Source organism: Embiotoca jacksoni, unplaced genomic scaffold (assembly GCF_022577435.1).
Source record: "Embiotoca jacksoni isolate LCO1_2020_lvr unplaced genomic scaffold, fEmbJac1.0.p SCAF_20, whole genome shotgun sequence".
Taxonomy (NCBI): Eukaryota; Metazoa; Chordata; class Actinopteri; family Embiotocidae; genus Embiotoca; species Embiotoca jacksoni.
Window position 1 is genome coordinate 11,031,373 of NW_027185341.1, and position 236,703 is coordinate 11,268,075.

A 236,703-nucleotide genomic window follows, 5' to 3' on the forward strand; every position below is an offset into this window, starting at 1 on the left:
TTCCTCCACCCAAACATTAGAACGTGACACGCAGCAGGACCGCCTCGCCCTGACGTGACTCCGTGAAGCTTGACAAGGGCCATGTGTGGAATTTTTTTTATTTTTTTGGGCCAAATGTCCCTTTTTTCCAGAAGGTTATGAATAGATGTATATCTGCAAAAGGTAAAAAAAAAAGGATGGATGGGTCTGCTGGTTCCCGGAGAGCAGTGCGTCTCTGAGATCTGAGCCTGTGCCGGCCTCATCAGACACCGAGTGTTGAGCAGAGACTAGCAAGATGCTGTTCTTGTTTAATAGGTGTCACATCATCGTCAAAACACTAGAAAAACAGCCAAGAGGTTTTCTTTCCATTCCTGAGGCTCCAGGTTGTTGGAGTCTGTGTACTTTCACTGTTTTATAGAAGCCCAGTGAATGTAGACCACGTTTTTGGTTAAAGATGTGACATTTGAGTGTGTCGTCTCTGACTATTTAGCTTGTAGGACATTCCTTCATAAGTTCAAAATCATATACGGCATCACCTTCTTTGTTTTATTTATTCACGAGGAAATAATTCTGGAAAAATCTAATGCAGATAAGTGCAGTAGGAATAACAAATGAATGATGTCATCTAAATTGGAGCCTGCTGTTTCAATTATATGTTGCTAATATCATAAATAGCTGCTTTGGAGAAAGGTTTGAAAAATATCTATTTGTGATGAGTGCAAATATGTGAGGAGGACAAAGGTGGTGATTGTGTTTTGTCTGATTGGCTCAAAGATTCACAAACTGTGAACTATGTTCTCCCTTTACTCGCTTGTGTTAGCCTGCCTGCTTTAAAAATGTCTTGACAAAATGTCTGTCTTGACAGAATCATTCCAGATAGTTGTGAAGTTTAGTACTGATACTCTGCAGAACTAGAAACCAGAAAAAGACACTCACTTCTGGTCCCTGAAGATTCAGGGTGTAAAAATTATGATTTCATGTAAGAAAGCCATAAAAACAAAGTAGTACCTGATGTGCTGTCACACATGTTTAATGAGTTCTCTCTATTTGGAAAATTAAATAAGGTTCTGACGCGTGTAACATCTTATCTCCTTTGCTCTTTTCTTTCGTGATTTCTGTTGTATTTCCAAGATAAGCAAAGGCAGCGCCAGCAGTATTTGATGCAGCTTAGATGGGCCCTCTTGGGAAGCAGCGCCCAAATTAAGCTCTCTGAGCCCCGAGGTGGCAGGAGTTTGGCTCAGGATGGAAGGGGAGGGAGACACGGGAGGAGAGGAGGGAGGGGAGGAAAGGAAGAAAGGGAGGGAGGAAAAACAAGGCAACAGCGATCAGAAGAAGTGCTGAAATCCAGAGCTGTGATGAAATGTGCCGATGATATTTAGGATGTGAGAAAGAAATTTCCCTGTTGTGTTTTATTGGTCTGAATGAATAAATGTACTGAAAAGTAAGCAGAGTTCTGACTGCAGTGTATCTGAATGTTTTAGAGATTACAGTGTCATTTCCAGAGACTTTTTAAGAATGGGTTCAATATTTTTTTCTCTATTGAAATTAGCATAAACACAGGCCGAAATAAGCGAATATGTTTTTCATTATTTGTTTCTTTGTTTAATTCACTTAGTTGTGTGTAAATTTATGACACCAAGAATACTATTGCAGTAAAACATTTCACGTATATTATAACTGCTTACTTATATCATATTGCAAGCAAGGAACTTTGTCTTCTGACCAAATATGTAAAAATAAGAGTGTAATAAGGTCCCTTTACTAAAACACCTTGAGCTTTATATAATAACAAGCCTTCCATAAAAAAAAAAAACAACCCCATAGGAAGCTTGTAAAGCAGCTTCTCTGATCCAGAGTTACTTTTCATTGTGACAACAGCCTCTACAGCCAAAGTAGTTATCTGACAAAGGAGGAAGTGAGGTGATAGTTATAAAGAAGACGTCATAGGGAGGAGGTTGGGGTGGATCGATGGGTAAACAAAACACAGGATTTTAAACATGGACACTGTTTGCTCCCTGTGTCATTAAATGTTTCTTTAAACCATGAGAGTTCCATCACCTTAACCTCATGTTTCTTATTGTAATAATGACAACAAAGGTTCTCTATTTTAATCCAAATCATGATTTGTTTACCTCAACCTAACAGAGTACTTTTTGTCTCTAAACCGTACCAAACAGGTGTGAGTAATATCTTTTCTATTATACACTCCTATGGTTTAAATTCAGAGAGGGACCTATATGGTGACTCAGGTGAGGACTTGCTGGATACAACCCAACCATGGACAAAAAAAACTGTAAAGTGTCATTTAACAAGCAAAAAAAAAAACATGAAATAGATGTTGTCTTTAATCTCATCTACACAATCGCATGACTATTGAACCTTTTCTGTTTCAATTGCTCACAGTAATGTGCCTCAATAATACGTAAAAAAGTTCATCACCTGTACTTTTAATGCCCCAGCAGTGTGGGTTTTTCCATTTCCTTCACCACCTACTGCAGTATTGACATATAACTGTGACAGAATATATTTCCCCTGCACTGGGACACACTTACAATTTTAGAAGCAACAACCAAAATTAAGTTGTGACATGATATGATAAAAATGTATAAATGCTCAGCATATTAAGATGCCTGTAGGCTTTATCAAATAAACCTACCCAGATATGCTGGACATGTTTTATGCACATGTATACCAAGCATGAATGATACGTGCTCAGCATGTGTAATTCTTTATCAGGAGAAAGGCATTAGTATTAACTGGTAAAGAGTAATTATTTACATGGTTTACATTTTCTTTAGTACTGGTGAACTTTTTCTGTCATACTTCAGAGGTTTGAAAACTAAAGGGTTAAATGAAGGATTCTGTTCTGAATATTGTATTATAATCTGATTATGTTCTAATCAGTGTTACTCATGAAAAACACAAGAAAATTGGCAAATTATTTTAGCCCGGAAAACCATATTACTGAAGTCTTATTGGAATATTTTAAATCTAAGCTTTCCTGTTGGATTTATCTCATTTGAAGCCGGTGGGCGTATTAAACTGCACTAAGCACGTCTGCTCTGTGTATGTGTGTGTCATGTGAAGGCCCTCTGTGTTTACAGGGCCAGTGAGCAGCGATCCACAGCATAACCATGGACACTGGTGCAGGGTCATATCGGTGCTGTACACTCCCCAGGAGGAAACAAACACTGGGGTGTCACGCTGAAACCTCAGCTTTCTAATTGGCTGCTAATGAGCAAACGAGTCTGACCTGCAGATTCTTATTCAGCTGGAAGAGCCCTGAGGCCCTGAATTGTGTCTAATCACCAAGGTCCATAAACAGTTTGGTAAATTTAACAGACTAAAGGAAAATATATGCTACTAAAAATAGTAAGCTTTTACAGCCACATAAATAAATACAATAAGTATGACTTTAGGATGCAGCGTTTTAACAACTACATCACTCAAGTATTGTTCTAGTGTCTGACCCTGCTGTCCCAATCTGAGGCCAGAACCATAAGGAGCAGCGTGCAACTGTTCCATGTGGAAGAATGTTGTGTAAAACAGTCTGTAGTTGAGATTCCACCGAGATAAGCCAGTGAGAGAGAAAGACAGTGATATTAGTCTTGATATGTTCAGATGAATTCAAACAGAAAACAACATAAAAAGTCTACAACATGTTGAAATCCAAGATATTTTTGCCTGAAAGGGGTAACAGTGGCTGAGAGACTTTCAAGACATTCTCATCTGTCTTAACTGCACTCTATACAAGCAGACAAAACACCTTTTATCAACTTGTATTTCACAGAAAAGCTTTTTTCTCCAAATAAAAAGCTTGAATGTATCTGATGCAGATCTGTCCATGTCTTGTGGCTGAGTAAAGTGCTGAGTGTGTTGCCTGTCTGGCCCGAACTCACATCTCAGCAGCACTTCTAAAGGACATTTAGATCATCATCCAAATTCCATCTAACCACTGGTTGACTTTAGTATAAACCAGTTTGATTTCTGAATTTTTTTAAAGTACGGTTTCTAAATACATTGAGCTTTGTGAGCTAAAGGTAAAAAAAACTTGATTTATGACAAACTCATAAAGTCCTGATAAGTTCTCTTCTTAAGTTGTCGGATGCTACCAAAGGAATCAAAATGTATTCCATCTTTACTTCATACTAGACCTTTCTACATTGTACCCTTTTTCTTTCTTTCTTTTGGACAAAACATTAGTGAGGCTTGTTATGTTTATTTTGATACTGGGATGAATCACATAGTCTTCTCCCTGATCAGGAGAACAATGCAAACCATGATGGAAATCCACTACAACTACTTGTACTCGTTCTGCTCATTTCACATAACACAGGTTTCACACAGTACATTGTAATAATAGAATTGAAGACCTTTCAAGACATGGTATTACTGGATCTCAGTTCTGCATTTAACATTGACATTAACATCATGACATATTACTTTAAAACTGGGTGGAACTTTGTGGGACACTAAACTGGTTTAAATCCTACTGAAAGGACAGCTACGCATGTGGACAAAAATGACGTGGAGTTCCCCAAGGATCCATTCTGGGGCCTCTTCTGTTCAAAAACTACTTGCTCACAGTAGTTACAACAATATAAATATATTATATTCTACTATGATTATGCAAATGACATACACATTTACATGATCACATTGTTGGTAGACTATAATCCCAATCAAGCACTGAATAATTACAAATCAATGATTAGATGTGCTGCAATTTTCTTAAATTAAACAGAGATTAGAGTAAAGTAGTTAATTTTGGAGACGCAGAACAACAGTTAAAAGACAGCTTCAATTGCTGAAGTTAAAAGCCACAAATCAAATTACAAATCTTGTAGTCATGGAGTCAGAGCTGAATTTTAATAGACACATAAAGTCAGCCAACTATCATCTTAAGAACATAGCGATGATCAAAGGACTTACATCTCAGCAGGATTAAGAAAAAAAAAGCTTGTCCATGCATTTATCTTCTGTCGCCTCGACTACTGTAATGTTGTGTTTACAGTTCTCTCCTGAATAAATCTATCAGACAGCTGTCGCTGATTCAGAGCGCTGCTGTTTGATCCTCACCAAGATGATGAAAGTGGATCATAGCACTGCAATTGTCAGCTTTTTACACTGTCTTCCTGTCTGTCAAATAATTGATTTCAAAATACTGCCGTTTAGAGGCGCTAAATGGTTTAGGGGCAAAACATATTTCTGATGTACTATTGTCTGAACCATCCAGACCCTTCAGGTCATCTGGGACCGGCCTGCTTTCTGTCAGAACTAAACATGAAGCAGCAGCGTTCAGTTTTTATGCTCCACTACCAGAGACCTGCCGGTCTGCTGCAACCCTCAGTTCTTTTATATCAAGAGTAAAACTCTTCTGTTTTCCACCACATCTTATCAAATTCAATAATTATTATTTTATACTGTAACTTTTACCCTTGCAATTCTTATTTTATATTTAACTCTATTCAGTCGATTGCCTTGCTTTAGAACAGGTTCAATAACATCAATGTCGTCTGACTCTTGATGAGAGCGATGTTATTTACTTTTAGAATTTACAGATTTTACATGTGGGAAGTAAAAATGAGAATTTTTGTTTACGTTTTTTAAATCTGACTTTAGCCTGGTGATGGGGACTAGGAGACATATTGTATTGTAAGTCTCCTACGTGTTTCTTATCCATAGAGCCCAAAGTTGTTCATTTTGACATAACAGCTTTGGAACTGGGATCTTTTTGCAGGTGTAATAGTTACAGAACAGCCTTTGACTTCAGGGGTAATGCTGTTGAGGTAGATGTGGTCTTGGCAAAATATTGAAAAAGTTAAAAGCGGACACAAAACAAACATAACTGCAAATAAGCCGACAAAGATCTTAGTTTCACTACAAAAGCAAATATTCAAAGTATTGACAATTACGACACCAACCTGGACACAGACAAAGGCTAGTCTTGACATTTAAACATCTAAAACATTTTCCTGAAGGTTGTCTCCTAAAACTTTAAATTTCCTACTTTTGAATTTATACAGTGTATGTGAAATGATCTGTAGGTGCTGTATATTAGTGCACTGTAGGTTCACAGCTGAATAAAAATGCCAGTCAACTCTTTCCAAACTTGCCATGTAGCAATGTGATTATTTCTGCTGTAGGTTCTGGGACAATGGAAGCGAAAAGCAACAGTTCTGTCTTTGATTAATGCGCCATTACAATGTTTGTTTTCTCTAATTCTGCATCGCTTCATTTCATGAGAACTCTTTTTATTTGACCCTCAAATAAATGTGTAATCATAACAATGAGGCTTGATTCAACGTATATATCAGTCAGAATTGAGTAGCTCTTTATCAGGTCACAAATTGGGACAAAGAAAACTAGAGATGTTGACTGATGGAAGTTTTCTCTGTAAATAGCTCAATAATTAACTCCATTCTACAATTCTTTTTGTCCTTTTTATAGGTTTTGCTCCCATACAACTAACTCAGTCTTTTGAGAAAAACAATAGAACATTATTTTACAGAAGGATTACAAAAACAAACCCTGATAAATACAACGATTAAATTGGTACAAATAATATTGACTGGAAAACAAATTATTATTGAGCTTCTAATTTCTTCTGTACACTTGATGAGATTCTTCACATAATATAAAAAAAAAAAATCGACATCGGCTCAAACGTCTTCACTTCTAGTTTTTATACTTATAGAAAATGAGCAGGCCCATTTTAAAAGACAAATTCTTAGTGAATTGTTAATAAAGTACTTCCAGATATATACTGGCACAATAACAAGACTTCTTACTGAGAAGAGACGGCAGACAGTACAATTTGAATGTTCAAAATTCAATGTCCATGATGTGTTAATCAAGTTAAATCCTTTCAGTTTGAATATTAACACTTAATGGGGCCACATTTGAACTTCGGTCCAAATCCAAAATTAAGTCAGAAGGTGAAACATTTTTTCCTATCTGGGATCAAGGAGACATACTACACATACTACAGAAGTAAATAAATAACACTAACAAAACTGGCGATAGTTTATTTTGAGTTTATTTTAGTTAATTTAGCCACATAAAAATTTTGGTGATGACACTTGTCTGCGTCCAGGTTAACCAAAACGTTTTTTTAATTAATTGAAGCAGGTTTTCTGAACTCGGCACTTACTGTACCCATTATGAGCTGGTGAGCTTCTAGTTACTGAAGCTGGCAGTAGTGACAGTCTTTGCTGCAGGTGTAATTATGCTTACTGAAACAAAACAAAAAAAGGCTGAACAGCCTCCTGCAGCACAATCCAATGTCACAAGAACCCCACTTTTAGTTTTTGGTGTTTAATATCGTTTGACAAAACACTATCACGCACAAAAAGTTTCACAAACAGCATTATACCCAACAGCTGATGACAGAAAAATGTGTAAAGACAGTACACAAAAGTGAACCAACAAAACTACTCAGTCTGAGGTAATTAGTGGCTGCAAGTTTGTCTGATTCAAGAAAATCATGAAGGATTTTTGAGGAAAGTGATTGTTCATCATTTTCATATGCCTTATGATTGCAATCATCAGAAGGAGAGACAAGGTTTTGAGAGTGATGTTGTCATATAACCTCAAAATAGTGTGAAGCAACGCATACACGTAAGATGTATAATGACGTCATGCTATTATGCAACATGACGGAATCACGTCATTACGTCGAAATGTCGGAATATTGCCAATATCATGGCATTCATTTTTTTTCATCATAGTAAATATTATATAAACATTATCATGAACAATATGATATGGCACACCCCTACCTCAAAACATTGTGTTCCATATTGTATTGTAGCGAGTTACCAGAAAATATTTATGACTTTTACACGATGAATTTAAGGATTTTTCATGCCATTTACTGTATTTTTGAGGAAACTAAATCTATTTGTGATGCCAGTTTTTCAGGGCTTGAGTTGTACAATTTAGAGTTATTGAATATAAATTAATTTGGAATTGTTTATTGTTGAAAAGCGTGTTGGCTTTCTTATTTTGTATGTAAAGGCAGCAGCTAATGTAAAAACAAAGTTTTCAAAGAAAGGCAAGATGAGGGCGAATCAATGAGAGACAAGGAGCTCATATACACACATGGGTAAATGATGTGTGTTTATTATCATGATGCAGCCCATAATACGCTGTTGCTGTCCCTGTATAGTGTGACATTTGTGTTTTGACGGAGTACATCGAAGCCTGCTGCCTGGGTAATCCCAGATTTCCTATGGCACAGCTCTCAGCTTAGCAGAGGGCTTGACTAATAGCTTTCTTTTCAAATGATCGCTTTGCTACACGACTTCAGAAGAAGGCAGCAAGCGTGAAATTCAATTATGGCGCACACGCTCCGCAGCCCCGTCCAGAGCTGTCCACTTTAATCCCTCGTTTTCCCTCAAGGATTCTCAACCTCTTTCAGCCGGACCTCTTCTCCACATTCTCTCGTGCACTGCAGGACTTATGTTGGCCTTCTGTGTGCCCCGTGCAGCGTGTATCTTCCTCCTTATTGTGGCCTGCCTTTAACTTTAGAGGCCCCCGCCTTTGGGTTCTACCTTCCCTGACCTTTGTCTAGTGCATCTCTCTTCCCCCCTAATCCCTTTTCACTTTCATTGGTTCACTATTAGACATAAATTACCCTCTCAAACACCCTTGAAACCCTTGGAAAGATACCCTTGAGAAAAATTACATAATCAGTCATCTGCGCAAATGTCTAAACTAGATTTAGAAATAGCTAAGCTTCCCAGACAAAAACTCCAAAGGGCCATTTCCATTATGAGTAAAGCAACATTAAATATAGCGTGATGTAATACACCCTCAATACGTTAAGTGAGGAGAGGGTCTGGGCGGATGGATGTACCAACAAAACATTGGACTTTAACAGTGACTGTTTGTTTCTGGTGGTCAACATTTCAGACTCGACCATTCCCCAACCTGAGCAAAAACTTTCATCCATGACTGTTTCCGAACCTTAATGAACATGTTGTTTTTAACCTGAACCACAATCTTTCCCCAACCGTAACAAGATGTGCCTCAGGCTCAATCTTAACATGGTGGTGGCAAACCAGGAGACAAAATAAATCACAAGCCGTGTCCCAGTAGTTTTCAAACTAGCTACAGCTTTTAAAATTTTCCAGTGACATGTTCACCACAGAAAAATATTTGTATTAATGTTACCCATCTTCACAGACAGTCAGGTTTTGATAGAATAATGTGGAGAATCATCCTCTGAATACATTCCTGCTCTCCAGTGGAGCATTCAGGAAGCTGTAATATTACTAATGCTAATGCTCGGTGACCATAGAGAGAGCAGTTGTGTTCATCCCTTTCCATTAACGCACATATCAATGACAGTAACAACTGTAACAATGGTAACAGTGCACAAGATGGTGGCAGTTGTAGCTTCAAAAGGCTTAAAAGAAAAAAAAAAAAGAAAAAAAAGTTAAAAGTCTGACTAAAATGTTTTCAACTGTACACATTTTATCAGAATACTAAATCTAAAATTAAATCAACAGCCACTAACGACAAGCTCTAACAGTGAAATTCAAAATACAACATTCATATCTAATGGCCCTCATTTTTTTCACCCTCCTCTCGGGCTCATCATAATGTTTTTTTGGGGGTAAAACCATGAGTCAATCTCCCCCCCCTCCCCCCATCACAAAGACGAGACTTGCTGTGGTCTCAAGTTGGTCATTGGTCAGAAGGGGGTCACAGCGCGTCAATGCCAAACACGCTTAGCACTGGGGACCACCAAGAAATGCAGGGGAGGTTTCCTGCTCTGGATCCCGGGCTGGGAACATTGTATCCCATTTTCCTCTCATCCCTAGAACCCCAAGAGGACGAAAGACAGCGGAGGGAATCACGCTGTGTTCCTCGACTCAAAATACCTCCACTTAGCTCTGCTGGCTTTGCTCCTGAACTTCTCTGCTGATGGATCTTATGTCTTCCATCTTCTGTCTCTAACCTTCTGACCTTTGGTCATTGCCTTGAATTTTTACTCCACTCTTATTTTAATTGTTATTTTTGTCTCGTCCTCCCTCCTTCCCCTTGTTGTAAGTCTATTTCTTTTCCTGTCTTCTGTGTGTGGTTGTGTGTATGTGAGTCTCAGAGGGGTCGACTAGAAGCAGACTTGTGGTCTGGCCTGTGGTCAAACACTGATTCACTGACTTGCAAAGCGTAATGACATAATACTATGATTTGTGCTACAAATTGTTGAATGGCAATAATACTCCCTAGAGTGATTTTGACTTTGACAAATGTCACACTCTGAGGTCTGGGGCCTTTAGACTCCAACATTTAGCTAAAGCCAAGAGCTAAAACAGCAACAGAGACAGAAAAACTTTCAACACGTCATTCCAGTGAAGAGTCTGTTATTCTTTTAATAAAATTACATGAGAAACAAGATATATCATAGATTACAGACTTAACCGAACCTGTTCACTCAAATCTGAAGAGGAAGAAAAGGTGTTGAAACACTGAGTGATAAAGGACACTACTATTTCCTTATCAGATTTGCTGCTAACACAGCCAGCCATGAATGTATGGGAAATCCCATGCTTTCTGCCTCAACAGAAAATAATTGTGTCACAAGGGCCGAGAGGCTGGGGACCCACAAATCACTTCAGGCCTCCAAATCCAATATAATGTCCAGCAGCTCCTCGTGAACTTTCACACTGTCTGTTTACTCGACTCTAGAAGTCCCCGGCTCAGCCAATTATCTCCCTTAAGATTATGTGACGCCTAGTAATGACTTAAAAAAAAAAAAAAAAGCGAAACAAAATACTTCTGGCTGGATGCCAACATGAGAGGCTCCCAGGGGCTTCTGGTGTGGGGGTGGAGGACAGAGGATGGAAATAGCGATCCAGACCGCAGGGAAAGCCCCTGTAAATTCTGGGACACTGACGGTGGGACTGCCTGACGGACAAACAGCTGTAGTAGCAGCGGTTGTTGTAGGAGTGACGTTAAGTTGTAGGGCTTTTGGCAGCACTGTGCAACATATTTTGTTTGGTTCTGTTTGTGACCCAGCAGATGGGAAACAAGCTGGGTCCATGTTCTCGAGAGGGTCCGGGGGGAGTGGAGGACCAGAGGGAGGAGATTCTGCCAAAATGCCATGTAGGCTTGGCATGACTGTGGCAACGACACTCCACAACATGCGACTCCTGCTCGGGGAAAAGACTCTAACTCATACAAAACAAAGGGCAATGAAAGACAATATGTTGACATCAGAGTTGAAGCTGAGATAGTTACATAAGGTCATAGCAGCACATGCTAATAAACAGCAAACACTTAGTGTCTTTCACAGAGAAGGACATTTTAATGCAAAATTTCCAATACATCACAAAGATCAGCTGGTTGTGTTCATCAGCTGTATCTAAAGGGCCCTTTCATTTTGTTAAAGGGTCTATGACATACGTTATCCAGATAATGATTTAAAATCAATGGGTCCTCATTTACACGAGGTATGATAATAATTGTTCGTTATTTCGATTGTGCCCTCAACTTGATCCACTCTAAACATGCAAATTAGATCAGCCAGGCTAGTTGAGATGGTGCCTCCCAAGGAAGCAATGCTGCTGTATGGGGTCTGTTTTTTTTTTACAGGGCTATTAGCAGAGTGTGGTAATGTTTCATCTTGTGAGACTCCTGTTTTCCTTAAGTTTGTGGTCAGGCTGTACTAATTGCATTTACATCTTTGGAGATCCGACCAAATTGGGAGTCAGACCACCTCCAAATGTTGTCTGGCTGATCCAAGATTTTACCGATCCCAAGATGCTCTGCGTTAGCCCTGCATTAGCAGCTGTTTTCCTGAATGCAGATAAGTTATTGAAATGAAGGAAGCCAGTTAAAACCTAGTGTAAATGGGATGAAAGTGTCGGACTCAATGAGCTCAGAGATCAAATTTGGTCAAACACAGAATATGTAAAAAAAAAAACAATAACATTGGAGCTGAAGGTTAATGAAGCACCACTGCAAAGCACTTTGTAACTAGACCATGAAAGCCTTTGGTTTTACAGTACAAACAACACATTATGCAAACTAGAATTACCACATGGCAGCTGTACATCCCTGCTAACCACTAAGATTGTAGTGTACATGCAGTTCATGTAGACATTTGTAGAGATTTAATCAAGGCATTACTGAGATATCGTGTTCATAGTGGGAAACGGATGTGAACTTATAGTGACCATGACCTTTGACCTCCGAAATCTTTCCAGTTTATCCTAGAGTTAAACTGAACATTTGTGAGATATTTGAAGAAATTCCCCTCAGACGTTTCTGAAATATAGCCTTCACGAACATGGAACAATATGATGGGACAGTAACCTTGACCTTTAACCTTTGACCAGCAGAATCTTATCAGTTTGTTGTTTGTACAAAGTGAAGGTTTTTGCCAAGTTTCAAGAAATTCCCTTAAAGTGTTGTTGAGGCCGAGTGAACAATTGTGTCATATTTGAATAAATTCCATCCTCGTGTTCCTCAACTATCATGTTCACGTGAATATGTAAAATTGTGGTTACAGTCACCTGACCTTTGACCGCTGGCCCCCAAAATTGTATCAGTTCATCCTTGGTATAAAGTCAATGTTTTTGCCAAGTTTGAAGAAATTCTCTCAATGAATTCTTGAGATATCTCGTTCACAATGACGGGATGGCATGGAAGCATTCAAATGTAGCGTTGCAATGCAGCAAAAATAAAAATAAAGATGAACTCTAATATACAACAAAAAATATTTCAGCTTTGTTGCCAGTTTCACAGGGAGGGATCTTAACCAGTTTTTTTTACAGCTTATCCAGAAAACTACCCAGCTTCAGATCTGACACCCACCTACCACTGCTGTGTTGCTACAGCACCCAACCCCTTGTATTCTGTGTGCAAATTATTGACATGTCCAGAAAGTTGTAATATAACACATGGCATTGTTTCTCTTGCATTAAATTAATTAAAGAAAATCTGTTGACACGTAGTGAACCTGGAGTTGCAGGAACTTGTGGGTTCTGAGGTGTCAGGCAATTACCCAGCTGGTATTCTGGCCTTGGTGTTGCTTTCAACAACTCTGAAAATGACAAGCTAACTCTGGAAAGCAGCTGTGTGAATACTGGCACGGTACAACAGTGAACCATCGGCAGGTATCATGAGTTAAATTCAGTTCAGGCAGAGAGTGGAAAAAAAACAAAAAGCCTGATTTCATTTCTGATTGCGTTCACTATTTTTGTGTAGCAAGGGGCTGTGCTGCATGCGTAGTCCACATGCATGCCAAATACACCTGTTCCCATGGAAACAGCATTAGAATAGATCATTTCTCATAATGAGGCCATGTTATCTGATAATTCCCACAGTCTCCTCATGTCCCAGCTGCGGACAACAAATGCATTGCACGATCAAAAGTGCAATAAACATTAACATGCATGATGGGCAAAATGATGGAGATCATTTTCAAAACCTTAAAATGCAGAGAATTTTATGACAAATTGAATATCATTATTATCCTGAGAATGTTAAAACAAATATGCAAACAATCTCCTCCTGTGTTCTGAGTAAAAAGAGGGCGTGACCCGTATATTTTGAGCAGCCTTGTACAAGAGAGCGCTGCTGCGTGGCGATGCCATGTGCAGCTGGCAGCACCATAAGCAAACATGGTGCCCTTCTCGGAGCTATGAATCATAAGTAGGGGGAAGTTTTCAGACAGAGGCCCTTGCGAATGTGATGGTGTGGATATAGCTCCGGTCATGTCAGACTGTGTGGGAAACACAAAGAGGGGCAGGCCGAGTCACATGGGTCGTCCCGCTCCCAAAGACAGGACTCGCTCGCTTTCTCTCGCTGTCCTCTCCGTCTCTCACTCATTCCTTCTCTCTCTGGCCGGCCCACCCTTTTGTCTCTCTCTCTCTCTCTCTCTCTCTCTCTCTCTCTCTCTCTCTCTCTCTCTCTCTCTCACACACACACACACACACACACACACACACACACACACACACACATTTTTGTTTATTCTGGGACTAAATTAAAGCCGAATATACAGTGAATATGTTCCATTCCAAACAAGAGGCTCATGATTACAATAAGTTACATACTGTATTTACAGATAAGGGCAATACTAATATTTTGTATTGTTGTCAGTCATTGGTAAGGCCAGAGTGACCTCTGTTCTTTGCAGTGTTCATGGAACATACTGTGTTGTGTATTTAAATGATATTTTGAATGTCACAATAGAATGGACACTGTAAATAGTGTAAAGTACATGATGTCCTCCTATTGTCACATTTTGTTCTTTTTTTTGTGTACTGTCTTTTGTCTTTTTTTCTTTGGAAATATAACACACTATAACCAGACAAGGCCTCTAAAATAACACACATTTTTTTCATAGGTCCATGCAAAAACTTGAGCCTATCTGTCCGCTAAGCCTTACTGATTTGATCTTGCTCTATTTTTAAAGCTGAAGTGTAAACAAATAAAAGGGAAAATGAAACAACTTTTCCTCAAAACTAACCTTTTAATCAACCGTATGGACCAACAGTTATATGAAAATCCCTTTTTGATTTAAAAAAAAAAAATTAGACATTGTAAATAAGGATTTTAATTCATGGTTAATTATTAATGATTTGTAGAGCAGTTACAAGATGGGTGTTCATCCCATCGATGTAGCTACACATGTTATTAAGCCTCAAGGCAATTAGCCATCAAGAATATGCTTACATTACATTATTATTACATTTTAATATTAGGTAATGCAAAGAGGTTTTGCAATAATAAATCCAATCTGCAGCTGAAGATGAAAAAATGTGCCAGTAAATTGATTCTCTGCAGCTCTAGTGACAAACCACTGGCAAATAGTCTATTGTAAATATTTAGAAAGGCATTATTTACACCTTGTAAACGTATGCTTTATCAGACAGTTGTTCTGCAAACCGAACCATACAGCTGATAAAACAGGACGAATAGGCTGAAGTAGATGTATATTACGATGTTTGTGCTGCAGCAGTAAGTTCCCCAGCATACATGAAAGCTGCATGTGATTAATCGTTCCATAGAGAAAACCATGTAACCCTCATCTTCTCTCCTACACGCAGAAACGAAGACTAAATAAACAAAAGCGTATATTAAGCTGTTGGATAAAAAAAAAAAAAAAAAAAAAAAAGATGTAAAAAAATGCTTCTGTCCTCATTGCACCTGTTAACAAACCACTGGCAGTGCTTTCAGGGTCCGACAGGAAAAGGTCTCAAAATAGCTTTCCCATGAGCCCCTGGTTCAAAATAAAATAAAAGGGGGCTGGCAGGAGCCGCCCACCACACTAGTGTAACTCTGTCATGGGAACCATGCTAAACTGTCTGTTAAGACTTGAGATGAATAAATGAAACGGTCAACCCAGAGTAACTGTGAACAATTTACATCGCAAATGCAAATGATAACTTCTCTTCAGACAAAAAATACACAAGAGAGTGGGGCTGCTATTGTGTGTGTGTGTGTGTGTGTGTGTGTGTGTGTGTGTGTGTGTGTGTGTGTGTGTGTGTGTGTGTGTGTGTGTGTGTGTGTGTGTGTGTGTGTGTGTGTGTGTGTGTGTGTGTGTCAGTACTCGCACGCAGGTTGGACACGAGCTGGTGCTTGCGTAGATGTCTTGTTGACTTGCCTAAGACGCAATGAGTGAGAAGAGGAATAAGCACATCACAATAAAAGTGTGGGAGTGAAGAGCCAATAAGACCTGTAAACAAAAAGGGCATGCTAGCCATTACCGCCAAAGTAAACATGAGCACGCAGCACGCTTCAACAAAAACATTTACATTAAACAGCGCACAAAAGACCATTTATTAAAAGAAAACAATAATGCTTTACAACTTACAAAGCTGAAGCATCTCTGAAAACCCAAACAGGCTACATCCACCAGAGAAAAGGGAGGATTCCTCTGAAATGAATCAGGTTTTTTGGGGGGCGCTGAAGCAGAATCAGCTTAACTGAAGCACACCAACCAGCGCCGTTCACCTTTCTCTGCTTCATTCTCAGACTGCATTGCTATTTTAGGGACCTCTGATGACTCCAGCTTGGCCACATCTCCCTTTTTCCACTGCAGAAAAAAAAAAAAAGTTATTCATAATCCTCCCAATAACTCAACACTGTTTGTCCAGTGTGATAAAGCAAAGGGAGCGCTCGCAATCTAAATTTGCGTTCTTCAGAAGGGAATGACTTTGTCAGCTGGAGTAGTACAGTTTGCTGCGTGTGCCTCCTCTCACTGCAAGGAGGCTGTTTACATGGGGGACATCTCAGAGATCCAGAGACGAGACAACGCTCCTGGCTTTCTCCCCGCAAGAAAAGCCTCTGTGGGTGGGCAGCGCTTCAGCCGCTGATGCTCGACGATCATTCCTGAGACACATGAGACGAATAAAACTCATAAAGGAATTGACAGATTTTGTGCCAAATAGTTGATTTTATGACACGGCCCTCCTCTTGACTGCATTATCTGGACTTCAGAGACTATCACTTTAAAGGGGAACACTGAAAAATGAGATAATGAGATAATCCTCATAATAACAACAAAATAGAAACAGAAGGTGGTTGATGGAGGGGAAATCCCCTTTAATCTTGTCTGAGCTGTTCCGAGGAACTTTAGGGTGCAGGTCAGGAGCAGGAGGTCAGAGGTTAAAGGTGGTGCATTAAAAGTGATCCGAGTGGTTACAGGATGGGACCTCAGATCTGGTACTGCTCTGAGCTATCGTGGCTTTCAGTAATCAAAAACACAAGCTGGAGTAATTCCCAGGGTAGATAATTTGAGAGAGCTTTGGCAGGCAGATAACAGTCACAGGTTGGCCTTTTAGTGTGATGCACACCTTGGCTTTTGTTGTTTTCTGAGAGCTGACAAACAGATATTTATAAATCCAGGGTGTTACAATGTTCTAATTTTGTCCAAATGAAAGCAATTTTCCCTCAAACGTGGGTGGTCACAGATAGCTGCACCTGACAAGCCTTAAAATGCTTTCTGTGCGGAGTGAGAAAGTAATCTCAAGAAGCGGCCACATCATGCAAGGATTTATGGGTACAGAGAGGCAGTTGTTGACACATGATAGTTGAGCATGCAAAATGGACTGAAGGGTAAACCTCACAGCTAATGTCTCTACTCAGCCATTTCATTCTGTGGTTTCAACCGTGAAGTATCGTTCTGAAACAAAAGTAAAGGTAGTAAAAGAAAGATCAGCAAATACTTATATTATATAAATTACTTATTAGTTAAATAATTCCAATGGAGTGTCTAAGAAATGTTTTCCGTCAACCTCCTGTCAGTTAATACAATTGATCAAAGCCGGCAAAACAAACTGAGCAGCAGCCTTTCAGCGAACTAACTAGCTGCAGCTAACACTTGTAAAGAAAAGGTTATTTCATGGCACTTAACACATTAAAGTCCTTACAGCAGAACTTTACAACATTATACAGAGAAGCCCAACAATTCAACAATCCATCACACCATTGTAAAGTGACCAGGGTGGCACCACCTGGTGTCTGTTCTTTCCCTTGCCGATCTCGGATCCATTACAATCCATGCAAACCATCTGAAAGCCACCGACGGCCACAGTGGCATCCAGAGGATCTCCTGCAACCACACTCATGGAAGTCCCACACAAGGGCCACTGGCAGATCCATGCAATCAAGCAACATCATGTTACTCATGAGTCTCTAATATCTGCATAATATAATATAATATAGTAATATCCTCAGCGTAACATCCAGGGGATGTTCGTTGCTGTTCTGGTCACCCTTGATCAGCTGGTCGTTGGTGTGACAATGTGACTTGGCTTTGCTGGGCAAAAGTAGCGTCATAAATGACAGAAGTGATAAAATGTAAAAACAACAACAACAACATCTAAAACAAAGCAGAAGTCTCCTAACCAGCATGTCTAGAAACCAACAAATAAATCAAACAGGGGTCACAAAAATCCAGTTTAAAAAGTTGTCACAAAATTTGAAAAGTGAGCAGAAGCAACTGTAACGAGTTCAAAGTTGAAGCATTTACACACACACAAACACACAAATTAAAATCACTGACAGTAGTGTTGTACTGCTGTGTGTTAACTTTTTAATAGTGGATCAGTCTTTTAAGCTGACAGTCGGCCGAACAGAGTTAGTTTGTAAGTATTGAGGTTGTTTAGATTGACAATATGTGAAATGAGATGTTAAACTACACAAATCAACAAAATGTCAGATGACACAATAAAGTCCAAAACCAAGTCCAAGATTTCCATTGTGATCGTGGGGCGGGGGAAGACTACAGTTTCAAACTTCACATTTCTTCCTAATATTAATGCTAAATTAACACTGAAAAATGATAGAAGTGTTCTTCTTGCTAGCTTATGGAAAGAGTGTGTGGAAGTGAACTTCTTACACATGTTAGCTGCTCGCTAACTCTGTTAGCAATACTCTCCATTTAAATTTTTTAACTAATCTGATTTTTTTTTTTCAGCTAACAGTCTTACTGCCTTTTGTCAACCACAGACAGCAAACAATGGCAACCAAAAGGCAAGTTCAACTCAGGGCAGGTCAAAGATGTCGTCTCACTCTTTCTGCCACCAAAATGCAGGATAAAAAAACAACATTAACACTGAGTGGAATCCGAAGCTGTTTGAGGATCACCTGCCGGCCCGGAGTCTTATCTCCTCACACAGCCTCGCTCTGACTGAGCTCAACTTCTGCAGGACTTTCTCTTTCAGCGGGGAATTTACAGGCATCCAACTGAAACACTTTGTTCTCCACTCAGCCGCCCGGCTCTGTTTTCTCCCACAGCCGAGAGGCGGTACGAGAAGCGTTCCTTTCTCCTTCCACCTGAACTTCATTACTCTGCTATTTTATGACTGCGTACATCGTGCGTCTTGTCTTGTCTTTTGAAATAATTCACAGGTCACAGAGTCAGGTTTGAAATTTAGATTTACTAGAGAGTTGGGCTGGTACTGAGGTACTGTTCTGTTTTACTTATCACACACTTAGTAAAACATCATTTCATCAAGGTATTCCTGTATCTTATCACACATACACTTTTCCTGAACAATATTTTCCAGACTTTTATTTTGGAAGTCTTTGCCCCTACCACGTCTGACACCATTCAGCAACGTTTATTAAGCTTGTGTATTATTTGATTGGCCTAAATATAAGACGGCCTGAATTTTAAGACGACTAACAAAACAAACAACAAAATGATGGCAGGAAATACTTGAATACTGAAACATTTTGTTTGTAGTTTTTTAAAATGTCTTATGTTCAGGTCAACTCCTACAATCTAAACTGGACAGCTTAATAAAACTCAAGAAATACCTTCCACATCAGCAAGAGTGCACACTTTCCCATAAAAAGGGGGGATCCCTTTCAGAATTAATGCATGAGATATGGCAAATAAATGCTTCTGATATATGGACACATTTCAATCTGCTGCTGGAAGAAGTCATTGAATCTTCCTTACATGGAGCTTTGTAAGTAAATTTTTAACTAGAAAAGAAATTGGTAAAGATTCCTAAGTCATACTCTAAACCCACTGCCTACCTCTCAGTCATTTCTCTGATCCCTTCAACCCATTCCATGCTGACATAAAGCGCCGTGCACATGGGCATCTCTGACAGCAAAGTCCTCCCCTCCATCAAAGGTCAAGCAATTCACCCCGAGCAGAGGAATTAAAGAAAGCAGAGGTATCTTCGCATGATAATCCGCATGGAGATTTGGAGATGCTGTGAGCTTATGACGTCTATTGGCTATTTTTCAAAATTTGCCATTGGAAAGACTGTCTCCTGTGGCTGTATGGCTTGTTATATAGCTCTGGGAAATGTAGTGTGACCCGTGTGTGACCTCTGTGTTCACTTTTGTCTTGGAGGAAGTTGTAAAAGGAGTAATCTGCTGTCAGTATAGGGCATTAACTCATGAAATGACGCTTGCGTAAGATCCAGAGTGCCTCTAAACTGACAACATCAAGGTGCAATGAGATGAGGTAAGATTGGGTGGTCGTATGGCATGCATACTGTGTGTGTGTGTGTGTGTGTGTGTGTGTGTGTGTGTGTGTGTGTGTGTGTGTGTGTGTGTGTGTGTGTCAGCGTAAGGGTTCTCGTACATACTTCTTATCTGCGTGACGTCTTTCCAGGAAAATTAATTGTAAAAAAACAGTAACATAAAATACATGTACAGAAACCAGAGAAATGTTTGAGTGACATGAGTTTGATGTTGCAGGGGTCCTGACACACGGCGCCGTTTGGAAATAAGCCCTCGGTTGCTGAGGTATGACAGTAAAAAGGCCCCATGAGCTTCCCTGTGTCAGGCTGTAATAAATGTCACAACCATGAGCTCTTTCACGCACGGACAAAAGGCACACCATCGAGGCAGGTAACACACACAGTAGGCCTGCGAAACTGCTACCGAGAGTCAAACAAAATGAAACGGCTCCTGCAGATTGATATGTACTATGGTATTCTTGGAAGGTGGAACGTTTACAGGGTGGAAACAAATACATAGTCACCTTTCAACAGGGTCAGTAATGTTTAAATCCCCACAGACAAGCCATTAAATTCTCATTCGGAGACATTACATGAGCAGTGGGGCTTACTGTGAATCTCAGATGAGACAAAGAATATGGTGGACATGGTAGCTATAGTGGTGATTATGGGACAACATGATTATCTGTTGGTAATAAAATTGTTTCCACTGGGGGTTGTGGCCTCGATGAGGAGTTTGTATATAAAATAGGAAAATTATAGAACTGTGAGGACCAAGATGCAGTCCATGTTTCACAAAATGTCTGTAGTAAAAAAGGAAGTGGAACAAAACATTACAACTTCATATTAATGTCTGAATGATGAGGAGAGCTGTCAATTATCTTCTGTACATCTTATTTGAAATGAAATATATCTCAAGATAATTCCTACCCCCCCGGCAGAACACAATAAACAAAGCAAAAGTTAGAGCGTTTTGCCAGGATAGTCGACAGCATTGCTTGCAAATAGTTTTCACTGAAGTATTGCATAACTGCCCCAGGATTGCTCCTGTCTAATTTGATTCTAATTCATTCAGAGTAGACATACACTAACTTAAAGTATATCTGTCTGCACCTGGCTCCATCTGTGACTTCAGCACTCGCTTGTTTAAATCCAAGATTTCCGCAGAAACAACCTGTTGCTGTTTAGTTTTTACTTTCCCTCTGAGGTTTGCCTCAGGAATTCTGTTTGACTGAGAAAGTGGCACAGAGTGATGGGGTCATAAATGAGGCAAAAGTTCACCTCGAATCTTGTATTAAATTATGTGTCAGTTAAAAAAAATGTAAGTGGTGGGGTTGGGAGGAGGGGTGGGGGTGAATGGGTGGCAAGATGTTTTTGGTAGGGTAGCATGGGAAAGCATAAAGTGGGTGTCCTTTTATACACTTCCACAGTTCCATCACAAAGTTATACAAAGGTTACATTCATTCTAAAAATTGGGTATTGGTCTGGATGGATGTGACAAATTATAAAGATGTGCAAGAGGTGCTTTTTTATTCACATAATTCATAGTTATTTCTAACTATTGTCTTATGTTTAGTCAAGAATGTTCACATTCTCCTCATGTAGAATTTTTTTTTTACTTACACTATTTGACTGATAAAAATGTGCATGTCCATTTATGTTGTGTTGGACTTGTCTTGGTGAAAGTATTTATTTTTTTTGACAAAGGTAATAAGTGCTACTGTCAGTAGAAGAAAAGCTAACACTGATGTAAAAATGTGTGCATTGAATCTGTTTAAATAGGAAAATTCTGAAGTTCTTAGTAATAATAATAGTCATAAGTAAGTAATAAGTTCTTAGTAACACAGTTAAATAACACTAAGGCAAACATCAAATGTGAGGCTATAAGGAAGAGAAATCCGACCTGTTCACTGGCTGTCACGTAACAGTCCTGTTTCCACCCACAGCCTGGTCTTCTCCACCTGTTGAAGGGACGTACAGCAATAATGATATACTGTATTTTAATATAAAGTTGGCAAATGAGAAATGTTTTTCATATTTAGAAAACCTAAAATATTCCGTGTCACTTTAATACTCAGACGTCTTATTAAACCAGAACCATCAGCATCAACAGCATCATCTTTCATCTTTCGCACCATTATTCTCCATCAGAAGTGCTGTAGTGGGATTTCAAAACACCGTCCATGTGTTTAGTTTCTGCCTTTGATTGACAGCACATCAAAGAGATGACTCACAAACCCCAAAAGCTCCAACGATCCCTGCGGATCACGATGCTTGGACGCATTCGCCATTCTCTCTCCGGTGGGGAAACAACTGCCAAGTAAACATGCATGTAATCAAGCAGCCAATAAATACACCAGAATAGCATGACAAGAATGTTCACACAGTTAATGTGGATCCCGCAGAGCGCCAACAGCTCTGCCAATCCCAGTGGGGAACAGGGAGAGGGTGCAACAGGGAAACGGCCACATTCCAGTTAATTGAAGAAGACTTGATTTCTGCACCTAAAAGCCAAAAGCCTGAGCTTATTACGCAACCATGTGGATCCAGTGTTTGAAGCTGCTGCAGTGGTATCAGACAGTTTATGAGAGGAAACAGGAGGGTTTTGCAAGCGAGAGTCAAGCTTGTTTGCAGAGGCGTGAACTTAATTGCTTGAGGGCTTTGCAAGCCATCTGATTTTACTATCTTGCACAAGCAAACACAAAAACACAGAGTAAAGACGCTGACACATATACACACTCTCAATATGCATATTATTTTATGTATCTTGGATGAGGGACCAAGAGGTCAGCAGATATCAATCTTTCAATAAGCCAAGAGCCTGTGACGAATTAGGACGCAGTGTTTCTCATCAGCTACGTTCTGGTTTCATATTAAATCGCCCTGAATGAATGGCACAATAATAACCTGTGTTTTGGGAAGTATAGTACTTCATCAGGTTGCTGAATCACAGAAGAAACAACTCTAGCTGTTTTGGTTTAATAGATCCTGTAAACACAACTATTTCCCATGTGATAAGAGGGACCACAAAACCTTTCCAAGGAAATGACACTGACATGAAGTCATAGCATTTATCTTAGCTATTCTAATGACAGCATCAAATATTTTCATGGGAGGAACAGCCAACAACAACTAATAATTATTATCTCTTTATGCTCTCCAAGTAGATGTCTTGAGAGCATCTTTTGTAACCCTTAAGGCCAGGAGGACATTATTCTTTGTTTCATTATCAACACTCACAAGAAGGAATCCTGATACAGAATCTACTTTCAAGTCTCATTTGGGCTCAGTGTAACATCTGTTTTGGGATACAAACAACAAGACCATAACCCAGTGGAAGAATTAAGAGCCTTGACAATGTCCATTCATCCAGACCAATGCTCATTCTTGACAGTTTTACTTTGGTCTTTTTCAGTCCTGTTATTTTGATCTATGTATGAATGCTGCTGAAGGCCAAGTTAAACTGAAAGGATTCAAACGAGAAGAACCCGAGACCTCTTCCCTCTTAGATTGTTAATACAGGCACATAATGTATCAGTATCAGAATAGCTTCTGTTAGTTTTTAATCTGCATATGTTGATGTAGGTTTCATGAATGCAGTAATTGAATCGTCAGGGGTCGCTATGCTGTTCTTTTCTCTCTTCCTCTCCCCTCACCCCAACCGACTGGTTGGCTGTCCACCTGTGAGTCTGGTTCTGTCCGAGATGTCTTCCTCTTAAAAGGGAGTTTTTCCTTCCTACTGTTGGAGGTTTTTCCTCCCACCTGTCGCTCACGTGAGACTTGCTGAATTGTTGGTTTCCTTTGTACAATTCTGTTGTAAGGACTTTCCCATGGTTAGTGCCCTGAAATTGTTTTTATTGAATTGTTCCTCTTCCATTCAGTGTAGTGCACATGCACTACACCTCAGATATACTGATCCATATCAGTATATCTCAGATATACTCAGGTATATCTGAGTGTAAACACTTTTTCAGAGGTCTATTGCAAAGAGTTCTCCCTTCCTTGGTCAGTGAACAACTTGAGATACATAATGCACTAGCGTCATCATCCTGACACTGTTCTAGTAAATTCAGTTCACGTCAATGGAATCGCCACAATCAGTGGATTCACTTATGGCAGCAAAGTACATTTTTCTGAGACAACATCAGGTTTAACTATATGTTAATTACCAATTGCAATTCAGGGCTCAGTTGTAGAGGCTGGAATGGAGGATTCGAACATAACTTATCTGCTGAGTTGCATCTTCAATAGACTCAAGTGTCTTTTGACTGAAATGCATGCATTTTTCTGTCCTCTTAGTTTCCAAGCTAATGGCACTGCTAACTGACAGTGAAATAGAAAGATGTGCAGTGAGTTACTGAACTGAGACATGTTCTTGCCAGTAGCCTATGTTAGCTGCTGGTTTGCAACAATGGATCAGCTAGCTCTGCAAATAGTCTGAGGGAGAAATCAAAATTTTGCATCAAACGAAATCATCTTGGTACTCGAGTGTGGAGGATTATATATTGACATCAGAAACAGCAGTTTAATTCAAAAGAAAATCTATATTTTAGAGGCACTTCAATCTTTTTCTTGCATTTTTAACAACTTTTATCAGATGATGGAGTTTCAGTATTTCTTGCAGCACCTAAGACAGTCAAAGCCACCACAACTACAAACAACTGTCACCTGACTGAAAGGCAGCAGGTCTAACAGAATCTGGGAAATAGGTAACCAAGTCTGGCCTAGTCTAGAAACCAAGCCTAACAGACTGATTGAGTGGTCTCTTTGGTATGCCTCTTCTGCAGGAATTTTGTTACTAATAATTATCAATGCTGAATTTTCTGGTGACCCTGACAAATACTTCACCTAAAAAGTGTCTGACGTGTCCCATCCTAAAGTATACTGTATGTTTTTCTTTGATGTTTCACTTGACGGACATCTTCATTAAAATGTTCTACTGGTTTGGAATTTGCTTTAGTTTATTCACTGGAGCCTACTCAAAGAATGAGGGACGAGTGTGCAGGAAGAAGCAGGATCAGATGTCACAAGAAGTCGCTGGGCATTTGGTGGGGAATGACTGGGGCTAGAAAGCTTACTGAACATCTAGGGGCAAGAAAAATGGATTTCGTGAATAGCTGATTATCTCTGAGTATTCTTAGCATTGATATCTTGGTACAAGCCCAAACTTAACATTGATCATAGTGGCTAACATTAAAAAATATACACCACGCTTCAAGGCAAAAACAATCCCTCACTGTCATTCTCTCCAATGACACTTTGAGGAAACAATTTACTCATCACGGTTCACGACCAGTGTCACACAAGTGCTGCTCAATTACCAGTCTTAAAGGTAACGCAGGCGACCAACCGTGGAGGCGACCACAAAAGAACCAGGTAGCATTCAACAGGAAACATCACCTCAGCCAATTACCCATGAGCTCATATGTTGCCAAAACAGCCATTAATCCGAGTGGTGAGCACACAGAGGGCTACAGCAACTTCCGAGGCCTCCGCCAACACAGAGATGACTCCAGGGTGAGGGACAAAGAAGGAGGTATGTGACATGGCAAACAGAAGAATTGATCAGTTACCACTGGCTGCTGTGACACTTCGAAGTATTTCTTACCAATGTAACAAAACAGAGGAGAAACGTTTTCTTACCTCTCTAGCTATACAAGTTTGACATGACCTGGAATTGATGAAATTCATTCTCTATACTTTAAACAGACTTTCGAGAACATTCCTCTGCTGTCATTCCCCGACCTGTTGTCACATTAAGACCCAAATAATATAAAACAGTCTCTAGAGGAGAGCATGACATCTCACACGGCCCATTCCTCGCAAACTTTTTCAAAGGTATGTATAAGATGATAAATGATGACGCTTAAACATAAAAATTAACAATATACACAACTAAAACCAGACTCATTGCACACGTCAGTGCATACAGCACAGGAATAAAGATAAAAACACTAGTTGGGTCACAAATCTCCTGGGAGCCACGTGCCCTGTCATCACAGGGGTCAAATGGAGAGCTGGCTGAGCACCAAAAATGTTGAAATACATGACAACCAGAAACATGAAAGTTGTGTTAGTGATATGGAAGGCCACAGTGAAAAGGTTTTAGGCATGTTAGCTCAGCATCATAACTACTAATGTAATTGACTTGTATGTGACTTCTGAAAATGTTTAATATATTAAGAATCAGCTGTATTTAATAAATTGTTTCCCAGTTATGAGAGCTGCAATGTTTTCTGGTATTGTCGATCATTGGCTATAAAAGAAAAGGTACTTTGAATTCTTTGGTTTCTGTATCGACCTACAGAGGTAAACAGGCTGAGGTCCATTTTGAGCGCATTTTAGGATTAGATATATTAGAGTTAAATATAAATTATATATGTGTATATATATATATATATATATATATATATGTATATATATATATATATATATATGTATATATATATATATATATATATATATATATATATATACACATATATAATTTATATTATATATATATATACATATATATATATACACACACACGTATATATACACATATATACAGTGAATATCCAAAACCATTTGAACTGAAAATACAAAAGGAAAAAAAGTTATGCAACTACTCTTCTTAAATATTATGGTAACACAGGTGAGTAGGGACCCATCCTTTTGTGTGGTTGCTTAATGCTCTTTTGAGGCAACACACAACAGATGAATTTGGCAAAAAGATTGAACTAACTTTTTAATTAACTTTACCAGTTGATTATTTATATTAATTTAATTATCTTGTATCACAAGTTTCACAATATGTAATTAAGGCATTATCTAATTAAATAAGTGCTGATTTGCATACATCTCCAGAAATTAAATCTGAACATTGGATAAAGCATGCTTTATGGCAGACCTAGAACTGGAGACACTCTCAATCAAATGACATTTCTCAGGGGGTCCTGGAGGCCCCCCAGCCTGTGTTATAGTATCGACACCCAGTTTGAGAGTCTGTTTGTACAAGGCACGACCCTTTATGTCCCCATGACAAACAAATAGTGCATCAAACCTACGGAGCCCAGCTGACACATTTACCATGCCTATAAAAAGTATTCACCCCTCTTGGATGTTTCACCCTTTTGTTGCTTTTATACATGAAATCATGGTCAATATAATTTGGCTTTTTTGACAAGAATGTGCAAAAAAACCCACTTTAATATCAAAGTGAAAATAGATTTTTACAAAATAATGTCAATTAATTAAAGATATACAAGGTAAAGTAAATGAGTGCATAAATATTCACCCCCTTCAGGTCAGCATTTAGTAGATGCACATTTGGCTGCAATCACAGCACTGAGTCTGTGTGGATATGTCTCAATCAGGCTGCCACATCTGGACACTGACATTTTTATCCATTCTTCCTTGCAAAACAGCTCAAGCTCTGTCAGGTTGCTCGGGGATCGGGCGTGAACAGCTCTTTTCAAGTCCAGCCACAAATTCTCGATTGGATTGAGATCTGGGCTTTGACTTGGCCACTCCAGAACATTCACCTCGTTGTCTTTGAACCATTTCTGTGGAGCTTTTGCTGTATGCTTGGGGTCGTTATCTTGCTGGAAAATAAATCTTCTCCCAAGTCGTAGTTCTCTTGCAGACTGAGTCAGATTATCCTCCAGGATTTGGTGATATTTTTCTGCATTCATGTTCCCCTCTACCTTTACAAGCCTTCCAGGGCCTGCTGCTGAGAAGCATCCCCAGAGCATGATGCTGCCATCACCATGCTTCACAGTGGAGATGGTGTGTTTGTGGTGGTGTACAGTGTTTGGTGTTCGCCAAACATAGCTTTTAGTCTGATGGCCAAAAAGCTAAATTTGTGTCTCATCAGACCAAAGAACATTCTTCCAATTGACCTTGGAGTCTCCCATATGCCTTTGGGCGAATTCCAGGCGAGATTTCATGTGAGCTTTTTTCAACAGTAGCTTTCTCTTTGCCACTCTCCCATACAGCTTCGACTGGTGAAGAACCCGAGCAACAGTTGTTGTATGTACAGTCTCTCCCATCTGAGCCACTGAAGCTTTTAACTCCTTCAGAGTGGTCGTAGGTGTCTTGGTGGCCTCCCTCACCAGTCTTCTTGAATGAGTTGGAAATAATTTTGTAGTCATCTCCTGACATACTTTTCAATGATCTTTCCTCTGAGTTGCTTGGAGTATTCTTTTGTCTTCATGTTGCAATTGTAGCAGAAATACTGATGAACCAGGGACTAGACCTCTCAGACACAGGTGTTTTTATACGACAATCACTTGACAAACATCAACTGCACTCAGGTGATCTCCATTTCACTAATTGTGACACTGCTGGCATCAACTAGCTGGACCTCTGTTAAATTAGGTCAGTCACTTTAAAGGGGGTGAATATTTACACAAACACTTATTTTACACTGTATATTTTTAATTAATTGACATTAATTTGTAAAAATCTGTTTTCACTTTGATATGAAAGAAGCTTTTTTTTTTTTTGCAAATTCTTGTCAAAAAAGCCAAACTATATTGACCATGATTTAATGTTTGTGTTGACCGCTTGCTCCTCTTACATTTGCAGTGACGTTCCAGAGTAGGGGGGCACACACACACACACACACACACACACACCTGAAGATGCTGAGGACACGTTGTGGAAAGTCTGGGGTCAACTGAACTGTTCTGCATAGTGTGAGTATTGTAGCCAAGCAAATCAAGGTTACATGGCTGTTAGTGTAACTTATAGGTTTCTTTTGTTTGTAAAATTGTGTATGTGCATTTTCCTTTTCCTCTTTTGTACAGAGGGAACTGATGGTGGTAACAGCTCTGCCACAAGCATCAATATGCAATTTATTATGAAGCCTTAGTGACCATTTTTGCTGAGATGCTGAGACGGAGAAATTTCTATCATTTTAAACATGATTTTGCCAGCATTCTATACTACTTCAGATACTGTAGCTTAGGGATTCACTGGAGCTGTACTGTAGTTGTTTAACACCACCAATTGCTATGCTTTTGTGAAGTACATACTGTACTGTATGCGTTAGTCCTTCAAAATATGCTGCAGACATTTTAACTTGTCATAGCAGGAGATGCACAGGTGTAACAAATAGCATTAACAATGGCTTTTTTCCATTTCCATGTCCCAGAACGACATGTCAGTGAAACGGCATGCTCAAAATCAGGGCCCTGGAGCCAAAGCACAAGTGGAATGCAGCAATCATTAATATTGTTATAAGTTGCACCTGAGCCTTTCCTGCTCAGACATGTTAGAAAGTCTACAGCGAAAAAGGTCTGAGCCTCTGGGTCTCAATTATAAAAAAAATATATATTTTCCAAAGGTCTAAAAATAGGATGTGCTCTTCTGTAAAGACTGAAAGGCCCTCTTGCAAAAGCCTGTGGTTTTGAGCTTTATACATAAATTTAAAAGAATTGTTTGAATCCTGTGATTCATTTTTAGATTCTTAAATCTCTGAGCAACCATCTGACATAGTGTAGGCCAACATTCATGTCTGGGTGATCCCCTTAATTATCATGTAAAGCCATCATCAAGTACAAATGTCATTTTTGATAAATAACAAAACAGTAAATTCCCATCAGCCCCAGCTCTAATTTAAACCCTGTTCGCAGTAATGTTTGTGCAACCACTCTGAAGAGCAGACCAATCTGTGACAAGTGTCTGTGGAGGCAATGATGTTGAAATCAAGTGTTTCCTTTCTAATGTCGTTGCAGAGCCATACATGGTTGTCAATGCAGATTGGTTTCAGGCTGCTTCAATAGTTTTAAAATGAGCCTGTGGTCTATGCCTATTAGGATGCAATGACTGGAAGCTGTTCCCTACGGTGCATGGCCAGTGCCATATATTCTCACAGTGAGTCTAGTGGCAACCAGCCAAACCACAGCTATTTAGACACTGTGACTACGCGGGACTACGAGGAGCAACATCCTCTTAACAGGTCCAAATAATACCTATCATTGAACAAAGTTCAATAACTTGTTTACATCAGGTCAGACTGTCCACCAAGCAAACAGCACCAACACACTGTTGGTTTGCCAGAGAAGCAGACGCATGTTTGTTTACTCTGAGCAAGTCATAGGTGGGGAATGCAAGCTGTTTAGGGAGGGATGCTGCTATTTTGTTTGCATGTTTGTGTGTGTGTATGTGTGTGCATGTGCATGTGTGTGGCCGTGGAAACAGTATGTGATTGGCTGTACTGCATACGCATGTGTCCGTGTTGTTACTTTGGTCAAACAGCATTACACCAAACATGTGTAAGCACTTGAGGGCCACCGTACGTAAACTCTGAATGAAAACCAATTTAGCATAGTAAATATGAAATGGTGAAATGTTTATGCAAATGTAATTAGCAAACTAATGGACTTTCACATCAACAAATATTGATTGAGAACATCTGCTTGATGTGTGAGATCATTACATTCTTCAGAAAAGGTTGCATTACAACACCCAAAGTCTAATCAGGTGCAGTCAGCAATGTTCTGCCAAGTCAGAAACAACATAACAAAAAGTTATAGAAAATAATAAGCTTGTCACTGTCTTCTCATAGAAGCTCTAAATCTGATCAGTGAAATCATTGTCTGCTCTCAGGATAGCTGTCCAATTAAAACCCACTCTATAAACAATGTATCCACTTGTAAACAGTGTATATGTATTTGCAGCATATGTAGTTATCATTGTAGGCCATTTAACTGTAGCCAGACGGTTGGGCACATTTCCACGACAGCAAATTTTAAATACTTACAATTACAAGTGCATTAGAGCGGAAAGCCAATATCATCACATTGATCTCCACTTTATGTTGAGAAAAAAGCTATGGCCATTTAATCATTATGCCAAATGTGCTTTTAGTCACTGTTAAAACAGTCTTACTGTCCGTTTAATTCAAAGTCGCTGTATGGGACTGTAAACATTTTAAAACTCAATGCTATATTTGTTTGTGCATACTTATTTTTTTTTTTATTTTTTTTTTAAGCTGAGTGAAAGTCTTTGAAGTTTGTGTTTCCTGTTTGGTTTGTAAACAGTGCAGGTCCAAGAATGACACTTAAGAAAATGACCTTGAGAAAGCTTTGAAAAAAAAAAAAACAGTTAGCAAGTGGCCCATGACTCAAACAACCTTAAGAGCATCAACTCTTTGAGCAAAATACTGCAAACCTTTGTGAAAAACATTGTATTTGTGTGGCTGCATAACAATAAAAGCGATATAATTCCAACACATGCTGAGTGCTACTGTCAAGCTGCTGTACGGGCAGGCCTTGTCTACGCTAATATTTTGCAACCTATTTTTTGTTCTCTCATCCTCACAAACAGTAAGACCTTTACACGGCAGACAAATGACACCAAAATGCAAAATACTTAACATGCTTCAAAACTATTGCCAGCCATGTGAATTCCTCTCAAATACAATACATGGTCCCTCAAAGAACCCGTGCCTTACCTTATATTTCAAAATGCACATCATTTAACAACATCAAGGTAAGCGTTTCTCCTTTGTTTGTCAAATATTGAATATTAAAACAGTTTTTAGATTGGATTTACACTGCAAAAATTAGATGATGCTGAAGGAAGTCTTTTAAAGTCCTCTTGTGTACAGAGATATTTTGTAAAATGAAGGGCGTGAGGACTTAATGTTGTTTTATAACGGAGGGGGAACATATCCGTTTCGAAAACTATCCATATTAGTGTTAACACGGCCTTGTGCAAAGACAGGGGTGTCTACCGAGCATTAGATGTGTCTCCGTGGACAGCACCAGGAGATTTAACATCCCCCCCGCTGACTACCCAGCAGAGTCTCAGACACGGAAATCACACTTGGGCTCAACAACATGAGCCTCCCAGCTGGTTAACTGTGAACAGCTGTGTCTGTTGGAATTTAAATAATACTATACTATGTTTAGTGCCCACCCACACTGATAAATAACAAATAGGGTTGCAAAGTGCGAGGAGTTGTTTCAGGCAACATAGGTTCTCAAAGTAACATTCATTTTCCCAACAAAAAATGTGAGGTGAGTCACAGCTGGAGCACTTTCACAGTCGGAAACTCTCAGTTCAAGCCCGAATAATTATCTTGTAATTCCAATAGTGAAGTCAAAGGTACAAGATTATAAAATCTTTTGGAGAAAAGTTTACTGCGACTCCTAAATTGCATTTTGGCAAGAAACATCCAATCACAATGCTTAAAACTCTGTCGTGTGAGCCGCTAACAAAGCTTAAGATAACAATGCTGAGAAAACCAAAAACACATCTGCAGTTTAAATGTTATTTTTTGAACACTAATAATTTAACAAAAACCCAGTATTTCATTGCAATATCAAGATGTTCATTCTAGTTTAACTTCATGTAAGCAGCAGCATTAGGAAATGTTCGATTTGTATGATGAAATACAACTCTGATGTACAACATAGAATAGCAAAAGCAAAAAGGCCAATCGCAATGAAATGAGATGATTATAGATGATAACACTGGAATAGCTCCATGTGTGCAAGGCCCTCAGCAGTGGATAGACAAACTGTATGAAGAAGCAAATACAGAATGCATAAATAACATCAAGAACGGGATATAAAAATTAAGACAATAATAATAATAATCATCATAATAATCTTACAGCCAGGGTGAAGAAGAACCCAGCCCATTTCAAAATATATTCTTCCAAGAAAGTTTAATTTTTATAGTTATTATTGAAATATTTCACATAGATGGAATAGTTTTCTGAAGAATACTAACAACATGATGTGTTGACTGATCTAACATCAAAAAAACATCATCACGTCCCAGCTTGCCAGCTGCACTGGCTGCACGTCAGGTCTCTATGTTGTGGTTTGTAATGATCAGTTGGGTCTTGATAACAAAAGACAGTTCGATTTATTCACAAACATATGAAGTCTTTTGACAAACAGCATCTGTTCTTGGTTAACCTGATTGATTAGAAACCAAATGAACCTTTATGTATTGATCTTTTCATATAAACTCTGCAGCCTCACTCAATCTGTTTCCTAAAATAAACAGGATCCTGTCATCGACTGCACATATTTTAAAAGGGATATTATTCCACATCGGAGCCTTTGAAGTCAAAGTGAATGCAGGAGCGAGTAGTTTGCGCGGGTATGAACGTGATGGCCAGGGCTGAGCGCTTAATGGAAGGTTAAAGGACGAGAAAGCATCTCAGTCTGAACATGGATTACGTCTCATGAACTCAATCCCTTTAAGCCATGTCACAAACCCACCAAAGTATTAGACAGATTCTGCACCAAGAATTCATAATGACATCTTAAAACCATTTTGCGCACAGCAGCAGAATAAACTCATTGGAGTTTGCAAAGGTGTTGCTTAACCTGCCAGATTTGTCAGTAACTTTATCTCCGGCACTTTTTGATGCTTCATTCCAAATTTTTTATTCGGCACATCAAGATCTGACCTTTTCAATTAGTGCTCAGTGCCCATATTAGGCACCAGAATGCTACTGCTCATCCTCTGAATAATTTGGATATAAAAAGCCTTAATTACATGCTTTGACAAAGCAATAATTAGAAACTGAGACAGGACAATTTTCTGAAAACTTCTGCTACATTACTAACGACGTACCTGTATGGTTGCAGAAGCTGGCCTCAGGTCAGATGCTGTTCAGTGCAGATTATCTCTAGTTTGACATCACAACTCTTCCTCACTTCCCTCCTGAATCCCTAAACATGTGTCTAAACTGCAGCCCTCTTGTTTCCTTGCTTTTATCATCCTGCTGTTGATCATGAGAATTCTTCCTGATGTTTTTACTTGACTGGGCAGGTGGCATTCTCTCGCCTATGGCCTCCATGTGTCAGACATGTAAAGCCAAAACTGAGTGAAAGTGTGCTGACTCAGGATGAGATCTAAAGGCTTCGTCTTTCATAACAGCCCAGCTGTTATAAGGTACTATAATGCTACCGTGTGACTCCACCCTGCCAACATGCCAAATGCTTTACGTGGGGCAATGCAATTCATTTCACTTTGAATTTACAATATGTATGTAGAGTGAAGGAGAGATGTGGTTGTTAGTGTGTGCTTGTACTCCTACAGCCTGAAATTTATACAAGACGTATGAGTGAAGTTGACAGCAGCTCTCCCAATACCATGTAAAGTAACAAACTCACCACTGCAGGATCAAAACAGATGTTTTACATCTGGACTGACTTCTGCATAATGTAAACACATTACTTATTATTGCAATTACTCGTATCTTACAATGTAATTAGACATCATAGGAAACCCATAGGCTGCATTTCAGCAACCCAAATTATGTAGGATGTGTGTGCCAATTCAGTTTACTGGAAGTCTAATTGGACACATGTGCTAAGACGTGTCCAAATACTAATTCATGAGCAAACCAGTAACATGCAGTCAGTATGTGTGGCATTCAGCTGCGTGAACTGTCAATGAAAGGTGAAAGAGAGGCTGCAAAACTCACCAAAGCCTAGTTCAACCACTGTTTGGCTATATGTGCTTTGCACTGTGAACATTTGATGTTCTGTTCTTTACATTATCTGCTGCCACAACAATGTAATGGAGTTGCATGGAGCTTTCTTTGCGGTGCTTGAGGCACTAAAAACTAACATTTGAACAATTAAGCAGCAAAATGTCTTCAAGTAACAATTTCCCCATCACCCTGCATAATCGACTGACCGCAACCATTTCTCATTTACACCAAACCATTCAATAAACATATTTAGCTCAAGTTTTTTGTAATGTTTGCGATGCATCTATGTGATTCGAATCCAAAATGATAAAATAAAGTTGTTTTGTTCCATACACTTTAGCAGGAGAGAAGTGAGGAGTCACAAGGAAGAGCAGTGAGTACAGAGGGAGAGTGTGACAGGGTTTAACCTCAGCCCTCAGATAACACAAAACATGACGTAGTCGTAGTGATGGTGAGATTTATTGTGGTCGTCTCCCAGAAGTGCAGACTGGTGGCAATAATATATTTACAAGTAGAAAAAGGTACCAACAAACAACAAAAATGTTTGCAAAAAAACATATTCTAAACCAAAAAAGTTACAAAAGTCACAGGTGTCTCAACAAAGTAGCTGTTACCTTATTTGCAACTTGGCCCACACTGACCCTCCATCCTGAGGAGGCCCCTTTAAATGTAGTAAGCCCCTCCCATCAGGCTAATTGATTATAATAATACAAACAAAAAGCAAATATCTTAACCCAGAGGTTATCATTCTTCTGCATACTACAGAAAACAAAACATAAAAAACTAAAAAATAAATTCCTTCACTGAGTCCAACAAATAGCTTTCAGATAAACCTGTCTTTTATAATTAACAATTGTATTTTTGATAACGGGGACCATCAAATACTGATGACGTGACAAAACTGTGCAACACTACAGCTGATTGGCCTCAACCTCAGTTTGAACAGGAAGCCCCGGAACAGGATGAGAGGAGAGTCGACCTGCAGTGACCAGCGGTGTAAAGTTATGCGAGAAATTATCCAAATTTTAAAAATGTAATATTTTTTATAATTTGTGAATGAATTGGGTTACGATCACAACCATAACCTGCAGTGTGTGTGTGTGTCTGAATGCTCCTCACGCGGTCAGTGACGGGCCGGTCCGTCACAGAGAGATTTGTGCCCTCCAAATATATTCAAATGCACCTATGACGTTATTTTTGTGTCTTTTTATTGCAAAAGTAAAAGACAGTTTGAAATTGCACTCGTGATGATGATGAGATGATGATCATTTGGTCACAGACTTGATCATTTTGCTTTTATTTTGTCACAATGTTGCTCTTGTCAACTGAATGTTTTAACATATGTACTTTACTCTCAAAACTTCCATGGAACTCTCAAACAATTTTTTTGTTTCCAATGGAAAGACATAAATAACTTTCATATGTACATAAGTAGATCAGGTAAACCAAACACATTTCTGGAGCACCAATCTGAGTATTTTAACCTTTTTTTTATTTTTATTTTTATAATATGTGTGCACCACCCTCAAACATTATAACACGTCAAGTTTAAAAACAATAAAATTACTTTTATCTTTTCTGAATTTTGTAAATTGTACAAGTCTGCCCACCTTTCATAATAAAATAATTATTTCCGTTATGATACTGATCTCAGTCAAAAGCTTCTTCTTCAATGACCTCTTCTGTATTCTGTGTGTTTATATACTGTACATCCTCGTTATAGTCGAGAGTCGACACTACAATACAATACTGACTTCTGTTTAGTTAACCCATGTATCATTAGCATGTTGTTTGCATGCCTAGCAATTTAGGTTGTGCTTATATATTGAGTGTGTATACTTGAGTATACAGAACAGACTGCTGCTAGCCAAATGCAAAAGGCCTCAAGAGAAAAGGAGAGGAAACATCAACACGTGTGAGTGTTAAGTGAATATGAGTGTGTCTTGAGGGAAACCAAGGAGCGCACTCTCAAAAGGGAGATAACAGGACACACTATAGGGCTTTTTGGCTGTGACACCAACACCGGTAGGTCAAAACACTACACTACATGTAAATACACAATAGAGACCCATTGAAGGTCAACAGGCAAATAAACAAGATGCTTACATTCCTGAGTTCGCTGGCAGGTTAAGGTGACCAACAGGCCACATAGATAATGATTATATGAGCTCTTTGAAATATGAGCACAGCACTCAGCTTAAGCCCCAAACAACTGACAGTATACCAGGCTAACTCTAACCCTATTTAAATGATTTGTCTCCTGCCATTTCACTCATCTGCCTCCTTGTAAAACTCGACACTGTGACTGCTGCATGCTTTCGTCTACAGTTTTTCACAGCAGAGAGGAAACAAGAAACGAACACAGCTCGTGGCCTTTTCTTAAATGTATCTCCACTAGAAAAACCTAATAAAGGTGTCCTGCCTAAATCAAGTGTCTCCTCTTATTTTCAGAAGGAAAAAATGAAGCACAATATTGTTTTTTAGAGACTAAATAAGAGACATACCCATTTTAGTAGTCAGTCATTGAGAGTCCTATTGATCAGAGGCAAGACAACACACTCACAAACAAACCCGTCTTTGCAGTCACCTCTCCTACATGAACAGTGGGATACAGCCGATCTGTAATGCTCTAGTCTTTCATTGATCACATCAAAAGCATTTAAGGTTGGGTGAAAACTGGAAATACTTATGTACGAAGCAGGACTGTTGATGTGTTTACTGACACCAAGATGGATCATTTGCGTTCACCATCCAACCAAACTTAAGCAGTAGGCAGATGTCTCAAAATGGAAAAAGTTAATAACTTGAGTTCTTTCCTAGTAGGTCAACATTGTTCTCACAAAAAAAGTACCGATCTGGGGATTGAGCAGCATCACTAAAAGAAGGTCAACTGAACTGTAAAACATCAGACATGTTGTAACAGTTCTTTCCAGATAAACCTATAATGTAGGACTTTTATACATAAATGAAGGTCCGTCATATTCAAGTCAGATGAGTTCACACAAGAGTGATTAAGTTTATCACTAGATAAATCTCTGTATTTCATAGTTTGCAAAATTTGAGTTTTGCTTTCTGGGGTAGCACACTTTTATGTAAATTGCCCATGCTCTCTGAGCATAACATGACTTCCGTTGACTAAAACTAGACTAAAACAATAAGTTAAGTTAAATATGATTAAAACCAATGTATATATTTTACCACAGACTCAAATTCAATTCAATTGGGTGCTACGATGAGCACCAAAACTGTCATGTTGGGTAGAAAAACACTTCTCAAGAGCATACTGTACCTCAGACTTTGCAGCATGTTTAATGCCTATAAATAGCCCATCTTGCTCTAGTGCTTTATCTGTAAAGCAACACACTGCTGTGGCCTCATGTTTCCTCAATGTACAGTACTCAAGTTATCAGTCACACTAAAGTTTTGGCCAGTTTCCTTTTCCTCATGTCGACTGCACTGACCTGCGAAAGGCCCGAGCAAGTGAGAATTCGTTTATTCTGGAAAAGTCACACGGGTATTGTTTGTTTTTCAGTCGGGAGACTTCATGCTGTGGAAGCAGGACACTTCCTCACAGAGATCTTTTAAAACTCCAGAACGTAAACTGTGTCATTACTCTAAATTGGGTTTTGCCCCATGCCCATAATAGTAAGTAAACAAGCTCCAAATCCACGAAAATATCTGAAAACTTTGCGGCCTGAGCCTCGCACTGCTGCGCCACAATCATGTTATTAATGGAAGAAACCAGATTGTTTGGATATCATATCCCCATGATAATTAAATCCAAATGTTTTGAGACGAAAGCTTATCCAGTACATGACTGTTGGCAGTATTACAGATGAATTGATTCAGTGTAGGTAAATAAACACGTGGCTAAGAGGTTTGTACGCGAGTGAAAGTGAACACTAACCTTGGTTTTCTGTAAATCCATAGAGGCTAGTTATCGTGGTGTTATGACATCAGAACACTCAGGGAGCATGAGTTAACCTGACAAAAACAAAGGACATCTGACTTCAGGCCTCTAATTTTGCTTTTACAACCAAACACAGCACATTGCATGAGGTTTTTCATACTTTTGGTGTTAATTTGTGCATAAATGAAAGATCGTCTTTGTTTTCTACAGACGAGCAAACCTGTAAACTTCAACATTAGTCACATAGTTTCACTCACCAACATATGCTGCTCGGGCAGCTGCTTTCCATAAACAGTAATTGGATTCACTTGTTTTAATTCACTTCACTACTGCAGGCTCTGTCCATAACTCACTTCAGATACATGATTATTCAAACATTTTACGTCCAATTTCCTGTGCAGTAATTACCCAGAGGAGATAAGTGAGTGTCCTTCACACCCGCCGCTGCATGCTCCCATATCCAACAACTGGAAAGCATGCAAAGCACACGGCCTCACACCACACGGGTTTGCATAATTCAGATCTGACACTGACTTCCTTCCTACTGCAGCTATCACTGTCAGTGGAAGCAGCCGAATGCCTCCTGTAGCGTTAACAATGAACACACTCATCAGAATAGTGATGTAATCAAATTGAAAGAAGTAGGATATGTTTTCATTCAGAATGTTTACATGCACATTGGTATATTGGTTTTCATCATATTTGGAACTTTTTTTTAAATGAAAAACAGAGTTACAAAGTCATTACAACAAATATTGTTTGTAATTGGGTTACGATTACAACCATAATCTGCAGTTCACCTGATTCAGTTTCCATCTGTCTTTCCTTAATTTCCTATCATCTCTCCACTATTAGCTGGAAATTAAAGAATAGCGCTTTATTATATGAATGGATAAATAACTATCAACAAATCGTGAAATACTGTAGAGGGACGTAATCATAACTGGATACCTCAGTCAGAAATATGAGGCTGCTATGTGCCGTAGTTGTGTTGGCTCTGAACAGGACATGGGAACCAAAGACAGTCAGAATTTGTGCTAAATGTCTTTGCTTACTGTTGTTCAAACATTGAAGTGCATTTTAACAGCGGTGCGTTCACTTACTCACAAACACATCGATGCATATTTGAACAATTATGCATCCACTTAGAAAAACGTCAACAAACTACAAAGTCAGTATCTCAGAATCTTAAACATATTTAGGCCTGCACAGTAAAAATGTACACTAAATCCAAATAATATGACTTAACGTTAGAGTACTACTTCACACTGCTGCTGCTTATTTATAGATACACAGACAAGGAGGACACTTAACACATTCCTGTCAGTCTTTATGTTTGATGAAGTTAGAGTAAAGTAATGTTATATCCTCAACAGCAAAACATTTCCTGATGTTGGTACAGTTAGCTGTCACCTATTATGTTTACTGAGTGTGCTCCTGATCTGGAACCTGAGTCCTCCAAATAGATGTATAGATCTTTGTACTGTGCCTGGATACGATAGGCAATCGTCACAAAGCATAATGGACTTTGGGCTCAAATTAACAAGTATGGTTACCGAATGTGGAAGCACCCAAAGATCCACAAATCTCTGATCCCAGCAGTTAGTCAGGGATTAGTAGAAATTACTGCAAAATGTTGGCATTTTAAATCCTGGTGTTTCTTGGGCTGCAGCAAATTATTTCATAGCTCTGATGCAACTGCAGCTGGTTGAAGCTGGTAATTGACAAAAACAGCAAAAGAATGTGTTTACTCCCAACACTTAACTAATTGAAAACATGGTAACTTGTTATTGACATAAACTGATGGACGAATAACATCAGTGGACTTTGAGCGAGTGCTTTACTCATCTTCATGGTCTCTACCCTGGAGAGATCAGAGCTCTTTCACCCAAGCCCCAAAGCATGTAAAGAGTATAGAAATAGAAAGAGAAACTAGAGGCCTGTACAAAAGCTATCTTTTCGTTACCTGGCTTAATGCGTTCTACCAAACGAGGTCGTGCCAAGCGGTCACAAGAGGCTTGTCAAACATGAGATGCACAAACAATTGTAGATAAAACTGCTTAACAGCGTTGTGATGGTGGAGCGTGGTTTGGCTCAGCTGCAGGAGGGACTGATTGGGGGAATCGTTCAGGGAACGGCCCCTGGAAGGGGCTTAATTAGCCCAGCTGAATCAAATCCCTGATTGTCCCTCTCTTCTCTTTAAAAACCAAGGACCAGGACACCAGAAAGGGGGACTCCTGGGAAGACTGAGCAGCAGGCTGGCTGCAGCCAAGACATGTGGCATGTTGCATGTGGCATGTGGCGTGTGCTCACATGCTCAGATGCTCGGCAGGAGAGCACAGGGTCATATATATTGTTTGTGTTTTGAATAAACAAGTCGGAACCTGTACTTTGGCTGGTTGTTGTTCGTTCATGCTGAAAGAACCCACGGTGACAGCAAGATGTTCGTCACACTGCCGCCCAATGTGGGGCTCAGCAGGGAGATGGACGGACAGCAGATGGGCATGCCGGCGCAGCCGGTCCTTGCCCTAGGTCAGATGCTGGGGGAGATTGTGGCCATGCAGAGGGACCACGCTGAGACCAACAGGCAGTTCCTGGGGGCGCTGCTGGCCCAGGCATAGAGGCAGGCTGTAGGCTGCAGCACTGTCGGCTACAGCTCCGCCGCCGCCACCGCCGGCCTCTTCTACAGTGGCGGGGATGGCCCGACATAAAATGACTGCAGCTGATGACGCGCAGTCATTCCTCAACATGTTCGGGGCAGTGGCGGAGGGGGACGGCTGGCCCGAGGCGGAGTGGGCAGTCCAGCTCTTGCCTCTCCTGACTGGGGAGGCACAAACTGCGGCCCTGGGGCTTCCACCAGCTGCCAGAAACGTCTATACCAATGTGACGTAAGCCATCCTGAACCGGCAGGGCCTTCCCCTGGAGGAGCACCGACGGAGGTTCCACTGGAGCCAAAGGACCGGCCCTTCACTCATGCCCAGCGGCTGAGGGATGCTGCAGCCAGGTGGTTGCAACCGGGGAGCTCGGTGGGGGAGCAGGCCTTGCTGGAGAAGATGGTGGTCGAGCAGTTCATGGATGGTCTGCCAGGCAAAACGGCAGCGTGGGTCCGCTGCCACCGTCCCGCATCACTGAAGACTGCCATCAGTTTGGCAGAGGACCACCTCGCTGTCCACCTCAGCGGCCAGGAAGATGGCGGTCGCCCACTGGCTCCAGCCCAGCCGACTCCCGCACCTCGGAGGAGGGTCCAACCACAGTCCTTGGCTCGACCGCGACCATCTCTGCCGTATTACCCTCTCCCTCAGATCGTGTCTCCACAGGTCCCAACAGCTACAGGAACCCTTCCCAACCTACAGGGGGCCCCTCAAACATCAGGGCAGGGATGTTGGAGGTGTGGGCAGCCCGGACACTCATGGACATAGCCCAGGTGATCTGGTTGCTGGCCCTCCAACACCCTCCCCCGGTCCAGGGGCGACATACCGCGTTCCGGTAAGGATCCAGAGGGGTGTACATCAGGCAATGGTGGATTCTGGCTGCACACAGTCTATGATTCACCAGAGCCTGGTACGGCCCGGTGCATTAGTGGAGGCATTGTGGTTGAAAATTAGGTGTGTGCCTGGGGATGTTCACGAGTATCCCATTGTGTCAGTGGAAATTAGATACATGGGGAAAAAACATAGAGTAAAGGTTGCGGTTAGCTCCCGCCTTGCGCACATCCTTATCTTGGGAACTGATTGGCCGGGGTTTCAGCAGTTAATGGGGCAGTGTGTGGGAGTGCATTCATGAAAGAAAGAGATTCTGACTGACCAGGGCACCTCGTTCATGTCACAAACACTAACAGAATTGTACGGATTACTGGACGTTAAATCTATTGGGACCAGTATATATCATCCACAGACCAACGGTCTTGTGGAGCATCTGAATAACCCTTTAAAGTCCATGACCCGTAAATTTATCCACGAAGATGAATGCAATTGGGATAAATGGCTTGATCCTCTGTTGATTGCAGTGCAGGAGGTCCCCCAGGCCTCCACAGGATTTTCTCCCTTTGAACTGCTGTTTGGCAGGAAACCACGGGGGGTGCTCAACCTGCTTAAAGAAAACTGGGAGGACTGTCCAAGCCCTGGTAAAAATGAAATTCAATACATCCTGGACCTGCGAGCATAACTCCACACACTGGGACAGCTGCCACATGAGAATTTGCTCCAGGCCCAGGAACGTCAACAACGGCTATACAACAGAGGGGCCAACCTGAGGCAATTCCGACCGGGAGAAAAGGTACTTGTATTGCTTCCTTCTTCCAGCTTGAAATTCCTCGCCAAGTGGCAAGGGCCTTTTGTGGTCACACCGCGAGTAGGGTATGTTGAGTATGAAGTGGTGCGTTCGGAAATGGGCGGAGCTACACAGATCTACCATCAACCTCTTAAAAGCATGGAGAGAGGCGGAGTCTGTTTCTCTGGTGTCCGTGGTATCTGAGAGAGAGGAGCCAGAGGTTCCAAAATCCACCAATCCTGCCTCGCTCCCTTATGATGCCCATCTCTCCGGGACCCAGAGAGCAGACATTGCCCAGTTGCAAAAGCAGTTTGCTGATGTGTTCTCCCTCCTGCCAGGACGCACGAACCTCATAGTGCCCAACATTGAGACTTCTCCGGGCGTGATGGTGCGGTTGCGACCCTACAGGTTACCTGAACACAAAAGAAAAGTGGTTCAGAGGGAATTGGCTGCTATGCTGGAGATGGGAGTAATAGAAGAGTCCAACAGTGCCTGGTGTAGCCCCATTGTTCTTGTTATCAAGAAGGATGGAGCTATACGGTTCTGTGTGGACTATCGCAGGGTGAATGATGAGCCACGATTTGACGCGTACCCAATGTCCCGGGTCGACGAACTCCTGGACCGACTGGGCACTGCGGGTTTCTTTACGACACTGGATTTAACCAAGGGCTACTGGCAGATTCCTCGGTTGCCAGAGTCCAACGGAAAAACGGCCTTCTCCACTCCGTTTGGATTGTACCGATTCACCACACTTCCCTTTGGGTTGTTCGGTACCAAAGCCACTTTCCAACGCCTCATGAACCAGGTGCTGCGTCCGCATGCTACACATGCTGCCGCCTACCTGGATGATGTTATCATCCACAGCACCATCTAGGCGGAGCATGTGCAGTGGGTGGGCGCAGTGGTGGAGTCCCTGAGGCAGGCTGGTCTCACCACCAACCCAGGGAAGTGTGCAGTTGGACGGAGGGAGGTACGGTATCTGGGGTACCACTTGGGCGGCGGGTAGGTGTGCCCTCAGGTGGACAAGACTGCTGCTATCGCAGCCTGCCCCGTGGCCCAAGACTAAAAAAGAGGTGAGGCGGTTTTTGGGGCTGGCGGGTTATTACAGACGGTTCATCCCGGACTTTGCGGATCTGACCAGTTCCTTCACCGGAAAGGTGCCTCAGATCCGGTCGAGTGGACGGAGCAGTGCCAGTGGGTGTTTGACAGGGTGAATCAGTCTCTCTGTGGGGAGCCACTCCTCCACACACCTAACTTCTCTCTTCTGGCCTGCAGTTTCTCGACACTGTTATATTAAAGTTAACAAAACCTATTATCAAAAGACGACTCTAAAACTATTTCAACTGGCGTGGGTGGCTCATCGAGTCGTGACTATAAATAGTCATTTCTGTTGCTGTTCTAGACCCAAGAGGTCAGTGGTTTCATTGGAAAACACATAATGCCGCTGGAATGAGAACAACACATGCTGCCTTCAAATGTTCTTCAAAACACTGTAATTATTTAGAGTTGCATTAATGCTGTATGTGCTATAATAACCTAAAGTAACATACAAATAAACTTATTTTTTTCATATGTGACAGATTAAAGTAAAAAAACATTTTGAGGTTGTTGATCAAGGTCAAGCTGACTATGACTAGATTACATAAAATGATTTATGATTCTTTGGAGTGTAAAATAGTTTTTGTGAATTAAGTGTTGCTCCGGTATAGACGAGTAAAGAGGTGCTGACCAGAATGAAAATACAGATGTAGCCATGATGCAAAAAATAAGCCAATGTTTAAATATTTGTAGTTTGTACAAAGTGATATGATAGCTTAGATACGACTTGATTTTGACCACTATGTTTTCAATGGCAGGAATATTAGCCTGACTGTTAAATGGACTGGGGAGCAAATGTGAAATAAATACTCAAATATAATTCAAAACTGCAGTTAGGTTTACTGAAATCTATAAGTGCAACAAGGGCAATGCTTTTGTCCTTCAATCAGTAAAAAGAAAACCCACAATGAAATGGAATCTATATGTCATAGCTGTAGAAATCTCCAGAGAAAGTCAGAAAGGTTTTTCGGTCTCTGAGCACTGTGCCCCCCTGTAGAGGACTGTCTCACTCCTCAGTGGACTATGTCACTCCTCAGAGGAATGTCTCACTCCTAAGTGGACTGTATAACTCCTCAGAGGACTGTCTCACTCCTCAGTGGACGAGAATTGATTGGTCAGTCGGCGGTGCTTTTCTATGTTTTGATCCGATATCTCAAACATAACCTGCTCTGGACCAGGTTAAGTTTGCAGCATAAATTACCATGGTGATCTAGATTGAAAGAGATACACCTTTGTGACACTGACAACCCTGGCTGTAGTCTCAATTTAGCCCGTTAACCAACTAATCTCGCCTTCTTGTACACTCCTCTGGACTGCTTAAAATTGTCCTAATTTGCATGTCAATTGCTGAACTTCTGTTACTACACTTACATGTTAATACACTAACTTGCAATGTGCATGATTTTGGCGTGGTCATTTTGTCTCAAGTCAATTTCATTTTGCACTTACTGGAAATAACCATAATATTTGAACACATCACCCACATCACAATATCATTTTTGTCAGGAGTCCTGTTTTCCTGTTTTCTCCGTTTTACCCCCGATCACCTCTCCTCCTGTGTCCCCTCAGTCCCCTGTCTGCTTGTTCTGTGTCCTCCTCTCCTCACCTCCCGTGGCCACGCCCCTCACCGGTCCCAGCAGCTGCAGCCACTCACCCCAGATCACCACCTGCAGGTGTGCTGCATCTCCATGATCACCTCCCCGGACTATATGTACCCTGCCCCTGCACTCCTCTGGTTGTCGGTGCATTAGTAGTACTCCTACTACTAGCAACAGCTAGACGATGGCAAGTTACTGCGAGTGCGAGTTGTGCATCGCAAGGATCGTCCATCACCCATCCGTCTTCCGTCCGTCCTCCGTCCGTCCTGTTCCCATTCCCGTTCCTCCAGCTCCTGTTCCACCTGCAGAGCTACCTGTCGGAGTCACCAGTCGGTTGAGTTGCCCTCCCGACTTGGATTATATCGACTCTGTTTTTTCCAGCGGTCCTGTCTGCCCGCTGTCCTGCCGGCTGTCCTGCCGGCAGCGTCTCCCTGGATCAGTCGGTTGAGTTGCCCTCCCGACTTGGAAGCAAGTGGACACTGTAGGTGCCACCTTTTGTTTGTTTGTTTGTTTTCTGTTTGTTGGAATAAAGACTGTATTTTGGAACTAAAACCCGAGTCTGTGAGCCTGCATTTGGGTCCTGGTAAAACATCACCTCCATAACAATTTTATTTGTATCTGTGCAGCCAGGTTGGCGATCTTTGAGGACGAGAAGTATACAGTGTTCCATACCTACCCGGGTACTCAGAGTTCACTGCATGTTGCCAAACATGTCGGTTTGAACACACTGAAAATGCACTCAAAAGAGCAAGTATAAGTATACATGAATTTAGCAAACATTTGCTTATTATATTAGCAATAAAATAAAAAGGACAGCTGAGGCCAATAGGAACGCCATTCCTTTTTGAAAGTACTGTATTTAGTCTTAAACCAAAGTTTGAAAGACTTGAATTTTAATTTGAATTAATTAGTTACCACTCATCTTGAAAATCAAAAACAAATTTCATGATAATGCATCCAATAGCTGTTTAAAAAAAAAAAAACACCAAGGTGCACCTTCCAGTGTCACGAGAGGAAAAGTCAGGGAATCTCCAAAATATTAGAAATCATTCTTTTGGGATCACAAATGGCTGTACAAAATAATTGCCGATCCCTTTGATAATAGCAGAGACATTTCAGTCAGTGATGGACTGATCAGCCAAAAATGTTTACCTCCAACACAAGAATGAGGCCTGCAAATGGCGGGAATTCATTCTCATCTTGTAGAGCCACCTCTTCAAATACATTTTATAGTCTTCACTTTCACTGTAATATCTTTGAACTTGTTTTGTTTTATTTTGTCAATTGTTTGATCTCACTGGTATTTCTCCTTTTTATTCATCTTCCACTATCTGCACAGTTTTATGATTTCCTCTACAAACATTTTACAAACTAGGGTTTTAGAGTTGTGCTATAAAATAATATTCCCTTTTATATGAACGCAGTCTTGATCCTTCGGTTGTCCTGTTATTTATTAGCGATAATCTGCCTCATGGTGATCACCAACCCAGAGTGGGAGATTACCCACCTTTTCATTTCAAACTACATCACTGGTTGGAACAAAAAGTGAAGTGAGTAAGAAATTGGAAGCATGTGGTTTTTTTGCATGTTTCATTATGTTTCGGCCTGGCATGCTAACAGCAGCATTATCCTGTTACATGTTTGCACTGCATTTCATTCACATGCTGCAAGCAAATGTTATGATCTGCTGTCAAAGGCAAGAGGGTAACTCATGGAGCCGGTCCACGATGGGCAAACATAAAACAAACCAATCTGAACCAAGCATATTAACCACTCTGATCAGACTGCCTGCTTTCACCTGTGTGATGATAATATCGAACCATCTGTTTAAACTAGAAGCAGATCTTTGTGGATAGTAAGAGTTAACCTCTTTGATTGAACCGGGTCAATGAGCTGAACATCCAATTTTTTTGATCCGAACATAGGGCTGGATAGTTTGGTCTAACGTCACCACATACTTTGCGGTGAGTCATAAATCTGTAGGCCAGAGGCCTGAAAAAAAAGAGGGTGTAGGGGAATATGGAATGACCTTATGATGTTGTAATTTAACGTAGAACATGTCACTTTTTCTAAAAATAATTGCCGGTTCGGACTGAAATAGCAGCTCTATTTCTGTTTGGTGTTTCTGTTGGACGCCTCTGGTTCATTCGCTCCAGGGGTGTGCATGCTAGCGGGGGAGAGCGGCAAGAAGGGAGAGAATGTGTTGTTTTGCTTTTCATTTTTTCCCCTTTGAAAGAGAAGGGGAAAAAAAGATGATGGAAGCAGCCGGAACTCTTTCAAACATCCCTGCAAACTACCCACAGTTGTCTAAACCATTAAACTCCCAGTCTGCAACGAGCCCACTCTTTCAGAGGCGAAGACTGATTACATTCTTTTGTGGGAAAGCCGGTCATTTGATTTAGAGCCGGGGTCCCAGCTAACTCGGCCTTACAGTATGTCATCCCAGTCAACAATGTGCTCTAATGACTGGAAGCAAATTGATACCATTTGTTTCAGAAGGCTGCCCTACGCCTGTAACGCCGGGTTTAAGTTTACAGCTGAGAACTTGACGTGTAATGTGATTATAATAAAGGTCAAGAATTATATTTTTCTCTGATTCCTTTTGTGCTGTCCAGTCGGAGACAACGGGCAGTGAATCATCACGTGAATATGTTACTCATTCTCTTTAAACTGACGGGTTTCTTCAGTCGCCTCAAATCACAGCCCAACACACACACACACACACACACACACACACACACACACACACACACACACACACACACACACCCTGATCTACGTATACCTGATGTGCCATACTTAAAGGAACCGCTGTTTAGGTTAATTTGCCTTTAAAAGCTTTTCAGCTAAAACAATTTCCTAGAAGCTTTTTCTGTCCCAAACAGAGACAGAGGAATGTGTGTTTTACAAAAACAGACTGTGCAGGATATTAGCACAACACTGGCCGACAGGGACGTGTTTCTAGGGAGTACAGCAACATGCATGTCCTCTGAAAAGCTATGGCTGCCAGTCGTAGCTCTGGCAGGTCAGCTTGAAAACACTTAATAATTCTTCTTTGTCAGATCGGTCTTAAAGGCTGACCAGGTTGAGTATCTGAAAACTATCAACAGCTAAATAAAGTGTGATTCATTTTTTTTTTTTTTTTTTTGCTATGTTTAGGCAACTCAAAGCTCTTGGTGAAAGTCAGGGAAAGATTTTTTTCAAAAAATTTAGATTAAGTGAAAGCTGATATGATGCAGCTTTAATTAAACACAAGTTAGTGTTGGTTTCCTTTAAGGTTTTAATTATGTGTAATTATTTATGAGTTTCTTCCATCTATGGAAGTATGTCGGATAGTGTACTTTGTCATTTGTGGGTTAATATTTGTGTGTGTGCATATTTAAGTTCCCATCAAGTGTGTTTCTGTCAACTGGATAACAACATTATTTATACATATATAAATTTGTATGATCAGCATTTGTACAGTTTCACAACACTATTAAAAAAAAAATTCTCAACCCCAAAAAAAGAAAAAGCTTAGCCAACAGGCTAACACTGGTGCATTCACAGAAATGTTCACCTAATTACTTTATGAAGTTGTCATCATCAACATGTTAGCAAACAGTTGCCTATTTACAAATCCAGCAGATGCAAAGCAACATTAGCATTCATTCAGTCTTTCTTTTGTGTTTCTTCTTTCTCTTCAGGATTTAGTTAAAGAAAAGATTGGAATTCGTCGTTGCTGCCACCGTCTGGTCAACAATATTATTGCATTTCTGCCGTTCTACAGTTTCCCCATATATACAGTATACTACAATGGCAAGTTGCTATTTTTGTATTTGCTTGCTCAGGGGCCTGTTTTTGGTGGAGAAACAAGTGATTTTAATGAGGTCCGAGTCTCCCACCCCTTCTGTTGTAACTCTGATTTCACTCGTCAACTGTATGGCTGTCCAGAAACTGCATAAACTATTAAATTTGCAAACTGTATGATCAGCACCTGTTAGGCCACTGCATAAATATGATACCATGTCATTGTTTTATATGTTGCTTACCCTACTCAGAACAACCCATGAGCTCGCTGTATACTAGTTTATCATTTCGTACATCATTCTTGCAAATATTTAGATTTTGACTTCAGCAGCAGTACACACGAGTGCAGCTTTAACCCTGGACTCTTCAGTTTGGTCTCAACCAAAATAGCATGTAGAGGTGCTTCAGGCCACGGTCCAGATCAAAGGACCAAAATCTGGTCAAACCAAAAAAGGTGGTTTCTGTTCGCATCAAACAGAACCAGGATTCAGTTCGCTTGTAGTGTGAAAAGGCTTTTTGGATGTTTCAGACTTTTTGACCAATTATAGTGGCAACAAACACAACACACCCTGCCTATCTACAAACCAATTCATGTCACGTTTAGGGAGATAAAGCCCATTTCGTTGATGACGACAGGATGGAGGCATATTTAGTGCGCTTGTAAAACTGCAACGTGAGCCCATAACCATCAAATGTGTACAATGTAACCAAAACAGGAACTTTGTGCTGGACTTTCAGGTTCTGAAAGCCTACACAACAAGTCAAAGTCCTGTGGTTTCTATACCTAACCATCTACTATGGCCTGGTACCGCAATCTGACATCTCACTTCTTGAACTGGTCAAAATGTTTCCTATGAAGGCTTTCCACATGTTTCCCTCCATACAGATGTTTTCTGTAGGAGATAAAGTTGGAATACGGTATAAATTCCGGGGATTATGGTTACAACGCTGTCAGACTAGTTCAGTAGTCAATAGTTGAAAGTTTATTTTAAGCTGAGGGTTGATTTGTTTTCTTTCATGAGTCAAATAACCACAAAGGGTCTAGTTTGAAGATCTGCACAGGCCTACAATGTCATATACTGTATATGTATCTTATGCAATCTCATCCTTCACGCTTGCAGTACATCTCCACCTCAATTTCACAGCAGCCCTTTCTCAAATTCTCTCCACCTCACTATCAACATATTTCGACAGACGTCTCCCAATTAATATAGCTTTCAGGTGAGAAAATAAAGCTTATTTTTTAGCAGTAATATCATCTGCAGTGTCAAATTTGTGGCAAAAAAGCAACGACAAGTCCGCTCTGTGATTATTTAGTCTATATTATGAGAAATATTGACGTGAAACTCCATCACCTGGTTCAAATATGAGCGCCTGCGTCTGCCAGTGTTTGTCTGAAGGGGAACGTTCGGATACCAGTCGAATGAGGAACTCCGTTGAGATGGTCTGATGACAGGATAAGATTGATTTGAAAGCTCGGAGGGGCTCTCGTCTGGGTTTGCGTCTGCCAAAACGTGATATTGCCAGACGTGTAATCACTGTATGGATGTTGCATTGTGGCAGAATTCATGCTGCGCACCGGGGTCAGCATTGCGTAGTTGGATCAGTGCGACTCGGCAGTGGCACTTATTGCTTTAAAGCGTGATACCGTGGTGATCTCATCACTAATGATAACTGACTCAACTCCTAACACGAGCGGGGTGAGAGATTAAACCACTACGAGGCACCTACAGTAAAACAAAGGTTCATGATGTAATGTTTCTCAAAAGCAAGTGGGTGAGGTCTAAACACATGAAAGTCTGAGGCCCGATTGGAAACAGATTTGACCTGACAAGTGTGATTGTAGTCTGTGTGTGTGTGTGTGTGTGTGTGTGTGTGTGTGAGTCGGAGCGAGAGGAGAGCAAGCGCTGGGGAGTTAGGTGGCGGGCCTCAAATTTCTTTTTACCATCCATGAAATCCACAAACACCGCACAGCCAGGGGAGTCTTAAGAGATAGAGATGAGCCTCGAGGTGCAGCTGATGAACGCACAGGACCAGCCAAGCAACATAAAAAGAGAGATCTGTGCAGCCATTGAAGTGAATTTCGACCAGTTGTTTCTAATTAGGTCCGGCTCCTGGGATCAGAAGATACGTTCCTCCTGAACGTCTTTGCTTCTATAAACAACAGTCCTCTGGTTCTTAAGCTGACTGGGGCCTCAGACCCGGGCCCCGACGTTCGCATACGCCAAGATGTCTACACTGGTTCGCTGCTTGACTTTCACTTTTGACGAATTTGTAATCATATTTTAAGTATTTGTTGGTGACATGCAGACAAAATCCTCACAGTTTGGACCATCTTACCTCTGTAACATTCATTCAATCACCTGATTTTTATTTCATTTTCGTCTGAAGCCCCATTAAACAGGATTACCGTACCTTCCCTGGTCATTGATTTTAATCCAATCTGGACCGTATGTGAGGAACTTTTTACCCACTCCTCTGGTATAATTATAACTTAAATTACTTCCTGTTTTTTAAACAAATTCTCTGCTCCTCCAGTAAATGTAATCATGAATTTGTATTTTAAAGAGAACCTCTAAGACTTTTCTGCTTTTCTCATATCAGCTCTGATATCAGCTCAGTGTGAAATTCAGCGTTTGTGTGGGTATGAAGACGGTTTTGCTCATCAGATGGAAAGATATTTGCCTACTTGGGAATCAATACAACAGCAGAAAGAAGTTGGAGGTATCAGGAGAGTGACACGCCATTAGCTCATTAATGGGCTGATTTTGGCCTACATTTGTTTAAAGGGTTCATACAGCTTTCAAAGAGTAATATAGAAAAACTTGTAAAGGTACCTGAACCAAATATTTCCAGACTTTTAGAGCCTTTATCATCACTTCTAATTTGTTAAAATGCATTTGGTAAAAATAATGTTTATAATTCCTTTATACCCACAGCAAGCGACACACATTGTGTATTAACTTGAATTGCATGCTTTGATCATAATTATTTAATGCTAGCTAATTTTCAGAGTGAGCGATCAACAGAGGACTTATCCAACCATTTCACGGAACATGTGGGACCAAGGTTTCCAGTCTGTTATCTTGCCTATTTCACTACTGGCAGATTCCCCTCAGTCACTGCAGGGGCAGGGGAAATAAAAACATTAATCAATAAATAAAAACATTAATCAATAAATAAAAACACGCCGGATTTCTTCCCATGGAGTTGACATGAAAACTATTTTGGCTCAATAAAGTTCTGCTGTCAATCAGCCTGGTGAACGGAGGTTAGCAGGCTTCTGGCCGGAAGCTGCTGCTATCGGACCGCTCTTTGGACTAAGAGTATGAACGGAGTCGGTTTGGATTGAACGGATTGAACATCCTGTGGTGATTTGGAAAATACTGCGGTAGCATTTGACTATGGATCGAGCATTAAAGCGTCTGTTGGCGTGTTCTCCTTCTGCTAAAGATGGCACTGCATGCTCTCAAGTGACCATATACAAGGCATAATACTCCAGTTTATATCCAGAATATCATTTCAATGACAGGTATTTAGAACTATAGACAATGTTAACATTGGCATACCTTTTTGTAAATGTCATAGTGCTGGTCTGCATATTTTAATGGTTAAACTTGGCTGTTTTGATGCCACGTCTTGTGTGACCTTCAGTTGTTTACAGATTAATTTTGTCCCACATTCTTTTTTGGGCTTTAAAAACCTGCGCATTAGCTAACATTACTGATGAAAGAGAATCAGGTTACAGAGAAGTAAGACACTGCTTATAAGAAAAAAACCTGGGCGTTAAGTTAAGTCAATGTCTTAAGAATTATAGACATATTAGTCTTTTCTTGTTGCTAAACATTTTACATTTTGACATAGATCTCTTTTTCAAGTTGTCAGCCACTCTTTCAAAAATTAACGCTTTAGTAAGCAGTATGTCACAGCTGAAATGTAGAAAGTCATCATAATTGGGTAACAGGACCGTCATCTTTCACAGAGTGGGTGCTCTACCCATCATGGTAGACGTTTTTCATCCCTCTTCCCCCACTTCCTCGCCCTTTGTTCACTTATTTAACATCCACCATTTCCTTTTCAATTCTTCCAATACCTTTACTTCCACCATTACCTTCTTCTCCTGGAGGACTCATTACCACCTCTCCCCTTGAGTTAAAAAACGAGTTCACCTCTACATTATCACCCCCGATGTCTGCTCAGGCTGTTATCATCTTCTTAAGGTTCCTATCTGAAGACTGCAGTTATGAATCTTAATACTGCATCCCTTTGAAGCCCGTCTCACGATGCATACTTCAGTGAAACATCTTCATCCTTTTCTACCACACTTTGATCACTAAGTAGGAGTGAAGCACAAAAATTGTTACCAGAATTCAAAATTGGACAAGTCAAGCAGAGGACATGCGTGGTTTGCAATCCTTTACGAACGACACAGCACAATATTTTTTCACTATTATTTATGTTTTAGCTTTGTTATTCCAGATTGCTTCACTTTTTAAAACTGAAGTTCTGAAATAGAAGAAGCCAAATACATTCAGCCTTCGAATTCTGTGATAAATCAGCTTCAGTCTGCACCTGACGAGGAAGATGAGAGAAGATATATTGCGTAACTCACGCTGACTTGCCGGTGGAGGCTTGATATAGCAGCTGGGTAATCCTGATCCAGCAAAGGGGGTGTCCTCACCCAGCCCGGCTGCTACTCCACATGTCCTCCAACCGTGTGGGTGTTTGTGGGTGTGTGTAAAGCAATGTGCTCTCTCCTCCCAGCAGTCCAAAGCTCTCTTTAAAGCTGTTATAATCAGGTTTTTTGTTTTGCAGACTGGGTTGTTACCTCCACACGCTTATCTCTGAGTTCTATGATATAATAGTGAGGTCATTGGATAAGAGGGATTTTTTTTCTAAACGAGCGTGCAACAACTGGAAATTTATGTGTTCCAGTGGCTCGATGGCTCAATTATTTAGACATATTTAAACACTCCTTTGTTTTATCTACTTTGATCTCAAACTGTTCTGTAACTCAGGTTCAAATTTGGGTAAACTGGACTGACTAATGACAGATGTTCTGTTCCTGTCATCCTGATGGTTTCTTAGTTTTGTCAAGTGATCTCCATGTTGACATGTAGGGAAATTATCCTGTAGATTTTGTTTTCTTCACAACAACATACTCAAATTAAGGGTATTTTTTTTTCTTTTACAGATGTACATTTACTGACATGCTATAACTGATGAAACAGAATGAAAGCTCAGTTAAGTACGTTTTCTTCATAGATGTGATAAATGTGTCTAAAAGTCTGGCAAACTGTATTATGGCCTTGTAAAAGTTATATGGAATACATGTTATCATCCTGCTCCCTGTCTTCACATCCAACACTCACGGTGTAGCGTTAGTTTTCATCTGAAGTTATGTTTATGGCCACCTTATGAATATGCTGTAAATCAAATTTTCATTCTCTTTTAGTTCTGTTTTGGTTTTTACCACCTCCTGAGGATAAAATCCTACTGTGTTGCTCTGAAAAGTTCTCCTACGTCCTTAAGGTTGTTCATAAATTTGTCTGGGATTTAACCAGAACTGGGCTATAAAACCAAAACAGAGCTAAAGAGCTGAAAGACACTAAAAAACAGTGTAGAGCTGTGGGAAACTGGAGCTGGGTGATATGATTTTGTTGCACAAATAGTCATTTCGCTCATTGTTTATATACAAAATATTCATGAGTGCAGCTTTACAATTTGTAAGTAATATGATTTTTCATATTCAAAACAATTACTGATGGACTACTGTTTTTAAATTAGTGTCTATTCTCATATTTTGCTTCATTCTAGTTGATTCTTTTGCTTCATTTATAAATTTTATAATTATTTCGATTTTTTTTTTTTTTTTTTTTTTTCATTTAATCAACTTTTCAGTGGCAGCTTATATAATCAGTTTGGAAAACAAGAAGCTCATAAACCCAACACAGATAACTGCATTTTAACAAACGTTTGTCTTTGCTTTCACCATAATATAACACTATTAGATTTCATAGTTCTCTCCAGGAAACTTCTTAGCATATTATAAGGTCTCGTAAAAAAAGCTTTAAGGTCTAAATGCCATCTCTGCACTGCCAAGAATGAAATGCTGGTGCAAAGCTACAGAGTCCTGGTGGAAACACGAAGTGTATAATGACTGCAATCTGCATATAAAATACAGTATATGCAAGTTTCTGACCATAGAAACCTTTTTGAAAAAAACCCACAAATGCTATTCAGGACTTGACCTCAGTGCTCTGAAAAAATGCCTCATTAAATTGTCCTGCTAATTTGTTTTGTGATGATGTCTCTATCTGTATTTATAACATACTCACAGCCAAGTTTCCTCAATGTCACATTTTTTTCTCTTCAGTTTGACAGACAGTCCAGCTCCTGGGAAAAGTGGCATTTCAGCAGGGTGGAAAGCATTAAGAGCTTTCAGCGACGCCCTGAGGCAGGCTCATGTGATACCCTGTAAGAGAAGGGCTAACATTTTACAGTCAGCGTGGTATTTACCAGAAGCTTGTATCGTTCTCCGCAGATCAAGACCAAAGTATCAAAACATTTAGAGGATGAGCAGTGAACCTGGTTCTCAGCTCTCTTCCGAGGATCGAGGGTCTGTTACTTACTGACGAGGGGTTCAGTTTTTGGTCAGAGAGTACAGACAGAAAAATGTACCGTGTCAAAATTTTGGGGGTTAAAACTCAGATGCCAAACATGACTTCCAAGTTAGGCATCCAAAATGTGACACCACAGGACTCTTGGCCTATGAGCCACAGCCGTGACGTAATCCATGACACATAGCAATAAAATGTAGAAAATCCTCTTTTGTAAAACATGAGAGGGAGAAGTCAGCCCGTTTGATTGATGGAACTGTTACAGAGTCTACTTAACAATCCTCTAAATTTAGATCTGATTTCGTATCCCTGTTCTGAGCATGGATGTCTGGCCTGCAACCCAGGCATTACCTCAGCCGTGGAGCTTTGAGTGAGTGCGGTGTGCTTGAAGAGCGGGCAGAGAGGTTGCTGTCATCCAGTCGTAATAGCAACTATTTGGTATGTTGAACTGAGCCCAGCCGCGAGTGTAATGGCAAAACAAGCACAATTGTTCACATCCAGATATATTATTCCCCCCGCTGCTAACTGAAAACATGCTCATGTTTGTGGCGGCCTGTTCATGCAGGGCGGTAGAGAGGGCCAGAAGAGCCAGGTGGTCTGGGTTTCCTCAGAGCTCTCACTCGTATAGCTTTTTTTGCATTTTGACAAATGTTCCTGTTGTGAATAATCACAGTGCATCAAGTCCACCTTATGAGCTGATGTAACAGAAGAAAGAAAGAAAAGATGATGAGATCCCCCTTTAGTCCTGCACTTCAGAGGGGCTGAAGGAGTTTCACAGAGAACATGAGTGTGTTGTTAAGAGCCAACGTTCACATCGAACATGGATAAACTGAAAGAGTGCTGGGGTGGATAAAAATACAAAATACCAATTTGTCTCAATAACTTAGAAGAGAAATGGACTTCTAAAACGTCTTTAATCAGACTGCTTCAATCTTTTGTAATCTACATTGTTATATGAACAAATGTCTCCATGTGAGAATGGTTGCTCATAGTAAAGAACATAAAGACTATAACTGAGCTTTGGTGCATTTTAGCATCTTTTAACTTATTGTTTTGGTTTTAAGCCCTGCGACATTCATGTTTTAGTTGAATTTAACTGCTCCCACCAACCTCCTTTCTAACAAATGAAAGAAGTATTTAATTTGCATTTCAAGTACATACATTTGGTATCAAGCAATTGATCACATTTAGAATAAAAAAAATACAATGAACATGGGATGGATGAAAATACATAATTCTAGTTCGATGCACGATGTGTGCGTGCAAAACAAAGACATTGATTGATAAAGGGTTTAACTTTTATTTTGAAACCTGCAGAATTTCTGATAATTCTATGTTTTGAGGACAAAAGAAACAGACCAAAATTTCAGTGTGTTTTGTGCAGCAAAGAACTTAAAGTACAAAAAAAACTTCAGTTTTTACTTTAACAGTGCATGAAGGCATTGTGAATTACTACACAGAAATTTGAAGGGCTCAAAAATGTCAAAAATTTGGGTTGCAGCATAATGACTGAAGAAAAATGTGGGTCCTTAGCCCTCACCAATGTTCACGTGTTTAGCCATCTTTTCTAACAGTAACTATAACCTTGTACTCACCATGTTAATTGTTGATCTGGGAATGAGGCAACAACAGATGTTTAACAAAGCTCCAGGTAGGCCAAGCTTAATTGAAAGATGAAACAAAGTCAACAGTAAAATCATGGTTTTAAGCCAGTCATAAACATTCATTACAGTTGACAGACTTCCACGCTCAGCTAACCACGCTTATTGTTGTTTGTGCACAAACAAAGTGCAATGAGGATAAATGTTGGGATAATTTGGTGAAATTAATTTGGCAGGTCAGACTGCTCGTGCTTTTTGCCCTGATGGACCGTATCATTGCTCAGTCGCTGCATTCCCAGAGCTTAGTGGTTACTTTCATGAGTATAATGTTATAATAACTGAAGGAGATGAGGGCCAAAAATATGTAAATAGACTAAAGTTGTAATAAATCAGAATTTGGTTTTAACTGTGTGGATTTGGACCCCTGATGGTCCTCGTTACACTGACTGAACCACGCTGCTTCTCACAAACTCAACCCAAACCCACTAACTCAACACATATGCTCAACTCCCTCCACAATATCTATTAAAGTCTACAGCAGGAACCACCTCTTGTATCAAAGATGACTTAAATGACACTCTCACCACAAGCAAAGACATGAATGAACTCTTTTCAAATAAAAATTGTATAATATATATGAAAGACTGCAATCAAAATGCTCATTGTTTTCTGTTCATCTCTTCAACCCCCTTTTAAGAAACTCCAAATGCTGCTTTGACTTGTTTCCGTAGAATTTTCTTTATTGCTGCTTTGGAACCCCCCTTTAAAGTCCAATAAGATGGAAGTAAATGGAGTCCCTTAATTAGGTCTTAATGTATCATGTTTTCATACAGTTCCATGAAGAAAATTATGTAAAAAGCAGGTTTCCAGGTTACAGACAGTGTCAGGCATCAAGGTTATAAATGTGGTAAAAACAATATTGTTAACATCTATGATATTTGACAAATGAGGTCTTATGTTATTTTTTTTTTAAATTACATGTTTACTGTGTTTCACAATTTAAATAGCATGCATGAATTCAGTGCTAACATGTAAAGCGACATTATGTTTATCTAAAGAGCATTTCTTTCTACAACCTGTGCAATGTGCAAAGTTCAAGCTGTTTCATTTTAAGATTCTTGAAGTTTATGCAGATGAATTTCAGGAAAACAAAGAGTCAAAATCTTTTATTTTTAGAACACCGTTCACACGTTCCACAAATGACATGAATGTTTCATGACATAACTTGAATAATGAGCTCTCAAACAGATTTGATGACATGACTTGCACATGGAACTGAGGAAGCACAGTATGCTCCTCGCATCAGACATCACTTTTAAAATAAGCATGCTCTCATTTCCAATGAAACAGGGGTTTGAAGGCTTGGACTGATCCAGTACAGAGCAGTGAAACGATCAAATTCAATGCAATTCAATTCAACTTTATTTATATAGCGCCAAATCACAACATACACATGGCACTTAACACATTAAAGTCCTTACAGCAAGACTTTACAACATTAAACAGAGAAACCCAGCAATTCAACAATTCCCATATAAGCTAGGAAGGAAAACAACTCCTCTTTAAGGGAGAAAAACCTCCAACAGAGGGAAGAAAAACTCCCTCTTAACAGGAAGAAACCTCCGACAGAACCAGGCTCAGGGGTGGACGGTTATCTGCCTCGACCGGTTGGGGTGAGAGGAGAGCAGAGAGAGAAAAGGACAGCATAGAGATAGAAGAGAAGAACTGTTGGTGGAGACGACAAGCGCAGGACAGAGACATGCAGCTCCATGACGGGACATCTGCAAAAGAGAGAAGAGAAACTACGTGAGCGAGGGAACTGAATGGAGACAACAGATAATAACAAGAAACTATGGGAGAGAAAAAGATGGTGAGGTATGAGTCAGTTAAAGAGTAGGAGGAAAGAAAAGAAGCTCAGCATGTAACAAGGTCCCCCAGCAGCCTTGGACTATAACAGCATAACTAAGGGTTGGATTAGGTCTACCTGAGCCAGCCCTAACTATAGGCTTTATCAAAAAGGAACGTTTTGAGTCTAATCTTAAAGCTAGAGAGGGTTTCTGCCCCTCGAACACAAACTGGGAGCTGGTTCCACAGGAGAGGAGCCTGAAAACTGAAGCTCCGCCTCCCATTCTACTTCTGGAAACTCTAGGAACCACAAGTAGACCAGCGTACTGAGAGCGAAGTGCTCTGCTAGGATTATATGGTTCTATAAGATCTCTAAAATATGATAGAGCCTGGTCATGTAGAGCTTTGTAAGTCATCAAGAGAATTTAAAATTATATTCTTGATTTAACAGGAAGCCAGTGAAGAGAAGCTAAAACTGGAGAAATATGATCTCTCTTGCTAAATCCCGTCAGTACTCTTGCTGCAGCATTTTGGATCAGGTGCAAGGTTTTTAATGGGTTATCTATCAGCCACACCGGCAGCCAAAAGATTACACACTGCAGTTTCCCTGATAATATGACAAAGTCCAAGAAAATGATCAAATCACCAATAAATTAAATTGTGTTTTTGCTGAGAATTTATGACTCAGTCTATTTAAGTTGTTCTGTTTTATAACAATCACTTGACCTTTCACTAATCACTTGAGTAGTGGCAAAACTCCATAAAAATCAAAGGACAAAATGCAGTGTATTCAGTCACAAGCTATCAGACATTTAGCACCTATTTTTTCACTCAAATAGCGAAGATAAAACACAATGATTCCACAAACCCTCGACCCCAAAGTTTATCTTGATTTAAGATTGATATTTTCGTGCTCAGAGCGTTGACATCAAACGGGGAGAAAATAGGATTTTGTCTGCCGAGCTTTCACCTGCATACATAAACGCCGTCCAGCAGTGTCTTTAATACATCAACTGAAGTTTGATGCATATTCGTTCTCAGCCAACACAAATATTACACTGTTGCTTTTAAATCTGGGAAGACATCTTGGGATCGCCAGCCAGGGCATAGAGATTACAGACAGAGCTAATTTATGAGTCTTTTCTCATCGGACTGTAGTTTCACAGCTGAGGAGAAACACTGCAAAGGACCTGCTGTTTCAGCCAGCAGGTAGTTACAGTTACTGTTCATTTACAGTTAGACACGTGGTAACTTAGACTAACTTATTTCACTGCACTTCATTAGAATTCTGCAAAAAAGACATTCTATTATATTTGTTAGAAGCAAGCTTTATTTACAACTCTCTAATCCAAATTACCTCAGCAGCAGCAGAGTTCCATTAAAATAATCGGAGTATCTCTTGCTAGTTCTTGGCCAAACAAACTTAAGAGTGCAGTGCTGTAGGATAACAATGGACACAGTAAACTCTTATATGGTGTCATCAAAACGGTCAATTATTGGAGGAACAAATTAATTACCAGGTCTTCCAGGGTTTACCTGTTATTGTATTCTCTGCTAGTTCTGCAAGTAGAATTAGTTGTTGGAAAGTGAGGAAGCTTGGGTCAATTATGGAGAGCACACCCTAGCATTCATACCTTTTAGCTGTAATCATTTATTATAGCTGTGGTAATTGTTGTTTGTTGAGGATCTACAGTGAACTCCCGAAAAATGTACCTCGAAAGGCCCTTATTCTGTGGACGAGAAGGGCTCATTGTAACAAAAACACAATGATTGTTAGATTCAGATGATTATAGACTTATGAAAACATAATTATGAGTATGGGATTGCGTTTCGGCCAGTAGGCTCCCCTAAATAGTTTTCAAAATTGTGGGTGAAAAAAGATTACATTAATGATATTAAGTTGCTGTTGGAAACATTTTATTTTAAGAGCAGTTGTTGGGCTTTTTTGTTGTTGGACAAAATGACATGAACACCTTAGACACAAATTCAATCCAAATATGTCGATACCGCAAACTACAATGTTAAAAAATCCTACAACAAATACAAGTTTTTTGTTCGTGTGTCACCTATAGTGGAAATAAGTTTGAAAAGCTGATAGAAGTTGTCCAGCTTTTTTACTGCCAGACACAGCATTGATTGTATTGGTGTTGTCTGTAGTGTAATGAAATGAGACATCTGTCATGCACTCTGGTGCCATTATCGCTCCACACACACATCTTCATTAGAACTAGCGCGCCATCCACAGCAGGTTTTTAGTGGTTGGAGAGCGCTGAAGGAAATGATCCATCACTCAGAGTAAACTCTAAACAGCCTAATGACATGTGGCAATATAAAATGGAAAATTCAAATAAACACCAGTGGGCCTGTTTAGAGGCACTCCTGGTACAATAGCCCAAACACTGGGCATTTGAGTAATCATTACTAGTCATAACTCAGCACCCTGGAGATGTTAAATAAACAGTATACTTCTGTAAGGCATATACAACAAGGCCCAAATTTACTTTAGCTGTATCACAGGAATCTGTGAGGTAAAGGACACTCACCAGCCATGCCACACAGTATCTTTGAATGTCATGTCATGTCTTTTCATCAACACTGGAGCATTTTCATTTAGCCTTTCTGTTCCTGTAAGAAAAAAGCTTACTACTGTATGCCTTAGTGGCCTCTGGGCTGATTTGTGACTGTTGCATGACATAACAAGAAACCCAAAACGGTCTCAAGACCCTCAAAACTCAGTCTATACATAGCCTGTCTGATTTATAACACATCACCGCCTCAAAGAGCACCCTGGGACACACATAGCTGTTTCCAGCGCATTTATTTGGATGTAATATCTCTGTTTTAGGTTTTTTTTTTATTATTTTTTTTTTTTTTAGCTCTAATATTCGAGCACGTGCCTGTTATTAGCTCAGAAATTATTTATAAAACCATGAGCTGGGGGAGAATCTAGCAACGATGTGGACACTGACCTCATAGGTGAAACCCTGCCTACAATTGGTTACTAATTGGGCTTGATTACATGGCTATTAGGAAGAGTTTTGTAAACTGGCCTAGCCCTGTGGTGGGGGTTAACACCACTGCCAGAGACTCTTATAAACTTCAGGTAAGGTGTCACCGCAAGGCTAAAACCCAGCGGGCCCTCAGCTGGAGTTGAAATTGAGGCCATTACATTATTTCAATTCCTGAGTATAATTTAATGCAATTTAATAGCAGACCAAAAAGGAAAATCAACCAAAACATAATGTTCCTAAAGGAGAGTGCTTATTAAAAACTACCTCATGCTGCAAAACAGTAGTCTGCAACACTGTAAACTTGCTGCAACCACTCGTCATCACACCTGAATCAAAACTCATCAAAGCCCTCTGCTGTCAAATCAAAAAATCGAATGAAGCGAAAGTAAGAAGAAACCAATCAAATCGCAGTTGTATGCATTTGCCAATCAGTCAAGTTGAAGTTTACATCCCTATCTGTCTAGAATCATATAATGTGGTGAACACTTTGAAGGAATCCTAACCCTCCTGTTTGATATTTAAATCAAATAGATCTGACTTGACTTTGTAACACTTTGCTCGTCTTACTTTGCTGTAACAAAAAAAACGAGTCAAATTCCTTGTATGTGTTCACATGCTTGGCCAAAACAGCAGATTCTGATAAAACACATAGTTGGTGCCATGACAGGAGACACATCTGGATATTTGCTGCAAAGAAGCAACACATTCTAAAACCTGGATGCTTTACACACAAACATTTTCAACCCGACAACAAAGAAGATCTAAACCATCACCACAGTTTCAAGGTGGAGACCCAAGATCAGTGTTACCAATTCAGTATCTGACCAAATGTGAAATATGGTTACAATCTCCCCTTCAGTTCCTGAGTTATAACATTGAAAAATGGACAGAATTTTTTTTTTTGTCAAACATTATGATGACGTAGTGAAGTTTACCTTTGATCATTAGGATATAAATTGCATGACACGTTTCATGTCATTAGTGTCAGATGTAATGCAATTCCAAGTAAACGTCTCAGCCAAATTTTAAGATATTTTCTTGAAGTGCTCTTGAGCTTCTGTTTTTAAGAAAGGGAGGGACGAACAACCCGAAACATAATGCAGTCTTTCAAGTAATACATCTGTTCTCTTCCTCCTAACAGGAACTGCATGTGAAAAAAGTACAACATAGATGAATGTTTTTTTTTTTATTTTAAAACCTAAATCATTATCAACTGTCTAGACTTTGTCTGTCAGATAGTTCTCAAAGCAGCAGAAATCAGAATTAATTTGGAGTCTGTTTCTGGTCACTTGGCAAGTGAAAGTCAATATTTTATTTCTTGTTGCTCTGTTTTTGGTCTCCACCAACTACTGAGGGAAGCATCTGGCACTTTCATTGCTAAATCCATGTTCCCCAGTCAGTGTGTCGACTGTTTGAGGTTGAGCACATATTGTCAAGTAGTTTTGAAGAGATTCTAGCTCCCTGACAAAAATGATGCTTTGAGCATTGACATCTTTGCAATGACCTGAAATTTGTAATAAAGCTGTGTGAAGCCAAGGGGAGCTGCAGATTCAGGTAGTTCAGTCCTTTGAGTGACTTCTTTCACAACTGGGGTGTTTCCATCCACCTGCTTTTATTAACATTGACAAAACTGAAAGAGGCACATAGACAAACCTGTGTTAACACCAAGAATCTGAAAACAAACCGAAAAACTGCAAACAATATTTTTTACGCTTGGTTAAGGTGGAAAAGTTTGTGTCTCAATAAATACAAAGTGCACTGTAAATACACAGTATTGCTTCAAAGTCACTCATCTTCAAAGAGACAAAAAGTGGAATGAATAAAAAAAATAAAATGATTTGTGTAGTCCGGTAAAGAGATTAACATTTGTCCACCAAATCCAACATGAAGTAGACATAAATGCCACATTTCTGTCACAAATTTCGTTTGACATTTGATCAGTACTCTTTTAGTTATATCATATTGTTTCATCCTCTTCATTTACAATGATTTAATGGCACCGGACTGGAGAATTAGCGCCACCAACGGTCTCTCTCAATGCCCCCCCCCCCCCCCCCCCCGGTCTTCTAAAATTATCCACAGTGAATTGAAAAACATTACTATGCAAGATTTAAATGTAACCTTGACATTAATGAGAGCATGGGCAAAATAAAGTTCAAGTCTTTTTAAAAATCTTAATTAAGGTTATTATATTCACTTAGTACTTCCTCTCCCTCCATAATGGGTAACAAGCAGTTTGATGTTATGCAAGGTTAAATGTGACCTAAACCTTGAGCCATGTTCTCAATATCAATCCAACATATGTCTGACTATCCTCTGAAAGACTTCTATTAGCTCTCAGTAATATGTGTGAAAAAAAATAACAACCTTACATTTATGTCATTCTGCTGGTCCCCTGACAGCCATTACTAACCTAATATCCTGTTTCAGAGAGAGTTCGCCTCCAGCATGTTGCTTTTGGCCCCCAACCAAATCACAAAAGTATTAAAATTGCCCATCCAGTTGTGGCCTGCAGTTCTTTAAAAGCCATCAGTGTTCCTTTTGACAAACCTCCACATGGCTCCAAGACCAGACCTGACTGGCAGAATGCAACTCTGCCCACCCCCACCATCGACCACAACACCCTCCCCCTGCCCCCCTTCCCTTTGGAGGAACAAAGTAACCAGGGCCGTTGCAAGCTATTTGTATGGCCACATAATTCAATGACCTCGCGGCCTGGCGATTATAGCTATGCAGAAAGCCCAGATAAACAGCATCGGCTTCCTCTCAGCTTGTTATCAGCTTTCTCATACACCCGCTGGCCCGTGCTTTACCTCCGCCTCGCTCAACGTGTCACATCCCTCTGCATTGTCGGGCCCAGGAATAGCTTGACATGTTATCAGTGGGTGTGCTCTCCTTCTCTTTTTGTGAGGGTACGACACTAGAGGATAGTAGTGTGCATTTATTTCACTGCTGTGGCTTCCAAATGTGTAAACTGAAGGCAGTCCTGGGGGGGGCACTTGTACTTTGGGTGCCGCACAATAATATATTACCACTGAGGCTTGATGAGACTTTCAAAGCAACAGCATTGCCTCATTACTGACGAATACAAGAAAATATTGCCAGAGGCCTAGTAAACCAGACAAAGATATGAATAGCTCAGATTTTACGAAATGAAAAAGTTTGCCTCTAGTCAAGCCGAGTCAAGTATGATTAATGCTGCTGCTCTTGATATAAAGTGAACAAATGAATCAAGCTCCATCCAAACCGAGAAGGAAAGGAATCATTCAGAAGCATTCAAGGCTGGCAAACACTAGAGGCTGAGGTATTCGCCAGATTCCTCAAACACATTCATGCACAAACAGCGTCAGGTGTCAGGTGGTGCTTTGAGTCCTGCCAGTGTCAGGCAATGATCAGTAAGAACATCGGGCTTGGCAACGTGGAGGGTTTGAGCGGCAACTGGCGACTCCACAGGAACCAGGCTTTCACTGAAACAGATGCTTGCCTTTATGAATTGTGGCATATCCTCAGGACTAGACTTTGCGTCACATTTCTCGGTTAGCCAGCCTTGCCAGGAATGCCTTGGAACCCATGTATAAAAGCTATCCTGCTACTCAACTCATGCAAATGTGAAACGAGTCCGAGCATCTAAACTGCAGATGGAGGGCGCAGAGGGAAACCGGATGCACAATGAATCACATTTGTGTGTCCACTAGTGGTCTCTGCATGGTTTTGGTGTTTTTGAGTGTTTGACCACTGGTCATTGAAGTTGCTTTCTTTGAAATCAAATAGTCCAAGTTAACTCTGTGAGGTGAACTATCATGATTGAGAGAGAGCTGCTATTGCTTTTTGCATGGCATTGCACCACGACATGTGTGAGGTCATTGCCAGGCACACAGGCATCAAACTTCTGTTTATCTCAAAGACTAGTGAGGTTTTGCAAGTTCATGTGTGTGCTAAAAGGAACTGTTGGTGTGTTACACTGCAGCCCCCTCCTGTGGTTATTGACAGTGCTACCAAGGTGTTTTGCACATTATCCACATGCGGGTGTGTGTGAAAGGGTCTTACTGTCTTTGCACCCCTTGAAAGTTATTTTGCAGATGGTTCATGTAGAGAATGGCACGCTGCTGATTATTCTGGTTCATTAGTGTCATTTTGATTATCAGGATCTCCCCTACAAAAGCCTCCAGTTGATTCATAATGCTGCAGTGATAGTACAGACAGGATATAACAAGAGAAATCCAATTTGTTTCCCACAGTATCTTGTTTTCATTGGTTTCCTGTAAAATCAAGAATACAATCTAAAATCCATCTCCTGAAATAAAAAGTGCCTTATGACAAAACGCCATTATATCTCTCATGATGCACTGAGAAACTCGCCTCTCCCCTCTCTTTCAGTCTCTATACAGTATATGCCACCATTGTATGTCATTAACTTTGTGTCTTCTTTCTGCCATTGTTTGTGTTTTTTTCCTCTCGGTCATCTTTCTCTCGCTGTACATTTCTGCAGCTATCTGCAGCATGTTTTTTTTTTTTTTTTTTTTTTTTTTTTTTTGTGCTATATCTCTATTCTGGTCTGTTCTCTCTCCGCTCTCCAACCAGTTGGGGCAGATGGCCACCCACCTCGTTCTGTCTGAGGTGTCTTCCTGCTTTTTCTTTCCTGTCACCAAATGCTTGCTAATGTGGGAAGTGTTGAATTCCTGGGTTTCTCTATGATATTATAAGACATACAGGCCTCCTCGTAGGACTGAAAACATGCTGTGTCTTTTCTTGAAGTAGACAACATAATGAAAGAGAGAGGTTTGCTCACCAGGTGTAACTGCAGTCCAAACCCAAAATTCTGGACATGGCTCGGGAACAAGTTGTTTAGAAATTCAAGTTAGAAATGGAGGAATGTCTGCAAACTCCCACATTGTTGATATTGTGTGACGAAGCTAATATGTGCGGTAATACAGAAGTGACTCACAATTTTGTACATGTTTTTTCTTTGGACACTCGTCCACATTCCAGCCTGTAACTCAGTTTAACTTTAGAGGATTGAGGATGTGTTGATGGACAGTTATGGAACCAAATTTAATTAATTCAAGCTCTCTGGTGCTGATGCACATCTGAAAGTCATAAAACAAGGAGGAGAGAGGGACCAGCAAATTGTAGATGGTGAAATAGGAATTTTAACAATAAATACTTTTTTTTTATACTTTACCTGTTTAAAAGGTTCTATGTGAAGCCTAAACCAGGTTAAGTTTACACAGTGAACTCATGCAAATGCAACAAAAGAAAGTTTGTGGCATCTCCAGGGACATTCATTTTGTGTATGTTTAATATTCCAACGTCATACTCTGTTCTAATCCATATTCATGCTTTTTTTTTTTGAGCCCACATGGACACAGATGTTATGAAAGTGTGCCAGAGGACCTGATGACAAGATGGCAACATCTGCCTTATTCAAATAGTTGTGTTTGCTTTTAGTGGAACTCCTTTGCAAAGGACATTCAAAACCTAATGAAGGAACACCTGTTTTTATTAATTTATTATTTGGACATTCCTCCTACGAATTTATCTTGACCTTTGTTGCCTAAAGTCATGCCTTTAATTGAGTTAATTTAAGATCTTTACTGAACTCTGCTGGTGACAGCTGGTAATTACAACACCATAATCACATCTCCCAAAATGAACTGTAACACAAGCTTGAAGCAAAATATAACCAAAATGTCGAGTAATAAACATAAATAGTGTAAAAAGGATATTATTACGTTTAGTATAGTAATACACCCTCCCAGTAAACCACTCAAATCAACTCAATGACAAAAATAATAATCACATTCCCTTGTAATTAATTATTATGTTGCCTAAAGACCTCAGTATGCTTCAAACATCATCAAAACTGCCAGTGATAAATCCCCGAGAGTCTCCCCCGCTCTGTGACATTGATTCAGATGCCTAAGCTCAGGATATCTGCAACAAAAGACTGTGTCGAAAGTCTGTATAAGTCACTGCATGCAACAGATTGTGATCATTTTTATGTAAAGTACAATGAGAGCAACCATTATGGTGGCACAAAGAAATACATCTTTGACTGATTGAATGTGAGGGAATTTTATAATGAATGTATTTAATGTGTAATTGTCACGCCGTGTACCGGCCTCTAATACAATAAGTCCTCCAGTTTGAATGACTATGAGTGGTTTGTCTCTGCCCTTTGATATGACTCACAGGAGCAGCATCAGGATGAGACATGCCACCAATGAACTGTTAAAAATCACTGTTGAAAAACAAATAACCCTTTAAAGAAGCGACGTTGCTATGGGAAAGATTTGGTTTAGTTTTACACACAAATACAACTTGGTTTGGTTCATGAAAACATCATGGTTTGGGCTAAAATTATACTTTTTTGATTAGATGACTGTTGTCATCTTTTTCAAGCATGTGGTCAAAGTTATAGAACATTATTGGTTACAAGAAACAGTAATATCCCATTTCTGTGTGTATATATATATATATATATATATATATATATATATATATATATATAAATGCTACTTTAATCTGTCCACTTTTGCTGTTGTGTTGTCATTCATGTATTTCCACTGTTGTTTTGGGTCCAGGTCAATCTATGTTTAAAACAGAATGAACCTTTACTGTCGCAATGCAAAATACAAACAATTGATCAGCAAACACCAATCATTTCTGTGCTGTAACAGTCTTATACTTCTAGCTGATCTGAAGATTGTGTTGAGGCAAACATTCCTGGTTTATGTGCAGTGTCCAGTGTCCAGCCACCCAGCTGGATGCATCCAGCCGCTCCGTCATATCAATGACCAGATTTGATTCTCAAATGGAAAGTCCGCCTGTGATGTTTCTCTTTGGTTTGTCATCTTAATCTTCAAAGTTACTCAGAGGAACTGAACCTCCTTAGCTGCTGCTTGTGGACAATCGGAATGACCCACATCTTCAGGACTTGTCACACACACACACACACACACACACACACACACACACACACGCATATTCCTTCACACACACACCTTCCTTGGAGGTGCCCTGCCGTAATATGGACCTCCATGAGACAAAAAAACGTCAAAGAAAACGTTTGATGTCATGTTGCTGATAATCCTGTTTCACATCCGAATACGGAACAGACTAAACTCACGTTGTTTGCTTCCACTAAATCCTTTCAAACAGCTACACCATGGTTCAATGCTGAATCTTCAAAGAAATAGGACACACAGAAATCTCTCTTCCAAGACGTTGCAAAATTCTCTAAACTTGTTTTTCTACTTGTTTTTTGTAAGTTGACTGAGCTCTGTTTCTGAGTCTTACATCTGAGTCTGAAGTTATTGAGTCTCTGAAGTCTTAGATCCGACCTGAGAACTGTTCCAAGAGGCAAGTTTACTGAAACGCTAGAAAACTCTGCTGAGTAAAACCAGGAACCCAAAGAACCTGGAACATGCACTGATGTTAAAAGATCTGTTTACAAAATTAACTGCTTCTTCAAACAGGCCTCAAACATGTAAAAGGGGAAGTGTTGCCACCTTGTGGCCAGCCATGGTAATCACATCGTTCTGAGTCAACCAAAGTTACATACTATAGATACAATATGCCACTGGCAACAAACCACTGGCAACTTCACCATTTCAGATTAAAATGTCAAAAAATAAAATAAACTTCAAAACAAGCTATGGCTGTGTGGCCGGGCAGATACCAGTCGAGCACTAGGACCCAGGGAGGAAGGGAGGAGAGGCTATAAAGGGAGATAGGAAGCTCACCTGGGCCTCTTTCCTGCACACCTGAGCTCAAGCTGAGGCCTGCCTTCGTGGTGATTTTGGGAGGCTCCCTTTGTTTTAAATTGTTTGTTGAAAAACATGGTTTTACTAGATGCACTGTGCCTTTTAGCTTTTTAGACAAAATAAAATATGTATTCATCAATTGTCTTTTTAACATTAACTTGCCCTCTTTTTTTTATAAATAGTCTCCAGGTACAGGCAAGCTTCCAACTGAGGATAAGGGCTTTGTTTCAGGCCTGTAGGGTATTTGCTTTTGTTTGTAAAATATGGTTGTAAAGTTTATTTTGTATATTAATTTGTTTGTTTGTTTCCTTAGTTCTTTTACCAGACACTTCTGAGAAGCCAGCCACTGTTCTTTATTTCCACCATTTGTTAGGTTTTAGTTTGTTTTAATACAAAATTGTTTGGGCCGTTTGTTGTTTCATTTCTGCCAGAGAGAACAAAATGGTGGCGGTCTTCACGCATGTTTTGTTTGAGTTCTTTTAAGTTTCAGCATATTGTAGTGCTGTGAAATAGTTTGTTTTAGCTCCAATTAGTTTGTTTTGCAGTGGTGTTTATTTGTTGTATACCTTACTTTCCACCAGTCTCCCTGTCAGTGCAGTTTCGATTCACATTCTTTATTTCTTTGATTGTTCATTTATGGTTAATTCGATTTTTCTTTTTGTATTAAAGTTATTTCAACCCCTTCATTTTCCCCTGTGTTTTAGTTGGATTATCCAGTCAACTGGAGATATGTTTTATTTTGTATAAAGTAATAAAGCTCACATCTTGGTCTATATCAGTCTCGGTTCCAGTTTATTCTGGCCCCTCAATATTATCACCTGGTCACAGCTGGATCAATGAAATGTTTTGTAAAGTCAAATTATTCCCAATGTGCTAATGAACATAATGATGTTTTCAAAAGGCAAATGTCCTCATTGTCATCAGCATGTGATAAATGAAAATAAATCTCACCTGGAAAAGTAACAGTGCTCATCATAATTTAACCCAACAGGGTGCAGCTTTAAACATCTGTCCAGACAAAAAAAAATGTCTTCGCTTTGAATCCTAAATTGTGTCTGATGATTTGCCAATCATCACATTGTTTTTATTTACATTCTACTCTGCGTCCCAACTCTTTTGGAAATGGGGTTGTAGTTATAACACCAACATTTCAGACTAGTTGATGGTTCTTAAAAGCATTTACTCCTTCTATCACATAAAAAAAAAAATCCTGAAACTATGAAATGCAAATATTTTTTATTTCAAACATAAGATGTCCTAAATGCCTGACTCCAATGCCATTATCTGTATGTGGGCTGCAAATTTGCACCTGTTGATCCCATGGATCTCAAAAGATCCATGCAATGTGTCAAAATTGATGCACTCAATCAATAAGTTGTAATTAATTGTATCTTATCATTATCTGTTTGCACAGAATACTAATGTTATTTGTAACGTGTTAACAATAAATGGTTGCATTTCAGAGCAACTACCTGTCTGACTGTGATCGCTGCTCCTTGATACAGGTATAATACACTACATACAGTTGTTTTTACATGTGCAGATCTGACATCCTTTCCATCTGACCATGTCTGGTTCTCTACAGTTGCTAAGTTGGAGCTTTCTCTATGAACAGTATGCCATCAACTAGTCAATAAATTGGTATACGTTAGATCCATCATCCATTTATCAAATAATAAATATGATAAAGTCTATCACTAAATAACAAAGCTGTTTAGTCAAAAGGCATTTATAATACATGCAGTCATTTTAGCTGTTTTGTTTAATTAGCGTGCAACTGCATACAAATATTTATCAAATAGAAAATGACCTTTAAGGAATGAAGCTTAATTGTGACATCTGAGCTGTTGTTTACTGTGTATTCTGGTCAGAAATGAATAATGTGGCTGAGAAATTCCCAATATATTTGTTTTATTTTTACTTTGACCTCCTTATGGTAGGTTTGGGTAATCATAAAAACGTTACTGTCTTAAATAGTAAAAATGACAACAACATTTTTTTTCAATGACAAACATGTTCAAAACAACATTTTTGAAACACGTTCTTTTCAGGGTCCGTTTCGGCTCATATGCATGTGATGATTATTCAAGCTGGTACAGGCACCTCTTTGAGTCCCCTTCCTCTGAAAAAGATGGTTCACTTGTTGTTCCAGTACGTTCCAGCCTAACTGTGCAGAATGAGGTATGTACACAGTTTTCATCTACTGAACAGTTGAGTATGCACTAGATGGATTTCTGTTTACAAAAAGTCATGGGCCAGGATGCAACTTACACAAGTGGAGTTTGGAAACCTGAAAAAAGACAACAACATCATGGCTGTTATTTATTATGTTTGTATATAAGCTTTGGATGTGAGTTTTCAATAAAAGCAAAAAAAAAAAAAAAAAAAAAAAGAAATAGCTAATTTGGATGAAACTAGTCACAATTGAAATTCGTATGGCATTTGAGATTGTAGATGATAATGGGGAAGCTTCCGTCTTTACAGATATGAAAACAGTATTGTATTATAGTAATACAGTATTAAATAGTAATACAGTAGGTGCGACACAATGGCCCTATGTCACCTCAATTGTAAGGCTTGTCATGGCCACACTTTGAATACAACTTCCCCCTGAAAGACAAACAAAGGAGCAATAGGTGTCAGTCAGCAGTTGGTGGGACAGAGGGATGTCCTGGTACCGGGTCAGCTCTGGCTTGCTCATGTCCCCTAAGCAACGGTCTGATTAATGCAAACACTGCGTTGCTATGGAGGCCGAGACACAATCAGTTCATCCACTTACCGGGACTGACCCAGAGGACAGCAGAGCCGCCGGAGGACATGGACGAGCCACCTGCTGAGGACAAAAGACTGGATTTCATAGCGGACAACGTGCTGAGGACTCTCAAACTGAAACAGGACAAATGGCAGAAATGCGTGTCCAGCGAGGACAACAGGCAGGTGCTGCAGGACTTCCTGGACAAACGCGAGCAGATGACTCTGGTGGTGAGCGTGAGCGCGAGCGGACTGCTGCAGCCCGCCGCCGCGTTCACGGCCGCCTCCAAAAACAAAGCTATGTACTTCATGAAGCGGAGCGGAGCCGCGCTGAGTCCAGAGTCCATGAAAGACGACTTGGTCTACGGGGACTTGTCTTACGCTCCATTGGACCAGTTTTCTGCTCTGGTTGAGGAGGTAAGCAGCAGAGCAGAATACGTTAATTATTGTAGAGACATGGAGGGCCAAATTCATTTCTGCCATCCACAGCGGAGATGTTTAAAAGCACATTGATGAATTTAACTTTGTCAGGAACCCAACTGACACACATTCTGTGGTTGAATTAAAAAGTTCTCCAGTTGTTCAACTGGGAACAGGATTTCTAACTAGAGTTCAGAGAAGAGCCTAATTCACCAGTCAGGGGTTGTGTAGAGTTTTGAATGTTCAGGGACCAGTTGACTGTGAAACAACCAATCACAGCAGTGTACACAGAGCTGGGATGGGTTTTTAGTCAGGGCTCCATCTATTGGTTTTGCAGTGAACAGGGGGTTGACTTCAAAATAATAATACAAAAAAAACAACATCGGGCCTAAGTTGTAAGAAATCTTAAATTGTACAACTGAAATTTCAAAAATTCAAGAGCCAGAGCAAGTATGACCAAGACAGTACCTGAACGTAATGGCTGAATTGGTGAAATAGAAAGTAGCGCTGAAATAGTTTAAAGGGATGAACAAAGGTTAAAGAATGACGAAGTGGAAATTGTTTGCTGAATGTACCCTAATAGCTAAATGACCAAAAAAGCAATAAGCAATGGATAAATGGTTGAAGTAATGAATAAACTGATAAATTAAATAGCATAATCTGGAAATCTATAGCATAATGGTTGAAATTGTGAGCTACACATATCGGTAAACAGTTGTGGCTAAAAACAATGGCTAAATGATTAGCAACGCACACAGTTAAAATCAGAAAATGACAAACTGAAAGTGTCATAAACTTTGAACTGTTTAGCTTCTGTCACTCCAAGGGATAGTAAAAACACAAACTCAACCCAACTGTGCTTGACACTGACACTAAACATAACAAAATAAAGTTTATATGAAGCCTGCTTTTATATAATGAGTAAATAATATTCAAATGAATATATTTTGAATGAGCTTTTGGCCTTTAATAGCAAGTAACTAAGTACGCTGCTCTCCACACGAGTCCTGTACTATACTAAGTATAATTATGAGATATATTTTGTATTAACTGCAGTACTTTCTACTCGTAATCCAGCACACAGGAGGAACATCTTATATGTACTCCCCTAAATTAAGTGGGGTACACTTTGGACAGGTACGTTGTTACTAGTTCATTTACAAATTCAAATTTTACATAGTTGTTGGTTAAATTACTGCAAAGTCATTTCCTCATACCTTCAGAGGATGAGAAGTTCAACTTAGCTCCACTGCAGCCAGCGACAACATGAAACTGCTGCTTACACGGTAATGCATCAATAAAAATAACAATCTGATAATATATTGTAACGATAACTCAGACAGAGTTTATTCGTCAGCAAAATGGATACTTTCACTTTAAGTCCATTTTGCTTATAATGCCACTAATTCTTGCACTTCAACAAAAGATCTCAAAGCTTCTTCAATCATTTTAAACATCACGAGTTCACTACAAAGCCAACATTCGTTGCGAAAACTTGTATTTCCTCGCACGCCTCCAGGTCGTAGCCCCGCTGCTCTCCAACAGCAGGAACCACACTCAGTGGCCACAGGTAGTGTCTCAGGACGTCAGGCGCCACGTCCACTCGCTCAGGACCAATGTGTTCAAGGTGTCGGGCCAAGTCCAAGGCAAGACTCTGCTGCCTCTTCCCGCGGGCTCCGACAGAGTAGAAGAAGCCGCCCTGGAGACGGACAAAAGGTAAGCAAACAGCTGTGACATAAAGGATCATGTCAATGCATCATTTGTCCCACTCGTTCATTCTAAAACGGTTTACTTGTGAAACATCGCAGGGGGGAAATGCTGGATGAGAGCATCATCCATTCTTTGGAGTCTGCAGTGATTGAGTGGAGCCATCAGATCCGCACCATCCTCAAGAAGGACTCCTCTGAGGCTCTGCTGGAAGGCAAAAATCCCACACCTCACGCCGAGCTACTCTTCTGGAGGAACAGGTCAGCGCCTCTCCACTATTACAGACTCCCAGAGGCCTCAGCAGCTCCTGAGAGGTTCTCGCTTCAGTGTTGTAACTGTGAGAAAATGACACCTGTCCCTGTAGGATCTCAAAGTTCAACTCTTTTCTAAGTTTCTGCTGGTACTACTATTTATTCAGGTTTCAGAGCACCTGTGCTATCAAGTGTAAAATGTAATTTGCAGCTCAGCGCTTTCTTTATTTCTTTGTCGATATAAAGCTGCTTATGTTGCAGAATTATATTGTGTGCGGCCAATATCCTTTTCTTTCATCATTTGTTTTTTTTCCGCTGAGCAAATCAGACAAAACGTATTTGTTCTCCATCTGTTTGTTACTTCAACAAATGCAGTAATGGAGTGGAGCCAGTCTGGTGGCACCGGTCTTTAATAGGCTCCAACTTACAAAGATTTTTTTTTTTTTTTGGACTGAATGAAGATATAAATATCACTAAATTAAGTCCTTCCACCCTGGAGGTTCATGTTCTGGGACCAGGCTGTAGCTGTTATAAAAATGCAACCCTCCACCTTTTTCCAAAGGTTGTCAAGTGTGATAAATTCAATGAGGGTGCTGGCTAGTACTAATCAAATAGATGCATTGTTATTGCTTCAATTCTGTTGCATACAATTTGATAGAGCTGCCAGTTAAAAGTTTTAGAATAGGTTAATTAATCACTTTCCACTGACTCAATGTTGTAAGGCTGTCACCTAATCTCTAATTTACACTTTTAATTAGAAAGTAAAATTGTCCGTTTTTGCTGGAGTCTTTTGAATCTCTCGCCAGGTAATGGGGACGAGGAGTCTTATTATTATTACATTTCAAATTCTCTCAAGTGTCTTATCCACCGAGCACAAGGCTGTTCATTGTGGTCTTACAGTTGTTGAGCTGTTGCTGTCTGACTTTGGGATGTTTTCGCTGGGGGAAAATCGGGGCTTCGGGGGTGTAGAAGCCAGCACATACTTGTTCATACGGGGGTTTGAGATTGGTTGTAACTAAGTGTTTAACCCCCCCCGAGTATCTGCGAGGTGGAACTGCTGCGCTGCTAACCGAGCAAAATGAACGTTAGTTTAAAGCAAGCTGCTGTTCAGCTAAGACCTGTTTACACTGAAGAATAAGAGGAGAGCATAGTTATAACTGACATGCTGACTAAGTGGAGATTTATCGCATCACTGAATTAAATGCAACTGGTTCTTCAATATAAATAGTTTGTTATTACATATATAACCCAGGTGTAACTGCTGAAAAGCAAAATACGTTGTTAACTGATAAAATAGCTTGTAGCATGCTGACATTAGAAAATATTAGGAGCTTCTATGTGACGTTTTGTAATAAAGAGTGAAAGACTGTGGTCAAGATAATTTGACCCAACTTAATAATAATGCAGTCTAATAATGATGAAAAACTATATATAATGCTGCTTCGTTAACATAATAAACTAAATAATGCTGATATAAGCTAAATCAGATATTTCCCTTGCATTGGAAACTTAATCAATACTACCAACTTTACTGTATTATTCTGTATAAGCATAGTTTAATGTATAAATAAAGCAAACTCAAAGAAAACTGTTATTTCTGTCAGTTGCAGTGACTTCTTGTTGATGTAGTTTTTAGTAACAAATGTACTCATTACTCATGTCTTTGTAAGTAAATGTTGATTTATAAATCTTAAATTTGACTCCCAGTGGTAACCCCAAAATTGTCAGAGCTGAGGAAGAACTTCACAGAAAGACGTATTGATTAATTGACTTATGAATAGATGGTGCAGCCTGTTCCAGTAGTCTTTTACAAATATGACAGGAGCCTTCCATCTTTTTCCCTCTTGAAGATATGCAGATTTGGAGTGCATCCATTCCCAGTTAAAATCTTCTAAGGTGAATAAGATGGCCGTGTTGTTGGAGGCTGTAGAGAGCAGCTACTCCCCTGCTTTCACCAACATGCAACAGGACGTCCTTGCAGGTAATGATACAATCTGTAATTCTGACAATAGAAAAAGAAAAAAAAATACATAAAGATTGCTCTCTGAGGTCTGACGTGTGTTTATTGTAGGGGTTAAAGCGTATTTCATGATTTATTTTTTTAATGTGGTTTTTCATGGTTGAACTTTGACCACGTCTTCACTTCCCAGCTCTGGAGGAGGCGAAGGACATCTGCACCTACCTGCGGCCTCTACAGCGTCTGTTCGAGGACATGGAGAATGTGGAGTTTCCTGATGTCAAGGGTCAAATTGGTCCTTTAATGCACACAGTGTGCCTGGTGTGGGCCAACTCCAGATACTATAACACCCCAGCACGCCTCATTGTTCTGCTGCAGGAGACCTGCAACCTCCTAATACAGCAGGTCAACTGCAACTTCTCCTCTGTGTGTCTCTCTCTGTGCTTTTGTTTTTATATTTTGTGCTAACCGTCTTTCTGCTAAGTTGTCACACTGCAGTGTCTTCGAACTGCCCTTATTAGACATCCTCTGTCACCACAGTGTGGTTGGGTGTTACTGTGATTTTTACTCTCCTTTAATTTTTCTGTCTGTAATTGGATTTATTTTCTTTGTCTGCTCAACCATGGAGACTTTCATTGTTCATGCTATCGTACTCCATGTTGTTTAGTTCCTTTGTATTGAGTTTTTTTTTTTAAACCAGCCTTTGTTTGTGCTGTGAAAACTATTTTGTGCACTAGAAACCCTCTCACAGGAAAGACCAATCAGCCACCAGGGCCGGATTAACCCGCTAGGGGGACCTGGGGCAAAATTGAGCTGTGGGTCCCCCATCCCAACCCTTCCCCAAAGTTCCTTTCACTCTCTTTAGATTGTGTCCCATGGTATTTCAGTACCCACAGTGCAGATGGGGGAATAAACATTGCTGTTTCAATTTATTTTGCCCAGAGCCCCAGAGACCAACCAGCGGTCCTATCTGGAATACCATCCTGCCAAGTTTGCTGGGTGTCAGTTTGAAATATTTGAATTATTCAACCCTGAGGCAATGTTGACTATGGAAGCATAATAACAAGTGATAAATGTATTAAAACTAGATTTTAACATGCTGCGACTACACAGGGTCTCAGGATTATTAAAAACACAGTATAATCAAATAGTCAAACATTTTGGGGGGAAAAGTGTATTTGCTTTCTTCTCAGAGTTAGATAACAGGATCAGTACAATCTGATTTGCATGGAAGTCACTTTTTCACTTTGTTTGCTGCAAACTCAGCAGTGACATCTGCTTGATTCATGTTAGATGTGACACTTTTTAAACAGATAGAAGAGTACGTGCACAGAGTCTGCCCAAAGACTGATGTACTCAAATACCCGACAGTCTGTTTCAACTTTGAAAAGCTCTGTTTCACTGATGTTAGAATAGTTCTGAAGAATTCTGTGTACAATCTCACAGTTAGACATGTTTGCCTTTGGGTTTAAAGTACTAAAGGTTTCTTGGGATTATATCCACGAGCATCCTCAGCTCATTTAAGGTGTCCTCTGTGTGATGTCCTGAGATTTGGACATGCTCAGTACAGACATCTGCTGCAGTGTCTCTGCAGATCGTTGCCTTTCTCAATGCCAATTAAGATCAAATATTAATCCAGACCACCATATTTTAAAACGGGTGTGGTACAACAGAGTGGCAAAAGAGAGGCTATTTAACTCTGATGCTAAAATATTATGTCATGTAGGCTTGATCACAATTCAAGACACACTCACCTTGGATCTGTGATGTTTACTCAATATGACTGATCTCATCGATTTTTTTTTTCTTTTTTTTTCTTCACGTGACCTTTTGTGTTGCTGGACAGACATGAAATTCACTTTGAAGTATGTTGAGTGAAAAAAAAAATTGTGAGAGAAAAAAAGTTGTGGGACTCCAAAGAAAAGCAAAGCCCAAGGCAGCCACACTAGCCACTCGAACTCACTGTTTAATACAGCGATAATCATAATCTTTACCAGTACCAGTGGATTTTTGTTTTATTTTGCAAAGAGCCCGTTTCACTGTTTTCCTGCGATTCCAGTTTTTAAGCTAAGCTAAGCTAATCATCTCCAAGCTCCAAACTTACAGTAGTTACATGTCAGTGATGTCCTCATCTCACTCTTGTAACTAACAAAGTTGTTCACAAACAAATGTGCAGAGTGAATGTGGACGTTCATGGAGGCTCGAAAGGAAATTGGTTGAAAATTCTGCATCTGGCAAATTTGTTTAAAAGAAAGCTGAGAATAATGATTGAAAAATGTATTCATAGATTTAAAGATGAATTCAAAAGAAAAAAAATCTGAGGTTGAAACCACATTCCTTAATGACAAGTAATCAGCATCCTTAGCAGTGGATTAACTATGTAGAAGCAGCTCTTTTATTTCATGCTGAGATTAAAGTAAACTGGAGTCGTAGCAAAGTCATGTTGGAGGTTGTTAGCACTGTTGGGTGTACGTAACGGCCACAGTCTACAGGAAGTTGTTTCTTTTTGGTGCCCATTTAAAACAGAACACTGGATGGACATTATTAGTGAAACCTTAATGTAATGAAGCGGTTACTACAAACTGACTTGTTCCTGCCCTCCAACAGGCGCGGGTGTTTCTGGTTCCGGAGGCGGTTCTGAGAGGAGAGGTTTCAGAGAGTCTCCTGAAGGTGCAGACGAGCCTGGAGGTCCTGCAGCTCTTCAGGAGCACCTTCGAGGACCGGAGGGCCAATCTGAGACAGTACCAGAAGAACGGGAGCCTGGTTAAACCTTGGGATTTTTCCCCTCTTTTGGTTTTCTCTGGACTCGACCACTTTATTAACAGAGTCAAAACCATTATGGTGAGTGTATGGAAAAGGTGCCAACTCCATGAGAAAAGCCTGCTTCCCTGATGTGATGATCTGTTATTTATTTGCAGTGATACTGCAGTTTAATTTAATTTCCCCTCCGTCTCCTATTTGTGTTTCCCTACAGGACATCCTGCTAACAGCTGTGGACCTGTTAAAGCTTGAGAAACTGGAGATAGGCTGCGTCCGAGGTCGAGCCCTCAGCCAGCAGATCCAGGTGCTCCACCAAGAGTTTGTGGACATGTACAAATTCTTCACAGAGAAGCCCTATGACTGCTTGGACATCAACAACATGGTATGAAGTAATAGGATCATAGGGCACATGTTGTTTTCTGTTCACTTGCCTTCTGGAAAGAAATCGGCTGCCATTTGACTGAACAACTTGAAGGTCAGTCCATTTTCACAAGGGTTTGATGAAGTACAAGAGGCTACAAGCCCAGCGCGGTTTTTATCCTCGAGTACTTCTCAGACTGGCAAATACCAGGGCAGCCTGGTCACTCCAGCATTTGTGGAGCAAATTGTTTTTCTTCCAAAACAGACTCTTTCTGTTTTTTATTCCAATGCCATCGACTTGCCTAACCAAGATGTTTTTGAGTTATACCTAGAAAAGCATTTTACTTTGCTTGTAAGAAACAGTGAGTGTTCCCTACTTTGAGTCAGTGAGATGTAAAAAAAAAAAAAAAGGAATATGCTGTGCTGGCTGTACGTTAGCTGGCGCTGCCGTGTGCTGTTTGGGCTGTCGGTCTAGCTGAGCTATCTGTGCTGCAGGAGTATGAAGAGGATGTGAGGGAGTTCAAACTGAAGGTGGACGACACAGACCGACGACTAGGAGCCGTCTTCTGTCAGGCCTTTGATGACGCCTCCGGGCTGGAGAATGCCTTCAAGGTCTGGGAACTTAATCTCTCCTTCTCACACATGCACATAGAGACACACACATGCACACACACACACACACACACACACACACACACACACACACACACACACACACACACACACACACACACACACACACACACACACACACACATATAAAACCCTTCCACCTATCTGATGTCTGCAGGTTGTGGATATGTTTGGCAGCCTGCTGGAGCGCCCGTTAGTGGCTGCAGATGCTCTGGACAGATACCCTCTCCTTTTGACCATGTTTGACAAAGAGCTGGACTGCTGTAAACTCCTCTACAACAAACACATCCAAGCTGCTGAGGAGCTGGGTGAGACATCTAACAATGCCCGTCTTACAAAACACTTTTTTAAAAAATTTTTTTTTACCAGTTTTAAGCCCCATTGAAGTGGGTTTTATTTCTCTTAAATTCAGTCGATGTGTCTTTGCAGAAACTGTGCCCTCATTACTTTGATTAACCTCGAAAGAAAAACACGGTCAAGTGTGAAGAGCCGTGAGCACTCTACTTAAAATCTGACGTTTAATTTTGCCTAATTTATGCTTCACATTGAATAATGCCCTCAAAAATTCCACACAGGGAAACAAAGTAGTGCCGGTCCTCTCCACATGATGACACAAAATGATGATCACCACTGAGTGTCTGAAACCTTAAAGTACTCAACTACTGTTAAATATGTGACACAGCTGCAGACTATTGAAAGTAGTTCCAAAGTAAACAGTTTGACACTGAAGTCTTTAGCTGTTGAAATGATTTGAATTTTGTTTTTAACAACAAACCAAATTCCTTTCACCTTTATCGTATTGGGGTTGGTCCATAACACCCATAGACAGCTTTCTCTTGTGGCTAAGTGTGTTTCTTTTTGTAGTTTAGGTGAACCAGCCCTTTATGTTTGAGTGAGAAGGCAACTTCTGATGTTTTTCTTTTTCCCCTCATTTCACTGTTTAAAAAATACTCAGGGAGAAAAAGTTTGAGATCAGTGAACAGTGAGATCCATTAGAACCACTCAAGGACACTAGAAGATGTTCTATTAACTCCAAAGTTGACTGGAAGACCATTACAACTTGAGAATGTTCACAGCATCTTCTTCAACACTGTTTAAACTGACTTGGACACCACAAAAACGAAGGGAAACCAATGCCTTTCCTACACAAAGAAGAGCACAATTGTTTATCACCTAGTAAAGAAAGGATCTCCTGTGGTATCAAATCAGAAACTTGTGCATTCCTTCTCGGACCATTTTATGTTACCTTGAAAGAGAAAACAACACTATCATCCCATGCAAATGTGTGCGTCTTGAAAGCAAATGTTGGAGTGTAATTGTACAAATTATTTAACTTTTTTATGGTCCTGATTTTAAAACGTATTAATTAAAAAGAGAAAGAGCTTTGGAGTTTTTGCTGACTCTAAAACCCCTAAAACCCCCCACACACCCATAGTCCACCCACGCAGTGGTTTCCACTTTTTGCCTACGCAGTTACAGTCAACCTCTTCACAGGACGTGTGGGTTTGTACAAAATTGTCTTAATTGGCAGCTAGTTGCTGGTTTTGTTGCACCCATCAGAGCGGGATGATTCATCCTGTTTTCCGTTTTTATTAGTTTAGAGGAATAGAGACTTTAGTGTTATCTTGTAGCTCCTCACAGCTTCCTGACGAAATGTCCAATCAGCCAGATCACGTGACAAAAGGCATTTCATTTATGTACAGATTGTATAGAGAGCCTTATTTTGTGTTGGCAAATACAGCATATAAATACAAATACAGCCAAAATATCAATGTATCTCACTTCAGTGACTTTAACAACCTCTAGATGGAGCTTTGTGTTTCTTTTCTTTTACTCAGAAGATTTCCTGCTACTGATCGACCACCTCAAAAAAGTCCAGGATTAATTATGTGCCTTTCATAGTTTAAATTTCCCCTGAAATTTCTGTATATATACAACAAGTTTTTGGGTAAATGAGATAATTTGATGATTTTTGAAGTGAAAAGAAGTAAATAGAAATTAGAAAGAAATCTTTCTTCAAATGTTAATGCTTTCCTATTGTCTTTCATGGATTTAAAAAGTGGGAAAAATGAACAGAAATTGTGGCATGTGCAGATGTCTGGGCACTGCTCTGTTTGTCTCTGAACTTCATGAGCCTCATTTGGCTCATTTGGACTTCGGACAAATGTGTCTCCAGAATCATCAGCTGATTTCAGAGTTGATAGATTCACTGACTGTTTAAACCTCGTTCTAACAGTCAACAATGATGTGCTTCTCTTTGCAACTGACTGAGGATCTGAAAATGAGGCCTACAAAGCAAGACAAGGCTATAAAAGATGTATCGAAGCAATTCCAGCTTGGAATCTTCACTGTCAGTTAAAGGGAGCAGTCAAGTCCAGACAAGATGTGGAGGACCAAGACAACATGTAGAGAAAACTGCACATCTGCTGGGCAGAGAGGAAAAACAAAACCTCTGCAAGAAGCTGCTCAAACAGCAGTGGTGGTTCAATGTCCCACTGTGCAGCATTGGCAACATCGTCTACATAAAAGAGTTCTCATGAGGAAACCTTACCTTCAACCTCACCTCAAAAGTCAACGTCTGAAATCTGGATCAGCCAGAGTAGTTTTGGAAACAAATGCTGTGGACAGATGAAGTTTAAATTGAGATCACCGAAGCCTCACTGCAGCACGAGAGAGGAAATATTCTGTTCTGGATTTTTTGGCAGCCAGTGGCAGAGGGAACTCTGCATGGACAAACTGTAAATCTGCAAATTGTGGATGCAAATGTATTGCAGTCAGTCTGTAAAATCAAATCTGTGTGCAGATCCCAAACAAGACAGCCTACAAATATCTCAGAATTTAAAGAGATCTGTAAGTGAAAATGGATGAAAAATAATAAATCAAGAACAGAAAGACTCTTAGCTGCTACACAAATTAATGCGAGCTGTGATATCTGTCAAAGGGTGGTTATTAAATATTGACTTAGTAGGGTGTCCACGCAACAATTACTGGTCTTTATTTCCCACTTTTAAGCTCATGAAAGAAAAGATCACTGCATTTTTTTATGTCTGTTTGCTGGAGAGGTTTTATTTACTTCTTACTTAAAAAATGAACGAAATATATAATATTCCTTGTGCTGCCCAAACTATACATACTACTAAATATCTGGGTGATTCTGTGTAATGATGTTTGACCTCCCCAGGCTCTGCTCCAGTGAATAAGAATATGCCCACAGTAGCGGGGGGGCTGCGATGGTCCCAGGAGCTGCAGCAGCGCGTCCAGGCCCCCTTCTCCAAACTCAGACACCTCTCCTACCCGTGAGTCTCCTCTGCTGCCTCCAACAATGCAGAATAAAAAATGAAATTTGATGTGGTCATGCATGTCTAGTGGGCCACGGGCGAATTAAACACCGGGTGAGCTCTATTAAAGGCTTCATAAAAATGGTGCTTTGGAATATTGGCCCCCGGAAAGTTATTGGATATAACCTTTGTTGTAAAATGTCATTTTCTCTGCAGGTGCCTGGAGTGTGCAGCAGGAGCCAGGGTCATCCAGAAGTATGATGAGATGATGCAACTGCTGGACAGGTGTGTGTGTGGATCTCATCTCAGTGTGTTACACCGTGTGTCGTCATGTTTAGATGTATGTATCACTGAATAAAAGAACAGAAAGGAAGATTAAACAGAGTAGACAGCCAGGGAATTGGACGCCACCTTATTTGACAGTAAATATATAAAAAATCAATTACATGAATCACTGCTTCGCTCTGTCTCTGACATGTTTTTTCCTGTAATTTCATGCCACGCTGTGTTGAAACTGAACATTTGTGATTTTGTTAGTTGAGTGCATAACATTTATGAAGCAGCCCCTTGTGGAATCGCATGTAGACGTGCAGCTCTGGACATGATTTATGTTCTCATTACTGTGGCACTGCTCTGGAGATTATTTCACAGGACTCCCATAATCCCATATGCTCCGTCAATGCTCACTGATGCCAAGTGAGAAATGGCTTTGCAGACCACATCCAACATCCAAACCTCGCAAGATAAAGCATCCCGTTGGGATGGCAATGCTGTTTGTATGGAATCAAACTGAGCAACATGAGAGTCAAAGGAAGATTTTCTCTCTTCATACTGTTGAAGAAATATCAAAGAAAGAGGAGAAAAATCACCCACTGTGATCATATTTCAACCCTTTTTACTCTGCCTCAGTTACCAGATAGGTAAACAGATATTATATATACCTAGCTCAAACTAATGCACTTGATTTGTATTTTGATACATTGAAAATTCTATTATTTTGTCCACCTCTGTATAATGTGATACAGTTTAAAAGCACCACAAACATCATCCAAAATTACAGGCAATGATTACAGAATCAAAACTTATCTTAAATAGTTTCCACAAACACTGAGCGGGGCTGCTGTATCAGACTGCATTTATTTGCAACCAACTTCCAGATGAGTGTTTAATACTCTATAAAGTAAATACGGAGTGATTTCAGTAGTTCCAGGGGAGTCAGAAAGTGAGGTCTAATCTGCAACCGTGCAGGTTTACATGGCTGTCAGACCTGGATTCAGAGCAGCCACAGCAGGAATAATAACCAATAGTATAATTAATATTAAACAGTTCACTCCATTCAGATGGGCCTTGGTAATTTGCATGGCAGCTCAGTGGCGTCTCTTACTGGGTGACTTAATGGAATTGAGTTATCATTAATCTCAGTTTGTTTTACCTGTGTTTTTCCCGGTATGACAAGTGAATATATTCACATTTGCCTGGGTTACACTTCACTCAGGAGATTTCGCTCTCGCTTCCATCTGTGTTGGTAAGAAGGCCAGACTACAAAAATACCCCCCTCCCACTAATACAGACCAATGCAGTTGTCATTTTTCAGGCCTGCCCCCTCGTTGTTTAAATAACCAATGTATGGGTTCAACTATTAGACCCTCCATCTTTAAATGCCTTCTGAACAATGTCGGCCTTGTCAAGGGACACGTGGCTTCTTATTGGCTCTGTCTCCAGGTCTGTGTTACAAATGAAACACTTCTCAGTTTCGACCCCCCAAAAAACCCCAAAACACAATGTACTTGCACCCATTTGAGCACCCATGGGCGTGTTTAGGTGCATTGTTACTGCATTGCTGTCCTAAGGTAGCTGAAACTGACCAACAAAAACCTGCTCTTCAGTTCACGATGCATTATGTTACTGCACATTATCAAGAAAGTAATCAGAGCCTACATAGCATGCATACACTCTGCAAACATGGAACAGATGCAGATAAAGTTTTGAGCGCATCAAACTATTCAAATCTGTGCACGGGCAGATGTATTTCCTACAGGGAAGCGTTCCTTCATACTATTTGGCAAATTGACTGATAGAAAAGCTATCAGCCAGAGAGTGAGTGCACCTGCACCTCTGATTGGTGTTATGTCAAAGACATTAAGTATAGCATCTTTGAACCATGTGCTCCGCTACTTTTACTACTACTAAAGTGGATGCACTTGCATCATTCACTTCAGGCCGTGCTCTTAGATGGTTAAAGCAAAGTCCTGGATGTTTGTCTTTCTTCACCAGCTAGCTGTTAGATGCCAACTTGTCTGCCCTTTTTTTCCAAAATGGAAATTGTCTGCAGTTTACTACTGGACATTGTAAACAGTCAGCCTTTCAGATGTGTTTGATCAAACTGTTTACATGAGTTGATGATGACACTAAGATTGAACAGTGAAACATTAAGAATGAACTCAAAGGAGGCAAAATATTTGAAACTATATAAAAACTATTTTGACGGGATCTGTGTTAAACCAGCTTTGTGTTGCCGTTTTAGCTTTTGTCAAAATCATTTTAAATTTCTCAGGTGTCAAGTTTTTGTTTGTTGAAAACTTAGACAATTTTGGGGCAGTCTGTGATGCCAAAGCATTTTTTTAGAGTGCTTACAAATACAACTGTCAGTTAATGAAGTGGTTGATTCCTTTTTTTCTTTTTTTGGCAATGGTGTCCATGATGCACTTTGTCCGTTGTCTCAAATAACAAGATTTGCCACTTTTCTGTTGTATTTGAATGTTTGGAAGGATATGTTTCCAATGTAGAGAAAGAAGAAAAAGTGCAGTACAGAAGGACAAAGGTTAACAAATGCTCCATCTTATGGGACTGTACATGTAAATGAGTGTGTGTGCATGCTGCATATCCTCAAGTATGTGAACCAGATACACAACCCAGTCTGCACACACGCAGATACTGTTACAAACTCCCAGACAGATGCCCATTCTTTATGCTTCACAGGCTTAATATCACTCCTTCACTTTATGTCCCCTCAACCAGAGTAATGGGATGATGAACAACACCAGTTCTTTGCCCTCAATTTACTCCCATCAGAAATCAGATCCCTTGTTATGCCGTAATAATCATTGCCTGTGCCTCCGATGAACGCCATCATTATTATACATATTCTAGTCAGGAACAGGACGGGAATCCTCACTCATTACCCCCACAGACAAAATGCAGCGTGATTTATGGCCATGACCGAGGCATTTGATTGCCTCTGCGTCTGCGGTGCCACTATCAGGAAATGAAGCTCACCGCAGAAATCCAATAAGGAGCACACAGTGCGCACTGAAGTTTTCATCATAATCGTGGCTATTTACAGATTGATATAGCTGTACAGAGCCCTCACATATTGTCTGTTCCCCGACTCTCTCAGATGAATCAGCGTTTATCCTCATATTACCCCCCACGCATGCGTCTAACGCTCCTTCACTTTCTCCCTCTGCCCTTATTGTCTGCTTGATCTGGACGAGTGAATCACGCCTCTCACTCTGTTTACAACCTCAGATGATTGGGAAAAAGGCTCAATCATATGCCTTTTAGCTGCTTGTTGTGTTGCTTATGTTAATTTCCATTATGTGAGCCGTTTTTACGCCGGCGGCCTTGTAAAATAAAAACCTCGGATGTTTTAATAGGAATGTGAAACGGTGTTATACCCCGCCAGTGAAGGACCAAATTGTTTTTCTGTGACAATAACTTGTGCTCGATTGTGACTGCAGAACGTCTGCTTTGTGTTTCTAGATACTCCAGCCGCTTGTATGAGACGTGGACAGAGACCGTGGGCGAGAGCTCTCAGTACAACCTCAGCCTGCCATTAATAGGCAGAGACCCATGCAGTCAGCTGATCTCAGTCAACTTCAACCCGCAGGTTTTTACATCAAGCCCACAGGCTAGAACAGCAGATCAAGAAAGGCTGCTGGATGTGCAACGACTTGTAATCCTTTTGTTCAGAGTAGCAGCAGACAGGGTCTGAGTGATTTATTAGTTTAATGATAGTATATCAAGTTAATCTATTTTAATAAATATTATGCAGTCAGAGTCATACACCTGCCTGCAGCTCAATGAAAAGTAGTAATTCTTTAATAAAGTCTAATTCATCTTGTCAGTATTTCATTTTTTAATTTTAAAGATGTAATATTGGGTTATGCTTCCCTCTGAATTTTAATGTTAGTATTAAAACATTATTACTACTAATACACTGTACTATTTATAGTTTTTAAAACCTTTTTTTCCCCCCAAAATGTGCTTAAAAATAACGATGTTGAAAATTCACCAGGAACATAAATAATTTGCATTAATCAAATCACAATTTTAATGTTATTACATTGTGATATGTCTTTCAGTACCACTAATGTACTTTTCGAACTCTTCCAGCTGGCGTCTGTGCTAAGGGAGGTGAAGTACTTGGAGGCCAGGCAGACAGAGGCCATCCCAGAAACTGCAGTGCAGATCTACACCACCAGGGGGCAGCTGTGGCAATATGTGGCAAACCTAGAGCTCACCGTGGGTCGATACAATAAGGTTGGTTTAGATTGGGTTGAAGGTTTTCAACCTGTGAGGTGTGTGTGCATCCTGATGTAAAACTGGGAAGTTATTTATTGTAGTCTGGCGTTCTCACCAAGATGTTCAGCAGACCGAGCTGCAGCTCCTCACCGTATATATGCTGAATATAGTACAACCCAGTCAGACATGAACACAGAGACAAAATGCACATATTTTTTAAATGAGTGGGACTTACATGTTTCCCTCTGCCATTCATTACCTGTGATGTCCATCGCATATACAAATCCATATATCTGCTAAGAAAAGATGCCCCTTAAACTCACAAACTTCCCGAAGAACAATCACATTTCTGTATTTGCCTTCCAAGTTTACTGTGATTGTTGAAGTCCAAAATGTTTAATTTCAGCAGGGCCTTTTTAAAAAAAAAAAAAAAAAAATTGGGATGCAATTTACAGAAGTTTATGGGATTTTGGTGAAAATTAGGGGAATTGGCAACAACTGCAAGTTGAGGAAAAAACTTTTTTTTTGTCATGCTGTATAATGTATTTCTTCCAATGATATCAGCGAACTGCACATCACAGAAATAGCTGGACATATTTTAGTTCTGTTCTTTTTTATTTTCCAAACTTAAAGAACCATGAGTTCAATGTTACAAAAAAGAAATCCCTGAATCATAAAAGTGACATAGCTTTACAAAATAGTCTGCTTTACAGACACTACATATTCTAAACAAAAATAATAATTTAAATGCTTTTAAAAGGATATTTTCCATGAAACCCATCACTTCTACGTTGTATTTTTTCCCCCCGTCACCTACTTGCTGTTTGTTTTGAAGACGGAAGAAGAAGTTGAAGAGCACTGCTGACTGTACATGAGGAGTTACATTTGTTGATGATGCAGTGTTTCTTTGGAAAGACCTATCTGCTGATGTAATGCCTTCCGCAGTGTTATTTATTTACCTGTACTGCAGAGAAATTACTGGAATTTTGACAAATTGTCAGGCTGGTTGAATTTACATTAATCATAAGGATCCAAAGTAAAAAAAAATTAATGTCGCACTATCAACATTAAAAAAAAAGAAAAAAAGACTAATGCCCGTTATGTCCCGTCAATGGGGTTCTTATATTGCTGCAACGCTGACATTCTCCTCTATCTATTCATATAAATATATTTTTCCTGTGTTAAAAACATGTGGGACGAGCCATTAAAGACTATTAAATAATGATTATATCATCATAACTATTTTATGTCAGAACAATGAATTCTGAAGTGGTTCTCTCGAGGGGGGTTGCAGCAGCCTCCTGGGTCAGACGGAGCTAGCCAAGCTAGCACTAATGCTGGCACTTGCATGTTTACTGCCAGCTGTGCACTATTGCCTGTATGAGCTTTTATAGTGACTCACAGACAACACTGGCTACAGATCTGATATTGCTCCTACTGAAATCTTAGTAATATCTCAGTCTCGAAGACGTTTCAAATGGTTGAACGTCTTCATTAATTTGAAGTTGCACTACTGAAAACTCTCTTTTTGTCTTTTCATACCATGTCACTTTATTCCCTCTTCATTGTCTGATATCTCTCCAGTCATACATTGTGAACTGAGCTCACAGAAGTGTTTCACTGGTTAACAGACCGACACATTCACCAGTATGAGGGGAACGATTCACCCACTAACACCCTCAGCTTTCAGGATATCATTTTACCTCATATCTATTCCTGTGCAATTATTGGTTAGGATCTCCATTTTAGATATTGACAAGTTATTATAAAAGGCAAGTGGGATTTTCTGTGACATTTGCTTTGAGTAAGTATGGTCTTGAGCAATCTTTTCTCAAGATGTTGGTCTTCTCATACCATCCTTTTTTAGTGTCACCTTCTGGTGCTATTTTACCATGTTATCACCAAAAATACAGCTCAACATTTGCAATTGTATCTAAGATATCTGAAAGACACAGATGGACCAAAATTGTATGACCACTCACAGAGAAGGAAAACAAACATGGTGAATGTTTGATGCAGATGGAGGAATGGGGAAGTATACAGTGGGTACGGAAAGTATTCAGACCCCTTTAAATTTTTCACTCTTTGTTTCATTGCAGCCATTTGCTAAAATCAAAAAAGTTCATTTTATTTATCATTAATGTACACTCAGCACCCCATCTTGACAGAAAAAAAACAGAAATGTAGAAATTTGTGCAAATTTATTAAAAAAGAAAAACTGAAATATCACATGGTCATAAGTATTCAGACCCTTTGCTCAGTATTGAGTAGAAGCACCCTTTTGAGCTAGTACAGCCATGAGTCTTCTTGGGAATGATGCAACAAGCTTTTCACACCTGGATTTGGGGATCCTCTGCCGTTCTTCCTTGCAGATCCTCTCCAGTTCCGTCAGGTTGGATGGTGAACGTTGGTGGACAGCCATTTTCAGGTCTCTCCAGAGATGCTCAATTGGGTTTAGGTCAGGGCTCTGGCTGGGCCAGTCAAGAATGGTCACAGAGTTGTTCCGAAGCCACTCCTTTGTTATTTTAGCTGTGTGCTTAGGGTCATTGTCTTGTTGGAAGGTGAACCTTCGGCCCAGTCTGAGGTCCAGAGCACTCTGGAAGAGGTTTTCTTCCAGGATATCTCTGTACTCGGCCACATTCATCTTTCCTTCAATTGCAACCAGTCGTCCTGTCCCTGCAGCTGAAAAACACCCCCATAGCATGATGCTGCCACCACCATGTTTCACTGTTGGGATTGTATTGGGCAGGTGATGAGCAGTGCCTGGTTTTCTCCACACATACCACTTAGAATTAACGCCAAAAAGTTCAATCTTGGTCTCATCAGACCAGAGAATCTTATTTCTCATAGTCTGGGAGTCCGTCATGTGTTTTTTGGCAAACTCTATGCGGGCTTTCATATGTCTTGCACTGAGGAGAGGCTTCCGTCGGGCCACTCTGCCATAAAGCCCCGACTGGTGGAGGGCTGCAGTGATAGTTGACTTTGTGGAACTTCCTCCCATCTCCCTACTGCATCTCTGGAGCTCAGCCACAGTGATCTTTGGGTTCTTCTTTACCTCTCTCACCAAGGTTCTTCTCCCACGATTGCTCAGTTTGGCTGGACGGCCAGGACTAGGAAGAGTTCTGGTCGTCCCAAACTTCTTCCATTTAAGGATTATGGAGGCCACTGTGCTCTTAGGAACCTTGAGTGCTGCATAAATTATTTTGTAACCTTGGCAAGATCTGTGCCTTGCCACAATTCTGTCTCTGAGCTCCTTGGACAGTTCCTTCGACCTCATGATTCTCATTTGCTCTGACATGCACTGTGAACTGTAAGGTCTTGTGATATTTCAGTTTTTCTTTTTTAATAAATTTGCACAAATTTCTACATTTCTGTTTTTTTCTGTCAAGATGGGGTGCTGAGTGTACATTAATGAGAAATAAAATGAACTTTTTTGATTTTAGCAAATGGCTGCAATGAAACAAAGAGTGAAACATTTAAAGGGGTCTGAATACTTTCCGTACCCACTGTAAAGACCCGGGTGACTTTGTTGAGGGCCAGACTACTTACTGGAAGCACCACCCACATAACATAGTTTGGATGTTTTTCCAGACTAATGGCACAAATCTAATTCATCCTAAATCTATCAATTTAGTTTTCTATTTTGTTTGTTACATTAATGCTAGTGGCCCAACAGTATGCATTTAATTCTACTTTTTAACGTCTGTCACTCTGCACTGTTGCTTTGATTGCTGTGCATAACAGACAATTAAAGTTGATCCTCAAATTAATCTGTGGATGGATGTTGTGTTTATTTATTGTCTGAATGACTTAAATGTCAGAATTAGTAGATCAAATATGGCTTTACCACAGACACCTCACATTTTCTATTGTTGGTCTTAATGGGAGCTGAGCACCGGGGCAAAATGGCATTTTCAATAATGAAGCATAAAACAATACACCAGCAATCAGTGATGTAATTAACTCAGCCACACAGAGGACAGCTCAACCACACATGTCAGCGGTCCCTCAGTGAGATTACATTTTAAAAATACAGCAATTCTCTGCTTCAGGTAGCGAAAAGTTCATGTCTAATTAAGTCACGGCAAAATGGAGCGCTGCCGAAATGGTGACTTTAATTAGGACGGCACGGTGTTTTGACGCTCTGGGCTTCTCTGTGTTCTCTCGGTGACATGGTATTAAAATTATATTTCAGTACACACTTACTGGGTGCTGGAAATCTCTCCGTTTCTTTGTTCACTCCCCCTTTGTTTGGCCGCAGGTGATGCACTCTGTGCTCGACGTGGAGCGTCCTCTGGTTCAGTGCCAGCTCAGGGACATCGATGCTCACCTCATAAAGGCGGAGGAGAGTCTGAACTGGAACAGCCAAGGTATTGTCACTAAACTCACTGAATGACACATTGAAATGCCTCATTTTCTACAGACACTTCACTCACATTAGGATAACCTTTTTTACTCCCTTTCTCTCGTACTGTTTATGCAGATTGTTTTGCTCTCGCCTGTCCAGGTATTCAGATACACACTGCTCTTCCTGTAGTACAAAACAATGAAGATGAGGTAAATTTAGCACACAGTGCTCAACATTGAATCAAATTGCATCAAAGCAAAGTTCCTCAGAAACTGTTTTGCACTGGATAATCCACAGACTTCACTTTGCTTAAGAAATAATGATTTAAAAACTACTGAATACGTGGACCCCATGTTTTTTAAGTGTTAAGAGTGTTCTGTGGCTTATTGAAGGTGTTCCTGTTGGATGGAGTGAACAGGATATTCAGAATGATGAAGGTTTTGATATTTTTGTCCAGTGTTGCAGTGTTTTGTATTTGTGGTTGTTATCAGACTGTGTTTACATTCTTTTATTCATACTGCGTTATAGTGCACCATCGCTAAGGTTTGCCATCTCCCTATACTGAATAGGACACTAATGGCCTGCCATTGCTGTATTTATGTACTTTGATTCACTGTGAAAGAAAGCAGCAATCGTAATGTGCAGAAAGGTTTTCAGGGCGGATTTTTTTTTTTATCTGTGTTTTAAAGAAAAGCAGCAGAGTTTTCCCCAAAAACCTTTAATGTTGTCTTCGCTCTCAACAAATCCCACTGATGTCACAAACTGGTCAGATATAAGCAGCCTAAGATTAAAAATCAGTGTTCTTTTCGTTTTTACATTGTCCTTCTGGAACTACACTGTGGCTGATGTCTGCTTAACTGAGCTGTAGACAAATTAGGGAGATTTCAGTAATTTTGTAGTCACCCTAACCACACTGTAATGCTTTAAAGAAAAAACTATCAATCCATCATGAAAGGAAAACTTTATGTCCCTATTCCTTTAAGATGTCATTAATTTAACATTTTTGGAACTAAGGCTGTTACATTTCTTTCCTAGAGTTTCTGATGATGTAAAATGTTTCCATTTGATGGCTCAGTCTTAGAAAAACACAGTCTGTGCTTTAAATCAAACAAAGACCAATGTTCTGTTCCAAAATGCATACTTGCGTATTAACACTCATTATTTTGAGTGCATAAGTGTGTTCACACTGTCAAGTACAGAAACATGCAAGTACCAAGATGATCTACTCAAAACTGGTCCAAAAAAGAAGTGTGAAACGTTGGACACTTTTCACCACAAACAGCCGCCATCTTGGCTGTGTGGAGATAGGGGCGGGACCACTCATGTAAGGAATTTTCAAATTGAGGTGTCTGAGGAAGCTGTAGCTGTTCCTGAACACCCTACAAATGTATTTCTTTTTCACTACTGTGTTTTTTGAGTGCATTAAATAGAAGGCACAAAAACATGTTAATGTCTGGGGAAAATAATTTAAGCTGCAGATATTTTGGTGGGTGATGTGTTCACATGCTGAGGTTATTACCAGTCAGTGCAACAACGCTACTGTCAAAATTCCTGCCCTACACAAGTAAGAGTCCTAACATGTAAGAGCACTATTCACTAGTGTACTAGGGGAATTATGTCATCTGGAACACAGCACGTGTACGATGCTGATAGAGAAAGTGTGCGCATAAGCACCAAAACATGAATATTGAGTAAAAGGTGGTGCTTCATGACAGCTTTTGTTTAGAGTATTTCTCTTCACGAAAACATTTTATGAATTTATTTAATTGGAACATGCTGGTACTGTCAAAGAGTGAAGAATATGATAATTAAATCTGCTTAATGCAAATAAAAAAAAGGGAAAACTGTATTTTAAGGGGTGGGGATGGGATGCTAGCCTAGCTCTGTCCAAAAATGGAAAATCTAGGTCTATCATCATTTAAAGCTCACTAACATATTTCACACTTTATTTAATAAACATTTGTGGTCATGCTGGTATTTGTATATATTAATATTTTGCAGATTATTAGAGAAACATTCCTCCCTCATTCCTTCCCCCTGATGTTTCCCTCCATCCCTGTCATTTCTAGGGCAGATCAGGCTGCTCTGTGGTGTAATGTGAACAGAGAGGCTTTGCATTTTGAAGAACATAAAACAAGAATGGAGAGGTGTTCAATCATTGATAAGATTTGATTGACACAGAGCTGGCAGATACGGTGTTAGTTTCTTTGACTCCAGGATTCCCAGAGGAACAGAGCAGAAATGAGAACAGTGTTTACGGTACAAGCCAATGCACTCGCCTGTCTGTGGGGACGAGCACACAGTCTCTCTGCAGAACATATAGTCGCTAGACACTCCCTTGCTTTGTGTTGTGGTGGATGTGTGTGTGCATTCTAGCTTCAAGGGCTGCTGTAGATTTATTTGGTGAAAAGGGCACCGGATGGCCTTTTTTTCAGAACATCTTCTAACTCTTGACAAGCATGGGATCATTCTGTGAAAAATATATCTGAACTGAACTTCCCATGTAGGAAAACCACTGACTGTAAAAGCGGACGTCGCTTCCAGGTCTGACAAATGAGGCCGATGCAAAACTGCCTCAATCTGCAACACCACCGAGAGCCACTAGAGGTTGGCTCCAAAAAGCCTCCGGTTTCAGTAGACTTCCATTCAACTTTTCTCATGAAATACAAAAAATTATCTCGATTTTGCGAGCTAGTCACTTCTTTTTATCAGTTTTCTGGTGGTCCATCTGAAAATAATCCCGTCAATAATTATAGATTAATCTTAAAAAAAGATTTTACGGCTATCGGTGGACGGGACATAGTATCGCCAGGTTTCCAATCAGATTGAGTCAGATCCACTCTGCTCCCAGCCAGCCCGCCCAAATATGGTCACTTCTGGCTCCAAACCGCTCTGAGCTAGCAAGATGGTGCCGGCTAAAATCCAAGCCTTCATTCACAAACCAATGGGTGACGTCACAGTTGGTTGCCGCTTGAGAAAAACATGGCATTTATCCAACATTTGGGCTTCTAACATCATGCTAATGTATTAAGATTGCATCCATGTACCTCATCTCGTGTTGGCATTTTATCAAAAATTAATCGAGTCTTAAATCCACTTATTAAATCACCATTCTTATTAAAGATACCACAATAAAATCATCAAAATGTTTGACTGAAAACTGTAACCCATAATGGCGTTATTTATTTCATTGTTTTGTAATCTTTTGACCTCTCAACCTCACATCTCCCTCAGGTGTTTGGCAGTACATCCAGGAGGTGCGAGACTCTGTGTGTGACCTGGAGAGCCGACTCCAGAGGACCAAAGACAACGTGGAGGAGATCCAGAGCTGCATGAGGTCCTGGGCCAACCCCATGTTCGACAGGAAGGAGGGAAAGAAAGATGCTCTGCTCAGTCTGGACGACAGGGCAGAGCGGCTGGACAGGTTTTACAGTCTGATACGGTCCTCTGGGGAAAAGATCCACTTCCTGCTTAAGGTGCTTTCCTAGTCGTTTTTCTGACATGTCAAATTGCCTTTAAATTTCACTCATATTTCATCACTCTTAGAGGTTAATATGAAGTCAGCAATTTAAGATGTACTTTGAAATTCATTTTTTTCTGTAATTTTGAGATGAGGTAGAAGTGCTGATTCAGTATGTGTGTCGTGCTTTGGTGTGTCTCAGAGCAATCAGGCGCTGTTCGGAGCTGAGCCGTCCTCTGACGAGTGGAAGGCCTACGTGGAGTACCTAGACGACATGATCATAGACGGCTTTTTCAACAGCATTGAGTGCTCTCTCAAGTTCTTCCTGGATAACACTGGTAAGATAATGAAGAACAAACAATACACTAAAAACAAAAAACAAACACTCATATTTACTATTTGTAGTGCTTTTGTAATTCTGTTGGTGTTACTACTGTTGCGTAAAAGCCAGAGCGGATCCGCCAACCCTAATATTATTATCGGAAAACTCAAAGCTCCTCGCTCCTCTGATTCCACAGCATCCTTCAGCCAGCTCCGAATTGGACAGCTTCTCAGGAAAACACGTCCACAGGGGTTTTGATGTCAATTGGGTGCCCGCCTCGATTGGCTGTAGACATGAAAAAGTTCTGGACTTGCTTGCTGGCATGAGTTTTGTCAGCCGGTTTAGATAGACTGGGCTGTGGTTCAATATCAGGTGGACCGTTGCCAGACTGCTATTGTGTCCAATCCTTCTTCTCCGTGTTCGTTCACTTCTACTCCAGCATCTTCTCCTTTCCTTCTCCTTGAGTGGGTTCAGAAACTCTTTCATGATTAGAAGGGCTCTGAAACCAAGTGAACTGACCCAAGAATAGCTCAGGGGCAGCGGTGATAACAGCATCTCTGAACGCTGAGGAATTAAGCTTCAGCACTTACCTACCTACAGTGAGATGTTGCGCTTAAGAAAGACGCCTGTTATTTGAAAGGAAAGGAGAGTCAGTGTAGTTTTAAAGCTGCACTAATCTAATTTATTGTTTCATCAACAGTTAAAAGCTCCTTGGTAGTTCCATTCAGTTCTATTGAGCATTGTAGTTCCTCTATTTTGGTTGTATAGCAAGCAACTTTCCTATTTTTGGTCAAGGGTAGTCAACAAACGGATACTTATAAGAATTTTCAATTAGACTGAAGTGAAAAGATGTGTGGACTGAAGTAAAAACTGATTTTAAGTAGACTGAATGAAAAATTCAGTCACTGAGCACAGCGCATCACATTTAAGTTATCTTGTAGTTTGTGTTTGAATGTTAGGGTGGGTTTTGGATGTAAATACTTTATAAATAACTGTGCAGGGATGATGATGAAGTATTTTGTGAATACTGAGTACCTAATCAAAGGAGCAGAACACGAGCTCTAACAACTGAGACCTGCTCCCACACTTTACACAACATTAGCCAGTTCTGTTGAGGCGAAGGAAATAATTCTGACTTCATCATCTGTTTACAACGTTTTAGATAGAAATAGGCGTCCCTGGTTTCTAATTCAGCAGCAGAGAGGCTGTTCTCTACTGCTGGTAACATAGTACCAGAAGATTGTATGATGTTCCAATGTCAATGGAGTGAACTTACTTTATACTTATACTTAAAAACTAACTTAAGTAAAAACAACAATGACCATCATCAAATCCAGTTAACTTATCTGAGTTTTACTTTGTTGTCCTTCACTGAATTGTACATTTTGTTTGAAGTTGTTTTGAAAAAAAAGTTGTGTTTTTAACCAAAGTTTTAAGTAAAATTTTTAACTCATCTTTGCACATTTTCTTGATCTCAACATTTTTTCTGTTAACGTCATTGAAATGTAGTTGGGAAATGAAAAGGGATTTGTTCATTTGGATCTAACCCTTGGCCTTTCAGTTTGCTAAGTTAACTGTAGTCTCACTGGGTGTCTGGGAGCTCAAACAGCAAAAAGATGGTCACCACTTTTCTCTAGTTAAGATCTATAACTCACCAGCAGATCCCAAAGTTCCAATCAAAGGGGACGATGCTGATATATGGTGGGGCAAAGCCATACAGTAGAATTATAAAATCTACCTTCAGCGTGTAACCAAAATGTTGACATCTTAAGCAGCAGTGTTATTCACCAGTTTATTTGGAGGGAAAATAAAAGTACACAATGTGTACAAATTAGCAGGAGACAAGAAAGACCGAAAACATTTTCTAGATTTGATAAATGCATGATATATCCCATTTTTTTATTTCACACCAGACCAGAGAGCCGTTGTGGCTCCTCTGTTTGAGGCCCAGTTGAACCTGAAGGTTCCTGACATGGTGTTTACTCCCTCTCTGGAGTTTGGATCTGGAGACAGTTTCTTTGAGTTGGTGGAAAGCCTCACCAACGACGTGTTCAGAATCTCCTCACTGGTGCCGCGCCTCGCCCAGCACAGCCCCTTCCCTCACTACCAGGTACAGCCCCACATAACTGCAGTTTTATTTACAGTGTCTTAAGTGCAGATCACTCTTCTTTAACATGCCACATGGGGTCTTACATCTACTCCTCAGGCTGACATGGAGGACATGGCCGACCTGGCAGACATGCGTCATCTCCTCATGGAACGTGTGCAGAACGTCATGGCAACATGCTGCGAGTTTCAAAACTCTCTGGAGCATTACAGCTACCTGTATGTTGACGACAGGAAGGAGTTCATGCGTCAGTTCCTCTTGTACGGCCGCTTTCTCACCAGCGAGGAGACGGAGGTTTACGCTGACAACGGAGTCCCAGAGAGCCCTCCGACTCTGGACCGTTTTAAAGAGCAGGTGGACAGGTGGGTATTAGTAAAATTAAGTTTATGTTTGGGTGTTCGTGGTTTATCTAAATTTCTATGTAGACATTTCGCATTGCAGAGAATAGTTCAAGATTTGGATTTAAGGTTTTGTTTTCAGTTCAGACTTGAAGAAACTGTTCGGATGCACATGTCTCTCTTTTTGCTGAAGTGAATTGTGTCTGGTGTGCTGTAGTTATGAGAAGATCTATGAGGAGGTCTATGAGGGTCTGGAGCCACTGCATGTGTTCCACGGGTGGATGAGGGTGGATGGCCGCTGCATGAAGAGCGCCTTGCTCAACATCGTCAAAAAGTGGAGCTTCATGTTCAAACAGCATCTCATTGACCTTGTAACCAACAGGTATGGCCGGCAGCCTCACACAAACTCTTGTTCATTTCCATTACATGAAATATGCAAGCTGGAGTGATATTATTTACTTTTTGGGGAAAAAGAAAATATTTTCTTCCTCATACAAATGAAAATATACATATAGGGAGCTTGTAGGAATGGTAACTCTAATATAATGTGATTGCACCCTCAAACAACAACTACATGTGACCAAGTATACATGTGATTTGTGTGTTTTTATTGTGTGAAGCCCATTTAGATTCCCATAGGAAAACGTCCCCACATATTTTCCTCATGTTATCATACGTTGCAACATGCGGTAAACATGTTTTTTTTTTTTCTGTAAAGGCAGGATTAGATCCACCAGTTGAATTTCAATTCCTTTTGAAGCTTTGTGTGATTTTTCCACACCTAAAGTCATCAACACCGTCTTTCCATTCCAATTTTTGTTGTCTTTAACTGCAACTCAACCTTGACGAAGACGTCATTGTGATTTTCTGAGACCTAATGGAGTTCCACCGAACTCTTAAAAGACATTATACGGTACAACTGATCCACAGGCTGAATCCTGCTTCTAAAACTTGATGTGTAAATTTAATGAAGCATACCGTTAATATTCCTGCTTGCCTTTCCGCAGCCTGTCAGATCTGGAGCAGTTCACCACTGTGGCTGAGACTGGCCTGGGCCAGCGGGTAGCAGAGGGCGACTACGGAGGCCTGGTGGGGGTCATGGGTCACCTGCTGGCTGTTAAGGAAAGACAAAGCACCACAGACACCATGTTTGAGCCTCTGCAACAAACCATCGCTCTGCTGAAGGTGTATGAGCAGGAGCTGCCTGATGTGGTCTACAAACAGTTGGAGGTGAGGACTGATGTTCTGTCACTTCATATTATTTTCTTTGCTCTGTTTCTTTCAGCTGAGACAGAGCCATTTCTCTTATTTCTTATTTGTGCCTTTCAATCGCCCATCTCTGTTCTTCTCTTCCACCTGGTGATTCATCACCTGTCACGTCGTTCCCTCCTTGTTTATCCCCCTCTCTCTGTATCTACCTTTTCATGTCGGTCTCGGCAGGAGTTGCCAGAAAAGTGGAACAATGTGAAAAAGCGGGCGGTGTTGGTCAAACAGCAGGTTGCACCGCTGCAGGCCATCGAGGTGGCCGGCCTGCGGAGAAAGTGCGCCTCGTTCGATGTGGAGCAACACTCCTTCAGGGAGCATTTCCGCAACAACGGGCCGTTCAGGTAGGAGACTTCCGATCGTCTGAGTTTGATTTAAAAACATTTTACATCAACCCCACAGTTCAAATTTATCAGCAGCTAAAAGATGATTTATAATATTATTGTAAACAGAAATAAGGTCTATCGTATGTAACATGTTTTGGGTTTGACATGTGTAATAATAATAAATAATACATAATGACACATGAACACATCATGAATTGATTCATTGTGTCGGAGGCAGGTTTATAAAGTAACTGACGAAGAAGTTGAGCTTCATGAGTTTGACAAATCATTTTTAAATTAAAGTCCACTTATTAGATTTCTCCTTCAGCTGATATCGGCCTGAAATCATGTTTATATCCTACAAATATGGTTTGATCAACATATTTCGTAGTAAACATAGATCCTGCCTGGAATACGTTACTTGACGATGTTTTCCCACTGAACAAAGTGCTTCATTGTGTAACAAATATGTAGTTCGGGTTTTTGGGGTGTACAAGGTGGACAAAACCACAGAAGGACTTGGTCACTGGAGACGCAGGTTTACTTCCTACCTTTGCTACTAATGGTTTGTTCAGGCTGCTGTTAAGTGGGAAAATTCTGATTGGGTAACCTCCAACTTCCCAGTTGAGAACGTTCGCATGACAACAATAAAGAGGCAACATGGAAATCTCCTCTATCTGTGTCTGAATACTGAAAAGTGACAAACAATCTCGTCATTACCATTGTAGACCATCACAAACGGAGTTCAGAAGGTCAATATTTTTTGGACACTACATTTCTACTTGTTGTTTTTAGCAGATAACGTTTAAAACAGGCAGCAAACTAATGACACTTATGGTCACTTATTTTTGCGCTGAACAAGTGCTCCTCTACCTTTCACCATAAAGACCAACTTCTCAGAGCTCTTAAAAAGCTGTGACTTTCTGAGTTTGGCCAGTTCGACAGGTGTTCAAGTGTTTTCTCGGAGGTTGGAACTTTTCCACTTCTCAGTTGCACATGATAAGATTGGGGAAAGATTTTGTTTCAGTTTAATGTCAGCGTCTCATATCTCAAGCTGCAAGCTCCTTTTGGCTCTATTCCATTCTAATCTCCATGGAAAAGGGCCCAAGACCATACATTTTAATAATTGTGTTGTGGATAGTTTATTGAGTTAGAGCATAAAAAGAAGAGCAGCACACAATCCTACAATGCACCTAACGAGGATGGTGCCGGAATATAAACAATCTCAGTATTAATTTTCTAACCTGCTTTCCTCATCCTCTCAGATTTCATTTTCTGTGCTTCAGAATTGTTACACAACTCCCAGTAGGATCCTTTAGCAGTATTACATAACTTCAGAGATGCACAAATTAACTACACTACAATCCAATTGTATTTGGGGTCAAAGTTCAGTGTAGTTGTCTTGGTGCTCCAGATGTGCACAGCTGCTCTGTTTAAAAAAAAATATTGGCTTTATTGTTCGCAATATCAGACTGACAGTTTACATTATAAATATAGTGTTTACCCTGTGACCTGAAGTACAACTTGGAATTGCTTTAGTTGGTACAAGCTGATATTAAATTGCAGAATTAGACATTGTAGTAAAACCATGAGGGGGTGTCTTTCAGAATGACAAAGCACTTTTGAATTCATGAATGTCATTGATAAATATAAGAAATCCAAACAATAGACATGATAAATACTTCATGGTTCAATATAAACACATATTTGATATGATTACATCTATGATGAATCATATTGTTATCATCTTTATTATCTGTTCTCTTACCGATCACTAATTCTTCAAAAAAGGTTTTAAATTTATTGGAAAATAAAAATATAAACGCTTAGAATTAAAGATGGTCTTATGTCTGAATAAAACAAGTCTTTTGTGGGTTACAAAAATTGTATTCATTGATTTTATGCTGTTTATTAATGCTTAGAAATGTGTTATCTGATGTGAGTCAGTGGAAGCGTTCCCTCGGTGACAGAGTTGAGTGAGTACCTTTGAAAAGAGAAGAATGTCACCTTTCCTTGCCTTCTCACTTGATAATAGAGAAGTGTTATCTTGAGGCTCTCACATCCGACAAGGCTAATTGAATCTTAACATAATGATAATTAATTCATAGGTAGAGATGCTTCGTCATAATGTCTAATTGTCAGATTAGTTATGTGTGTAATTGGTCTCTTAATAACCTGGTGATTATTTTCTCATTAATGTCATGGAAGTCATTGTTAATGGTCACAGAGCTGGAGACTCTGGTTATGCTGCAGCCAAGTCAGGTTTAGCAAAACTGAGGCCATTCATTACCCAGATTTATACTGAGCTGGTGCAAATGTGTGTGTGTGTGTGTGTGTGTGTGTGTGTGTGTGTGTGTGTGTGTGTGTGTGTGTGTGTGCGTGTGCGTGTGTGCTTTGATGGGTTCCTGTGAGCACTCTTGCATTTGTCCAGGTTTGACAGTGAGAGCCCCTACCAGATGTTGGACGCGTTCCACTGGCAGATCCACGAACGGGAAGCAGTGATGGCCTCCCTGGTGGAATCTGCCAGCCTGTTCGAGGTCACCGTCTCCGAGTACAAACAGCTCCGACAATGCAGGTAAAGACCGGAGCTGGAATGAGAAAACACCACGAGCCCGAGCCAAATTTGAAACTAATGAGTCGTTACAGCAGAGATGCTTTTTTTTTTTTTTTTTTTACATGCACAGTCAGAATCTGAAGTCTTGCCATTTTCATGTTGGATTCATTTAACTCCGTCTGCTCTCCTGCTTCTGGTAGGCGTGAGGTGGGCCTGCTGAAGGAGCTGTGGGACGTGATCACCCTGGTGGAGTCCAGCATGGCGGCGTGGAGGACGACTCCCTGGAGAGAGATCCACGTGGAGGACATGGAGCTCGAGTGCAAACGCTTCTCTAAAGATATTCGGGGGTTGGATAAAGAGGTGAGGGGGTATCTTATTTCACAAAAGATTATATCAAATTAATGAATAAATAAGTCAAAACAGTATCCTATCACACATTCTAGTTTTAACCTGTGCTGAATAAATCATTTTTAAACCTTTTTTGCATGTAATAAAGTGCTACATGTTTTAAAGTCCTCACTACAGCTGGAGATTTCACCCCTTTAACTGAAATATAAAGATTTTTTTGTTTTCACAGTTAGTTTTTTTTAAACAGGTATATTCTTCTTGAATCATATTGACTTTTGTTATTGTATTGCTTTGCTGGGATTTTGCGGTTGAATTCAAAAAGACATAATATAGTAAGAAGCCATCAAGTGTGTATTTGAAACCAAGTGGAAACATTGACTCATCAGCTAACACGGCGCGAACGCTACTAATGAGTAGGTAGTTAGCTACACTTGATAATCTCAACAACAGTGATCATTTCAGCCAACGCATTAATGGTTGCTTACTAGAAATAAGAAGCAGCTTTTTTATGTTTTCTTTTTTTTGTCTGAAATGACTGATTATTTGTTGATAATTTAAAGCAGTAAACCTGCCCCAATCATTATTGTAAACTACATTTGTGCCGTCAAGAACGTAAAGATTGTTTGATATAGCAGCAATAAGAATGGAGTTGGGACGCAGCGAGGCACTGAAGGAGTTAAGTAGCTTGCTCAAAGGCAAAATGGTGTTATGGACGGCAGAGCTGCCTCCGCTCTCATCTGCAACTGGGAGTTCCTTGCCCCTGAGCGTGGCTGCTGGGAAGCGTTGAATCTCTGTTACTGCAGGAATGTCAGCTTAGTCATTTTTTTACTGGAATAAATACAACTATAATGAAATATTGAGCTGCAGCTTCAAGCTCCCTTGTCCCTGTCAAAAGCCCTCTTACAGAGTTCTGGTTTTGTCTCCCATAGGTTAGAGCGTGGGAGGCCTTCACAGGTCTGGACAGCAGGGTGAAGAACCTCCTCACCTCCCTCAGGGCCGTGGCAGAGCTCCAGAACCCGGCCATACGAGCCCGACACTGGCATCAGCTGATGGCTGCGACTGGAGTCCGCTTCACCATGGACCAGGTTTCCAATTTATTCTAATCAAAAAGATACCTCATGGAGAAAATAGTTCGACAGATGACATCATATTTTCACATGAGTAGTACACTTGCAGCAAGTTTTATTTTGAATAGCTGGAAAAAGCATAGGTGTTAATAATGTGACAGTGAATTTACAGGAGCTTTAAGAGGGGATTCATACACACTGCGGTTTTTGACCACTTATTTTCTTCCCCATGCAGCTCTGTCTGCATCCTCACTGGGCTGGTTTGTTCTGCAGAGGGACGATCAGATGAGAGTTGTTGGTGCATAGCAGCTGCTTAGTTTGTACAAAATTGGATTACAGATTCTAACTGTTCCACTTTGATCTTTTTTCTTTTTTGGGGGGATATTAAAGACTACTTGAAGTTAGGCTTGTAATGTTCTCCATCACACATTGAGCAGGCTACAGATTCTCCACAGAAGGGATTTGTTCAGTTATCATAAGAGCTGTTCTACACCTGCTAAGCTATGTGTCATTGTGTGAGAGTGAAGTGACAGCAGCAGCAGCAGTGCCACCTGCAAGCAAAGCGCATTATGCTGCTGCAATTTTTAACCTTTCACCGCTCTCCTCCCATCTGAAGGACATTCACCTAAATAATGCAACAAATGGATTATTTGACCTTTATCTGAATTTAAACAAAGACTGCATAATTGTGAAGCACTCTAAAGATAATGTTTGTGCAAGCAACTACAGTCCATGGCTGTCTTCAGTATCAGGCGATGGTCAGATATCATAACATGACCAAAGGTAATTCAATTCAATTCAATTCAATTCAATTCAATTCAATTCAATTCAATTCAATTCAATTCAATTCAATTCAATTCAATTCAATTCAATTCAATTCAATTCAATTCAATTCAATTCAATTCAATTCAATTCAATTTTATTTATATAGCACCAAATCACAACATGGGTTATTTCATGGCACTTAACACATTAAAGTATTTACAATATTATAGGGAAACCCAACAATTCAACAATTCCATAATATATGCAGTTTCCACATACCACTTTTAAATGTGTATTAAGGGCAAGAAATTGTTGTTGAGCCCCAACTAATACTCATATTACATGTCAGTTTCCAGCATTTCCAACCTGTACTATAGAAATGAAATGACAGGTTGATTAGGTGGGCGGGGAATTGGCACCAATATAAATCCTTTTTAAAGTAAAAAAAAAAAAAAGTTTGAATATACGCTGATTTGTGCTTCAGCGAATAAGAATGATCCATTTTAAATCATATTCGTATTACACACTTAAAAAAAAAATCAATCCTTTAATGTAGAAAAAGACTGAGGTTGCTTTGGGCTTACAGTTAATCAGTGATGGATTAATACGTCCTGGGTAAGATTTTCTGTGTGTAGAATAACCGTCATAGGAAAAGTGGAAACACTTGGTAACAAATGAGCTCAATAAAAAAAAATGGAATAGTGGCACTAAATCTAGATTTTGACACAGGTTTGGCTCATTTATAAGATTGGGCCAACAGCTAAAGGAAGGAGGATCTGATATACATATTTAACACCACTGACCTCAAATTTGAAAAGAATAAAAGTGTGATAAGATATTTGTGATGATGTTTGTCAGAAACATGCTGTGTCATACTCAGGGGTCTCCAACTTCATAATGTGCCCTACATGAGTTGTGGGTAGAGCACTGATTTGGCTGTCTATGAGCAGGACACCACTCTGGCTGACCTGCTGCAGCTCAACCTGCACTGCTTTGAAGAGGAGGTGAGAGGGATCGTGGATAAGGCCGTTAAAGAGATGGGGATGGAGAAAGTCCTCTCTGAGCTCAACTCCACATGGACAGGTACAGGAACGGAGCACTTTATTTTAACACGAGAGTTTTTCACTGTGCTGTTCCCGAGTTTTCGACTGCACTCTGCCCAGGTATGCAGTTCCGGTATGAGCCCCACCAGAGGACCCAGGTGCCTCTGCTCCGCACAGATGAGGAGCTGGTCGAGACGCTGGAGGACAACCAGGTCCAGCTGCAGAACCTTATGTCCTCTAAGTACATCGCGTATTTCCTGGATGAAGTATCGGCATGGCAGAGCAGGCTGTCTGTCGCCGACTCGGTCATCTCCATCTGGTTCGAGGTGCAGCAGACTTGGACACACCTGGAGAGCATCTTCATTGGCTCCGAGGACATCCGCTCACAGCTGCCCGAGGTTACACACTGAATAGAATCACATTAATGCACATGAGTTAATTACAGCTCTGTATGTCAGGTATACATCAGTGTTGAGCTCATATGCATGCAGCCCTTAACCTGCGCCGGAGTCGTTGCCATGTGAACCCAGACAGCATGACTGTTATAGCTGTTAATTAAGGAGTCATTAATTGTCCTTCCTCCTAGTTTAGGAGCTGAGATTACACGACTTTTTAATTGCTCCCGTGATGTTCAGGCCGGGCTTAAGCCCAGATGTTTGCTATTAAACCCCTGATTCTCCCCTCCCTCTTGAGGGAACCTAAATCCCCTGGCCGGGCTCCCTTGTGAAATCCTCTGCAGGACTCCAGGCGCTTTGAGGGGATTGATGCCGATTTCAAAGAGCTGGCGACCACCGTGCATCAAACACCCAACGTAGTGGAGGCCACCAACAGACCAGGCCTGTTTGGTAAACTAGAGGACATCCAGAGCAGGTGAGAAGATAAATAACTCTCTGTTTCCACTCCTTCTGTTTGTTATAAAGTGCACTCTTGTAAAGGCTTCATACTTCTTACAAATGGACACGCACACACACACACACACACACACACACACACACACACACACACACACACACACACACACACACACACACACACACTGACTCTGCGTCTACTGTGTGTGTTTCTACAGGCTTTCTCTGTGTGAGAAAGCGCTGGCAGAGTACCTGGACACCAAGCGTCTGGCTTTCCCTAGATTCTACTTCATCTCCTCTGCCGATCTGCTGGACATCCTGTCTAATGGGACCAACCCACACCAGGTGGCTTCACTAATTTTTGCCTGAGGGGTAGCAATGAATTTAATGCATCAGTCTGTTCGCAGAGACACAATAAAACTGTGTTTAAGTCTTCATGCAGCTCATTCTCCTAGTTGGTCTTGAACAGTTTTGTAAAATCATGCTCCATTGCATCATTTCGCTCCTTTTCTGATTGTTGCTGACTCTTGTAGTACCTTTAGTACCCACACGGGGGCAATGTCGATCACAGTTTTGCAGTGTGCGTCCACCTCCATCATCAGGACATTGTTTTCTGCATTTCCCCCTCAGAGAAATAAATCACTGTTAAGAGCAACTTGCCACTAAATCTCTCTAAGAGGAAGTTAGCAGGCATGCAGCAGAACATGGGTCCTGCCCTCCCATTAACACTTCTGAAAAACAGCATTGAAACGTTATTTATTTGTGTGGTGACAAAGAAAAATACCAGTCAGACTGTGAGCTGTGTGTAAATGTAGTGTGAGCTGAGTGAGTGTGTGTGTTTGTACAGGTCCAGAAGCATCTGTCTAAGCTGTTTGACAACATGGCTGGGATGCGATTTGAAGCCGATGGAGAGGGGAATCCTTCGAAGAAGGGTCTGGGCATGTACAGCAAAGAGGAAGAGTATGTCTCCTTCAACCAGTCATGTGACTGCACTGGACAGGTAAAATAATATACCCACAATTTTTTATTCATGTCCCTCAGATTGTGGTATCATAACTTCTAAATGCTGAAGACATTCGTGGTCTTTGTCTTCATTAGAATTACTACTGACAGTGGTTCTATGACTGAAGATGGATGTAATTGATGAGAGAATCCGCTTACCTGCCCTTTTCTGTAATCGAAAGAATAGAGAAACTGAGTCTGTATATTGCATCTAGATATCACAACTGACAATATAGCGGAGTGGAGTCTGCTGTTGGCCCTAGGGTTTTGCATATCAAAGCCCATAAATCCATAAATTTTCCATTAGGTTCCATAGTATTTGCCTGACTCTACTTCCACTGGAATGCTTATTAATGACCTCATTAGGGTCCATTGATAAGAGAGCCTGTCAGTGCTCATGTGGCAGACATTGCAATATTTTTCTTCCACATTTGTATTCATGGGCCTGTCTGCCCGTGTGTTTTTTTCTGTGCGTAAGGTGGAGATGTGGTTGAACCGCGTGCTGGACACCATGCGCTCCACCGTTCGCCACGAGATGACCGAGGCAGTGACGGCCTACGAGGACAAACCCAGAGAGCAGTGGCTGTTCGACTATCCAGCTCAGGTAAAAAGGCTCGGCAGTATGCGTGTACACATTTAACTCACGACGCTTACTTTGGGGATTCTGCCCATTAGTCCAATAAAATCTGATGGACTGGTATGAAATACATAGACATGTCCACACACTCACTAATGCTTTACATACACACGTTTGAGCCAGATTCTGTTGATTGAACAGTGTGATGAGGACTGCGTGTCAGTGATAATGGAACACTTTTTTTCTACCTGTGTTAACAATATTTTCAAACTGCCTCGGGTGTGGCTACAAGTTCAACCCAGCTGGAAGTGTAAGCCCGCAGAGAACAGCGATTTACAAAACTGATGCAGGACTTTAATGTTGAAATGGACTGCAGGATCAATAGTGTTTACTCATAAAAGGTAAAAGAAAATATATCTGAGCTCAGTCTCTTTTCAAGTAACCAACAAAATAGGAAGGTCAGTCTATTACTAAACCAAATATTTACAAGTAATATAACATATTTGCTCAGGATTGAGACAGATTTAAAAACAAACTAGTCAAAATCAAAGCAGCAGACAGATAAATCCTGACTTTGAAAAAACTAGGCTTCACAATTTCCATTCACTCATTAGCATTTATTACTTGAGTTGAGTTGTTTGATCATCGCTGTCTTTCAGTCTCCATCTACTAAGTTTGAAACGCCAGCTGTCTGTTGCTCGATGGGGTTATTTTGGTAGGTTTTTTGAAAGCTCCCCTCAGAGAACTGACAACTTTGGAGCTACAGAAATCTTTCTGCAACTGTTTTGAATAAACTGACCAACAGGCCTGAAACTGTGAAATGCCCTTGGAAGAGAAAAAAAACCTTCATCATTAGTAAACTCTTTTTTTTAACTAAGCAATGCAGACAATGAAGCTGCTGAATGTTCTTTTGTTTAAATGACAATTTTGCCTGCAGGTCGTTCGCCTCAATGTCTGACGTTTTGTGCCGCCATCTTGGCAGCTTTACGAATACAGTGTCAGGGATTGAAGAACTCACAAAAAAAACGTACTTCGCTTTTAAAATTAAAAAAAAACACAGTATGATGAACTTTTATGCAGTAAATTCATCTATTAATTATTGTAGTGATTTTGGTCATGTTTTGCAATAAATTGTTTGTTGTTTGGGTTCAGAGCTGCTGGTCAGACAACACAGATCACTGGATGTCATCACCTGTATTTTTCACTGTTTTCTGATGTTATGTAAACCCAGGGGCATAGTATGTGTGTGTGTGTGTGTGTGTGTTAGATTAAAGCACATAATACTGGTTATTATGACTTGTTTAAATGTGGTATGAACAGAGGAAGCGGCCACACAGAGACTGCTTAGATTTTCTTGCTGCACCCCTGTGTAGACCAATCAATTCATGGATTAAATTCTTTATTTTGGATCTGTTTGTAGAGTCTCTGAAGCCAAAACTAACCTAAAAGCTAATATATTAAACCTCATACATAAGCTCTGCAATCTCTGGGGTAAAGGCAGACATGAGCACATATACTCATTCAGAAACTAGACTGAGAATATTTCATGATTTTACATTTTCATTCATAATTTAGCTTTTTACGAAAAATATTGCATATCAAAATTCTTTTTTTAGTAACATGTATTACCCCACCACATTTCACAATTTCTAAGAATTGAAAAGGCTTCAACAGGAATTTAAACATCAAGCAGATCAAAGGAGGCTGCTCACTGCAGAGCCAATGAGTCCACGTCCAGCCCCGCCCAACTCCCCGTGCGCTGCTGTGATTGGTCTTTTCACTGTCAGTCAACTAGTCCCCTAACGCATCTAAGTTTAGAGCCAGGATTAGGGTTACCTATTTCTTAACCCTCCCACTGTGTGGGTCTTCACAGCTGCACGTCTTTGTACCAAGTGAATGTAGCTCTGCATTGAGGACTAGAACACAACACCCGTTCAGTTCATCTCATGTTCCTTGAAGCTGACTTTCCTCACTGATCAGCAGCTGACAAAAAAAAACAAAAAAACAAAAAAACCTTTGCTTCCCAATCCAAGTGTTCCTTCACAGCTCTGTGTTGTAAATGCAAATGGTGGGTTCTTTTATGTGTGAAACATATGGATGAACATGAGGCCATATGCTGCTGTGCCTTCGTTGGCTCAGTTCCATCATTTGTTTTACATGTAGATGCTTTCTTATTTAAAAATGGATACAAGCAAACCACCAGAAAGAATTATGAGTGACATCAGAAATGCTAGGATAGAGCTGCTTGAATATAATCAAGTCTATTTTTCTTCTCAATCCACTTCTGATTTCTTTGCTTGTGTCTGATTACCTGTTCAGGTGGCGCTGACCTGCACTCAGATCTGGTGGACGTCTGACGTGGGCATGGCTTTTGCACGTCTGGAGGAGGGCTACGACAACGCCCTGAAGGAGTACCACAGGAAGCAGGTGTCCCAGCTCAACACCCTCATCTCCATGCTGATTGGCCAGCTTACACCAGGCGATCGGCAGAAAGTCATGACCATTTGCACCATCGATGTCCATGCCAGAGACGTGGTGGCCAAAATGATCGCTCAGAAGGTTAGAGGGGCCACAGCTGTGTATCAGGAACCTTTATTCTATGAGTTCCTGTGCATGGTGACTGCTGCTGTATTTTTTTGAGAGCCTATTACCGATGAGTAATGCACTCAAGATATTCAGGCAAAATACAGCATGTCATTACCATAATTAGAGGGAGGTAAAGAATAAATTATTTTGGGCTTTATCTCAAAACTTGACAGTCTTGGTTAAACTTTTTTTTTCCGTGCAGGTGGAGAACTCTCAGGCCTTTGTGTGGCTCTCCCAGCTGAGACACCGCTGGTCTGAAAAGGAGAAGCATTGTTTTGCCAACATCTGCGATGCCCAGTTTCTCTACTCCTACGAATACCTGGGCAACACGCCACGATTAGTCATCACTCCTCTAACAGACAGGTATGGAGGTGTCATTTTTGGCGTCTTTGTTCAGACTGAGAGGCAAAAAAAAAAACAATTACTGCCTGTCAACTGAGTGAAGGTGAAGCCTTTTTCTATTCGACCAGTAAATTACTGTTCCTACATCTCTCTATCTGTGCATGTCACATCTGCAGTTAACGATGACAGCATTATATTTATCATGAATAATCAGCCAAACAGTAGTTCCACCTACTTTTACTTGTTTTAAAGTACATTTTCAATATGTGCATAAAACTCTCAAAACTTTCAGAAAGTGAAAAAAAAAAAGTTTTCAAACTTGGCGGAGGTGAAAAAGTTGGTTTACCAAGGAAAGCAAAATGCAACACTGCAAATGCAATGCAATCAGGCTTGACAAATAAATGATGACGTTGCTGCAGAATGTGACTTCAACGTCTTGTAAAGCTTCAGCTCCACTGGAAGGACGAAGAATCACAGACACAAACATCTGTGTTTAGATTTGGTTGAAATTTAGGCTCATTTTGGGGACAAAAGCTCGTTTCTCATTTCAAGCCAACAACCATTACTTTTACTAAAAATGACAACTGTCATCCACACGCTAATTAACTAAACACGAGGTCTGGTTGACACATGACTAATGTTGTAAGGTTTCCAACACATTCGGTTTAAAACCAGAGCCTTAAAACTAAGGTCTTAAATGTACACTTGATCGCTACGTACATGATATTGGATCCACACAGAGGACATCCTGTCATATGAAATTGTTCTTGTATTATAGGTTAGTACCTTAGTAGTTGGATGATTACCACCCAATTCACTCCTTTAAAAGGATAAGTACGCAACAAAAATACTTACCATGTATTTATTCACAGCTTTATCAATTATGCCAGTTTGCATGAAGCTCAAGTACATTTTCAAAAATGTATTTGTGTTGATAAAAACGCGTCTGTTTTTTTTCTTGTAACTGAAAAGAAATTACATGTTTCTCATGATAATGACCATTTGATGCCTTCTAAGAATCTTCATTTGAATCATTATGCACACCCACCACAAGCGGAACCTTTTAGAATAACTCAGCACGGGCACTTTGCCAACAGCTTGCTTGTTTACATGCACATGTTTCTGCAGGATTCCTGATAAAGTCAAACTATAGAGAGATGAATACCTGCATCCCAGAGTCCTTTGGCAAACTGCAGTGTTTGACTGTGGTTTTGCGGGCTGACCAGTATTCCCTTTGAAGCAGGAACAAAGCAGAAACAATGGGCTTTGATGGGCGGATCAGCGGCCGTGTAGCAAGACTTCACCATATGGTGCATGCCCTCACTGAGTCTCACACAGTTTGCCACTGGCTTTCATTGCAACAATGGACCGTGGACCAGGGGGCGAGGAGTCAAATCCTTTAATCCGCGACTTGAGAAAAATGCTAAAACAGCTAAAAGCGTGTTTGCTGCATGATATTGTTTTCACAATGTTCTTCACAACAGAGTCACTGAGAGATGAACACTTCTTGATGCTTTTCACACTCTGATATCACCAAAGATCAGAAAGACAATAGCGTATGTTTTTAGCATAACACTATCGATTTGTGGATGTTAAACATTTAGTTTACCTTAATTACAAACAAGTTTGACCTTACCTCTTAACAATAATGGAACGTTTCAACGATATCCCAATTTAAAGTGCTTTCATTAGAGATATAAAAAAAAAAGGCATTAAGACAACATATAATACAACATTTTAACAAAATTAACAGAAGAATACAAATAATTTTGAATACATGAAATAGAGCAGCAAACAGGAAACTCATATGTTTGAGAGAACAGAGCAGCTGTCTGTTTGCTGCAGATATGTGGTGCACAGAAAGAGAAAAGCTGCCTGTCCGTGTTTAGTTTTGATCCTGGGGACAGTAAATACTCTTGATTCAGACCTGGTGAGAGGTCAGGTACTGCAGTGGACGCAGTATATGTGGATTAGAAACTAGCTATCAGGCATACAAAAGCAGGTTTTTTATTTCCAACCAGCGACAGTTGCTGGTTTTACTAAATTGACTGATATTACTAGTGCGTCAGCGTCAATTAGTCGTTGGAAATGTGTGTAATGTTTTAATATTTCCAGTTAACTTGGTTTAAAACAAGAACCCTTTAACTGGGATCTTAAATATATACTTGACAGCCACCCACATGATATTGTGCTAAGCGGCTGAAGCTGAAACTGTACGTCCCAGCGGATCCGCTCTAAGGACATGAAAATAAAGACAGCATAGTCCCACCATAGGTCAGCCAGTTAGTCCTCGGATTATTATTAGTATCATCAGAAAAAATAAAAAGTGACGCTGTTTAGTTCTGTCATCTTCAAGCTCACATGTTTGGGCTTTATCCTTTATTGTTCATATTTTCAAAAGTTATGTTTCATTTTTAACATTTTAACAGAAAAGGCTGGATGAGGATTCCCCAACGGGATCAGTCCTAGATAACAAGTCTGGCTGGGGTTGGTGAAGTCTAAACTCCTCCAAATATAGACTCGTTCAACAGCAAGACAATTGAAAGTGATTTACATGAGACATAAAAGACATTAAGACAAAACATAAAAAGAACACAGGAAAATATAAAAAGACAAAATGGAATTAGGAGGAATAATAGGAGAATGAAAAATCCAAATTAGAAAAAGCACATAGAAAGGATTTATAAAGTGATGGTTGGAGCAGAACTCAAGTTCTCTGAGTTTGTTCCCGACATGTGGAGCATCACTACTGAACGCTGCAAATATCTGGTTTTAGTTATAACTCTGGGTACAGTAACATACTTTTCCTAGACTGTATGTAAAAGTGGATGTAGCTTCGGGGTCTGGACAATGAGGCCGATGCCGAAGTGCCTGAAGTTGCAACCTCACCGAGGGCCGCTAGAGGTTGCCTCCAAAAAGCCCCTGGCTCCGTAGACTCCCATTCAGTAGTCTCATGAAATTCAATACATTTTTTCCACAAGTTATCATGGTGTTGTTAGCTAAAATCTCTCCTTCTTATGAGTTTTCTGGTGGTACATCTGAATATAATCAACAACAGTAAACAATTAGAAAAAAAGGCGAAAAAGCTGTGTTTTTAGTGGCGTATCTGTTTGATTGACAGGCCTGTGCTGCAGTCAGGTTTCCCCTATCGGTGGGCAGGTAGTATCGTCAGGTTTCCAATCAAATTCAGTCAGATCCAACGCTTGCTCCTCCCCAGCTCGTCAAAATATGGTCACTTCCTGTTCCAAGCCGTTCTGAACCAGCAAGATGTTGATGGCCAAAATCCGAACTTAAGGTTTCATGACGGTCGTTCACAAACCAGTGGGTGACGTCGCCGTTGGTTGCTGCTTGGTCTCAGACAACTTGATAGGTCTGGACGGTTCATAACGAAGCAACAGATCACAAATGTATATTACCATTCAGTGCTGTATAAACCAGCCTTTTAAAGTTAATTCATTGACAAACAATAAGTCAGTGTACAGTTGAGGAAAATGGAGTGATGTGCTCCACTTTCCTGGAATTAGTTAGCATTGCAGCAGTCTTCACTAAGACTTTGGCAGCTCCACTCTGAATCAGCTGCAGCTGTCTAATTTGACTTTTTAGAGACCGGTACAGATGGCATCACAGCAGCCTAACCTACTGAGGCTGTTAAAATGTGCTGCAGGACTACATCCAGGTTTCTGGTTTGGTTTATGTGCACTGTCATCATCACTTTTCTTTGGCTGCGGAAACAATTTAATAACAATTTGATAACATTAATGAAAGCTGGGTTCCATTTATTTGAGGTAGCTTCAGGGCTCAGGTGCTGCATGCTCACTCACTGACATAACTGACTGGGACAATTTTGATTAATGTAAATTTTTTTCTTCTAAGAAAAGTCAAAATGTCTTCTGTGAAAAGGTCCCACAGCACGAGCTCGACGCTGAAACAGCGAGACAGAACTCAGCTTTATTGATATTACTATTCATACCTTCGCTCCAGCTGTTAATTATTTAAAATCCAAAACACAAATACCATCCAAAGGGAACGTGAAGCCATACATGTGAATGCATTCAAAATGAGCACAGGGCCTGTATACGCTTGTTTACCACAAGCTGGCTGTTGTCAGTGTGGTGTGTTCGCCAGCAGGGTAATTAGGCTAAAGGAACTCACACTAATCTATAACAGTGGGAATGTTATTGGCACAATGTTAGCATCCACTCGATACTTACTGCAGGATCTCCGAAGCCGCACCATTATGCAAAATGTCAGGAATATTTTACCCGGAAAACACACACACACACACGCACACACACACACACACACACACACACACACACACACACACACACACACACACACACAGAGGAATGGAGGGAGAATAAATCAGACACTCTGACTGAAATACAGTATCGCCATTTCTTTTAAAGACACTGTAATAAAACAAGTCACCTTGTCACAGACTGCTAAGTTTCACTCGACTCCTCTCTGGCTGTAGTTATTTTGTGAAGAACGTCCTTATCGTGCCTCCTCGTGGGATTTTTGGCCATCTTTCAGCAGAGAGCCACGGAGCTTGTTGGTGCTGTTATTCGGATGATACACTGTATACAGATGGGATCATTTGTCTTGTCCGAAGCTTCTGCTTTCCGATATTTCCCCCATCCATACATCATCTATTAACCAGCAGTTCATTAAAATCATTGCTGTATTGATATTCAAGGCAAACCCTTGAGTTTATTGCCTTGATCAATAAAGTCCTGATTGTCTCCATCAGTTCACGTTTCTGCTGCTGCTAGGTTTTATTGATACTAGACGGGCCAACTGTTTGTTAGTCCTGACAGGTTCTGCGGGAGAAGCAATCATGGGTGTCACTAATCAGCCCGCGGGATAATCAAAGCACAGCAGCAGATTATATTATCATATAATGAAGTTATGTTGGATGGTGGCTCAGCCGACACCGAGACGTGTCACTGCTGGTTACAAGATGGTGTCAACTCAGGATTTGTCATGTGCTGTTAACAGCTGTGTGCAGTTCTCGTACTGCTGCTGCAGAAATTAAATCTTCTTCCATTGTGCATTTATTAAAAGTCAAAGTGGATCATTTAGAGGGAGGTTGTGCTTGCGGTGGCAGGGCAGAAAGGGCCCCTGCATTCAGCCATTTTACTGCATGTTGTCTCTGTGGTTTGAGGCACAGGAGCCTCGTTGTCGACTGATGAGGTGGAACGTTATGGTGATCATCGGCGCTTGATGCGCTCTCTGTTGAATGCCACTTTACTCTCTGATGTGGCACAGAAGGCTTGAATGTCTAATTAAGCCACTTGTTAAACCATGTACTTCATTTCATTCATAGTCATTGTGGTGGTTGGTTTCATGGGTTTGGAGAGGCTGTCTTTAATTCAGTTCATGTAATAGTCCTCAGTAAACACACACAGGCATTTCCATGTTTGAAATCCGGGGTTGCTGCAGGTATTTCATGAGGATAAGGGAAGAACTGTTAAATCTTAGATCCTTTCCTGGAATGCATTAGGTAGCAAAACCCTCCTCGCCTAAGTCTGCTTGGAGTCTAAGGTGTCTATGGTGTCATGTCTGTGTGTTTAGTAGCAAAATTACTATTCGAAATTGGCTCACAACTATTTGAATAAAAACAGACTGTTCACCCGTGGATGGAATGTCTGCTCGGTGCATCACTCTTAGCTGCTGTAGACTTGTATGCTAGCTGAACCTGAAGACTTTTCACTGCACCTCATCTTTATTTATTTTTGAAGGAGCTCTGACTCGGTCTGATTGGAAACCGACACTATGTCCCGCCCACTGATAGCTGCAACCTGTCCGCACCACAGGTCTTTTCAATTAAAAAGACACGCCTCCAAAAACACACCTTTTTTTCAGGCTTTTTTTCTACTTAATGACGATATTATTCCAGAACACTTATCTGAAAGAGTGAATTTAGCGAATTAAATTAAGAAAACTTTTATTGACTGAGAAATTCATGAGAGATGCTGAATGGGAGCCAACCTCTTGGCGGCACTTGGTGGTATTGCAGTTTAAGGCACTTCTGCATTGGCCTCATTCTTTGAAGCCAGAAACTAAGTCCACTTTTATATACAGTTAATGGTTCTGATGGAAGTAACGCTTTACAACCAGTTGCCGGTCAAAACAGGGAAATAAGGAAGGACTAAAGTCACACATACTAATACTTTTTTTTATATTTTAATGACGATTTGAATATTTGAAAATCACGTCCCATACCTAGTGTTAAATTGAGGTCGGGACGTGGTTAGTCTAGCTTCACCTAAGGGCTGTAGTTCAGCTCTGTCTGCTGTTCAAGAATACCTTAAGTATAGAGGTGTTTAGTACCTTGAACACCTCTTAAACTCAGTAATAGTAAAAGTTGTATTTTATTTGTCTAATCTGTGTAGAAACAGAAATGCAAAAAAAACCAACCAAAAAGTAGTGAGTGTTTTTGTCAGTGAACAGACTAAGAGGCAAATGGATAAACTGTTGTAACCCGCTATAAAGCACAAACTCTCATTTTTCTATTTGTGTATGGATTAAATGAAAATGCAGCATGTTGATTATCTGGTGGTGCGCTGTGCCAGCCCTCCATCTCCTGCCTGTAAGAATGCTGATAGATGAAATATATAAAACGAAACCAGCAACATCAACGTGCCTGTGTGTGCAGTCCTCACTGTGAATACGACAGTGGAATGAGTCGAAAACAAACTTTATGAAGGCAGTTTTCAGTGCTCTGCAGTGATTAATATCTGTGCATCTCCACGACATCTAGATGCTACATCACCCTCACCCAGTCCCTCCACCTGACCATGAGTGGAGCTCCGGCGGGGCCGGCAGGCACCGGGAAGACCGAGACTACCAAGGACTTGGGACGAGCGCTCGGCATCATGGTGTACGTATTTAACTGCTCTGAGCAGATGGACTACAAGGTGAGTGAGTGCTCGTGCGCACACTTTTTTGCATTTCAGCTTGTCTGTGCACCTCGTGCATTCACAGCAGCCCATTTTATGCATGTTTCTTTTCATCTTTGTCTTCATCAGCAATATGTAATGCATTTGTCATTAAAGGTTTCAATCCACCTTCATGCCCCTCTCTTTTCATCTTATTTCTTTTCATCTTCTGTTTGCTTCTCCTTGAAAGAAGAGCTGATTAATTAAACTGATTGTTATTTCTTTACTAAAGCTTGTCAAAAAGTCCTCTCTGCATCTAGCCTCCACCGTGCTTTAATATTCGCTCTCGAACATTTCTACTCACACCTTCTGCATGTAGAGTGGTCAAGGGAGATATAAACATAATCTTGTGATCTGGCTTGCTCCTACTTTCCCCAGACAGGGGCATCATTTCAGTACAGAGGCGTACGACACCCCTGGCTATACACTTCACACAAGGTGTGCATGGAGAGAAGTGCTAATATACTCCAGGAGGAGCACAGGCACCAGAAAGAGGCTTCAGAGCCACACACTGTTACTCATATTCAGTTATGTGCATGGGCACACACACACACGCACGCACGCACGCACACACACACACACACACACACACACACACACACACACACAAACACATGCACATGAGTTAAATCAATCCTCCAGTCAGCTCTGGTTTGCGTCAGAGAAGGTTTCTTTGGCCCTGTAATTGGAGAGAAAAGTCAGCTGCCTGCTTCATCCTGGTCCAGCTGCTCTCTGGAGGGCTGTTCACCTGCTCTCAAGTTGATGTTGATGTCTAAAATGTGGGTGGTAGACATTTTAGCTTTCTTTTTTTGCCATCAGTGCCTGGTTTTATTAGTGTGAGGCCTTGTTTACGTATCCAGCCGTCGTTAGTCAGCTACCCGCAGCTCACTGCCGTGCTGCGCTGTGGTAGCTGTGATAAAGCTGAATGTTTCTCCATATATCTTCTGTCTAATTGCCAAAACGTCTCTGTCTGCCTCACCACTTCTCATCAGTCAGTCAGAACGGGGCTCCACCCCTGTTTCAGCATGACTACTGACTTCCTGTACCGATGTGTCCGTCTAAAAACGTGTCTCTGTCTGTCCACCAGTCCTGCGGGAACATCTACAAAGGCCTGGCTCAGACGGGGGCGTGGGGCTGCTTCGACGAGTTTAACAGGATCTCAGTGGAGGTGCTGTCAGTGGTGGCTGTGCAGGTATGAACAAGTGCAGTTCCTCCACCTCAGGTACTCTCAAAATCCCCCTCAGGTCCAGACTTCATAGAGAAGGAAACATGTTCAGAATGTGTTTGCATCGCCGGTGGAGCAACATAGATGTGGGAGTTTTCAGCCACTTTGTGAAGTGGTCTGTCCAAATGAAGTTGTCGTGAATAAGCCCTTGAAAACTGCACTGCAGAAGTAAATAGCCTCTTCATCACCGATTGCAAGCGTAAATTGCTTCATCTATAAGACTAATCCACCAAGGCTGGCACCTCTGCACCCTAGAGCTTCTTCATAATTAGAGCCTTCTGTGATCTGATTTGAGAGTCGAGAATGGATAACCGCTTCCTTGGATCGCCTGTGGTGTTGGTCATGTTGCTCACATCTTTCTGAACTAATAACAGTAACTCTGAATGGACAAACCCCAAATTCTCAAAGGATGGGAAACTAAAGTTTGGGTAAATTACTGTTTGTTTTGTGTTCGGGCTTCAAGCACAACCTTGATCTGCAAATAACAAATTATCTGTACTTGTAATTAGAGCTTATTTTCTTTTAAATCAATCATCTCAGTGAAGTATTCATTCCAGTGGTTTCAGATTCACTTGGACCGTATGATGACAGCTTTAACAAGACAGCAAAACAAAGTAGTTGTAATGAACAGATATGACAGTCATCTGTGATTATCTGTGGAGCCTGTCAGTCTCAATCACACTGATATGAGCGGAGGGCTGTGGAAACTGCACAAAGGTTGGAAAAGTTGCCCAAATCATCAACAGCCGCCAAACATTATTTTGACATAAACAACTGACTAGAAAGCAGCCTGATCTCAATGCAAGGTCACTCACTCTGACACCAGCGGCCGGGAACTGTTTTTCTTTGCTCAAATCTGTAAACAATGTTTTCTGTGGCTTATTCAAACTAACAGGGCCACTTTTATGAATTGTCGTTGATTTTGTTTTTAAAATGTAAGCCATATATTTACCTAAGGAGTTGGTGCAGACCAAAACAGAGCTTCAAGGTGGCCAACCATTCAAATGTCAGGTGGGCCAGAAACACAAGTCGCTGTGTCTGTTAGTCATATCATTGTTGTGTTTACAGCTGGTTGCATAGACCCCAAGTGGCCTACAATATAAATTCAAGTCGTTAAAGTGCCTGCCTCACTGCAAGTTAAATCATAGAAGTTGACTTTTTACCGTCATGGAGCTCTCTGGATGAACTGAGCACATCATCCTGATCAGTCTTTGCCTTTGTTCTCCTCTTCTATCTCGACTTCATGCGTAATGACACACAAAGTAAAAAAATAAAATAAATCTCTGTATTCCCTGCACACTGTAGACTCTGGGTGACCTACAGTAGGTAGCCCTTTGATAACGGGACTCTTTTGAGAAACCAGCCATATTCTGTCTGTTTCAGCTGATGCAAGCTTTTCTGCTGTCTTGCATTCTGTTATCCTGGACCTATCAGATCCTCTCTCGGCGCTTTCATAAGTCTCTCTTGAGTATTAAAATCCTGCATGTCGGTGCCACCACACTATCTCCATGCATGTGCAAGACTGTCAAAGCAGAATGTATACAGCTGATAAGGACACTGATTACGATCGTGATGATAATGGAGATAGAGCTCCTCAAAGGATCATTATTCACTGCTAGACTTAACAGTCACTTCTCTGCCCTCCTTCTCTCTTCAGCAGGAATGAAAGTCAAGCAGTCTGCCTATCGTGAGCTGTTAGAATCTACAGTACTTAGAGAATTTTAAAGTGCCAGAAGAATAAATAGGTGTTGCGTGGCGTAATGAATAATAAATCGCGGTGGCTCATACGTGGAGAAGTAGACCTTGAGAACAGAGGAGCGTCAAATTCCTGCTGTGACAGCTGGCATCCCGCTCCAGCGCTCAGCCTGCGTCGGTGGAGTCGACGGCGCGCCATCCCTCACCGCAGCACACACACCTAATCCATCCTCTTAAAGGGGGAGCAGCTAGCATCGCAGGGCGACATACTCGGCTGCCGCTCGGGCCCGCTAACACAGGTGGTGGGACCGGCTCTACATTAAATAAAGCAGAGACAAACAGAAGGCCGCCAGACGTAACAACATGGAGATAAATTGGTGAAGTTCTGCCTCTGTTACAGCAACACAGACCTGAACTGAATACATTGAAGCTGCTAGCTCCAGACTGTTTGTTCAAAGGGGGTAAAAAAGAGAAGAGTCAGACCCCACCGGATCGCACTTCTCCGACTGTTGTCCTTTCTTCAACATTTCTTGAATGTATTTTTTGTGTTTTACCTCCCTTCACATCCCGGTAGGTTGATAGTGAGGAGCTGCTGTCATTTCACATAAAAAACAAGCTCCAGTGATGTTCTCATGAAAACTTTTCTTCTTTTCTTTTTTTTTTGGTGCTGATCTGCAGCTGCCCTGTTTGTTTTTGCATCTTTCCCTCCCCTTCCCTGTTGTGTTAGTATGACTGAGTGATCTGTGGCCGAGTACTCATCCATGAAGAGATGTTCCTCCTCTTTCCAGCTGTCGACTCGCTACGCTCTTTTACCACTCGCATGTTAAATTCATAAAGCCTCTTACAGGCTGGGATTCAGAGTTTTAGGCCAAAAACACTAGCGCACACACACAGTTAATTTCTGATATCTCATTCAATCATAATGTAGACAAGCGGAGCCTTCGTAGTTCATCCATCCAGTAAACCCTGGCTGATAGCACTCTCATATTATTGATGAAATTGTGTCCCTTTACAAAAAAGGAGCATGCTGCATAATAATTTGACAAGCTGTTACAAATTGACTTCGTTATTCGCCTCCTGATATTAATAATATGATAATGAGTGTGAGTTGCACCAGTTGAAAGTATCTTTTGGGAGTGTTAATTGGCAGATTTTGAAATGATTCAGACTTGGCATGTTTGTGTATGATAGAGGTGCCAATGCAGCACCAAAGTTTCTCCAAAACTTTTTTTTAACCATTCTGTAGGCAAAAAGGTCTAGACTGAAATATATCAAAAACTTTTGGGTGGATTGCCATTAAACTACATATGTTATCAGTCCCCAGAAGAATAATCCCAAATGTCGCCCTCTCCTTGACTTTCTCTTGTTCAGAGGAACCCAAATTATTTTCTATAAAGGGCCATAAATGAATCTGGATAGAGGGTCGCGGGCCAAAAATAAATGTTTATGTTGTGTGAAATTACATTTGATTAAAATGTGATACAATTTACACCCACTATTCTTTAATCTGCTTTCTAGTAATTCTTTTATTATGCAAAAATTATTGTCAAAACCATAAAGTATCTATCCGAGCTTGTCGAATACTGTGGCGAGCCAAAGCAAAGAAAGTGTGGGCCAAGCTTGGCACCACTGCTGTGGTGCTATCTGCGGATCAAATCTTCCACTTCTCCTTGATAAATATCTCTACGTTTTATAAATGGAACCCCCCCCCCCCCTCCCTTCCTGCCCCCCTCACCCCCTCTACTCCCCATGATGAATTGTAATAACGTTAATGTTTGTTTACAAGATAACACAATCACTTTCCAAGTTTTGGGGAGAATTACGCCTCGTGTTCAAAGTTAGGCCGAGTCTTTTGTGTCTCCGAAGGAAGCTGTGTGACATCTGATAATCGTCCTCAACTAATGTCACTTGAGTTCGTGTTGGTTGGAAGGTTTGAAAAGGAAAACCTTTTGTCAGTGACCAGATGTTTAAGGCTAGGGCTCCATGTTCCATCAGCTGCTGCAAACATATACAGACAAAAATGTACATTCAATATTTAGTGAAACTGAACATCAGCATTTCTTAATTTGCATTGCAAGCGTGTTGCACTATATTCAGCAAGAATAGATCCGTAGCCTCTTTGGGTGACTCCTGTGTTTAAATAGGATGACAGAAGTGAATGTGATCGGCTACAGTAGTCACAGAAATATATCCTGTAGTCTTCTTTTATATTTATAAACAGCTTACTATAACAAGGTTTTTAATATTCGGTGCTATGGACACATTGTGGTCGGTACCAACAATGTTTTTACTGTACGAGGTCCCGTCCTTAAAGTGACCGTTCATTCTGCTCTGCATCGTGTTCATGTGCAGGTGAAAAGTATCCAAGACGCCATCCGTGATAAGAAGCAGAGGTTTAACTTCATGGGGGAGGAGGTGAATCTTTGTCCCTCCGTGGGCATCTTCATCACAATGAATCCTGGCTACGCTGGCAGGACAGAGCTCCCTGAGAACCTCAAGGCTCTCTTCAGGTGGGTCAAAGGACATCCATGCATGTGCAGCTTTAATTCAACACTCTGTGCATGATTTCTCAATAAAAAAAAAAATGTTCAGCCAGGTTCTTTAATCCATCAGGTGATAATTAACCCATCAATTAGTCATGCAACAAGAAACACTGCAAGAAAAGAAAAGACACGTTTTTACAAACATCTGTGATAGTTTACAGACCGCTGTGACCTTTAGGCCAAGGATAGGATAAGCAGCTAAAGAAATTAAAAGTTGAATATGAGTTTTTTTTACTTATTCACAACATCAAATTCAATTAAAATGCATTTTTCAAAATAATTTGAACCGTCTATTCACCCAAATTACAACAAGCGTTACAACTGTGAAACGTTAAGCTTGTTAAAAATCTCTGTTATGGCTCCTTTATTCAAATATTCCAGTGAGGTTTACTTTGCAAGGACAGAAGTAGCAGACACGTCTTATTATACAGTTGTACATATTTTATTTAGTTTTACATTGTTTAATAAGGACAATGAGCCTTAACTGCTGGCAGAATTTGCAAGAATAAAGTGCTGTGATGTTCGATTCTTTACCTGACATAAATATTTCATGTATTCCAGCTCTGCAGACACCAAGAAATTGTTAACAAGCACTGAGAAGACTGTCTGACACTAGTACAGGAATGTTCTGGCATACCCCGAAGGCCTGCAGTTGTATTCTTTAGCATACAGGTAGAAACATAGTATGTGCAGGAAATGTAGATGGCAGCACATTTGAATAAGGACTGGTGTCTCTGGCAGGAAGCTCATCAAAATAAAAGTCTGTGAAGCTACAGCGAGTACCATGAAAAGAAGAGAACAGAGTCAAAGTTTAGGGGCTCCTTGAGGCTGCGTTTTAGGATACATGTCTGTGGGCTAACATGTTCACAACAATGCTATCACACTGATGTAGTACACAATGTTTACCAGATTAACACAATTAACTCTAAATGTAGGTATTTTGTCAATGAGTCACTGGTGGGGAACAACATAGAACAAACATTCACTGCTGTGTGGTGTTTTCAATGTTTACTAAATGAACTGGAATTACTGCCTCACAGTTGAAGGCCTCTGCCGACCAGTCAAGTTGCTGTTTACATCCATTTCTGTCCACACTCATGTAATTTATCTAATGAAATTTTAAAATTATTTCTTATGGGATTACAAATGATTGGCCAATAAAAAAGACTAATAAAACACAAAGTTGTAGCCATGACAATGCTTCCAATATAGATGCTGTTGCAAAATTCTAAAACGTGGATGCTTCACACACATTTTCAACCTGACAGCACATCAATGCAATCAGCATTGTTTCAAGATGGATATCTAAGATTTAGTGTCACCAATTCAGTATCTGACCAAATATATACTGATAAATATAGTTACAGTCTCTCCCCTTTGTTCCTGAGTAATGGTGTTGAATAATGGGCAGAAAAAACAGAATATCCTGATGTCACTGTGCAATTGACCTTTGACATTTTGGATATGAAATGTTATTTTATCCTATTTGATATTTGTGTTGAATTTTGTCATAATTTATGTATGAATTTATGAGTTATGGCCACAAACATGTTTTGAGAGGTCACAGTGACCTTTGACCCCCAAATTCTGATCAGTTCATCCTTGAGTCCAAGTGAACATTTGTGCAACATTATAAGAAATTACATCGAGGCGTCCTTGAGATGTTGCCTTCATGAGAATGGGACAAACGGACAAAACATTAAAGTGTGTCTTAGAACTTTTCCTTTACTCTGAAGTTATTTCTGTTTGACTTGAATTCTATCAAGACAAACAGGAATAATCGTTTCAGGAAGACATGTTTCTTTTGAATTGGGTGTGACCACCTAAACTAAGATCTTTTATCTTGCATTTCATAGGAATGGAAGTAGAAATCTCAGAGACAGATATGTCTAAACTTCAAAGCAACACTGTGTTGTTGTTTTTTTTTTGTTTTTTTTTTAACCACCTCTCTGACTTTTGGATAGTCCTGTGTAATCTCCAGTAACCCAAACACAACTCTCCTTTACCTATGATTCATGTTATTCAAAAATAAGTGTCACATTGTAACATTTACAGTATATGTTATAAAATCAACTAAGACATTGTATGTAACATAACTGAAAGCAGCATAATGTGAGGATTACATTTATTTATCCATTTGGTTTTTGTCCAAAGTGACAAGCAAATGAGGTCAAATTCACGCCACGTTTGATCTGACAATAAGTGCCACCATAATCACAACAACCACTGTGCTGCAGAGCGAGACAGCATGTTAGGTAAATAGGTACTCTCTGAAAAGATACTCCTACCTAATGGAAGATAGCTGAACACATTTTGGGTAATAAAGCAGAGTGTGCTGGAGAAGAGCTGTGTGACTTGTGTAATTGTGATGGTATTGCTATTTAATTGTGATAGATTGTGACTTGTATTGGAGCTTACACTTCTCTGCTTTTTGCGGAGCGAATGTGTGTGTTCTCAAAATGAGGTAAAATGGCCACACAAATTGCTCTGCATATTTAAATTAGTGATGCATTGCAGGTGAGAAAACATTTATTCATCCAGGAAAGCGATTATAAACTAAAAGTGTCTTCTTTTCCATCGGTCCACAGACCATGTGCCATGGTGGTGCCGGACTTCGAGCTGATCTGTGAAATCATGCTGGTGGCCGAAGGCTTCATTAACGCCCGGGTCCTCGCCCGAAAGTTTATCACTCTCTACACACTGTGCAAGGAGCTGTTGTCCAAACAGGTACTTTCCTGCTTTTCTTCATTGTTGCAAATCTGAGTGGGTTAGAAAAAGTCAGATCCATTTCCACTTCAAAGCCGAGCAACTAACACAATATTCTTTTTATAATTGAGGCTTTTGATAAAGGAATGACTCCGAGGCACCACACAAGCGCTAACTTTGTAACTGACAGAAATATTACATGCATATAAATAAGAAGCTGTAGGGAGTTTGGATGTTCTTCCATCGAAATGTTTCTTTAATCCTTTTTTTTAGTCGGGTGCTGTTTTACGTGTCATGTCATTGTTTTAATTATTTAAAAAGCAGTAAAATCACTCACACTGCAGCTCCTCAGCTCAGGTGAGTGACTTTATGCGCCCTCAGTTCTGGATGAATTTCCCATGACCACAGGCCCATTTAAGTGTCATAGCACACTGCTTTAATTTTTATGGCTGTTTTATGAAGCTCTAGTTCTTCAGACATTTTTTTAAATATCACCTTAATGATACTTTTTTAGCTTCCTCAAAGTTGTTTGCCCCGAGTTTCATTGCAAGTTTGCCAACATTAGCAACTTAGCGGTAATGAAATCAAATGGTAGTGAACAGACTGCTTCTGTAAGCGATATTCCCAGAGACTGAAAGTGCAAATCAATGGAATATGTAGATTCACAGACCAACTTTCTCCACTTCAACAACTAGTTCATAATTGTGGATTTAATATAACAGAAGTTCTGCTGCATGGGCGTGTGCAGAGCGACTGTGCCGGTAAGAAGACAACAGAGCATGCAGAAGGAATACAGTGAGATATATTTTATTATTTTAAAAAACTATAGGGAGCTGAAATAAGGTTCTAATAAACCCGAGTCAGGAAAGTTTTGGGCGATGATGTTGTGACAGTGTGGTTATTGAGCCAGGACAGTGACTTTAAATGTCTGTATTTATACAGTTTTGAAGCCTTCACTGTATACGTTTATATTATATTCAGTTGGCACATATTTCCAAATGAATTTGTTTACTTAAAAATGACAGTCTACAAACAGGAGGGACTGGTGCTAGCTACGGTGGAAGCTATCACTTAGGGGCTCATTCCTCATTCTTGCCTCAGTGCCCTTTTGCAGAGTTCACCCATCCATGCTGTACATGGCGGTTTCATTATTTCCCCAGGCATCCACATACCAACCAGGATTCTAGAGCTGACTCTGGGGTCTGGCAATATGTTTGTGTTTTCATATTGTCCTACTGTGTTGTCATTATCAGCTATTGTCGACAGAATTTCTGTGATGTCACCACACAGCTGCTGTCACTGACCTGTTTTTTGGTTCATTTTAAAAGACAATGTCATGTTTTAACGTGATGGGTTAATACGTGGAAACAGCTTGGCTCCGGTCATAATGGACACACACACACACACACACACACACACACACACACACACACACACACACACACATATACACATACTGGTTTAAATCAAGCTGTAGTGTCATGATTTGGAGAAGAGATTGTTTTACGTTAAGGAGCAGAGTCCCTTGTGCTGATTAACAGTACTTTCAAAACATAAATGGTCAATTGATTGCCAGTTGCCAAAAGCCAAGGACAAATGTTTAGATGATATACAAACAATGAAACAGAAACGGATCTAATAACTCAAACTCCCCAAAATGTCTACTGTTTGTTTGGGTGTTTACCCTTTTTAAGCCTTTCAATTTGAGAATTTTTCAATTAACAAGCATTGAACCAGTCAGATTACTTAACAGATTTACATAACTCATAACCAACTAAATAAACAAGTCACACACACACACACACACACACACACACACACACACACACACACACACACACACACACACACACACTCACACACACACACACACACACACACACACACACACACACACACACACAGGAAAAAAGAAAGGAAAAACTGCAACTGTGAAGGGAGTGTACAGTATAAGTGCTGAACGGCGTGTCTGAAGATCCCAAAATGTTCAATAGTGCAATCATTAGTTTAAACTTTGGCCACCAACAACTTGAGACATGGTTTTAGCCTTCACCCTTTTAAAGTAAGAGAGTGTGGATTATCAGCCTCTTGGCTTCGTCCAGTTCATACTTAAAGTGCTGCAAATTCCTGAACATATTTATGGTTAATTAAAATACAGTGAATCTGGGGTTGTTGGGGCCACCGGGGCACTTGCCTTGGTTGGAAATGTACGCTCCACTGCTTGCGATAATGTAGAAATATCCTGAGATACAGAAGGAATATTTTTTTTAAAATAGATCATTGATGTAAGAAATTAGACTTTAAAGGACATAAAGCTTGATAATAAAATCACTCAACTCTTCCAGAAATTCTACTGTAATTCACATCATTAATATTTCAGAGATGTTATGCAGTTCTTGAAATGAAAAAGTAAGTAAAACAATATAGTATTTTTTTTATTTTTTTTTATATATATTTGATGTATTTCATATATATATTTGATGGTTTTTGTGTGTTTTATGAATATTCTGACATAGGTCCAATTGCATTTCCCATCCCATGGCCCAACCCCTCTTTTAGGCGGTGGTAGTGGTAGTGGCCTTTCAGAGCGGAGCTAGGAGGGGGGCCTAAAATCTTAAACTAAAGAAATGGGACTCCACTATTTGCATCAATAGTATCCCAAATTCGCCTAAATGATTATATTAATTAGTTTGTAAGTTTCAGGAATTTGATTTTTAAATTCATGGAAATAAACAAGATGATGACAAAATAGTGTATCTCAGAGAATCTGATATTAATACTCACAAAAAAAAAGACTTCATTCAATCTGTTTCAACCAGAAATAGCTTTATTATCCCATAGCTGGACTTCCAGATTACAAAAATGTTCTTGAAAAAAATATTTGTATTTATTTTAGGGACCATTTTTTACGTTATGTATGTATTTATGTTACTTGGGTATGCACAAAACAGAGGGGTAGGGGCTTACTCTCCACCGTTATGTGGATGGAATTCACAGTCCATGACATCCACATTTAAAGGAAGCTATATAGTATATGGGTACAATTATGATGACTGAACACAACAATGATGATACTGATGTGATGAGACCATGTGCTGTCCTCTGCTCCTCTGCGTACTATAGGACCACTATGACTGGGGTCTCCGAGCCATCAAGTCAGTTCTGGTGGTGGCGGGCTCTCTAAAGAGAGGAGACCCCGGCCGGGCTGAAGATCAGGTTCTAATGCGAGCTCTGAGAGACTTCAACATCCCGAAAATCGTGACGGACGACATGCCCGTATTCATGGGACTGATAGGAGACTTGTTTCCTGCCCTGGAGGTCCCCAGGAAGAGAGACCTGGACTTCGAGAAGCATGTGAGGGACTCCATTCTGGACTTGAAGTTACAGGCTGAGGACAATTTTGTACTGAAGGTATGGCTCTCCTGACAATCCTCAGACTTGTCTGCTGCAGTTTATTGAATTTTATTTTGATTACAACTGAAAAATGAAGATCCCACATGAGGAGAAGTTAGTGAGTGAGTCGTGGAGTGAGGCAAACATAATCACAAGTTGTCTACGAAGCACTGGCAGAGTCCCCAAATGGGGAATTTCATCTCCAACAATTTAGACAGATACTATGGTTGTAGAGCATTCATTTAGATTTATCTTAGTTCTTTCCAAAAGATATTTTCCTCACATCATAATGTTGTGCCGGGAAATTCACATTAGTGTCAAACAAGTCTGCAGCATCTGGATGAATTGGGCAAATATTTCTGAGAGCCAACGGTGGGCTGCGATGAGAGTTCAGGTGTCCAAGCTGATGACCTAATTCTAGTTATTATATTACATACAGATAAACACACTAACACGCGCACACACTCACACATGCACAATAGAAGTCGTTATATGTCAGAGACAGATGCACGCAGGACCAGGGGAAATAAGTGCAATCTGCCTCAGGTCAAATAGACACGGGAAGCACATAATAACACTCCATCAATGGAGGCTGGCGCTGCACCATGCCACTTAACCCTGACATTGTGAGAGACAGCCACAGAAATAAACAAAGAGGAGGGGAAACAGAGCGAGAGGACGAAAGAGAATGGTGGAGCGGTCAATAACAACCATCCACCCCCAGAGCCTGAACTTTTACTGTCTTTGTTTGTGCAGCCAACCTTTTGATTTCAGACAACGAGTTGAGTGTGTGTGTGTGTGTGTGGGGGGGGGGGGGGGGGGGGGGGGGCAATACCTTTAGCGTTAGCCTGTGCTAGCATTAGTTCTTCCCACATCAAAGCAGTAATCAGCCGGGGCCTTTGAGCGTGTAAAGCTGCCTGAGCCACAGCTGAATAGATGGGGAGAAGGAGCCGCGAGGAGCCCGGTCGATGGCATTGATTGGGCCCACCATCTGTATGTTGGAGTGGAAGTAGGGAGGAAATCTCCCTTTCTTCCTCGTTCTCTCTGGTACTCTTTGTTACACACTACGTGGTGTCACCTGACATACATGCATCGAAAATGTTACACCACAAATCAAGGACCATCTCGGAGCGTGGTAGTTGTGAAATAAACAAAAAAACTAAAATTGTCAGTGCTGAAGTAAATGGTCTAAAATAGGCAAACATTTTTCACTCACATTTGTTAGATTTAGTTATTCACTTCATAATTAATACAAATTTTTAATCAATGACATTCTGGGCAAATGTTACAAGACGGTCCTTAACAAACAAACAAAATGCTAACAATGATAATCATGATAACAACAAAGACAGAGCAAGTACAATTGAAATAAAATGGCACAGCCCTTAGATAATACCAGACACAACATGGCATGATGATACGGTGATATACATAAATAAATAGTATGTACATGGATCTAGTTTCTAGTTCATATCCCCTGTTCAGTCACCCGTCTACAACCTTTATCCACTCAAAGCCAGACTCTATTTAACTCCCACACATTCCAGTGTTTTTTTTCTTTTCTGAGTCTTTCCATCAATATAGTATTTATGATAGATATGATAGATGTAGATTATATATCTTTATATTTATGATAGTGTAACATACTGGGGAAAAGTCCAACTGAACTAACTGAGGATGAGAAGTAGGTATTTAGGATCTTAAACTTGACAATGAACAAGTAAAAAAAAAAAGTGGGCAAAAGGCCACATCCTCAGATAATTAGCTGCAAAGTGAAATAAATAATTTATCAAGAAATTCATTAATAAAGTGCAAAAGGTTGAGACGATGATTTATTCATCAAACCAATATTTGCATCTAAACTTTTTGGGCTCGTTGAGACCAAGTTGAGACCAATCACACGTCTTCCTAATGGACCAATTTAAACATAGAATATGCATAAAACTCATGCAGTGTGCTGCAAACAATATATTCATGTTTTACCTATTTATTTTTATTGATTATTATTAATTACTTTTTCAATATTCTTTTCACATTTCTTCAAATGTATTGTTTTTTATGTTTATATGGAGATTTCTCTACAATTAGATACTAAATATGAATCTATGAACTGAGTTGGGGGGATAAGATGTTTTTAACTAAATACAGTATAACGATTTAAACTGATTATTAATTCAGTTTTAGTATTGCACCTCCATAAAAGTTTTAGGATTGAAAAATAGGATAGTCAATATTGAGAAATCCTAACCTGTATGTATTAATAAGGATTTCATGATGAAACACCAAAATATTTCTGATTAGATTAAATGTTCCAATCTTTTAAACTCCTCACATTCAAAACAAGCTTTGTGTTTAACAGCTGTAGTTTCAAGTTCAAGATAATGTAATTCTGATGACATCACGAGGGCTATTTTGAGATGTTCATTACTAAATTAAAAAAAAAAAGGAGACATTATAGCATTGTGAATCAAGTGAATTACAGTGAGTCGTTCTCCCCGTGGTTTCTATGCCAGCGTCTGGGCCTCCCGTCTCCCCGTCCGCGCCCACTGACCTCCCCTGGTGGAGGCTGCAGCTGGTGGGCCCTCGTGGGATGGATGTCACATTCAAAAACACCCCTCGAGTCCAGGCCTCGCTCCAGCCCAGACAATCCTCTGTCCCCCGCAACCTTCACCAAAGGGACGCACTTCTGGCGGCCTGCTCTAAGAGCTGTCTGACTGACTTTGGGATGCGTACAGAGGCCAGTGTGGCGTTACCATCCGCCGACATCCAGAACGTTAACCTCAGTGCAGCAGCCTCGCCCTGGTTTCCCTCTCTGTGCTCCTCAGAGGAGATTTAAACCAGGGGGTCTCCGAGCTGCTGTCAAAGCTAGAATATGACTTTTTTTTCTCTCCAGAATTTTCCGCCACTGAATCAGAATTTATGTCTGAAGGGACATTTGCATTTGTAAAACAGCCAAGAGGAATGTCCTTTCTCTGAACTGAATGACCTAAAGTCTCTGTTACAGGCTTTTCTACAGATAGAGAGCCAAGAGGAGGAGAAGACCGGTTCTCTCTCAGACCATTTGAATAACGATATGCTTAAAGGTTATGATGAAATTTTGCCCAGTGATGCCATAAAAAACAACAACAACAAAAAAAACTGAATTTAACCACTTTACTTTACTATTTTATACTTGCAACATGCTTTGTCAATCAGTCTGCAACTAGATTTCCGCTACCGTGCTGTCTTCATTTATTTCACCTCGTTTGTGTTTTAAATGGTGTGATAATAGTATAATTGGTATAAAAAATACAACTGTAGTTTTTTAAAAGTATGAACACTTTTTATAAGTTTAAACACTGACTTGTGACAGTGAAACTGGCTTCACCCTGTTTCTCTTGATTGACTGCGTGCTGTCTCGAAGCAACAGACAATCACATTACTGTCTCTGACCTGTACATTTTGACTACAAAGATGAGGCCTTTGGAATAGAAAGTGACATTATAAAATATGAATAATTATTTTTTTTAACATTCCTTTTTTAAAACGTATATTTGATTATTTATGTTCCATATAATAGTGTTTTATTTATCCATCACAATTCATTTTACAATGTCTTTATCATAGATTTAATGTGAACACGTTTTTTGTCTCCACGTAAGAAGACAACTATTGACTATTGTTCTCCATGACAACTAAACTTATCTTCACGCACAAAATAGATATAGTGGCCCTTTAATTATGTAAAAATAGAATACTGTAGTTGCAGATGTCTGTCCTTCCAGAGGACCAGTGCTGTCATTTATTGTAGTCTGTAAATACTGTATTAAGCTGCTGTGCTGCACTGCAATGCATCACACTCGCCTGTCATCCTGCATCACATTATATTCACCATAGACCAAATTACTAAGGATGAGATACTGCAGAAGGAGTGACACAGTGTGCTCAAAATACTACTGCTTTGAATTCTGCCGTAAGTGTCCTTGCCGTGATACACAAAGAATACTTTAAAATGTTTCCTTCTGTCTGTGTGTTAGGTGGTGCAGCTGGAGGAGCTGCTGGCAGTGCGTCACTCCGTGTTTGTGATCGGTAACGCAGGCACCGGGAAGAGTCAAGTGATGAGGTCACTGCAGAGGACCTATCAGAACATGAAGCGTCGGCCTGTGTGGGCGGACCTAAACCCAAAGGCTGTGACCAATGACGAGCTCTTCGGCATCATCAACCCGGCAACCAGAGAGTGGAAAGATGGTGATTACTGAGTCCTTCAGACACAGTTTTACATCACTACTAAGTGTTTAATGACGTGTCTCAAATGTCCAAATGGGGAACTGCTCTTCCTACAGGCCTGTTTTCTAATATCATGCGTGAAATGGCCAACATCAGCCACAATGGGCCCAAGTGGATCGTTCTGGATGGAGACATTGACCCAATGTGGATTGAGTCACTCAACACAGTCATGGATGACAACAAGGTGTGAACGAATGGAGAGAATGTGTGACTGCATGTGAGTGTGTTTGTGTGAAAGTGTAAACGTGTTGACTGAGTCTTTTATTCAGTATGAAAATGACATTGTCACTCTCTGTTGTTCACTAAATGAGCATTCCGATCTGAAAGGGAACTGTGGTAACTCATTTCTGATGAGAAGCAGTTGTAAAATATGTGTACTCTGAATGAGAGAATAAGAGATTGTATGTTGAAAAGAGCTGAGGATAGCAGATGACATGATCCAGGCTTCAACTGTGTAAAAGGCACAAAAATAACACTTTCTTTTTCACTGATATCTATGCATGCTGTGTGTAAATGTTTTTTCTCCTTCTGTTAGGTGCTGACTCTGGCCAGTAATGAGCGGATACCACTTAAACCCACCATGAGGCTGGTGTTTGAGATCAGCCACCTTCGCACGGCTACACCTGCTACTGTATCCAGAGCAGGTTGTTCTTTCTTTCATTTCTTTATCTCTTCCTTTTACCTACTATTGTGGGTGTTTTATGGGCAGAAATATGTGTCACTAGAAACTGAATTTGAATCATTTATATTTGAATATCTCAACTTGAAATAAAAATTTTAGTTTGAAACTGAATTTCAATAAACTTGAAACTGAATGTTTCATTCTGAATTTGAATGAATTTGCTTTGAAAAAAAAATGTTTTTAATTCAGTTTCAGTTCAGATTCAGTTCGTGTCTCACATCTGGGTCTTCAGTTTTTACTGATATTTCTGCCCATAGTATTTGTCCAAATATGTCCATTACCGGCCTGTCAATCAAACAGACATGCCCCAAAAACACATCTTTTTTAAGCTTATTTTCTAATGAATGATGGGATTATTTTCAGATGAACGGCCAGAAAACTAATAATGAGTGACTTCAGGTAACAAAACAGAGAACGTGAGGAGAAATTTTATTGACTTAGGATTTTTTGAGTCTTTTGAACAAAGCCTCTAACGGTACCCGGTGGTATCGCAGCTTAAGGCATTTCAACATCGGCCTAATTTTTCAGACCCGGAAGCTACAGTACGTCCACTTTTATATACAGTCTATGTGATAAACCCACAGAGCATCAATATTCAACTCTAGTTCCTCTCAGCTAAATGGAGAGATTTGACTTCTTTTCAGTTCATTATTTTGGTTTTACAGATCACAACTTTATTGTTTTGGCTTGGTCTCAACAGTGACATTTAAAGCAAGACGCAGTGAAAAACCTGCTGAACTCTCCAACACCAAAAGCAGACAAGGTTCGAGTAGCTGCTGAACAGTGGAGCGTTACTCCGATAAAGACACGGATATTTATCTTAAAAGACGGTGGAAGCCAAAAGATTGGATCGTCGTAATGTTGCTCATCTGCTGGATGCTTGAACACGCAACTACATTCTGTTGCACTTGATGGTGACAGGGTACATAAGCACTGTATGGTGGGTGGAAGGTTCGGAGGGATCGGCAGCTCATCACAAAATGGAACAAAGTCTGATCTTGTTTGTTCTTTCAGGCATTTTGTACATAAACCCAGCAGATCTGGGATGGAACCCTCCGGTCTCTAGCTGGATCGACAAGAGAGAAGTCCAATCAGAGAAGGCCAACCTGACCATACTGTTCGACAAATACCTTCCCTCTTGCCTGGACGCCCTCAGATCAAGGTAACGCAGCTTCTGTGCCACCATGACAGGCATCGCTTGCCGTCATGGTGTTGACGCAGGATGTAGTGGTGTGAGATAACCCAGGGAGGATCTGTGTGAAGTGGGTGTGTTGGACCGGGGATAACAGGGCCTGACTCAGAGGAGCTGGATGCCGTCCTGCATTCTGTACAGGACTACTCGCCTCCTCCAACACCTTCATCACCACTGCTATTGCCGCAGACAACAGAAGACAGGAAGCAGAGGAGGGAGACGGAGAGGAGGCATATTTTGTCCTGTTTGACACCAAAACTCCCCAAAATGTACCACTCTACCACCGCACATAAATGTGTCATCTGCTTTCTTGGAAGTAAACATAATTTAATTTGTTTATTTAAAGAAAGCTGTGTTTGTTCTGTTAAATCTGTAAAAAAAAAAAATATGTGTCAGCACAGTTGTTATTTTCCTTATTAAATGAGGAACACAAATCAGCGGTGATGCTTGAATCCTGTGATGTGATGTGTCTTTCTTTGCCCAGGTTTAAGAAGATTATCCCTATCCCTGAGCAGAGTCTGGTGCAGATGCTGTGCTACCTACTGGAGTGTCTTCTGACACCAGAAAACACCCCGTCAGACTGTGCCAAAGAACTTTATGAGCTCTATTTTGTCTTCACTGCGGTCTGGGCCTTTGGGGGAGCCATGTTCCAGGACCAGGTACTGTGTGGCCCTCTGGGCATGTGAGATGCTTACTAAGTGGTTGCATAAAGCAGGAAAAGAATGGGACATCACTGAAACAGCTGAATGATTTTTTTTTCTACTTTTATTTTCTCTCCTCATAACTCCTTCCTGAAATAATGTCTTGCTCTTGCGTTATGGACATTCCTGGGCATTATTCAAACCCTGATGGCTTTTAGACAACTCAACCTTGCATCTCTATTTATGAAAAGTCATTTGAATGTTATTTTCACTTGAAGAAATGGCAAGTTCTTTAAAAGGAAGATATCTCCATCTGAAAATGAAGCGGACTCCATTCCCACTCAGCAACATACAGGCTGGCTGAATTTAAATCAGCAGGAGAGCCACAGCGAGCAGTTGCTAAGCAATCCCGTTAGTGCCGTACAGTAAGCGCGTCCATCTAAGTTATGGGATAAAACTGCTCTCCCTTTGGTACAAATGTACTCCACTTTATTTTCCCATCACAGATGCATTTAAATGTTAAGTGGTTTTATTGACTGGAGAGTTGGTAGTGAATAGAGGAGACAGGTACCAAGAGGTGGGGAGGCAGAGAGGAAGGTGAGGAACTGACAGCCAGCAAGTGATGAGGCTACTTCGCTCTCTGAACCACATAGATGGATAGATAGGTCTGCCATCTCTCATTTTCCACCCTTCAACTGCTGTAGCTGTATCTCTATATTGTCTCCATGTATTTGTCCTCTGGTTTGTATTCACACCAGTGTAAATCAAACGCATAGATCCATAGCCTCTGTATGGAGGGGGGGGGGGAGCAGAGAGGAAGTCATTTTAAAATATTGACCGCTTGCCTACCCTCTGTGTCTCTGTGTGTATGCTCTGTGTGAATGTAGCTGGTGGACTACAGAGTGGAGTTCAGCAAGTGGTGGGTGGGCGAGTTCAAAACCATCAAGTTCCCATCCCAGGGCACAGTGTTTGATTACTACATCGACCCTGAGAGCAAGAAGTTTGAACCCTGGTCCAAGATGATGCCCAAGTTTGAGATGGATGCAGATTTACCACTTCAGGTATGATGAATGATGCATATTGGGTTTTGTCTGCTTTACAATATTCTTAAAATGTTTTACAGCATTAGAAATTTAAGTTTGCAAAAACAGTTTGTCAAATAATCTATTAGCTAATTGATAGAAGTTTATTGTTTGCTGTACTAATTAAAATGTCTTCACACATAGTGGGTCAAACGGGTATGTGGCATGTGAAAGGGGTCACTAATGATACAAATGTGAATTATTCAGCTTTGCAGTTACCCTCTGCTCCACAGAGCAATGTATCATCTTTCAGCTTATTGTTTTGGTTTCACTGTATAAACCTTGGTTTTCAATGAAAAAGCTCTCTTAAAGCCACCAAACAGTGGACAGACAAGCTTAGCCACTTAGAACAGCAAAATACCCAAGCATGTACCTCAAAGGTTGGTGATGGCTTTACCAGAATTAGAAGCATTACTTTTGTCAGGTGTCTAAAATGCAACTCCAAATAAATGCTAATGTTGCTCTATATCTGCTGGACGAGCGGATAGGCAGTAGATGACCTTTATGTTAGCCATAGAAACATTATAAGGTTTGTATTTTTTAAGATGTTGTGGAGTCGTGCTCAGATGTGGGCATACAAATTTTAAAATTTAAGAAAAGGAAAAGACACTTCAGTGCCACGTTAAGTCCTATACAGACAGGCTGAAACAGTAGAATGATTATTCAGTGATTTTTGCTCATCAGTGATGTTGGTCAAAATTGCTGTAGAGAAATGAGACATCTATGTTTGATACAATGTTTTCATTTGCTACAGCTGTAAAAAAAAAGTACTGCTCAGTCACGATAATAATCGTAAAACTAAAGGATCTCTATTTTGAATAATGGTTTGTCTCGTGTTTTATAATTGAGAGGGATTATAGTTATCACCATGTATAATTGTCATTATAGTATTTTATTAGGCAAAAATGGTTCAAACTTCTCAAATTTTTGCAACCTTATACACTTTGGTGTATTCATTTCTGAAAAGAGTATCTACATTCAGGTTTTTGTTCGTTTGCATCCTGTGTTTTGACATGCGTTTCCTATGTACAGGCATGTCTGGTGCACACAACAGAGACCATTCGAGTCCGTTACTTCATGGACCGCCTCCTGGAGCGCCGGAGGCCTGTCATGTTGGTTGGGAATGCTGGCACTGGGAAGACTGTTCTGGTTGGGGAAAAGCTCGGATCATTGGACACAGAGAAATACATGGTCACAAATGTCCCCTTTAACTATTACACCACGTCTGCTATGCTCCAAGGTAGGAACGGCGCATATCATCATGCTTTATACAACTGCCACAGAACACCAAATTTTCTGGAAGGTGTCTCATTAACTTGTGTGTCCGGATTCCATGAATTGATTGAAAGTCAAAAATAATGCTGCCTCCATGGAAGCTGTGGTAGGAGTGTCTCAGGGCAGGTGGCACTTTACACATCGATCATGAAAAAATAAAAAAAAATGTTATTTCTATGACTCCTAGATTAAACTCATCCTTGAATTTTAAAATAGAGTTATGTATGAGGATGTTGTCTGGTATTAATCCTGCCTCAAGCTCTTAATTCATTTTGTCTGTCTCAAAGCAGCAGAACTGAATTTGAATCTCCAAGATGCTGATCTGGAACCAGGCTAACTGTAAAGTCCCAACATTTTTAAATAAAACTTGGTTTGACAATACATCAGCCAAAAGATATTTAGAAATTCATAAAGATGTTCAGTATTGCTGATTTTTTTTTTGGGCCATGGTATAATGCCAACAAAACTCCAAAATTACTGATAATACAATCTAACAATACACGTTATACTTGATTTAGCAGACACGTTTATTTTTTTGTACTGTGACACCTCAGACTGCATTATTACCTATGTTGGTGGTTACCAAGTTCCTTTGTTTATGAACCCTCAAACTGATGAATCGCCAGGACCTTTGCTTCTGATAGGACAGACCTGCCTCTGAACAACTATCTTACCTCAGCGATAACGTTTTGACTTTGAATTTCATAAGAAAAGTTGAATGGGAGTTTATTGGAGCCAGACGTTTTTGCAGTCAGCCCCTACTGGCCCTTAGGGGTATTGCACTTTAGGGCACCTCCTCTTTGGGTTCACTTTTCAAACCTGGCGGGTATGTCCATTTTTATGTACAGTGTATGGTTTGTTTACGTGTCTTTGGGTGTGTGTGAGTGTGGGGGGGGGGGCATAGAAAACGTATCATGTTTGATCAGGTGTAGACGGTAGTGTTGCCCCTGCTTTTGTTTAAGTTCACAGCATCATGTAAGTTCACATTTATTCTTAGCCTTGCAAGTTTAAGGCTCTTTAGCCTCCAGCTTCAATGGCTGCTGATTCTGTAACACCTTTCTGCTACTTAAATGTTAAAGTAGCTCCAAAACTAACAAAATAAGAAACTAACTTGGCTGGCTCTGGAGATATAGTCACTACAGTGAACATTTTCTCAGAACAGCACTTCAATATGAAGCAACACCATCTGCTTCTGCCTTTAAAAAGTCAGATTTAAGACTGTGCTCAAACTTTGATTAGATCAGCATTTCTAAATGGCTTAAAATACAACTATATCCACCTCGAAGCAACTGAAGTTACTCACCACTGGGCACAATAGGCTACAACGCTGGTTGCAATCATTTCTAGCATGAGTTCCCCTAGCTGCCCTAACTAAGCAGGCATCTAATTAACTCAACCGCAAGACTTTATACAAAAGTTGTTGCAGGTAGATTAAAAACAGAATTCAATGACTCTAAAAACTGTGTGGATACTTCCTTTACAATTTTTCTTTATATATGGCATTTAACAAAAATGCTGACACGGAACTTTGAAAGCACACAAAGTTATTTTCTCTTCATAGCAATTACTTAGAGAAACACTCAACTGCTGAAGAAACACTCACTAAAAGTTTTCTTTAGAGATCCCTAAGATCCCGGACAAGCCCCCAGCCTTGTAACACACAGGCCACACACAAAAAAGCAAAGTCCAAGTTAGTTTATTTAAGTAATAAGAAAATAGCATAGCGTGTGAAGATATGGATGCTGTCAGTCGTGTGGCATGTGTAGATGCCGGGTGGGCCATCACAACAAAGACATTATTATGACCTCTTGTACATGTCTATAAGCTGTTAACAGTTCAACTGATGTGTTGACTTCAGAAGTCCCTTCTCAAACTGTTTTAAGTAAGTAGAACACAAATACAAGTCAAAGAAAAAATATTTTAGTACCCATAGTTCAGCATCATTACCTTATGAATCCTTCTACTTAAATTAAACGTCCCCACACTGGCTCCCGGCTCCCCAGCTCTAAACTACACCATAAATCCTGCCATTCAGTTGCACCCTGCTCTGTGCTGATTCTTTATTTACCACATTTCCGCTCTCTGCTCCTTCATTCATCTCCTACACAGCCATGTTGGAAAAGCCCCTTGAGAAGAAAGCGGGGCGCAACTATGGACCTCCAGGCAGCAGAAGACTGATCTACTTCATAGATGACATGAATATGCCTGAGGTGGATCCATATGGCACGGTCCAACCCCACACACTGATACGCCAACACATGGACTACAACCACTGGTAATGCTTTGCCATTTAGCATGTAGCTATATGTATGAGCCAGTATAAGTACATTTCTGTTCTGTTGAAAGAGAAACATTATGCATAGAGTGGGACTTGTAGGTGATTTTCAGGAAATACCACATCAGCTTGGGGACTGTTTTTCACTTTAATTGCTCAAATGATGGACAGTTTCAGACAAATTCTTCATGTATTAATATAAAAAAGGATCGTTCAGATAATGGAGTGCCAGCAGCTGATAGGTGTAATACCCTAATAATTCAGAAGAACAGCCTCTCTACTGAAAAGTCCTTCATTTTAGTATTCAGAGAGATCCCCGCCTCAGTATCAATATGTTACAACTTTTAGGAGTACCAAAAGTCAAATGTGGGAGCATGGGTGTGTGATTCCCCGTAAAAGGATTTTGTTGCTTCTCTCTCTGACACAGTGAGGCCATTCTGAACATGGTTACACTGCGTCAGACACAGGCTGACTGGTTTAGACACGGTCAGCCCATTAGAGATATGCTAGGAGGATTTCAGGTATGAAATTGAGAGGAGGGAGGATGCCAGTGAGCCACGCCAGCTTAAGTGGAAACTGAGGCGTCCATATCGGCAAAAGCGTGGGGAAGGTGTATGTGTGTGTGCGCGCGTCAGGGCATGAGTGGGTGTTTGTGTGCAAGCAAGCCTGTTAAATAATGATTTTTTTTTCTCTGCATATGTGTCTGTGTGTACTCCCAGGTATGACCGTAATAAGCTGCTTTTGAAGGAAATGCACAATGTTCAATACGTGTCCTGCATGAACCCCACAGCCGGCAGCTTCACCATTAATCCGCGACTGCAGGTACACATATACACCATGTCCTCACAGCACATTGTGTTCCATTGTTTATGCAACTCACAGCTGAGGTTACATGTGCACTACTTTATTTTGCACTTTATCATATATTGTATTTTCTATATATATGCCTCCCATGATTTATTTAAGACACATTATGTAATGCTATACAATTAATTATTTTTTATTTTGTATCTTTTATTTTTGGCAAATCTATGGGCCACCACATTTTTTAAATGCATTTTCTATTTGTTTCTGTATTTTTTTATTTAGACATTAAGGACATGTGAATTACAACATGACTCAGTATAATGATTCAGCATTTATAAAAGTACACCTGACGGCAGTGCGCATTCATTTGTTGTTCATTTATTTGGGTTGGCAATTTGTTTTCAGAAAAACTGAAATGCTGATCATTTTCAGAAGTAGGAGAAGCTTGTTTCTGCAACGATTTGGTACTAAAAATTTAAGAGGTGACAATGCAGCATGCCAAAAAGGATGTTACAGTGTGTATTTGTCCCACAACAAAATATTTAATTTAATGCTACAGCACCAAATTGTAACCATCTCCCGAGCCATTTCAGCGCACTTCATATAGTGAGGTCAAGACATTGCAGTATTATAGAGAGAAACTTGAAAATCCCCATACATGTGGTGCTGAGGGGATATTTGTAAAAGATGGCACTAGTTTGCATTTGTTTTCTTTGAGAGAACAAGCATTAGGCTCCTACCAGTGCACAGCAGAGATATGATACAGAAACTTGTCATGAGCGATAGCCAAGAAGTGAATGTGGGAAAAGTATTTTCAAAGATAAAGAATTTAATGAGTGACACAGAGCGAGACGGTGACAGAGTACAGGGCATTCTGACAGACATAGTGGAAGATTTTAATGAGCACAGTCAGGAAGACAGGGCATTCCTCCTCCTAGTCAGTGAATTATTTTGTGGCTTGCATCCTATTGATGGTATGGCACATCAAGCTAACATCGCCTTGCGGAAATGGGAAAGGTTGGTGTTTGAAAATGAAAGGGCAGGCAGCAAGCGAGGCGCACTGTCAGGTTTGAGGCGGCAAGAAACAAGGATCAGACAGGCTGACGGGGAGGTCAGGGATGTTGCCATGGAGCAAAATCACACACTTGAGAAGTTTAAATGTGGGGACCTGTGGAAATAGTTGACGGAGGAGATGACCACCTGCAGGGTTTAAATGAGAAGACAAAGCTGCAAGCTCAGCAAAGATTCACACTTGGTGTCCTCAGCATGAAAAATGTGAATGGAGTTTTCAAACTTAGCAAGAAACGGTGCACGGTGGTGCAGTGGTTAGCATTGTTGCCTCACAACAAAAAGGTTCCGGGTTCGAATCCGGTCCTGGGCCTTTCTGTGCGGAGTTTGCATGTTCTCCCTGTGCTTGCGTGGGTTCTCTCCGGGTTCTCCGGCTTCTTCCCACCATCCAAAAACATGCACCTCAGGTCAGGTTACCTGGTGCCGCGCTAGTGGCAGCCTGCTGCAGCAGCTCCCCCCTGAGAGCCCCCCTGCTGTAGCGAAGACATTTCCCCTCGGGGATTAATAAAGTGAATAAAATTAAATTTAAAAAAAATATATTAAAAACTGGAAGAAGTTATCAGTGGACACTGTTGTCAGCAGTGTATTGTTAACAGCAGATGGGTCCACAGAGAAGGAAGAATATGGTTGTGTTTTCCGTCTGATATTGTTGCTCTTGCTCAAGAATAATTTTTTTTCACCTCGCAGAAGTTTGGCTGCCACCTGCAACACACTGAATGCATGATGTGTGCGTTACCTGTTGCTGCATGTCGTGATCTCATTTCCATATTAATGGATTAGAGCAGCCACATTCCCTGCTGAGAAAAAAAAAACAACGGGAACAGAAACCGATTTCATTCTGCGACTTTTTAACTTTGTCTTTACAATAAATCAAACAGAGCGACGGATTCAGTCAAACAGACTAAAGCTCCACCATTAACTGGAATGACAAAAAAAAACCCATCTGATCAGAGACAAAAAAAAAGCTGCAGTCGATGATGAAGATGATTAGCGTTCATCATCTCTCCTCTGTCTCAGTGTGTGTGTCTGTGTGTCTCATTATGAACAAGGGTAAACAGAAAACCATCTGCCTGCTTTTTGGTTACAACTCATCACTTGTCGGACCTCCAAAACACTATATTGATGACCATTATCGAAGAGAAACTCATTGATTCAATGGTAGGACCTGCAGCCGCAGCACCGCGGCTGGCATGCAGCCGGTGTGGACACACACACACACACACACACACACACACACACATGCACGCAACTAAACCATAGCTAAGCGGCATGCGAGAGGTAACGCACACGCCAGGCAGGCAGTGTTTTCCAGGCTTCAACACTGAGTCGGCTTGGGGGAAAACTGGTCAGACATGCCTGCAGTAAAGATACAGTATTAGACACGAGAGAGGTCCACGAGCTGCAGGTATTTAGTACACTGTGTAAAAGGGAGGAGACGGTGAGAACAGGGTGAATGTTTAGGATGCTTTTTGGGAGAGGACGGTCATGATGAGCGTGTACAAATAATATCAGTCATTCCAGTAGACAGGATATGATATATAACTGGTACACTGGTGTGTAAACATACTCTCTCATCCAGGTTTAAGGAAACGTGGATGATCACTTTGCCACAGGACAGTTATATGATTAGAGGACAAACTTAAGAAGTGTTATATTTGAATTTAAAAGTCACACTTGACTGACAGGCCCATTTCACTTCCTGCTGCAAACACCCACAAGGTGACCCTCGCTTTTCTTCTGGAAGTGGACTGCATCATTAGTGAGGAGCAACACGTTCACTATTGCCGTGTTTATGCTCCATTTCTCTCCACAGCGACACTTCTCAGTCTTTGCCCTGTCGTTTCCCGGAGCCGAGGCCCTGAGCACCATCTACACCTCCATTGTGTCTCAGCATCTGAAGGGAGAGGGCTTCAGCGCAGCGCTGCAGAAGAGCTGCCCCGGCCTGGTCCAGTTAGCCCTGGCCCTGCACCAGCGCGTCTCCTCCACCTTCCTCCCCACCGCAGTCAAGTTCCACTACGTCTTTAACCTGCGGGACCTCTCCAACATCTTCCAGGTGAGCGATAGATAGCACGTATACTGGCATGACTCCATTTTCTCAAAGTGAAACGCCAGTAGTTCCGTCAAAAAAGTTTATTTTTTCACGTCACCCCCTTTTTCTTTTTCCAACAAGGAGTTGGATTATTTTACCTTGATTCTGCAGCTCTGCTACCCATGTGAGAACAGCCGGGCTTCTTTCACTAATTTCTCATCTAAATGATTATTGATTTAAGAACTGGGTCTGAAAGCAAGAAATAAGTCTGAAATTAGTGTGTCAGAAAATAGAATGGATTTGCACTTCCACGGGTGTTAGTGATGATTTAATGTATTTAAATGAATATAATATCTGAGCACGAAGGCTGTCGGGGGAAAAGCTTTTGGGGCAATATTTCTGTCAGAATCCTCCACGGTTTCATGGAGGGCAGGCGCTCTCATTTAACACACTCGGTTGTATAATTAATGCTTCAAACCACTCAGCTATAGGAACTTCAATTTTCAGAATTCCATGTAGGAGTTTAGTAAGAGAGTGCTGAGTTCGTATATAAGAAAGCGTACTATGTAGAGAATACACAGGAGGGACTCTAATTCATGTTCACTTCTTTAAAGCTGCAATAATCTGCAGGCAACAGATCAAATGTATAATGTAAAAGGAGTCACTTATTGTTTGAACTCACAAGCACAACTCACAAATAAGGCAGGTTAGTTCAAACCAAAACCTGCTGCTGTGCTAAATATGCAGGCAAACAGGAAGACAATCAAAGCAGGTTGGTGGAAACGGCAGCACTCAGCTTTTTAGCATTTTTTCTCAGCAGCTTTCTTTCTTTTTTCTTTTTTTGCATTTGTATTTGCATTAGCACCTGTTTGGTGTTTCCTGTCTCCAAACGAATGTGTTTCGAGTGATATGAAAGGAAACTGCTCAGATTAATTCTAACTGCAGAAGTTGGGCTAAGTTTTGTGGTCTAATTTTTGGCTCACACGCACACATCTTTCATTCCTGTTTTCTTCATTTCTTTTTTTCATTGTTCTATACATATTTTCTTCTTCTACACTTTTTAAGATAACTAAGTGAAATTCTTAACTCTTGAACTGGAGCTCTGCAGAAACATCAATACTGATGTGTGCACACCAGCAGGAATGTTCTGTGTTCACCTGCCTCTGATTTGAGAGGCTGTGCATAGTTCCACAGTGAAATGGCACAGCAGTGATAACTTCATGATTTATCTAAATCTTCTAATACCGTACTGGGAGTTAGTTGTAAATGACCTGTGTGATTTTCTAAAGGCGAACTAGTGATCATAATATTATTTGAAAATATAAAGACTGTTGTAGAGCTGGGCTTTAAAGCCCCTTTTTAAACATTATCATTATATTAAGCCCCAATGTTGTTTATATTTAACAGGATATAGAATGAGATAATACCATCTATATCCATATAGTTTAATGTTGTGTTTAGAGTTTGCTTCTCTCCTCTCTCACACTCTCCATGCGAACCCACAGAGCTGGTTGGTGGTAAACTATGAGCAGAAGCTCAGGGCTATGTGCTCTTCAGGCTGTTACCCAGAACCCTCTCTTTCCAGTAGCTGCCGGGGGGAGAGAAGAAGATGTAGTGCCTCGGCTTACAACAGCAAATGATTTGGCTTTCATAGTGATGAATCGAGGTTTCGATTCCCCGTACCCACTATCAAATTCACTGCATGTATGACTATCACTAAAGGTGGCAGAAAAAAATAACTGAACATAAGAAACTCAGAGCAGGAGAGTGAGAAGGAGAAATAGAAGCCATCACCAACTGCTAAGCTAACGTAGTTCACAGATTCAAATAACTTGAAAATAACTGTTGAATGAGCAAGAAAGTCGCCAAAAGAAGCAGAGAGCTGTGAGTGTTTGAGCAGAACTAGTGTGAGTTTAAATGTCCACCGGGTAACTATGAGTAACAAAGAATAAAGTAAATTGACAGCTACCAGTAACACAGAACCTGCGTTAAAGTTTATTTCATTTGTATTTGATATTTATATTAGACCATTTTTCTTGTACTTCGATATTTCCTAACAAGGAGAGAAACCCTGTCTTTGCATTTCATTTTTGATTCATAAAAAGTGCGCGTGACATCTCGCTTACAACATGACTTACAAACTTTGTCGAAAATACGAAGATAAAATTTTTTAAAAAGTAGAAACACATAGTTAATGAATAGTTTGTAGTAGTAGTTATAACCAGTGTTTCATATTCAATTTTGTTGAGCTACAATAATTTACAATAAAGCCTATGCTCATAATAATATTAGTATTATAATATTAATACTATTAATAGCAATAATAATATCAACATTAATAATAATAACAGTAACATGTAATATGGGCGTTTTTTAAGGCACTCAAGGACACCTTACAAACACAAAATCAAACAAACAGCAAGGTATCAAGACATCAGTAAATCAAACAAATATGCAATATACAATTAAACATTAGTATAATAAATATATATATATATGTATAAAATTGCCATCAGTATAAAACATTGAGTGGAAATTAGAGTCAGGATCGACCAGAATAAGCCAGTTTGAAAAGGTATGTTCTGAGGATGGATTTGAAGGTATTTAGAGAGTCAATGTTCCGGATGTCTTGTGGGAGAGTTTCAGAGTCGAGGGGAAGCTCGGCTGAAGGCTCTAAACCTTGTGGTAGTCAGGCGGGTAGGGTACGGGGGTGTAGTCAGAAGAACGGAGGAGGAGGATCTGAGAGGACAGGAGGGTGTGCAGATGTGAAGGAGATCAGAGAAATACGGAGGTGCTTGGTTATGAAGAGCTTTGAAGGTGAGAAGCAAAATCTTGAGATCAATAGGGTGTTTAACAGGAAGCCGGTGAAGCTGCTGGAGAATGTGGGTGATACGTTCGATGGAAGGGACTCAGGGCTTTACTCCAAACCTTTTCCCAGGGAGTACATGTATCCCAAATTGGAGCACATAAAGATGTTTAGGAGCACAGTGAGATTTTTTTTTTTTTAACAACAATTAATTACTATTGTAGGCATATGTATGCAGGTTGAGATTTGGCACCGAGTGAACCACATGCAACCTGCAATGTGGGTGAAAAAAAAAAAAAAAAATCCACATTACGACTTTAACCCACATATTGTTAAAGCAGCCCATCTGATTGGGGGTTAAATGGTCCCAAATATACAGGATATGGCTACCTGTATACTGTAAGTCAGGTACAGGAAGTGCTACTATCAACCCCCCCCCCCCCCCCCCCCCCCCCCGGACCCACCACCTCCCCACCCCTTCAAATAGATCGGTCCATCTATTTCATGTCAGCATGTACTGACTGTTAATGCAGCTAACACAGCTGAAATTGAGAATTGTAAATTAGATGAACTATCCCATCCATTCATTGTTCAGCCTGGGATTTTACTGTTTATTCAGTTTTAGCTTTCTCTTGCTTTATTGAATTCACAGAGCAAATAATGCAACCCGTGGTAACATCATACATTTATTAATCAGAGCACTCACATAAGAACGTAGCACTAGCAAAGCGTGAAATATGTTTTGAATTTATAACCAGTTCACTGTCAAAATCAACAGGAGGAGGTACACAGAAACAGGAGCGATGGAACAAGTATTCTGACTCTTTATTTAAGTAAATCTACCAAAATATCAATGCAAAAATTATCCTCTGTAAGTAAAAGTCCTGCATTAATAATGGAAGTGAAAGTACTCACTTCTTCCCACCTGAAAGTATTTTAAATGTTTTGGGAGATTTTGGATCTTTTGAACATTTATTGAAATAAAACCATAAGAACTTACAGTTTACAGTTGAGAATGAAATCACTGTTTGTTGGAGCTGTTAACAACTCATAGTCATCTGAAATGAACCATTATCTTTCCCTAACCAGGCATTTTTTTTTGTGCCTGAACTTAACCAGGGGCGCTAATTTAGTCACCACTCTTGGTTGTATTTGAGGGTAAGAACAAACAAACTATATGGACGTATGGGCTGAAGGACTTGTAGATGTGTTTACATACCTGCACTAAGGGACACACTGTCTTGCATTCAGACGTTATGTTACGTTTTTTAACAAAAGATTACGGTCGGTTGTAGTCTTGTCACAGCAGAGCCCTCGGGTTCTTGTGATGATGTGGGCATCTGAATTGTGGTCACGTTATAGTTTTTGGAAGATCTTGAGAAGGAAGACCAGTGTGAGGTACTCGGAGGCTCTCAATAATCCAAACACGTCTTTGTTTGAACGCCTCAAGGGAAACAGCTACACACCACGTTGCAGAGAGGCTTGGCAGACTTCGTATTCACCAGCCAACCTTAAAGTAACATCACAACTTAATTTACATATCACAGCTACGAGATGGCAACAAGACCACTCTATTACAACCAGAGAGGAGAGAGTTGCAATAATTGATAGAGGATGTAATCAGGGCATGTTTGAGGATGGCGGTGCTGCTAGATGCAATAGCCGGTAAAGATGATTGATATTCCTGTGGGAGCATGACTCACTGATGTTATTGATGTGTGCTTTGAAAGATAATGTGCTGTCAATGATGACACAGACTTTTAACTGTGGGTGAGGAGGGACTATGGAATAATCTATAGTCAGAGAACATTTTTCAGGTTAGGCCAAAGTAGATTTAGTCCCTGCTAGTGAAACCTCTGTTTGAGAAAAGTATCAGTGAACCAACATTTTATTTTCTGTCGGCAGTTGGAAAAGGACGAGGGTGACAGTTGGATTAGGCTTGATTGAGCTTGGTGGGAAGGAGCTGGGTGTCATCTACGTAGCGGTGGAACTGAATACCGAATTACCTGAAAATATAGCCAAAGGGTGAATGATAAGTAGGAAGGCGCCGCAGACAGAATTGGTTTGTTTATGTCCATGTTGTGGTTGTATCCACATAGATTCTTTAACTAGGAGTCTGCAGGTAGAGGTCCTAAGAGGTTGGACTACGTGCTTTGAGCCAAATGTCAAAATCAGCATGCTAACATGCTCGCATTGACATGCTTGACATTTAACAGAAATTGCAGGGAACATGAACCCAATGGTGATTAACTTCAGAGGGAAATGGGTTTGCTGTAAAGGCACGGACATACAAAACAAAGGACACAATCAGTAAGCAATCCTAAACGTAGCCTGCACATGATGGACACCAACAACACCACACACTATTCAGACCAGTCCTGCAGTGATCATACAGGACAGGACATGTGCTACTATGGTGCAAGAACTGTAGTGTCATTGATATCTACAGCTGAGGGTGACCTGATGGCGGCGCTAGAGGAAAGATTAAGCAACCAGAGTTAATACACTTCATCCTGTGAGGGGCATGAGTGTTTGATCCAAGTTTGACTGATAGGATGATAAACCATGAGGACTTTGCAGACTTTTCTTGTAGTGCCACCATTTTGAAGGGATTCTTTGTGTTACATTCAATTGTTCACACTAAATTGGTGATAGATGTAGTTAAGTGGTTAAACCCTACAAACACACCTGGCAAATCACCGCATAATGTGAGTGTGATTGTCAGTCGTCAGCCATCGGAAAGGACGTTTTAGACACTGTTAGACCGTCCGATAAGTTCTTCATTTTAAGGATAATGAGGCATTTGTAGCAAGTTGGAGCCTTCTGTACTTAAAGATTAAAGCCAACTTACCATCCCAAAGCTCGAGCCCTGACAACCTGAAGATTTACCTTCCAGCCCCTTGATCACACACATCTCTGCCTTCAAACAGTGGGTAATTTAGCTGTAGCGAAACACTTTGAAGCTCGTGTTTGAAGGGGCCATTCTGCCTTTTTTGTCAAAGTCTTTATGTTTTTTTAATTGGTCTGTACAGTAAGACTGGACATCCAATAACCACGGAGAAGAAACAATGTCAAAGCTTTCTTGCTGTTCCTCTCTTCACCAGTAGAGAGGCTGAAAAGAAAGCCAGAAGAGGGACTCCTGGAGCTCGTTTGAAGTTTACCTTCCAAACTTATTCAGTTCTTGCCGCTAACACCTCCGGACAGGTGGGAAGAAGTGAGCAGCCTCTCAGCCCCCCCCCGCCCCCCGCCCCCCGCCATCCCCCATCCCCCATCGTACCTCTGCTCTTTTGCACCTTCAGAAGTGGGAAAGTATTTGACATGACAGCACAAACGCTGATTCTAATTTCGAGCGCAAGGCCTAAATGTTTGTCAGTTAGTGTTTTCTGGCTTGACGTTTCAGATGTTTGCCTCAGCTGAAATAATTGGGAGACTTTTTGTGCTTCACTTTGTGTTGTTTTTTTTTTTTTTATAAGCTTTGGAAATTGGAGATGTAGCCAAAGGAAACCGTCTCATTATGATCAACTCTAATGAGCGAAAAAGCTGAGCACAGAGGCTCCGTGTGAGCCTGCAGCAGTCCTTGTTAAGGTGGTTTTAGATGTGACAAAAGAAACGTGTCCAGAAAACACTCAAGATTGTATCTTGAGAGTATTGTTGCAGCCATTTGCTTACATCTTGCTCAGGTCAGGGAGTTTTGTTGAAGCCTTAGTGGGATTTTTCTCCAACACTTTCTTGACTTTGTCCTTTACCCCTTGCTAACTTTATACATTACTCCGTCTCTCCACTTCTTACTCTCTGTCTCCATAAATGTCTACTTCCTCTGAGCATTCGGGCTGATCATTATGCCCAGTGGATGTTAAATTAGACATGCTCTAAGTGAAGTACAGTAGCGAAATTCCACTAATAGGGCAAGACAAACAATTTGGCGTCCGACTGGGAGCGTTGTCAAAGAGCTCTGTTTGCCAATGTTCGTTCTCTGCCATGACCAGCGGGCATATCCGTGGGCCTGTCTTCTCCACGTCAGCCTAAATGAGCTCCTTGAGGCTCAAGAGGCGAGGGAGGAGATGGGGGAAAGATGGACGGAGTGAACGCGGAGGACAGAGACAAGGGAGAGAAAGAAAGAGAGTACATGAGACTCACGTGCAAAGAGACTAAAGCCAAACTGTACTGACTGCACAATATGTCTGCATGATGTTCAGTGGATAGTCAGCAGGGTGCATTTGTTAGCGGGGGAAGCATTGTTTGGGGCTCAGAGCAGCTGTCAGGCCAAGCGGAGAGTGTGCTTGCTTGCAGACAGCCTGACAGACAGAAAGGCAGACAGATACATACCGACACTCAGAACTCTCAAATCCCTCTCCTCTGGCTTTAACAAAGCAATGAAAGATCAGGGACAGAGAGGATGAAATAGTCTGCCAAAGTCAGCTGGATGGAAGGAAAACAAAGTTCTGTCTCTTCTCAGTTTGTTCACGCTTTGCCGTTTGTTCGATTGCTACGGCGAACAGCTAAGCCTGCGAGTATTACAGTTATATAAAGTTTAGAGTGCCATATGGTGTTTTGTTTTTCTCAGTCACACTTGTACACAATAAATGTGGGGAGTCATGATTGACACCATTAAGCAATGAAATGATGTAGAAAGATATATTAAAAAAGGGAATACATCATTCACACACTCGTGGAAAACATCTCTGTTGTGCTTCTAGTGGTGGCGATAATTTCTGGTTCCCTTTGAATCCTCTTGGACACACACATCCTCCCAGATATCCCCACACACAGCACACCTCCCACCTGCACCATTACACAGTGGATTTAGCAGCCAATTGTCACATTCAGTGGGCTCAGATATGAAAGCAGATCGGATTCAGCTGGCTTTACCCCCAGAGATGATTCTGTTGATTAGAATAAGTTCTGGGGCTGGAAACACACAACATCTGCTTGCCTCTGCCTCCTGGGTGACAGTGCGCAGAAGGGAACAAACAGCGCCCGGGCACCTCTCCAAACCCTTCCTCATCCTATACGGCACCTGTTTATGTGATGCACCGATATAGTTCTGCCTGGCTGCCTCTTCAGTGTCCTCACAGGGAAGCTGTCACGTCACACGGGCCTCCTTGAGAGATACATTAACCATCAATCAGCCACTAAATGCTTATCTGCTCATTGTCATGATTTTCTGTTTAAATTAAGAGGAAGATGAAGAGATGCATGAAACACAAACTGAAAAAACAAATCTATCTACAGTCATGCCGACCAGGCCGTTTGATGGATGTTGTTCAGTCACTTCTTTGGTCCCAACTGAAATGTCTTCATGTTCCCCAGAGAATGAATCATTTCCTCGAGCACCATGGTTAACAATGTTAGTGTATTGACAACTATGGATAGATATTTGTGGTGCCCAGAAGATTATTATTTTTTTCTATTTACATTTTTATTTGGAACAAAACTGGAACAAATCATCTTGTAAGGCATGTTAACATGATGTTCCCATTTTAACGTGAGGGTGAGAAGGGAAAAGAATAAAGAAAAAACAACTTAAAAAGTCCACACTGTGTCAATAGTACATCAATTATAATAAAAAGTATAAAAATACAAAAATACAAACAGTGAACAGAAGAGTAGCTAAAACAACATTTTGCATGATGTAAAATCTGTTCTAAATGAGGATGCATCATAAACCCACGATTTCCAACATCCTTCAAACTTTTCTTGTTCAAGTCTTAAAACAAAAGTTAGTTTCTCCATTAGAGAAATATCATGGATCACAATAACCCAGTCCTCAACTGTGGGAATGAATGTTGTCATCCATTTTCTCATGAGAGTTTTCTTATTTGTTATCAGCAAAATAATGAATTTAGATTTATTTTTCAGGACTCTGGGCAGCGTCTAGTCTTTTATATAGATACAATGTCTTAAAACAGAATGGAATTGTTGCATTTAATACCTTTTTCATAATAGTTTTATTTGTAGAATTTTTCCACAGCTATTGATGGATTGCCATGATATTGGGTAGATTATCTGATTTTGTTGATCCCTCTAATTTGTCTGGAACGGTTTTCTGAAGGACAAATCTCCCTTGTGAATTTACATAAATGCCTGTAACTATTAAAAGTTAACTTTCTATTTGATTTTCATTTATATTATGCATTTTATTTGTTGCTGACTCGTCTTATCACATGCAGAAAAACTACTTCATGAGAAAAAGGGAGAGCATGAGGTCTCGTCTGATCTTCCATTCAGTAGTGTGTAAAAATAATCATGGTCATAAATGTCACCTGATCAAATCACAACATTGTTTAATAAAATGTACCAACATATAGGTTAATGACAGCAGCTGCCCTTTTTATCAGAAAGTAGAATACATGCCGTGGACATTCAGACACTGAGATAAAAGAAAAGCGCCTCCATTATTTTCTGAGTTCCTCTGACACACCTACGAACAGCTTGTCCACTCAATATCCATTGATTTGTCCTCAGTGACAACCCTGTATTTCCCTCCTTGGTGTGGCGTAAATGGTTCAAATCAGCCTCTGGAATGAAACTCTTTAAGTCTGATTCGCCCCCCTCTCTGCCCAGGGCATTCTCTTCTGTACCGGCGAGTGTCTGAAAGCCCCTCCGGACCTGCTGAATGTCTACCTGCACGAGTCCAGCCGGGTCTACAGAGACAAGCTGGTGGAGGATCAGGACATCCAGGTCTTTGATAAGCTGCAGGCGGACACAGTGAAAAAGTTCTACGAGGTGAGAGTTTTTACAAAGTTCAGCGGAGGAGGACAAGAGTGGGAGGCTGGAGGCTGGAGGGGGGGTAGAAGAGGAGGGGAAATCATTACGCTGCCTGCTCTGTGTCTGGACCTGGACATCAGTGGCCAACACAGCGAGAAGAAAGAGGAAAGGAGAAAAAGGAATGTTTTAAGGGGGGGGGAGGGGCGTAGGCCCAGGAGAGAGGGCTGCAGAGAATATTAATCAGGGTGGTGTGGGGGTCCGGCTGTCAGGGTCTGCGCTGTCAGCCCGGCAAATTGGAAAACATTTTAATGGTTTTTCTGTCCACTGCTCCCTCACTACCCTCTCCGGCTCGATCACATGCACACTAGTCATGGCACAATGAAGAACCTGACAAGTATGTGTGTACACTCGCCAGCAGAAAGAGGAGACGAGAGAGAAGAATCCTGCCCGCTCTTACAACATATTCTTCACAGTTCGCACCTAATGTAAACTTATGACAATTTGCCCCTGCGCCACAGAGCAATATGCAGCATGTTTTATTTTTTGCATGCAAACAAGAAAATCTTGAGAGTTTTGCACTGAGAAGCATGATACCAGATTCACCTCACCTACTGCAGATTTGTGTTTTTAGAGAAAAGCTGCCTCCCTAAGAGACGCACAAAATCTCTCCAGTGAAACATTGGGGGCCTAACAGTTACCAGGGTGAAAATGAACTAGGTCACCCTCTGCGCAGCTGTGATATTCAGCTTTGTCCCTGTCCAGACTGTTTAAGCTTAACACTAATGTTATGCTGACAGGGGTGGTGTGTGGCTCTGTATGTTTACCCCTGCAATGTGTGTGTGTGTGTGTGTGTGTGTGTGTGTGTGTGTGTGTGTGTGTGTGTGTGTGTGTGTGTGTGTGCGTGCGTGCGCGTGCATGTGTGCATGTGCGTGTGCATCTCTCCCTCAGGACGTGGAGGAGACTCTGGAGCAGACCAGGCACATAAACCTGTACTGCCACTTTGCCCGTGGGCTCGGGGAGGCCAGGTACATGGCTGCAGAGTCGTGGAGCAGCCTCAATAAAACCCTGCTGGAGGTGCTGGACGGCTACAACGAGGTCAACGCCACCCTAAACCTCGTGTTGTTTGAGGACGCCATGGCTCACATGTGAGTGGAAGTTTGATTCTGTGGGGAGAGTGCAGAGAGGGGAAGGGAAAAAAAGTGGTTTTTTTGTAAGTTTCTTTATTGTCTGTCAAAGAAATCAACAGGCATCGCAGTTATTTTAGGATTAACAGTTCCATTTTAAAGACTGTCTGAGGCAGAGACAGGAAAATCATGCAGTGTACATCATGACACCCTAACAAAAATGCAGAGTAGAGATTCAATCAGAAAATGTCTTTGGATCTGAAGATTGGGATCAAATGGGTCTGTCTTTGTTTTAAAATGAAAGAAACCGATATAATTTGGGGAAACTTAGCCTGTTGATCCCCTGATCTGTTAAAGGTTAAGGTTGATGATGTTCTTTAATGGTTTCTTATTGTCAACAAATACCAAATCCAAATACACTGAATCTACTCACATGTGTTCTCTATGTATCTAAAACCTGATGCTTCTTATTTCTCTGTGTCATAAAGCCCAACAAATTATGAAAAGCACATTAGTGAGCCTTTTTGTGACAGTGGGCGACATGTTCCTTCATTCCCATGAAAGCAAACACTATAGTTTATTTGGACGCAATCCCACATACAGTGCCACAAATGCTCAACACCATGGATTAACCCACACATGGAAGTCGTCCCTGACACATTCCTTATTCACTCCTCTAAAACCTGCGGGAATCAGCTGTTTTAGGAAATCATTGGGAATAAAAGTACATTTGTCTGGAGTAGGAACTAACGGGGTTTGATCTGAGAGGCCGAGTAGGAAACAGGCAAATTAATAGGGACTTTGGTCTTTTAATGGAATTTGTTGATATGAAAAGTAGAGAACAAAGCCAAGGGATATGAACAAACCTACTAAAGTCTCACAGTGGCTTTAAGAACATCAGAGATAATGTGCTGTCAAACTAAAAACGTCTAATTTCCAGTAAAGGAAGGTAATGGGTGTATTGTGGAAGAAGTTATGTCTGCTTACTTGATGTTCTAAAGATAAACCTGGTGACAGCAGAAGATTTTTATTCTTTTATGATTCTACAAAGTAATTTAGAAAAAACAAAACACCACCAGGTTTTTGTTTTGAAAAGGTCATTCCTTTTATCTCTTCCATGCTCGTCTGCTAAGATCACTGAAAACAGTGTTTTCTAAAATGTTGGCATGGAGCAGAATTATCTAATAGACAGATTCAGTATCAGGTCCTCATTATTTCATGGGTAAGATGAGTAATTAACATACGTTTCTTGGAGAACAGGGAAGTGCTTACACTCACAAATGTAGCTTCAGAGACTGTTCCTAGTTATACTGTAACTGTGATACCATGTCAATTATTTGTATGTGAAATATTGAGGTCATATTGATAGTCATGGGAAATGTTGTCTGAATTTAAATATTTAAAGGAATTCGTGATTTTAGGTCAAGGGGCTGAGATAGTTTTAAATGTCTCGTAGTGAAAGCACTGATTAATGTTGAGGTGTCAGTTTAAATATAATTGCTGAAAGCATGTACAACCCCATTTGTGAAAAAGCTGGGACGCTGTGTAAAATGTAAATAAAAACAAATTGCAATAATTTACAAATCTCACATAACTATATTTAATTGCAAATAGAGCAAATACAAATGATCAAGTGTTGAAATGGATAAATGTTATTGGTTTTTGTAAAACATGTGCTTATTTCAAATTTGATGCCAGCAACACATCTTAAAAAAGTTGTGACAGGGTCATGTTTACCACTGTTTTGCATCACTTCTCTTTACAACACTCTAAACGTTTGGGACCTGAGGAGACCCGTTTCTGGAGTTTTGGAAGTGAAATGTTGTCTTATTATTACCTAAGATATAATTTTAGCTGCTCAACAGTCCAGGGTCTCCTCTGTCATACTTTTCCTTTTAATAATGCACCAAATTGTTTAAATTTGAAACAGGTCTGCACTGCAGGCAGGCCAATTTAGCACCCAGACTCTTATACGAGAGAGCAATGCAGTTGAAATACTTGCAGAATCCAGTTTAGCATTTTTTTGCTGAAATAAGCAAGGACTTCCCTGAAAAAAGAGGTTGTCTGGACGGCAGCACAACATAACAATGCTCCAAAACCTGTGTATATTGTTTAGCATTAATGGTTCCTTCGCAGATGTGCAAGCTACCCATGCAATGCGCAATAATGCATCCCTGTACCATCACAGATGCTATTTTTTTTACTGAGCACTGATCAAAATCTGGATGGTCCCTGTCCTCCTTAACCTGGAGGATGCAGCATCCATGATTTCCAAAAAGAATCTCAAATTTGTATTTGCCATCAAATTCAAAATGAGCACATATATTTCAGAAAACAATAAAAATGTTCTATTCCAACACTTGATATGTTCTCTTTGGTCTGTTTACAATTAAATATGGGTTAATGAGATTTGCAAAGCATTGCATTTTGTTTGTATTTCCATTTTACACAGCGTCCCAACTTTTTCGGTAACGGGGTTGTAAATTATTTGTTTAGGTCTTGAAGGAAGTTTATATAGTCTGTTAAAGCAGGTGAATTAACGTTTGAAAAGTAAGAGCTGAAAGCAGTCAAATTTGTATCTGAATATGTGCACAGCTGAAGGGGTTATGATATGACAGTTGACCTGTATGAAAGCAATTAAAGTAATCGAGATGAAAGCAGTTGATCGTTCATTTTAACAGGAAGAGATTTGAATTGAAATATCAGTTAAGTTTAATTTACATTTAAAGCTTTAGAGATTAAAGTAACTGTCAAATGAACAAAGATTAAAGCAGCTGAGGAAGATGAACTGTAAACAATTACTGTTGAAATAAAAAAAAGCACTCACAGTCACACTGTAAGTAAGAGCCCTTAAAATAGTTTAATCAATACTTGAAGATACAAGATGAAAGCACTTAACTGTTAGCCAAAATGTAAAAGATAAAAACAGCTGAAGTTCCAGTCAATGTCAGCTGATGTCCCAGTGGAAGAGATAAAAGCAGTTGAAATGTCATTTGAAACGTAAATATTTTGAGTTGAAAATGTCAGGTGAGTTAAATTTACATTTGAAAGTTTCGAAATGAAATCAACTGAGAAGTGTAGAAAAGCAGAACAGAAGATGAAAGCAGCTGATATGTCAATGTCTAGGATGTCTAAATGTCAGCTAATGTGTAAGCACCGATTTAATCAAATTATTTTTTATTCATATATAGCACCAAATCCCAACATAACTCATACCAGAACACTTAAGTTAGTAAGGGTGAGATCTTACAATCTTCGAGAGGTTCTCCAGCAGTCTCTGCCTATAGCAGCATAACTAATGGATGGTTCAGGGTCACCTGAGCCAGCCCTAACTATAAATTTTGTCAGGAAGGAAAGTTTTGAGCCTAATCTGAATAATAGAGAGGGTGTCTGATGGTGTCTGCCTCCTCAACCGAATCTGAGGACCTGGTTCTACAGTCGACGGACCTGGAAGCTGATGGCGCTGCCTCCTTCTGTGCTTTTAGAAATTCTAGGAACCATAAGTAAGCCTGCACTCTGAGATTGAAGCATTCTTCTGGGTTAATATTAGTAATATTAGTTAATAGTTATTATTAGTAGTTAATTATTAGTTAATATTAATATTATTATTATGAGGTCTTTAAAATATAATGGAACCTGGTCAATAAGGCCTTTTTATGTGAGGAGATTTTTAAATTCTGTTCTTGATGGCTTAGATTATACAGCATTTGAGGTCGGTGGTTGGGCACAACAATGAACCCCAAGTTGCTCCTTGTACCCAGCAAGTACCTTGCATGGCAGCTCTGTCGCCATTGGTGTGTGACTGTTTGAGTTTATGGGAGGCAAAAATTGTCGGCAAAATAAGGTGCTAATAAGTTCAGACCATTGACCATTTTATAGAGAGACAATGAAGAGAAACTGATTCAGGAGAAATAGGATATTCTTGCTAAATCTCATATACTGTCACTACACTGGATCAAATGGATTAACTAGAGGCTTATCACAGAGTTAATGCGACATGCTGATAATAAGGAATTTCAGTTTCCAATAGGTAACTAATGCAGCATCATTTTGAGAAGGATGATCCTTATTTTAACAATATTGTGCCAGTTAAAGAAGGCTGTTCAAGGGACTTGCTTTATGTGGGAGTTTAAGAACCCATCCTGGTCCAAAATAATTCTGCAGTTCTTCAGTTCTACTGGAGGCCAAGACAATGTCATATAGAGTAGCTATATGGTTACATAGTTTATGTGGTATTTTTTGGCCAAATACAAAAACTTTCATCTGACTTTATGCATTAATATAGTTGCGTGTCATCTGCATAGAGGTGGAAGGGTATATTGTATTTCCTAAAAAATGCTGTCTGGTGGGAAGCGTGTATAACTTGAAAAACAGCGGTCAAGTACAGAACAATGCGGAACTTCATGACTAACTGTTGTGCGCTTTGACTAGCCAACACTGACATGAATAAATTGGAATATATCTGATGAATAGGATTAAAAACAGCTGAGTGCAGTTCCTTTAATCCCAATGAGATGTTCCAGTCACTTCAATAAAATGTTGTGATCAGTGGTGTCAAATCCAGCCCTAAGATTTAGCAGGAAATGTATAGAGTCAGGCAATGACAAGATCATCGGTAACTTTCAGCAGTGCTGCTTCTATGATGCATTCTAAATCCTGACTGAAACTCATCATCAAACCATTTCTGTGCAGATGGTCACATTATTGATTTGCAACAGCTTTTTCAAGGATTTTAGAAATCCGGCCAGGTTTGATATCGGGCTACAGTTTTCTAAAAGACATTAATCAAGAGCAGGCTCTTTAAGTAGAGGTTTACCTCAAAGGTGTTGGATACAGATAGATTGATCACATTTGATATGTAACTGTTTAGTAAGGGTAAAACCTCCTTGAGCAGTCGAGTTGGGATGGGATATAAAAGACATGTTATTGTTAAAGATGAAACAGTTGTTGAAGTTAGCTCACAATCAACAGAAGACAAGTAGTCTGAATATAGATCAGGTCTTAAAGATGTTTCTAAAGCCAATGTACATGACAAAAACGTGTGACAGCTGTAGGAAGGATGTCATTAATATTTCCCCTGGTACTTACAATTTTATTTTTGAAGCTCATAAAGACATTACCATTAAGAACTAAAGTTTTACAAGGCACAACAGAGCTGTGACTTTTTGTCAGGCTTACTACAGTGCTGAAAAGAAATCTGGGGTTGTTCTTGTTTTCGTCTATTAATCATTAATAATGTGGTTTTGGCGTTATATATGATTTTTATATGGAAAACACTGCCTTTCCAGGCTAGGTGAAATTCTTCTAAATTAGTCTTTATATGGGTTTTCTTCCCCTATCTTTTATAATGAAATCATTTTATCTATTTAAAATGAAGAGACAAGAGGAACACTCATCTTGTTTTATTGAAGGCATAAAGATTCCCAGGAGCACCGTACAATTTAATCTGATACATCTCAATGAAACTGTGTGGCGGGGACGCCAGTGACGGGCAGTATTAAAGCAGAGAGAGGAGGCGACAGAAACTATCGCTGTTTGTTTGTCTGCTGCTGTTTGTCGTATGAGTCAGAGATATTTTTCATCGGCTTTTTCTTCCTCTACCTTTTATCTCACCCTTCCGCTGATTCCTCCTTCACACCTCTCATTCCTCCCTCCCCCGACTGTCTGCTCCTTCACATGTAGCTGCCGTATAAACCGAATCCTGGAGTCTCCACGGGGTAACGCACTGCTGGTCGGAGTGGGCGGCAGCGGCAAGCAGAGTCTGACCCGACTGGCTGCCTTCATCTCCAATCTGGAGGTTTTCCAGATCACCTTGAGAAAAGGCTACAGTATCACTGACCTAAAGGTTTGAAGTGGATTACTCACCACACATACCACGCTGGAAAAACATCCATCTGATGAAGTAAATTAGTCTCATATTAGGTCTGAAAAATGGTATTACATGCATACGGTTCTGCCAGCCAAGTGAGGCTTACCTGTAAGTTTTAATTTTAAACATGGAGGTGTATGTAAGTGGGAATCCACACAGTAACCGTGCAGCAACACAGGTCTCAGGCATGTATCACTGCAAAATAACAAATCTCTGGCCCTCTAACAGCCCAATCTCATTATGTGTGTCACTCTCCCACTCCAACTCTTTCTCTCTCCCTGTTCACCCAGAGTGACCTGGCATCCCTCTACATCAAAGCTGGCGTGAAGAATATTGGCACCGTGTTCCTAATGACTGACGCCCAAGTGGCAGACGAGAAGTTTCTCGTTCTGGTCAATGATCTGTTGGCATCGGGTAACAGCAGGCTTTGCTAATTACTGTGTCATGTTTTGCAAGAGAGAAATGCCTTTGCTTTGCCACGGCAGCAAATCATTGCGTTGCCATTTCTGCACCATTATTCATCAGCGACTAGACCTCATTGTGAGGAATTGCAAGGAAGGCAAGAGACTCACATTGAGATTTGTACTTGACATTTTAAGGGTGCAACCCATAATATAATGAATGGAGATCATTTCCTGTGAATACAAAATTATTGCAAAGTGATCCATGTGTACTAATGTTTGCTGCAATAATGTGGCATTTAGTGTAAATGAAATTAATATCACTTTATATATCAACAACGCTACACTCAAAAATCAACAGTGAAGAACGATCATTTATGCATGTTAGAATTTTGAAATATTCTCCATTTTACAATTTCTTTAGTGTGGATGTACTGCTGTAGAGACAGCCCTGACCAATTCAGCGCTCCAGGCTAGATTTTAGCTGGTGCCCCTTGAATCCCAGCCAATTTCACCACCAATCACTGTGTTCATGGGGAAGGTGTCTGGAGGTGGCCCAGGATGCGCAGGGGTGGAATAAAAATATATCATCTGAAGAGAGGATTAGATGTGACCATTAGGTGTTACATTATATAAATAAAAAAGCTGCTGATGGTGAAATCCAGCCAGTAGTAGCATCATTATAGACTCCAGGAAACACAGTCAAGTTGTTGTGGGCTGCTTTGTAATATTCCAAATCTATCATTAACTTTGAAAACTGCAAACTCAAAACTCACAATAAGAGTATAGTATGCAATTCTGAAACAACAATTGTAAAATGAAGTGTTAAAGTAATTTTTTTTGTTCACACTTGTGCTGACCAATTACCTAGGAACTATAATGTTATGTCCTGTAGCATGAGGGGCGGCACAGTGGTGCAGTGGTTAGCATTGTCGCCTCACAGCAAGAAGGTTCCGGGTTCGAATCCTGTCCTGGGCCTTTCTGTGCGGAGTTTGCATGTTCTCCCTGTGCTTGCGTGGGTTCTCTCCGGGTTCTCCGGCTTCCTCCCATCACCCAAAAACATGCACCTCAGGTTGGTTGGCGCCGCGGTCGTGGCAGCCTGTTGCAGCAGCTCCCCCTCGGGATGCTGCTGTAGCGAAAGAATTTCCCCTCGGGGATTAATAGAGTACAATAAAATTAAATAAAAAAAAAAAAAATGAAGATCCCTTTCATGAGACAGGGACAAACATGAGAAACGGTCCCTGTAAACACCCTCTGTGTTAGGCATCTAGGGGCCCTTTTCAAGAGTGAATATGGGGCTTTACACTCTATTTAAAACTCAAGATGGCAAGTCACATATTTGAACTGGTGTCAGTCTCCACCACATGTTACTGTGAATGGAAATTAGATGTTGTTCATATCTGAGATATAACATGGATGAATAATTAACTAACTTCACTCATGGTTCAAAGTGCTTCATTTCACAACAACAAACTGTACAACTCTAGAAACTCAGGAGAATTAGTCTGAGAACTAATAACACCCATACTGTTTGACACAAAACATCTGTGGTGGTTTAGAACAGTGCACTGAAACACAATCGCATTATCTCAGGGCATGCTGGGAAATTCTAGCTTCTTCCCCAACACACTGTAATGTGCTAATCAGGGTTTTATGGGGGTGTTAACTCCGTAACATTTGTGCAAAAGATCATCAATTAGTCCCTCTTGTTTTCTCACCCTCGCACTTATTAGATGTATCTTCTGAGGAGTGATATAACTGTGATTTCTTCCCTTCCCAATTTCAATTTCCCAGAATGCCCTCATCTTTTGTAACCTAAAAGGATAAAGCACCCGAGGTGATATAGTTCTAACTGTCAAGTTATAATATGTCCATGCCACATAATGTAAATTACTCTGAAGCTGCAGGGAGTAGCACAAGCCTTCGTCACACATTAGATAAAACAAATTATGCCAGTATAACAGCATATATAATTCAACAGAGAAATTGGCACAAAATAAGAAATAAAAACATAGCCGGCAGGTAAGCCTTGTGCCCACACTGACACGTGATCCTGCTGGCCCCACAGGCTGTGATATCAGCCTGTGGGGTTGAAACAGTTGAAACACCGCTAAGGCTCCCTAATGCCTGCCCGGTTACAGTTAGCCTGGTTGCTCACTCCTGAATTGCTTCACTTCGCTACAATCTTTCCAGGTGTTGTGCTCACTGATAAAAAAACATTGTTTACTCTTCCCACCCAGCTCTCATGCTGTCATCTTGACAACATGACAGAATGATCTGAATATCTGCTAGTTTGGTTCAGAGATTACACCAGAGAAGAACTAGGCCAACCCAGAGGAGCATTCAGGAAACATTAGGTCAAACAAAATGAGCACTTCAGCTCAAACATCTGAATTTAGATCAGGCAAGATACTAATAATCTTAAGGTGCTGTACATTAACATGTACTTTCCTTGGTCTGCTCAACTTTGCATCTGTGAGGCTGTGACTTGAAGTAGATATTTGCATCAGCATAAGTCCTCTGCATGAACTCCTGCTGCCACCCCCTCTATTAACACACCCACATTTGATACCAGAGTCTCAGTCCTGAGTGTCAGTTCAGATCCTAACGAGATAACAAAGTTCTCCAGAGTTCTCGTGCAAGTTTAGCTCACTAACAGAAAAAAAAAAACACACACACATTGACACCTGCCTGCAAACTTGGTAGTCTACCGAGCAGTAATGTGATTAATTTTATTAATTCAAGGGGAGATTCCTGACCTGTTCCCAGATGACGAGGTGGAGAACATCATTGGCAGCGTGAGGCCAGAGGTCCGCGGCTCGGGATTGATGGATACGAGGGAAAACTGCTGGAAGTTCTTCATCGACCGCGTTCGCAGGCAGCTCAAGGTGAAGCAATCAGGAAGTCATGCAAGCACCGGACAAAGAGCTGCATGTTCTTTGTTGCTGTAATTTTGCTGGCAATCATCCAGAAGAAAGTTGCTCTCAGTGGCTCTCTTCGGGGGATAGTTTGCCATTAATCTTTCTCACAGAGCTGCGTCAGTATTTGAACTGCATCCTCTCATAATATAGCAATAGCTTGCAGTCTCACACTCTAATTTACTATTCCAAAATACAAAAAAACTCTCCTACCTGGATAAACATCTGGCTTTATGATACGCCTCTCCCTGGGCAACTTTCTTTCCTGACATTTTCAGATGAACTTGATTACACTGGGAGGCGGTGGACGTCGTTATAAATCATCGGCATGAGCAGAAAAGCCGCCGTTTTGTTGCAGATAATTTCGCCAACGCGCTGCCGCTTCGTTCCCCCCCGGGGAAGGAGAGATTCCAGAGGGTTTGCTTATCCTGCTATTATTACAGTGTGCCCCGCATCCTCAGCCCCCATCTCACTCGCAGCCTCCGTGGGTTGGAGAGTGGATAAATAAGGAAGACGGTCTCATGGACACAGGCTTATAAAGAGTGGATTTCTAACCATTTCGGTTTCTGTCTCAAAATTGTCTGTCTGGATGGAAAGGGAACTTTCTCCCAAATGTCCACATATCTCATTCATAAAATCTGCATGGAATTTGTTAAGTGTGTGTCTGCATGTAACACTACGTTGAGTCTCATTTTACAACCTGGGCCAAAATTTAACCACATTATTTATTTTATTATTGATATAACTTGGTGCAGAAAATGCTTTGGGTTCATTGTTTTCTGACCTGAGAGTGTGGTATGAGGGGTAATATGAGGAAGGGGCCTCAGGGCTTGCTCTTTATTGTGTAGTGACCCTTTCTTGCTCCAGGGCCGAAATGTGCTGCATCTGTATGCTGTGGCTGCATCCTGTTCTATTTGCATTGCAGCTTCATCACAGCCTGTAAAAGTTCAAATTATCATTTGAATATTTGTATTACTGGTTCTGTACCTGCTTAATCACTTAATATTTTACTCTACAAGATAGTAGGAAACAGTAAAAAAAAAAAAATGGCCATTCAAATTTCCCAAATTTATATTCTGTTTATTTTGTAATTACATATTATTGAAGCAGCAAATATTCACGAGTTGTTAGGGTGAGTACATTTCAGCAATCTTTGCTATTTTTCTATGAATGTACTCTATTGATAGCTCATCATTTTCACTAGGTCAAATATCCAGTGAAATAATTTTAAGAATTAGAGCTGTTCAGAAACTACGGCACTTTACCCCTATCAATTACTGCATGCTGCATACTACGTTATGTTTAGTTTGCATTTGTATTTCTGGAATAGTTTTCTGTATTAATGAAAGGAAAATCATAGTCTCTATGCTCCTTCACAGACTTCTGAGGAGATTTGACATAAACAGTAAAACTAGTTATATTGCCGGGCGGCACAGTGGTGGAGTGGTTTGCAAGAAGATTCTGGGTTCGTCCAAAAGACATGTATGATGATTCTGAAAAATTGCACTATATGTGAATGAGAGCGTGAATGGTCTTTGTTTCTGTCTGTCTATGTGTTGGCCCTGTGATGGACTGGCGACCTGTCCAGGGTCTACTCTGCCTTCGCCTGAAGTGAGCTGCGATAGGCTCCAGCACCCCTGTGACCCTGTTCAGGATAAAGCGGGTTTGGATAATGGATGGATGGATAATTGTGCTGCACAAAGACAAAGCCATTACTGATTGAATATCTGTATATATAGGTGTTTAGTGTATATACAGTGAATATATCAGAAATATAGAAAAGTGCAAAGGTGTACCTGGTGGGCACCAGCACTCAAACTATAGATTACTTTATATCTGCTGTTTTAACAGTGAAAAACCATCTTTGTGTACACATCACCACAGAACCCAAAGCTGGATGGGCCTAAATGTGTCAAAGCCATGTTCCGTGTACTCTGGGAATTAAAATCAAATCTTATTGTTTCAGTTGATATGATATTTATTTTCCAAAATAAATTTGATTTAAAGAACCACAGGGAAGATAAGTGTGAAAAATAGATCTATATAATTTTCCAGGTTAGAGTGGTGGGTAAAATATGCTTTAATGAATGCTTGTGTAGTCTAATCCTCAGATAGGGGAAAGAAAGAAGCCCCGGAGCTCACGAGTAGGTTAAGCTGGCCCTGCATAGGAGCCACAGATTTGTTGCTTATATATTTTACATTAAATGTAGTTTAATCTTCAGTGTGTAAATGAAATGTCACAATGTGTGAGATAAGTGTGCAGCTTTTTTCCTTCTCCAGAGTTGATTATGATCTGAAGAGTCTTTGGGTGTGCCTTCTGCGTGTTTGTTTCTTCAGTCTAATGGTTGAGCATCTGGCTGAGCTTCTCAACAAGCCAGCTGTTAGTCTCCAACAGTGAGAATCAGTCTGACGTAGCCCACAGCTCAACACACTCCTTCAACTCACATGCTTGCTGGTGGCTTTATTTGCTTAATGATGTAGCTGCAGATAATTAATTTGCGGTTCTTCATTCCCCCTCTTGACCATGAAGGAGTGCTAATCAGAGCTGGAGTTCCCTGATTTTCTTTCCTCAGTCTGACTGTGACTGCAGTCTCACTCAAAGAGAAAAGAAAATGACTATGATCTGCCGTATCTGATTTTATACTCAATTCTGCTCGACCTTGGTGTGCGCGTCTGTCTGTGTTGCAGGTGGCTCTGTGTTTCTCTCCAGTGGGCAGTAAACTGAGAGTTCGCAGCAGGAAGTTCCCCGCGGTGGTCAACTGCACCGCGATCGACTGGTTCCACGAGTGGCCACAGGAAGCACTGGAGTCTGTCAGCTTTAGGTTCCTCCAGGAGGTGGAGAATATCGAAGTGAGAGCACTTCATACCTTTACATACACACACAGGGATGAAGGTACCCACAAAAATAATGTTCACTCTCTGAAAATATAATTTCTAATGTCAGCCACCGTGACACCGTGAATGTGATACTAATTTCAAAAGCAGACTGGAGGCCCTGAAAAATTACATTCCGAGCCCACGCCTCAGGAAATATTTCTCTCCTGCTAAATCTGCACAGTCATCTGCTTTTAATGTCAAATAATCACTTGTGTGACTTGTAATTCTTGCAGCCCCAAGTGAAGGAGTCGGTCAGTAAGTTCATGGCTTACGTCCACATGAGTGTCAATCAAACATCCAGGGAGTACCTGGCCGTAGAGCGACGCTACAACTACACCACCCCCAAGTCTTTCCTGGAGCAGATCAAACTGTACCGCAGTCTGCTGGGCCAGAAGAGCAAAGACCTCGCCACCAAGATGGAACGGCTGGAGAACGGCCTGCAGAAGCTTAACAGCACATCTGCTCAGGTACGCACCTTAAAGTCCCTCTTTACTCTCAAATATGTTCTGGTCAATAACATGTCTTGCATGTTTGACCTTCATTGCACCTCAGTTTGGCACTAACAGACTGTTTTCAAATTCATGTGCTGACAGTGGAAAGTTTTTTATGAGTGTGAACCTGGGGCAGGATTTGTGACATCATAACAAAGACTCTTAAGGAGCAACTTACAAAAGTGCGATGTGGAAACTTGAAGTCTCCATTGTACAAACACTCCGTTTTTCAGTATTCTGGGAGACATCCCGTATCCAGTAGTTAAACTTTTGGAATGAAAAACATTTGCATGAATTCAACTATTAAGCTTTTTTCATGTCAAACACAAATTATTTTTCAAACCAGAGTTTTGTATTATTCTTTGCCAAAAAAAATGCCAACAATCTTTCACATGTCTTTTCCCCAGGTTTTATACAAAACATCCCCCATTTTAGTTTCAATGCCCAAAACAACACGGTATCTTTTCTTTGATATGTATGAACTATCCTGTCTCCACATGCTTCCTTTAGTAGCGGTTCTGGGTTGATGTTCATATTTCACAATCTCCATCAACAGAGACAGATTGCCATGGAAAAAGCTTGTTCTTGACTTAAGAACCAATAGTTCACAAATAAATCTCATCACAAGGCTTATTCAGTCATTGTTAGAATTAAAATGTTACCTCAGCATCTATCTATCTATCTATCTATCTATCTATCTATCTATCTATCTATCTATCTATCTATCTATCTATCTATCTATCTATCTATCTATCTATCTATCTATCTATCTATCTATCTATCTATCTATCTATCTATCTATCTATCTGTCTATCTATCTATCTGCCTGCCTGCCTGCCTGCCTGCCTGCCTGCCTGCCTGCCTGTCTGTCTGTCTACCGATCGATCTATTAATATTATCTATTAAAATCACGGTGTTTCTCAAGTTCATGGACTTTGCAGTTAATTATATCCATTAAAAATATCAGTCCTGCTAAATCTAAGTATCTAAGTATCATGTTTGTCTGAGTTTATATTTGATTGAGTTATGACTCATAGCAGGAGTGCCATTTTTGACACTAATTGCAGTGATTGGATGCTGAAGGGTTTATTGCTGTCATAAACTGTTTACTTGTTTACTGCTGACAGAGTTGATAATCAGGCCAGATCAGTGGGCAAAAAAAACAACAATAACTAACTTTATGCTGTTCTTATAACACTAGTGTGCAACCAAAGTTGAAAAAGAACTAAAGTTTGCTTTTAATTCAGTTCTACCTGTGTTTGTTGCGAATGAATGGCATTCACCCGAGGCAAAGACTGAAGCTGAGAATCACTGCAGCAGTAACGTTTTTGAAGTGTCAGCTGTTTATCTAATAGTTGACAGATTATTTGGAATAAAGAATTTGTATAATATAATTTATGAACTGCTGTAATGTTTCCATGCATAGAATGATTAACTCTCAACAATAATAGGAACATCCTACATGCTTTATGATCCTCTTCTGTTTCAAAGCCTCGTTTTGCTGCCTTCATACTGTAGCTGTAGCTCAGCTTCAGTTTGTGCAGAATCCTGCTGTCAGGATAATGACAAAGACCAGATGCTCCCACATCACCCTGATCTTAGTGTCTTTGCACTTGTGAGTTTCTTTGACAATCCTTGTCAAAAATCTTTCTAATTACATATTAGACTTAACATAACCAGGCACCAGATTTCCTCAATCAACTAGCTACTGCTCAAAAGGCATGTAAGATCTGCTGAGTTAGGCTTTCTACCTCTCCCAGAGTCCAGGTTAAAGTCAGGGAATCATTTATTTTTTTTATTTTTTTTGTGCTGCCCTTCTGGTTTTAACAATCTTCCATTTAGTATTCAGTCTGCAGAATCTCTAGAAGAGAAGCTTTGTCCTGACTGACTGATAAATATGTTGTTTGCATAATACAGAGCCGTTACCACCAGACTCTGTGTTCCGATTTGAGAATTATCTTTTATCAGTTTTTTGTTCTCAGAGCTTCGTATGATTTATTTGGCTGTTTTATCCTTTTTTTTTTTTTTTTTTTTTTTTTTTTTTTAATTTCTCTCCCTCTAAATATGTATTTTATTCTTTATTTGTGTGCAGTTACTTTTACAGTTTCTTGTTATGGTTGTTGTACTAATAGACGTTTTTTACTGCAGACATTTGGACTTGTCATTGTAGGGAAATTACAGGTGTATTAATGATGGCTGCATTCCACTAAGGGGAAGTCCTGCTTGTGTTCTTGTTCATTCACTGTCATTCTGTTTCTGGGACATTTAATGGAACTAAGCCATTATTAATACATCTGTGCTTTATCTACAATGACAAGTCAAAATGTCTACTGTGAAAAAGGTCTATGGTAGAAGTAGTAAAAGCAATGATAGTGGTAGTGGTTTGAATAACAGTTGTAATCACAGTGCTCGTCGAAGCATTAAAATCCGATTACACCAACATTTAGAGTAGTCCGAATTTTGGCAAACTGTTCCAATAGAATTATAGGATTTTGTGGATGAGGTGAAATTAATACGTTATTGTTCTGGGTTTTGTTCAATTCTTGTAGATATTGCGATGCAAATTTTCCCCGTGGACCAATAGCAAGCCACCATGACGGTGCTGACCTTTAAGAGTCAGGAAGTCTACAATGGAGGAAGCTGTCTCAGTGTATAAACTGCCCCACGAAAGAGCAATAGTTTACAGACAGTTATGAAACAACAGTTAATGGTACAAATATTTATTTTGAATAAACTGTACAAATGGCCCATTAGCAGGGTTGTTGGCTCAAAGAGGTTTTTTTTGTTTTTTTTTAATAACATAACTTTCTATTGTAAAATGTTGGACAATGGTGAACAAAATACAAAGAGGAGGTAAACAGAACTGTTGAGAGAATATACAGAGAAACTTTGAGAGCCATCCGGACTGACTAGCAACAGGCTGGCCTGGCAACAGTGAGCTCGCCAGATACAACAGTGCACTGAGTTGGCCTGCAGGTAGTCACAACCTCACCAAGCCTCCAGCTCCGTCTATTGAGCAATAACAATAGAGGTGGCAGAGTTAGCTGGAGTAATATTAGTAATAACAGTAATAGAATCAGTTGTCATTCAATCATGATCATGTCGTCGCAGTAGTTGTATTAGTTATATTAGTGATAGTAGCAAAGGGGGTGGCACTAAAGGCAGTAGTAGAAGTAGTAGTAGTAGTAGTAGTAGAAGTAGTAGTAGTGGCTACAGTAGTATTAGTAATAGAAGGAGTGGTAGTTGATGTAATAATGGCAGTAGCTGTTGTAGCAGCTGTTGTAATAAAGTACAATAGTATTATTAGTAAAAGGAGTGGTAGTTGTAGTAATAATGGTATTAACACTTGTAGTAATACTTCTAATGAAGTGTAATAGTATTGGTAGAAGTGATAGTTGTAGTAATAATGGTAGTATCAGTTGTAGTAATACTTATAATGAAGTGTAATAGTATTGGTAGAAGTGATAGTTGTAGTAATAATGGTAGTATCAGTTGTAGTAATACTTGTAATGAAGTGTAATAGAATTAGTTGTACAAGTGGTAGTTTTATTGGTCGACTGCTACTGTCCACCAGGTCCATACCTTTTGTATGCCATACACAGCCAGTTACCATGACTAAACTATACATAAAGCAGATCAAATACAGGGCTGATTTTTGTTTTCATTTGTTATGTGCAATGTTTATTTGCATCATTTAATGTTTCCCTGTCTAATATCTACACCTGGATCCATTTGTTCAAATGTTTACCATCTCTACACCTTTGCAGAAGAGAGCCGTATGAATAATGCAACACAAAGAGTGTGAGAAGCAGCCCTAATTATAGTGGGTCTACTACACTGTGAGGGTGAATGCAAAAGACACACACACATACAATCTCACTCTTACATACCATGCATCTCCACTGCTTTGCATAAACAAGCCCACACATTTCCACCCGCACAAAATCACAGATGCATAAACACCCCTTACAAAGCAGTGACGTCAGTGTTGAAAGACGGAGTGTCCTGTGTTTTTGTTTGCTGTCGCCCATTTAATGTAAGGCAACCACACACACACACTCACGCACATACATATATATTTATATATGGGGTGTATGGTAATTGAGAAGATTTCTAATTAGAAAGCAAACCCTTTACAGAGGCAAGCCACCATTAGCGCACCCTGTGTGTGTTAGTGCAGCCACACAGATCGCTGCCCTATTATAAAGTACTGTTATTTAACATTCTGGGCTACAGAAGCTGCGGCTCACCAGGGGCTGCTGTGGTCATGATAAACAAGGACCAGGAGGGTTAAAGCAAGGGATCTGTGTGTTTGTGTGTTTGTGTGTGTGTGTGCGCGCGTGTGTGTGTGTGTGTGTGTGTGTGTGTGTGTGTGCGTGTGTGTGTGTGTGTGTGTGTGTGTGTGTTGGAGGGACTGTAAGAGATGCTGTATAAGTGTATGAGTCATCTCCTCCCCAGAGGACACATTAGTTCCATGTTTTTTTTCCTCTTCAGTTTTGTGGAGGTAGTGTCCTACCTTTGGCTGCTCATTTGTGAGTAGTGATATCTACTGTATGTGTAGCAGCAATATCAATATTTGCTGTAAGTGCAGTACTAGTAGAAGTATACTGCACTGAGAAGTTGACTACTTGTACTAATACAAGTAGTCAAAATTGTAAAAGTAGTCACAATATAAATAATAGCTGTAGTTTTAGTACTAATAGTAGGACAGCAGTAGCAGATGTAGGAACTGTAGTAATAACAGTAGTTGTACTAAAGCAATAGGATGACATCCCAAAAAACAAACCAGCCTGTGAGAATTTTTTTGACCTTGTCTCCACTTTCACAGAGTGGTCTGTGATGTCGGCCAATAGGAGAAAAGAACGCTCTTCACACAACTACAACCCACACTGTCCTCTTGGTACAACCCACACAGTGGTCACACAGTTGATTTCCTTTTTCTTGTTTTTGTTGAGGCTTTTCCAAACACTTGACAGCTAGTGTCATTCAAAGCTTTGTACGTTCTTGTTTCTGGTGGTCAGTCTCTGGAACAGAGGTTCTTAAAAGACAGCGAGCTATAGGCATTTTCGGACCAAATAGTTCTAAGGACTTTATTAAGGGGAACTACCCTCCCAGAACTAAATTGGATCTAAGGCCTTTTACAGTTTGCATTCACACCACCAATAGGAATTCTGAAATGATGTAGCACAGTTGGTGTAATGCTGCTGGAACACAACGGAGGGCCGCTTCACTACTTTTTTTCTTCAAGTTAGGAAATAAAGTTGTCTGTTTTTTTTTTAAATTCATTTATATATTTTACGAGGGTGAAGAAGTATATGCCATTGAAGAGAGTCAATAAAAACAAATGAAATGGTAAAATTTCTCAATTACATTTAAGATGTGGTGCTTGATTCACTTAAAGAAACATGAAGCCTCCTTATCCGCTACCATTTGCGCTGTCAGTTAGTGCATTAAGCGTCAATACAAACTCAACAATTAAACCTACAGTGCTTTATTAAAAAGAAAAACCTCATAAAAAGGCTTTCATCGTGAAACATTTGCAGAAAAGGGCTGTGACTGAAGTCAATGAATAATGATCACACGTTAGATGAATAATCCACAACAACCTCTGCTACTTCAACAAACAGCATCACACCGCTGAGTAGCAGGACATAAACGGAGCAACTTTTGACATTTCTCTTCGTCAATTGAAGTCCCGCTACATTTCCTCCGAGGTGTATCGGCTTAATAAAGCATGGACTTTGTTGTCCATCCATTTTCCTCAGTATCGTGTGCCTCCATTTGAAACTCTTTCCACTGCTGTTTTAAATGACTTTGTTTGTCGCTGTAGTTTACCCAGCTTACTTTTTACAAGGTGTTTTAAACATGGCAGTCGCCCTCTGTTTAAACAATCACTGTACATTTACTGGGAAAGTACCCAGCCAGGGTTGGGAGCTACAAAAGTTGTAGGAAAGTCAAAGGCTGCGGACACAAAAAAATGGGGAACTCCCTGTCACTGTTCTTAGAATTGTGAAATAGTTCCTGTGGTCTGTAAACGCCTTACAATTGGTTTGGTGCCACCATGTAGTCCGTCATGTCTCTCGGTAAAGTCACAGCAAGAATATATCTCATCAGATTTAAAAAAAAAATTGTTTAGTCTGAACCTGCCTTATAGCATAATACTTATAGTCATAAAAGTAGTAATAGTTCAAACCACTACACATGAAAAGTAAAAGTATTAGTCATGATAGAAAAATGATATTCATAGTAATAATAGTAACAGCAGTAACAAGGTTCCTAATATATTTAGTGTGGAGTTATTAGACGTAATCACTCCAAACCAATATCTGCCTCCTTCTGACAGCTCTTTGCATTGGAAAAAAATGCAAAGGGTTTCCCTTAAAAAGTAATAACAGGAAACAATAGACCCCCCCCCCCTCCACCCCACCCACACACACATATACACACCCCTCCCTCCAATGCAAAAACAAACCAGATGTCTCTTTGTTGCCTGACTGAAGCTATACTTAGTCACAGCGGCAATGAAAAGCCAAACACTTAAATCCCAAACTCTGTTGAATTTAAACATGTGCTTTGAGACCATAAGCCATCACACATGTGGATGAATGGCTATAGTCTCTTGCTTTGGTATCAAATCTTATCTCGCCTTAAGAAACAGTTGTTCTAATTTACATTTCCAGCTGCAGGGAGTGAGAGTGGGTTGTCTCATAATGACTGTCAGGAGTAAAAATGAAATGTTTTTTTTTTCTTCTGCTTGCTTTTCCATCAACAGTACATAAACACAGGAGCAGCTCAGATGTATTGAATATCACCCTTGTCTACCACCAATTAGTTTGTCGCCCCCCGTCCCCCCATCCCTCCACCCCCCTCCTTTCTTCCCCCCTGCCTATTCATCATGTTGATAGCTCCCTTGGTGCTCGTCTAATGTTGGTGCTCGTCTAATGTTCGACCAAATCTTTTGCACGGAATCGTCGCAACCCGAAAGGACCGTCTTCCCTGTGGCATGATTTCCTGTTTGTTAATTAGCTGGAAGACAAGCATGAAAAACAGTCTGTTTTTATTTCCCCAGTGCAACGTTTTGATGGAGTCGGACGGTAATACGGAGCCCTGTTTGTTGGGGAGTTATGAGGAGTTTGTAACAGCTTTAATTTATCTTTACGACCGTCCTTGGTCTATGAATTTGAGTGTGCGTATGTGTGTGTGTGTGTGTGTGTGTGTGTGTGTGTGTGTGTGTGTGCTGATAGCAGCTTTGATCCTAAAGCTTTTATTTTTTTTCCCCAGATATGCATGCCATTCATCTTTTTCAGCCCCTTTATCTGCTTGGACAGGCTACGATTTTTTCTTAGTACTGGATTAAAGGTCACATGCATGGTCCATGGCACAATCCTGCGGGGCACACAATGTTATCTGCAAAGGTTTAGGCCTTTTTGTGAAGCCTATTTGTTGGACTTCCCTAAGTAACAGAATCCTATTTATTCCATTGAAGAATTGAGGAGGTGTTTAGGTTTCAATTAGCTGGCCATTGAGATCGATCAGCGATTGTACTCCTAATAAGATCCAGTGATGATACAAACAACACAAACAAATGATCAGTGCTTTAAAAGTGGCTGAGAAATTCAATTAGATGATAGCGACAAATTCATTATACATGATATACACACTGATTGCAACTTGTACCATTTAATGAGACAAAAATAGATTATTGTCAGCAGCCCACCCATATGCTCTATTGACTACTACCCTCATATTAATGCATCTCTAATTTTATTCCGTCTGTCATATGTGGACTGCGGAACCGTTGTTGTTTGTGTGTATTCATGTTTCACTTAAAGTAACAATTCAATACTTTTAATTTATTTCAGATATCAGCCTCACATTGGTGGTGTTGGGGTGTAGTTACTGTAGCTTAGAATAAAATGTAGAAACAATGCTAACGTGGCTCGAGCTAAAGTTCTGAAATACACCAACAGCTCTAAAGCTGAGCAATTAAAACAAGGAACAAATCTTGTGTCTTGTAGAGTCCATTGCTGTGTTCCAAATGGCGTACCCACGTACTAACGTTTACTATTTTGAGTGCGTTCACGCTGTCAAATACAGAAACATGCAATGCACTACAAGTACCAGGATGATGCACTCAAAACTGGTCCAAAAAATAAGTGTAAAATTCTGGACACTTTTCACCCTAAACAGTTGCCATCTTGGCTCTGTTGAGGAAGGGGCAGGGCCACCGACTCAAAGAATTTTCAAATTAAGGCTGCAGAGGGAGCTGCAGCTGTTCCTGAACAGCTGTTCATGCCCTCAGCTGTTCATGAGGCCATGAAAACAGGATCCTTTCTAGGTAAAATAATTAAAGCTGCAGATATTTTGACAGGTGATGTGTTCATATGCTGAGGTTATTTCCGGTCAGTGCAGAAGGGTAGTGTGTGATTTGAAACAACACTACTCTGACGAAGTTCCTGCACTGCACAAGTAAGACTCCTCACGTACAAGAACACTATGTGTCCGTGTACTAAGAGAAGTATGTCATTTGGAACAATGTTGGCTCGGACCAACCACATATTAGGCATCTTTGGCTTAGATGTATGTACGTGTGATTTTTCATCAATGCAAAAATGAATTTGTGATTTTACAGAGTTACATGCTTGTGTCATGTTCACATCGTTAACCTGTGGCACTTGAGCTGTCGCTTGCCAAACAGCAGCAGTGAGCAGTGACTTCCTGTAGTGCTTTTGTCATTATTCAATATCTCACAGCTCTTGAGACTTATGCTGTGTTCCAAATAACACACTTCCCTTAGTTCACTAACAAACAACACTAACAAAACAAACACATTGCACGCTGCTGTTCTGCATTGACCAGAAAGAACCGCAGCATGTGAACACATCACCCGCCAACATATCTGCAGCTTTAATTATTTTACCCAGAAATGAACATGCTTTAGTGTCCTCTGTTTAACACACTCAATAAACACGCTGATGGCTTCTGTCCAGCAGCAGTATGCTGGTACTTAATGAAAAATAAACACTGCTGTGGTGTTTTCGCAACAGCTGCAGCTTCCTTAGACGCCTTAATTTGAAAATTCAGCACGTCGCTCGTCCCGCCCCGTCCTCTACATAGCCAAAATGGCATCGCTTTAAGTGCCCGGCGTTTCACACTCATTTTTTGGACGTTTTGAGTGCAGCATAAGGGTACTTGTAGTGCAGTGCATGTTTCTGTACTTGACAGTGTGAAGGCACCTATGCACTCAAAATAGTGCAGTCTGTTATGCACTAAAAGTAAAGTGAGGATGCTTTCAAAAATAGTGTCATTAATATTCCTTCTTAAACAGTTACATAAGTACAAAGTGCAGTAAAGAAAAACAATCCTAAATCAAATCAAAATTTGGTGTGAGCAACTTTTGCTTTTAAAATGGCACCAGTTCTCACTGGTAGGTTGTTCCAAGCATCATGGAGAACTTGCCACACTTCTTCTGTGGATTTAGTGTTTCTCCCTGTCTTCTGTCTCCTCATGTAATCCCTGACTAATTCCATCTCCATAATGTTGAACTCAGGGCTCAAAGCTGGGCATACCGTCTGGTACGTCAGGAAAATGAAGCAAACATGCTTATTTCCATAAGGTTGTGTGTGGGTTTTTTTAGCTGTGGTGACAGTAGTGACGACATCTGCAGAAAGTGGAATTGTCGATATGTAAGGTATTCAACGTAAGAAATATGGTAACAAACAACTGAGATTGCCAAATGTGACAAATGAAACTGGCATATTTACCTCATTGACGTCCCCATTTTGACGCTATTCCACTTGTGGACATTTGTAATGTGCTTTAAAATGTAGCAGCCAGCAAAGTCAATGAAAGAGTTGATATGAACATGAGTGAAAACACTGCAGCTACTACTACAACTACTAAAAATAGTAAAGCATTTATAAAAATACATACTATTTTTAGAGTGCAAATGTTTTGTATATTTTTGGTACTCTTAAACTGTGCTTTTTCACTACTGCAATTTGCCCATGAGAAAACGTCATCAGGGACCTTAAGTCTAAAGAATAGACTGATGAACAGAACATGTCATTTGGAGAAGCTCTTTCATATTGGCCCACTGAATATGATCTACTGTTCATTCATCCAGATCTTTTGCCCTGGCAGCAACATCAGCCAGTCACATCCTCCTGACCTCCTGGTCTCCTCTGTCTCATCCTCTGATAGGTGGATGACCTCAAGGCCAAGCTGGCTGCTCAAGAAGTGGAACTCAAGCAGAAGAACGAAGACGCTGACAAGCTGATCCAGGCAAGAAAACACTCTATATTATATTATATTATATTTTATTTTATGACAAGATATATTATATTTTTTTTTTACTTAACTCGTATCTCAAATAGTGTATAGCCAGGCACATTGTTTTGATTTTAGTTACCCTGGTTTTTAGATTAAGATTTCTCCATTGAACATCTCTGTTGCGGTGCCAAAAGAAATGAAAATTGACATTTGAAAAAGTAGCTGCTTGTCCATCCAGAAGCATCATTGTTACTGAAGTTGGGAGTAGAAACTTCTAACGACTGTGTGAGAAATTCAGAGGAAGCTGAGCTTCAACCTCTGTTCTTTTTCATCTTCTGTTATAGATTGATGTGCGATCTGTCAGTGGGGGAAACATCAACATGCTGTACAATGCTTTTCTGAGCATTCTTTGTTCTGTGTTTAAAAGCTTTTGATGTTGCCCTCTTGCTGATTTCCAGTACCATAAAACAAACTGAACACTACAGCTTGTTTAGAGGGTTATTTTTTTCAGTCCATCCATGCTGTCTTTCTAAGCCAGGGACTGAACTTGCACTATTAAAAATCCTGCGTGCTCTCCTCAGGTCGTTGGGATAGAAACTGAGAAGGTGTCCAAGGAGAGGGCGGTGGCTGATGAGGAAGAACAAAAGGTAGCAGCCATTGCTGTGGTGGTCAGCGGTAAACAGAGAGACTGTGAAGAGGACTTAGCCAAGGCCGAACCAGCTCTCCTAGCTGCTCAGGATGCCCTTAACACTCTCAATAAGGTCAGTTAGTCTTTTAATCCCCGCTGCGCCTCATTGATTTTCTCCATCATACTTTTCTATAGTATTTTTTTCTTTGATAAGAGGGGTTGTGTTCTTTTTTCCTTTGTTTGGTTTGGTTTTACCAGCTTCAGTGGAATAAGTTATGTCCACACAGCCCTTGAACTGTATAAAAGATTATTGAATCACAGGATTTAGTGGGATCTTTGCTAAAATAATGTCTTCTTTATGTTCTGCAGGCATTTTACTTCATCCTTACATCCTCTGTAGGTTTATGAGCAGCCTGGGGGATTTTTGAAAAACACCCTCTGTGTTTAAAAGGTGCTCTCTGTTCAAACAAGCAGAACAGACAGTTCAATCACTGCTTAGAGCTCTCTAAAGATGCCCTAATTAGAATTCTCTGTTGTCTTCTCAAAGTCAGCACAGGTATTTCTTCCTTTATCCTAATCCTTTCCTTTTTCACTCTTTTTCCCCACAGAAGACCACAGAGTTGTACGGTTGTTCAAACTCAATTAAATCATGGCTTTCGTTTTTCCACCGTTATTCCCTGTCTACCATGCTTTAGAACAACTTGACGGAGCTGAAGTCTTTTGGCTCTCCAGTGGCAGCGGTGACCAACGTTACAGCAGCAGTCATGGTCCTGATGGTACCCGGTGGCAAAGTCCCGAAGGATCGCAGCTGGAAGGCTGCGAAGGTGATGATGGCCAAAGTTGACGCGTTCCTGGACTCTCTGATAAACTTCAACAAAGAAAATATTCCAGAGGCTTGCTTGAAGGCCATTCAGCCATACCTACGGGTGAGTGTTTCAATTAGCCCTCGCTCATTGAAGTCAACTTTAACAGCGCACAGTGTGCAATTTCTGCTGCTCGGGAAGTTCATCTAAGAAGTCATAAATTTAGGAGGAGTGTGATTACAATGACAGTGGCACATTAATGCTGCTAAGCACCCAAATGACAACCTGAGAAAATCAACTAGTAAATCAAGCGTTACAAATTTAACAGCCCCTCTGATGATGAAGTTCAATGGAGCGACACGAGGTACGTCAATGCAGCAGAAAAAAAACTAAATTAAGTCTAAGTTCACCATGTACACCTCACAGTTTCATTTTCCTCCGACTATGAAATGTTTTTTCATGTCTTGTAAAAGATGTATCTAATAGTAATTTTGCAAAAATACTTGATAAATTGTGTTTCATAAAAACATAACTCTTGGTAGGCACTACCTTCTCACTTGGTGGCCAATATTAACTATCTAAACAAACTTCATCGTCATCGTGACATGTTTTAGTATCTAACAGGGCTCTATTTGTAACTTGTAGCCACAGTAACTGCTGTTCAGCACCTAAAGGAAATGTGTTGGGGAAATTCAGAGGACACAAACAAAATGTCAGCAGTTCTTTAGCAACAACTAATGAACTAAGTAATAATTTCATATTTATAATATTACATTTAATTGTGTTTGTTAAAGTTAGATTAAACCCCTCTCATTATGAAAGTTATAGAGGCTGAAATAGCCTCGTCAGACTTTAGCTTGTAGTGTAGCTACTCTATTTCTCTTAGAAGTTATTGGATACAGCTGCTCATTGCTTCATTAGTTATGTGTCGTAGCAAACCAAACTCCTGAAACTATCTTAGTTATAGAATACAGGTAGGTAGAAGTATCGTACCAGCTAGCGTTAAGTTAGCATAGCTAATAGCTTTCAATGGAGTTTGTATTTTAATGTCGCAGAACAAACATCAAGAGGCCATATTCTGATAGTAACTCCATTTTGATTGCATTTATAGCGACATTGTTTTGTAGATTTGTAGAGCGACATAGCCCACTAGGCCCTATGTGCAAATTGAATCCAACTGAATTCTGATGGAGCATTAACATTCAGTTTTGTTTTTGTTTTTGTGTTTTCCACTCAAGGATCCAGAGTTCCAGCCAGATCTGGTGGCCTCCAAGTCAAATGCAGCGGCGGGTCTGTGCTCCTGGGTTTTAAACATTGTCAAGTTCTACGAGGTTTACTGCGAGGTGGAGCCCAAGCGTCAGGCTCTGAGCAAGGCCAACGCAGAGCTGGCTGCTGCGCAGGAAAAGCTTACTGCCATCAAGAGCAAGATCAATGTAAGCCACTGCATTGGACTGAGGATGAAGGACATGAAAAGTTGATTTGCTGTATGAGAAATATCTGTTTCAAAAGAACACAATTTCAATATCGACAATCCAGAGGATATTCTTTCAAAAATGTATTATCATTTTATTTAGGGAAGGACTTACTGTTCTTTGAAGAAACAATTCTGTTTTCTATCTGTTCATTCTTTTGAAACAAAATGCATCGATACACAAAAAAAAACTTTTGTTGCTGGGCTGACTTTTTTATACAAACACACTGAGAGTTGATAAATGACTTGTGAAAGCCAGAAGTCTCAGCGCCTCCCTATGAAAGAATCGTGAGACATCAGAATGAATCAACAACTCTATCAAACCCTGCAGATATTCAGTATAATAAGAATTTGATGCTACAGAAATAAAATAGAAACAACCAACAGCTCAAAGCTGAATAAAAAAATTCAGGATATTAATTATTTTATCAACGCTTGAGTGACAGTTCACACATGAGCTCTTCCAGTAATGATATAGCACTAGTATTTCATCAATACAAAGCTGGTGTAAGTGCTTTTAAAGGCTTTTGCTGCTCATTAATCTAAAGCCAAATCCATCAACCTAAAAACCCTATTGATAAAAGCAGCTGTAAATAATTGTTTCTCAGTGGCGTTTGACATTCAGCACATCAGAGCGGCAGAGAGCCCCAGCAGAGTGCGGGGCTCGGGACGCTGCTGCGGCTGCTGCTGCTTACATCAAAACCTGCAGAGTGCAGAGTGATGACTGTTAATAAGATCCAGCATGACTTCTCGCTGTCATTTCTCAGCCCTCAGTCAGATCGCTTGAGTGGAGTGGGTTTGGAGCCAAAGGGAATTAGCAATCCTCAAACTAATCTACTGAACCTGTGTGCCTCTCCACCGATTAATCCTGTTTGTCCTTGTGCTAATTGCTTCCATATGCCAAATAAATCCATAGCGGAAGGAATGATAAGTTTTACCCAACTTTTCACACACTCACAAGTTTCTGTCATAGAAAGCCTTTAGCTGTCTTTGTTCTCTGTCTTTGAGGATTATTTATATCCACACTGTATTTTAACAAGTGCCAATTTCTTTCTGTCTGTTTGTGTGTGTGTGTGTGTGTGTGTGTGTGTGTGTGTGTGTGTGTGTGTGCTTGTGTGTGCTTGTGTGTGTGTGTGTGTGTGTGTGTGTGTGTGTGTGTGTGTGTGTGTGTGTGCTTGTGTGTGTGGCCTATCAGCTCCTTAATGAGAACCTGGCCAAGCTGACAGCCAAGTTTGAGAAAGCCACTGCAGAAAAGCTCAAGTGCCAACAGGAAGCAGAATCAACGGCACGCACCATTTCCCTGGCCAACCGCCTGGTAAGGAGGGCAGAAGTAGGGTCACGCAGAGCATCAGCTCGCCGCTACCACAAACATACATCATCTGTCTCACACGCTCTTTCCTTCACCTAGTCACAGATGTGTACAAAGTGATCCACAAAGAGACAGACACACTTTGTTAGTGTGTCTGTCTCTTTGTACTCGTTTACAAGGGTGTAAAACAGTCTTAACTTTGCACCTGATGTTTTTTCAGTCCTCGTCTTTTGACAAAATTATATATTTGTTTTAGTCAAATTCAAGTCATCTTTGTCAGTTTTAGTCAACAAAAATAATGTAATTATTTCAAGCTAGTTTTGATCATATTTTAGTTTCATTTGTGCCATGCTTCTTTTTTTTCTGAGCATTTTCTGAGCCTTGTTACAGTTACCAGGGTTACTCATGTCATTCCTGTCTGCAGCTAAGATTAATGGAAAAGACACCGTTTACTTTTTTCATGTACAAAGTATACGTCCCTCTGCTCTGCAGTCATACAAAAGACTGACTGCATTCAGTAAATGTAGTTAACATTTCCAGAATCTGTCTGCTTGAACAGAACTGCTCTTTGTCCTTCCTGCTAACCTAGCGTTAGCACAGATACCTGCTCTCTCTTCTGCAGAGGATCAACTCATTCACAAGCTGATTCACTCATTTATTAACATACCAGCTCACTGTCTGGGTTCATCTTGAGAGGAGAAGCTGTAAAATCAATCCGATGACGCATCTTTATCTGGAGGATGAATCAGATGGTCTGCCTTAATTTAATCCTGGAACCTACTCATTGCTTTTTATAGCAAAAGTCTTCACTGATGACATTTCGGCACAATAAGTATAAGCATGGCAGGCGAACAGGCTGAGAGCAGACAGGGGAATCAAAAACCAGGAAGACGATCACCAGGGAACAAAGGCGGCAACGCTTAGCGAGGAGAACAAAACCAACTGGCACAGGGGACAGAGAACATGCAGACGGCAGACCTTTTTCACAGCAGACATTTTGGCTTGTCAGAAAAAACACAGGTTTAACTACGAACATTAAAAGTGATTGGAACTATTTTCAGGGTCCTGCTATTGTGCAGCTGTTGATGGTGAATCGAGCCGTCATTAATGACTTGTATTTCAACTGTGATTCTCCTCCTATAATAAGTCCACAAGCGTACACGAGAAGTCTCCATATGAACGCCTCCCTGTTGTGGTATTCACAACGTCAGAACTCAACATTTTCTATAAGCTTCGAGTTCCCGAGTTGTGATGTGCTTGCTGAGATTTACGGAAATGGCAGAGGCCATGGAAGCTCATTGGTCTTTGGATGTTGAGCTGACATATTGTAATTTCAGTCAAGTCGAGTTTGTCTCCATAATTTAGTTAATAGTCTACGTCTGAGGAAATTGTTGATCTTCCCAACGGCCTAATTTTTTCCCCTCTGTGCCTTTGCATTTCCTGCATTATGTTACTGCCTGTTAGCTTGTTAAATTGTTGGCTATGTCTATGTCTATGGTGCCGTTGCCAAGCAAAGGTGTCTTTACGACTTAACCACTTGAACGCCAAGCATTCTGACCACATGACTTACCATGTTGTAACAACAAGCCCATTAGAATGCAGCAAAAATGCCTTTTGTGAAAAAGACCTGTATACACAAGGCGAGACACAGTGGAGCTAATCAGGGCGTGGCAGGTAAACACAGTGGACGGAAAAACACAAAAGCAGGAAGTCAAGGCTATGAAAAGACAAAAGATGTGTCCAAAAAAATAAAACAGAAAATGGTAGCACTGATAAATGTTGAAACAAGGAAAAGGCAACCTGATGACAGCAGCGGGTTTTGATCTCTTATGTTGTTTTGTAGATGTTGTGGATAACCAAACGTACATACCAGTGGTACTTTTTTTTGTTACAAGTTAGAGAATTCTACAAATTAATATTTCACATTTCCCCACGCCCCATCCAAGCCACAGTAGACCATTGATTGATATGTTTCATATACAATGCTAACAATACGGTGTTTTAGATTAAGCCACCAAGAGAATGGCAAGTGTTGCATGTTAAGTCGATGCATCATGAAAATGCTGCCTGTACATTTATGTATCTGTCATAATAACCCAATATTCTCACATTTAATAACTCAACATGCCACTTGGCTGCTTAATCAGTGTTTTAATTATTTATATGTTTTGCTGATGATACGTCGTTAGTTTTACCTGAGTGGCAATTCCATTAAAGTCAATCCAGTTCAGTTTTATTTCTATAGTGTCAATTCTAGGGGCACTTTACATTAACTTGTCTCCTATTCACCCATTCACACCCACTCACACACCTACAGAGCCGCCCGGCAAGGTCCTCGTCTTGGTGTTTGGGGTTTAGTGTGGACACTTCAGCATGTGGACCAGAGGAGGCGGAGACTGAACAGCTAACCCTGTGATTAGTGAACAACCCGCTCTACCGCAAAGAGCCAACTGTAGCCTTGTCAGGGTGAAACCTTTCAAAATTACAGAGAAAAAAAACAATAATTCAACAATTCCCACATCAGCAACATCAGGAAGCAACAAACTTTTAACAGGAAGAAACATGGGACAGAACAAGACTCAGAGGTGGGCAGCCATCTGCCTCGTCTGGTTGGGGAGAGGGGGAGAAAAAATAGAACAGCATAGAGAAACAACAAACAATAAACACTGGGCCAGCAACCGCAGATTAGAAACATGCAGCTTTGGGATCAGACCTACCTGCAGAGACGTACAGGGAGAGAAAAAAGCACAAGCTAAGGGAACGAGAAGACACAAAGTTAATAACATGCAAAAGTGGCACATAAATGCATGATGAGTGAAAGAGAGGCACTGAGTGCATCATGGGAAATCCCCCAGCACCATAGGCCCATAGCAGCAAAACAAGGGATGGTTCAGGGTCACCTGAGCCAGCCCGAACTATAAAATCTATCAAAAGTGAAAGTTTTAAACCTAGTGTTAAAAATAGAGGGTTTCTGCCTCTCAAACCCAAACTGGGAGCTGGTTCCACAGGAGAGGAGCCTTAAAGCTCAGCATCCCATTCTGCTTTTGGAAATTCTAAGAACCACGAGGAAACCAGCATCTTGAGAGCAAAGCGTTCTGTTGGATCAATAGAGTTTGTCATTTAGATATGATGACGCTCATGAAGTCATTAAGAGCTTCGTGTGTAAAGACAATAATTAGAAAATTATATTTTTGATTTTACAGGAAGCCAATGAAGAGAGACTATTACATCTTGAAATCATATTTAATTACAGGACTTTTACTTAACGGATTATTTTTTTAAGATTTAGATTTCTAGTGTATACTCCACATTCAGTATGAGACGAAGTAGATAAATAATCTACATATATAGTAAATAATACATTCTGCTGCACCCCTTGTAGACAAACATGTATTATAAGAATATACACCCACCTATTTTTTTTTTTATTTAGGCCTGTTAGTGTGGCTGTCTCTTCCTTTAGATGCACAATACATAGGTTTACATACATACATCCACGTATACACATAAATCCCTCCATCAAATTGCAGTTTGTTAATTTCCTGCTGACAGCAACAAAACAAAAAGATGAGTGTTGACAGTGTTAGTATGATAATTTAAATTATTCAGAAACAGCTTTCAAAAGGCCTGACAGGAGCAACAAAAGGACGGGAGGTTGTGCTATTCTCCCAGTGAATCCAAAATATCAATTCAAATCCACTCAAGTTGCTGAAGTAGCACCATGACGTGTGGTGAGAAGTTACAGTCTGTATCAAAGAGCGTGGCCTCTCAAATTCAGAAAAGATAAGATATTAAGGTGAACTTTATTGATCCCTGGAGGGAAATTGGATCATTGCTGCGGAAAAAAAAAAAAAGTAGAAGTATTGGTACACAAGCAGAGAGGTGCAAAAGGATATGAAAACCTAATAAAAAAGGACCTGAAGACAAGTCATTGTTGTTGCGGAGATTACCTGACATTTACGGGTCAGTGCATCGACGATCGCAGCCATAGATTAATTTAGAATTGATTTTACGGGATGCCCATGGGAAATACTGCATGCTGTAAGTGATTGTAAGTTAGAGTGAGAATTAAAAATAACCTCCTCATGTCTCAGGTGGGTGGTCTCGCATCAGAAAATGTTCGCTGGGCAGAGGCGGTGGGAAACTTCAAGCAACAGGAGAGGACTCTGTGTGGGGATGTCCTCCTCATCACCGCCTTCATCTCCTACCTGGGATACTTCACCAAAAACTACCGGCTCCAGCTCATGGACGACACCTGGAGGCCTTATCTGAGTCAGCTGAAGGTGGGTGGTTTGCGAGTGAAGGGGTGGCAACAGAGACCCTCCATGGATGCTGCAAGAACTATGATTGGTCAGCTTGTCAGTCTCTTCTGTTTTTTTTTTTATTATTATTTATTTACTGTGAAGTTTCAGGTATTTTTTTTCCAATGCCAGTAGGGATTATGGATTTGGGGACAATATTAAATGATAATGCTAGTTCGGGGCACCTTTTTGTTAGCGCTATCATTGCATTGTGATTGTAGTTTTAGCACAGCTGTGAGAATCGTCGGCCACAGATGTGTTGTAGGAATCCTGTTTTTTTTTGTTTTTTTTAAGTGAGTGAAAGAAAGACTTCGTAATCTTTTGAACTGCTGGAAATGTTCACTCTAGCATTAATCCACAGACGAAAAAAGTCCCCAACAAATTCTCAACAAACTCCCTCTGTGATCGGTCACTATGGGCTGCTTATATTTTTTCCTATAAGTTTCTTATAGTGGTGGATATTGTTGAGAGTGAACGCAACATTAAGCAAATTGAAGAGAAACTCTGATATCTTGTATTTTCTGTATTTCTTCTCTGTATCACAGTGGAAGGTATCACAAAGTTAATGAAAGAATCTAAACACATCTTGCATTAGAAAAAAGTTGAGTAACAGAACTTAAAGGTAAAACAAAGAAAAAAGATTGGACCCAATGAAACCCACTGATACCCACTGATGTCACGTGGTAGGTTTCCATCCCGGTGACCCGTGACCTTGACCCTCTGACCATGCTGTCCGACGACGCCGACATCGCGGCGTGGCAGAACGAGGGTCTGCCTGCTGACAGGATGTCCACTGAGAACGCAACCATTCTGACCTCCTGCCAGCGCTGGCCCCTCATGGTAGACCCCCAGCTGCAGGGCATCAAGTGGATCAAAAACAAATACGGCACACACCTGCAGGTCATCCGCAGCGGACAGCGAGGGTAAGAGGCTTTAAGCTGGAATACGGCCCGGTTGTTTATTGGACATATTATGTCCTGGATCTTACTGAGGGATTTGTGCTGTTTGGCCCTGAAAGATATCTGGATGCCATAGAGGGAGCGCTGGCAGCAGGTGATGTGGTTCTGATAGAGAACTTGGAGGAAACATTGGATCCCGTTCTTGGACCTCTGCTGGGCAGAGAAACCATCAAGAAGGGCAGGTAAGAATTCTAGTCAGAAACATCCCGTCTCAATATTGTTTTGATACGTTTGAGATGTGTCTGAAGCACGGCATTGAAAAGTGTTGCGAAATATCTACAGTTGGCATCAGTTGCTGTGGCAGATTTATTATCTTTTTGATGCTTTATTTGATCAACAGTCTCTGATTAGAATACAAATGTTGTTGATTTTCATTTTCTTATAAGTTTATTATCAAATTTATTTGAAAATCCAGCTTTGCAAATGAACAGGTTTGTCTTTTCTAATCACTTTAACTCTTACCACGGTAAAGCCTTGTGTGCTTTTCAGCTAAATTCTGATAGATTTTAGAAAAAGTGTAATCAGTGGCCTCATTCATGCCTGCTTACAGTAATACCTCACCCATCTGGATTCTAATCCCTTTTTTTTTTTATAAAAAAAAAAAAAGTATCCTGAGTGTTTCTCACTTACTATGAGGTACTTTATTCTGAACTTGAAATGATCAATGCTTATTTGGTTGTTTATGGAAATCCTATTCGATATGAATGCATATGAGTTCATGAGTTCAGATATATAGTCATGAGATTGTTACTGCTTCGATTAGTTTGAGTGAAAAGTTCCATGCCTCATAATGGTCTAATACAGACGACGTTCTACTCGGAACATAATTAACAAGCATGCATTGATCCCTTTCATTTTATTTTATTTTATAAGACAAATTCAAATTTAGGAATAGAAGACGTCACAAAATGTCAGATGATTGTAGCAATATTCTTACGAAATATCAATCTCTAAAAAAACAATACTGGTTGATTCCTAGTTAAAACAACCATCAACATCTGTTTCAGATTCTGGTTCTGGATCAATAACCCATTTAGAGCTCCTGCTGTAACACATACCAACTGTGTTTATCAGACAAATTAAGTTAGTTAAGTCAAATTAACAACTACTCCAAGCTATAATGAAGTCAAAAATGCTTCCGTTTAAAAACACAAGACAAAACCTTCTAATTATGGACAAAAGAAACAATCGAGTTTATTTCAGATATCAATAAGGAAACAGCTCATAGGTCCATAGAATGTGTAGTATAATGTAATTTAAACAAAACATGGTTATTTAATGGGATTTAGTTGTAGATTAATTTGCAAATTAATTAAAGTAGCACTCAAGCTTTATTCCTCACGGGATGCTGACAAGCATCATCTTGCAGTTTGTTAATCTCCTGTGCTAATCTCGAGTGAATGCAACAAATTGAAGAGAAACTCAGATATTTTGTATTGTCTGTATTTATTCTCTGTATCACACTGGATGGTATCACAAAGTTAATGAAAGAATCTAAACACATCTTGCATTAGAAAAAAGTATTGACAAGGAAGGACATACTTGTTTGAATACAGAAACACCTTGTTATCTGGTGTCTGCTTTGGTCCCATCTTGCTGTTTATAACCTGTTCTTTCAATTAGAAACTTTTAGTAACTACAAATGTCTGGTCCTCATTTACCCAAACAGGTACATAAAGATTGGAGACAAGGAGTGTGAGTACAACCCCAGTTTCCGCCTCATCCTGCACACCAAGCTGGCCAGCCCTCATTACCAGCCGGAGCTGCAGGCCCAGTGCACCTTGATAAATTTCACCGTGACCAGAGACGGTCTGGAGGACCAGCTGCTGGCTGCGGTGGTCAGTATGGAGAGACCTGATCTGGAGGAGCTGAAGGTGAGGAAGTGAGAGTGTCAGTCACTGCAGACAGCAGCACTGCCTTACACAGCTATAAAACAACAAAGAGAATTTTGCGTCAGGTTTGTTTTCATCTGATATATCACAGGAATGTAAAAGTGAACCAGAGCAGACATGAAAAGAGAATCTTGTCACACACTTCATGTGCTATCAGAGAACAAACAACCCTTCCGCATCGGAATCTTTTGAGTTTCTCTCCCAAAATCTCTTTTGTGCACTTGTAATTAAAAGAAACAGTCAGGGGCCTCCAGAAGCCGGGCGTGTCACTCCTGCTCGTCATTATCCATTTTTAACGCCACACATCGGAGAGAAAATAGCGTCTGTCTTTAAACATTAGAGGAGGCTGCAGGACTGGGCGCTTTGATTTCACACAATCAGCTCGTGCCTTTGATTAACGTCTGCTGGATGTGTGATCATTACGGGCCTAAAGGTTCTTCACTTAGAGAGACTGGGACACTGCATGGGTGTGTCTGTGTGTGTGTGTGTGTGTGTGTGTGTGTGTGTGTGTGTGTGTGTGTGTGTGTGTGTGTGTGTGTGTGTGTGTGTGTGTGTGTGTGTGTGTGTGTGTGTGTGTGTGTGCAGGGGTGCATGAGTATGAACATTGCGTAATCAGAAAATTAGATAACCATTTTAAATGTCCATTGAATAGTGGTTTTAAATTAAATGGATATCTACATCAATTTTAGAACAGTATTACATTTACTTTAAGTAGTTATGCATGACTTCACAATTTCTTAACAGTTTTCTCCAATTCCAATGAGCTCTTTTTCTTTTTCTTGTGGGAGTTGGTGGAATTAATTTGACACCCAAACATAAACCCAAAGCTAATTCCTAAATTAGATATGTATTCATGTGTTTGGGATTTGCTCCAAGGATACAAAATAATATTGAAACAGTTCATTTTAAAATTGATCCTTGCCATATCATTGCAGTATTTGTCATGCCCTGTTCTGGCAGTTTTGTTTCTTGCTGCAGATGAAGCACAAGCTGGCAGATACACACATTCCTCTAAACTATCACCCAGGGAATGTCAGACCACCATTATCTCACTCACATTAAAGGTGTAAAGCAGCACTGCTTGTTTTGGGGTTCTATTTTACTGATTCAAGCTGTTAGCAAACAGGAAACATACATTTAGAGCAGGGTTCTACCTTTGTAAGGCTCGAGTGCAGCACACACTGTTTTGGGTAGCGCCCAACCCAAATCATAGTGGAGAGCTTAAAATGATCTGAATGACTTTCCCAGATCTTATTGATTGTATTTATTGCCTGGCAGACTTTAGCCTTTTAGATGTTGTTTATAATGTGTTGTAGCTTTTCTAGATTTTCCGAAAAATGTACACAGATATGGTAATTGAATTTCAAAAATCATTTAAAGTTCCATATTTTTAATTGAAAAATATAAATTTAGCTTTTCTACAAACTCATGTTTCTGGTCACCTGATGAATGCAAGTCTAATATTCACTTCTTTATTTAGATCTGCAGATCTTAGCCTTGTTTTAGTGTCGGGTGTTTAACCATGTTCACTCGCTTGTTGCTAGCTTTGTCTGACATAAGGTATTTAGCAAGTAGCTTATCAGAGCATTTTTCCTGTAAAAAACCCCCCAAAAAAACAGCCGCATGCTGCGACTGGAGTTGAGGTTTTAAAGAAACTTTAAACTGGACCAAAACAGCAAAATTGTGGACCGTAAAACCAAAGTAATGCGCCGAACGATGCTGAGGAGAAAGAGAAGATATTATTGCAGGTGTAAATGTTAGCTTGAAATCTGCTGCATTACGTTAAAGCTCAGAGGGATGTGGCTGCTTCCTAAGATGATCAGATGTACAGCACATTAGAGCACATTGAGAATATTACTGTGAGGTTCTTCCACTGGTGTTATTAGGAGAAAACGCTACTGCTGCAGTTAAACGGAAACTACAGACTGTCGTCATCGGCATGAAATTATTTGTTAATTGGATAATAACTCTGTTGTCATTACGTATAGATTTTAGTGAAACACTTTTGCTGTTGATAAAAGCATTACCATTAATACTAGGTCGAACTACTAAAACACATAGAATGTGTTTTGTTTTGTTAAATCAGTAGTAATTGGTAGTTTCAAGACAAGTATTTACATTTGAATGTCACTGATTCTTCCATGAAGACTATAACCCATAAATTTAAAATCAAAACATCTTGTTGAAGCACTAACACTTTATCATTTTGTTGCAGTTACCCTGTCTACTGTTCCCATGACACTCTACATGTATCCCCAAGTGTGAGGAATTGTGTAACGGTGTCTTGATGCAATCCTCAATGGAGTCTCTTTTTCTTTTTTAAATCCCTTTGGTGAACTGATTTCTGTTGAAACATCCACATCTCTTTAATGAAAAGGGAGGCAGGTAGAAGACACCTTAAGTTGTATTTTTCCTTTACAATGTGCGATGACCGTCTTTCTTGTGTGGACCCCTCCATCTGTGATTGTGAGGAGAGTACAGCGGATCGGTGCCTTCGTCTCCCGCTGTAGGTTTAAGCTGTGATTACTGGTCTGAGTTCATGGCTGGCTCAGTACACCGTGTACAGTCCCGCAGCTTCCTGGCGGCTGCACGGCCAACTTTGGAGATGTAATGAGTAGCACATGGTTACAATATCCCCAGCATAGTCAGCGGTGTGAATGTAAATGTTCGTAATTAAGCAAAAATTCACTTGATCAAAGATCCAGCTCCTAATGATGCCTCGCACTCTTCTCATCGACAATCTGCTCTTTTCATGTCAGCTGTTTGAAATGGATTGGCCGGTGGCGCTACTGTGGCACAGCAATTAGACAACACATTGACACACTTCCACTGTTCCTTAAATGCGGCTCTTGTTAGTCGAAGGGGGAAAAGGGAAATCAGAAATTCCTCCTTGTTCAGAACACATCCGGCTGACGGCAGTGTCTCCGAGTGATCAGAACAGAAGACATTGAGGGGAACTCTGTTAACGGGTCAGGCAGATTTACTCCAACACAATCCTATTTGCATTTTGATGTTTTTCCGGAGGCGTCCTTGTTTGCGTTGGGCCTCTGTAGGCAGCACTTTACTCAGACCTGTAGGCTTTCATCCATGTTAATAGATGGAGAGAGGCAGAAAAATGCCAGTTATTTTTAGCCTCATGTCCCCTCAGCAAAATGTAATGGAGAAGAAGTGAAATATGATTTAATGATGCTTGTTTAATTAGCATCTCACTGAGATCGGAGGATGGGAAGAAAACAAGATCTGGAACTCACTTATCATTTTAATTACACTGAAAGTTGAAGGTGGGTGCTGGTGGTGGTGGGGAGGGGGAGGGGGGGTCACTGTGTACACCTCCCTAGCACCATCCTATCAAAACATGGCCTGCAGAATGGGGCGCTGAATGGCTTTTTTGTTATCAGTAAACAACCCGGACTGATATCAATCATCACACCGATAGGGGAGTGCAAATTGGCTCTACCTGTTTGTATTCTCCGACGGACTCCGTGCCATTATACCTTTAATGAGGTTAGCGCTGCAACTGAGCCATAAGATGACGACAGGGTGAAAGAGCTCTCGTTTAAACAAGCCAAAGACGGGCTAAGGAGCTTAAAATGTCAAGTTGCCTTTTTGGAAAGTGCACTGGGGGATCAGTCGACAACCTTTTACCACAATAACTACCTCGTCTAGTTCTCCCTGTGCACATATGTGTGAGTGTGCATGTGTGTGTGTGCTCCGGCACAGTTTCTACCCAGACCTCGGCCGTTAATGAGAACTAAAATGCTCCACTTCCCAAATTACCTTAACAGGGCTGCTCCGTGGCACTCAGTAATCATTTGCCTAAAAAAATGATAGATGTAATATCTCATTTTAATCCCAATTAGGGTGTTCTGCTGACTGGTTAATTGTTTGTTTTTCCCAAGCAAGGATAATTACAAGTACAATGTGCCAGAGGAAAGCTAATCGTTAAAAACTGACTCATTACTGGATCCAGTTGGGAATGTTTTAGTGTGGATAGCTCATCCCCTCAAGAGCACCAAGTGCAGGCAAGTAGAAGGTCACAGTTGACTCACACTGGTAAATGTCTCCGGTTAAATGTCCACCACTCAAACCCAATCTGAACTTTTTCTCTCTGCTCCAAGTGCACGCATGTCAGGTCTTCTCTTAAAATGCCACAAATCGTATCGTTGATTTTTCTTCCCACGTGCAGTTTCAGCAGTGGACTTTTCAAATACAGATTTGTGTAATAACATCAAATTCAGAGAATGTAAGATTTTAACAAGGCAGAGGCTCAATTAATTTTTACAATGGTGTAAAATACTTCCCATCACCGCAATAGGAAATACTGTCATAAAGAGAGCAATTAAGCAGTGTGATCTATTAAACTACCGACTCCCCCGGTACGATCTGATTAAGTATTTCTTTTGTCATGGGCACATTATGCCGTAGGGAGGAGGAACGGCTCAGCCCCCCCAACCCACCTCACCGGCAACCTCTGTGATTACACGGGGGCAGAAGCAGCACAGGCAGAAACTTATTACCACTGTCTGTCAGGGATCACGCCACTCAAAAAGCCCTCGACTATTATCAGTCACCGACAACAGCCCGAGTAGGCAAATCTCACAACAGCCCACCCTCCCATAATTACAACAATTCAAAGGTCGCAGAGGCTTCTATTAAGGGAAACTTCAATAAAGCAAAGTCATTATCGAGCAGAAACAAGGAGCTGCAACAGACTATAATGAAGGACAAAGCAGGATGGAGCAATAAAGAGAGTAACCATGCCCTGTTGACTTTGTTCTCCCAACGCCTCTCAAACACCAGGCTTTGAAAAAGTGAAAGTTCCTCTCTGATACTTTTGTTTTTTCAACAAGAACAAAGACGGGAAAAAAAGTGTGAGAGTTAAAGCTTTATTAGAAGATGGGGTGCACTAATCCATATGGTGAGATGTGAGCAAAGCCCATTATTACCGAGCTGTGTGTGTATGTGTGCATATGCTGCGTGATGCCCGTATTGGCTCATAATTGAAAACAGATGATTCATAATGGATATGAGCGTATGTATATGTGTGTCTGTGTGCGTGTCTGTGTGCGTGTGTGTATGAGTGTGTGAGTGTGTGTGTGTGTGTGTGTGTGTGTGAGTGTGTGCGTTTGCCATCAAAGCTCCTTCCCCACTTGCTCAGATCGACGGTCTCATCACACCCAGGGTTAGGTCGCTCGGCAGAAGTTTGATGTTGCCAACCAGACGGAAGCTGGTTAATCCATCCCAGAGCGCTCCATTCATGTGTCCGGATAGCCGAAGCAGAGCATATTGATTAGTTCTGCCTTTGAGTTGCCCTTCAGTATACATGTCCTCATATTGACCCACACCTTGGACATCTCCCATCGCCTCAGATTAGGATGACGGTGTATCTGAGAACCCCTCAGACACGGAATCTGTCAGGATTTTACACTCTGCTGTTTTTGTGCTTCTCAGTCCGACCTGACGAAGCAGCAGAACGGTTTTAAGATCACTCTGAAGATGCTGGAGGACAACCTGCTGTCCCGGTTGTCCTCAGCTTCAGGGAACTTCCTGGGCGACACAGAGCTGGTGGAAAACCTGGAAACCACCAAACGTACTGCTGCCGAGATTGGAGACAAGGTCTGTTTTGTTTGTTTTCTCTTTAGAGTTTTTACTTACATCATTAGTTCACTACTTCTGTAATGCTTTAGACTGCAGACATCAAATTACAGTGTAACTACCGATGTTGTCAGTAACATACTTATTTGATAGCTATAATTCACACAAATAAGTACAGGTTGTTTTACTGTATGTAGCATGGAATTTTACTGTATAATTTCATTGTCCAGTCTGGTATAACAACAAAATATTTTTGTGTAAAAAACACTGACTGTATATAAAAGTGGACGTAGCTTCCGGTTCTGAAAAATGAGGTGGACGAGGAAGTGCCTTAAACTGTAATACCACCAAGTGCCACTAGAATTTGCCTCTAAAAAGCCTCTGGCTCCATAGACTCTCATTCAACCAATATCATAAAATTCCAAGTCAATACAATTTCTGAGTTATCTCTGTTTTGCTAGCTAAACTCACTCTTTTTTGTTAGTTTTCTGGAGGTCCATCTGAAAATAACCCCATCATTAGTTAAAAAATGTGCACAAAAAATTAACTTCTTAATGTAAAAATGATGTCAAAAGTAAATACACAAACAAATGTGCAAACCTCGTGGCTCTGAAACATGCTTTAAAGAGTCTCGATACAGATAAATTAGCCTGGGTAGCCCGAAGGTAACGTTTCGCTAAGGGGCCCATTCCTTTTCGCTTTCTCTCTTTTAAAACACAGTACCCCTTTTAATCTTTCTATGTCTTCCATTGTTTACCCTGTACTTGCTTGGAGGTAAGTATTTAATGGGTAATCTGTATATACAAAGTATTTCCACTGTATCCTGAAGTGTTGCCAAATCCCATTCACTCCTTGTGTCTCTTTTTGGGTCAGAAGATTAGACCACGTCACCTCAGCACATGATCTCTGCGATCTCTTCAAAGCACTTCTGAGAAATGTCTGTATGACGATGTGAGAGCGGTGCCTTTGCAGATGTTCATCCTTAAACATAATTGCGTAGACATTCGCTGGTGAAAAAAAAAGGACCCATAATTGTCACATTCTGCGCAGTGTGAGAACATTTCAGCTAGAACCGTGAAATTGCAATGGCTCCGCTGCACACTGAAGGGTGTTTTATTGGATGGTGCACAAGATCATCATTAGCTGATTGATGAACCCTGAGTGGAGGCATCTCTGTGCAGATGTATGTCTATGACTGTGATTTTTTTTTTTGCTATCTTTACTGTAGGTAAAAGAAACCAAGGTGACAGAAGCCAAAATCAATGAGGCTCGGGAGCACTACCGACCAGCTGCAGCACAAGCTTCCTTATTGTACTTCATAATGAACGACCTCAATAAAATCCACCCCATGTACCAGTTCTCTCTCAAGGTAGCCTGTCTATTGACCCACCATGTTTCCTACCTGCCTCACGGGCCCCCAGTCAGACCCCTCTTTACACTCACTCCTCTGGTTCTCCCCTCCTCCTCCCATTTGTTCACAGTGTTTTATGCTCTTTGCCCCGCTTTTATTGTGTTTGCGGCTCCCTAATGTGGTTATGTAGAGCGTAATGTCTTTCATATTGTCAGCCAGCGAGGGCTGAGAGGAGGTAGCCTGAGATATGGTTTGCAATCACTCCCGACTCTGCAGGTAGCTGCCCGGGCCCAAGTTATTTCCCAGTGTAATCAAATGAAAACACATTGAGAGTTTATACACCTTTGACCTTGTGAATGAAATGAAATACATTACACTGTAATATGTGTTCCGCAAACAAGGATGGAGCAAAGTGTGACTCTGATCAATTTAGAGAAATATGAGACCATATTTAGTAGAGGATAATGACAATTATTTTATTTCCTTTTCAATTTAGTCACCCTAACTCCTCGTTGTCAAAGAAATGCACAGTTAGCCTTCGACTTGCAGCTCCCACTGGTATTGACATAGAATGCATATTCCAACTGAGCTATAGTTTCCATGTGAGCTACTTTTTAAGGTAAGGGTTAGAGAAGATATACTTCACATTATTTCACAAGTTTAAAAGGTAATGACTGTTGCAATTTTGCATTTTTCTTAATGTAAACAAAACCCACAAAAAGCCCCCAAACTAACATGCACAAGTGTGTAGTATTCAGACCATCATTTCCTACTGACTTGCATATGCACATTTTTAAAGCTGCACTAATCAGTATCTTTAAATGAACAATAGGTCAAATGACGTGCTTCATTTAAAACAACCAACCCAAAGAGAATTATCTCCCAACTCTGCAGCTCTACAGAGTATTTTAGCATCTTTCAGCTCGTTGTTTTGGTCGTAGCTATTATCAATATTTTTTAGACGCAGAATGTTTCCAGTAACAAGAAAAGAGCTCTGATGATTCTATAAATTCACTGTGCTATAATCTACAATCTGTTTAGCATCAAACAGCAGACGAAGATAAATGTCATTTTTTTTGGTGTGTCCCAAGCTGCCCAAAATAAAAAAGGTGCTTTAAAAAATGGTCACAAATTTATGGTTTTGTCTAAATAAAAAGTAAAGTAACTCAATAACAGCTGTAGTTTTAACAAATAACACCAAAAATGCATGTGTTTATGGTAGTGAAGGAACATATGAGCTAGTCCAACAGTTTGGTTCACTAATGTGTCTCTAATATTTGGACAACAGTGGAGCGCTGTGACACAGAAGATGAGATTTTGGATAAACACACAGTACCTGTTGTGCTTTTCATTCAAATTTCTAACATGAATAACATATTAATGCATCCATATATGAACTAAAAGCACAATTAATCAATTACTATCGTGCTTTCCATAAAGAGCCAAATTAGTATTGATCGGTTCATCTTTAGAACGAGCTGTGTCAGATTCTTCGTGTCAAAGGTAAGTAACATTGTCTGACGATGTGTAACTTAAATTTAGAGACCAATACATAAAACAATTGTTGATTAATGTCATTTAATTTATCGGATTATATTTTTTTCTTAGAGACTGTATAGAATACAACTGTTACCCCGATACGTATAACACTGACGTAAGATGCTGACTCTATTGTCCCTGCTCCCGTGCATCCCCAGGCATTCAGTGTAGTCTTCCAGAAAGCGGTTCGGAAGGCCGAGCCAGACGAAGCTCTGAAGCAGCGGGTGTCCAACCTAATTGACAGCATCACCTCCTCAGTCTTCCAGTACACCGCCAGAGGTCTGTTTGAGTGTGACAAGCTCACGTACATCGCTCAGCTCGTGTTCCAGGTAGGAAGGGGAGCCGGTTTCATCTTCTGCATGGTTTGTTTTGAGCGCAGGCTTGCCATTGAATCGGCTGCTCCTGAGACCAGCGGCCCTGTTTGGATCTAATCAAGTGGAAAGGAAATGTGGTTTGTGCTGAAAGTATAACATTGCACATTCCTTCCTGTTTGTTGTGTCCCCAGATCCTGCTGATGAATAAAGAAATAAACCCTGCAGAGCTGGACTTCCTTCTGAGATACCCTGTCCAACCAGGTGTGGCATCACCAGTGGATTTCCTATCAAACCACTCCTGGGGAGGGATCAAGGTATGAAGAGAGGTGCAGCTGGCTGTACCACTAAAAGACAATAGAGATGAGCTGAAGTCTTGTTGTGAAATGCTATATGGTACCACCAAATCACAGACAGGCGATGCTGCATCTGGAAGGTATCAGGTGGCATTTATCAAAGAAAAGTTGAGAATGTTGATTGTTTTTTTATTCTCATTGTTTGAACTATGAAATGAATATTGAGTTGTTTAGTTAAGATATTTGAAGTTGTCACTTTGGGCTCTAGAAGATGAACCTTTTTGTCTGGCATTTTTTTTTAACAAAATGATGATTCGATTAATCATAAAAAATAAGGAACAGATTAATCAGTGCCTTAGCAACAGTTAACCTCTGACAGAGAAGGGTTGCACGCTGCCTTCCCCACGGTAACACCTCTCCTCCCTGCCTGCTGTCTTGAGTTTTATGCTTATTTTTGAGGAGTAACAAGGTTAAAGCCGATATGAGAATTATTTATGCTCTGCATTTGGTAAAATCAGACAATATTCCATTCAATGTGAGCTGGCTGACGTACAGTAAAGCCTGGTGTGACTACAAACAAATTCCTTGCCAAAATGTTGATAGAAAACGTTCTTACCTGTATTTGTACACAACTGCAACATAAGTTCATGAATTCATCAAAACAAAATGTTCTTTCATAAAGACATCAAGATGTAATAAAAAAGATGCATTAAGAGTGTTGAATTGTTGATCAGTTCCAATTTTAGAATCCCATCTTACATGCTCCTTCAATGTTGAAATCTCAAAAAGGGAGAAAAAAAAAGGAAAAAATTAATTTCAGCCTGTCATGTTTGATCGGGAGCCAAAAAATTCCCCCAAAGTTGTTTAAGCCCTCAGTTGCTTTACGCCGCGTGTGGAGTTGTTTCCGATGCAATTAATGCAGCCTTCCAGCAACAACTTTAAGTGGAAACATACTCACAGTAGAGTGTCAGCAGCATCACTGAAGTCTGAAGTGTATCTCTGTTTCACTCAAAACTCCAGTCTGATTCTCAAGTGATCCTCTGCTCTGTGACCCCGCTGCCTTCGAACAGTGAAAGGCCACTAGTACACACTCTACATACTCACAGTTGCTTCTAAAGAACAGACATCTAGCAATGCAGCCCTGCTGATGTCAGACAGCAGAGGTTCCTTCTCTTGTCAAATCCTTTTAGCAGCAAACTGTTTTAGCACCATGTTTTTTTTAGCCTCATGAATATTTCAATATGTACCGCCTACAATATTAACTTCACCTAAACCCCTCTGAAGGGTTCGCAGACGGCCTTTCCCGAACTGCACTCAGCATACTGTGAATGTTTAAAGCCATGCTAATCAAATGATGTCACTTGATTTTTCTCATCATCGTCGGAAACATAATCAGTTGGAAACCTTAAAAAGGAGGATGAGATGCTCTGATATTAGCAGAGCCGGAATCCCTTGAGATGCAGTGTATTCTCCTTTCACCGGGGCTGAGAGATCACCAGCTGCCTGTGGTAATTAAACAAAGTTGGAGCTGAGCTAATTTGTCTCACTCTACCATACCACCTCACTGATAGGGGTGAGAGGTTGTAGAGAAGAAGTCTTTATTGATTTACATTGGGAATTTTCCATGACATCTTGTCTTCTGTAGAACCCGCCTCGTCGTTTATACAGTATGGGAGATGGCGTACACACGCCTGTGTGTGTGCCTGTGTGTGTGTGCCTGTGTGTGCGCGTGTGCGCGCGTGTGCGTGTATGTGTGTGTGTGTGTGTGTGTGTTTGTGTGTGTGTGTGTGTGTGTGTGTGTGTGTGTGTATACTTGTCAGGGAGTGTATACCTGCTGGAGTCTGCACTGCATGACACTGCGGTTTTCCACAGATGAGATAAGGTGTCTGTCAGCTGGGGCATCACAATGAAGCCCCCACTGCTTGTGCAACGGATGCATATTTAGTCCTCCTCTGCCCCCCGTCCCGTTATGAAAGGGATCCTGTTTACTCAGCATTTCCGTTTGAATAAATATTATTTATATAGGCGTGAAGAAAGATAAGCAGTCATCTCTGTCGCAAACAAAGTTAGTCCTTTTGCTGTGTATTGTGAAATGTTTCTGAAGTGGTCAGAAACTTTCATGTGCATCACTGATTACTGTGTGGCAGCACTTTTCAAAATACATTATCTTTTCCTGTGCAAATCATTTTTCTCTTTCCAAACCACCAGTCCTTGACGTCCATGGAAGAGTTCAGAAACCTCGACCGAGACATCGAAGGTTCGGCCAAACGCTGGAAGAAGTTCGTTGAGTCCGAGTGTCCGGAAAAGGAGAAATTCCCACAGGAGTGGAAGAGTAAAACCTCGCTCCAGAAACTATGTATGATGAGAGCGCTGAGGCCCGACCGCATGACATACGCCGTCAGGTAAGAGGAGGAATCATAGCTTGGCCTTTGCTCTCTGATCTGTAAAGGATCCTACCGACCTCTGCTGTTTGGTGAGAGGCTAAAGGTTGAACAGCTTCACCTTTGGCTTATACTCTCAGTTGTTAGTGCTCACTTCTACTATGTTTTTCTGTTGTTTAGAAGCTGTTGCAATTACACAGCTTTGCAGGAACAATCAACAAACCTTATTATTAAACAAGAGGGCAGAGAAAGTCCTCAACCTCTGTCCAAGAACATCATTGGACCACATTTACACCTGGAATGAAATATAAAAAAAATCAAGCAATGCCTGAAGTTATTCATATTTTACTTCCTATTTTGTCTGTTTGAGAGCATATTAAAGCTGTTCTATTCATGACTTATTCATTAACAAAGGACAAAATGACTGCAGCATCACTTGGGAAAACTTTAAGGAATGATAAAAAATGCAAAATAATGGTTCAGTAAGTGATGCATGGGGCCAAGCTAGCAGTAGTTGTAGCAAGGCTCCCCACTGGCTCCAATGGTAAGAGTCATGTCAGCTTAGTTAGTGATGTCACCAAAGAGAAGCACAAATGTCGTGCACCCGTTTTCATTTGTCATGTGACCTTCTCTTGGGCATTGTAGCATTCTTTTGAGAATCACTTGACCTGCGACGCACAAATCATTGACTGCCAGTTCTCCATATTTGTTATCGAGATCCACTCACAATACAGGCAAAATCAAGGTCACAAGAATGTGTAATAAGACCTGGTGTATTTTCAAAATGTAAAAAGATACGTAATCTCTTATTTATTTAAGACTACAGGGTTTGGTTGGAACTAAATCAAGCATAATTGTGACGTTCGAAAAACCAAAGGAGTCAGAACAGTCCTGACTGGAGTGGATAGTTTTTTAAGCAGCTGTGTTTTTAATGCTCTGTACAGACAATTCAAAACCGTTCAAGTTACGTATCTTTTTGGGTTGAAGATAATAAGAGAAGTGTTGATGAGAACTGAATCTTATTCTCCCCCGCAGAGACTTTGTAGAGGAGAAACTGGGGAGCCAATACGTGATTGGCAGATCACTGGACTTCGCCATCTCCTTTGAAGAGTCAGGTCCGGCTACATCCATGTTCTTCATCCTCTCTCCTGGAGTTGACCCTTTGAAGGATGTGGAGAAACATGGTAATACTCTCGCCTGTTTCATCTTTAATAAGCTGCACAATTCTGCCTCTAAGTGTGTTCTGCACTTTTTTATCTGAGAATACATATTGCCAATTTAACATTTCTGTCATTTCTTTATGTTGTGGGAACACGCAGGGTTTTTGTGGAATAACTTATTGAAGTGAGGTGGAGGCATACCTGCATCCGTGATTTTTTTCTCTTTGATTTCTGCTGCCTAGGATTAGCCGTCAGAATAGCAATCATCCCAACACATCTGCTATGTGTCTCTGCTGTGATATCAGCCATCGCTGCCAATGCACAACAGGCTCCGAGTAGATTGAAGGGATTATACTAAAGGTCACAAATATATGAGACGACACCACTGGTGTATTAGGGGCAGCACGAAGTAAATGTCATTGGTTTTAAAGTTACTTTACATTCCTGTATGAATAATGTGAATAGCAGTAGGACGTGTCGGTTTGATTTTTTACCAAAAATATGCCAAAAGTTGAAGCGTTTGTCCTGACCTGGAACGGGCCGACATCACATCCTGACACTTTTGAATCTGCTGCCAAATAATTCAGTCTGTGTGTATTTGAAATCAGCTCCATGAAATATTCAGATTGCACGGATTGTATCGGTTTACTGGAACAAAGACGTTTCCACATCTTTTTTTTTTCTATCGCCAACATTTTCATGTGTCACTTTTTGCGTATTTAACAAATTCATAATCGGGAGGATTTATGTTTCATTTGGCTTTCTTGGGTTTCTGTGTCTGCTTCAAGTTCCCTCTGAAACAAATTAAAACACATCGTGGATTCGTTTCAGAATGTTAAATGTGTCATCCAGATTACACTGTGTTATTTGTGTTTTAAATACATCATTTTTACAGACAGCAGCAGGTTGTTAAATGAGCCGTGAAGCTATCATAGACAGACCTTGGACCCTATGTGAAATTTCACCATCCTCTCCTAATGGGATATGAGAGAGAGCACTACTGGAGCTGCCTGTAAGGGGTGTGATTATTGATTATCAACACCCTCACTCTAAGCAAAGTCACTCATATCAAAGCTAAAATTAACCAGTCGCTGCTGTAGAAGGAGCGCAGCGCTGATGAGCAGCAGTCTAAATGAAAAAGAGGTGCTTTTCCATTACAGCTGTGACCATAGATTTTCCTTAGATGGATGATGTGATTTTGTCTGCTCTGCAGGGGACTTAAATACCAAACACAAACCTTCACTATCTCCCCGATTCCAAGTTTGACTTTTAATGGAACAGACAGAAATAATTGTACCGTGTGACTGAACAGTTTATGGGACTCAGCAGTCAACTATCAGCAATGGAGTTGCCGCATAATGATTTCATTTGGTCTTTCATTGGGAATTAAATTAGAAAGAAATGTAGGCTAGCACCATGAACTTTAAACATGGTTTGTGAATGGATTGACCACTTTTAGCTGTCAGATGTTGAGCCTGCTCAGCACAGACTGGAATTGGGGGAAAACATTTCGTCAGTCCGTCAAGTGTACCTTTAAACAATTTCAAAGCTATAATATAGAAGAAGAAAAAAAAAAAGGATGATTTTGGAAGCATTTAGCTAACGCATTTGAGCCATGCTACATTCATGTAAAAAAAGTCACATTTTCATATTTAATAATTGATTTGATTACTGATCATCAAATGCATTTATTTTGTCTTACAGACACCTGGTTGCACCAGGAAGAATATGTTAGTCTAAATGAATCAACTCTTCCTAGTTGTGACATTCCAGCAAGCACAGGCTGAAGAGGAGAAGTGGCAGCGATCTTACACTCAGGCTTATCAATAAACATGAGACCTAAATTTAGTTATAACTCATTTAATAGCCTTACTATTAGCCTCTCACAACCAAACCAAAAATGTTCTATTTGTTATGGTGTATTGCCCACCTGCCCTTACTTATGAGTTTTTATCTCACTTTTTATTTGATATAGTGCTTAGTACACATAAAGTAATTATAAATAGAGATGTAAACATTCAAGAGGATGTTGACCCCAGCACTGTATTTAGTTCATTATTTGACTCAACTGGCTTCTCAAATTGTAAATAAACCTTCTCACTGTTTTAGTCACACCTTTGATCTTTTTTCTGATATAGAAAAGAAACATTTAAGAGTGTTTCCTCTAAACCCTCTTTTTTTCTCACCACATTCAACATTTTAATTTCATCACAGACTTGAAAGCATTTTGGCAAAAAAATCCATTACTGTAAATGTCTATCTCAATGCTGTAAGAAAATGTGTTCACTTCAATGGAATGCCATTACAACACAGGGCATAGTGCTGCAAACTAGTTTATTGGTGGCAGGTTTGCTAGCTAAAATGATAGAACATGCAAATAAGATCATTTTGGAGTTTCTTGAAGACATTTTTTTCTGTCTATTCTTTCTTTAAGACTCCAGTTGTAGGTGCTGTCATAATTTTTTTTTTAATGTTTAATAGAAGCAAGCTCTTTTCTACTACTTGTAGTTTTGCGCTAAGCTAAACTAAACGCATCACATACATTTGGGCTCTGTACTGAGACCAAAAAATAATAATATTGATTAAATCTGAATAGGTAAAAAAAACAAATTATGATTTGTTTTTGTAACGTAAAAGTTCAATAAGGTGTTGGGAGGGATTTTTTTTTATGTACAATATCTCTCTGCTTTTTCTTTCAGGGAAGAAGCTGGGCTACACATTTGACAATAAGAACTTCCACAATGTTTCTCTGGGTCAAGGTCAGGAGGTTATAGCTGAACAAGCCCTCGACTTGGCAGTTAAGAATGGCCATTGGGTCATATTACAGGTACGGCATACCAATACACACACAGTACAGACACAGACAAAAATATATGAATGTGGTATTGAAATGTAATGCAAAAAAACTACTGCCATAAATTCACCATTCACACTCCTTAATTTGTTTTTATGATATTTGTCCGACAATCACCTTGTAGATTCAATTACAGTTCAGGGAATTGGAGAACTAATTTGAAATATATAAAAGGACACTTCAATATGATCATTAAAACAACACTGAATGGTTGTCAACCCCATCCACCTCACACAAAAGGTGCCAAATCATAAAAAAAAAAACATACTTGCAATAAAAAGTGAGAATACAGCATTGTAGGCACACAAAAACAAGCTCTCATATCTAAAACACACTTTGCAAAATGAATACAGGGTTCATTCACGTCAAGCATTTTCTATTCAGGAGTTGAGGATTTGAGGTGGCATTTCCTTTATCTGGGCGTATTGTGAATGAGGTGTATTATCACATTGTTTTTCATCGCACACTCAGTGGGATATTTGCTTTCCTCCCAGGTTTGTCTGCATGGAAAAGTGAATTTAATTTTCTGAAGAAATTTCCTAACTGAAAGAGCCACAGCATTATACAGTACAATGTCTACAGCCGCAGTGTCTGTTCTTCTCTTATCTGGAGGGCAAGGCTGGCTTATGCATTTTAAGTGGAAACCTTGGTGGAATTCTAATGGGAAGTATCGACAGATATGAACCGCAGACCAGGCACTGTGGGACACCCTTTTCTTTTGATTCACACAAATAGTAGAAATAAAACAAAATTAAAAAAGGATGGTACAACATCACTCTCTGCCCCAGACTCACACAGCAGACAAGCAGTTGTTTAATTACCTTTGCATAAGAATCTCGATCGATAGGCTTAAAAAGGCCTTGTCCCCTTGGCACCAAACCTCCCACTCACTTTATCATCGACTGTTTGTCTGTCTGCCCACCGAGAGCCACTCCCGCGGCACCGGCCGGGAGAGGAAAACAGAGGGGAGGGAAGGTATCATATTCTCATCCCTCTCCAGTTTTACCAGCTGTATCTTGTTTCTTCTTCTTGTATCTTCCCCTTCCCACCCTCTCATTCTTCCGTGTAACTTTCATCATTTTCTCCACCACATCTCCACTCTTATCAATCCTCCCATTCTCCAACCTTTACCGCCAACCTGCTATCTCGACCCTCTTGTCTCAGCTATCCTCCCACCTATTCAAGCCCCCCTCCTGTCTCCCTGTCCACTGTCACTCTGCCACTCCCGGGCCCAGCTCCATCAGCGGAGGGCGTCAATGGCCCCTTCGCCGACGGGTAATTATACTGCAGAACAGCAGCTTTGGCTCAGATGGGCCTGGGAGACATAGATGCAGAAACTTTGAAGCAGCCCATTGGGAAGGAGGAGGGGGGAGATGGAGAGGCAATCAATCGGGCAGATTGGAGTTGAATATCCCACATCGGCCAGGCAGTCAGAATCGAGTGGCCTAAACTCACCAGCCTCTTTTTACATTTACTGCTAAAGCCACCCCATTTGGAGGCAGTGACAGAAAGAAGAGAAGATAGGAGAGACAATCTGACGAAAAAGCTCTACCGCAATGTCCCATCTTCTCTTTGAGAGAAAGAGCCTGATCGCTTTGATAGTCTTTTGAAACTTAAATGATTCAGAAATGAAATTTTACATTAAGATTCATTTTAACTATTGATGATGATGTGAGCCTTTTTAACATATTTAGCCAGCAAGGAATAAACTGAACAACTCTAGCTACATATCATCATTGGAGCCTTGTTTTTAGTAATTAATGTGGTGGGAATTATCTTGCAGCCAAAGAGTGACTCATTTACAGTGACATTTTATTCTCTTTGTATTAGAGAGAAAGGAACTGTTGGCTGCAGGTATCCTTGTCCCCACTGTAAATTCCAGTTTTAAAGTTCCTAGTCAGAGAAACGTATGTCTACCAATTTATTTCAGTAGTTAGATTTGGTAGAGAGAACAATTTTCTCCAAGGGTGTTGTCGAAGACTCTGGGCAGTAACACTGGTCCAACAAGGAGAACTAACCCCAACCTATAAACAAAGACACTTCTATGTGCTATATCTAGAATAAAGCATATCTAAATATCTAAAACATTGTCCCGCCCCTCCCTCACTGTGATTGGACGGCTGGTGACGGTGACGAGCGCAGCGCTACAATTGTTCAACTCTCGCTCAACGTAAAAAATTGCTGAACGTTCAGCGCACAATAAACACTCAGCACCTCGTCAAGCCGCTGTCATTGAAACAATTTTAAAAATATCTTATACTCAGGAAAAAACGCTTTGGTGGACACAGTAGGTAGTCACAGCGGTGGCAGTGTCGGCCGGTTTCGGTGCATGCTGATTGGTTAAAATTCACTATGCCCAGTAGGATGGGAGAAGTGGCCACCCTTCTCTATGGAGGGTGGCCACTTTCATAATTTGTTTAATATTTCAGTTGCCGTTTTAGCCTGTGTATTAAGTATGCACATAAATGATGAGTGGATAGTAGAAAACTTTACGATGTCTTCTTCATTTTGTTATGGCCACCGTGACATCATATTTAAATGCATTACAAAGAGTTAGCATACCATTAGCCTCCAAACCTTCAACACAAACTGTTTCCACCATATTTTGTGAATTTATGCTTTGAATTTGGACTCAGCAGTGTGTCATGCTGTTGGTGCCTGCAATGTGTCGACAGCCCTGTTTGTCCCTCAGTCCTGTTCACTGTGCTCCTACATGAGTCTTGTGTCTGACTGCTGCTCCACTGCACGGCCGTCTTCTCACTCCTGGAGCCCAGCTGTGCAGCTGTCCTCAGCGAGGCTCCTGACCAATGTGTTTTTGCATGTGTGAAAAAGAGAGAGAATGCACACGTGCACCTGCTTGTGTTAATATTTGCTCGTGTATTAACCAGTGTGTGCAGCTGAATGTGCCATTGTGCCTTCCCTCAGGTTGTGTTTGATAGCAATGCATCAAAGACCTTGCCAGTGGTATCTTCTAATGGGTTTTAGATTCAACTTTTATATTATTATGTAAATAATGACTCGGTGATGTAGTATCAGTGCAGTCATCGCCGGGGCTGGGAGGCCCTTATCAAGACAACGTTGAGGGAACAAAAGATGTTGCACCTGAAAGTTAATTAAAAAGCCATAAAATAGTAGGTGCTGCTCTGTCTTGTTTGTTTGTCTGTGGAGCTGCTGGTCTGTCCCTCTCTCTCCGCTCCTCCCTCTCCTCTCCCCCCCGCAGCCAGAGGATGAATGGTTTCATTACAGTGACAAGTTCTGAGGCAGTTTCTCACTTCTTCTGTTGGCTCACTTTATTGCCAAACTATTTACATGCCAAGAGGAAAGGTTGTATTCTGGCTTAATGAAAAAGCGCTTGAATTTAGACTTTTAATTTGTATACTATTCATTATTCTCGAAGGCATGAAGAGGGAAACTAACTTATCCCCTTCTCAGCTTCCAGCTCCTCCTGGACTTTTCTATCAGACAATGTAAAACTTTTCTTTCTTTTTATTTTTTTTTCAATTACTCTCCCAAAAATTGACGTTCCACTCTCCCGTCGTGTCCCGTCTTTCGGAAAGACGGCTAACTTCAGCCATCATAAGGAAGATTAAATATGGAGAGCAAAGGGAAATGAGAAAGTAAAGAGGCTTATGAATTAATGACTGGAGTTATTAGTGCTGTAATTAGATTTAGGGAATGGGCAGCGCTGCATGGTGAGATGTGGGGGGCTTGGCTGACTCCTTATCATTCACAGGATATCCTGTAAGTGTCAAGACAGTTGAGATGGAAAATTTAGCTCATCCATGCTTGTGTGATAGTACAAGTCAGCTGTACTGCCCGCGCCGCACCGAGAGATGAATATGCAGAAAAGTCGGGCTGAAGTTATGCCGGAGAACGGTCACTTAATGTCAGCAACCTGGAAATGGGTTTCAAGTGCTCTGTACCATTTAATTTGGTGCCACATCAAAGTCACAGTGAAGAGAGGGGAATATGCAACATTTTAATTGGTCCTTTTTGCTAGTTGTCGTTACAAAAATAAATTATACCAGCAATTCCAGCATCAAGTATCTTATTAAGCTATTATGTGTCATCTATTAAAGCCCAGAGTTTCACAGATATCCCCCCCCCAAAAAAAAAACATGATCTGGATGTAGATTAGCTTCTCTCCCCTCACAGAGGAGAATAAATTTTGCCTAACAACTAGCTCATCCCTGACCAGTAACATGCAATGTTCTTCCTTAACCCTGTCCTTGCTGTTTCTGCTCCCTGTTCCTGGCTTGTAGAATATCCACCTGGTGGCTCGCTGGCTGGGCACTCTGGAGAAACTTCTGGAGCAGCATGCAGAGAGAAGCCATGAGAACTTCAGGGTGTTTGTCAGCGCTGAGCCCTCCTCCACCCGCGAGGGCCACATCATCCCCCAGGGCATCCTGGAGAACTCCATAAAGATCACCAACGAACCGCCAACCGGCATGCACGCCAACCTGCACAAGGCGCTGGACAACTTCAACCAGGTAACACAGCCAGAGTTTTAACAGTAAGGCTCACTGCAGCAGTAGATGGATCATTTCTTCAAGTACTGTATTCAAGTATTTTTAGGTCCTGAGACTTGAGTATCTCGCAAAGCACCGGGATTCAAAGGATCACAAAGTCATGCAAGAATGTATCTTGTCAATCTTCAAGTTAGTCATTTCTGTCCAAATCGCTGCTAGTTTGGGCCCATCAGCGTTATATGAGGAACTTCCTGCTGCTACAGGCTTCATTTAGCTGTTATGACAGGAAGATGCACCTGTTTGAACACAACACTGATCTGATTGCTGGAAGTTAGACGGTGATAGACGGTGATTCAAACAGTCCAAGGACAAATTCTCAGATGTTTCCATGTCGCAAACCATCTGGCCCCGTCATGTTAGAAGATTTTAGTTTAACAGCAGCATCTTTACTGGTTCTTGTCACTCTGACAGCTGTCATCAACCTCCAGCTGTGGGCAGCTGTGTTCTGTTAAATAGCTCTAAAACCTACTGGACATTACCTGCCCACCAAAACACAGCAGACAGACACGGTAGTTCATATGTGGTGAACAAAGCATTTAACTTAAACTCAATTAGCTTCAGACCCAGATATATTTCTCAGCAGTTGGTAGAGACCAAAACAGAGCAAAAATAAAATGGCAGGTCTCCATAAACATGAATTAAATGTTGGTCTGTGTCTGCTGGAAGTGGAAATTAGTAAGTATTTGCAGACAATTTAATACAACATAACATATTATGAGGTTCTAATAAGTCAGTGTTGTGTTTATAGTTTGTTCCTCTCCCCGAAGAGACTCAAAAATGCAGCTTTAAAACTGAGTAGCTTCACCTCAACCAGATAAAACTACATCATTGATAATATTAATAATAATACAGAACACATAAGATATGTTTTTATATAACACCGACTGTGGCCATGCTACATAATGATTACATTTCCTTTTCATACTTTTTTGAAAGTATGTCTTCTGTTGCTGTCGACTTCAGCTTTTGCAGTTATTTTTCACCAAAGTAAAGAATGTTTTATTCTTGCTCTACAGGCATTCTTGTATCGCACCTTCAGTACAGCTCACACCACGTGCTTATTAGCGACTTTATTGTTATTGTGTGCAAAAGGACATTTGATTTCACACTAAGATTGTGAAGACATTTCAACAAATCTGAGAGCATTTTATGAATGCACTTTATTTAGCCATAGCTTCCTCCCACAGCCCAAAGACATGCGTGCAGGGTTGATTGGTGAGTCTAATTTGGCTGTAGAGGTGAATGTGAGCGTAAATGGTTGTCTGTCTCTCTGTGCTGGCCCTGTGATTGACTGGCAACCTGTCCAGGCTGTACCCAGCCTTCACTCAAAGTCAGCTGGGATACTCTCCACTCCCCTGTGACTCATGATGAAGCAGGTCTAGATAACAGATGGATGAAGAGTTTAAACTGTAACAGTTTGAGTGTCCATTCCATGAGATGTTAAGTCTTTGAGGGCAACTGATTCTTCTTCTTGATCCATGCTTCCTACCTCTGAAGGCTCTTTTCTTTTTTTTTTGCTATAGGTGGCAGTTCAGATGACAATTTTCACTCCAGATTTCTCATTAAGTTGCCACTTTGCAGAAGAGTTACAGCTCGCAGATTGTGGCCTCACCTCTCAGTCAGCCTGGAATTGCCTCTGACCTAAAGAAGACCGATGTGAACATAGCACAAGCTAGCATTAAACAGTCTGTGTGGTGATGGCGGTATTATGTGACAACAGTCATTTTAACATCGTCAATTTGCTACTGTTTGTGTTTGTTATCGGAGAGCCAGACAATATCGCGCTCCTCGACTGTTGCACAGCCCCCATAGTTCAAATGGATCAGTGTGTTGCAGTGACCTTTCCTAGCGTTTCTTTATCTTATCAGTTCTTCGTTTCTATCTAAGCCTTACCATTACCTCCGCGCTTTGCTGCCAATGCATCTTCCTCCGCACCATTACCTGAGTGCTCGGCTTCCTCCCACTCCATTTCCACCATTCTTAGTTTGTCGATGTCTATCTGCCTGATAAGTGCAACGTGCTCGTGTGCCCCTGCCTTGTGCAGAGCTTTATGCGGGGAGGTCCGCTGAGGTAAGGATCGGGGAATATTCCAGTCATGTGTACTCAGTGAAAGCTAATCAATGTTAGGCTAACCCTCTGTAATAGCCCACCCCTGTGGCTAAAGCCAAATATAAGCCAGAGAAATGACACTTTCTTTCTTCTCGATCTTTTCACTGGCAGATGTGTACAGCTCTACAACAGATTATTTTTACCAGAAGCCTGTAAAATGGAGTCTTGGTGGGCGAAAGAAACAGCTGTCACAATGGAACAACTTTACTGTGATAACTCTCATATAATAAAGTTGAAAAATAAACTATTATGGATTTTCTATTCCCTTTTTGCTGAAACTGATCAGTTCAGTTGGTTATTCCACCTCATGCATACCCAGATGTTATTCTAAAGACTTCATGGATGTTGAAGGGTGTTTTTTAGGGCATGTGCAGGTGCATTAATGTGTGTGTTTATGCGTCTTTCTCCATGCGATCAGACTGGATGTCGTTTCTCTCCAGTCCGCGGGTCACAAATAGGGAGGCTGTGCATCTCTCTCAGCTGTGTTGAGCAGAGGAGCACCATGCAGAATATTAAATAAATCCCAGAAGGGGTTTGTGTGTGTGTGTGTGTGTGTGTGTGTGTGTGGTAGTCAGCCTGCACTCTGCTTGTGCACTCCTCCTGTGCATCACAGGAGTCGGTACCCCCAGAGCACTGCAGCAGGGGATGTGAAAGGGCCTTCTCCGCGGCACTCACCATGACACATGCTGGAATAAAGAGAATTTAGCCTTGCTATTTCCATGGGGTTATTGGCATGCTTATTTAACTGTCTCTCCCCCCCTAGAGATTACAATGCCATTTACATCCAGTTTTTTATTTGCCTGTCTGGAATAATGAGCCCAGGAGACGGTTGCGGGGCTGAAAGCGCCTGACAAGTTGTGACAATTAAAAAGGAATCTTGTCGTTGGGTTTATTGCCATCTAGTCATCTCATTGTCTATCTGTTAGTGCGCTGCGCTGCTGGAGACTTGACACAATAAAACAGATCACAGGCTGCCTGCCACAACTTTTTTACCTGTAACACAACAACATGGCTTTGTTAATGCTGCTGTACAATTCAGGAGATATTGGTACCATTGACTGCATATAAAAGTGGAAGTGGCTTCCGGTTCTGAAAAATTAAGTCAATGCGGAAGTGCCTTAACTTACAATACCACCGAGTGCCGCTAGAGGTTGGCTCCAAAGAGCCTCCAGCTCCATAGACTCCCATTCAACTAGTCTCATAAAATTCTAAGTCAATGACATTACTCCTCGAGTTATCTCAGTTTTGCTAGCTAAAATCGCTCCTTCTTATTCGTTTTCTGCCAGTCCACCTGAAAATAATCCCGTCATTAATTAGAAAATAAGCTTCAAAAAGGAAGTGTTTTTTGGGGGAGTGCTGTTTGAGGTTTCATGATGGTCGTTCACAAACCAACGGGTGACATCACTGTTGGTTGTCACTTGGTTGGTACGCAGTTTTTAATTGTGTCACTCTTTGTGTTTCTGTTTTCCAGGACACGCTGGAAATGAGTGCACGGGAGAATGAGTTTAAGAGCATTTGGTTTGCTTTGTGCTACTTCCATGCTGTGGTGGCAGAGAGGAGGAAATTCGGTCCTCAGGGTTGGAACAGATCATACCCCTTTAACACCGGGGACCTCACCATTTCTATCAATGTCCTCTACAACTACCTGGAGGCCAATCCTAAGGTACTTATGTTTCTGTTTTTCTTTTATTCCCTTGCAAAGGATTACAAAACCCGTCAATTGTAATCTTAATTGGAAACCTGAACACATGTTACCTCAGCCAAACAACACAGACCACCCTCTGGCAAAATAACATCCCCTTGCTCGCTAATTCCCAGGTGCCGTATGATGACCTACGCTACCTGTTTGGGGAGATCATGTACGGGGGTCACATCACGGACGACTGGGACCGCTGTCTTTGTCGTACCTACCTGGAGGAGTTTATCAAGCCCGAGATGATGGAGGGGGAGCTGTTCCTGGCGCCTGGTTTCCCCTTGCCTGGAAACATGGACTACAACAGCTACCACCAGGTTAGACTGGACTTATATCAGATCATCCGCAGCCATTAGACCATGTGAAACATGAATTAGTCATTCCAGCAACAAAATGGAAAGAAATTAAGGAAAACCTGCTGCAATCAGCTAATAAAAACAAATGTAACCTACGGTGACAGACAATATTAAGATTACATCACTCTTGGTGTCCCCAAGGTATCTTTATGTGGCCCCCAGAAAATGAATGGTGGTTTAATACAGCTATAATTAAATCACTATAATTAAAAAGTTTTCACCATCATTATTCCTCCTGTACAGTTTGGAGTTGTACAAGTCAATGGCAAATCAATAACAATAAAACTCTTCCTATATGGCTCCCTGGGACATAACAGATTGTAGTTATATAAATATTTCTCTGACGGGAGCTGCTCGGTGGGTGGACAGAGTTTGCCAGTAAGTCTAAGCTCGAATGTGATCAAACTAAGATTGCAAAGTCATCTTACTTGGTAGGCAATAATGTATAACTGTGTGAAACGTTATGAGTCATGACAACACAAACGATTTATACATAACAAAATACTGCAAACAACAGATTCAGTGATAGCAGACACAGCTGTATGTAAAAAGAAAATTATGTATTTTGTTGACCTTTAAAGTAAGAAAGCAGTCTCTAAAGAAGTGTACAACCTGCAAAGTCAGAACTAAACACGAGACTGGACAGTGGAACAATTACCCACAACTCCTGTGAAACGCTTTTGAGAAGACCTGGAATTTGTGTTTCTACAGTTAAAAAAATTAATTGAAAGCTCAACATACATTTATTGATTTTGTCTAATACATCAATACTGAATCTGTGTGAAAAACTAGGGGTTATGAAAATATTTGGATTTTTTTTTTTTTTTTTTTTTTTTTTTTTAGTAAAATGACCAAACAGATATTAGACGGATGATGCTTTCGAATGTTTTGGTCATCATTTCCGGTAAGTGCAAAGGCACAATGAACGTGTTCGAGCGCCACCCTGTTTCAATTCACACACTATGCAGGTAGGTGTCTACTAACATGTCGTGTACTCAATGAAAGTGTTTATTGACAGATAAAGTCTGCTTTAAAATTCACGTTTTTTTCAATATCCGCTCACAGTAACTATGTTGAAGGTAAGACAAAAATACGTTGATGATTAGTGTTAAGGAAAGATAATGGTAATGGTTACTAAAAAGGCTATTGTTCATTTGTGACAGGATGTGAGTGCTACACACTAACTCACCACTCCAAACCCCAAACCCTAACTTTGCACTTTACTGCATAAATAACTCATAGACTGTAAATAAAAGTGGATGTAGCTTCCAGGTATGAAAAATGAGGCAGATGCGAAAGTGTCGTAATCTGCAATACCACCAAGTGCCTAAAGATGTGTTTTTGGGGAGTGTCTGTTTGATTGACAGGCCTGTTGTGCAGTCAGGTTTCCGCTATCGGTGGGCGGGCCAAAGTATCATCAGGTTTTCAATCAAATCAAGTCAGATCCACCCTTGCTCCTTCCCAGCTCGTCCAAATATGGTCCTTTCTGGCTCCAAACTGCTCTGAACTAGCAAGATGGCGACGGCCAATATCCGAACTCGAGGCTTCATAATGGCCGTTCACAAACCGATGGGTGATGTCACCGTTGGTTGTCATTTAGTACCACTACAAGCAAATGTGCAAATACCTCACAATGAACATGATTCTCTTTATAGCCCTCAAGAACTGGGCTAAATCACTACAGCAGCAAGCATTCAGCACCTACTACTTCATGGAAGTAAATGACAAATACATTTTGCTTTCAAGTGAGATCAAACCCAGGAGATTCTCACTGAGTCACTGCGTTTCTCTGGTACCTAAACATTAAAAAAGCTGAGAACAAACATGCAGCATAGTGTACATCAGCCCCTGCGTGAACAATGTTAATATTGTTGACGTTGACATGATAAAGCCTGACTTTCCTTTTAGTGTTCTACAGACAAGAGTGACAGCTCCAGACATTATCAGGTTACTGCCTCACCTCACCTTGTCTGTGGTCTATGGTTATTTATCATTTAAAAAAAACCTTGATTGACAGGGTGAAAACAAGAACGGGCTGGGTTTGTTGTGTGCCGTAGCACACCGTAAAGGCACGGATATTATGTAACATTGTCAGAAATAAAAAAGAGTAAGCAAGGCATACTGTGGTCGTTTTGATTGAGATTTCTTAAATGTTCATTCTGTGACAGAAGGGACCAGCTTCATCTGTGTGTCTTAAGAAAAACTGACAACTGACAACATGTATATGAATAATAGTCATCAGTTCAGATTCCCCAATTATTGCCTGGGTAGCCAGAGGGAGTTGGTAGTCTGACTTGTATTTAATTTTCCTTCAGTCTGGGCGCTGCTCAGTGGGCACACCCCGGCTGTCATATAGTGGCTCCAGTGGGAAGGACTGGAACATTTTAAAGCTGTCATCACAAAACTGGGGCGAGGGCTGAGCAGTAGATTGGCCAAAGAACAGGGGCTTTAAAGGCATGTGGCTCCACAGAGGTCCTTTAGGCCATCGCCTCCTTTACAACCATCTGAAGCAAACTTACAGTATATTTAGGACAGGACAGGAGTGGGATGGGCACCAAGAAGAAGCCAGTGACTCAGCAGTTTTACTCCTTTTTCAACAATATACAGGTGTATCCAATCAGTCTAAGTTAGCTCAAAAGAACTGAGGAGATCAACCAAGCTGACTACAAAGTGTTCCTGCATTAAAGGCCAGTATATTTTCAATCCAAACCTTCATCAGGACATTATGATTAGAAGAAACTTTTTTTTATTTAATGTAAGTACCCCAGAAAAAGCTCCCTTTTTCAATTGAGCTTCCACTTTCATCTGTACTAACTTAAAAGCATATTGATATTCATTATGGACCAGCAGATGGAAAATGCCACATTTCTTTCCCCTTGTTACGATCATTAGCAGTCTGTCAATTGATCCTGAGTGTTTGAATCTCACCCAGAAATATCTCATCATTTATATGGTTCCATTCTTTTCCTTTGTCAGCACTTCTTTAGAGGAAATGCCTCAGTGGAGAACAAAACAATGGACAGGAAGTAATTAGAGTTGCCAATTGTCATGCTGTTAATTTAAATTTGGGGTCAGTGTTGAAATATTGTCTTCTGTTCAGGTCAAAAACATTTACTTAAAACGCCCCGACTGAAGTCACACATTTCAGAAGTTGGAATTCTAAGTCTTCATAGGTTTAAAAAGAGGGCGATTAATAATGTGTTTTGTGATTTTTTTTTTTTTTTTTTTTTTTTTAAGTAATATAAGATTTCTACACAGTCCTAACATAATTTATTCTGCCTCAGTACATTGATGACACCCTACCTGCCGAGTCACCATATCTGTACGGCCTTCATCCAAACGCTGAGATCGGCTTCCTCACACACACTTCAGAGAAGCTCTTCCGCACCGTGCTGGAGATGCAGCCCAGGGACGGAGGAGTGAGGGAGGGAGGCAGGACAACACGAGAGGAGAAGGTAAAGACAAGGAACGTTGTGAATTTCTTTGTTACGATCTAAAGAGGTAGCCTGATCTGTGGCTTGGCAGATATATTGTCAATTTAGACTGGTGGGGTAACTTCACCTGTGCAACCTTATCTGACTGCCTACATTTAACCACTGTCCTCCTTAAGACTCTTACCTGAGGTTTGTAAAACAGCAAATCGCTGGTGAACGCAAACACGGATAAGTTCAGCAAGTTCTATGACACTACATGAGAAAATGTATAGCTCATACACGGGATTCTTTTCATGAATGAAAATTAATTTGATCAATATAGACAGATAAATATGGTACAATGATTCAAATTAGTTTCCACTTGATTTTTTGAAATCCATTTATATCTGATCAGACAGTTTCATCTCTGTCTGACAAGGTAGATATTGGCTGATGAGTCGGTGTTTCTGTTCATCCTAAAGCTGTTGGGTGGGGTTGACGTCAGGATTGTGCAACAGAAAACTGTTGCCACAGACTTAGAGGAACACGATTGAATAATAATAATATGTATGAAGATGTGAAATGTCATTCTATGCTAAAGCAGTGAAATTCCACTTGACTGGTACAGCCCCAGACCATAAATACACCAAATTATGTATATTAGTCTATAACAGAATATTCTGTAAGATTCTCACACTTTCCCAACGCTGGTCACAAAAAGTCCAGAAGTCCACATTTATGAAGATGTAACCAGCAAATTATTGTATGAAAAATTACTGCAATGACTAATCAATAATAAATAAAATAGTTACAGATTATCTTTTATTGACAGACTAATTGAATAAGCTTGTCACTAATTGAACTAGCTGAATAATTTCAGCTCTAACAGAGACACACTTTTAGCCCTATGAAATATATTTGATCGATGCTACACAGGCCCTTTAGGCAAAGGGTTAAACTGATTTAAATGATATTACCACCAGTAGGTTTCTTACGTGTTGATTTGGGTCTTACAGTTTCAGGCTCTGGATGTTGTTGCAGGAGCCTTTTTACTGTGATAAAAACATAAACAGCCTTTAATTGTTCTTGCTCCTGGAGTCAATACATCACTAGTCAGAAATCTGGACAACATATTCTATGACTGAGGAGTGCTCTGTCACTATACATTGAATTTGTTTGCTTGGCTGGTGCCCTAATTCCCTCAAAATGTTTCCCTCAACTTTTTAATTTTCATGCATTTGCATCCAAAGCTGATCTTCTCACAATTCTGAATTGACGGATTTTAACCCTGAACATATAGTTTTCCCCTGATGTGGCTTTAAATTTAAAATATGTTATTTCACAGCACTGATAGATGCATCAGCTTGTTTCAGCTCTTCATTAAAGCTGTGTGATCAGTGCAGTATTTTACAGAGATTACAGACCGACATGTGGCTCTTTCAGGTGTTTTGTCACATTTGTAGAAACAAAATACCAAATCATTAGGTTTAGGGTTTTACTCGCACTAAAGTAAATGTTGCAAACCAATGTAAACTGAAAGTATATCATGTTGTATTTTTTAAACATATTCAAGCTATGACCATTAAGAAAAACAAGATAATGTAACGTAAATAAATTACAAATAATTATGAATAAATGAATAAATAATAATAATACAATCATTATAATAAATAATTAATAAATCTTCTCTTACTTGGATTTTCACCATCCCTCGTCTGCCAGTCAAATTCATGTGCACTGCTCTCACCAACTACATCAAGAGCTCGAATATCACTGTATAGTGTAAAGCTTGTTTACCAGTAGTGAAAATGCTGTCAGCATCAAAATGCCCAATAATAAACCTGAGTAAACATCTACAGATAACTTAATGTAACTGCAGTCAGTCACATAAAATAAATTACCACCTGCCCCACTATGTTATTTATGCATGCTCAAAATGTAGTTCAGCTCTATATCTGGTTCCTGTCGAAAGTTTGTTTATTTTAAAGCTGCATATAACCTCAGCATTTTCTGTAAATTAAAAAAGAGTTGTTAAAAGAGAATCCTTCAGAAACCAATGCAGACTTGGTTTGAGGTTAGAAGAACATTTTTCCTTCACTGCAGTCAGCTGTTTTCTACATATTTGTGATCTGTTGCTTTAAAATCAAAACCTTCCAATGCCAATGCAAGTTATGTTAAATAACTTTTAATATAAGTTTGACAGTAATCAGTGTAGAGTTCTTTTGGGAGGTTTACATGGCCTAGTTTACATGTATTTTTTTAAGGGCTTTTCAGCCAAATTTGTCAGTTTATAACATTCATTTGAAAAGTAATCAAATGTAAAAGGTTACATATTTTTGTTACATTTAGAATTTTTTACCAAGGTAAGTAGTAACCTATTACATTTTAAAATGACACTGATGATGACTCCAGGTGACATTGTCTGTAGCTCCTGCACACTGAATTAAAAATAGATTGCAGACCAACTGTTTGGAGCCTCTGAAGGCACCCAGGATGATTTTTACAGGGATGGCATTTTCTGCTGCATTTTCTGGTTCAGTACCACTCTGAAATGAAGCTTATTTGAGTGTAAAATCTCAAACGAATATTCTGTCAGAGAGATTGCAGCCCTGCACATTCCAGCAATGAAGCAAGTGTCACTTTTTAAATATCATAAATAAGGGTCTTGGTTGTCGCAATGTTAGTTTTGTTAAAAACTCATTTATGGTTGCTTTTGCTTGAAACGAACAGCAAAATAGAAGTTAGTGCACAAGATTTGTTTTTATAAGTCTGATTTCTCTTCTTTGTTTTAATCGAGACATGTATGAATGACGAGGTGCTTCTCAAACACTGATTTAACTCTATTAGTTGGAATAACTGCATTTTGTTCGGCGTGAAAAAGTTCTAAAGTTACATTTTGATATTAATTCATGACGATTACAATACCCATCGTCTGTCTCTATGAAAAATACATCCTGCAATGTTTTACAAACCTAAAAGAGCATTTAATAACACTTACAACTAATTTGAACTATCTAGAAGAAAAATATTAAAATCATTAATTGAAAATGAATGTTGACATTAATAAAACAATATCCAGGTTTAGGTTGTCAGACTTGTTCAAGACCAGCTTTTCACTATAAACCTCTAGACCAGGCTATTCAAAAAGGAGAAATATCCACAGTAACTTCAGTCAGAGTAATTTAAAATCCTTTATGTTTTAGAATTTCCCAAAAATAAGCCTGATTTAATGGTTTAACTGGCTTTCTCATTTGATGAAACAGGCCTCTGCTATCACACATTTTAGCCGGTGTGACCTTTCTGACTCAGAAGCCTGGATTCTCCCATCCTAACAGATGACAGCCAGGCAGAGCTCCACAATGAGGCCCACTTTGTATTCAGGGTGTTTAGCTGATGCTGAACTCAAGTCAGATATTTGAACTGAAAAATCCATACATATGATGACCTCGTATCCTTTGTTCAGCACCTAATCCACTGATTGATTGCTAATGCCGGTTGTCTTGGGAAAATGTTGACACAGACACTAGCTGTCATCACTTACCCACAGAAATATGATGTGAGCATTGATTTTCTGCAGGGATTAGAGTGTTATTGAAAACAAAGAGCTGGCGTTGCAAAATATATTTTCATGAATATTTATCCATTTCAAACTGCACCAGTTTCTCAGGGTGTCATTGTTGGCAGGACTGAGTTTATCTGACATAGATTACCCCGTCTCTCACCAGTCACTTCATTTTAGGAGTATTCTCTCCCCTACTCTGTTTCGTGTCTTAAGTATCTTTGATGGCCACAGCAGGATGATGTATTTTGCTGGAAACCGCTTCTGTCATTACTTCCTCCCAACATCATCAGGTGCGTGCAGTTCTGGAGGAGATTATGGAGAAACTCCCGGAGGAGTTCAACATGGCTGAACTTCTGGGGAAGGCGGAGGAGAGGACTCCCTACCAGGTGGTGGCGCTGCAGGAGTGTGAGCGTATGAACCTTCTCACAGAGGAGATCCGACGCTCCCTCCATGAGCTCAACCTCGGACTCAAGGTAAGGAGACTCTGATGCTAGCAGAGAGGGTCAAAAGAGAGTTAATGAGAATTTACATCAATTATGTAAACTCATCAGTGCTAGACACAACTATTTTCTCTTCTCTCTCTTCTCACTATTTTGATTATCACTTTTATGTTATACATTTAAAAAATCTAAGAAGTTTTTTTTCTATTGGGTCAATTCATTTAAAAAAAAAAAATGGCCTCAATGTGACAAATATTCAATCTTCTTTTTGCTCTGTTTTGGTCTCCACCGACCTATGAGAAAACTATCTTGCTCTTTAGCTGCTTAATGGTGTACAGCTAACTACTACTGTTGTCTGCAGCTGCCAAGGATGATAAGTGCTGAGACTAAACTTAACCAGTAAAAAGTGGCAGGTCATAAAAACAATGAACCTGAAGACTTTAAAAGTCTCTTAAAAGTTGAAGTGAGCTGCAGAGCTGGATTATAACTAGGTGTGTGTAGACCACTGTGGGCGGCTCGTTTCACATTACCTAAAGTTATCTGATATATTTTTTTAATATAAAATATTGATTACAGCTTTTTTATATTTAACACAACAAAATAGTGTTTGTCTGCTATTGGCCATTATCCTTCCAAGGCTGTATGACCGACCAGGCAAAGAGGGCAGCTCCCCGAGGCTTCTAGGTCCCCGGGACCCCCAGTATCACTGTATGAAACTAGGTTTTAATAATATAATTATAAGGACAAACATTTGTGTAGAGTGTACTGGCTTCTGCAGGATGAGCTAAAGAGCAGCCTAAAACAGTTTTAAGACCTTTATTAGTTTATATAACACTTACATTTGATTATCTGTGCTGTTTAGAAAAACTAAAGTATTTTACAACTCGGTGCCAGTTAATATTACTTTTAGCATAAGAGAACTGGTTGGTCTTAAATGATTCTAGGCATATGATAAAGTTGGTCTTTACTGTCTGTCGACCTGAACAAAACCTGAGTTTAAAGGGGACATGCTCAGTGCACACAGGCTAATATGTTGGGATGGAGAGTCGATGGGGCGCATCATCTCATTTTGGCCCCATGGGCATCCAGCAAATTAATCTGGCCATGATTCCTGGCCTGACAGTGGAGACTGTCTGAAAGAATTAACATTATCAATTTTTGGAACCAACACAAATATTTTAAGGTTACGCTGTTTCTTATTTTGCTGGGGACTCCATGAAATCAACTAAATCACCTCTGGATGCTCATCCTGAGAACTGCTGATGGTGAACCGCTGGTGCTGAGAGCTTAATATCTTCAATGGAAAACAACAGAACTTGAAGTAAACACCCTCAGTTCTACTCAACACCTATGATTCACTCCGCATCGGCTCAGCTGCTGTTGACATCAACGGTGCTGCTACATTAACATTCCTGCATAACCGAACCTTTTTTGTCCGTTGTTTGTCAGAAGCCCGGTCTTAACAGTGACTCAGAGATGTGGCTTACGGAGCAGAGGAAAGGAATGAGTCGCCTGTGCTCTGTGTGTCAAGCCTGACAGAGTCATGTTTTAACAACAAACGAACAGAGAGTTGGTAGGGGAGGGGGAAAAGGGTTGGGAGGGAGGGATGGAGGGGGGGGGGGGGCACAAACGTGTTTGTCGGGAGTTATGAGGCATCGATCTACCTGCACCACAAGCCGCAATGAATCGGCTCAGTGATTTAAAAGCCATGTAGACTATTGTAGCAGCAAATGGAATCATATTTTGTATTTATGGTGGAATGAATAGGAACTATCTGAATGTTAACCTTGGTGAGCTGGTGCAGCTTCTTCATCGTGCCCCCGGAATGTCGAGTGTGCTGCGGCTGAACTGACACAATTGTTTTGAGAAGTGTTGGAAGGTGAAAGGTTCTCTATAAACACAGTGATGTAGATAAATCTACAGCACCTTATCACCCTCATAAAGAATTCGTATGACTGTCACAAGTGGGTATCTGTTCATCAGCAATACATCAGCTACAGTATCGGCAGGTGAAGGACACCACTGTCTTCACTCGTATGCTGTCTTATTAGGATGCTCTTCGGTGCCGTCTTCTCTCGGCTATCTTACAGCATGTATCCTTATCTTGTCTGACGTGTTTGTCCGCCTGGTTATGTATGCCTCACTAGTTTCTGAGGGCTTGTTAACATGTGGCACATTACGCTGCTAGGAGGTATCCCCACCAATGCTCAGCTGCAGGGACAAACAGGAAGTGACATTTGGAACTCCTGGTTCAGTTCTGCAATGAAAAATCACAAACCAGCAAAGCTGTTTTTTAGAGAAAGATATTTCCAGATGATCTAGATCATAAAGCCAAATCATACAACAGCTCATCAAATTACAGTAAACGATGGCAAATTCAAATAACAACACTACTAAAGATTATGTCTAGCCGAAATAAATTTGCATGTTGTTTTTTCCACTAGAGCACACAGATCTTTTAATTACATGGCATTAGCTCTAAATGTCCAAAGAGGTAAAATGTTAATTGTATTGTCGGGCAGCAGCAATGACAACACAATCAGCCACAGACGATGAAGAGCAACCCTTATTTGAACTTAGTAAATTAACACCCAAGAGTGGGAGATAGCACTAATGTTAGCATTCATGGCCAGACTGGTAATGGTAAAATAGAACATTTTACTGCAATAAACCAATTGGACAGGTCCCCCCCACAGCAAGTGAATCTATGAAAATCTTTTGTTTTGAATTCAGTTGTGTTGAACTTAGAACATTTGACCAAAAGCAAATCGTCTTGACATCACTGACCTTTGTTGGAGCAGTGTCCAAAACAGAGGAAACTATTGTAGCTTGTTAACTGTGTAGTTCAGTTTACTTTTGTTTAACCTTTAATCTTTTTAACTCAGTGCATTGCTTAAATAAACTGTTTGAACCTCGAGTTAGCAGGCTAGCGAGCTTAGAGCGTTATTTTTACTGACTCACATTGGCTTACACTGTAGCAGGTGGTTCACTTACCACAGTGCAGGGTGTAAAGGAGCATTACTGATGTACAACGTATCTCCAAAGATATATTATTATAATTATTATTATTATTATTCCTTTGAATAAGAAAAGGTTGAATACATTTTAAAATGCCTTTCACGAGTGAAGAGTTCAGCTGTTCTCTTTCCTGTGACCCCCACCCATCAGGGAGAGTTGACCATGACCAGTGAGATGGAGAACCTTCAGAGTACTATTTTCCTGGACATGGTGCCAGACAATTGGACCAAACGGGCATATCCCTCCATGTGTGGCCTGTCCCTGTGGTTTACTGACCTGCTGGCCCGGATCAAAGAGCTGGAAGCCTGGTCAGCTGACTTCATCTTACCGTCTGCAGTGTGGCTGGCTGGCTTCTTCAACCCTCAGTCCTTCCTCACAGCCATCATGCAGGCTATGGCCAGAAGGTAAGGTTGATTTGCTTTAGGAAACTTAATGTTCAACCCAGTATCACGGCAAAACGTGAAATAGGCACGCTTTGGGATGTCTAGGCGTGAAAGTTTCACGTTTTCTTGTAGTGGATGAAAATGAAACCGCCTGCATGCTTGGAGCCATGGGATTTATAGGAAAATGAAAATGTTTGCCAAAACAAGTGGTTGGGGTCACTGAATTAGCACATTGTTGGAGTTAGGTAAAACGAAACAGGGTTGTGATAGGAAACAAAAAACAACTAATGAAAAAGGTTGTTACCTTATGGATTCAAACCTCATCGTCTCTCATGGCAGTCTCTGACTAATGTCACCAAGCCAACCCGCCTGCCTCCAAATACTGCCAAAAAATGTCACTTGTGCTTGGTCTCAAAACCTCTGTTGAGGGACCTTGCTCACATGATCTCACGTCACATGACATTTACGTTCGTTTAAGTTCCATGCTTTCAAAACGTGTAACTTTCACGCCTAGACAACCCAAAGCGTGGCTATGTCATGTTCTTTCTGTAGTGGACCGGCGTGTCTATTTCACACTTTGTTGTGATACTGGGTTGAAATGTTATAGAAAGGACTTGTTATAAAGTAAACCTCTCTGTGCTTCGGTGACAGGAATGAGTGGCCCTTGGACAGCATGTGTCTGCAGTGCGATGTCACAAAGAAGAATCGCGAGGACTTCAGTTCTCCACCGCGTGAAGGGGCGTACGTTCATGGACTGTACATGGAGGGAGCGCGCTGGGACACACAGGTACTTGAGTTAATCATTGATTTCTTTTTTTCAGCTGTCACAGAGTTACAGAAAGGCTGATTTTGACATCTAATTCCCACTAAAGGTGTCTCTTTGATTTACAAGCACCTTGCAGTGTAACGTACCTTCATTCCTTGTACTTTACATGATGGATGATAAACACGTGGAGCTCACCTAAAAATGCTTCTCTAAAAGGAGTCAGGTTAACTAACTTCAGTGTTTCCCCCCTAAAGGGCCTCTACATTCCCTTTGTGGCTTAATTTTCTGCTTTGCATCCTGCTTGTGTTTGGCTCTTGGAGCACAGTGCATTACTCAGCTTCCCAAGGCTCTATCTATCTACATACATTCAACTAATGTATGTGCGCCCAGCTTTCAAGGAGCATCCCTATAGACTTCTTAATTAGGGAATGTGCAGAGTGTGCACTTGAACACTTAGATCACCCTTTAGAGGAGTGGTTCCTTTTTTCTTCATTAAAGTTGGAGACGCAGGCAAATAGATAGGCGGACAGACGGGCCGGGTGGCTTCCACTCACAACTCCTCCACTCTTTTCCTCCTCCTCCTCCTCCTCTCTTCACGTCCTCGCCTCAGCCCCAAGGCCAGTTCTGTGCCACTGGCGGGGAGTATCAGAGTGTGAATAGGGGAGTAAGCAGCGCTCCATCTGGACACAGCTCTGTGCGGCAGTAAAAGTCAAAGATTTATGATAAACCTATTCATCTATATTAATGAAGCTTGCATTCTATTCAGAGGGGGTTCAGACATCAAAGACAGCTAGATGCTGTATATGATAAACACCACGTGTGTTCAAGGGATAGAATAGAAAATGCAGACATTACACAGTGAAAGGATGTTTGTTTATGTGATGCACACCACTTAGTGGTGATGAATATTCCTGCTACATAATACATTTTTATCCTCTCAATATGTTGTGAGACTACACAATAAAATGTACAGTATATATTTGACAGTAGTAGCAGTGTATATACGGCATTATTAAATTAATTCATAATGACTCACAATGAGCCCACATGGCACCCTTTAAGATACCCATCATTTGTATTTACCCAAACAGACATGAACTTATTGGTATTTAACACCTCTTTAAGGTTTTATAGTATTTGCAGATCCAATTAGGACTTTGTCCTCTGAGCTTTCCAAAGTCATCAGGATTTACATTCATTCCTGAAAGTCACTGTGCATGCATGGGAGAAACTTCTGTTTGTCAGGCGCTAAGTGTAGGAGGATTAATTAATGAGACAGACCACTCTGTTTCAGTGTGTTTACAGAGTGTGTATTCGAAGGCAGGGCAGCTTGACTTCGACTCAAACTCGCCTGACTTTCACCACTTTTCAAGGGTGCCACAATATTGTCTCTGGCAAACTGAAAGCCCAACATCGCTTTGTGCCAACCCAGATTAGTCAAACATCTATTTTTTTTCACTTACAAAAGAACATTATTAAATGCAGCCCGAATGGGCAGTGCAATGTGTGGAGGAAGTTTTCACTGCACCTCAAACTAATTTAGAACTTCCTTCACCTCTGTGAAATGTTTCTGTCTGTGGTTGAACGGCTTGTTATCCCCCTCCCTCCCTTTCCTCCCTCCGTCATTTATTTTTTTCCTTTTCAGACTGGCATGATTGTAGATGCCCGCCTGAAAGAGCTCACCTTGACCATGCCGGTCATCTTCATCAGGGCCATCCCTGTAGACAAGCAGGAGAACAGAAATGTCTACCAGTGTCCTGTCTACAAGACCCGGCAGAGGGGACCCACATACGTGTGGACCTTCAACCTGAAGACCAAAGAAAACCCATCCAAGTGGACTTTAGCTGGTGTAGCCCTGCTGCTGCAGATCTAGCAGGAGTTACGATGAACATGATGATGGTGCTGACAGGGTCAACGGTTCACATTTTATTATATTAGTAATAATATTTTTAAAATCTTTGACAAAACACATCTTTTCTCAATTAAAAACACTCGGGGGTTTTGTAGCTCCAGCCTTACTTGGTCTGATGTGACCAGTAGCCTACGCTTACGCTACGTGTTGGCAAACTTCATGAAGATATTGCTGTTTCTTGATACTGTTACACTTTTTAGGTTTTAGCATGACACAGAGGCCCTCTTGTAATTCAATGATTTTTTTTTTCTTCTGGCAAATGAATTGCCTCTTTCAGGGCTTTAACATGCTGAAAGATTAATGAAACTTGGCGCACGCGTCAGTGGTGGTGAAAAATAACATATTTTATAGGTTTCGTATGGGCGTGGCAAAATGGCTCGCTAGCGCCCCCTAAACTTCAGCCCCCGCAGATATTTTCACCTACAGGCTTGCAGTTCGGTGCACACATGTATCCTATTGTCACCATCCCTCTGGTCCGTCATCGGGTGCAGGTGTGCAAGGGATTGTATATCACTGCTTGCAGTTTTAATTAAACTTTACATAGAAGTAAGACAAGAAGTAAACACATTACAACTGAATATATGACATGTTAGAGACATTTTTCCTGCCAATATGACATTATAACTTTCATGATTAGTCACGCAAACGTGAAGTATAATGTAACAGATTCCATTATAAAAAAAAATGTTTTATTTAAATATGTCTCTATTGTCCAGCAAAAATATTTCGTCAGCTTGGGTTTAAATGTCTGTCAAGACACGAGTCACTAAATGCTACTGCAGTCAAAAGACCTCGAGGAATTTTAGACTAAAACTAGTCCAAGATAACAAATAAAAACTCAGTAAGCATGAAAACCCCTGCAGTGATAATGATCAAGTTGATAACACAAAGAAACACTCACACAGGAAACAGGAAACATGGTAGCACATTTACTCACTAGTGGTCGTGCTAGCTCGGTGACCCCTATCGCTCACATTGGCATCATCTTGCAGGTTGCAGCAGTGCCTGGAGTCGCCTGTGATGATGATGTGTTTAAAAACACATGACTCAACAGAACCTTGAGAAACCAGTCCATTATCCTGTCAGTACAAACTGTGGCCACAGTGGCTGCTGTTTAGCAAACGTTACATCGTCTTGTTTTAAAGTCACACCGGGCGAAGTCCTGGTAGAAGCACGGCATTGTCCTGATCATAGGACGACACTGATAATAACTCTGCTTCCTCTCCAGACATCTGATTTTATGTATAAGACTTTTTGATGAAAGGAAACACCCTGACGCTCATCCTGTGGGGAAAATTTCCTTGAGATGCCATTGATCCAAACAGAAGAGAGACCTCATCACTGAAGATGTTTCTCTCATGTCAGTGAAACATAAAACATGGTAACATGTGAAACCAACGTTTATGTCTGTTGTATGCCAGTCACAGAGGTGTATTCCCTCCTGTCAGGCTCTTGAAGCCTTTCCTCTGACAGTCAGCATTTATTTTCTTCTGTCTTTTTTGCGCTCATCATCTGTGACAGCTGTATTTCTGTATTTCTTGCCACATCTTCTCCTTGCTTCATTTCTGCAATAAAGATGTTAGCCCCTGCAAACTGTTTTTTTTTTTGTTTCAGTTATTAATTTATTTCCTCCATTCTAGCAAAATACATTACATGAGCTTTCAAAAACTATTGCCAGTATAAACACATTGAAAACACTTGATAGCCAAGCAACATCAAGGCCATAAACAACCCGTAATGTAACGACCTCTGCTGAAAGCCACGCGACGCTGCCACTCTCTTCACTCAGCAACATCTAATGTACCATTTTGTTAAATCTAATTTCTAGAAATAGTGTCATATTTGGACTAAAGCAGCAAATTGCATTATCAAAGTGACATTCCTAGATTTTCTTTGTTAACCAAATGAATGTAAGAGCTTTAACGCCAGGGGCATCAAATCCTCCTCCACCTACAGGAAGTCAGCCTTCAGATTTGTCGACTGTTAAAAACATTGATGACCTGTAGGTCAAGGCCTGTACCTAAGTTAATTGAAAATGCTTATTCTCTGTATCTATTTGTGAAGAAGAATTTGCTAATATGTACTGTATCTGTGAGTCACTGCACGAGGAGGTGTGAATAAAGATGTAGCCGGTTGGGGAATAGCACAGAATAAATTGAACTATCGGGTGATTTCACACATTTTAGCTGAATTCAGATCACTAAAACTACCTACAATGTGTACACATTTTCTAATAACATAATCACGTCTCAATTGATCACATACAGTGTATACTTCCATATGTGTGCGAATATTTTTCACTCATTTTCACTTTCTTTCAGAAAAGTTCCAGAAAATAAGATGCTTTATCTCGCCATTCCAGATTGTGCGTGTGGTTTTATTTTCATATACTCTACGATATATCCCATTTTAGAGCCAATATGCAGTCATTTCCTCTATCTCCCGTTTCCAGTTCCCCAGTCCTGCCTCTTCTCTTCCAAGTTCTTTAGACCATCTCCCTCCCCCTCTCTCCTCCTCCATCCACTTCACTCCTTTCTTCTTCCCTCCTCCCCATTGGAGATAAAAAAAAAAAAAAAAAACTCTCTCCCAAGTAGGAAGTGTGGAGTCTCGCAGATATATCCTTCCAACAACATGTACAGTAGAGACAGTGTAACCCAGCTTTAAAAACTCTCCATCTTTCTTATTCTCTCGCTGTCTCCCAGGTTCCTCTGTGTCTCCTTTATCTGGTTATTGGAGGGTCTTAACAATGCGCTCAGAGACAGAGAGGCGTGAGGAGGTAGAGGGGAAGTAGGAGGAGGAAAGCAATGATGCAGGATGAGGCCATTTATGTAGGTCTCCAAAATTACAGCTTTAGGTCCCATAATGAAAATAGATCCTGCTTCTGTACACATGCCCGATGAAACTAGTGTGGCTGTTCACAGGGGAAATCTTTTCACCTATAGTGCAGCAGTGGTGCTACAGTCATGTTTTGATGTGCTGAGGTATTACTAATTCATCCAATTGACCCTTTGTTAAGTCCCGTGTCCCTCAGTTGCTGCTGCTATCTGTGAAACTTTCCATTCTCACACAGAACATTTGACAGCACATTTTAGTGTCAGACTATTGCTCAGAATCTGCAGTGGTTTTTTTAAACACTCGGTCTGAAATTTCACACAGAAGTAGTCTAATGCAAGCTTTTGATTTATAGCTGATGACGGTAACATTTCATCATCTGGCATAACGATTGTGAGCAGCTTGTTTTTTTAGCAGTAGATAGCTCACATTAGCTATGTCGATGCCGATTTCTGAAAGTTGGTTGAAAAATAATTCTGCAGTTGAATGTTAAATGTTTCCAGCTGACACGGTTTAAAATGAGAATGCTATAAAAGACACTTTGTCAGCTTCAAAGACTGCAGGCTCAAACTACCTTATGTTCATGCTTGGTGCAAAGGTATGTTCCAAAATGGAGGACTGACTTCCTGACAGGCCAACACATTGACATCCATAACAAAATGTTTGTTCTAACATTACTCTGACCTGACGCTCAACAATTAACAATGGACAATGAACATGGGTTATATTTTATTGTTATACAGAAAGATAGAGAATTCTAAATGGTTTAAAAAACTTTAAAGGCCCACTGAATTAAACGTTTTTGTCCCGCACATCGCCTTTATCCACCTCCACACTCAGTCGCATCTCGTTGGAGTTTAGTGGAAAGGAAAGTGTATTTTGTGATTAGACAGCCCCTTATTGGATTTTGCTAAACTGCCTTCGCTTTACACTTATTTACATCCCAAGTTCTCAACCAACTCTTAGCATTAACACACTCAAAGACGTTTTCAAGAAAATTATAGTCCCTCTTTACGAGGAGGGAGGAAGCAAGGACCAGCTTATAAACACATCGACATCAATGAGCTGGCGTGAAGTATTGTCTTCATTATGCGATGCGAATCCTCCCTCCCTTTTGCATCCATCCTTCTCAGCCTCTCTAAAGCCATGAAAAGATGTATGATAGAAGAAGGTTCTGGATCAGAGTGCTGTTTTGGTCAGTGTCGTGCAGGCACTGAAATGGCTTATCTTACTTTCATGATGACACTTTGGAGTCATCGGTGACCTTCAGGTTCTCCATTGTGACTCCATCTGTTTGTATTGGGGGATTTTTCAAAAATGAATCTTCAGCAGTCTCATAAAATGTTTAGACCCTTTAATTCCTCATCAAGCAGCAGCAAAGGGACTTCCCAAGCAGTATTAGGTGAAGCGAAATCTCAAAACATATGATGTCCCATGAGAAGTTTCTCGCTATGACAGCACATTTCCATTGTCGAGTCACTACAACGATTTATCCAGATGTTCATCTGTCACGTTCAGCATGCCACTAATCCCCCTGCATCCAGATTAGAAGGACATGCATGCTATGATGAATTTAAAGTAAATGCGACATGCTCGTGGCCACACAGTCTCATCCCTCACTTAACATATTTCCTTTGTATTAAGTCACCAGAAGTGTGACTTGCCAGATGTTCATCTATTGCATTCACCATGCTGCTGATTTCCCTTCTTCCAGGTGCACACTGCGTGGATTACAAGGAAATGTGACAAGCTTCTTGCTAACCATAATTCTATACCTTCATTTCCTACTCATATTTGACCAGCAGGTGACCAGCTTTTCTGCACCTTTGAGCGCTGGTTTGTGGGTTTTGTGATCTCAGGGAATATCAAGGCTTCATCAGATTATTCCAGAGAATCACTCAAACAGAGTCACCTTCAAACACAAATCCATGTTATTCCCAAATAATAGCTGAATCTGGCTGACTGTCTTCATGGTAAAGTCAGGTATAATCAATCATAGTCATGAGGCCCATTCGGTCCAATCGTTCATGACTTCAGTGGAAGTGTTGTATAAATGTTCCATGTTAGTAATATTATATTGAACGGTTTTACTGCTGAAACCATAATTTCATGTATTATTTTATGTACAGTCATGATTTAAATATGATGTAATTTTAATGTTTGTGAAATTCATTGATGAATTATAAGGCACAAGTTTCACATTTTACGAGAACGTGCTGCTAAGATCTGAGCTAGTGAAGATGAAGCTTGAAGCTATACTACGTCCAAAGTCAAATAAGGGACCTCTGAAGTTTAAGAGACTTTCGGGAAAGCATTAGTTGTTATGGTTTTGCTGTATTGTGGTTTTTTTTATTTCACTTTATTAATCCCCGAGGGGAAATTTCTTCACTACAGCAGGGGGGCTCTCAGGGGGGAGCTGCTGCAACAGGCTGCCACTAGCGCGGCACCAGGTAACCTGACCTGAGGTGCATGTTTTTGGATGATGGGAGGAAGCTGGAGAACCCGGAGAGAACCCACGCAAGCACAGGGAGAACATACAAACTCCGCACAGAAAGGCCCAGGACCGGATTCGAACCCGGAACCTTTTTGCTGTGAGGTGACAGTGCTAACCACTGCACCACCGTGCCGCCCCTTCTGTCATGAATGTAGTTCTGACGGCGTGAAGGCGTTCAACAGTGTGCCAGGCTTGCCAGACTGTGCAGGCTCGCCTTTCATGCTAGATTCCATAGTACAACACAGTTATCAGAAAAAAGGGTGAGGAGTGTCCTTACAGGAATAACAGTTCATGTTATTCACAATATAATTGTCCAACTTGTTGTGCATTGGGACAGAAACACTGTTCATGAGGGGAGTTATGTAATAAATGGCACGCATCACACAGGTAAAGACATTAATGAAAGACCTTCTCTTTTACTGTGTGGAATAAAGTTTTTTTTTTTAGTTTTAGGTTGCAGTTATGTGATAGATGGTGGTAGCGCTCTCTTTCTAAGCTGTGGATGAATTATTGCCCGAGTAATAAACGTCCGTTTTAAGGAACCAAACCTGTCATTGTTGTCGTGGAGAGAGCAACATTCAGTTTGCCTCCAACCAATCAGCACACTTCATAACTGAGTCATTTCTAATCACAATTGGATGTTATTCCAAAACAATGGTTTAATCTGACATGTTTGTCCTGCATGGAATGCTTTTTTGTTGTTGTTTTTGGTTGCGCAAAGGCTGAAAAAAAAGAAAGGAAAAAGAAATGAACTCCACCCCCCAAACCTTACCACCGGCATATGTGCCGTTTCTATTCTCGCTCATGCAGCAGTGCAGACCATGTGCTCCCACTGGCCCTGCAGATCAGCCGCTGTCCTGGTGTGACATGAAAAGCCAGATGCATAACAGCGCTCCAGAGCAGTTAATGATGGGGCTTTGCAAGACTACGGCAGCTACAGACTCCTGGTCTCAAAAGGCTAAAAACAGCATGGCGATTCATATTTCATATTTGTAGGTAATATGAGTGTTCTTGGCGTTCTACTGAAGAGCAAACGCTGGAGTCAGAGTAGGGGGATGAGGAGGGGTGATGGGGCCTGGGGGGGAATCTATCAAAGGGTTCATGCTTGGAATGGAAAAGACGGTACCTTTAATCATCTGCTTGTGTGAGATGTCAGGCGGTTGCTAGGTTACATATCAGTCCAGAGAAGCTACTAATGTGAATGTTATAGAGATGGCGTGGTGTGTACAGGCTGGAAGCATGAGGAATTCTAATTTCACTGAAATGGGATAATGTGACTGCTGGTCTCAGCAATGATGACCATGGAGATGCCTTGAATTCCCAGTTTTGTTCTCCACCTACGTGTTCTCCATCATTCTTCACATGTAAACATACCCATAAACACTCAAAATGTTCATTTACCAGGAAGGATAACTACCCAGTGGTCATTTGTTGTAAGACACACGTACTTTCTGTCAGTTTTGTCCTCATTTCAGTCGACGACTTTGGTGCCAAGCGCTCACTTCTGTGCTGTTTTTGGCACCGCACCTGCCAGGAAACCACTTCACAGCCAGACAGCGTGTCCGCTGTCCATCCTAAAATCCACATCACACTCCGTCTGAGCGCCGAGAAATGTGCCGTCGTGACAACTAGAAGTGCTGCCGAGACACCTCGCTAGCAGTCATTTTCACAACAGGCGTGTAAAGTGCTGATAAATTGCACAATGTTGTCTCGGCCTGTAATTCTATCGAACCCGTTCTTCTCACTGCTCTGACCCACAAGACTCAGCTGTGGCAGAATGGCTGGATTACGCTCTCGCAATCCTGGTACAATACTGTGAGAGGACCTCGGCTCCCCGCAGCCTCTGGCGCCTCGCGTCCCGCCGCAGCCAGCAGACTCAGCTGCTGTGCAGACCAACTGCGAGAGGAGCCGTTTTTGGCGAAGGCTGGAGACTGGGGTAATTAGCTTTGACAGAGCTGATGAGTTGCTAATTAAATGTTTATCTGAATCTGGCATCTGTCGTAAAACAAATGTCTGTTAGCTGCCTACAATCTGTGGATTATCACAAATAACTGGGGTAGGGTCCTGCATGCAGGGAGATAAGCTGCGAGAGGACAATGATTTGGGCCACATTTTGAGCAGTGAGGCAGAAACTAGTCACAGCAACAGCACCTACTGCGTGCGGTTTGGAGCTTGGACTCATAATGGCGATCATTATCTCAGTCCCCATTCTAGCTGCCACTGTGTACTAACACACTGAAATGTTAGTGACAAGTATAGTGGCGGTTACGATCATTTCTATCTCATTTTGAATTTTTTTATCCAATTAAAATGATATTAAAAAAATCTCTGTTTAAAGACAGCTTTAATTGAATTTTTTTGATATATTTAGAGGATTTGTTCAGGGTCAGTAAAGACAGAAAAATGTCTTTTGGTGCTTCTGCTTTTACCTCAATATAACAGAGGTAATTCCAATTTACTTTGTGGTGCTCTGACAGTATGAGAGTATTTTTTTATAGCTCCAAAGAAGTTAATTGTGAAATTGGCTTGTGAGGCATCCAGTGTCATTGTTTTGGAAATAACTTTTTAATGTTCCTTTTGTCATGTTTCTTGGGTGTCAAGAGAGAAAAAAAGATCCTGCATACTATTCTTGCTGATCGTCCCTATTTATTATTCCAAACATTTTTGTTCCTCCAGGACCTTCATCGACAGTTTTAATTTTTAGGTTAACACTAGATGTGAATGTGCATCTCCCTTGGTGCTCCTCCTCAGTTGATGAGGGAGTTTGTACTCATCAATTAACGAAGCTAAGCTACATTCTGCTGTTCAACTATAACCTATATATATTTAATAATGTAGCTGTTGCGATAAAGAGCTCTTTTGCTAGAAATACCTTGATGCAGTGGTCACACAAAAGTACAAACATATAAACAGCCTCATGGACAATTACTAGTTACTATGTTAACAATGGTCTAAAATGGAAAGTTTAAAGTTATCCAGTAAGAGTCGAGTTTTAAAGTCCTTGCTAATATATTGAAGGAGTATTCAATTGAATTACATTACATTACGTTACATTTTATTTATATAGTGCCAAATCACAACACAGGTAATTTCATGGCACTTAACACATTAAAGTCATTACAGTAGAACCTTAAAATATTATACAGAGAAACCCAACAATTATCAGTTGGAAACACTTTAAGAAATAATGGCGTTCAGTTCTCTGGAGGTTTCTTTTGAGGGCCAGACTC

At 40.5% G+C, this 236,703-nt stretch overlaps 1 protein-coding gene across 1 annotated transcript; it reads left to right on the forward strand.

Moving 5' to 3' along the window:
• The first annotated feature begins 72,704 nt into the window (after window positions 1-72,704).
• On the forward strand, window positions 72,705-229,731 carry dnah9 (dynein, axonemal, heavy chain 9). Its single transcript, XM_069156240.1, has 78 exons — window positions 72,705-73,055; window positions 74,578-74,774; window positions 74,867-75,025; window positions 76,867-76,997; window positions 77,167-77,378; window positions 79,581-79,814; window positions 79,948-80,115; window positions 80,589-80,705; window positions 80,884-81,034; window positions 83,908-84,022; window positions 84,221-84,289; window positions 87,767-87,893; window positions 88,400-88,546; window positions 92,790-92,898; window positions 96,111-96,352; window positions 96,539-96,674; window positions 98,572-98,768; window positions 98,865-99,127; window positions 99,321-99,485; window positions 100,111-100,333; window positions 100,544-100,710; window positions 103,124-103,267; window positions 103,447-103,606; window positions 104,524-104,679; window positions 106,377-106,509; window positions 106,590-106,867; window positions 107,209-107,339; window positions 107,539-107,665; window positions 108,168-108,320; window positions 108,801-108,926; window positions 111,219-111,458; window positions 111,688-111,848; window positions 118,594-118,750; window positions 119,859-119,963; window positions 124,044-124,201; window positions 126,823-126,961; window positions 130,064-130,351; window positions 134,350-134,560; window positions 134,656-134,783; window positions 135,135-135,243; window positions 136,296-136,443; window positions 136,958-137,132; window positions 138,002-138,175; window positions 139,229-139,436; window positions 141,581-141,746; window positions 142,466-142,568; window positions 145,435-145,674; window positions 155,021-155,182; window positions 156,113-156,309; window positions 161,971-162,133; window positions 162,448-162,571; window positions 165,304-165,446; window positions 168,165-168,326; window positions 168,587-168,820; window positions 179,048-179,128; window positions 179,698-179,877; window positions 180,440-180,670; window positions 181,786-181,980; window positions 183,214-183,333; window positions 187,422-187,610; window positions 188,316-188,551; window positions 188,647-188,769; window positions 190,257-190,461; window positions 195,931-196,095; window positions 197,303-197,443; window positions 199,123-199,293; window positions 199,470-199,592; window positions 201,780-201,973; window positions 202,988-203,136; window positions 205,812-205,939; window positions 210,229-210,456; window positions 214,076-214,267; window positions 214,423-214,614; window positions 217,938-218,108; window positions 221,919-222,101; window positions 225,237-225,490; window positions 226,121-226,256; window positions 227,881-229,731. Exons 1-78 carry the CDS (start codon window positions 72,705-72,707, stop codon window positions 228,106-228,108), a joined length of 13,398 nt encoding a protein of 4,465 aa, XP_069012341.1. The 3' UTR covers window positions 228,109-229,731.
• Window positions 229,732-236,703: the final 6,972 nt, after the last annotated feature.

What these genes read in the sequence shown, in the direction of transcription:
- dnah9 (XM_069156240.1), top strand. Translation starts at nt 72,705, where the DNA reads ATGGACGAGCCACCTGCTGAGGACAAAAGACTGGATTTCATAGCGGAC. An exon ending in AGGAGGTGGAGAATATCGAA is followed by an intron (nt 168,327 to 168,586) that starts GTGAGAGCACTT and finishes TAATTCTTGCAG; the next exon opens with CCCCAAGTGAAGGAGTCGGT. An exon ending in GCCATTGGGTCATATTACAG is followed by an intron (nt 205,940 to 210,228) that starts GTACGGCATACC and finishes CCTGGCTTGTAG; the next exon opens with AATATCCACCTGGTGGCTCG.